At 43.1% G+C, this 281,720-nt stretch overlaps 5 protein-coding genes across 6 annotated transcripts in view; 4 read left to right on the top strand and 1 right to left on the bottom strand.

Moving 5' to 3' along the window:
• The window catches only part of AK9 (adenylate kinase 9), a 162,697-nt gene extending 72,245 nt beyond the window's left edge, over positions 1–90,452 (top strand). The window contains 25 exon segments of the mRNA XM_073627060.1: positions 2,029–2,124; positions 2,710–2,846; positions 6,427–6,583; positions 6,717–6,831; positions 12,520–12,617; positions 14,754–14,879; positions 16,001–16,207; positions 18,600–18,748; positions 23,288–23,500; positions 23,622–23,888; positions 27,601–27,722; positions 31,382–31,601; positions 61,373–61,438; positions 63,715–63,933; positions 66,127–66,345; positions 67,605–67,818; positions 70,788–70,989; positions 75,581–75,727; positions 77,436–77,653; positions 80,000–80,196; positions 83,657–83,826; positions 85,319–85,417; positions 86,254–86,356; positions 88,673–88,787; positions 90,115–90,452. Coding sequence (XP_073483161.1) covers positions 2,029–2,124; positions 2,710–2,846; positions 6,427–6,583; positions 6,717–6,831; positions 12,520–12,617; positions 14,754–14,879; positions 16,001–16,207; positions 18,600–18,748; positions 23,288–23,500; positions 23,622–23,888; positions 27,601–27,722; positions 31,382–31,601; positions 61,373–61,438; positions 63,715–63,933; positions 66,127–66,345; positions 67,605–67,818; positions 70,788–70,989; positions 75,581–75,727; positions 77,436–77,653; positions 80,000–80,196; positions 83,657–83,826; positions 85,319–85,417; positions 86,254–86,356; positions 88,673–88,787; positions 90,115–90,317 — 4,079 coding nt within the window. The 3' untranslated portion in view covers positions 90,318–90,452.
• On the bottom strand, positions 34,598–37,234 carry LOC141140505 (uncharacterized). The gene is made up of 2 exons (XM_073627777.1): positions 35,064–37,234; positions 34,598–34,654 (listed from the first exon to the last, which is right to left on the bottom strand). Exons 1-2 carry the CDS (start codon positions 37,221–37,223, stop codon positions 34,598–34,600), a joined length of 2,217 nt encoding a protein of 738 aa, XP_073483878.1. The 5' UTR covers positions 37,224–37,234.
• Positions 90,453–117,083: 26,631 nt separating the features above from the next.
• ZBTB24 (zinc finger and BTB domain containing 24) lies at positions 117,084–150,750 on the top strand. 2 transcript variants are annotated; one of them, XM_073627057.1, is made up of 7 exons: positions 117,084–117,169; positions 118,875–119,790; positions 122,536–122,703; positions 141,680–141,763; positions 143,778–143,861; positions 147,002–147,083; positions 149,836–150,750. In XM_073627057.1, the coding sequence occupies exons 2-7, from the start codon at positions 118,896–118,898 to the stop codon at positions 150,644–150,646; spliced, it is 2,124 nt and encodes a 707-aa protein (XP_073483158.1). In that variant the 5' UTR covers positions 117,084–117,169; positions 118,875–118,895; the 3' UTR covers positions 150,647–150,750. The 2 variants fall into 2 exon arrangements, with proteins under 2 accessions (XP_073483158.1, XP_073483160.1); XM_073627059.1 differs by lacking the exon at positions 143,778–143,861.
• Positions 150,751–160,051: 9,301 nt separating this feature from the next.
• On the top strand, positions 160,052–198,833 carry PPIL6 (peptidylprolyl isomerase like 6). Its single transcript, XM_073627056.1, has 8 exons — positions 160,052–160,200; positions 165,989–166,084; positions 168,153–168,341; positions 174,304–174,366; positions 181,596–181,743; positions 182,382–182,438; positions 187,412–187,547; positions 196,506–198,833. Exons 1-8 carry the CDS (start codon positions 160,120–160,122, stop codon positions 196,615–196,617), a joined length of 882 nt encoding a protein of 293 aa, XP_073483157.1. The 5' UTR covers positions 160,052–160,119; the 3' UTR covers positions 196,618–198,833.
• A 10,509-nt stretch (positions 198,834–209,342) lies between these two features.
• Positions 209,343–279,796, top strand: CD164 (CD164 molecule). The gene is made up of 7 exons (XM_073627055.1): positions 209,343–209,639; positions 261,839–261,910; positions 264,573–264,632; positions 265,129–265,161; positions 268,860–268,931; positions 269,946–270,002; positions 274,490–279,796. Exons 1-7 carry the CDS (start codon positions 209,570–209,572, stop codon positions 274,645–274,647), a joined length of 522 nt encoding a protein of 173 aa, XP_073483156.1. The 5' UTR covers positions 209,343–209,569; the 3' UTR covers positions 274,648–279,796.
• The last annotated feature ends 1,924 nt before the right edge of the window (positions 279,797–281,720 follow it).

Genomic DNA, 281,720 nt, shown 5'->3' with positions numbered 1-281,720 from the left:
GAAGTGAGCCCCCCTAATACTTACCTGAGCTCCATCTAGATCTAGCAATGTTGCACAAGAAAAGAGGGAGAGATGAGGGCGCTCTGGTGAGGCTGGGTATCCGGTCCTTAGAAGCAGTGGAGAGATTACACTGAAGGCAGCACTTGGTAGAGAAGAAGCATCTCTGGAGGGTCATAAAGGAAAGAAAAAACTGCCTCTAAGTGCAGTGGTTAAAAGATCTGGTCTGACAAAGGAGCCATGCATGCTCTGAAATGCTTTACTGCCCATCACCTTCACCTGATGTTATGGTCGCCGTCCAGCTTATTTCCAGAACCCGGGCTGCCTCATCGCATCTTCAGCTTTTCGCCAATCCATGTCACCAGGGACTCTGACAGCTGCAGGACGGCTCTCTCTCTCCCCTAGACAGACAAGGATTACAGCGATCCGCAGGAGGACTAATCATTATATGCCTATGACCACTTACTATCTTGTAAGTGTTTTAATCCCATTGTGCCTGTAATACATTTTTTAACCACTGCACTTAGAGACGCCTTTCTCTTTCCTTAATGTTGCACGAGAGACTTCCACTGTCTGGGACTCCCCTCCTCATTGGCTGAGACAGCAGCATGGTGCCATTGGCTCCTGCTGCTGTCAGTCAAAGCCAGTGAGTCAATGAGGAGAAAAAGGGGGTGGGCCATGCTGTGGCTCCATGTCTGAATGGACACAGGAAACTGCGGCTTGGCTATAGCAAGCTGCTTGCTGTGGGGGCTCTGAACAGGAGAGAGGGGTCAGGAGCACCCAAAGAGGGACCCGAGAAGAGGAGGAGCTGGGCTGCTCTGTGCAAAACCACTTTACAAAGCAGATAAGTATAACATGTTTGTTATTTTTAACAAAGAAAAATACAAGATTTTAGTATCACTTTAACTGTGTTAGCGGTATTCCCGATTGTGGCTCGGGCTGAATTTTCTATACCAAGAGCGGTAACCCCGAGCCACACTCGGGGCTGCATCGCAGTATCCAGGGAAGGTAACTTACCTTGTCCCCAGGACCCCGTGATGTGCTCCAGCTGTGTGCGGCGGCTGTGTCTTCTGCTTGATGTACTATATGTTCCGTTCCCTGGGCAAAAAACAGAACATATACAGTAATGTAATCTGTAGGATTACAGTGTACTGTATCAAATTATTTCACATCCCTTTTGTCCCTAGTGCTTTGTCCAGTGCCCTGCATGCAGTTTTATATTGTATATACTGTTCTTTCTGCCTGGAAACCTGAGATTGTCCATAGCAACCAAAAAGTGTCCCTTTACGCCAAAAGTGGTTGTTAGACCAGCTATAAAACAGCAATAATAAATGATAACACTTGCAGAACTGAGCGATAGTAATTTGTAGGGAAATTCGTCATCAGACACTGAAAGTGACGACAGCGACAATTCTGCAACTGAGCAAATTTCAGTGTTTTTGAGTTGATTACATCATTAAATACATTTTATTATTATTATACTATTTTTGATTATTATTTATAGTTATTTATTATATTATAATTTTGTGTTTCAAACTTTATCATACCCGGGATGTCTACTAGACTCTTGTTTGGACAGATTTAAGTGAGTTATTCTAAGAATTACAGGCCTACAATATAAGACGCCAAATTTCCATGCAAAATAATATACTGCTTTCAACATAAAAATCTGACATAATCATACCACTAGGGAGGTTACGGTAACCAGAGTGTGTTGTGAATAGTATTAGTATCTCCCTTAAACTTGTGGATTTGCTTCTTACAAGATGGAAAACACATGTGCACATAATATTTCATGTTCTTAAAATCAACTTTTTGTCTAATATACGCTAGTGCCTATGCCCATAATATGTTTTTCACAACTGTGTTCTATGGTAGTGGATCTCTATAGTGTGTACATGTGTAAATAATAACTGGAATTGTTTAAATAAAAAATGTAAAGTTTGGCAACTGGCTGTCCTATGCAGGATTGATGTGTCTATCTGGCTAAAATGTAACATTATTATTATTAATGCTATATCTTGCAAACAGAAAACTTAGAGGAATCTGGTACAACCGAAGATGACTCAGACCAAAAGCAGGAAATAATAGAGAATGCAGAGGAGCAAAATATAATTCAACAAGATGGTAAATTAGTAATTTCAATTACAATTAAAAATTACTATTAAATAATTATGAAATAATACTTCACGATTGGCTGTGTGCAATTGCCTATTGCGGTGATCTCCAAACTGTGGCAAGAGGGCCAGGTGCGGCCCTTTGCTTGCCTTTATCCAGTCCTTGGGGCACTATTCTTCCACGGCCCCCAAGAATGAGACACTATTGCTTCCACTGACACCAACTATGGGGTACTATTCCTCCCACTGACACCAACGGTGGGGCATTGTTTACTCCCTCTGATGTCAGGACATGTTTTACTTCCACTGGCCACACTCCGGCCCCCCCTAAAGGCTTAAGGACAGTAAACCCAGCCCTTTGTTTTGAAAGTTTGGAGACTCCTGGCTTATTCAATTAGGAACTGAGGTGTAATGAGGAACTTTCTTGTTCCTAGTAGGTTCAATAGGCATGGTTTTAATTTAAAGTTCCTGTTGACTCAACATTATTCATATCAAGTGGTCAAACATCCTCGGCACCTCTGTGAGCACTTTTAATAATAAAGGGAGACTTTGATATATATAAAGAAAGAATTTGATATATATATTTATATTACAGACAAAGTAGAGGAGGTGACTGCTGATCATCCAGAAGTACAACAAATGGTTGAGGAAGCCATGAGAATTGAACAGGAGACTCCAGTGACATTAAGTGCAGATATTTATGTCAGTACCCTGGAGAAAGCTATCACAGAGGTATGAGTAATAGCTCATGTATACATTTCCTCTAACAGATTCGATCAGATTGTGCTGCTATATCAACAAGTAATAATATTAGTTGTATATCAATCTGATTATGGTGTCATATCTTTGAATATTTTGGTTAATATCCAAACACTGGAAATTTGTCTACTAAGCAGGGCTTTATTCAGGGGGAACTTGGTGGAACTCAATTCCACCATCTCTGGCTCAGACCCTTTGGTGCCTGCTCACCACAATCACTTGTAAACACAGAAATCTGGTTTCTGTGTTTACAAGCGCCAGCTCTGAACTGTGTAATGCAATCCTGGTATTTAATGCCCCTTTAAGACCCTCCTACTGTTTTCGTGAAATTTGACTGAACACACCCACTATTTGATGTGATTTGGAGGGTGTGTGTAGGGGGAGGGGTTTTGTGGGGCCATGGTTAAGTTCCAGCACCTATTGTTTGGGAAAAAAGCCCTGCTACTAAGCATCAGTGGGTGATTTGGCTTACCCGCAGAACTTAGTGAATGGGGTGGCTCTGCTGACTTTCATGATCCAATCAGGTGAAAGCAAAAATGCTGTGGTTTTTTTTTTTTTTTGTTTGTTTTTTTGTATATGATTGGGTAATCTTAAACCACATTCACTAAGCTCTGGGGAAAGTGTCCTTGCAAAATGAATAGCTTATTTGCCTTTAGCAAATCAACCCCAGGTGTCATTTTTTTAATGTATGTTGAAAATGAACAGACAACTTTAATTTATTACAAGAAAAGTTAATAAACAAGAAAAGTTAAACCAAAGGTCTTTTAGCTTTTCTCAATTTGTATACCTCGAAACTGGTGCCTATTAATGAGTTTCTTATTCCTTGTTGCTACAGCTGTTGTTATATGTAATTGGTAATTTGTCACATATTGTGACCTTTTACAAATGAAGTAGATTCTGGCACTTTTAAACAAGGTAATTCCTTTTTATGTAGTGCCCTTGTCATCAAACGGACTAGGTGAATTTCCTCTGTTAAATCCATCTAAAAATTAATTTTTATGTACTGTACTCTATAGTAGAGTCCCACACTAATCCTAGGTCCTTATCAGTCTCTTAGACTTAAAGCGGTATTAAATTTCAAACCAAAAATGTAATATATTGCATCTTACCAATCATGAGATGTGATGGCTGTATTTGTTTTCTATTGTAGGCTTTTTCCCCTCTGTTTTCACCTGGTGACCCAACCAGTAACCATAGGTGTGTGCTGGGGGTGTGCCAGGTGCACCTGGGCACACCCTATAATCACTATGTGCGGTGCCAATTCGCCCTACTGCCTGCATTTTCCCCTGTGTTAGCTCGCTCCGCCCTGCAGTACTGCTGGCTTCCCTTCTCTCCTCTCCCCCCCGGCTGCTGCAAAGGATATTTCAGGATGGAGAGCGGGGGAAGGGGCTAGTAAATATGTCATTTACCAGCCCCTTCCTTTTCTAAATGAACACAGTTACTCACTATGTCCTTTCATAACTGAAGCATAGTAAACCGTGTTTACTATGCTTTCGTTTTTGAATAAAGAGGAAGCTACTGATCACAGAGCACTTCCCATTCATTCACTGCCCCATGCAGCTGAGGCTGCAGAGAAAGGAATGTGTGTTTGAGCATTGGGGTGCACACCTATGCCAGTAACACACCTCCTGTAATAGAGTGCCTACACTCTGGATGAAGGCGCAACAGAGGCACCTTTGGATAGCAGCATTGTCAGTCTGTTGGGAGGGCATTGTTAGATGTACTAGCAGATTTAAAAACACTAACAAATTGAAACCAAACTCCAGCTAACAATTTATAAGCAATTACAGCAAAGAGGAAAATGTTAAACTTACCTGACGGTAATTTTCCTTTCCTGATGCAAAGCATGACAACATATACGTATGGGTAGGCTCCGCCCCATTCCAGGACCGGTTATACTATACTATTATATATATATATATATATATATATATATATATATATATATATATATATGTAAGTGTCCTCCCTGCAGGCAGCATTCTTGTAACTTAGTATCACTGTGAAGCCCTTTCAGGAGGGATCTATATGCTGTCATGCTTTGCATCAGGAAAGGAAAATTACCGTCAGGTAAGTATAAAATTTTCCTCTTTCCTGACACAACATGACAGCATATACGTATGGGTTGTACCAACTCACCAGACAACATGGTTGGGTAATGCTGAAGTGTTTAAGTCGAGGATTAGATCTATCCCCACTAATGACTGAAATGTATTGTAGCTAAGGCCACTGGATCCACTTTAAAATGGGCCCCCAATGTGTTGAATGTAGACCAGGTCATAGTTTACATATTAGTTCTGGAGGGACTCCTTTGGAGTTTCGTCCATGGATGCGCAATCCATCTGGGAAAGTGGTCTCTGCCCTCAATTGATAGATTTGTCCTAGCCATCTAAGCCCCTTGACTAACGATCCGCACCACTGCGATTGTCTTTAATGGACAGCGACTGTCTTCTTCTGATGCCGTTACATGTGTGACATATGCTTTCAGTGGTGCAAGTTAATAACATACTTGCAGCAGTTACTGAATACTATGGATTTGTGCACCATGTGGTGCCTTACCACCTGCACGCTTCATGGCCAAACACGAAGTCCAATGAATGTCCATTCATGGAGTCACGATGAAGGAGCAATCCCTAGAGACCAGATGCCATCACCCCCCTCATCCTGGAACCTGAGGGGTGGGGGAGGTCTTCCCCATATAGGAGATTTACAGCCTGTACAGCGGGGAGCTTCGTCACAGGAGAGGCTTGAACCTGTGCGGCTTGGCCAGATGAGGTGAGGGAAAAGAAAAATCCTGCTTTCAGCAGCAGCATAGCCGGCTGTAGCATTGAGGAAAAAAGAGAATGGTGCCTGCAGGGAGGAGACTTACTTATATAGTATAACCAGTCCTGGAATAGGGAAGTGGGGCGGAGCCTACCCATAGGTATATGCTGTCATGCTGTGTCAGGAAAGAGTTTTATACCTTTTGGGATAAAGGTTATACTTAAAAAAAAATAAAAGCTGACCATTGTAAGCACCCCTGTCAGTGCTAAATGGTTTGTCTCAATCCTGTACATCTAAGGATTGGCAAGCTGCAATATAACAAATGTTTGCATCTTCAATACTGCCTTAAGCTGTCCATAAACGGTTAGTTTTTCCATACAGACAGCAGATTCCACCTTCCACACAAACAAGGAGGATGAACCACACCTGCCCCCCCTGCCCCCCCCGCCAAAACATTGCATACTGACGATGGAATCTGCTGCTGTCAGAATACACTGACCAGTGGCTGCAGCTGCTGACCGGGGAAAAGCTTTCTAGTGTGTCCCTTCAACAGAAATCAATTAAACATCTGACTTCTATTGAACAGAGATGGCATACACTTGCACAGACAGACAGGCTGCTACTGCAAAGAATATACTGCTTGCATATATGTTGAGGACAACATGTGACTCACAAGCAATTGACTGAGGGGTACTAAATGTCTGACTAAATGCATGAATCACATTTCTAATTTGCATGCAAAGTTTTTTTTTTTAAATCTTGATTTTTTTTTTGTCAATACTTTATACAGTTCAATGAAGAAAATAAAGAGCGGTTTCCTGGTGCCCCACCTGTTGGAGGATGGGTATTAGACAATTTCCCAAATTCACCCAATTATTGGATACCTCTTAGTGAGAAGGGACTTGTTCCTGATATTGTCATTTGTTTAAAAAATTCAGCAGATAATGGTAAGTGCGATACATTCTTCAAAAGATAACAGAAAATTAAAAAAAAAGTTTTTGTTTTCAATATTGCTTTAAGTTGTACTCTTATTACTTGTAAAGTTTCCCATGTGTTCACTGACATGTTCTTGTATTTCAGGAAAGTGTCTGCTTAATAGACTGTACATGTTAAATAAACAGGAAATAAATAGTAATATATTGCAAAGACTTGAGAAGGAAAGGGCAAGGAAGCTACAGGAAGAGGAGGAAGCAAGGTATCGCTGTGTGTTTTTTTTTTTTTAACATGTGGCCACAATATGGCATATATTATTGTATGCATTGTTAAAATTCAACAGTAGTAATGGGGTATAGGGCGCAATAAGTGTTGTGTGTACATAAATGTCTATGCAGAACAGCAAAAAGTTCATAGAGCCCAATTGGAGCGTTAAGGGTAAGTTTCCGCTGATCTCGATGCATCAGATGTAGCACCCCCCGGCGTGTTCTCTTGGTCCTGCAGGTGTATCCATTCACCTAGTATGCCTATCTTGGTCTGCGGTACCCTGTTGTTATGAGACTGATCGGAAGCCCTTACTATATAATGAGCCTGATTTTAATTGTCACAATTTGAGTTGCCATTTGTTTTTTTTACCACAATAAATCTGTTCATATACTACACTAAGATTGAGCATTGCTGTTCTTCTTAATCGTTTAAATTATACATTTAATTTTCCTAGGGTTCACAGTCACCATTTTCTACAGAAAAAAAAAAAAACCCAACTGAAAATCTTAGCAATAGATATGCTGTCACCGCATAGACTCTAAATAGCATGTACTAAATACATAGGATTGGTGCTAAGCAATGTAACCCTGTGGCTTTGTGATCCTGGGTTCAGTCTCCACTAGTAATTTTGACTGCAGGGATTTTATGTGTTTTCACATTGTTTTCTTGGATTTCCTCTGAGTACATTCGTTTTCTCCCAGGAACAAAAAATGTGACCCTAGACAGTGGGTATATCTGTGTGACTTTATTAGGAAAATTAGGTCATAAATTTCTGTTGGATAGATTGCAGCAAATAGGGGTAGGCAGAAGCTGGAGTTGGGTTTAAAACTTAGTGTTACTAAACCCACAACAGTAAAATCAGTCTGTATATGCAGTAAAGCATGCTTGTTATACTCACTGTGGAACCTAAGGTCTTAATCCTCCGCATTGTGTAAAAAGGCTGTTTGATCCTTTCTTCTCTGAACCTCTCCCTCTTTCATTGTCCCCAATCCAGCTGCTGATAGTACAGAGCCTTGGGGGCAATCTGCACATGCTCAGTTTGGTGGGTATTACATAGTTACATAGTTAGCCAGGTTGAAAAAAGACACAAGTCCATCAAGTCCAACCCCAAAAAAAAATACAATTCCATATACACAAACCTATACCCACAGTTGATCCAGAGGAATGCAAAAAACCTCAGCAAAGCATACTCTAATTTGCTACAGCGGGGGAAAAAATTCCTTCCTGATCCCCCGAGAGGCAATCAGATTTTCCTTGGATCAACTTTACCTATAAATGTTAGTACCCAGTTATATTGTGTACATTTAGGAAAATGGTTAATCCTCTGCATTGTCTAAAAAAGGCTGTTTGCTCCTGTCTTCTTTGATCCTCCCCACCTTCCACTGTCCCCTGATAATTTCCTGTTAACACAGAGTCTATGGAGTCAGGCTGCACATGCTCAGTTTGGTGTGTATTGCTAGAGAGGGTTTTTTTTTTTCTTGGGAGATTGCATGTGATCAACAGAGAGTCAGGGGTCCTGCAGCTTCATAGGGCAGTCAGAAAACTCCTCCTACAAGCTCTAACCAGTGCTTGGCTGGACACTGCTAGAAGTTACAAGACTGCTATATACTGCTGATGAGAAAAGGTATTTAGCAGTTTATAATTACTAAAATAATTGCATTTCCATGTTCTGTGTACTGTGGGAGACCAGATATAGTGAATACAGGGTCCTGGGTTTAGTAACACTTTGAGCTGGCCATACACTCACAGATTTTTTAAATTCAAACCTTCAAACAGACTCCTTCGTCCATGCTAAACAGCACAGATGAACAAATCTCCTGTTGTTGTAGCCGTCAGAATATCCAAACAGCGCCTTTATCTGATTGGGTTGTTGGGTGGTTTTGCACAGAGCAGCCCAGATCCTCCTCTTCTCAGGTCTCTCTTTGGTGCTCCTGGCCCCTCCCTCCTGCCTCCACAGCAAGCAGCTTACTATGGGAGCAGCCGAGCTGCAGCTCCCTGTGTCCATTCAGCCGTCCCCTTTCTCTCCTCATTGGCTGACTGACTTTGATTGACAGCAGCGGGAGCCAATGGCATCGCGCTGCTGTCTCAGCCAATGAGGAGGGGACTCCTGGGCAGACCAGACACTCTTGCAACATCGCTGGATCTACATGGGCTCAGATAAGTGCATAGAATGCATTAGGGTAAAAAAACATCTGCCTTTACAACCCTCTTAACATTCAAACCCTAACCCTGTATGCTAAAGCCAACCTTTGAATTTTTAACCCCACCCTCACCCCCACCCCAACATTTAATTCTTATCCTATACCTTAACATTTACCCCTTAATTACTAATCCTTAACCTAATGCTAATACTTAAAACTCAGCCTAGCACCCAAAATAACCCCTAAAGTGATCCTATAACACTTACTTTTCTATAGAAAACCTAACCCTAATATTAACTTTAAAATTTCAACTAAATCTCCTAATCCTTTACAACAACCACCTGTTTTGTATACTCACCTTCCCATGAGCAAGAAGCAGTAGCATATGTTTCTCAAACGTGTGCAAGCGTATGCATTTTGAAAATATAGTATAGTAGTATATGTAATATAGTACAAGATATACATAAATATATATATTCAGTGAGGAGAAAAAAGTATTTGATCCCCTGCTGATTTTGTAGGTTTGCCCACTGAAAAAGAAATGATCAGTCTATCATTTTAATGATAAGTTTAGTTTAACAGTGAGAGACAGAATAACAACAAAAATATCCAAAAAAATGCATTTTAGAAAAGTTATAAATTGATTTGCTTTTTAATTAGTGAAATTTGTATTCGATCCCTTCACAAAACATGACAGTACTTGGTGGCAAAACTTTCCTAGACATGTGCACAGCCAAAAAATTCGTTCATCTTCATTTTAGTTTCATTAGTTTATTATTTTTTTTCATTTTTCAGGTCATTCGTTATGATCGCGATTCGTAAATTCGTTCATTCGTAAATGCGTTCATTCGTAAATTCGAACAATCGCTCATTCGTACATTCGTTCATTTTTACATTTGTACATTCGTAAATTCGTACATTCGTAAAATCGTACATTTGTAAATTAGAAAATTCGGAAATTTGTAAATTTGAAGTTTGAAAATCCAAAAACCCGAAAATTCAAAAATCTGAAATAGTAACTAACTATTAAATTATAGGTATTGTAATTTCCTTTCAAATTTGACTGTCAGTGAACGTAACAAATACAAATTTATCTGAAGTTACGAATTATCCAAAATGAATGCTGCATCTAAACAAATGGAACGGAACAAATTAATAATAATAAATAATAATAATAAAACGTTGTTATTATTATTATTGTTATATATTATTATTAATTCATTACGTTCCATTCCGTTTTTTTGGATCATTCATAACTTCGGATAAATTTGTATGTGTTACGTTCGCTAACAGCCAAATTTGAAAGGAAATTACAATACCTATAATTTAAAAGTTATTATTAGTTAACTATTATTTCAGATTTCCGAATTTTCGAATTTACAAATTTACGAATTCACTAATTTACGAATTCACTAATTTACGAATGTACGAATGCCTGAATTTAGGAATGTCCAATTTTATCGAATTTACGAATATTCGGAAAAAATTCGTTAAACGGGTTTTCGTTAATTCGGATATTCCCGAATTAACGAATTTGTAGAAATTCGTTAAAAAACGAATTCGGAACGAAACGAATTGCACATGCCTAGCAATCACAGAGGTCAGACGTTTCTTGTAGTTGGTCACCAGGTTTGCACACATCTCAGGAGAGATTTTGTCCCACTCCTCTTTTGCATTTTATCGAATTTACGAATATTCGGAAAAAATTCGTTAAACGGGTTTTCGTTAATTCGGATATTCCCGAATTAACGAATTTGTCGAAATTCATTAAAAAACTAATTCGGAACGAAACTAATTGCACATGCCTAGCAATCACAGAGGTCAGACGTTTCTTGTAGTTGGTCACCAGGTTTGCACACATCTCAGGAGAGATTTTGTCCCACTCCTCTTTGCAGATCCTCTCCAAGTCATTAAGGTTTCAGGGCTGATGCTTGGTAACTCGAACCTCGAACTCCAGCACCTTACTGTGCTTCTTCTTGAGACACTTCTTTGTTGCCTTGGCCGTGTGTTATGGGTCATTGTCATGCTGGAATACCCATCCACGACCCATTTTTAATGCCCTGGCTGAGGGAAGGAAGTGCTCAGCCAAGATTTGACGGTACATGGCCCCGTTCATCGTCCCTTTGATTCAGTCAAGTTGCCCTGTCCCCTTAGCAGAAAAACACCCCCAAAGCATAATGTTTCCACCTCCATGTTTGACAGTGGGGATGCCGTTCTTGGAGTCATAGGCAGCATTTCTCCTCCTTCAAACAGAGTTAAGTTGATGCCAAAAAGCTCAATTTTGGTCTCATCTGACCACAAAACTTTCCCCCAGTTCTCCTCTGTATCATTCAGATGTTCATTAGCAAACTTCAGAAGGGCCTGTACATGTGCTTTCTTGAGCAGGGGACCTTGCGGGCGCTGCAGGAGTTCAGTCCTTCACGACGTAGTGTGTTACCAATTGTTTTCTTGGTGACTATGGTCCCAGCTGCCTTTAGATCATTGACAAGATTCTACCGTGTAGTTCTGGGATGATTCCTCACTGTTCTCATGATCATAGAAACTCCACAAGGTGAGATCTTGCATGGAGCCCCAGACCGAGGGAGATTGACGATTATTTTGTGTTTCTTCCATTTGCGAAAAATCGCACCAACTGTTGTCACCCTCTCACCAAACTGCTTGGCGATGGTCTTGTAGCCCATTTCATCCTTGTGTAGGTCTACAGTCTTGTCCCTGATATCATTGGACAGCTCTTTGGCCTTGGCCATGTTGAAGAGATTGGAATCTGATTGATTGCTTCTGTGGACAGGTGTCTTTTATACAGGTAACAAGATGTGATTAGGAGCACTCCCTTTAAAAGAGTGCTCCTAATCTCAGTGTGGGTACAATGTCGCACGACCGCGCAATTGTCAGTTAAAATGGCGGAGTGCCGTATCGCAAGAAATGACCTGGTCATTAAGGGGGCAAATCCTTCCGGGGCTGAAGTGGTTAAAATGCTAATCAATTTATAACTTTTTCGAAATGTGTTTTTCTGGATATTTTTGTTGTTATTCTGTCTCTCATTAAAATTATAGACTGAACATTTCTTTTTCAGTGGGCAAACGTGCAAAATCAGCAGGGGATCAAATACTTTTTCCCTCACTGTGTATATATATATATGTATGTACATTGTTCTGTAAATATTTCTTTAAAGAGAAGCCTACCTTCCAACCACTTTATGCACACCTATCAAGCACCCCCTTGTTTTTCCTTTACCCATGGCAGTCGCCTCCAGCATTTTCAGAGTCAGCTAGATTCAGTGCTCAGAGGGAGCACCGACTTTTACCCTTCCATTGTGTGACAGTGTTTATCTCTAAAAAATGGCTGCTGGGCTTGAGCATTACATAATGGGAGGAGGTTGTTTGTTTCCCCATACCTAGAAGCGCTAAGTATTTTGCAGAAGCAGCAGCAGGGGAGCACTGGAGAAATGGGTATATATTGGTTGGGGGCAAAGATGACTGTGTCTGTTTAATTGAAACCAGAATGATATTGAAAAAAGTTCATTCCCAATTGTTCATTTTAAGAAAAGAACAGGAGGAGATAATGAGATTGCAGCTAGAACAGAAGAAACAGCAGGAAGAGATGCAAGGCCCCTCAGAACATATTGAAGATAAGCCACAAGGTAAGTACTGGGCTTTACTGTGGGGATATACTGTATAGTCTATAGAGGTTTTCTTCATGAAATATAATGAATCATATACAAAATTGGTGAAAAGAAAGGGGCTTCTGCTATCTGTGCCAATTAACCTCATTACGTATTTTTCTAATGTAGGGGCAAAAGCGCAACTGAAATATGCACATCTAAGTGCTTTTGTTTGCTAAGGAATTTGGTATTCTGTCCAGCCATGTTTGCTATTTATACATCCCAGCCAGAAAGCACAGTCAGGAGGTTGATATAAATTTCTCGGTTAGAGTTAAAGTGGTTGTAAGCACTTACATACAGTATACCCAGTGAAGTGACTCTAGCCCCAGGTTATAAACAGAGATAGAATAAACCCTCCTACATAAGTTGTACCTTTTTATCTGAGGCCCTCTCTTCTCTACATCTGTTCAAATTGCAGAATGTATACAGCTTGTCTGAGCTTTCAGAAATCAGGGGGGTGGGGGCGACTGAAGTTACGCTCTGCAGAGTTCAGTGAGAGCTGATTGAAGGGAAATGACACACCCCCTGCACATGGGAACAGAGCTGAGGCTGTCAATCACAGGCTATGTGCTGGAACTACCTCCCCTGTCACCTTTTTAATTCTTGGTGTTAGGAAAACTTAACAGAAGACTCATGCAGATAGCAGAGGAATGAGGCAGCAGACAGTGCTCTGGACTGAGACAAGTACACACTATAGAGGGATATGCTTTGTTCACATTTCATGTCTGAGGTTTACAACCACTTTAATGAATAAATGGGTGTCCCATACTGTTCTGCAGACTGCTGTCACTGAAGGTGCAATGGCAACTTACTGATAAACCATCAACTCGTCTCACCTTCTGTCTGCATGTTCCCTGTTAGCACATGCTTGCAGCAGAGTGGGATGACTGATACTGATATCAAGATGGATTCAGTTACTTTTGCTATTTGCATGAAAAAAAAAATATTTTTTTTAAATGAATACACAACTGCATTAAATTGTCTAGCCGATCACTGTTTAAGGCTCAGTTCACACCTAAACTGGCCGCGGATCGCACAGCAACGCTGTTTCAGGAACGAATCAGGGCAGAATCTTTGCCTGAATTCGGCCCTGGAACAGAGGCAAAGACACACAGCATTTCTGTGCAGTGCGCTCCACAGGCGCCCCGGAGACATGTGAAAAGGCTCCATAGAGAGCTGGTCATATTCTCCTGCTATGCGAATTGGATGCGGAGAAAACCCACATCCAATTAGCATAGGTGTGAACCCAGCCTAAAAGCCTATGAATATGAGTAATCCCTATAAGTAAGCTCTGTATGGAATGAAACGCGTTGGAGTGTCTGCTACCAGGTGAAAAAGTCTGTATATTGGAAGCCTGGCTTTCATTAGCTAACCTCACCATGACATAAAACTCTTGTTATTAATAACATTCAGCACACAGAAACACTAACAGGTTAACAAACCTGTGAACATGTCTTTAAATGAATAAAACCCTCTCCCATCACACATACGAAATGTCACTCCTCTGGGCCAGAAGGATAGATTATGAAGTTTCTTGTAATGTGTTAAATGACATTGCAACAAACATAGACGGGTCTTAGTGGGAGGAACCCAGCCTTCACCTCTATATTGTATTGGCCAAATAATTAAATATCTCTCCAAATGTATTTGGTGTTCAGGACCAGCAGTATCTACATTTTAAAAATGGTGAGCATGGGTATGATACACAACTCATATTGAAAGTACAGTGTGCTAATGTTGGCAAAGGTAAATTATATCTGAGTGTGATAATTATCTCATACAAGCAAACTTTACCCACATATCTTAATATATAATAATGTATCTTCTTAACGGTAAACAGATAATACGATAATAAAGTCACCATGGGGTACCATAATTTGTTATATTTTTAAGTTATGCAACACATGCGTACCTAATGATATATTATAATAAGAATGCATTATGGCTTTTTGTAATTATATGTGATTAAAGAAATAGACCGCTAGCATCACAACGATACTTAGTTCTAATGCAGTTTGTTATACTAATGAATAAAAAAGTAGTATTAATAGTCATTTTGATTTTTACATGATGGCCGTGAGATATTGTATGATGACAGTTTGTCTTTTTCGGCAGACTCCAGTGACCAGCCTATGCCAGACACAGAACAAACAGACATGGCTTCTCCAAAAGATGCATCGCAGCCCAGTTTAGAAGATATTGAACCACCAGAACAGCCGGATCAAGTGGAACCAGAACAAGGTCAACTAATATGTGACCTTTTTTTTTTATGATGGCAATTTGTATTTTATTGTGTATTCTTTGGAATTGCACATGCTAGTTCAGTATCTTAACAATGTAAAAATGAATCCTACAATTTATTCTTTGTATACCACATAATCCTAGAAGGACAACACGTTGCAGTGTCATAACACCGCTGCAATATTGGCATGCAGTCTGCAGCCCCACACTAAAGTGCATCATACATATTGCAATATGATTGCACAATTCCCTTTGGCTTTATATTAAACTAAATAGGGCTAAGGCCTGCACAATTGGACAATCATGTAATAGATTGTGTACATGAACCCTATAATTACATTTAAGATTATACAAATAGAATATAGCATGTATGGCCAGCCTATGGGTTAGCTGGTGTTTGCTCAGCACCTATACGTTCCACCTCTTGCCTGTACCAACAGCTTGACTGGAGGAAGGAGATAGAACAGGAACCGAAGCTCTGTGACTAAGAGGAACAAAGCCAGGGAAAAAAAATGACATTTAGGCAGTGACTTTTTTTCTACTGGTCACCCTTACACAATGTAATACCCGCATAATCACATTGGGAGTCCCTATAAAATTGCACACAATGGATCTTGCTTGCAGCAACATCTGTTCTAAGATTGTTTTTATTGCTTTAATTTTCTAACCTGCTCTAGAAAAAAAAATAACAATAGGAATCTAACTGGGTGTTATAAGCAGCTCCTATTCTCCCTTTATGAAAAACATTTCCATTTATTGGATGCACCTATAATTCTAGTGTCTTGAAATTGAAATTTTCCACATTTTGTCATGTTACAACCAAAAACGTAAATGTATTTTATTGGGATTTTATGTGATAGACCAACACAAAGTGGCAAATAATTGTGAAGTGGAAGAAAAATGATAAATGGTTTTCATTTTTTTTTTACAAATAAATATCTGAAAAGTGTGGTCTATCACATAATATCCCAATAAAATACATTTTCGTTTTGGTTGTAAACATGACAAAATGTGGAAAATTTCAAGAGGTATGAATACTTTTTCAAGGCACTGTATATTAAGATCCCTTTAGATCAGCTTAAAAAAGCCCAATAACAATCTGAGATAATAATTCCTAACAGAAATCGTCTTACCAGAAGTTCCTGATGGAGGATTTCCAGATGTGCCAGAGATGGAGCCTCTGAAGGCACTCCTAAACAAATTTAATGAGGACTGGCATCTGCTGGAGCCTGTGTTCAGTGACACATCTCTGCTAAATGTTACTCACCTGGAAATGGCCAATAAATCACCAGAAGCTCTTCTACAGGAGGCAATGACTGCTATGGAAAGTGAGTTTGTATTAATGTCTGTCTTTTCATTTGTACCATGAAATTATAGGGTTTCCCTACCAATATTGATACTTCTTTTTATTTCACCCATGTTAACTTTTCAAAAAGTAATTTTTGACAATAGCTTTCATGAGGCACTTAATAGACCTTCCTCTTGCTGGTTTATGAATAAATGTTGCAAATATCTCTCAGCTATCTGAACTAAAGTTTAATTCAAGCTCAAACTTTTTTTAGTTTTGGGCAGAGTGGAAAAGAGTTAGATACACTAAGATTTTTTTTGGGGGGGGGGGATTTCTGTTGCCCTGTTGTGGAGCTTTTCCGTCTCTTTGCAATTAATGGACCAATTGTAAGGGGATATCTCCAATATAAATTAGGCTGTAGCTTTATTCTGTTCTAATAATACAGTATTTTTACTGCCGCCGTGTAAAGAAATGTCTTCCTAATATCTCTCCTAGTGACAACAATGTCATTGGGCAAGGAAGTGAGGAAAAAACTTCCCCATTGGGGCCTTAAGCAATTATATAAACCTGGCAGAGATTTTAACCTTTTGTCACACTACCCAAAGCTAAAAAACAGTTTTGGTTGCAAATTCACTTTAGCAAAGAGAAGACCCATGTCATTTACACCTTAAAATGAATGATCTTCTTCCTATTTTTTAATATACTGTAGAACAGTAGAACTTTAAAGACAAATGCACTTTTAGTTACTAGATCACTCTGACCTAAACTATGCCACCCACCCAACCTAAACTAACCTAGAAAACTTTCAGCCAGCAGTGTTCTTACCCCAGCATGGCAGCAATAGCCTCCTCCAGCATTTACATCATCTAGCTGGAAATCTTTAACAGTGGCCATGCCAAAACAGTGAACCCCAAAGGACTTAAATGGGGAAACAATACACTATGTTTTGTATACATCTGGATTATTGTTTGTGATAACCTCTGTGAAAGAAGGCAATGATCATTACATAAGTGGGATTTAGTATGGTATATATGACGCATCAATTCTGATAGAGCTTAACTTGATTATCTGAAGTACACAATTGGGAGGATTATCACACTGGTACAGACTAAAACATAGGTTATGTCAGTACTTTACTAAAAATCTATTTTTTATCAATTTTGCTAATAATATATCTAACAAAAATGTAAAAGTTGTGCAATTTTTGAAAAAATACACAAATGTTTGACAAAAATGCTTTACCTTTATCCTTTGGCTTTATTAATGTCCACTACAAATTGCAAAAATATAGGATAACACTGTATTACTTCATAACAATGAACTAAAGCGCTAATAGGATAAATGTGGTGATTCGATTGTTGTAAGCTTATCTGAAAAAATCATGCTCCCATTTCTGTGTGATATTTCAGAGGATACTAAAAATTTTTTTAAATATAATAAAAAAAATCCTAAATATAATATTATAAAGCCGCACCTATGTGTACGTGTTCTGATACCACTCAATTCAAATTAGTGTTACTATAGTGAGATAAGTGCGCTAAATAATGTGTATTATTAATTAATTAATTAAGGCAGATACTGAGCCACACCTTTTAGACCTTAAATAATATTGATTAATTAATACCAAAGGGCATGTGATAGTCCTGGATGGATATATGCATCAAGTCCACATATTGTACTGACAGAAACTGGGGTGAAAAAAAAAATCACAGAGTGATTTTCTTCCTCATTGAACTTGATTCGATAGTTGTTATAACTTCACCCTGGGTTTGTTCACTATTTCACCATATGATCAGTTGATACACTTCTCCAGTATTAGTTTCATTCATGCAATCAAAAGAAAGGATATCATTGCGCAATGAACCATACCATTCTAATAATCTCCTGGCCGAATCTGAATAAATGCACTCACTTGTATGCTACACAACATCAGCGCATAGAGCGATCTCTCTCCTTGCACCGTGCTGTGAGTACCTATCAGGCACATCAGATGACGTCACTGGCTCCTCCCCTATATTACTTCATACCTCCCAACATTTTGAGATGGGAATGAGGGACACCTACTAGCAAATGTATGTAGGCATAGGACACGCCCCCTGCTACACCCCCTTAAAGGAGAATTAACCAATAAAAAAGGTTAATTAAATCCACAGGGGCTTTATTTTTACCACTACTATTCCTTTATATTGTTTAGCACTGGAAAACACTTTTTGAAAGATAAAAAGTGCATTTTATATGCAACTATATAGATCAAACCAAAATGAGGGACAAATGAGGAGGAAAGCGGGACAGAGGGAGATTGCTCGAAATCAGGGACAGTCCCTCGAAATCAGGGACAGTTGGGAGCTATGTTACTTGTACAATATGTCCAGTTTTGCTGATGCCTTGAAATATATCCACAAGGGATTTATTGTAACTAACCCTCTTATCAGAACCATTTCAGTATCAAGGATGGGAAGTAACCTCTCAGGACATAGATGAGGAAGCAGAAGACATGCAAGCAGAGCTGGATGCTGAGGAGCAAGAAAGAGAGGGGGAGGAAGAAGAAGAAGAAGAAGAAGGGAATGAAGATGCAGAAGAAGTAAGTTCCAGCTAAATACAAATGTCATAAAGATTTTTTTTCAGTGCGATAAAGCAGAGAGCAATGATTTCAATACCCAGAGTAAACAATTATATTTCAAACCACTATTGTCTACATGATTACCTTTTTTGTTGCTGTGGTTTATTGTGCAATTTACTTTGTTCTGTACCCAACTGACTAAGTCCAGTAGTGTTTATTAGCATAAATGGTTCTTAAAACTTTGTGATCTTGCTTCACCTGTATACAGTGAGATAGTGACTATACACCTTTGATGACAATAATTAAGAAGCTAATCATTTTTTGTATCATAATATTGGTTTGTCGGTAAAAGCAGCATAAAAACCCCCAAATAAATTCTAATTTAATGGGGACAAACATTCCCTAATAACCTCTTTCTGGTTGAGAGACAAGTAGGCACAACCTTTGCAGTACCAAAAACAATGAGAACAACTTGGCATAATTTGAAGAGAAACTTTGCAGTACATGAGACGTCAACAGTGCTGTCATGATCCCTAGTGATGGCAGCAACAGATGATGGTCTGATATATGTTGGGGGTCTCCCTACATAAGATATGTAGTCATACAACAGTAAGGAATAGAGACGTCCACTAAGACAGTTTTCAGTTATCTACTGAGATGCCTGTCCATGAACAACTTGCACCTATTTGAAGACCTTATTAAAAATACAAACAAATTAGTAGCCAAGCAGTGATACAGTTTAAATTAAATCAGGATTAATATATGAATGATAAAATTGCAGAATTTTTTTGGCAACGTAGTTCAAAAAGTATTTATTATTTAAAGTTTTATTGTGTGCACCAGCAAAGACAATACAAATTCAGCATTAATAAAGGGTACAATGAGCATACACTGTAATGCCCCCTACACACGGTCGGACATTGATCGGACACTCCGACAACAAAATCCTAGGATTTTTTCAGACGGATGTTGGCTCAAACTTGTCTTGCATACACACGGTCACACAAAGTTGTCGGAAAATCTGATCATTCTGAACGCGGTGACGTAAAACACGTACATCGGGACTATAAACGGGGCAATAGCCAATAGCTTTCATCTCTTTATTTATTCTGAGCATGCGTGGCACTTTGTGCGTCGGATTTGTGTACACACGATCTGAAATTCCGACAACGGATTTTGTTGTCGGAAAATTTTATAGCCTGCTCTTAAACTTTGTGTGTCGGAAAATCCGATGGAAAATGTGTGATGGAGCCTACACACGGTCGGAATTTCCGACAACAAGGTCCTATCACACATTTTCCATCGGAAAATCTGACCATGTGTACGGGGCATTACACAAAACAGTAATAGAGTAAAAGAATTTGCTAGGTACAAAGCATATAGGGTGATGCCAACATGGCAACAAAGAAACTACATTAGTCTGACATAGAATGCAACAGTGTAAGACACTAAATCACCCAGAGGCTGGTGTACACAAACAAATTTTCCAATAGAAAGAAAAAGGCATTACGTCACAAAAGTTATAAGACAATAAGCCGAGAGCAAGAAGGAAAAGAGAATAAGCATGCTCAATAGGGGAAGATGGGAACTGAACAGGAAAACTTAGGAGGAAGGGGCAGAAAAAAAAGGTGTTGTAGTCTTGTGAGTACCGGAAACCGTGCCAGTAAAACCAGGTTTCATTGAATTGTTCCTCTTTTCGTTTTTTTTTTTTTTTTATCAAAAATTTTTTTATTGACAAAGATAGTAAGTGACTGTACAGTACAATATAAGACACACAGAGTCATCTTAACACAGTCCTTTTGACATAATGTATACACATATGTAGAAATAGGTATAAAAGGCAGTCATCTGTTAAGTAGCAAATATATACAAATTTTATGCAATAACCTAAAACAAAAGAAAGAAAAACTAACAAAACCACCCGAGCTTTTTAATGGGCAACTGCACAGAATGTCAAATTATCTACGCTTGTGTATAGAACATGAGAAATGCCCCAAGCTCAGGCAAACACCACATGAACTTTTGGTGGGTTTAAAATAGCAACAATCTATCCATGACTAACTGTGGAGGAACGAAACTAGGGTTGTCTAGCCAGCTCTGTCAGATGAGGTTAAATTTTTGGACCACATTGCAATGGCGATAAGCCAGTTGTTCTCTAAGTACAGTAGAGTTAACATAAGTAATCCACTGAGCTTTGGTAGGCACGTTGTATGCCATCCAAAATCTAGCTATTAGCTTCCTTGCAAGGTATAATAACCTAGTTACCATGATGTACTGTAGTTACCTTTTGGAGACATTGCAGCATCAATCGCACCCAACAGACACACCAACGGAGTGAGAGGTATAGGTGTTTGAGTTATCGGAGATAATCAGTATAACCTCTGCCCAATATCGTGTAAGTTTCAGGTATCTCTAGATCATGTGTATAAAGTCTCCTCTGTGAACTGTGACTTTTGGACAGAAGAGGGAATCGCTTCAACCCCAATCAAACAGTTTGACAGGCGTACGATAAGTTCTGTGCAAAATGAATAGTTGTGAGAGTTTATGAGAAGCTGATACTGACACAACTGGAAGAGACTCCAGGGCCATATCCCATTGATCACAATCTATATCTCCTATATCAGTAATCCAATGAGCTCTACATTTAAATAAAGCAGCATCCTATATGGTCGATAACAATATTAAATACACTTGTGAGATCAGACCCCTGCGAGTAGTCGCTTGCATAACCTCCTGCAGCAGCGGGGAATGAGATACAGTTAGAGTTAACGTTTGGTTTTGGGTCTGTATCGCATGCCTGAGTTGGAGGTATTGATAAAATTGCTTATGTGTAAGCTGAAATTCTGCACATAAGTGATCATACGCCTCAAGAGTACTACCAGAATATAGTTGACTAAAGAACCAGATCCCCTGTTGCCTCCATAAGGAAAATCCCTGCAGTTTGCATAGTTCCGGATAGTTAAGATTATTCCACAGTGGAGTAATTTCCAGAGGGCTGGAAATGGATAACGCCTCCCTGGTTGCACGCCAGATCTTCCTAAGTAGATTCGCCATTGGGGAGGAAGGGTGGATACTTGAGAGATCCATCTCTGTTGCAATTGGGATGCCAAAAAGTACATCTTGGAGTGTGGAACCGCCAAACCCCCACTATCCTTGCCATATTGTAAGGTATTCAAACTGATATGGGCCTGCCTCTTCTTCCATATAAGATCACGAAATTGGGTATCAACACGCTTGAACCATTTGTTAGAGATCCACATAGGTGAGTTATGGAAGATGTATAGGTGCTGTGGGGCCCAGATCATCTTTATTAGATTAACCTGGCCCACTACTGACAGTGGTAGCCTGCACCAGCCTTGGCATTTAATTAATTGTCTGTCCAATAAAGGAGTTTAATTAAGTGTCAGGTATTCCGACGGATCCGGGGATATCACCATCCCCAGGTATTTAAAGGAACTAACAATAGCAATTTGAGATGCGCCTACGGGAAGGGGTGATACCAGCGGATTAAGGGGCATAATAACAGATTTAGACTAATTTATGGTAAATACAGAAAAAGCACCAAATTTGAAGATAGTTCCCATTATGCCATGTACACACGATCGGAATTTCGGCCCGCAAAAGACCGATGAGAGTTTTTCGTCGGAAAATGCGACCGTGCGTATGCTCCATCGGTCTTTTGCTGGCGGAATTCCAGCCATCAAAAGATTGAGAGCATGCTCTCAATTTTTCGGTCGGGAAAAGTTCCTATCCGAAATTGCGATCATCTGTGGCAATTCCGACGCGCAATATCCCTACGTATGCTCGCAAACAATTTGACGCATGCTCAGAAGCATTGAACTTCATTTTCTTGGCTCGTCGTAGTGTTGTATGTACCGCATTCTTGATGTAATTTCAGCGAACTTTTGCGTTACCGTGTGTATGCAAGGCAAACTTGAGCGGAATCCCGTCTGGAAAAGCCGTCATATCTTTTTCCGACGAGAAAACCGATCGTGTGCACGCGGCATTAGAGTTTGTTAAGAGCCATCAGTATCTCCCAAGTATAGAAGTGCATCGTCCGCATACAGGGATACCTTATCTTCCAAAGGACCCCTATGGAAGCCAAAAATGGCAGGGTTTCCTACAGATCAACATAGCCAGAGGTTCCACTGCCAGTGCAAATAAATGTGGGGACAATGGGCACTCCTGGTGTGTACCTCTATGCAGGGAAAAGGGAGAGGACAGAGAATTATTAATACGGATCCGAGCACGGGGAGCAGAGTAGAGAACTCGCTTCCAATTAACAAAGTTGTCCCCCAATCCAAACTGAGACAGAATTTCCCAGAGATAGGGCAATTCAACACTGTCAATCCTACCTCCAGGATTATTCACCGGCACCTGCAAATTAAGAAGTAGACGTCTTATATTGTCTGCCGTTGATACTATTTTGGTCCCTTATTAAATACATTTTTCCATAAAATTGATTATAGTGGCTACACTCAATGAGATTGTTATATCTCATTTTTTCTTTATGTATACAGTAATATTTAATTTCATGGAAAAAAATACTGTTACACACAGGATGAAGAAGTTATCAGGGAAAAGAAGAAGCACTATGGGGATTCCAAACACTTCTGCCCAGTAGCAATAAAGGACAACTTTATACTACAGCCAGGACTCCAGGATAATGCTGCTTTATACAGAGAGAAGACATACTACTGCTCAAGCCCTGAAGCAAGAAACACATTTCTACAGAATCCTGAGAATTATGTTGTCCATAAAGAACCATTACAAGTAATGCATTTTATATCAAGCTCAGACCCTAATAGTACTTTTGAATACATTTGAACTTATAATACCTTTTTGATTTTATCATGGCATTGTACTAGCTTATCACTTCTCACTGCTTTTTCAGGCTCCACCATTGAGAGTCCTCTTGATTGGAACAGGTGGCACTGGGAAAACAGCTAATGCAAGATGGTTAGCCAACAAGCTAGGTATGTTCCACATCCAGTTTCAAGAACACCTGCAAGAGATCATGCTGTCTAAGCTAGAGAAAAAAGTTGGACCTCACCACGAAGAAGAATCAGTTGAGGAAGACACGACTGATGAAGCCATGTTGCTTTTGTTAGAAAATGGAAACGCGGAGGAAAGTAAAAAGGAGGAGTCAAAGGATTCAAAGGTACTTGCATCTGAACCTGTTAACACAGAAAGCAATGAGATATAGATTGTGAGCACTGCTTCTTTGTTATATTGCTTCAAGTGTATGTAAAGCCAAAACTTTTTTTCATCCTTAAATAAAAAGTTTTTTTGTAAACTTTTTTAAGGGACTTTGGAAGATTTAGAACCTTTTGTCTGTTTTTTTCATGCCCTCTGTGTCCCCACTCAGGATATTGACCTCACTAGTCCTTACTGGTCCTGGTAGTCAATGTCTTCACCGCAGAATGTAGTAGCCACAACTGTTCTGGATGACTGTCTGGGAGGGAAAATCCCTAACTTTGAAGATATCTCTTACTTCCTGCTTTTTCAGAGACTTTTAACTATCTCTAAAGTGTTAATTAATTCTTCCCACTAATGACAAGTATAAGGAGCATTTTTCTCACTAACCTTCACACTAATATATCATGAGTTGCAGATATAGTCATTTTTAGCAGGGGTCTCCTGAGACCACAAAGTTATTTCAAGGGTTCATCTGTATTGAAAAGGTTGAGAAAGGCTGAACTAGAGTCTTCAACATCTGACAATTCCAGGTTTGTTGAATGCTTGCTGCATGGACACACTAATTGCATAGCAGCTGGTGTGGAGTGCCACAGTGGATAGTGGGGAGAGGCAGCCATCCAACACACTCAGGAGTGTCATATGCTGAAGATTGTAGTGCCAGTGTGCGAATTCCTTTTTTATAAATGTATTTTCTAAACTTGCCTCTTTTAAAAGGAAACTATGGTGATTTTAATGTTTATGAATGGTCTATGAATGGTTATGTGTTAATGATGCAAACAATAAGGCTCTCTTTACACTAGTGCTATTTCGGATGCAACTTGAGTAGGACATAGAATCGTATGACAATGAAAACCACATTGTTTTCAACAGTGTCTGTTCACATCAATACAACTCAGAAAGGCACGATTTTAGAAAAAGTTCTTGTTCTACGTTGTTGCTATTCCAGCATGGTTTTGGCCCCATAGAATATGCAAACCACTTTAAAGTAACATCAAAGTAGCATCCAAGTTGCATTACATAAGTGCACTGAAAGTCGGATCAAAATCCGTTTGCAACAGTGTGAACCTAACCTAACAATAAGGAAAGATTTCTAATAAAAATGTGACTATATAACTGTAAAAGAGAAGCTGCTTAGGTTTTAGGGGTAATTATAGTACCTATGTCTGTTTGAGAAAACTATTTCTTGTAAAAACTCAGTAAAGTGCCACAGGGTTTGGAAGTAAGTATACATGGAAAAGAAAAGTGGAAGAAGAAAAAAAAAGAAAAAAGGAATCATTAAACAGAAAAAAAATTCCTTCATGTTCCATAGCCAAAACAGGAAGTGAGAGGAAATCCCTGCAAATTAAGGGAATTCCTTGCCCCCTCCAGGTCACCAGAACTAGTTTCCCCATTGGAAGATTTTCCCTCTATTATTTTTCTAGGGACAACTTAAAGTTTGGGATTTTGTTTTACTTTTTCTTTCAGTGATAATGGTAAACAGGACAAGTGGGGCTGGTGAATCTCTCTAATAGGGATACAGACAGCAATAAAAAACCTGCCAGGAGTTCTAATCACTCTCAATTCTGTCCAAAACTAAAAAAATGTCTTGATCTTAGTTATACTTTAATATGAAAATAGTAATAAGATACTCTCCTAATATAATGCCTTTGTTTGTTGGATGCATAGACGTGCACCACGTGCACTAGAGACAATGATAAGGCAGTGCAGCCTTTCCTCCTGTACCAGGCCGGGTCCATGTCCTATAAGTTCAAAAGGTGGAGCCTGGGCACCTGCTGAGCAGCAGGACTGGCTGTACTTCCTTATTGCAGATACCAATACTCTTGTTTGTTCAAAATTTATTCCTATGAACTGTCACATAGTATCTGAATTGATCTATTACGTAAACATTCCAAAAAATTTAAAAAACAAAGGTCTGCATGCTGATGATGTCATTCAAAGTAGAAAAATGTATTGAACAAAAAGGTTCTCTATGACTAAGCCTGTAATGGTGAAATGTGTCAGCAGGTGCAGTTCTCAGGCAGGGAATCACAGCGTACCTTTTTGATTCAATAAAGTTTTGTACCTCGAATGATGTCATCAGCAATGCACCGTTTTGTTTCTTGCATTGAAGCAGGGGAAAGTTTCCATGGCTAGCACCCTGGTTTCCCTGCAGTTGAAGGGAGTTCTGGAGTGGTGTGGTTTTCTTTTGTGGAAAAAGGAAATAAGTGTGGGAGATAAGAAAAGCAAAAGGAGAGGGGGATAGGGAAATAGAGTGGGGTAGAGGGAATCAGGAGTCTTCACTCACTTTTACTTCAGGGTTAAAGAATAGGGAGTTATGTCTTCAAGATACTATAGAAAAATTTGTCCAAATCTGCGGGTAAGTAGTCGATCACTCACATAGCCCTTAATTTGCAGAATTTAGCCATGTTATGATTCAATGTTGCTGTCATTTTTTCATAAAACACACACATTCAAGTATTTAGGTCCTCATATGAGCATACAGGGGTTGGAAATAAGGACTGGAAAATACTTTGCAATCTTTCCTTGAAAGCATATAAGTAAGTCAATTAAATCAATTTTTGGTGTATCTTCAAACAGTTCCCTTCTATTAGATTGACTCAAAAGTGTGTAAATCAGTCTATATGTAAGGGACCTAAAATATATGATTTTTGGACAGTAAATTAGATGTGTTAAAAGGCGTCTGCTATGTTGCCGGCACAAAACAGTTTGGAAAATAACCAGGGACCATTTTGGAGATATGGGCTAGGACAGTGCCAGCTCATAAAAAGCTTACATCAGTTAGATTCAACAACAGTTGCATTGATATACATTAACAATTAAATGTGGTAGTGTGGTAGACCATTTTCACCATTCAATTTTCATGAGAAAGTTTGGAGCTCAATTCCCGTTTCCATTTGGATACATAAATGAGGATGGGTGGGGTCACACAGATAGAGGATGTCAATAGCATACAGTATAAATGTATGTAATATCATGGTTTAGGACCCTTTCACACTGATGGACCGATCAAGTCCGCCTGTCATTTTTTTGAGGAGGACCCATTTAGACCATCCATTGGAGCAGCAGATGTCAATGGACATGTGTCTGTTGACACCCGCCATCATCATCCGATCCAATTCTGTCCACTAAAATCAGATGGATAGGGATTCGTTCTCTATCCATCTGGTGGATTGGATCAGATGACAGTTGGATGGAAACAGACAGACGGTCTGTTCCCATCCGACAGCCCATAGAGGACAGCGGTCCGTGTCTGCTTTGCATTAGTGAAGCGGACACGGACCTATCATCTGCCTGCTCAGTGGGGAGGGACACCCTGCTGAGCGAGCAGATCCGCTGGCAGACTCTACCGGTGTAAAAGGGGCCTTAGTTGTTTCTAATAATCTTTATTTAACAACAGATACAGTCAGTGTCCATTCATGACACTAAATTTGCAAACCCTGCTGAACATTCTAAAAAGAAAGCCCAACACTGCCAGAATGCCTTTTGGAAATTTTTGCAGACTGATTATTTAGAACATTTTCATATTTGGCATTGAGACGTATGTTCTTACTTTGATTTATTCAGTTGTCTATTTTTAGCACAATAGTTGTAAGAAAGAGTCTTTATAGAACACAGAGCTTGGATTTGTGATGTAGAATGACATTAACCTAATTTAATGTATTTTTTTTATAAAGGAAGAGGTTGTTCTCACAGTAGAGGAGGAGGCCATAAAGTCTTATTTAACTGACAATGAACCCCTACCAACTGAAGTGCTGGATAAAGTTGTAACAGAATGGTGGACCAAGGAACCTTTTCGGTAATTTAATGTTCCACACTAATTCCTTTTTCAAATGTGGAATGCATCTTTATAATTAATTACAAGTATATTAGTAGTTACAGTATGTGCAGCAAAATAACTAGCACAACTATTACACTAAAATTATTGAAACAGAAAAGTAAATATTCCCTGCTGTGCAAGAAACTATTGGCTATACAATGACCACAACAAAAATTCCTATAATAAGTCACTAACCACAAGGTAAATGTAAATCATAGCATGTTTGTGAGCATACCGTATGAAAAAGACAACAACATACAATGATTAAAATCACATAAAACATGGAATAACAATTCTCCTCTTTAAATATATTTAAAACAGGCATTCAATTTTGAGACTGATTACCCATTCTACATACTATATAATGATTGACTAGAAACCAGGGGTGGACTGATAACTCATGGGGTCCCCAAGCAATAGGAGATTATGGGGCCCCCAGGCAATCAGAGATTATGGGGCCACACAGTATACACACACACACAGTATACAATCACACAGTATATACATACATGTACACACCGTATACACAGACAGATGTAAAAAAAACACAGATTTATACATACTGTCCCTGGTTTTACTGAGGCTGGCAACCCTGATGGGGCCCCCTAGTGGCCCAGGGCCCTCGGGCAGTGCCCGAGTGGCTCAATGGTCAGTCCGCCCCTGCTAGAAACACAAGGCCAAACGAGCAGTAATTTGTGAATACACAGGGAGAGGATGCTATAACTCACCGCAGACCTTGTAGCTCATTCATGTCAGCCATAAATGGGCAGTGAAAGGCTTAAGCCGTGTACACACGAGCGGAATGTCTGACAGAAAAAGTCAGACGGAAGCTTTTCTTCGTCTATTCCGATCATGTGTGAGCCTCATCTGACTTTTTTTTTCGAAAATTCTAACGGACCTAGAAATAGAACATGTTCTAAATTTTTCCGACTGAACCAATTCCTATCGGGAAAACCGCTCGTCTGTATGCTGTTCCGACGGACCAAAAACGACGCATGCTCTGAAGCAGGTACGAGACGGAAGCTATTGGCTACTGTCTATTGACCGTCCTTTTTCTAGTCCCGTCGTATGCGCTGTACGTAACCGCGTTCTGGACGGTCGGACTTTGGTTGGACTTTGGGTTGACCGTGTGTAGGCAAGACCGCTTGAATGGAATTCCGTCGGAGAAACCTTTGCAGTTTATTCCGATGGCAAAACCGGTCGTGTGTACGCGGCATTAGTGACCTTGAGAATGACATCAAATCTAAATTTTTCAACCATATGTAAAGGCAAAATTAAAAAAAATCATATGTAGTATACAGTATATCTGCAATAAAAGTACATTACCCCATGTTATGGCCATTTAAAGACCCTGCAAGTACAAAAAAATATCAATTAAACTTCCAAAAATGTGCTCAGCTCCTATGTCCTGTTGTGGGATGACCACACACACAGCTTTTTTGTAGACTGAGTGTTGTCAGTTCTCCCAGTTGTGTTTTGCTAAACTACTACTATTCAGTTACTCCCACTCTTCCATCTCCACAACATAAAGGTTAATTATTCAGTAATCCAAGATAAGAGCTAGGAGGACTCAGTGCACACAGGCCAGCTCTGCAATTCTGACAAGTTTAATTGTTTTTTTTTTTTTCTTGCACTCATCAAACAGATAAAACAATTAAAATGAGAGAAGAGAAAAGAAGATACATTAAAGCAGTATTAAACTCCAAACCAAAAATTAACATGTCACTTACCAATCCTTAGATGTGGTGGCTGCATTGGTTTTCTTTTTTATGCTTTTTTCCCTCTGTTTTCACCTGGTGATCCAGCCAGTTACACACTTTCTGCTTTAGAGTCCCCCCCCCTCCCGCACTCTGGATGAAGGAGCAACAGGGACACCTTTGGGCAGCAGCATTGTCAGTCAAGGGGAAGGGGAGTGTTAGATGCACTAGCAGGTTTACTGTAGATACATTAAGAAATTGAAGCCAAACTCCAGCTCACACATTTAAAGCAAATATAGAAACAGTTTTTTTTCTTTTAGGATGAAAGTTTTACATAAATACTGTAAATAAAAGCTGTCCATTGTAAGCACCCTGTCAGTGTTACATGGCTTGTCTCAACCCCCTAACTGCTACATCTGCAGAACAACTTGTTCTGTTGAAAACAACAGACGTACTGGCCAGATCACCAGGTAAAAATAAAAGAAATTCTAAAAAAGAAAACTAATGCAACTGCCACATATATAAATTGGTAATAATAAATAATAAATTGGCTGTATTATAATAAATGTTTGCTTTTGGGTTTAATACTAATTTATTTGTTAGTGTTTACATACATTTTAATGCTCAAACTTGACTTGAGAAAAGAAACGGCAATAGATGCTACCATTCAGTCAAAATGAAAATAGTAATAAGATACTCTCCTACTATAATGCCTATATTTTTTAGGTGCCTTTCGTGTTTCTTTTCAGTTAGAGCTGTTATTGTATGTAAACATTCCAAAAATCTAGAAACTTACACATGGGGTGGCTCCGTTGCAGTCCGCCTGCTCAGCGGGGAATCTGCCTGCTGATCCCCACTGAGCAGGCCGATGGCTGGTCTGTGTCCGCTCCGCTTATACAGAGCAGACACAGACTGCTCTCCTCTACAGGCGGTCGGATGTAAGCGGAATGCCTGTCCGTTTACACCAGACTGCCATCCGATCTGCCAGATGGCTGGAGAACGGATCCCCATCCGTCTGTTTTTAGCACACAGGATAGGATCGGATGTTGGCAGTTGCCAACGGACACATATCTGTTGACTCCTGCCACTCCATAGAGAAGACTGAAGGGCCCGATCGGGTCTGCTGAAAAACTGACAGGCAGACCTGATCAGTCCGCTAGTGTGAAAGAGGCTTAAGGGCTGCACGCTGATGGATTAATTCAAAGTAGAAATCTTTTTTAAACAAAAAGGTCCTTTATGACTAAGCCTGTAATGGTGAAACATGCCAGAGTGGAGTGGTTGTAAGGAGGGGAATCACAGTGTACCTTTTTAAATCAATAAGGGTTTCTATATTGAATGATGTCATTAGCATGTGGCCCTGCATGCCACAAAGCAGGGGTAGGCTCACATGGACAGCACCCTGTTTCACCTTCAGCTGAGGGGGCTTGTGGAGTTTGGAGTCATATGGTTTTCTTTCTATTCCACTAACCATTCCAACAATCAAGTTTGAACTTGTGAGTTTTCATCTGATTCTTGTCAAAGAAAAAAGTTCATAATGACCTTTGTAGCTGCAGGCACTATGAAACAATTCATCAAAGTTCACAACAGTAGCACTAAATTCACTTAGCTATCTCAACTCACTCTGCCCCCTCCAGCCCCCCTCCAGCAGTGATTTGCAGCCTTCTTTAGTGTAGTCCAGTGCTGGACTTTGGTTATTCTACTGAAAACTGAGGACAAATTGTTCCACAGTGGCTACGGCTACTTAGGTCAGTAGGTAGGCTTATTTCCTACATGTTAAAAATATGTACAGTAAATACTTGAACATCCATATCTATATCTTGGCCACAGGTTTATGGTAAATTCAGCTTTGTTGTGTCATGTTATGTTAACATTTACATGCCACTGTTGGTTGGTTTTGGAGTTGGTTGGAGTTAGTTTTGGTATTTCCCTTTCTTTTTTTAGGTGCACTGGATTCATCCTGGATGGGTTCCCTAGCAATGTAGAAGAGGTTCAGTACATAGGAGAACGGGGCTTCTTCACAGACATTGCTGTATTTCTGGAAGCAGATGAGAGTGACATCTGTGACCGACTGTTGCCTCCTCGGCTAGCTAAATGGCAAGAGCGAAGAAGAAGAAAAGAAGACCGCAAACGGAAGTTGACTGAGATGAAGAAGAAAATAAGGGTACCTTCTGAGTGTCAAGTTTTAAAGAAAAATTGATGTTGTTTAAAACCTATTTGCGCTATCTATATATCTCCTCAAAATAACAATAATGTAGTTAAAGCGGAACTTCAGTCATTTTCTCATCTTTCCATCTATTACATCTTCTGCCCTTGTTGTTTTAACTTTGGATAGTAAAACATATTTTTTCTGCCAGTAAATACCTTATACAGCCCACTTCCTGTTTCTTGTCTGGTAAAAAGGCCTAGGCTTGTGACATCATGCACAGCTCTCTCTCTCTCACTCTTGTGAGAGTTTGCCAGGAAGGGAGAGGGGATGAGTCATAAGAGGGACAATGAGAGCTGTAGAGCTGGAGGTTGTGACGAACGCGGGTGTCAGATCCCTGCCCTCCTCGCTAACTTGCAACGAAGGACTGGCCAACCTCACACCACGCTGTCACTTACATAACAATGCCACTCTCAGCTGCGCCCAGCACAAAGATTTTCCAGCTTGCGGGACCACAATCTAGGTGCAAGCAGCCTGAGAGTGATTGTCACTGGGCTAATTACACAATTAACCCTTTCACTGCCACCACCCCCGTTTAAAAGACCGAGCCGGGGGAGACTCGTAATTTTAGCAATACCAATTATAATTTTAGAATAAGCGTCTGCCACACACACTGCCACCACAGACAGGTTTGCTCAGAGTCTTACTCCACAACAGTAGCGCCCTTCAAGAGGCAGGTTCGTTTATAGCTTACATTAAGAGCTTTAGAGACAAGGTTAACACTTTTCAACATAAGAGTTTATTATGAAAAGGTCAAAGTTGATGCAAATAAAATATTTACAGAAAAAAGATGTTTCAAAAGATAAAGACAATATACAGCCACAAAGCAATAAGGTAGAATTGGGAAGGAAGAATACTTGCAATTAATGTCCGAGGGTTGATCAGAGTTCGATCGATGAGCTAGGTAATCGGTTCTCGACTTGGCAGATGTTTCTTCTTGGATGGTAAAAGGAGAACTGCCCATTGTCTTGGCATCTCCTCTTTTCTGTCAAATCAAAGGGGGTGTTGACAGTGACCAGTAACCAATCGTCTGGTCATCTTGTTTTAGGGGTTGGTTGCTGGGAGGTGTCTACACTCATGACCACGTCCCAGGTAGATTTTGTAATACATATTCATATATCTGCATCTATAGTGTTTACAGACTCCAAATATCCATATTATTATTCAACTTGAGATTTCCTTCAAAACAAGTCTAAACATGCCATATCTATAACGTATAGCCTGCTTTGGAGGAATAAGTGGTCCCAGGGGTTTCCCATATGACCTGACATAGGGGTGTCTGGACTTGAAACGTTCCATATTATCTGAGGAAACTAAATATGTCCAGATTATGGCTGTGCTATTACTAAGTCAGAAGTTATGAAACATGCTGAAATTTCATACTTATTCTACTGAAGTGTATTCAGACAATTTACGACCGAGGCCTGTTAGGTCTCTGAATGGGGAGGGTGACAGTTTTACGACAGGCCTGACACTGCCCTTACAACAAATGTTTTCTACTGACCTAACCTGGTTCTGTTTTCTCTGTTGAGATAACCTTTTCTGTTGAACTTAAAAAGCTTTGAATTCCTAAGACGAGGAAGGAGGGAGTTCAGAGATTTCTGTAAGGTTACATGGTTAGCCAAACTGTCATGGCTACTTCCACACAAGATGGCAGCTAGCTACAGCTTTTCATGTCCTGTACGTGATATCGTTACACCTCCCCCCTTAGGTGGTTGCATGGGAGGGAACTACAATTTCCCTCCTGACGCAACCGACTCCTGCGGGCTCGGCTTGTCGTGACAGCCCATCAGCATTGCCATGGGTGTTGCCTTTCTTATGCTGGATGGTGAAATCGTATTGCTGAAGAATTAGGCTCCACCGAAGTAGTTTGCCATTCTCCCCAGCAACACGATTTAGCCAGCTCAAGGGATTGTGATCCGTGATCACAGTGAAGTGCCGTCCATAAAGGTATGTTTGTAACTTCTGGAGAGCCCACACGATCGCAAGACACTCCTTTTCGATCGTGGCATATGCTACTTCCCTGGGAAGCGGCTTCCTGCTCAGGTAGAGGATGGGATGCTCCTCTCCGGCCTCGTCCACCTGGCTCAGTACTGCACCCAATCCAAAGGCAGAGGCATTCGTCTGCACAAGGAAACGGCGGGTGAAGTCTGGAGCCTGCAGCACAGGTGCGCTGGCCAGCGCATCCTTCAAGGCCTGAAATGCCTGCTCACATTCTGGTGTCCAAGACACCACCTTGGGCAGTTTCTTTTTGGTTAGGTCAGTCAGAGGTTTGGCCAGGCTACTATAGTTACATACAAATTTCCTATAGTAGCCAGCGGTCCCCAAGAAAGACATAACCTGCTTTTTGGTTTGAGGGGTAGGCCAGGCCAGGATGGCCTCAACCTTCCCTGTCTCGGGTTTCAGGGTACCTCCTCCTACCTGGTGTCCCAAGTACTGCACATCAGTCATGCCAATCTGACACTTACTGGGTTTTACAGTCAGATTGGCAGCTGTCAGTTGGTCCAGGACCTGTGACAGGTGCACCAGGTGTTCTTCCCAGGTAGGGCTGAACACGGCGATGTCATCCAGGTAGGCTACGGCAAAGGTTTCCAGCCCCTCCAGTAAGTCATTCATGACTCTCTGGAAGGTAGCTGGGGCATTCTTCATCCCAAACGGCATGACGGTAAACTCGAACAATCCGAATGGGGTGATGAAGGCCGACTTTTCCCGAGCCTCAGGGGCCAGAGGAATTTGCCAGTACCCCCTGCTCAGATCCATGATTGTTATATAACGGGCGGCCGCCAGCCTATCTAACAACTCATCAATCCGGGGCATGGGGTAGGCATCTGCAGTAGTGATGGCATTCAGCTTCCGGTAGTCCACACAGAACCTGGTCATCTGGTCCTTTTTGGGGACCAAGACTACCAGTGGCGCCCAGACTGTCCAAGCTCCCTGAATGACCCATAACTGCATCATTTCCTCAGTCTCCTTTGCCCCGCCTGTCTGCGCCTCCTGCAAGGCAAGGTGGGCTGCAAGGGTGAGGGGAGGATACACCCGGTCGCCCACCTTGTGGACGCCATGGGGTGCCCTCCCAGGGTTTCCCATGACCCAAACACGGCATGCTGTAAGCACTGCCAGCATCATGGGTGCCTGGAGTGGAAGGAAAGGTGAGTGGGACTGAAGGCCTAAGCCCACTCCCTGAGTGTCAGCTATCACTTCTACCAGGGCACCTAACTCTTTCCGTTCAGGTATACAGTCTCTGCCAATGACAGGCGCTGTGCTGGGACATTGTGTGAACATCAAGTTAGGCCACAAACCATTGTGTTTCACTCCAACCCTGGCCTTCCTGATTTCACCTGGACCTTCACAGACCATATCAGGTGACACCTTCAACACATTCCCCTTAGGCTGACTGGACACAGTGAGCAACTGTTTAACCCTTTCAGTCTCCAGGCCTCCTGCCTGTAGACCAGTACAGCCTCTCTGGCCACTGTCCCTATCATGCTTTTGTTTATTTTTCTCAGCAGGGGAGCTAACAGCTGGCCTGCTGAACACTGCAAAGCCTTTGTCTCTCAGCAGTGCTGGCTGAGGCGTGGGACTACAAGTACCAACCAGCCGTCCTGTGACACACAAGGACAACTGCTGGGGTGTAGTCAAGGCAGAATACTCTGGGTCAGAGTCAGGAATGGGGCCACCTGGGCCACTCCTGGGCTCTGCCGCCAGAGACTCTATCTTCTCCACCCTCCCAGCATTGTGGGTGACCTCCAACAACGACATAACATCATTACATTCAGTAATTACATTCTTAACATCAGCTACACAAGCATTTGATATTGGCACATGCAAGGGGGCCTCCTCTCCTTCTGTAGGTGAAGAAGACCCCTGAACCTCCACTCCACCCTCCCCCTCCCTCTGTCCATCCACAGGTTGCCCAGATATTACCCCAACATCTGTAAACAGTACCTTGGTAGGTCCAGAGAGTTCCGTGGGAGCATCCTGGGTGCTTTTAGCAGGGGCATAGTAAGAAACAAGGGTACCTAAATCAGCACCCAACAACACCGCAGTGGGGATCTCCTCCGAGACTCCCACTTCTCTCATCCCACTTCCGGCACCCCAATCAATGAAAACATAGGCACGGGGTACTCGTGAGCGGGTTCCCCCGACTCCGATGAGGGTAAAAAACTTTCCAGGGATGATGTCCCTTCTTTCTATCACCTCTGGTCTGACCAAAGTGACTTCAGCTCCTGTGTCCCGGAAACCAGTAACGATCCGGTGGCCCACGGTGACTGGCTGCAAGTTGGCGGTGGTTACCCGAGTTTTCCTGCGGATGAACAGCACGGAAGAAGGGTTGCTGGCCGGATGGTCAGGTGATGTCATCTTCTTCTGCTCAGGGCACTGCGTCCTGAGATGTCCGGCCTCCCCACAGTTGTAGCACTTGCGTTTGTCAGTTAGGAAGGCCTTGGCTCCAGAAGCTGCAGGTTCCGGCTGCTGAGGAACTTGGTTGGTAGGCAGAGGAGGGGTTGCCGTGTGCGATTTCCCTCCTTTCCAGCCATTCAGAGGAGCCTTGCGATGGTCAGATACCCGAGAGTGGATATAGGTATCTGCCAGTTCTGCTGCTGCTTTGGCAGAGGTTGGCTTTCGCTCCAGCACAAACTGTCTGACGTCTGTAGGACAGATGTGCAAAAGTTGATCTTCAATCATAAGATCTTCCAGGGATTCAAAAGAATCGGCTTTCAAGCCTTTAGTCCACTGCCGGAATGTGGTGCGTAAGCGACCTACCACATCCATGTATGAGTCCCCAGGCCCCTTTTGCAAGGACCTAAAACGCTTCCGGTACACTTCCGGGGTTAGCTGAAACTTTTGGATGATTGCAGCTTTTAGGGCCTCATAATCGTCGCACTGCTCTTCTGACAGTTCGACATAAGCATCCAGGGCCTTGCCTCGTAGCCCTGGCGTCAGGTACCGGGCCCATTGTGCTGGGGGCAGATGGTACTGACAGCAAGTTTTTTCAAACGACAGTAGATACACGTCAATGTCACTGTCCTTTTCCATAACTGGAAATTTGGCTGCTGGGATCACTGGCAGAGAGGCATCCCTGTGCTCTAGGGATCCGAGGTTCTGAGCCTGTCGCTGCTGCTGGAGCCTAGCCATCTCCAATTCATGCCGACGATCAGCCTCCCTCTCAGCCTGGCGTTCTGCCGCCTCTCGCTCAGCCCTGCGCTCTTCTCGCTCAGCCTGGCGTTCCAGAAACTGCAGGTACACCACAGGATCCGTCTCCCTGAGGTTTTGTAGAGTTACTTGCATTTGAGGAGAGTCTATGATGGTTTCAGGCAATCTAATGCTGGCCTGCTCTTGTGATGGCTTAGAGGTAACAATCCGTGGTATTCCAGTGTCAGTCTCTGCTTGCCCATCTGGTGAGGCTGCCTCTGAACCACTGGGCTCTGGAGTAGCGGAAACCCTTTCTGGTCCAGTTTCCCCCAGGTTCTGGTCTGCACGGATATCAAACTCCTGTAAGGCATGTATCAAGCCTTCACGATTTTTGCCACCGACGTCAATTCCTCTTTCTGCGCACTCAACAGTCAGTTCATTCTTGCTCATCTTTTTATATGCTGATAACCCAGACATGTTGCAAGCAGAAAGGATAGAACAGAAAGAAGAGATAGGAAGAAGGTGTAGGAAGTAGCTGTTGCTGTATGTCTCTCTTGAAAAAATAAAAATCAAAAAATATGCACCAGCTTGTCTCTAAGGACTGTTTCCACAAAGGTTACAATCCTTCAGTGCAGAGCTAATTCCTAACAATGCACTGAATGCTCTTAATGCGAAACTATCCCGCTACGCTGCCAGCCAATATGTGACGAACGCGGGTGTCAGATCCCTGCCCTCCTCGCTAACTTGCAACGAAGTTCTGGCCAACCTCACACCAAGCTGTCACTTACGTAACAATGCCACTCTCAGCTGCGCCCAGCACAAAGATTTTCCAGCTTGCGGGACCACAATCTAGGTGCAAGCAGCCTGAGAGTGATTGTCACTGGGCTAATTACACAATTAACCCTTTCACTGCCACCACCCCCGTTTAAAAGACCGAGCCGGGGGAGACTCGTAATTTTAGCAATACCAATTATAATTTTAGAATAAGCGTCTGCCACACACACTGCCACCACAGACAGGTTTGCTCAGAGTCTTACTCCACAACAGTAGCGCCCTTCAAGAGGCAGATTTACAGAAAAAAGATGTTTCAAAAGATAAAGACAATATACAGCCACAAAGCAATAAGGTAGAATTGGGAAGGAAGAATACTTGCAATTAATGTCCGAGGGTTGATCAGAGTTCGATCGATGAGCTAGGTAATCGGTTCTCGACTTGGCAGATGTTTCTTCTTGGATGGTAAAAGGAGAACTGCCCATTGTCTTGGCATCTCCTCTTTTCTGTCAAATCAAAGGGGGTGTTGACAGTGACCAGTAACCAATCGTCTGGTCATCTTGTTTTAGGGGTTGGTTGCTGGGAGGTGTCTACACTCATGACCACGTCCCAGGTAGATTTTGTAATACATATTCATATATCTGCATCTATAGTGTTTACAGACTCCAAATATCCATATTATTATTCAACTTGAGATTTCCTTCAAAACAAGTCTAAACATGCCATATCTATAACGTATAGCCTGCTTTGGAGGAATAAGTGGTCCCAGGGGTTTCCCATATGACCTGACATAGGGGTGTCTGGACTTGAAACGTTCCATATTATCTGAGGAAACTAAATATGTCCAGATTATGGCTGTGCTATTACTAAGTCAGAAGGTATGAAACATGCTGAAATTTCATACTTATTCTACTGAAGTGTATTCAGACAATTTACGACCGAGGCCTTTTAGGTCTCTGAATGGGGAGGGTGACAATTTTACGACAGGCCTGACACTGCCCTTACAACAAATGTTTTCTACTGACCTAACCTGGTTCTGTTTTCTCTGTTGAGATAACCTTTTCTGTTGAACTTAAAAAGCTTTGAATTCCTAAGACGAGGAAGGAGGGAGTTCAGAGATTTCTGTAAGGTTACATGGTTAGCCAAACTGTCATGGCTACTTCCACACAAGATGGCAGCTAGCTACAGCTTTTCATGTCCCGTACGTGATATCGTTACAGAGGTGTGCCTCTGTTTGTCTGTGTAAATCCAGAAATCTAATAGGCACCAGCTTCAGCTGCCCACAGTTAAAATGGATGCAGCCAGACTTAGTGGAGGGCGATTTCTGCAGCATATTTGGCAAGTACAGAATCACAGTATATATAAAATAATATGCAAAGTGGTTGGAGGGAAGCTTCAGAATGGCAAAGATGTTTTATTACAAATGATGTGAGCAGGCTGTAGTTCCTCTTTAACATGTTTTATGTTGAAATGTTTTGTTTTTTATTGAGAGCAATAGCTGCAAGGAAAACTGTAATTGATCTTAGTTATTGCTCTTTTTTTTTTGATTACAAGTTTTCACTTTGACCTTTTATATAATTTTTATATTACTTGCATCAAATCTTTATTTTAGAAATACACATTTAGTATGTGGTACTTTTATTATACATTATTTGCAGTGCACCTGAGCTTTCTAATATAAAAAAAAACCTACAATGTTGCTTATATGGCCCCGTATCGATTTGCAGACAATCAAAAAATGAGCAGGCAGAGGCGGAGAGGGGGCTGTGTCCTTTCTCTGACTCATTATGTTGTGTGTATCTTGTGAATACATCTACACAGCAGGAGATCTTTTTACAATTTAACAGCATAGCAGTGAACTACATCTACAGATGTGTAAATAACTGTCTCGTGTGCACCATCTGCTGGCAGTGAGTGGATATGAAATATTTTTATACACTACTCATACAGTATTTGCCCAACTAAAATATATATATTTTTGTGTTTTTAGTCCTGAACATAGAAAAACATAAAAAAAATATAACAAAGAAAATGTATATTAAGGATACATGTAAATAATTGAAGCAACTATAATAGTTTTAATATGCTCTCAGTCTCTTCTACAAATGTATATTTTTTTGCTATGGTACCCAGCCTCATATTTTATGGGTCGCATCAAATATTTTGGTGAATATACCCATGTAACTGTAAAGACCAGTATGGTGTCAATTGCTAAAATACACTATGTTGCCAAACGTTTGTGGGCACTTTATCATTACCCCTGTATAAGCTTGTTGAACATCTCAAAACCATGAGCATTAATATACAGGGAGTCCCAAAAGTTGCCATACATAAGGGAAATTTAAAATTGTAGCTAAATTTACCTTTACTTCCAAAATATTCATTACAAAATTTTACAAAATATTAATAAAATATTTTCTACGTGTTGGCCACCTCTTTCTGCACACACACACACATACAAAGTCGTATCCCCTTTCATGGTAAACATGTTCCAAGATATCTGTTGTTATGCAAGTAATTGCATTACAAATTCGTTCCTCTAAATGATCCATGTTTCTAATCTTTTCCTTCTACACCATGGCTTTGAAGTGGCCCCACAAGTAAAAGGCGAGTGGGAAAAGATCAGGGGATGTCACAGGCCATTCTACAGGGGTGTGGTGACCAATCCACGAACGTGAAAACTGTTGATCCAACCATCGCTGTACGCTGATACCATAATGAGTTGGTGCCCTATGTATGGAGACTTTTGGGACGCCCTGTAGAGTTTGCTGTAACAGATTCCACTGTTATGGAAAGGCTTTCCATAAGATTTTGAATGCTTTTATGGAAATGTTTACTCAATTTATTAAAAAGGTGTTTGTGAGGTCAGGCATTGTTGTTGGATCACAGGTCTTAACTTGCATTTGGCATTCCAATTTATCCCAAAGATGCTCAGTAGAGTTGAGGTCAAAGCTCTGTGCAATGCCACTTGAGTTCTTCCACGCCAAATTCAAAAATATTTAAAATTTGAGCTGTTTCACTTTAAGAATGCCACCATTTTGAACAGCATATGTACAGGTTCATCTAAAAAAAAGTAAATTTATTTCAGTAATTCAATTCAAAAGGTGAAACTCGTATTATATAGATTCATTACACATAGAGTGAAATATGTCAAGTATTTTTTTCTTTTAATTTGAATGATTATGGAGTACAGCTAGTGAAAACCCAAAATTCAGTATCTCAGAAAATTTCAATATTGTGAAAATGTTCAATATTGTAGACTTATGGTGTCACACTCTAATCGGCTAATTACCTGTAAATGTTTCCTGAGACTTTAAACCTCTCAGTCTGGTTCAGTAGGTTACACAATCACGGGGAAGACTGCTGACTTGTCAGCTGTCCAGAAGACAGTCATTGACACCCTCCACAAGTCACAAAAGGTCATTGCTAAAGAAGCTGGCTGTTCACAGAGTGCTGTATCCACACATATTAATGGAAAGTTGAGTGGAAGGAAAAAGTGTGGTATAAAGAGGTGCACAAGTAGCAGGGTTAATCGCAGCCTTGAGAGGATTGTGAAGCAAAGGCCCTTCAAAATTTTGGGGGAGATTCACAAGCAGTGGACTACGGCTGGTGTCAGTGCTTCAAGAGCCACCACACGCAGACTTATCCAGGACATGGGCTACAACTGTCGCATTCCTTATGTCCAGGGTCGTAACTACCACCATAGCGACCCATGCGGGCGCTATGCGGCCTGCAGCCGAGTGGGGCCCAGTGAGGATAAGAGCACCGCCGGCACAGTCTCCCAGCCAGGGGAAGAGAGAGGAAAGGAAGAGGCGAGCTGTCCGCATCAGCAGAGAGCTGAATTGCCCGATGTAAGAGCTTTCATTAGAACTTCCAGTGTTCCCGGGGCTCACGTCACATAGCTCCACCTTTTGGACCGGTGCCTTTGATAGACAGAACGCCGATCCAATGCGGGACATGTGATGTCATCAAAGGCGTTGGGCCATGAGGTGGGGCTATGTGACGATGAGCCCCGGGAAGACAGGAAATTCAAATGAAAGCTATTACAGCGGGCAATCCCGCTCTCTGCTGATCCGGGTGGCTTGCCTCTTCCTCTGCATAGGTGGGGCTGTATGGGGCACAGGCAGACCAGGCTGTATTGGGCACAGGTCACGCTGTATGGGGCACAGGTCACGCTGTATTGGGCACAGGTCACGCTGTATTGGGCACAGGTCACGCTGTATTGGGCACAGGTCACGCTGCATTGGGCACAGGTCACGCTGTATGTGGCACAGGTCACGCTGCATTGACACTAGGGCAGCTGTGGGGGGGGGGGCTGTTTGCAGGGGGGCCCCATACAACATTTTGCTATGGGGCCCTGCTATTTCTAGTTATGCCCCTGCCCCCAGACACTATATTTAACCCCTTCCCGCCGACCGTACGCACATATGCGTACTCGGCTTTCCGGAGTTATACCGGGATGATGCCCGCAGCTGCAGGCATCATCCCGGTACCGTTGTTTTCAGCGGGCGATCGGCTACCCAAGTATAACAACCGATGTGGCTAAAAGCCACTCGGTTGTTATACCGGAGGAGCGGGAGGGGACATCCCCCCCCTCCCGCCGCCTCCCGCCGCTGTTACCGGGCCTCCCGTGCGATCGGGAGGCCCGGTGTCCAATCGGGAATCTTCGGAGGCTGGGGGCGGGCTGGAACGAAGCTGTGAGCGGCTTCGTTCCAGCCTTCATGTTGTAAACGCGGAAGCGACGTCATGACGTCACTTCCCGTTTACTCGGCTGCCAATGGCGCCGAATTTAAAAAAGTACACAGTATTCAGAATCGCCGTTTTCGGCGATCTGAATACTTTGAAGTGTAAAGGAGTACCTGTCACCACCTATTACTGTCACAAGGGATGTTTACATTGCTTGTGACAGCAATAAAAGTTAAAAAAAAAAAAAAAAAAAAAATTTTTAAACACAATTTATAAAAGTACAAAAATAAATAAAAAAAAAAAAAAAAAAAAATTTTTTAAAGTGCCCCTGTCCCCGCGAGCTCGCGCAGCGAAGAAAACGCATACGGAAGTCGCGCCCGCATATGTAAACGGTGTTCAAACCACACATGTGAGGTATCGCCGCGATCGTCAGAGCGAGAGCAATCATTCTAGCCCTAGACCTCCTCTGTAGCTCAAACCTGGTAACTGTAAAAAAATTTTAAAGCGTCGCCTATGGAAATTCATAGGTACCGTAGTTCGTCGCCATTCCACGAGTGCGTGCAATTATAAAGGGTGACATGTTTGGTATCTATTTACTCGGCGTAACATCATCTTTCACATTATACAAAAAAATTGGGGTAACTTTACTGTTTGGATTTTTTAAAATTCATGAAAGTGTCACTTATCCAAAAATTTGCGTTTAAAACACCGCTGCACAAATACCGTGTGATAAAAAATATTGCAACAATCGCCATTTTATTCTCTAGATTCTCTTCTAAAAAAATATATATAATGTTTGGGGGTTCTAAGTAATTTTCTAGCAAAAAATACGGATTTTAACTTGTAAACACCAAATTTCAAAAATAGGCTTAGTCATGAAAGGGTTAAAGGAATTTTTCATTTTTATTGTTGCACTTTAAGCATAATTAAAATCACTGCTCCTGAAAAACTATTGTTTAAAAAATAAAATAAAATTTATTTATACATGTCCTGCGGCTTCGGCCTAGTCCGCGGTGTCCGGCCTCTCGGACTAGGCCGAAGCCGTGGCCTCACCTAAAAACTCCTGCCCGCAGCTCCTCAGGACCGGTGCGGTGTCAGCGCCAGTACTGGTGGAAAAACAAAAAAAAAAAAATCTAAAAAAAAATCGATTTGCTTAAAATTTGAATCGATTTGACCTCTCAACTCAATTCTAAACGATTTTTTCCAAAGCCCTATCACTAAGTCAATATACTGTAGTTGTTAGGAATGAATTTCATTCACGACAGCTCAAAACATTGCTGTCACAGAGATCATCACAAACAAAGTGTAAAAAAGAAAAAAAAAAATAATCCCTGATCACCCCCTCCAGAATAGTACAGTGTCACTACAGTGACAATGATCTACTCTGAGACAGGTCATCATAGTTTGTAGATTCTATAACTTTAATTCAAACCAATGAATATACACTATGGCTCCATGCACACTGGACGTTAAAACAACATTATAAAAACGCCGGTAGCCTTGCAGTTAGTCTTTCAACGTTTAACGTTTTTGCAATAGCGTTTTTTTTTTGTTCAATGGATCAGAAACTTAAAAAAAAAAATGATGGTGAGGTTTTTGAGCGTTTGGCGTTTTTTGTGGTCAGAAAAAACAACGCGATTTTATGCCGTTCAGAAAACGGCCCATAAACTCCACTGCTGATAAACATCCAAAAATGTCCATGTATGCATGGACACATAGGATAACATAGAGGGGAGTTTATGGGCTGTTAAAAAAAAAAAAAAACACCAAAAAACTACCGTTTATGAGCTTCAGTGTTCATGGAGCCTTACTGGGATATTTTTTTTTTTTTAACCAAACAGATGTAGCAGAATACATTTCGGCCTAAATTTATGAAGAAATTTGATCTTATTGGAAATGTTTTAAACAGGGCTTGGAAGATTGGCGGCGGGGACACCCCGTTGTTTGAGATCTCCCAAGGTACCCTATCAGGGTTGGGGTTTGGCTCCACTATTGAGTCCCCAGTCATAATACTGGAAGGCTTCTATGGATTGATTGGCCATTGGTTTGAATTATAAAAAGGGTTAGTTCTCAGGCATGGGAGATATTACAGCTATCCACGTCAACTACAAGTAAAATCGTCTATTTGACTCGTCTACCCTCGGCATTTAAGTTTATAGTGATTCATCCCATTCCACCATACTTGGTCCACTTAAAGGGGTTGTAAAGATTTGCGTTTTTTCACTTTAATGCATCCTATGCATTAAGGTGAAAAAACATCCCACAATACTGGCCCCCCCAGGCCCCCCGTTTTACTTACCTGAGCCCCTAAACTTGCTGCGCTCGCCCCCGATGTCCTCTTGGCCGGTCAGCCTGGCCATTGATCGGCTAGAGTGGATGGATTGAAAGCAGCGCAGCCATTGGCTGCGCCATTTTTTTTTTTGCTGATCCGAAAATGATCCGATCCGTGACTCTGATTCGAGGAACGGTCCGAACCGTGAGTTTTTTGATCCATTGCACCCCTAATGGATACAGATTAAAAACCCATCAATGATAATTGCACATATCTCTCCGAACCAGATGGTTCAGAGAGCGATCTGAATACTTTAACCACTTCAGCCCCGGAAGGATTTACCCCCTTCCTGACCAGAGCACTTTTTACAATTTGGCACTGCGTCGCTTTAACTGCTAATTGCGCGGTCATGCAATGCTGTACCCAAACGAAATTTGTGTCCTTTTCTTCCCACAAATAGAGCTTTCTTTTGATGGTATTTGATCACCTCTGCCATTTTTATTTTTTGCGCTATAAATGGAAAAAGACCGAAAATTTTGAAAAAAAATTATATTTTCTACTTTTTGTTATAAAAAAAATCCAATAAACTCAATTTTAGTCATACATTTAGGCCAAAATTAATTCGGCCACATGTCTTTGGTAAAAAAAATGTCAATAAGCGTATATTTATTGGTTTGCGCAAAAGTTATAGCGTCTACAAGCTAGGGTACATTTTCTGGAATTTACACAGCTTTTAGTTTATGACTGTCTATGCCATTTCTTGAGGTGCTAAAATGGCAGGGCAGTACAACCCCCCCCCCCCAAATGACCCCATTTTGGAAAGTAGACACCCCAAGGAAATTGCTGAGAGGCATGTTGAGCCCATTGAATATTAATTTTTTTTGTCCCAAGTGATTGAATAATGACAAAAAAAATTACAAAAAGTTGTCACTAAATGATATATTGCTTACACAGGCCATAGGCATATGTGGAATTGCACCCCAAAATACATTTAGCTGCTTCTCCTGAGTATGGGGATACCACGTTACCATGTGTGGGACTTTTTGGGAGCCTAGCCGTGTATGGGGCCCCGAAAACCAATCACCGCCTTCAGGATTTCTAAGGGTGTACATTTTTGATTTCACTCTTCACTGCCTATCACAGTTTCGGAGGCCATGGAATGCCCAGGTGGCACAAACCCCCCAAATGACCCCATTTTGGAAGGTAGACACCCCAAGCTATTTGCTGAGAGGCATGGGGAGTATTTTGCAGCTCTCATTTGTTTTTGAAAATGAAGAAAGACAAGAAAAAACATTTTTTTTTCCTTTTTTTTAATTTTCAAAACTTTGTGACAAAAAGTGAGGTCTGCAAAATACTCACTATACCTCTCAGCAAATAGCTTGGGGTGTCTACTTTCCAAAATAGGGTAATTTGGGGGGTTTTGTGCTACCTGGGCATTCCATGGCCTCCGAAACTGTGATAGGCAGTGAAGAGTGAAATCAAAAATTTACGCCCTTAGAAAGCCTGAAGGCGGTGCTTGGTTTTCGGGGTCCCGTAAGCGGCTAGGCTCCCAAAAAGTTTCACACATGTGGTATCCTCGTACTCAGGACAAGCAACAGAATGTATTTTGGGGTGTAATTTCACATATTCCCATGGCATGTTTGAGCAATATATCATTTAGTGACAACTTTGTGCAAAAAAAAAAAAAAAATTTGTCTCTTTCCCGCAACTTGTGTCACAATATAAAATATTCCCTGGACTCGACATGCCTCTCAGCAAATAGCTTGGGGTGTCTACTTTCCAAAATGGGGTCATTTGGGGGGGGTTTGAACTGTCCTGGCATTTTATGCACAACATTTAGAAGCTTATGTCACACATCACCCACTCTTCTAACCACTTGAAGACAAAGCCCTTTCTGACACTTTTTGTTTACATGAAAAAAATTTTTTTTTTTTGCAAGAAAATTACTTTGAACCCCCAAACATTATATATTTTTTTAAAAACAAATGCCCTACAGATTAAAATGGTGGGTGTTTCATTTTTTTTTTTCACACAGTATTTGCGCAGCGATTTTTCTAACGCATTTTTGGGGAAAAAACACACTTTTTTAAATTTTAATGCACTAAAACACACTATAAATGTTTGATGAAATAAAAAAGATGATCTTAGGCCGAGTACATGGATACCAAACATGACATGCTTTACAATTGCGCACAAATGTGCAGTGGCAACAAAATAAATACATTTTTAAAAGCCTTTACAGGTTACCACTTTAGATTTACAGAGGAGGTCTACTGCTAAAATTACTGCCCTCGATCTGACCTTCGCGGTGATACCTCAGATGCAATTGCTGTTTACATTTGACGCCAGACCGACGGTTGCGTTCGCCTTAGAGTGAGAGCAGGGGGGGACAGGTTTGCTTTTTTTTTTTTGCTTTTTTTTTTTTTGCTTTTTTATCTTATTTTTAAACTGTTCCTTTCATTTTTTTTTAATCATTTTTATTATTATCTCAGGGAATGTAAATATCCCCTATGATAGCAATAGGTAGTGACAGGTACTCTTTTTTGAAAAAATTGGGGTCTATTAGACCCTAGATCTCTCCTCTGCCCTCAAAGCATCTGACCACACCAAGATCGGTGTGATAAAATGCTTTCCCAATTTCCCAATGGCGCTGTTTACAATCGGCGAAAACTAAGTCATGAAATGCTCGTAGCTTCCGGTTTCTTAGGCCATAGAGATGTTTGGAGCCACTCTGGTCTCTGATCAGCTCTATGGTCAGCTGGCTGAATCACCGGCTGCACTCTCAGGTTCCCTGTTGAGACAGGAGAGCCAGAGAAAAACACGGAAGACGGTGTCATCATTCCCTCCCACTGCTTGTAAAAGCAGTCTAGAGGCCAATTAGCCGCTAGGATTGCTTTTACATGAAAGCCAACCGCTGGCTGAAAAGAATGATACCAGGATGATACCTAAACCTGCAGGCATCATTCTGGTATAACCACTCAAAGTCGTGAATGGCGTACCTGAAGACAAAAAAATGGTTAACAATAAAACACAGTAAACGGTAAAGTATAAAAAATTGCATACCTGAAAAGCAAACATGATAAAACATAATAACAATAAAACATTGCAGAATAGAATACAGTAAAAAAGAGCAGAACAATAGAGAGAATAGAGAGAGAGAGAGAGAACAATAAAACGACAACTATTCTTTTTTATTTAATATATATATATTTTTTATTTTTTACACTTTTTTTTGTAACTAACTTTTATAACTGTAACCGGTTCCAGGTTCGGGTCTCTCAAAATGCAATGGCATCTTGGGAGACCCTGTGAAAGTGTGCCTAGTCTGTGCAATGCTGTACCCTACGCTAATACTCAACTAGTGAATGGTAGCGTTCAAAACATTCACCAATGCAAAGACCAGGATTGTCAGGACAGGGGGAAAAATAATAGCGGGTGTCACGCCTATATTCGCGCTTGCTGCAGACACTACATCTTTTTTGGGGGGGTTCGTTGGGTAGGGGTACTCGGGAGGACATAAAGAAAATGCCTCTCATGCAGCCGACTGCATTTGGTTGGGGATGTGAATGGGGGAAGTACGGGCGCTGCAGAAGTGGTGGGTTCCCAATTAGGATTGGCGAATGCAGCAGGAAGGGCATTATGGGCACGACAGGCCTGTTTGTCTTCTTCTTGGTGGCAGCGGGACACTACTTGTGCTTGCCACCTTACCAGCTTGAACTGCACTTATGGGACTCGCCACATCACCAAGTGTTACTGCAGTGCTGGTTTGACTACGACCGGGGTGTACTAGGCCGCTGGTGCTTGCCAGTTCACCAAAACGCTACCAAAAAAACTGTTAGCAATCACAGGGATCAGGCCTGACTCTGCAAACACTGCAGTTATGTGTTTAGTGTTTTGTAAGTGACAGTGATCGATCGATACTGCACTTGGGTGGGCTGGGCTGGGCCGGGCGGAGGGGCAAAACGCAGGTGCTAGCAGGTATCTGGGCTGATCCCGCTAACACTGCGTTTTTGGGAACCCTAAACTGCTGGGGACGCTAGTACAGATCTGATCGGATCAGATATTGATCCGTTCAGATACTATACCACTAAGGGAGGTGTACGGTGCGTGCGTGGGTGTTAGCGGTACTGGCGCTAACCTGACGCTGCCTGGGGCTGGTGCTTTCCAGTTCACCAAAATGCTACCAAAAAAACTGTTAGCGATCGCAGGGATCAGGCCTGACTCTGCGAACGCTGCAGTTATGCGTTTTGTAAGTGACAGTGATCGATACTGCACTTGGGTGGGCTGGGCTGGGCCGGGCGGAGGGGCAAAACGCAGGTGCTAGCAGGTATCTGGGCTGATCCCGCTAACACTGCGTTTTTGGGAACCCTAAACTGTTGGGGACGCTAGTATAGATCTGATCGGATCAGATATTGATTTGTTCAGATACTATACCACTATGGGAGGCGTATGCTGCGTGCGTGGGTGTTAGCGGTACTGGCGCTAACCTGACGCTGCCTGGGGCAACGCATATCACCGCCGGGCGATCAGGGGGCTAAACCTTTATTAGGTAATAAACGACAGGTGCCCTGACACTATAAAAAATAAACGAACTAACCAGCGTCACCTGTAACGGTTATACGGTGATCACTGGTGAAAGGGTTAACTAGGGGGCAATCAAGGGGTTAAAACATTTATTAGGTAGTAAATGGGGGTCCCTGACGCTATAAAACGCTGATGGCGAACCTAAATATTTACCTCCCTAACTAGCGTCACCAGTGACACTAATACAGCGATCAGAAAAATGATTGCTTAGTGACACTGGCGACAGGGGGTGATCAAGGGGTTAAAACTTTATTAGGGGGGGTTAGGGGGGTACCCTAGACCTAAAGAGGGCTAACACTAACTGCCCTACCACACTAACTGTCACAAACTGACACCAATGCAGTAATCAGAAAAAAAAAAACTGCTTGGTGTCAGTGTGACGGGGGGGGGGGGGAGGGGTGATCGGGGGTGTAATGAGTGCCTGGCATGTTCTACTGTGTGTGTTGTGCACTCACATCGATGTCTTCTCTCCTCGGCACCGGAACGGAAAATACCGAGCCGAGGAGAGATGACATCATTTCCTCTGCCTCTGTGTACTATACAGAGGCAGGGGAATGATCTGATTGGCTGGGAGCGATCGCGAGGGGGGGGGGGCACGAATGGATGGCCTCCCCCTCACCTCTCATCGCTGCCGGACAGAAGCCGACCGCCTCGGGCACGTGATTCTGCCTGCCCGTGCCATTCTGCTGACATACATCGGCGTGAAGCGGTTGGCAAGTGGTTAAAGTGTATAGGAGGGATTTGGGGTCTTTTAGACCACCGATCCCTCCATAAAAAGAGTACTTGTCACTGCCTATTACTGTCACAAGGGATGCTTACTTTCCTTGTAACAGCAATAAAATCGATCAGAATTTTTTTTTTAAAGTGACAATGTAAAAAAAGAAAAAAAAGGAACAAAAAAGAAAAAAGTAAAAAAAAAAGTTTTTTTAAAGTGCCCCCGCGTGCTTAGACAGCAAAGAAAACGCATGCGTAAGTCGCGCCTGCATATGTAAACAGTGTTCAAACCACACCTGAGGTATCGCCGCGATAGTTAGAACAATAATTCTAGCACCAGACCTTCTCTGTACCTCTAACCTGGTAACCGTTAAATGTTTTTAAAGCGTCGCCTATGGAGATTTTTTAAGTACCGTAGTTTGTCGCCATTCCACGAGTGTGCGCAATTTCAAAAGCGTGACATGTTAGGTATCTATTTACTCGGCGTAACATCCATCTTTCACATTTTACAAAAAGAAAAAAATTGGGCTAACTTTACTGTTTTGTTTTCATGAAAGTCCCCCCCCCCCCCAAAAAAAAGTGCATTTGAAAGACCGCTGCGCAAATACCATGTGACATAAAATAATGCAATGATCGCTATTATATTCTCTAGGGTCACTGCTATATATATATATATATATATATATATATATATATATATGTATATATAATATTTTTTTTGGGGGGGGTTTCTGATTAATTTTCTAGCAAAAAAATACAGATTTTAACTTGTAAGCAACAAGTGTCAGAAATAGCCTTTAGGCATGAAAGGGATATGTGGGGGGGAGGGGTAGAACAGGCACAGACCATTCTGTATAGATGTTACAGGCATCTATAGCACACACATAGTCCATAGCACTGTTCAAAGTGAGGAACTACAGGTCCCCCATTATAATATCATTGCTCCTGGTTACCGCTGGCTCCCATGGCACCAACATACACCATAGCGTTGTACAATTAGAGGACATAGAGGTCTAGGTGAGCTCCCAGTATATCATCGCTCCCTGCCGCCTTCTATAGCGCCGACACTCTCCATAGCGTAGTACAAAGCGAGACCCTACAGAGGTGATGAGATCATTAGAATATCATTGCTTCTGGTTATTACTGACCTCTATAGCACCTGCATAGACCACAGCGCTGTACAAAGGGGGGGGTCACGCAGTAATTGGGCAGTCGTGTTCTTTCTAATGATTAGGCACGCCCCCTATAGCACCTGCACAGTCCATAGCGTTGTACGAAGTGAGGACATGCAGGTCTATGGGGGGCTTCTATTATAATAGTTTTGCTTTCTATAGCACCAACACTGTCTGTAGTGCCTGTCCTGCCCCGTCCCATCCCATCCTATCCCATCCGGTGAAGCTCACCACGATGAGGTAGACCTTGTCCAGGCTGAAGTTGGGGATGACGGTCACCATCTCCTTCTCCGCCAGGAACTCCACCTCGCAGGCGTCCATCGCACAAAAAGCTCTTTTTTTTCCCGCGCTCACCTCTCCAGCCAATCACGGGCCACATGTGTTCCAGGGCAGGAGCGGGCTCAGCGAGGCGTGGAACGGAAAACACACAGAAGCCGGGGTTGTAAAAATTTCTCCGTCACTCACACAGCTGACGGCGGGGCATTAGCGCGCAAGCGCGACTTCACTGGCCTTAATCGCGCATGCGCTGGAGATATTCGCAGTCCAGAAATATTATGGTCACGAGCGGGCGGGCGGAGGCGGAGAGATGGTTAAAACATCAGCACCAGCCCCGCCCACCCCACCCCTCTAACACGCCCCGAATCGCGCATGCGCAAAGTTTATGTTTATGGTCGAGAAAATTTATGGACTCAAGTGGGCGGTCAGAGGCGGAGAGTTGGTGGGAGGGGGAGATAAAGCGAAGCTTGGAGTCGGGGCGGGCCCTCCGTGCATAGCACTGTCTGTATACATTGTTCTGTCATCAAACGCTGCAAATGTGCCCATCTCCCACTGTGCCCATCAAATGCTGCAACTGTGCCCATCAAACGCTGCAACTGTGCCCATCTGCCACTATGCCCATCAAATGCTGCAACTGTGCCCATCAAACGCTGCAACTGTGCCCACCATATGCAGACACTTGTGCCCGTTGTACGCAGCCACTTGTGCCCCTAAAATGCAGCCATTTGTGCCCATCATATCACACCTTACGGGATAAATTTAATTATTTATTTACTAGTTTTTATTACCATTTTCTCAGATGACCAAGGGGCAAGGGGCCTTTTGAACCCATGGTGATATTCCTCAGTGGTAGGACGCCCCAGGGCCGATCCCAGACAGGGTGCACGGGATGCAGTGCACCCGGGCGCCAGAGAGGTGGGGGCGCTGAAGTGCCAGAGTGCTCCCCTCCCTCCTCCTCCTCCTCCTCTCTGTGTCCAGAGGCGCCTCCCTCCGCAGGTCACAGATGCCGCTGTAGTTTTCGTGGCTCAAGCGGCAGCCCGTCCCCCCCTAACTCCTCCTGTCAGGGGGGGTGGTTTGTCCTGGGAGGGGTCTACACCCAGGAAAGTACACCCAGAACCCCAGAGGGAGAGGGCAGTGCTGGGAGAACACCATCAGAGAGAGAACCCCGCTGCCCTGCGCCACAAGAGGGAAAGCCACACAGCCTAGCACCATCCCTGGCCGGGAAAGGAATGGGGTCATTGCAGGAATACAGATCTAGGTGCTACCCAGCGGAGTCGCCACGGGCAATTCAGAGTGAGCTGACTCCTGATCAGAGGAACCATTGCTGTATCGCTGGGTCAGGTGAGAGGGCCGATCGGCCATTATCTACTAACGTCCATAGGAACTGCAGTCTCTGACCATCTCCTCTATTATATCTGCAGTCTCTGACCATCTCCTGTACCATGTCTGCAGTCTCTGACCATCTCCTGTATTATGTCTGCAGTCTCTGACCATCTCCTGTACTATGATTGCAGTCTCTGACCATCTCTTGTATCATGTCTGCAGTCTCTGACCATCTCCTGTACCATGTCTGCAGTCTCTGACCATCTCCTGTACCATTATTGCAGTCTCTGACCGTCTCTTGTATCATGTCTGCATTCTCTGACCATCTCCTGTATTATGTCTGCAGTCTCTGACCATCTCCTGTATCATTTCTACAGTCTCTGACTGTCTCTTGTATCATGTCTACAGTCTCTGACCTTCTCCTATATTATGTCTGCAGTCTCTGACCGTCTCTTGTATCATGTCTGCAGTCTCTGACCATCTCCTGTATTATGTCTGCAGTCTCTGACCATCTCCTGTATCATGTCTACAGTCTCTGACTGTCTCTTGTTTCATGTCTACAGTCTCTGACCTTCTCCTATATTATGTCTGCAGTCTCTGACCGTCTCTTGTATCATGTCTGCAGTCTCTGACCATCTCCTGTATTATGTCTGCAGTCTCTGACCATCTCCTGTATCATGTCTGCAATCTCTGACCATCTCTTGTATCATGTCTGTAGTCTCTTACCATCTCTTCCTTGTATCATGTCTGCAGTCTCTGACCATCTCCTGTATTATGTCTGCAGTCTCTGACCATCTCTCATGCTTGCAGTCTCTGACCATCTCCTGTATTATGTCTGCAGTCTCTGACCATCTCTTCTACCATGTCTGCAGTCTTTGACCGTATTACGTCTAGGGGCTCTTTCTAACAGACAGCCCTCTGTGTGTGCATCAGAGAGACTCCCCTCCAGGTCTCATTAGTGTACTCCTCTTTCTGTATTTTCTTTACTGTTAAGAGATCATGAGAGGATCCCAAGGTAACGAAGACTTCTAAGGGGAGCATCTCTGTGTTTGAGTCGTTGCCATAGAAACAGTTGTAAAGGGGAGGGGTTGGTAAGATGACCACTCCCCTTTTGTGGGGGCGCCAGAAATATTTCTGCACCCAGGCGTCTGTGACCCTAGGATGGGCCCTGGGACGCCCTTTGTGTTCAGTCCTGGTGTTGGTCCTGTGTGTCCCCTGATGTGAAGCTCTGGCCTGTGGATTCGATCACTGGCGGCAAACTGTTCATTCCCATTTTTCCTGAAGCTGGATGCTACCTTGATGTTGGCTCAAAAGTGATTATTAGAATCTTTCAAATGTGCTAAACTAGGTTTTTTGCATGTTTAATGTATACGACCATAAAATTGCTATGTAACAGTTATGTCCGCTTACTCTGTAATTTTTGTAAAATACTTTCATATAAATACATATTTCACCATTATCCCCTGAAGAAGAGGTCTAACTACTTACAACCTTGAAATGCGTCGGACTTTCTGTCCCAGCCCATTGCTTGGACAGCTGTGTGTGGTGCCTTTTTAGTATTGTTGTATCAGATCTATATACACATCTTGTTTGCTAACATCCAACTCTACCTGCATCCATCTCTTTTATTATTGTCATGTTTTAACTTTTTGTAATAAATTTATATTTTTGAATTAATTACTGCTTGAAGACTCCTGCCTTTTAAAGTCCCACAAGAGGAAAAATCTTTGCTTTTTGCAAAAACGCATTAAGAACACGCGTGCAGAAACGCACCCGGAACAGATCTGTAGTGCGTTTTTGTGGCGCGAACACGCCCTAAGTTACTGATATACCGTATTTATCGGCATATAACACGCACCCCAAGTTTAGGAGGGAATTTTAAGGAAAAAAACCTACATTTAAATGCCCATCAATGCAGCCTTATCAGTGTCCATCTGCAGCCTTGTCAGTGTCATTGCAGCCTTGTCAGTGTAACCTTGTCAGTGTAGCCTTGTCAGTGTCATTGCAGCCTTGTCATTGCAGCCTTGTCAGTGTCATTGCAGCCTTGTCATTGCAGCCTTGTCAGTGTAGCCTTGTCAGTGTCCATCTGCAGCCTTATCAGTGTCATTGCAGCCTTGTCAGTGTAGCCTTGTCATTGCAGCCTTGTCAGTGTCATTGCAGCCTTGTCAGTGTAGCCTTGTCAGTGTCATTGCAGCCTTGTCAGTGTAGGTTTGTCATTGCAGCCTTGTCAGTGTAACCTTGTCAGTGCAGCCTTGTCAGTGTAGCCTTGTCAGTGTAGCCTTGTCAGTGTCATTGCAGCCTTGTCAGTGTAGCCTTGTCAGTGTCATTACAGCCTTGTCAGTGTAACCTTGTCAGTGTAGCCTTGTCAGTGTCATTGCAGCCTTGTCAGTGTAGCCTTGTCATTGCAGCCTTGTCAGTGTAGCCTTGGCAGTGTAGCCTTGTCATTGCAGCCTTGTCAGTGTCATTACAGCCTTGTCAGTGTAGCCTTGTCAGTGTCATTGCAGCCTTGTCAGTGTCATTGCAGCCTTGTAATTGCAGCCTTGACAGTGTCATTGCAGCCTTGTCAGTGTCATTGCAGCCTTGTCATTGTAGCCTTATTGCAGCCTTGTCAGTGTCATTGCAGCCTTGTCAGTGTAGCCTTGTCATTGCAGCCTTGTCAGTGTCATTGCAGCCTTGTCATTGTCATTGCAGCCTTGTCAGTATCATTACAGCCTTGTCAGTGTAGCCTTGTCATTGCAGCCTTGCTCCAGTGTCTTGCAGCATTGTTATTGCAGCCTTCCAGTTTAAAAATGGCGCAGCCGAGATACAGAGCCGGAACTACATTAACCTCTTCAGCTCCGGAAGGTTTTACCCCCCCCCCCCCTTCATAACCAGGCCATTTTTTGTGATACAGCACTGCTAATTGCAACTGACAATTGCGCGGTCGTGCGACGCGGTACCCAAACAAAATTGATGTCCTTTTTTCCCACAAATAGAATTTTCTTTTGGTGGTACTTGATCACCTCTGCGTTTTTTTATTTTTTGCGCTATAAACAAAACAAAAAAACACTATTTTTTTACTTTCTGCTATAAAACACATCCAATAAAAAAAAAATGTAAAAAATCTAATTTCCTCATCAGTTTAGGCCAATATGTATTCTGCTACATATTTTTGGTAATACAATTCCCAATAAATGTGTAATGATTGGTTTGCGCAAAAGTTATAATGTCTACAAACTATAGGATATATTTATGCAATTTTTATTGATTGATTTATTGATTTTTCTTTTTAGTAAGGGCGGCAATCAGCAACTTATACCGCTATAAGTCGCTGATCGCCACCATTTCTAAAAAGAAATAGAAATTTAGTAGCTGAGCTGCCCAACCTGAGCTTATCTTCTAAATGGGGGGGGGGGGGGGGGGGATGGGGGTGCAGCTGGACATATCTATTTTAGATATAATATACACATAGTAACTGAGCTGGTCTGATAACGGGGGTGCTGCTGGACACAGCTATAATATATATATGTACAGTAGCTGAACCGCCAACCCTGAGCTGGTCTGATGAGGAGGAGTGAAACCATGATTTTACGCACCAGGTGACACCAAACCTAGTGACGCCACTGGGCTTGTCTCAGCTCAGTGAATGCAAACAAGAAGAAGGATCATTTTAGTTGCCGCACATCCAACAAAATCTATAGGTAGCGATGGTCAGAGCAGCCTCAGACCAGACTCCATCCAGGCCATGCCCTCCCCAACTCGTTTCGCCTGCCCGCGGGGCTGTGTCATAGAGGTCAGGGGCGTAACTACCACCATAGCGACCCATGCGGGCGCTATGGGGCCCACAGCCGAGTGGGGCCCAGTGAGGATAAGAGCACTGCCGGCACAGTCTCCCAGCCAGGGGAAGATAGAGGAAAGTAAGAGGCGAGCTGTCCGCATCAGCAGAGAGCTGAATTGCCCGATGTAAGAACTTCCAGTGTTCCGGGGCTCACGTCACATAGCTCCACCTTTTGGCCCGGTGCCTTTGATAGACAGAACGGCGATCCAATGTGGGACATGTGACGTCATCAAAGGCGTTGGGCCATGAGGTGGGGCTATGTGACGATGAGCCCCGGGAAGACAGGAAATTCAAATGAAAGCTATTACAGCGGGCAATCCCGCTCTCTGCTGATCCGGGTGGCTTGCCTCTTCCTCTGCATAGGTGGGGCTGTATGGGGCACAGGCAGACCAGGCTGTATTGGGCACAGGTCACGCTGTATGGGGCACAGGTCACGCTGTATTGGGCACAGGTCACGCTGTATTGGGCACAGGTCACGCTGCATTGGGCACAGGTCACGCTGTATGTGGCACAGGTCACACTGCATTGACACTAGGGCAGCTGTGTGGGGGGCTGTTTGCAGGGGGGCCCCATACAACATTTTGCTATGGGGCCCTGCTATTTCTAGTTGCACCCCTGCTTGTGTCAAACCACTGCTGAACCAGAAACAATGTCAGAAGCGTCTTACCTGGGCTAAGGAGAAAAAAGACTGGACTTTTGCTCAGTGGTCCAAAGTCCTCTTTTTGGATGAAAGTAAATTTTGCCTTTCATTGAAAATCAAGGTCCCAGAGTCTGGAGGAAGAGTGGAGAGGCACAGAATCCAAGTTGCATGAGGTCCAGTGTGAAGTTTCCACAGTCAGTGATGATTTGGGGAGCCATGTCATCTGCTGGTGTTGGTCCACTGTGTTTTATCAAGTCCAAAGTCAGCGCAGTTCTCTACCAGGGAATTCCAGAGCACCTAATGCTTCCTGCTGCTGACCAGCTTTATGGAGATGCTGATTTCATTTTCCAGCAGGACTTGGCACCTGCCTACACTGCCAAAAGTACCAAATACCTGGTTTAATGATCATGGTATCACTGTGCTTGATTGGCAAGCAAACCTGCCTGGCCTAAACCCCATGGGGAATCTGTGAGGTATTGTCAAGAGGAAGATGAGAAACCCCAGATCCAACAATGCAGACAAGCTGAAAGCTGCTATCAAAGCAACCTAGGCTTCCATAACACTCAGCAGTACCTGATCACCACCATGCCACGCCGCATTGATGTAGTAATTCATGTAAAAGGAGCCCCGACCAAGTATTGGGTGCATACTATACTGTACATGGACATACTTTTCATTAAGCCAACATTTCTGTATTACAAATCCTTTTTTTTAATTGGTCTTATGTAATATTCTAATTTTCTGAGATACTGAATTTTGGGGTTTCACTAGCTGTAAGCCATAATCCTCAAAATTAAAAGAAAGAAATGCTTGAAATATATCACCTTGTGTGTAGGGATGAGCTTCGAGTTCGAGTCGAACTCATGTTCGACTCGAACATTGGCTGTTCGCAAGTTCACCGAACAGCGAACAATTTGGGGTGTTCGCGGCAAATTCGAATGCCGCGGAACACCCTTTAAAAGTCTATGGGAGAAATCAAAAGTGCTAATTTTAAAGGCTAATATGCAAGTTATTGTCATAAAAAGTGTTTGGGGACCTGGGTCCTGCCCCAGGGGACATGGATCAATGCAAAAAAAAGTTTTAAAAACGGCCGTTTTTTCAGGAGCAGTGATTTTAATAATGCTTAAAGTCAATCAATAAAAGTGTAATATCCCTTTAAATTTCGTACCTGGGGGGTGTCTATAGTGTGCCTGTAAAGGGGCGCATGTTTCCTGTGTTTAGAACAGTCTGACAGCAAAATGACATTTTGAAGGAAAAAACTCATTTAAAACTACTCGCGGCTATTGCATTGCCGACAATACACATAGAAGTTCATTGATAAAAACGGCATGGGAATTCCCCAAAGGGGAACCCCGAACCAAAATTAAAAAAAAAAATGACGTGGGAGTCCCCCTAAATTCCATACCAGGCCCTTCAGGTCTGGTATGGATATTAAGGGGAACCCCGGCCAAAATTTAAAAAAAAAAATGACGTGGGGTTCCCCCTAAATTCCATACCAGACCCTTCAGGTCTGGTATGGATTTTAAGGGGAACCCCGCGCCAAAAAAAAAAAAAAAATGGCGTGGGGTCCCCCCAAAAATCCATACCAGACCCTTATCCGAGCACGCAACCTGGCAGGCCGCAGGAAAAGAGGGGGGGACGAGAGTGCGGCCCCCCCCTCCCTCCTGAACCGTACCAGGCCACATGCCCTCAACATTGGGAGGGTGCTTTGGGGTAGCCCCCCAAAACACCTTGTCCCCATGTTGATGAGGACAAGGGCCTCATCCCCACAACCCTGGCCGGTGGTTGTGGGGGTCTGCGGGCGGAGGGCTTATCGGAATCTGGAAGCCCCCTTTAACAAGGTGACCCCCAGATCCCGGCCCCCCCCCTGTGTGAAATGGTAAGGGGGTACATAAGTACCCCTACCATTTCACGAAAAAAGTGTCAAAAATGTTAAAAATGACAAGAGACAGTTTTTGACAATTCCTTTATTTAAATGCTTCTTCTTTCTTCTATCTTCCTTCATCTTCTGGTTCTTCTGGTTCTTCTGGCTCTTCTGGTTCTTCCTCCGGCGTTCTCATCCAGCATCTCCTCCGCGGCGTCTTCTATCTTCTTCTCCTCGGGCCGCTCCGCACCCATGGCATGGGGGGGAGGCTCCCGCTCTTCTCTTCTTCTTTTCTTCTCTTCTTCTCTTCTTCTTTTCTTCTTTTCTTCTCCGGGCCGCTCCGCAATCCATGCTGGCATGGAGGGAGGCTCCCGCTGTGTGACGGCGCTCCTCGTCTGACAGTTCTTAAATAACGGGGGGGGGGGGGCGGGGCCACCCGGTGACCCCGCCCCCCTCTGACGCACGGTGACTTGACGGGACTTCCCTGTGACGTCACGGGGAATGCCACAGGGAAGTCCCGTCAAGTCACCGTGCGTCAGAGGGGGGCGGGGTCACCGGGTGGCCCCGCCCCCCCCGTTATTTAAGAACTGTCAGACGAGGAGCGCCGTCACACAGCGGGAGCCTCCCTCCATGCCAGCATGGATTGCGGAGCGGCCCGGAGAAGAAAATGAAGAAGAGAAGAAGAGAAGAAAAGAAGAAGAGAAGAGCGGGAGCCTCCCCCCCATGCCATGGGTGCGGAGCGGCCCGAGGAGAAGAAGACAGAAGACGCCGCGGAGGAGATGCTGGACGAGAACGCCGGAGGAAGAACCAGAAGAGCCAGAAGAACCAGAAGAACCAGAAGATGAAGGAAGATAGAAGAAAGAAGAAGCATTTAAATAAAGGAATTGTCAAAAACTGTCTCTTGTCATTTTTAACATTTTTGACACTTTCTTCGTGAAATGGTAGGGGTACTTATGTACCCCCTTACCATTTCACACAGGGGGGGGGCCGGGATCTGGGGGTCACCTTGTTAAAGGGGGCTTCCAGATTCCGATAAGCCCCCCGCCCGCAGACCCCCACAACCACCGGCCAGGGTTGTGGGGATGAGGCCCTTGTCCTCATCAACATGGGGACAAGGTGTTTTGGGGGGCTACCCCAAAGCACCCTCCCAATGTTGAGGGCATGTGGCCTGGTATGGTTCAGGAGGGAGGGGGGGCCGCACTCTCGTCCCCCCCTCTTTTCCTGCGGCCTGCCAGGTTGCGTGCTCGGATAAGGGTCTGATATGGATTTTTGGGGGGACCCCACGCCGTTTTTTTTTTTTTTTTGGCGCGGGGTTCCCCTTAAAATCCATACCAGACCTGAAGGGTCTGGTATGGAATTTAGGGGGAACCCCACGTCATTTTTTTTTTTTAATTTTGGCTGGGGTTCCCCTTAATATCCATACCAGACCTGAAGGGCCTGGTATGGAATTTAGGAGGACTCCCACGTCATTTTTTTTTTTTTAATTTTGGTTCGGGGTTCCCCTTTGGTGAATTCCCATGCCGTTTTTATCAATGAACTTCTATGTGTATTGTCGGCAATGCAATAGCCGCGAGTAGTTTTAAATGAGTTTTTTCCTTCAAAATGTCATTTTGCTGTCAGACTGTTCTAAACACGGGAAACATGCGCCCCTTTACAGGCATACTATAGACACCCCCCAGGTACGAAATTTAAAGGGATATTACACTTTTATTGTTTGACTTTAAGCATTATTAAAATCACTGCTCCTGAAAAAACGGCCGTTTTTAAAACTTTTTTTTGCATTGATCCATGTCCCCTGGGGCAGGACCCGGGTCCCCAAACACTTTTTATGACAATAACTTTCATATAAGCCTTTAAAATTAGCACTTTTGATTATTCATGTTCGTGTCCCATAGACTTTAACGGTGTTCGCATGTTCGAACGAACTTTTTTCCTGTTCGCATGTTCTGGTGCGAACCGAACAGGGGGGTGTTCGGCTCATCCCTACTTGTGTGTAATGAATCTATATAATATATGAGTTTCACTTTTTGAATTGAATTACTGAAATAAATAAACTTTTTGATGATATTCAAATTTTTTGAGATGCACCTGTAGTGTTGGGAACTGAATGGGGTTTTTGTTAGGTTTATCTAGTCAAATTATTAAAAAATCTCATGTTACGATTTCTCAATTTTAGAAATGCCAGTGAAAGTCAAGAGAAATCATCAGTATTTGATGCTTTGTCAGTGAATCATATTATGTAGATTAATTTACTCAGTAGAGGGGAAATGTGGTAAAGGGTTTATAATTATTCATTTTTTCAAGTAAAGCATAATTTTTAGAAACATCTGCTTTATTGCTATCTCAGTATATATTTAGGATGTAGAAGTCTACATATTTAGGATTTAATAATGATTTTTTGGCCCTTTCTTATTTGTATTTGAGAAGATCCTAATAATTGCACATTGATGAACAAATCTGTTGTAAATGATTTATGGCAGGATGAACAGATTGCCAAGAGAAGAGCTGAACTTTTAGCTGAACAAATGATAAATTCAGAAAAAGAGGTGAGAGAAGTTCCATTTTAGTTACCTCTGTGTGAAAACTGGTCTATTCCACTTAACAGGTTGCTTTATCTTACAAATAACGAAGATTCCATTTTATTGTATCTCTGTATAATACAAACATATTACGCAACACTTTACAAAGAACATTTTTTTTTTTTTTTTTTAACAGAAGGTTACAAAGAACATTTTAAACTTTCATATCAGTTTCATAATTGGACAATTTATGCTAGAGTGATACGCTGTTAGGTTGCGGGTCTGAACCTGCAGCCTCTGCTGTGTCTGGCAGTGTCTCTTCTTGTTGAGCCACCTGGGATGTTGGAAAGCAGCCTGGGCAATTTCTTGAACAATCTTGTCTTGAACCTTGTTTCTCTTGAACCCTCTGCTCCTCCCATGAACTTCCAGTTTTAGCCATGCCTTTTCACTTCCACACCGGTTAGTGCTTAGACTCTGAACCTTGGGTGAGCCCGTGTCATTCGCCAGAGCGGCCTGCTTCTGTACTTATCCAGCTGGTCAGTGGGAGACTCTCTACTGCTAGAGCTACTGGTCTCCGAACCTGACCCCTGACACATACATTCAATACCATGCAATATATTAGCCGTTTAAAGGGACCCTGTTATGTAAGAAAATATAAAGCAAGAACGTACCCATAAAGCGAGGAAGGAATATTTAACTCACCACTGAACTCCACTTTCTTTTTTAAGCAATGGTCCCCAGAAGCCCACTGGAACTTGAAACACCTGAGAATAGCGGTCTTCTGGGTCCCCTACAGCTCTCACTGGTTCCTCCTGCTGATCTCAGAATTCACCTCATTACAGGAGGCATTAGTGAAAAAAGACACAAGATAAAAAACCAGCGCCAGTGATAAACCACCCGGAGAGTTTGGAGCAACACATGTGCTATAAAACATGTATGATAGGTGTATATCACACGGCCCTTATGTAATGTAGAGAGGGGAAACTATCAACAAATAACCCGTGCAGCCAGACGAACCGTAACTGGTAGAAACAGATAATAACAAGAACAACACATATAGTCCAGCGCCCCGGATTTTGTTGAAAGGCAAAATACAACAGGCATATAAAATTGAATATTTTAATAGACCAGTGGTGGACCAGTCATGAGGATAATCTAGGGTAACAGTAGTAACTACTAGTGAAACTAGGTTAACAAGCACTGTTGTATAAAAGACATGAATGCAAAACCACACAACAATACAGTATTAAGACATAACAATCAAATTCTCACAGTTATAGAAATAGTGAATATACATATATTGCACTTAACATCAGTATGTGCTAGAATAAGAGGACAGTCAGCTGTGGACAGCAAGAGACTAATACTGGAGATCCATTCAATTGTGACCCACAGGAAACACTGGGTAAATAATAAAAAATAATAAACCCCAGGCTCCAAACAAATGTCAGTAGGCAAGATGAAGGGGATGAAAAAGTGTCACAAACAAAAGGAAGGCTCAAAACTACCTCGTTCCTTGAGGAGGTCGGCGTCATGTGTGTGGGGGGCTCCCTTGCACAGACAGATGGTGGGATGACAGAGATGTGTGGCTCCGCTGTGCGGGAAGTGGCTTAGTTTGCTCGTGCAGGTGATGGAAAGCCCACGGCGTTGAGATGTGTAACACCGCCGTGCGGGAAGCAGCCTGGCCGGAGCTCCGTGTCTTGGACGGATGACGTCAGTGCAGGGAAGCCGCTGGAGCGTTGATGGAAGTGAACCTGTCACTGGTCTGCCGGAAGGTGTCTCCACAGGGCTGAACCTCTAGCATGCGGTATGGTGACACTGCACTTGAGTGCTAGCTGAATCTGGAGCGCCAGGAAAAGGGGAATTGGAGCTGGCAACAGGCTGATGGAGCTCACATCTGCCTGACCAGTCTTTGAAATGGCCAAAAACCGTATGGGCAATGGATAATGGGAAGAAAAATAATGATTAAAATAAAAATTAAAAATAAGAATAAAAAATTAAAAAAAAAAAAAAAAATTAGAAAAAAAAAATTTTTGATGTGAAGGTCAGCAGGAGGAGTGCAATAGGTTAACGTGCATTACAATAATGTAATAAGTCATTAGTGATTTTATTATGTTAGCGATTAACAATACAAAAGACTACACATGCTCTTTCCAGTGGCCTACTGTGTAAATGACAATCTGTCATTGTATTTTTAAGCATATATAGATAGACATTCAATTGAAAGGAACTGGAATATTCAAACTTTTTATACAGATTTTAGCTATGAATTTTTGCTTGATAAGAGTTGTTTTATTTATCAGAAGAAAAAAGATCCTGAGGCCAGTGATGAGGAAGATGAGGAAGAAGAAGAAGAAGAGGAAGAGATAGACCCTATTGAGCAGATTCTTTCTGAAGAATTTCCAGAAGAAGAAGAAGAGGAACAGGAGGAAGAAGAACAAGAGGAGGATGCCATAGAGAGGATGAAATCTGAGATTGGAGAAAAATGTGAAGCTGATGGTGAATCACTTCAAGCAGTAAAGGTAAGGAAAATACTCCTGTGCTTTTTAATTTTTAGATTTCTAATAAATAAGGTTGACTTTCTTTACTGTACTTGTAATATTTTTAAACTCCTGCATATTAGCTTTACCTCCACTTCTCAGTTCTTTCGCATTTTACTTGATACAGCATCTTTGTGACCATAACATAATCAAAATAATTATTCAAACCGGCCACATTCGCACTTTCCAAATGCATGTGTAACATGCCTTCTCCATTTCTTTACTATACATTAAAGTTGAACTGAGCCACCTCAGGTCCCCAGGAACACACGCCATAATCTGCAAGTATGCACAATACACTTTTACATTATGGCAAATTTACCTCTTAGTTTTCCCTCCTCCAGTGTAACTGCCATGGTCTTCGCTGTTTCTTCCAGACCAGCATCTACTTTCGTTGACCATTGGGTATAAGGGGGACTTGTGATTAGCCAGATATTGGTGCCAAGATGTATCAGTTCCGCCCCACTTCTTGGATAGAGTACCTACACCCTTGCCTTGTACCCACCATATTGGACACGTTTCCTGGCCAGAGGCCCCCTAATGACAACCCCGGCCAGAGGCTATATTTAATATTAAATTCAGAATAAAGGAAAGTCCACACATGAATGGATTTGCAACACTTTACTGCAACTTCACATTACTTCCTGTGACATTTCACACTTGACATATTACCAAAATCTTCGGCACGGAACCCCATGTGCAAACATTCTGTAGGAATCATTTCAGTGCAGAGCAAAAGTACACATCTTTTAGTTAAAGCCATCTTCCCTCTCCTCCTTCTTGGGAGCACCATAGAATTAGGACTACCTCCCCATGTATACTATTTCTCTAAGCGTTAGACTTTCCACAACTGAGCCACAGGACCCACATCTGAGGGTCGGGGGGGCTAGGTCCTTCCATTAGTATACTGCCACTCTCTTACAAATGTCCCTTCTACAGCTTTGCCTAGCTGAGCACACTGCCTGATGACATCTATTCCCAGGTTTCAATGTCCCTCACATTTAAGAAGACTCTGTCCAGGCCTCTCAGGCCATATGCACCATGCTACAAGACCTGCAGAAAAAGGTCAGGAGTAGATCTGTGCCACTTCACCTGGGAATTCAGCCCTACACAGAGCTCTTCAGATAAGCTCAGTACAGGATTACATCTGTGCAGCTTTGGGGTGTCCTGTTCCAATACCATATCTCACCAGGTCCCACCCACACTGGCATTTATATGGGCATTAACTCCACTGACTACATCACTAGAGAGCTTTCTCTAAAAGTGGAGCTATCACATTTTTAAAACTTTCCACCTTACCATACCAACAGAGCCATCTAGTGGCAGGCAATCTAACTGCACCTGACAACAGGGTGACCACTGATAATTTTTTTCCCTCACATGCCCACTGGAATTACAGGCATACCCCACTTTTAAGTACACAATGGGGTTTATTTACTAAAACTGGAAAGTGCAAAATCAGGCTCCCTTCTGCATAGAAATCAATGAGCTTCCAGGTTTTATTACAAAAGTTAATTGAACAAGCTGGGGTTAGAAGCTCATTGGTTTCTATGCAGAAGTGAGCCTGATTTTGCACTTTCCAGCTTTAGTAAATAAACCCCATTGTGTACTTAAAAGTGGGGTATGCCTGTACATTGTCCTGCCACTAGAGTGTACTCTGAACTGTGCATGCTCCACAGGCAAACCTGAAGACTGACCCAAATACTCTGCTTATTTTTTATCCAGCTAAGTTAGGCCTCTCACTACAGTGTTGATAAATTTAAAGAATACTTTACAATCAGATTATAATGTGTTTAAATTGTTTTATCCCTGAAGGCAGAGATGTCATGTTTGAATAACAAAGTAAAACTGGTGCTAATAAAAAGAAAGCTTTCTGGCTAATAAAAGTAATATAGATGAAATCTACTCTTAGACTTAACATTTAAGCTTTAAAGTTTACTACAAGTAAAGAGGACCAGTGCTAGACCAGGGATCATACTGTGGGGGACAGTGCTGGGAAGAAGGTGAGAACTGCAGTTGGATTAAAAAATTATTAGTTACATAATATACATGCCTGGGTAAAAAAAAAATGAATTGGGCTTTAAAGGCAATACACTAGTTGTTGCACACTAATAATTGTAAAATAATAAAATATATATTATAATATATATATATATTTTTTTTTTCAAACGACAGGATGAACTTCAAAGCCTAATGATACCATGTGTTACAGTCAATACAAGCCGTAAATTGCACATTGTGCATTTCCAGCTATATGAAAAACTAAAGAACCTGGTGGAAAATCGAGAAAGTCTCTTTGAAAAATGTTTTCCCATTAGCCTGTCCCTTGCAAGCAAGATGCTTCATATGTCATATAAGCATCCCAGTATCTTTAGACGATGGGACCCTGTCAAGGTATTGTTAAATAAAAAGAGTATGGTACATAAATTTAATTTGCTGTTGTGGATACTGTGTTAAGGAAAGTGTCACTTGCTATTATTCCTCTCTAGAAGGTGATATGATAAGGAAAATCTTTTTTTCTCTGCCACCACTTGCTGCCTTCAAAGTCCTCCACTGAAAACCTTCATTCACGTCTGTATATCTGTAGATCAAAAATGTCAAATGTTAGAACCCCAAATGTGTGTACTTAGAAAGTACCCAGGCCATTGCATCATCATAACAGCCGGGCATTTGGTATTTGTGAAGGAATCATAGGTCAACAATGGCAGACTTCAAACTTTCCCACTACAGATTTTTTTAAGATGGGACACAGTTGTAAAAAAAAAAAAAGCTGGTTAATTTGCACACCACAATTAATTTTGAAAACCTACATTAGGAAATGATACTGAAATCTAATTGGATGCTGGGAACCATAGCTCTGTTGTCTTTTTAGCACCCCTTTTAACTTTCTTCCAAACAATGAGGCTTATTGCCAAACCATAGATTAGAGAAGAGAGATAAAGTAACTGTCTTATTGTGCTAATAATAAAGCGAATCCTGTTAAGCACTGCCATAATGTCTATGAAACCTAAACTTTCATGGTAAGAGTGGCCATAGACTTTAGATGACAGTTTCTGAATTCAAACGATCTAATGTCTATGGAGCAGCCTCAGGCATTCTCACGCAATGGTTTTGGAAGGAGATGGCAATTAAGTGGGTTAAAGTAGGCTATCACAATTTTTCCCCCCAAGATAAGTTGGTGTTGGCACTCACTGCCACCTGTGAAACCTCATCTCCCCACCATACTTGGTAGCCTAAAAAGGAACCCTCATAACATCCAAGTGCTCCTGTTTAGGGCATTATTAGGGAGATGTGCTTGTGTGTCTGGCTGTCCTATGGTCAGCTTTATATAGAGATGTTTGTGCAGCAGAATTGAATGGATAAAACACTGAAAAAGAGCAAGATATCATTAGATCTGTAGTCACAAGCTATTGCTGAGGTAGAATAAATAAAACCTATCGTATTGTGTTAGTGGGTCTGAATTTTTACAGCTACATTAAACTGTAACCCTAGTTTTCCTACTCCCTATTCCATGAATTGTTGTCTCTAAACTAGATAGTAGGTGGATTAAAGTTTTAATTTATTTATTTTTTTATTTAGGCTTTAATTTTTGGAAAAACAGAATCCTTGCTTTTATAGACTAAATTGTCTAACTAAACTTTTTTCTATTAAAGCTTAGCCAAGGAGAAGTAATACAGCCTTTGCAAAATCAAGAAAATCCTAGTTTCCCTCTGATTTACCGGCAATTCATTTACTTTTTTTCAACAAAAGAAAACAGAAACACATTTATGAAGAACCCTATTAAATTTATCCATCAGCCAAAGCCTAAACCCTCAGTGCCTATTAGAATTGCAATCATTGGTCCTCCCAAATCTGGAAAAACCACAGGTAAGGCCTTTGCATGTATAGCGATTTACGGTATTTAAACAAAAAAAAAAACCTAGTGGATTTGGCTACTGAAAACACCACTGTTTTATATGTCCTTATGCACGTGGACGTCTAGAGGCTTCAGAGCCCTCTTGCGTAAAATCCCCTGGGGAGCTACAGGTACTCTGTACAGCTGCCCATACAAGGAATTTGCTGTATGCAGCTGCACTCTTGTTAATTCCAACAGCTTCTACATCTGCATTTACCTGTGCGTGAATGTACAGTGTATTTTCTGAGACATGAAAGTGGAGTGCTCAGTGGAAATATGCCATTAGCAGATGTGAGAGTAAATGCCTATGCAGAACACATTGGCATTTACACGAATTGGCATTAACCCTTCCTTACTGTATCCAATGCGAAAAAAAGGCTTCCACGCAGCCTTTCTAGTGAACATGTTCCCACAGGCCCTCCTTCATGGTGCGCACATATACTGCAGCCCTATTCATTCTTATGGGTGACCCATTTTCCAGCTGTCAGTGGAATATGGCTCACCCACAGGAATGAATGGGGCTGTGGCGTGCTCTTTACAGATGGGCTGGCATAGACTTTTTTGCTAGAAAAACTGTATGGAGCTGGGCAGGATGGCACTGTGATGATCATTGGAAAAAGAAGCTAGTGATCTTCACCTTGCTGGCAATTGATTAACAGAGCGGGCTATACTAAGGGATGTGGACCATTACATACAGAACAAATTCACTAAAAGTATTAATAGTTCAAGAGGAACTTTTATGGATTATAAATTTATACTAGGCCCCATGCACACTGGACATTTTGCTAACTCTCCTAGACTCCTTTACTCCTGGCAATAGAGTCTTGGCAAAAAAAACACTTGATGCTTGTAACCATTAGTAACAAATTTAGGCAAATTTAGGTGCATCAAGCAGTTGGGCGTTAATTAATTTCATTGGCCTGAAAAAATGTATTCTGGCCATTGAAATAATTAACGTACAAGTGCTAAATGTGCATAACGTTAACCCCTTCACGCCAAGGATAAAACAAATCTTAATGCCTAAGCACAGTTTTGTAACTTTGACATGTGTTAAACCCCTTTCACACTGAGGCGCTTTAGACCCCTTTCACACTGCAGGCGTTTTTCAGGCGCTACAGCCCCAAAATGTAGCGCCTGAAAAAGCCTCAGCTGCAAACCCAATGTGCAAAGCCCGAGTGCTTTCACACTGGGGCGCTGCGCTGGCAGGGCGTCACAAAAAGTCCTGCCAGCAGCTTCTTTGCAGCGGTGCACCACTCCTCCACCCCTCCTGCCCATTTAAAACAATGGGGCAGTGCCACTATACCGTTGGCAAAGCGGCGCTGCAGCTGCGTTTTTCAGGCGGATCTAACCCTTTTTTTGGCTGCTAGCGGGGGTTAAAATCGCCCTGCTAGCGGCCGAATAGCGCCACTAAAACGTCGGTAAAGTGGTGCTACAAATAGCGCCGCATTACCACTGACACAATGTGAAAGCACTCTTACAGATGCTATAGCTTTAAAAATAGCGCCTGCAAAGCGCCTGTAAAGCGCCTCTACTGTCACTCCAATGTGAAAGCCCGAGGGCTCTTACACTGGAGCGGTGCACTGGCAGGACGTCAAAAAAAGTCCTGCTAGCAGCATCTTTAGGGCTCTAAAGCGCCCCTGCCCATCTAAATCAATTTTCGGCTGTTAGCGGGGGTTAAAAGAACCCCACTAGCGGCCGAAAAGCACCGCAAAAGCAACGTAAAGTGCCGTAAAAGTGCTTTACCGCCGACACCCGGGCACTGTGAGTGTGAAAGTGCCCTTAGTAAAACCATACGTATCATCACACATTGTGTGTCAAGGTGGATTTTACCACGTTTTTTTCAGGACAAATTTTTGCTTTCGTTTGGTGGTAAATGGTAATGGATATAAAAACTGGCCCAAAATAGTAAAAAAATATATTTTTTTTAATTTATCTGTATATTCCTTGTTACTGCCATAACCTTTCACCAAAGAAAAACCCAAAATAAATTTTCCTGCTCCTGGCGATCGCAGAGATATCACGTATGTTTATGTTATTTGTTGTTTGTACCGGTAGTACAGCCCAGAAACAATAGTGCGCATTTTGCTTTTTTTTTTATCCTACCTAAAACACACTGACACTAAAACTAATTAAAAAAAAACATCCTGTCCAAAAAAATACTGACCCTGGCCTCTGACCCTGGACTTTGACCCTGACGTTGACCCAAACACTAACCCTGGCACTGACCTAGATCAAACCTTGATCCAGGGTTTTTTTTAGTTATTATTTTTATTGTTTGCTTTTTTTTTTACCCACACTTTTTTTTCTCTCTGCAAGGACAGAGAGAGATACAATTTTATCGCTCTCCTCCATTCACAGAGAGAGAGAGACAACGTGAGGCCAGGTTTCACAGTGACTGATCACTGTGATAGCCAATCAGAGGCTATCACACTGATCAGGTGACCCGGAATCTGAAGTTTCGTGTCCCAATAGTTAGTACGAGGCATGGGGCACTCGGTGAGACCCCGGTCTCTGTTGCAGCATAAAGGGAGATACGCAAATATGTGGCCCCATGGAAAAAAGCCCAGTCCAGTGGGGCCGCATATTTGCATATGCTCGGCGCCAAGGGGTTAAGATGCGTTTAGACACATCTACATGCATTTAGACATGTTAGGAAAACACAGCTGCTCGTGGACGTGCTGGCAGTGGGGTTTTTCTTCTGCCTCTAAAAGCCTCTGCCTCAAAACTCCTCTAAATGCCTATGTGTACATAGGCTAACATGCAGGGGCGTTTAGAGCCAGGAAAAAAAAAAAAAAGCCTAATGCCCCTAGGAGCAGCAGAAAAAACCTCCAGTGTGCATGTGGCCTAAGATGTGTTTTATAAATATAAAATGACTGATTGAACTGCAAATGTGTTTGCATCTTTTCCAGTTTGGTAACATCTGTTCCTTCATATGTTTCAGTTGCCAACATGTTTGCTAGCATATATGGCCTTCAGCGTCTGTCAATGGGAGATGCCATTCGGTCTGTTCTAGATAATCAGCCAGATACAGAGCTTGCATTAGACATAAAAAGTCTTCTTGTGAAGGGGTTAGCTGTGCCTGATGAGCTTGCAGTCAGATGTCTAGAAGTGACACTGATGGATCTTACATGTAACACTACAGGGTAAGATTACTTTACACAAAAAAATCTTGTTTTCCTGCTTGATGTGCCTGATTCAGTATAAGAACCTTTGATCTTTTAAAGATTTAGCCAAGCAAACAAATATTCACACGCCACACTGTACTAGGGCCTAATTGTACAGCCCTAGTACATTATGAAACATGTTATAGCTGGAGGAGTCTGGTGGATTAAATAAAGTTTCCTGTTCCTTATTTTCTTTGCCCTGATGGTAACGCTGAGATCCAGAAACAAATGATTAGTTATGGACCTACGGCAGCATCTGTGAACACCTTGAACATGAAGTCTCGGAGGAAAAATCAATGATTCAAAATGGATTTTCCTGAATAATTACTAAAATTCTTTTTTGCAATAATGCCAGCACTAAAAGTGTTTGCTCCTTGCATTATACGTGTTTTTGAAAAGATCTTTTGTAAGAAAAGCTTTTGACGATCAGATCCTCCAACTGCCATCTGATGTTCATGGCTAGACTTAAATCTTCCCTATCAATGGGCTCCATTCACTAAAGCATATCTCATGAGGTGTTTAGGTGTTCTGACTCATTTTTGCCAAATATCTCATGAGATAATGAATACGTCTTCAATTTACTCTTTATATAGTTCTGGTAGCAGAACTTTTATTTCCTTGGTTATCATTATACCAATAGTACATAGTTCTAATATGTAGTATAGGATTATATAATAAATTATTTCTTTCTTTTATTTTTTATTTAAAAGCTATACTCTTGATAATAAGACCTTTTTTTTTATCTGAGGTCATCTTATATAAACCTGGTCTAAGTTGATTGTATCCTCTCTTATACAATGTATGACGCAATCTTTTGAGTAGTTAGATCCATGCTAAAATAGTTTTAGTTAAACCACTTTTAGTTTATGCTGGAACTACAACTCAATATTATTACCATATATGTGATCTTTTCTTTTGCTGCCACCATATGTACTTATGTATACTAATTGTTAAAATTCAATAAACAAATTTGACAAGAGATAATGAATATGCCAGTTCACTATGCCTTTATGTGGTATTTACCTAAAAAAGCAAAAGCGCTTGGTAAATATCTCATAAGACGGCATAAGTCACTTCACTAAAAAATAAATAAATGCATGAGTTTACAGTTTGGTTTGCTTGGATAGATTCTTGGGGTATTTGGGGCGGCTTGACTATAGCAGCTTGTCACTTATTTATTTATTTATTTATTTATTAAAATGCCTAACCTACGCAGTGTTACTCGAAGGCCTTGATGCGCAAAAACAAAAGGACATTGACATTAAAAAACCTTAAGAGAACCAACAAACCAGCATAGCAAGATACAGGATAAAAGCCAGGGAGTCTGTCCATCACACCCCAGTTAAAAATTAGGTGACTCCAAAAGCTTGTACAAAAAGTACAGTTTTCAATTTCTTTCGAACTTTTCAAAAAGTCATTCTCAAATCTCAGTTTCAGAGGCAAGGAGTTCCAAAATTCAGCTCCTTGTACTTCACTTGTTCTCCCTCCGCATGTTTTCTTCTTAAATTTTGGAATCTTCAGTGTGGCCAAGTTCACCGATCTCAAGGATCGGGTAGGCACATACTTGACAGATTTTTCCTTCAGATACTCTGGGCCATATCCATACAGTGCCTTATGGACAAGACATCCGGTTTTCAACAGAACCCGTTCTTTCACGGGCAGCCAATGCAGAGCTCTAAGGGAGTCTACTGTCAATGTTGTGCATTAACCATTTATTAACTACTTCAATACCAGGCACTTAGACACCTTCCCGCCCAGACCAATTTTCAGCTTTCAGCGCTGTCACAATTTGAATGACAATTGCGCGGTCATGCTACACTGTACCCAAACAAATTTTGTATCATTTTGTTCCCACAAATAGAGCTTTCTTTTGGTGGTATTTGATCACCTCTGCGGTTTTTATTTTTTGCGCAACAAATAAAAAAAGACCGAAAATTTTGAAAAAAAAAACACGTTTTTCTTTGTTTCTGTTATCATTTTTTGTAAATAAGTACATTTTCTTCTTCAATGATGGGCACTGATATGGCTGCACTGAAGGGCACTGATACGGCGGCACTGATGGGCACCGATGAGGTGGCACTGATGAGGTGGCACTGATGGGTACTGATAGGCGGCACTGATGGGCACTGATGAGGTGGCACTGATGAGGTGGCACTGATGGGCACTGATAGGTGGCACTGGTATGCGGCACTGATGGGCACTCATAGGTGGCACCGATGGGCACTCATAGGCGGCACTGATGGGCACTCGTAGGTGGCATTGATTGGTACATATGGGTGGCACTGATGGGTACTTATGGGTGGCACTAATAGGTGGCACTGATGGGCACTGATAGGTGGGCACTGATGGGCACAGATGGGCACTGACAGGTGGCACTGATGGGCAGTGACAGGTGGCACTGATGACACTGATTGGTGGCACTGATAAAATTTATTGGTGGCATTGCTGGGCATAACTGAAACATAATGGTGCCAATCAGTGCCCATTTGTGGGCACTGATTGGCACAGATTGGGCACATTGGGCACATGTGGATGGCCATGGGGTACATACCTGGCCATCCACATGTTGCCCCTTCCCTGGTGGTCCTAGTGGCGATCCCTGGTGGTCCAGTGTGGTGATCTGAGGGGGGGCTGCGCTGATAAACAATCAGCGCAGACCCCCCTGTCAGGAAAGCCGCCGATCGGCTCTCCTCTACTCGTGTCTGTCAGACGTGAGTGAGGAAAAGCCGATCAACGGCTCTTCCTATTGACATCGTGATCAGCCGTGATTGGACACGGCTGATCATGTGGTAAAGAGCCTCCGCCAGAGGCTCTTTACCAAGATCGGTGGAGCGGTGTGTCAGGCTGACACACCGCTCCACCGATCGCCACGATGCACGCCCCCGCGGGCGCGCGGTGGCATGTTATCCTACTGGACGTCATATGATGCCCAGTCAGGATAACGGAACCATTTCCCGGATGTCAATCCGCTATAGCCGGGCGGGAAGTGGTAAATAGTTGGGTATTTCTGCTTGCTGATTATTATACGTATGCCTTCTCTCCATCACCCCCCCTTGTCTCCTCTTCCTTCCATCCTCCTGTACCCTCTATCTCCCTCTTGTATGGACCTGGGAAACATTCTTGCCTCTTCTGCCTCCCCCCCCTTATTGACACAAGCTGCACAATCTGAAGGCCAGGTTTAGAACCTCTACTTCTGTATTGGTTATGGCTGTGTCCACTACTACTGATATACTACTGATGTATACATTATGTACCTATGACTTCTTTGTTGTATGCACTGCTATGATCGTGCTGATGTACCTAATACCTCAATAAAAGTTTTTTCTGTTTTTTTGGCTGTAAATGAAATTTATTTAATTTTTTTAAATAACAAACATGTCTATACTTACCTGCTCTGTGCAATAGAATTGCACAGAGCGGCCCCTGACCCTCATATTCTCAGGTCCCCTGCCATTGCTACTGGCATCTCCTCTCTTGCTGGTGTCCCCAATAGGAAACTGATTCCAATGGGAGCATCCGTGCGGGCTTGCTCCTGAGCCAATTGACACAGACCGCGGGACTCGGCTCCCGCTCCCCCTTGTCACTGGAGTTGACAGGAGCGGGAGCCCATGGCTCCCTCTGCTATCAATCTGCCCATTGAGGAGGGAGACAGTAACAAGAGCCGCTGCTCTCTTGCATGTCGCTGGATCGAATCGGGCTCAGGTAAGAATAAGGAGGAGGGCTGGGGGGATCCTGCACGCAGAGAAGGTTTTTTTACCTTAATGCAGAGAATGCATTAGGATTCTTTTCTTTTTTTATTGTGAATTCCAAAAAAGTTTTGAAAAACTCTATGAGCTATTTTTCCTCAGATCTTAAAGTGGAAAATAACTATGTGAATTGTGCCTATTGTATCGGAGGGTAAAAGAGTTGCTTTTTTTCCGTGTCTCCAAGTGCATGTTTTTTGGTCTGTTTTTAAAGTGTTTGTAAACGATCACCTTGTAAAACAATCCATTCAGTTTAAAATAGAAATGAAAGGCAAAATGTTTGTGTATAGATATAAAAAACATTATAAATACCTCCCCCCCCCCCCTTTTTTTTTTTTTTTTTTTTTTTTTTATAAACTATCACATTTACTCTGTTCTTAGCTGCATGAGAGCTGGGGGAGGAGAGGAGATGCAGCAGTACACTGAGCTTCCCAGTGAATGGCTACTAAGACAAGTCTTATCATTGGAGGAGAGCAGGCTGAGTTCCCAGCACAGCCAGAGAACTGACCACGGTGTGTTCTCTGGCTTAGTGTGGTCAGTTTTTAATAGGAAAGCAAATGGGCTGGTGGGAACGCCAGGGATTTCACACAAAGGCAGCAAAACAAAGAGAACAGGAGACTTTCTCATACAAGTACATGGTACAACAGGCACATATCAGGAATATGAAATGTTGAGGTAACAACTACTTTGAGTATTGCCATTGGGCTCATAATAATCACTCCCATCATAGCACATATTTGTGTGACTTTACATTTACAATTGTTTTAACAATCCTCATTAGTACTGAATGTGAATAAGTACTAATGAAATTCTCAACCCACTTCTAGGGTGGTTCTGGATGGATATCCAGCAACTGAACAACAGGCTATCCTTCTGCAAGCCTGCAGCATAATTCCCATAAAGATCTTTGAATTAGAAATACCAATGAAGGAGATTTTAAACAGAGGACAACTGGAGAAAAAGGAATCAAAAAGGTACCAGGTTTATGTGTATTATTTCAATTATTTTTGATGGTGCTTGTGAATTCTGATTTAAATGCAGGCATTGCATCTATTATCCCGAAACAGAAAGTTTGGGGAAAGTTATCCAGATCTTTAAAGTAAATGGTATAAAAAAAAATTATTATTGCTTGCCCCTGATGGCTGAGTACCTGCAGATATCAGTGTGGTATCCTCTTCTGTCCACAAACATCCTCCATGGGTTTGGTAATACTTGTAATAGTGTTGTTTGTGGACCTAGCTAATTCTACTCTAGGTATTAAAGTTTAAAATACAGGAGGCTTTTACCTATTGCTTGTGTGGAGGGCTTCTAATGACTGCAGTAATGATACACAGAAGCCTTATAATCCACAGAAAACTTGCTTGTTCCATATAAGCTGATGTCTTTGCAGAGGACTATATCCTAGAATGCCACAGGTACACCCCTAACTATGCTATTATATACCATACCTTTCCATTTATTTATTAACATTTAAACATTTCTATTTTAAACTGAATGGGTTGTTTTACAAGGTGAGGGTTCACATATACTGCTCCTGAGCCAGTATATGTAAACCCTCACCTTGTAAAACAACCCATTCAGTTTAAAATAGAAATGAAAAGCAAAACATGTGTGTATAGATATAAAAACATTATAAATGCTTTTTTTTTCCTTTTTTATAAGTTATCACATACCCTCCCTTCTCCGTTGCAAAAGGAACTCAGAGAGCTGGAGGAGAAACAGCAGTAAACTAGTCTTCCCAGGAGGGACAAGTCAGCACAAGTCTATTCATTGAAGGAGAGCAATCTGAATTCCCAGCACAGACAGAAAACTGACCACTCTATGCTCTCATGCCTAATTTGGTCAGTTTTTAATAGAAAAGCAGAGTGATTGGCAGGAACACCAGGGATTTCACATTAAGGAAGCAATACAAAGAGAACAGGTTACTTTTTCATACAAGTACATGGTACAGCAGGCACATATCAGGAATATGAAATCTTGGGATATCATATTTTTTAAGCATGATATAAAAAGCTCTTGCTAATCTTTATGACTGATACATTCTTAAGAGCCAAGTAACTAGCACTTTAATGAGGTCAGCAATGTCAGACTTTTTTCTTTCAATACAGGTTTACTTAAAGGGGTTGTAAAGTTTCAGGTTTTAAAAAAAAAAGAAAACAAACATGTCATACTTACCTCCTCTGTGCAGTTGGTTATGCACAGAGTGGCCCCGATCCTCCTCTTCTGGGGTCCCTCAGCGGCGCTCCTGGCTCCTTCTCTTCTCGAGTGTCCCGTTGGAGAAGCACTCTTCCTCGGGGCACTCGTGCGGGCGCGCTCCCATGTCCTGCTGCTACGTCTATTGACACAGACAGCAGGACTCGGCTCTGCCCCCCGGCGCCCACGTCATTGGATTTGATTGACAGCAGCGGGATCCAATGGCTGCGCTGCTATTAATCTATCCTATCAAGACACAAGACACCAGCTGGAGCTGGTGTGCTTGTTCCCGTCGTGGGAATTACGGGGCTCAGGTAAGTATAAGGGGGGCTCTGGGGCGCTGCTGCAGTAAAGAAGGTTTTTTTGAAAAATGCAGAGGGTTTACAACCCCTTTAAAAATTGAGCATGTACATGTACAGTATATTCCTATTCTCAGTTGTAATCATTCACTACATCACCTAATATTGCTGGTTTGTTTTTCTTTGATAGGCCGTACCCTGTACATGACAGTGCACAGATTTTAACTGTGAAAAACTCCAATTATAAGCAGGAGATCCAACGTATTAAAGAATATTATATGTTGCAACATCAAAACTGGTGTGAAGTGGATGCCACACGGAGCAAATGGTGGGTGGCCAATAAAATCCGTGAAGAAGTCCGGGCAAGCATCAATAAAGTGCAAACCTACATGGAAAGAATAAGGGAAGGTATGTACACACTGGGGTTAATTTACTAAAACTGGAGAGTGCAAAATCTGGGGCAGCTTTGCATGGTAGCCAATCAGCTTCTACCTTTAGCTTGTTCAATTAAGCTTTGACAGAAAAAAAAAAAAAAAAGGAAGCCGATTGGTTTCTATGCAGAGCTGCAATAGATTTTGCACTCTCTAGTTTTAGTAAATCAACCCCATTCTGTCTGTCTAATATCAGGTATTAAACACATGCTCCTTGACAAAGCTCATAAGCAAATTTCATTTGTCTATCACATTACAAAGGGAAGTGTGGGACAAAGTGCACTCTACACTGATACAATTGTGTGTGTACATGTATGTGCCATTACCAGTAGCAAAACTGATCTTTTGGGCAATCATATCATTCATTTAGGCCTAAGTTTTCCTTTACATAGTGTATCCTGCAATAGCAATAGAAATGAAGAAGCTGGTTGGGTAGAGATTGGTAAAGACGGCTTCTCAGCAAGTCAGGCCTTAGATTATGTGATTTTCTTTCCTGCAACCATGGGTTGCAAGAAGGAAAATCGCTGGATTCTCTCGTCAACACTGTCAGTGTTGATGGGGAAACTCCTCCCGTGGAACTATTGTGTTCTCCCAGTGGGGGACGTAGGGAGTTGTCCCTCCTGGGAACGGAAAGTCAACAGAAACCAGGCGCAAATGGAACACGTGACCTGAGGAAGGGGTAAATCCCCAAAACGTAGTTCCTACACTGTTCAAGACCCCGACATTCTTTCCTGGTTCTATCTCTCCCTCTGCCCTCTGACTGTGAGAACTTTCTTGGAGTCTACTAGAGCTCGTTGGAGACCGCTGGAGCCTGTCATTGTTTGGAGGTGTGACACGGCTGGTTAGATGACCACAGCCTCCGGAACCCGGAAGTAGAGCCACGAGAGGTGCCCCCCCCCCCAGTTCCATCTCCCGGCGTCTGTGCTGTGAGGTTGGTGGCTGGTGGACAGTCCCTGCCCCTGACAATTTGATACAATGCCTCTTCCCTGAGCACCTCCAGGCTCCACCACACCACTGTCATTGTGAACCCTCCATTGGAGGCAGGTCAGCCTCCTCTCCACCCCTCCTAGCTCCTGTGTACCCCTGCAGTCATCTGTAGTTATTATGTGTATTTTCAAGCTAGTGACTCTCAATATACACATATATATATTTTAATTTTATCAACTTTTTTATTGATAATCGTTCTGGATTTTTAATGTATTTTCTGGCAGCCCCAACACAATGTTTGTTTTCTTGCCAATAAAGAACTTTAATTATATTTGGGATCTCCATCAAGTTTAATTTATCACCCCTTGGATTAGCACTTCACTATCTGGTTTTATATGTCCCTCCTGGGAGTACACAGTGATTATTGCTAGCAGCTAAAGAGATGGATCGACTTGGGTACAATCAGTCTGCACATAGATGCATCAAATCTCGGCTGGTCCCTGCTGAACCGACCTCGATTCATCTATGGCTGGCTTTACACCCTTGACATTCTATAAGCCTTTCCAATATGTATGGCCTAATTCAGATTGATGTAGATTATGGTTATGAAGAGCTTTGTTAGGGTTGGTTCACACCGGATGCATTTAGATGCGTTCAGAAATGCATTCCAAACGCAATGACAGTAAAAATGAATGCCTCTCAATATTTTTTTTTTACACCATTGCATTGTGGATACATGACTTTGAAAAGTACAGCAGGCTGCATTTTTTTTGCAACGCAATTTACATAAACGCGTGTAAACGCAAAGAAACATATATGAATACAGCTCAGTAAAAAAAAAAAATGCAGGTTTAAATAAAGTGTTTTTAAAAAAAAAACATGGAAAAAAAAAACAACAACATTTCAGCTGCCCTTAGTTGGGTTGCAGCACAGATACGGTTCACTAGCCTACAAATGTAAGCATCACAGATTTTTACAGTTTTTGACTACCTATGCTAGCAGTGGATAAGAAATGTTCAAAGGTAGCAATGTGCAAATGAGACTATAGACTAACCATGTGTGTGAGCAGTTATACAGTATCCCTTACTGGCAGTAGGTTGGTTATGGGCAGAGATTTCATATACAATAAAGTAAAGATCAGTCAATAACAGAGAACGATTTTCAACTTATTGTGCCTGAATAAAATCAGATCAGATTTTTTGTGTGTTTTAAGCCAATGTACGGGGGGGTTTTCAAAAAGTAAAGTTTCCGCGCTTTTTTAAAATTTATTAAAGTTTAAAAAAAATGCGGAAACTATTTGAAGAACCCTCGTATATGATTTTGTGTTTCTTTATCACTTGGGCTTTGAGTATAGCCAGACGCATTATTGGAGTGTGTTTTGTTGCAACTTGTACAGGTAAAGCAGCTGCTATTGCTGATTTCTGCATCACCCCCCAAGAGCTGCTGTCTCGCCTGGGTGAGTTTGCACAATACTGTCCCGTAAGCCTGGCACAAAGGGGAGAGCTTGTCGATTGTTCGGTAACATCATCTCTGCAGTTTGCAGCTGAATTCCGTGGACACTACTACAAGATGGCTTCACAGCAGGAGCTGGCTGTAAGTTGAATCTATTTCATTGCTCTACGATTATTTTTAAGTAACTCACTGCAGGTTGTATTTTTACATCCAACATAGAATCAGAATGTCTTTATAGTTTATAGTTGATTTGTATGTTTTCAAAATCATGCAGGTCTCTAGCACTGCTGCTGTGCTTTTTGAAACTGATTTTAAGGCCTGCTTCACACCTATGCAATTTTTAGTGCGTTTTCGGTTTTGCAGAAACACACTACAGTCCATTTAACATGGTTTCCTATAGGTCATGTTCACATCTATGCATTTTATGGAAAGGGCCTTTTTTTCTGGTTTTTGGTTCCATAGACTTCAAGGGATCAAAAACATGTATTGAAAAATGCAAAATGCACCTGGAATATACAAACTGCAATCTGCATAGGTGTGAACCAGGCCTTAGTGCAGGAAGGTTTAGAGCCAGAATGCTGTAGAGTATCTCCCTAGGCTACTTTTATTGTACCTCCATCTACAAATATAGATCTCTCAGGCCACACAGTTCTGCAAACAGCTTACCCTCCGTGGAGTAGACTTTATTGCCACTTTAAGATTCAGTTGCAAATGACAATGTAGCCATGGTGAATTTTCCTGCTAGTCTTATTAGGTGATATATGACAGACCAGGAAAATTGTGATTACATAACCAAGAAGCTATGGGGCTTCTAATATGCTTACGCATATCGTGATCTCCCACATGATAGATCACACTACAAACAGATACCCCAAAATATACCTGAGTATTTTAACAAAAACACACAAAAACAAATGTTGTAGAAAAACATTGTAGACCCAGGATAGTTAGTATGAGCCTCAATTTAAAATTAACTTACAGGCAGCCAAACAGTTACATGCCAGTTTTTTTATTTCTCGGATCAAAACAACAACAAAGTGGAAAGTGATATTGTAGGTATACATGGAGGGTGGTAAATTGAGTCACTTGCTAGCTTCTTGTCTCTTGGAATACTCCAGTGCCATAGTTCCTGGCTCTATTCCTACCCACCTTGGAATTTGGGGTTTTCCCAGTTCTTTGTGGTGTTCCCATTTCTTCTGTACAAATATAAAATAGATTGAAAGAAGCCAACAAGGAGAGTTGGTACGCTTTTCAGAAGCTTGCAGCTTTGCAATTTCAGTCACTTCTTGCCAAGGGGGTACTCAAGAGATAAAGGAAACCTTTCAGTAGTTTAACATTGAAGCATCTACCGCAAATTTTGGTGCTTACGTTTCTGGAAGTTGGAAAGACTTACGACACAATGATAACATTTTCTTTCAATAAGTTTTTCTTTCCAAAATTAAAAAGAAATACAAAATATAGCAACAACAGTAAATTTTGTATGGTAACATACACAGCAGTATTGGTATACATAAGGCAATAAGGAACAAAGTTGAACTGCTCGATAGTGGCCGACTCACAGCAATTCCATGAAGTGAAGGACCCTGATTGGAAGGAAAACAGTGCCTTTCCAAGTGGGAAACGTAAAAGCCCTTAAAACCTAGGGCATCCTAAAAGCTGAACATCAATAAAAACTATACAACAACAATCCTTTCATCCTATATCCAGTACCCTCCCAGAGCCAGGTCCAGGCATCTGTTCCACACAATGATAACTTTAAAGCAGAACTAAATCTAATTAAAAAAACTGCAAGCAGGCAGCTCTTTATTATTACAGAAGAGACATGCTATGTCTCCTCTGCAATATTAAACACTTACTGTACCTGCCCGCTTACAGTCTTCTATTGAATGCACACTCTGGCTGTGCCGGAATGATGGACTCCTGTACACATGCACGGGATGATGTCATTCTCCAACAGGCCAATCAGTGGGTCAACAACCCATCACCCGGTAAAAAGATGACAGTGGCTGATGAGGGATTTAACTGTGGAATCACTGGAATGAAGAGGTGAGTATTTCTGGGAGTTTATTCTGCTTTAATAGTTACAAAATTTGCCATATTTTTTCAGTAATTTTAGGATTATAAAATATAATGCCCTGGCTTAGGGAGGGCCTGAAGTCTGGAAACTGTGACTATAAAAGGCAGGCAGTCACCAGTAATGCCTGGTGTCTTCCTGCAGCTAACCTTTCTCCATTACTGACTGACCATGCCATGAGTTACAGTGTCTTTGTGTGCAGGTGGCTTCATGTCACAGCCTCCAGCAGGAACACAGATAAGCACAATAATGACATCACCAAATCTCACTCTAAATCCCCTGAGATTGGCAGTCAGAGGCAGAAGTTCCTGAGAACTTAGGCCTCATGCACACAAGATGCCGGTGCAAACTCTGCTGAACACATGTTTTTAAAAGCTGAAACCGGCGTTTAGAAACGACCGTTTTGCCGCGTTTGCATGCAGCGTGTAGCCTCGTTTTACAGTGTTTGCGTCTAGAAGCATCTGCAGAGCAGAGAATGACATTTTGTGACCCAAATTTGGGGCCCCGTATCTCGGGGTCACTTGGTGCTAGGAACCCCAAATTTGGATATGTTGTAGTGCTAGTACCACCAAATTTGGGGTTCCTAGCGCCAAGTGGCCCTGAGATATGGGGCCCCAAAGTCGGGTCGTAAAATGTTCCTTTAAAAACACTTATAATTGCAAACGCGGCTAAACGCAGTACCAGCGTTTAGCCACGTTTGGCGTCAGAAATGCGGAAAACTTTTATGTCTGAACCCATTTTTTTGCTTCTGGAAAAACGAGGTTAAACGCAACAGCCTAAAAACGCCAAAAAATGAGACTGTGTACATGGACACATAGGATAACATTGAATGGGTTCAGGGGCAGTTGAAAAAAGTGTCCAACTGCCTCTGAACGCGAGTTTAACAGCGTCTCGTGTGCATGAGGCCTTACTCTAGATATACATCTATAATGCTCTTGACACAGGAGTGCCTAGGCACCCTAAAGCCGGCCATACATGAATTGAAATTCAGAAGTTCCGCAGGGACCAGCCAAAATCGATCCATGTATGTGTACTTATTGGAAATTTTTCTTGTGATCAGCACCTCCGACAATAGCTGGCGGTGCTGATGAGTGTATTCTGACAATGGGGAAATCTCCTTGCTGTCAGAATACAATAGCTCAAACGGGAGGCTTCCCCCATTCTCATCCATCGAGTGTGTGGATGGGGGATATGAGTGATTTTCTTTTGTTCAACCAGTGGGTTGAACAAAAGAAAATTACGCTTATATGGATAGATTAACATATCAGGAAGTGCACCATTATTTTTCTGGAGGAAATTTAGACAAAAGGCACAATTAACATTCAGGATGTTCTCTATAACAAAGTGTTTCCTAATTTTTTCAGTTCAGTCCATTTTAACCCAGTGTCTTTAAAGTTATGCAGCAGTCTAATCACTGAATGCAGCGGTCTAATCACTGAATGCCTTTTTGCAGTGTGTAATTTTTATATTAAAAATAAAAGTGCTTCTGTGGTAACAAAATGACTAAAAGCTTCTGTTTTTCAACAGGCATTTTTACTAGAGCCAGAATTATATGTTGCACCACTAGCACCACGTCCACTCCCCGCTCTTGAGATGTTACCAAAGAAGCTAACAGTGGCTGATGTGAAGGCTAGATTCCCAAAAAATGCAGAGATGAAGGGCTACTGTTCAGTTACCTATGTTGACGGGAAGAAAAGGTTGGCACACAAATACCGTATTGCATCTGTAATATAATGAGACAATGAATAATGTTTTCTGAAGTACTCAATCAAGGTATCACTTTCTGGATTGATAGTTTTTAATTAATAGGAATTAACATTATCACAAAATTGTTATCCATTTGCAAATGTATAATACCCAATGCTTCTGACTTTCTAAGGCCTTATGCACACAAGGCATCTGTTTAAAACCCTCTAAAGGCCAGAACTCTAGGCAGAAAAAACCTACGTAAAAGCCATGTATTGCACAAATATTTAGGCACTTTTAGTGTTTGAACGTTAATGCATTCTATTATCCAGAATATTAATTTTTCTCTGCTCATTGGAATGCAATAATGCTCAAACGCTGGACGCGTCTGACGCGTCTAGTTTTTATATGTGTTTAGACATTTCTTTCTTCTTTTCAGCTCCTCTCCAGAACGTGGCTTTGATGGGGTTTTTTTCTGCCTGTAAACACTCCTCTTCTAATACCCCTGTAAATGCCTTTGTGTGCATGGACACATAGGTGTATATAGAGGTGCTTTTACTCAACGCCTGTAACAGCAGCGTTTTTAAAGCACCGTTCGCATGTGACCTCAAAATTTCATCTGCATGTTTTAGCCTGTTATTTTTACTCTACTAGCCTTCTCTGAATTTGATAGCACTTTAGAGCAGCAACAGATCCCTCAGATATCTTATAGGGTAAATATAGCCTATTTATACCACAATGCTTGGGTTAATGCAAGTGCGCTATGCTGATTGCGTTTTTTGTCATACATTGAAGTGCGTTTTTAACATGCAGGATATTTTTCCTTGCAGCCCATTACTGTACTTCTTTTAAATGCAAAAAAAATCAATGCAATGTGCTACTGGGAACTGCACTCGTTGGGAATCATTAATTTTTTTTTTTATATCTATACATTGGGGATGTGTTGACAAACCTATCCTAGCGCATATAGTTTAAATGAGCGCTAAAGATGGTCATTCAAGCTGTGGGTGAAAATTTGAGCTGTGGGCACACCAGGCTAAATAAAAGTTTTCAGCAGATTGTGTCCAAGCTCTGACATCTGCATGTAAACGCTTAGTGTGTAGCTACATGTGAACAGTGGTACCGTTATCAGCCTCTCATTAGTTTATATAGACTGAGAAGCCGCTGCTATTCACATTTCCCCGGTCATTCCAGCCGCAAGAATCTTCCGCTGGAATCCGGAGAATGCACCTAACTGGCCGTGTGAAGTCGGAAGTAGATATAACATGGTTTTTGTTCTCTATCTATACTCTCAATAGGTTTGGATGACAATATGCCTGTTGATGGCCCTTTTCTAGTAATTACATAATAGCTAGGTTGGAAATTTTGACCAGCAACCTGTTAATTTTTAATGACCCCTATTTCTCATGTCCATACATACCAGAACAAGTATAAAGCTAGCTGTTCTATGTTCATATGTAAGTACATGTGCTTTATCATTTAGGTTTCTATTTTTTTTACAAGGTATGAAGCTATTGTTCCTGGAAATATTGAATATGCTGCAGAATATAGAGATAAAATCTACATTTTTGAAAGAGAAGAAAAGCTGCAAAAATTCATGAGGTATTGTATAATTATACTTCAGATCATGGGCCGGACAAGGGGTGGGCAAGAGCGGCTGTTCTGGGTGCAGTGGGGATTTGGGGAGTTGTGTTAGAAGGGGTGCTGTGGAGAGGGAATTTGAACTAGAAAGGTGAATTTGTGTTAGAAGACGGAATGGGGGGGGGGGGGGGGGATTTGTGCCGGGTGGGGGGGGGATTGGGGGAGAGAGGATTTATGCTCAGAGGGGAAATTTGATGGGTAGAGGATTTATGCTAGGAAGGGGGATCTGGGGAGGGAGAGAATTTAAGCTGGGAGGGGGGATTTGTTCTGGAAGAAGGGGAATTTTTCTTTGGGGAGAATTTTGGCTTTCAAAGGGAATTTATGCTTGAGGGGTAAGTGTGAAGATTATAGCTAGGATGTTTTTTTGGGGGTGGGAGGGGATATTTTAGGGGGGCGCTGTTAGGCATCTTTGCCCTGAGCTGTGGATGACCTTGTCCTAGCACTGCTTTAGGTCACTGTTTTACACTTTTACAACACAACAATGCGATCATCTTGAAAGCAAGTACATTTTTACTGTGCTTTGTGCATGCTAGATTTATTGCTCGATTTTATGCTCCACTTAGAGTAGCTTTTCACACTGACCTTCCAATGGCGATTATATCATGACTATTAGTATGTTTTCATTGAAAGAATGCCCAGAGGTGTAAAAAGTCCCAAGCTGGCTTTTTCTGCCCTTGAAGTTATCCACCACTTGCTTCTAGCAGCTGAGGAAGTATACAAAAATGTGCTATGAATTTCAGCAGTGGGATAAAGAGACTAGCAATCACCAAACGTAACCCTTGTCATTTTGTTTCTAGATTCCCAGAACAGTATTGGAACCACACACTTCCATCTAAACTGCCACCAAAGATGGAGCCAATTGTGCTAACGTCTCTTCCTTTAACTGGATATCTGGAACAGGTAACAATCTAATATAACATACGAATTGTAAAGTAGTATACCGATTTATAGTACTGAGATCTGTACTGTCTATTATTTGAATTCTGAATTAATCATAAACATTGTTTGCAAACAAAAACTTGCTATTTACTATAGATTAATCATGAACCAGTATGAGTTAAGTGTAAATTCAGCTTTATACAAAAAGTACACTATGCTGTCCCACATGGGTAAAGCACCATAGTGTGCTAAACCTACCTACCAGCCAGGGCTTCCTTTCGGTTTAAACAATGAAGTCTACAACCACATTTAGAAGGAGTCTTAAATCCTTTGCAGCCAGCTATGGTTCCATCTTCAGTTTTTGTAGGGAAGGAGCAGCTGTTGGGACCAGCACCCACTAGTGCTATGGGAGAGAGCACTATCTTGTTTTCTCAGACTGCACATGCGCAGCGTGTACTCTTGTCTGTTGCCTACATTGAGTTCAGCAGCGGCCACAGGAGAGAGTACACACTACTCATGTGTGGCCCGAATAAACTTGAAGGCTCTCCCTCCTGTGAGCAGTGGCGTCTCCAGCTTTCATATTTAGGGGGGTCACATGGGGGGACAGGGACAAAAGTAGGGGGGCAACTATAAAATGCAAATATATATCCTGGGGCCCTTTACTACAATCCCACAATGGCCCTTTCACATGTTCTGCAGTGAGCTACCTTCCTACTGTATTGAGGCCCCCCCAGGGTGGCAGAAAACAAGAGATATATGTCACCAGCATACCAAGAAAATATAAGGGTCCAAAGCAGTGGGAGAACTATCAGGGTTGCAAAGGTTGTCTTGCCACCGGGCCCTGGTGTTCTGCCACTGTGGGGTTCCCCAGCCTCCTCTTGCTGTCCTGCCCCTGCTATTGACAGCGCTGGTCTGGCATCTCTTGGAATTTACAGGCTGGTTCTCCTGTCTTAAGGACGGGAGAAATCAGTCTGTTTTTTCAGTAACTGAGAGTCCTGGTGGAGTCCTTCCTGCAACTCGCTCTTCTCCCTGCCAATGAGGATGCAGGGGAAGGAGCAGATCGGGTGGCCGTGGTTGTGTGAGCATTCACATTATGCAGTGTCAGCGAGCAGAGGGAGGGGGGAGGAATTACCCGCAGGAGTTGACTAGGGACGCTCTCCCTCTTAGACATTGCCTTTTTGTAAAAAAAAAAAATTTTTAATTGGGGGGCACATGGTGGAGCACAGCATAATGTTGGACGTCATTGCCTGTGAGGGAGGACTAGAGGGCACCTGCCCTATCAGTTGCTGTAGGGGATTTACCCCCCTTCTAAATGTGATTGTGGACCTAATTGCTTAAACAGAAAGGGAGCCATGGCTGGTAGGTAGGTTTAGCATACTATGCTGCTATACCCATGTGGGACAGCCTAGTATTCTTTTTGTAAAGCTGATGTGTGTATAGTCGAAACATTTTTTTTGTAGGACCCTGTCATGATTTTATTGTTGTCTGTCCTCAATAGGTGGAAATCCAAACTTTTACAGTTTTCACCAGAACAGGAGATGGGGCAAATACTTCAATGGGGACATCTGTTCTGGTGACAACTGTCTAAGAGGTGAATTTCCTTCACTTTCTAGAGATGTCCTCTTCCTTCATGTTGCATCCATGGAACAGGAAGTGAAGAGAAATCTCCCTAATAGGACAGGGCTTTTAACTCTTACCTACTCAATCCAAAATTTAAAAAAAAAATTGTCTACATATACACTTTAACTGTCTTCATATCATGATATACAGCTGCAATTCTTGTACTTTGAAAAAGTGAAATGCGCCAGTGTTGCTTCTATGGAAATAAACTGAGACACGTATAGGTTTATTATACTTTATCTAATAAAAATCTACCACCCACCTTGTCAACCAGGGAGCATGGAGTTAATTTTGTCTTTCTCTGTGTTGCAATAAACATGTAGTGCACAGAAATTAAAAAACCCATTTAGTGCATGGATCATATAACTGGAGCCATCAAAGGCTATAAAAATGTATTGCTCTTACCAAATATCACTACAACTTTTACTGAATTTTTTATTTATGGACTGTACTCCCCTCCACAATGTTTTCTCCGTGGGAAAATACTCACCTGCAGGGCTGCTCAGCTTTTTCTTCAACGCAGCCCCACCTCGGCCTTTCACCTGCTGTGTTCCCCATTATTTCTATAGATGGGTCCAAACTCATGCTCCACATTCAGTTTGCTCTGTTTTTGCTGACACCTTCTAATTGACATGAATTAGCTATGTACAGTGTCTTTTCACAGAAGGAGTATAAAAAAAATTTTTATTCTGATGTACTTCTTATTTTTTTTTCCAGGGAGCAGCCACTGCTTTAATAAAGGCTTTAAATGATGTAGGCTGTTTAAAGCCTAAGTATCCATTTCTAAGCGTAAAACGATCTGCTCTGTTATATATCGCTTATCACCTCAAAGGTAAGTAAATTCCGAGAGGGTAAATTTGTTTAGCTTTACATTTCATAGGGCTTTAAGTACAACTAAAGACTCACAAGTACCATATCCAGTTAAGTCCCTTTCACACAGATGTGTTTTTGCTGGAAAACTAAAAATATTTAAATCCTATGGGACTCTTCACACCACTGTGCTGCAGGTACAATGCGTTTTAAAAAGTCCATAGTGCTGCATCTTTGATGCACTTTTCAAAACCACACCAAAAATGCAGCTCCCCATTGAAAAAAATGGAAAACACATCAAAAACGCACCGCAGTTGCATTTTTGGTGTATTTTTTGAGTCACATGTCCATGCCAACCTGGCCCTCTTGGCTCTCTCTCTGTAGCAGCTGGCAGTATCAACTGTGATATTTTATGTCCTTGTCTAACTTAAGGAAAAAAAGTGGACAATAGAGCTATATTGTCGCTTGATGCGGCAAAAGCTTTTGATAGCATAGAATGGGATTTTCTATGGCACTGCTTAGAGAAGTTTGGATTTGGACCCCAGTTTATAAGTTTGATACAACTCCTTTATGCTGCCCTGGTGGCACGAGTTCAGGTAAATGGGCATGTATCAGCCCCTTTCTCTTTACAATGAGGAGCAAGACAGGGATTATCACCCTCTACTTTTTGCCCTGGCCCTTGAACCTTTGGCTGCTGCTATCCACCAATCATCGAATATTATTGGGTTTTGTAGACCCTTATGAGAGGACAAGATTGCCTTATATGCTGATGACACGCTCTTATTTTTGGGAGACACATCGTCTTCCTTAGTAGCAGCAATGTCTCTAAATGGACAGCCATTTGCTGAGAGCACTGATCGGATGTTCATCGGCAGACCTTTTTGGCCCTTTTGACAAAAGCCAGACGTTTGGCCAGCTTCTGTGAGATCAGCTGTCGTACACAGGGGCCGAATGTTGACTGGTTTCTATTGAACGGCCGATACCGCCTGATATTCGGCCCTAGTGTACGGCCCTTAACCCAAAGCAGCTAATCGGAAAGTGTGCCATATCTGTTGTGACTAGGGTAGATTGTGTGTGTTCTTTACTGCTGCTGGATAATCAACTGCAGTCTTATTGTGGGTATCACATATCAATTTTTTCTAAGCCAGTGCGTGTTTCTCCTGGCAACCAAAAAATTGATTTGTTACATTTCAGACTTGCACTGAACAAAATTACCATTTGGTTGCTATTAGCAACAGATTTTTTTGCCCTTCAAATGCATTGATAATTGAAGCTCACTGTTTTCAAATATTAACATGTGTTGTTGTCCTCGCCAAATGTTAATACTAAGAGAGTCTTTTTATTTTTAGCATACAATTCACGCAATTCAGATTATATTCGTAACAAATACAAGAAGAAGATAGAGAAATTTGTGGAGTGTTGTGATCTGATTACTTATCTGGGAGACAAGATGACTCGCAAATATAAAGAACCTCAGAGAAGACCTATTGATTTTGACTTCAAAATGCAGTCTTTTCTTTCACTGAAAAACGTGGATCCAACGTTTATTTAACAAGTGATTTTTCTGTAAAGGAAACATAATATATGTATATTTAAAATATGTCAAATAAATCTCTGTTAAATAGTGTGCATTATTAATACAATTTTAAAAAGCTCCATGCCACTTTAAATAAAGTAATGTCTCATAGTTTGTATCTTTAATTCTTCAACTGAGATTGAACAAAGTAGCTTTCCAGGGATTTAGACCCCCATACACACTATACAACTTTTACTGTCTGATTTCCTTTAGATATACCAAAACCGTGTAGTGCAAGGGCCTGCCTGATTGTTTATTTTATATTCTTTTTTACCCATTTTTATTTTTTATCATTCTTTTACAATTTTTTTTGTAATATTTATTGGATTTTTTTTCATATAACAGTTGGGGGGCTTTGGTGACATGTCAGGGGTCTAAACAGACCCCTGACATCTCCCCTTTGAGACAGAGAAAGAGGCTGAGGGCACAGATTCCCCAGTCCCTTTCTCTGCACTGAAGATGAATGGACAGAAGACAACGGCTCCCGTTCATTCATAAACTGAAGCAGAGTAACACACAGTTTACTCTGCTCAGTTATTACAGGACATAGAGAGCGTTCGGTAACGATCACTCTCTATGTCCAATTCAGAAAAGGAAGAAGCCGGTAAGTTACATATTTACCGGCCCCTTCCTCCGCTCTCCATCCTGACACATCCCGGGAGAGGAGAGGAGGAAGCCGGCTGTGGGGGAACGAGGGGGGGCGGAGGAGGGGGTTGAGCCCAGAGAACACGGAACTGGAGGAGGAGGACACAGCGGTTGGAGGAGGAGGAGGACACAGGGGTCCGGAGAACATGGGGCTGGAGGAGGAGGAGGACACGGCGGACAGGGGGAGAAAGTTGCAAGCACCGATATGACATTTCAGCTGACAGCCGCTGGAGGGAGAGGAGGAGAAGCGGCTGTCTGAAAAGCCATGCAGGGAGATCGGTGCTCGCAACTTTCCCCACACCGCACCGATCATCGTCCCGATCAAGGAACAATCATTCATGTGTGCAGTGTGGGTCACAGTGCCCCCCCCCCCCCTCTTGGAGGCCCGTGTGCAGTTTACACCCTGCACACATGGATGATACGCTACTGGGTCAGGCAACACTGTACCCATATGAAATTTTTGTTCACACAAATAAAACCTTCCTTTGGTGGTATTTAACCACTTCAGCCCCAGAAGATTTTACCCCCTTCCTGACCAGAACGTTTTTTGTGATTCGGCACTGCGTCACTTTAACTGACAATTGCGCGGTCGTGCGACGTGGCTCCCAAACAAAATTGACGTCCTTTTTTTCCCACAAATAGAGCTTTCTTTTGGTGGTATTTGATCGCCTCTGCGATTTTTATTTTTTGCGCTATAAACAAAACAAGAGCGACAATTTTGAAAAAAAAACATTGTTATAAACATTATTATAAAAATGCATTATTTTTTACATTTTGCTATAATAAATATCCCCCAAAAATATATAAAAAAAAATTTTTTTCCTCAGTTTAGGCCGATCGTATTCTTCTACATATTTTTGGTAAAAAAAAATCGCAATAAGCGTTTATTGATTGGTTTTTGCAAAAGTTATAGCGTTTACTAAATAGGGGATAGTTTTATGGCATTTTTATTAATTTTTTTATTAGTAATGGCGGTGATCAGCGATTTTTATTGTGACTGCGACGTTATGGCAGACATGTCGGACATTTTTGACACATTTTTGGGACCATTGTCATTTATACAGCGATCGGTGCAATTAAAAATGCACTGATTACTGTGTAAATGACACTGGCAGTGAAGGGGTTAACCACTAGGGGGCGGGGAGGGGTTAAGTATGTCCTAGGGGAGTGATTACTAACTGTAGGGGGATGGGCTAGCAGTGTCATTACTCTGATCACTGCTCCCGATGACAGGGAGCTGTGATCAGTGACACTTGTCACTAGGCAGAACGGGGAGATGCTGTTTACATCAGCATCTCCCCACTCGTCCTCTCTGTGAGGCGATCGCAGGTATCCCCATGGTGATCGAGTCCGCGGGACTCGCGACCCGACTCACAGAGCTCTCGGCCGGCATGCGCACACAATGGCACAGCGGGGAATTCAAATGGACGTACCTGTAAGTCCATTTGCCCAGCCGTGCCATTCTGCCGACGTACATCGACGTGCGCCGGTCGGGAACCGGTTAATCATCACTGGGATTTTATTTTTTGCATTTTTGTTTGTTACAAATTTTTGCATATACCTCATCTTTCTTCATAAATTTAGGCCAAACGGTATTCTGTTACATTTCTTTGACGAAAATAACCCAAATCAGTGTTTATTATTTAGTCTGTAGGAAATGTATACAGTCCACAAACTATGGTATACAGTATATCTGAAAATGTATCAATCCTGATGTACTGACTGCCTGTCTCATTTCTTGAGGCCCAGAAACACCAGGACAGTACAAATATCCCCCAAATAACCCCTTTTTGGAAAGTAGACAGTCCAATGTATTTAGTAAGAGGCATGGCAAGTTTTAAGAAGTTGTAATTTTTTGTCACAATTTTTTGGAAAATGAAGAAAAAAAAAATGTTTTCAAATTTTTTTTAAATATACTGTCACTAGTGCAGTACAGTGTCATCATATAACTGATGTGGTGGAGATCAATTGACTGTATGTAAAAAAAATATATATTTTTTCAATGTTATTTTCTTTTTTTATTAATTCATTTTATCTAGAATTTTTTTTAAACACACTGTGACCAGAGCAATACAGTGTTAACAGTGTACTACTCTGGAGTGATCAGGATTTTTTTTTTTTTTTTTTACACATTATGATTGTTTATACCAGTGAATTTCACTGGTATAAGCAACCATTCTTATGGAAAGAAATTGATTTATTCAGTGTGTATTGCTGTGAATAGCTGTGATTGGCCACAACTAATCACATGGTACAGATGGGCTGTGAATGGCCCTGTTTGTACCAAGTGATCACTGTGACCAATCACAACTAGCAACACAATTATACACAATGAATGGCATGACTCAAAGCCATTCATTGTTTACAATTGTCATGTGATGTGCTGTGATTGGTCCTAGCAGCAGCCAGTACACTGATCAGTCATCAGCTGTGACAAATTGCGCTGCAGAGCAGCCCGTGGGGCGTGTGGAAAGCGTGTTTTGGGAGGACATCATATGACGTCCAGCTAGAACGACAAAGATAAGTGGTTCCAAACACAAAAGGTTTTTGCGCACGGGAGCTGCCAGTCATGGTACTTGCTCGCAAAGAAACGGCACGGGGCCATTTCTGCACAGCATATGTGCCGATGCAGGCATCGGCACAAAACACAGTATATATCTCCTAATTAGTGCAAGTTTAGGAGATATTTACAGTACCTATAGGTAAGCCATATTCTAGGCTTACCTATAGGTACAACTTCCACAGAGAGGTTTACAACCTCATAAAGAACCTTCCAACACCTGTTCCCCCATCCCTAAACTCTTCCCTGAGTTTTCTCTCAATGTAGCGTTCTGACCAACTGCAGCCCTCCTCTCCCTCTCCTCTTCTCACAGCCTTTGGTTCCTGCTGCTGTAACTCAAACCTTGTGAGGAGTGGGGGGGGGGGGGTATGGCTGAGCTGTGCTGTGTTTGTCAATGGATGCACACAGCCCCACTTGGAAATACATCTCAACAGGTGCCCCCTCTGCACATGGCTTGCTCAGGGGGCACTTATAGAAGAGGATGAGCGGACGGCTTTGGCGGAGGGAATGAAAAAGAAGAGGTAAGCCACCACTATGTATAATATCCTTGCACAGAGCAGATAAGTATAATATATTTTTCATTTTAGTAAAAACTTTATCTCTGTTTATCTCTATCACTTTAAAGCATTAACCCCACCCTCGTGACTCAAGCCCAACCTGTAACCTACATACCTTAAAGGGGTTGTAAAGGTAATTTTTTTTTCAAAAAAAAATAACAAACATGTTATACTTACCTTCACTGTGCAGCTCGTTTTGCACAGAGTGGCCCCGAACCTGGTCTTCTGGGGTCCCTCGGCGGCTGTTTCAGCTCCTCCCCACAAGAACTAACCACCTTAATGCGAGCTCCCTCGCATGGTGGTTAGTTCTTACGGGCGCGCTCCCATGATACAGCCAGCAGCTATAGCCGCTCACTGTATCACTCGGCCCCGCCCCCCGGTGCGCCGCGTCATTGGATGTGACTGACAGCAGCGCGAGCCAATGGCTGCGCTGCTTTCAATCCATCCACTGTAGCCAATCAGCAGCCAGGCTGAGCAGCAAAATGGATGTTGGGAGCGAGCGGCTGACTTTCGAGGGGTCAGGTAAGTAAAACGGGGGGGCTGGGGGCGGCGGTATTGTCGGAAGTTTTTTCACCTTAATGCATAGAATGCATTAAGGTGAAAAATTTTTTACGTTTACAACCCCTTTAAGCCTCAATCCATTGATGTTCACCGTGCTGCCCAGCCCAGTGAAGCACAACCTTTGCAAAGGAAACCTATTGTGGGCTCCGCTTCACACTGCATATGCGCACCATGGCCCTATTTATTACTATAGGATGAACATGCATACTGTATGATGGACTCCAATGGTCCTCCAGAGTACGGCAGTCCCACAGTGAGGAATGAGACTGCCTATTCATTTTCATTCATTTTGTGCATAGACTTCTGGCCAAGTCAAAATAATTCTTTTCTTTCCAGTTTCTAGAACATCAGTAGGCAGTAGAGGCCATCATGCCACGTTCACTTAAGACTGCAGCTGTAAGTCAATTTACAAACAGCCTTTAGGGAAGTGCTGACAAAGAAGGCATAAATGACTGACAAAAAAGGCATAAATTACACCCAGAGTGAACGTACAAATGTAAAGAGAAAAGTGAGTCCACAAATGTCAAAAACGTGCACAGGACAAAGATATAGAAAGAGCATACTGTCAGGGTGGGATACTGGACTACACAAGCAACCAACACAAATTTCTCCTGCTGCACCTAAGGCTACCCAGGTATATTCAGGGCTGTCATTGAGTACTGACACATGAACCTTAGTTCAGTAAATACCTCTCAGAAGAATGTTTGTGTACCGGTTTGACTAATATGACTCTCAAGAATGCGTTTGTGTACCGGTGCCTGGAAGCAAAGCGCAAACACTCATCTCTGTATGCTAGCAGCAAAGTAAGTGTGCCCAAAGTATTAAAGGGTCTAATTAATGAAAGCTGGGACAAAGCCAGAGTGAGTTGATTCAATAACCATTAGCCAGAAAAACAAGAGGAAAGCAGCGCCTACAACTGGAACCACAAACACTCAGAGAATGTCATGGAGCCACGGAATTGCTTGACAGTAAACATTTTATTAGAAACAGCACATGCAGAATCAAGAGGAGGCACAGCTGACCTTTTTGACTGTATTCATGTGTAACCAAACCTCGCCAGGGCTACGAATTAACACAATATGCCAAGTTTGAAAAAGAACCATTTACACAACCCTTATGCCCCGTACACACGATCGGACTTTCCGCCAACAATACCGTGGAATTTTGTCTGAAGGGTGTTGGCTCAAACTTGTCTTGCATACACACGTTCACACAAATGTTGGCCAACAATTACGAACGTAGTGACATACTAGACGTACTACATTGTTTTTCAGCTCTTTAGCGCCACCCTTTGGGCTCTTTCTGCTAATTTCGTGTTAGTTGAAGTTTTGTGAGTGTTGATTAGCGCTTTTCTTTTTGCGTTTTTCATTTCATGCTTTTCATGAATCGGAAGAGATAACATGTTATTTATTATTGGCCTTGGAGTTATTGCTTTGCCATTATTTTTTTGGTTGAATAATGATTTGATTTGGTATATTTCTATATTTTTGGATGCATAGAATGCACTTTTTGGTTAGGTTCTATTGGCAGATAGCATGTCTATTTTTTTTTTTAATGCACAATTACAAAATTATGGAGAATAATACTTGGCTATGCGTTTTACTTCAAATGACAGTTTGGGATTAGGCAGTTACATTTTAAAAAATACAATGTAAAATTGACAAGGGACACCAACACAATTGTATCATTGATCTTATAAACTAGGGGATAATGGTGTTGTGGTAACTTGCACAAATAAAAAAATAAAAAACCATAATATTATTCTTGATATCACTAGAAAAAAAAGCCTTTGAAAATTCGTTTGCAATAACTCCATCAGTATCACCAGCAAAGCAGCTTCATTATTATCGCATTAAATAAGAAGAGAATTTGCGCTGCATTTTGAGATTTCATAATTTGCCACATCAATGTTAATTCTCCATTACAAACGCTAGTTTACAAGACCGACCGCTTCTGCTTCCGAGCATGCGTGTTTGTACTTTGGACTTTTGTCCGACGTACTTGTGTACACACGATCGGAAAATCCGACAACACACATTTGTTGGTGGAAAATTTGAAGACATGCTAGTCAACATTTGTTGGCAGAAAGTCCAACAACAAATGTCCGATGGAGCATACACCCGGTCGGATTTTCCGCCAACAGCCAGACATCCAATATTTCCCGTCGGAAAATCCAATCGTGTGTACGGGGCTTTAGTCACATAGTCAATACATAGAAAATGTATTCCCAGCGTATTGTGGCACACAAAAAAGATGGAAAACCAATTTTATAAAAAATGAATACGTATAGAATAGATTTACAGAGATGCTGTATCCTAAAAGCATGATGTTAAAATATACTATGGAAAGCAGAGTGCACATTTAATCCAGTTGAAACCAAAGTTTATAGTTTTTGTATCCATATGCTCCTTTCTATTTAAAAGTTCCTTTTTTTAAAAAACATATACTGTATATGCATATGTATGAAAACTAATGCACAATGTAATTTATGAAACCTTTTCACTACACTGGATACTAAATGCTTCTTTCTTTTAGTGTTCACTGGAGGAGACAGAAGTCTATTTTTCAATTCATGTTGGTATAGCCACCTTCATTAGGGGGTTTGGACACTATGAAAATTTCAAAGGGCACAGCTTTTGTCTTCAAGAAACACCAAATTTGGCATTTCACTACAACTGCCCTACCTTTTCTGAGTGATCGATAGTTACTGCAGCAGCCATACCGGGTTCATTGGTCTACACTATAAAAGCACTCTTGTCACCGCTACTGGTAGGAAAGGCCCTCAGAGATTCAAATCCACATATGTGCTCAAAGCAAGCTCCTCTTCAATCTTGTCAGTACAAATAGGGTAACCGCTACTGGACACCACCATACTGCATTCTTCACAGGCCTTGCTGCCCAATTCAGTCTGGGGAAACCAGTACTAAAATAGAAGCAAATGAAGAAGGCGCGCTGGCCTAATGCAATACCATAAAGACTCTTTATTGGATAAAACCAACTGTCAATGTACCCACAAAGATACTCAATCAAGTGCATGTAACAGATCCAGTACCAACAAGGGAAACATGTCCACCCACAGGGGCACAGCTTACGTGTTTCGAGAGCTATGAAGAAGGGGATTTTGCCTTTGAAATGCATAAGCTGTGTCCCTGTGGGTAGACACGCTTCCTGTGTTGGTACTGGACCTGTTTCATGCACTTGATTGTGTACCTGTCACGACTAATACTCACCGAGGCCAAGATGCCGAGAGCGGCTCGCCCTTACGATCACGCGCACCCGAACCCCTGGAAGTTATACAGGGAGTTGGGGGCACGCGGAGGCACGGGCTTCCGGTAACTGCAGAATTCCTGGAAGGCCTGATGGAAGTCCTGGTTGCCGTTTGGTACCGGGGAACTGAAGAACAGGAAGTCCGTTAGGCAAGCAGAGGTCAGAGCCGGGGTATCAGGCAGAGCAGAGTCCGTTAAGCAAGCAGAGGTCAGAACCGGGGTATCAGGCAGAGCAGAGTCCGTTAAACAAGCAGAGGTCAGAACCGGGGTATCAGGCAGAGCAGAGTCCGTTAAACAAGCAGAGGTCAGAACCGGGGTATCAGGCAGGCAGGGTAGTCCGTTGTACAGGCAGGGGTCAGGGGTATCAGACAGAGCAGAGTAATCCGTTGTACAGGCAGAGGTCCGGGGTATCAGGCAGAGCAGAGTAATCTGTTGTACAGGCAGAGGTCAGGGGTATCAGGCAGAGCAGAGTAATCTGTTGTACAAGCAGAGGTTCAACACAGGGTAACAGGAACTAAGAGATTTCAGTGGTACAAGGGACAGGACACAGCTGACGACAAACCAGCAACCCGACTGGGTGCTGGAGCCGTCAGATGTAGCCTTCCCGGCGAGCGCGTCAGCGTGACACACTACCGGGTACCCGCACGGGCCACGGCGCACACATGGGGACCACCGTGCACCTGCGCGCGCCGAACCATTGGGCCGCGAACGGTGTACGTCGCAGCGCAAGTCCACCACGCATGCGCCCCGAAGCCCGGCGGACGGAGGCGACCTGCGCCTCCTGACAGTGCCCCCCTCCTAAGGGCGGACACTGGACGCCCAGGCTGGACATCAATTCCGGATGATCTCGATGGAAGGCTTGAATTAAGCGTGGTGCATGCAGGTTTTTTGCGGGTTCCCAAGAATTGTCCTCAGGTGGGTATCCCTTCCACTGGATCAAGTACTGCAGTTGCCTGCCCTTTTTCCTGCAGTTAAGGATGGACTCTACCTCGAACTCATTCTCCCCATCCACCCTAATTGGTGGAGGAGGAAATTCTCCTCTCTCTGGAAAAGCGCTGGCCACCACAGGCTTCAACAAGGATACAAGGAAGACAGGATGGATCCTGTACGTCTTTGGTAGTGCTAGCTCCATAGCCACAGAGTTGATTCTTTTGATAGGGAAAGGACCAATGAACTTGGGTCCCAGTTTCCGAGATGGCACGGGTAATTTAAGATTGGTGGTGGACAACCAGACCTCCTCCCCTATATTAAACATTGGATTCTCCCTCCTGCCCCAGTCATACTGTTCCTTGTAGTCCTCTTGAGCTTTCTGTAACATGTCTTGGATCTTCTGGAAATTAGATTGTAAAGAGGTTATCCTGTCGTGCACTGCAGGGACTGCTATCTCAGGAATATCGTTAGACAGAAACGTGGGGTGAAATCCGCAATTTGTCGAACTAAACGCCCCATGCAGGTCCGGTTGGGAGAACACATTACAAACATCAAGAATGGTTACCAATACCATTCGGTATCAAAACATTATGCGTTACACCATAACAGGAATCCTGCTAACACCTTATTTTTGGGAATAGACAGGTACAGTGCCCACTGGAGGGGTGGATCCCTGGTCAGGGAATTGTCCAGATTGGAAATGACCTGGATCCATCGTGTCCGGTGTTATACCCCCCATGGTTTAAATATTGATACCGATGTGAACGCTTTCATTGACAATAGTTAGACAGTTTACTCTATGGCCTTTATCTGAGATCATGGTGTCCGAAGGTGTTTTGGACAATGTAAGGGTGTTATTTCCCTCTTCCCATATTCTCATCCCTGGAGGGTCATTAAATTCCTATTTCTTTTTAAAGTTTTTTCAGGTTGGGATTTTTTTGAGGCGCATAGGTAATTTACACACTGACCAGATAGTCTCAAATATCCCTAAGGGTATATCTGTCCATTAGTAAATAAGATGCATGGACTGTATCCCTTAATTAATTTTTTGGGTATTCAAGGTATTCAAGGTTCTTGTGATCTGTAAAGATCATCACTGGGTGTAGTGCCCCCTCAAGCAAATACCTCCATTCCTCCAGGGCGAATTTTATGGCCAGCAGCTCCCTGTCACCCACGTCGTAGTTCAATTCCGGCGGGCTGAGTCTCCGGGATGCAAATACAACGGGGTGTAGGATGGCTTTAGGTCCCTGTCTTTGGGAAATAATTGCTCCTGTTGCAATTTCCAAAGCGTCCACCTCCAATACAAATGGCTGAGAAGGGTCGGGGTGACGAAGAATTGGAGCGGAACTGAACAGGGTCTTCAACCTCAGGAAGGCTTCCTGTGCGGCTTGGGACCACCGGAAGGAACCGTGCTGGCGGGTTAGCTGGGTGATAGGTGCCACTATGGCAGAGAATCCAACAATAAATTTCCGGTAAAAGTTGGCGAACCCTATAAACCGCTGGACTCCTCTTTTATCGGACGGGGCTGGCCACTCCTGGATTGCTTGTATCTTTTGGGGATCCATTGCGACCCCATTCGCTGATATGATGAACCCCAGGAACTGTACAACTGGTTTTTCGAATTCGCACTTTTCCACTTTCAAATAAAGCTTGTGCTGCTTCAATATGGTAAGAACCTTTTTAACGTGCCCCTTGTGTAGCTCAATCGTGGAGGAGAAAATGAGTATATCGTCCAGATAGACAACAAGGAAATTGTCCAGGTATTCTCAGAATATATCATTTACTAGGTGTTGAAAAGTGGCTGGAGCATTACAAAGCCCGAATGGCATCACCAAGTACTCGACGTGTCCAAACCTGGACCTGAAAGCCGTCTTCCATTCATCCCCGGCCCTGATTCTGACAAGGTTATAGGCACCCCGGAGGTCTAATTTGGAAAAGACTTTGGCGGATCGGAACCCTTGGAACAGCTCCGAAATGAGCGGCAGTGGATACCTGTTCTTGATGGTGAAATTATTAAGCTGCCGGTAGTCCACACATGGTCTAAGGGAGCCGTCTTTCTTCCCAACAAAGAATATACCCACTCCGGCAGGGGAGGACGAGGAACGGATAAAACCCTTTTCCAGGTTCTCATTGATATACTGTTTGAGAGCCTCCAGCTCAGTCTCCGAGAGGGGGAATATACGACCGAACGGGATCTCCGATCCCGGCAGCAGGTCAATCGGACAGTCGTAAGGCCGATGAGGTGGTAGGCGGTCGGCCATCTGTTTATTGAAGACTTCTTGGAACTCAAGATATTCAGGGGAACATGTTGGAGTTTATCTGACGGAACAGTAACCGTAGCACAAACTTTTGGGACCGAAAAGAGGCAATGTTGAGAGCAATACGGAGAGGAGAAAGATACCGCCTTAGTACTCCATTGGATTTGTGGATCGTGAGCTTGTAACCAGGGAAGGCCTAGAATGACTGGGAAAATGGGAGAGTGAATGAGGTCTAGTCGTAGGAGCTCTTGATGCCCGGAATCGGTGCTTACTAGAATAGGCTGGGTCTCCTGGGTGATTGGACCCGAACTAGGGAGAGACCCATCAGCCAGATGCACTTGTAGACCTTGAGCTTTAGTTTGCAAGGGGATACGCAGGTTGTGAGCCAAGACAGCATCCATGAAGCAACTACAAGCACCCGAATCAATGATGGCCGGTAAGCGGGACTCCCCTTCCGGTAGCTGTAGAGAAACAAACAACATCACGTAAGATTTTGGAGCATTGTTGTCTTGGCAATTCATCAATTTTGGCTGAAAGAACTTACTGGGCCTTATTGGGCAGTTGCGCAGGAACTGTCCGGCTCCCCCGCAATAGAGACACAAGTTGGACTGCCGTCTGCGTTGCCTCTCTTCTGAGGTCAGTGGAGCTCGGACCAGGCCAAGCTGCATGGGTTCAGCCTCGGGAGGTGTCGCAGAGACGGCTGCCGTAGGAAATGGTGACTGCACGGGTAAGGATCTGGGCGGCGTCCATGCAGGGCGTGGACCTTGGAACCGCTCTGAGCGGCGTTCCCGCAAGCGCCTGTCCAGTTTCGTGGCTGCCTGAATTAACTCTTCCAAGAAAGCGGGAGTCTCCATCCTGGCTAACTCATCCTTGAGGAGTTCGGACAAGCCTTGACGGTACTGATAGCGCAGGGCCGGCTCGTTCCAATTTGTGTCGGCCGCCCATTTACGGAATTCCACCATATAATCCTCAATCGGTCTCCTTCCTTGGGACAGGTGGTGCAGGATGGCTTCGGCTGTAGCCATACGCTGTGGGTCATCATAGAGCTGGGACATACTCTCGAAGAAGGTATCTATGGTATTTAGCACAGAACTTCCCTGTTCCATTAAGCCTTGGGCCCAGGCCTGAGGTTTTTCCGACAGCAGTGAGATCGCAAATCCTACCTTGACGACTTCTGATGCGAAAGTCCGAGGCTGAAGGGCAAAGTAGAGAGAGCATGCGTTCTTAAACGCCCTAAATTTTTTACGGTCCCCTGAGAACCGTTCGGGTGTAGGGACCCTGGGTTCCGGAAGTGCCATGACAACTGTGGGACCGGTGGTAGCCTGGGGAAGCGGACCTTCACTGCTGGGTGCAGGAGCTGCAGCGGCAGGAGGGAGTACCCCCGTAATTTGTTGGAGGCGGTTGTCAATCTGAGTGTACCCCTCTTGTAATTTCTGAACGGAGTCAGCCAGAGTGGAAACCTGCTGACACAGGATCTCCAAAGGAGAGCGCGCTCTGTCGGTCTCGGACATCTGGCTGGTTTGTACTGTCACGACTAATACTCACCGAGGCCAAGATGCCGAGAGCGGCTCGCCCTTACGACCACGCGCACCCGAACCACTGGAAGTGATACAGGGAGTTGGGGACACGCGGAGGCACGGGCTTCCGGTAACTGCAGAATTCCTGGAAGGCCTGATGGAAGTCCTGGTTGCCGTTTGGTACCGGGGAACTGAAGAACAGGAAGTCCATTAGGCAAGCAGAGGTCAGAGCCGGGGTATCAGGCAGAGCAGAGTCCGTTAAACAAGCAGAGGTCAGAACCGGGGTATCAGGCAGAGCAGAGTCCGTTAAACAAGCAGAGGTCAGAACCGGGGTGTCAGGCAGGCAGGGTAGTCCGTTGTACAGGCAGGGGTCAGGGGTATCAGGCAGAGCAGAGTAATCCGTTGTACAGGCAGAGGTCAGGGGTATCAGACAGAGCAGAGTAATCCGTTGTACAGGCAGAGGTCAGGGGTATCAGGCAGAGCAGAGTAATCCGTTGTACAGGCAGAGGTTCAACACAGGGTAACAGGAACTAAGAGATTTCAGTGGTACAGGGACAGGACACAGCTGACGACAAACCAGCAACCCGACTGGGTGCTGGAGCTGTCAGATGTAGCCTCCCCGGCGAGCGCGTCAGCGTGACGCGCTACCGGGTACCCGCATGGGCCACGGCGCGCACACGGGGACCGCCGTGTACCCGCGCGCGCCGCACCATTGGGCCGCGAACGGGTGTACGTCGCAGCGCAAGTCCACCGCGCATGCGCCCCAAAGCCCGGCGGACGGAGGCGACCTGCGCCTTCTGACAGTACCTTTATTGAATAAAACCAAATGTCAATGTACTCACAAAGAGTTTTGCACTAGGCCTGGTACGCCTTCTTCTTTTGTTTTCATCACTGGTCTACACTGTTTGCAACCTTGCTGCTTGTATGGTGGACCCTTACATCTCATCTGGAAATTCATGAAAACAGTTTTACCTGGTCCCTTTGTCAGACTGGACATCAAACACTGGTAGGCACTGAAGATTTGTGGTGAGCATGGCTGTTTACTGAATGTCAATGTTGTGTCCCAGGGAAGTGCTTTATATTAGTTATACTGAAAAAAGACACAGGTCCATCCACTACAACGTGTGTGTGTGTGTGTGTGTGTGATTTTGTATCCTCCCTCAATTCCCATATCCCTGTATATTTTTCTTTTCTTTCTGAGGAAGACATCTAAAAGCTTTTTGAAGCTGTCAACACTTCTTGGGGGAGAGATTTTTACATTTTAACTGCTTTAACAGTAAATAATAATTTCTGCAATCTAAGATTAAACCTCCTTTCTTACAACTTTAAATCGTTGCCATGTGTCCTCTTCAGGTATCTTAGCGTAAACAGTTTACGAGTCAACTTTGTACATATATTTGTACATTGTAATGACATCCCCTCTTCAGTGCCTCTTTTCCAGCGTAAATATTTTTAATCCTTGTAATTGATCCTCATACCTGAGATCCTCCACCTCCCTTAATAATTTTGTTGCCCTTTGCTGAAATCTTATCTAATTCAACATCTCTCCTGAGCTTTGGTGACCAAAACTGAACTGCATATTCAAGATGAGGCTGAACCAGTATTTTGTCAAGGTGTAGAATTATTAATTTATCTCTTGTATTAATGACCTTCTTAATGGGTGGCACAGCGGTGTAGTGGGTAGCACTTTCCCCTAGCAGTAAGAAGGGTCGCTGGTTCGAATCCCAACCACAACACTACCTGCCTGGAGTTTGCATGTTCTCCCTGTGCCTGCGTGGGTTTCCTCCGGGTACTCCGGTTTCCTCCCACACTCCAAAGACATGCTGGTAGGTTAATTGTATCCTGTCTAAATTGTCCCTAGTATGTATGAATGTGAGTTAGGGACCTTAGATTGTAAACTCCTTGAGGGTAGGGACTGATGTGAATGTACAATGTATATGTAAAGCGCTGCGTAAATTGACGGCGCTATATAAGTACCTGAAATTAAAAAAAAAAAAAATAATGTATGAGAGTATTTTCCTAGCTTTGTTAGCTGCAGCTTGGCCTTGGCTATTGCCAAGGCTGTGGTCTACATGCAACAGCAGATCTTTTTCCGGTACTGATTTTCCCAGAGAAGCCCCTCCCAATGTATATTTTGCTTTTGTATTTTTGGCACCCAAGTGCATAACTTTACATTTCTCAATATTGAACCTCCTCTGCCAGGTAGCTGACCAACCCCCTTTTTTGTCAAGGTCTTCCTGTAATAATGCTACATCCTGTGATGAAGTTATTTCCCTGCATAATTTGGTATCATCAGCAAACACTGATATTGAGCTCTTAATTCCAACCTCTAGATCCTTAATAAATAAATTAAATAGCATTGGCTCCAATACAAAATCTTGGGGCACACCACTCACAACTTTAGACTATTTGGAGAATTAGCCATTTATCACTACTGCCTGTAACCAGTTTCCTATCCAGGTACATGTACATACAATTTCCTAAGCTTCATCAGACTTTATATTATAAAAAATAAATTAAACTCCTACTGTAAGAAGTTTCCTTGTTTTATTATGCAATGGGTCTTGTAAGTTACAGTAGCTCTTCTTAGACATTTTCTGCCAACATTGTAGTGCCTTACTTTAGGACCCCTCTTCTGGCCTCTTTTTGGGGTTCTTCATTTAGCTGGGTCCTTCACAGGAAGTGGGCAGGGTTTACAAAGGAACACGGCACAGTCGTTTTAGGCTGTCAAATGTGGTCTCTCTCTTAGGGCCAGTCTGTGCGGTGTGTTTTTGGTGGGCTGCATTTAAAACACATTTTACATGCGTTTTGAGTGCATAACCATTGAGCTCAATAAATTGTGCGTTTTGATTAAAGTGCATTAAAGATGCAGCATGGGGTACTTTTTTTTTTACACACTGCACCTAAACTGCAGAAAAACCCAGGAGTGAACAGAGCCTTACTGTAGACTTCATGCTGCGTGTTACACCCAACCTCTCTGCTAGGCTCTGTTTTTCAGACAAATCTGCTGTAATATGGGGTCTGAGATGATCATTACCCGTTTGTAAAAAGCATACCAGTTCTTTATGAATTCCTTCAAACAGGTTAACATACAGTCAGGTCCATAAATATTGGGACATCGACACAATTCTAATCTTTTTGGCTCTATACACCGCCACAATTGATTTGAAATGAAACGAGCAAGATGTACTTTAACTGCAGACTTTCAGCTTTAATTTGAGAGTATTTACATCCAAATCAGGTGAACAGTGTAGGAATTACAACAGTTTGTATATGTGCCTCTCAATTTTTAAGGGACCAAAAGTAATGGGACAGATTAACAATCATCCATCAAACTTTCACTTTTTAATACTTGGTTGCAAATCCTTTGCAATCAATTACAGCCTGAAGTCTGGAATGCATAGACATCACCAGATGCTGGGTTTCTTCCCTGGTGATGCTCTTCCAGGCTTCTACTGCAACTGTCTTCAGTTCCTGCTTGTTCTTGGGGCATTTTCCTTTCAGTTTTGTGTTCAGCAAGTGAAATGCATGCTCAATCGGATTCAGATCAAGTGATTAACTTAGCCATTGCATAACATTCCACTTCTTTCCCTTAAAAAACTCTTTGGTTGCTTTCGCAGTATGCTTCGGGTCATTGTCCATCTGCACTGTGAAGCGCCGTCCAAAGAGTTCTGAAGCATTTTGCTGAATATGAGCAGATAATATTGCCCGAAATACTTCAGAATTCATTCTGCTGCTTTTGTCAGCAGTCACATCATCAATAAATACAAGAGAACCAGTTCCATTGGCAGACATACATGCCCACGCCATGACACTACCACCACCATGCTTCACTGATGAGGTGGTATGCTTTGGATCATGAGCAGTTCCTTTCCTTCTCCATACTCTTCTCTTCCCATCACTCTGGTACAAGTTTATCTTATGCTGCATACACACGAGCGGACTTTATGGCAGACTTTGCCCGGCGGACTTTTCGACTGACTTTCTGAATGAATGGACTTGCCTACACACGATCAACCAAAGTCCGATGAATTCGTACGTGATGACGTACGACCGGACTAAAATAAGGAAGTTCATAGCCAGTAGCCAATAGCTGCCCTAGCGTGGCTTTTTGTCCGTCGAACTAGCATACAGACGAGTGGACTTTTCGACCGGACTCGAGTCCGTCGGATAGATTTGAAACATGTTTCAAATCTAAGTCCGTCCAACTTTTGAGAAAACAAAGTCTACTGGAGCCCACACACGTCCGCCCGGCAAAGTCTGCCGTAAAGTCCGCTCGTGTGTACGCGGCATTGGTCTCATCTGTCCATAGGATGTTGTTCCAGAACTGTGAAGGCTTTTTTAGATGTTGTTTGGCAAACTCTAATCTGGCTTTCCTGTTTTTGAGGCTCACCAATGGTTTACATCTTGTGGTGAGCCCTCTGTATTCACTCTGGTGAAGTCTTCTCTTGATTGTTGACTTTGACACACATACACCTACCTCCTGGAGAGTGTTCTTGATCTGGCCAACTGTTGTGAAGGGTGTTTTCTTCACCAGGGAAAGAATTATTCGGTCATCCACCAGTTTGTTTTGTGTGGTTTTCCGGGTATTTTGGTGTTGCTGAGCTCACCGGTGCGTTCTTTCTTTTTAAGGATGTTCCAAACAGTTGATTTGGCCACACCTAATGTTTTTGCTATCTCTCTGATGGGTTTGTTTTGTTTTTTCAGCCTAATGATGGCTTGCTTCACTGATAGTGACAGCTCTTTGGATCTCATATTGAGAGTTGACAGCAACAGATTCCAAATGCAAATAGCACACTTGAAATGAACTCTGGACCTTTTATCTGCTCCTTGTAAATGGGATAATGAGGGAATAAAACACACCTGGACATGGAATAGCTGAGCAGCCAATCGTCCCATTACTTTTGGTCCCTTAAAAAAGTAGGAGGCACATATACAAACTGTTGTAATTCCTATACCATTCACCTGATTTGGATGTAAATACCCTCAAATTAAAGCTGAAAGTCTGCAGTTAAAGCACATCTTGTTTGTTTCATTTCAAACCCATTGTGGTGGTGTATAGAGCCAAAAAGATTAGAATTGTGTTGATGTCCCAATATTTATGGACCTGACTGTAAATAGCTTCCTTCAGCAAAAAAAGGCAAATAAACAGTTCACAGGTTTAGTACAAAGGAACCACATGACTGGCACACCGACGATCTCTTGGTCCCACATTCGGGTGGGGTTCCTCCGTGTTTTAGGGTCCTTTACAGGTCGCAGGGGTTTATCAACAAGTGTTGTGTTTCCCCGAGCATTCACCTTGCTCACAACTCACAACACACAGGTGCTGATTTCACCCTGGAAAACAGAAAAGAGAGGGCGCACCAGCCTTGTGCATTATCCTTTGATATCTGTGGACTGCTATCAGTGGACGGACTGTCACAAGTCAAAGATTGTTATAAGCGTGATTTTCTTTCTACCTTTGTGAGTAGTTTTTAATAATGTTTTTTCTTAATAAATGTATCAAAAGATAATGCACAATGCTGTGTGCGCCCTCTCTTTTCTATTTTCCCATTTGATTGTTAGGATATCCCTATCCTGGAGGGCAGCAAGGCCGCTAGCTATTGCCCATTCTGAACTTTGGACTGCCCGGCTAACACGTTCATGCGCAAGAGTATTTTGTTTTGCTGTATTGCTGATTTCACCCTGCTGCCTTTCAAGGCCCCCTTGCCTGGGGCTTAACCCTTTGGGACTGATAGTCAGGATTAGGAAGTTCTTCCCACCCAAATCCTTTCAAACCTCTGAAATTCTGGTGCCCTAATATGGACTTACGAAACCAGAGAGTACTGGAAATCAGTCCTCTCTCTAGCCAAACTTCCACTGGAACACCTCACCCTGCATGGTTGAGAACCCCTGACTACAGCAATGTCTCCAAAAGGACCACAACTCAAATATTAGGAGAAATGTACCTGCTGTCCTGGACACATTCCTGGCTTCCTGTACACTGCCATCAGTACTTAATGAGTACTGATAGCCTAGTACCTTTCCAAGAACTAAGGATCCTTTTTTATTGGTTTGGCACTTTTACACTTAAAGCGACATTGCTTGCAACCATGTAACCAACTGTTCCTTTATTTTGGCAAAGAGTCTAAGACTGAAAAGAGGACTGCCACCTACACGAACACTGTTGACCTCTCACAGTATAGTTCTGCTTGCATTATATGAGAAAAGTCAAAAGCAAAGTGGACCTGATGGAGAACTAGTCTTTCAGTTCTCCATTAGGCACCACCCACCCAGTGGCTAATTAGTTCCCAAAAATGGGCATTAGCATATTTGGAATAACCAACAAAAGCTAAAAAAAAAAACAAAACTGATGTTATGCCGAGTATATACAGCTGTGGCCAAAAGTTTTGAGAATGACACAAATATTAATTTTCAGAAAGTCTGCTGCTTCAGTGTTTTTAGATCTTTTTGTCAGATGTTATTATGGTATACTGAAGTATAATTACAAGCATTTCATAAGTGTCAAAGGCTTTTATTGGCAATTACATTAAGTTTATGCAAAAAGTCAATAGTTGCAGTGTTGACCCTTCTATTTCAAGACCTCTGAAATTCGCCCTGGCATGCTCAATCAACTTCTGGGCCACATCATGACTGATGACAGCCCATTCTTGCATAATCAATGCTTGGAGTTTGTCAGACTTTGTGGGGTTTTTTTTTTCACCCGCCTCTTGAGGATTGACCACAAGTTCTCAATGGGATCAAGGTCTGGGGAGTTTCCTGGCCATGGACCCAAAATTTTGATGTTTTTTTCCCCAATCCACTTAGTTCTTACTTTTGCCTTATGGCAAGGTCATGCTGGAAAAGGCATTGCTCATCACCAAACTTCTTGTATGGTTGGGAGAAGTTGCTCTCAGAGGATGTTTCTGTACCATTCTTTATTTATGGCTGTGTTCTTAGGCAAAATTGTAGGCGAGCCATTGGCTGAGAAGCAAACCCACACATGAATGGTTTCAGGATGTTTACTGTTGGCATGACAGAGGACTGATGGTAGTGCTCACCTTTTCTTCTCCTCTTTTCCGGACAAGGTTTTTTCTGGATGCCCCAAACAATCGAAAAAGGGATTCATCAGAGAAAATACAGTATCTCATAAAAGTGAGTACACCCCTCACATTTTTGTAAATATTTTATTATATGTTTTCATGTGACAACACTGAAGAAATGACACTTTTGCTACAATGTAAAGTAGTGAGTGTACAGCTTGTATAACAGTGTAAATTTGCTGTCGCTCAAAACCACTTGACACACAGCCATTAATGTCTAAACCGCTGACAACAAAAGTGAGTACACCCCTGAGTGAAAATGTCCAAGTTGGGCCCAATTGGCCATTTTCCCTCCCCAGTGAAAATGTGACTCGTTAGTGTTACAAGGTCTACTCTACATTGTAGCAAAGTGTAATTTCTTCAGTGTTGTCGCAGGAAAACATATAATAAATAATTTACAAAAATGTGAGGGGTGTACTCACTTTTGTGAGATACTGTAACTTTACCCCAGTCCTCAGCAGTCCAATCCCTGTACTTTTTGCAGAATATCAGTCTGTCCCTGATGTTTTTCCTGGAGAGAAGTGGCTTCTTTGCTGCCCTTCTTGATACCAGGCCATCCTCCAAAAGTCTTTGCCTCACTGTGCATGTAGATGCACTCACACCTGCCTGCTGCCATTTCTGAGCAAGCTCTGCGCTGGTGGTGCCCCAATCCCACAGCAGAATCAACTGTAGGAGATGTTCCTGGCCCTCTCTGGACTTTCTTGGGCGCCCTGAAGCCTTCTTCACAAATGCAGTGGAAATGGTTTTTATGGGATTAAGTTCATTTTCATGGCAAAGAGGGACTTTGCAATTAATTGCAACTCATCTGATCACTCTTCAGAACATTCTGGAGTATATGCAAATTGCCATCATAAAAACTGAGGTAGCAGACTTTGTGAAAATGTATATTTGTGTCATTCTCAAAGCTTTTGGCCATAGTTGTAGATACCTAACATGTCACGCTTTAAAATTGTGTCTGCCCGTGGAATGGCGGCAAACTACGGTGCTCAAAATTCTCCATAGGCGATGCTTTAAATGCCTTTACAGGTTAGCAGTTTAGAGTTGCACAGGAGGTCTGGTGCTAGATTATTGCTCTCACTCTGACGTTTGTGACAATACCTCACATGTGTGGGGCGATCACCATTTACATATGCGTGCGGGAGTAACGTATGTGTTTGCATTTATTATTTTATTATTATTATTATTATTATTTTATTATTTATTATTTATTTTATATAAAACACATTTTTTTTTTACACTTTTTTTTTAATAACTTTATTGCTATCACAAGGGATGAACAAAATCCCTTTAGACAGAATGGGCCATGTCAGGTCCTCTTTATGGAGAGATCTGGGGTCTATTTGACCCCAAATCTCTCCTCTAGCCTCCCATGCAGCCGATCAGACACAGACCGGCCTGATCAGCTGCTTTCCTGGCCGATGGCGGAAGTGACAAACTACTTGTCGCTCCTGATTTCCAGGGGTTATAGAGAGAGAGGAACAAAGTCAGTTCCTCTCTCTCTGTTCAGTGCAGCAATCGCCGCCGGCCACAGTGCTCCCGGGCTCTGCGATGGGATGGTAGACCCCGGAAAAGGCGGCAGCCACAGGACCGCCACTCGCAGAAGTGATCTGAGTGGCTAATTAGCCACTCGGATCACTTCTGCCTTACTGGGAATTTCTGGCCTTACCAGGATGATTCCTGTAGGTGCAGGCATCATCCCTGTATAACTACTGAAACCCGAGGACATCCATGGACGTCCTATGGATGGCAAGTAGTTAAAGTGGAACTAAACTCTCCTATTCTTTTTAGCCAAGGAGGCTGCCATCTTGGCCTCTGATCTTCAACTGCCATGATGTTGCACATGTGATCAGTTATGACACGAGCCATTTGATGGTTTGACAGTTTGGGTGAGAGCACAACCAACGTGACAGTTACATTCCCAGCCTGTTAAATTGACGAGTTTAGTTCCGCCTTAAGAGAAATACAGAGAATTGTCATTAGGACTATTTTGAATTCCATAAATTGTATTACAGAATTCTAGAAGGATGTACTATTTAAAGTGTAACTAATGGTAATTGTTATTTTATTTTAGATAGAGAGGAGAGGGATTAGCATCCCTGTCAGGTTTTTATTGCTGTCTGTGTCCCCATTATGGAGATTCGCTCTCTCTGTCCTGGTGACTGTTATTATCGAAAGCAAAAGAAAACCCCAAATATTGCTGACTGGAACAGGAACAGAAGGAAATCTTCCAGTAGTTCTGGTGACTACTATCAATGAGCTCGGGCATTCGCTGAGCTCACCTCTATCCAAACTTCAAAGTCGCACCCTTTTTTAGTCCAATCAGCCAATTGTCATTCGCTGCCCTGCAGAGCACATAAACAAAGGGGGTTGCTGGTGACGTCAGTGTCCTGTGGACACATGCCCATATTTAGTCATTGTCAAGTCATAATTAGGGATTTTCCTCCCTTGGGAGGGATTTCCTCTTGCTTCCTGTTTTGGCTAGGGGGCAGGAACTGAAGGGAACTCTCCCCAGTAGGACAGAGATGGCAAAAAAAAACCTTACAAGGTTATAACCCTGTTTCTTTACACTTAAAGTAGTTTTAAAGCAACCCAAACAATTCTTTACCTTAATGCATTCTCTGCATTAGGGTACCCCCACCCTGAAAACTTACCTAGTTCCTTTCACCAATCCAGGACTGTCCCATCTGCAGCAGCACTCCTCTCTCTTCCTGGTCTCACTGGAGGCTCTGATGGCAGTAGGCCACTGCTGTCAGTCAATTGGCTGTAAGGAGGGAGCGGGTCACTGCTTTGTGTGTATGCTATGGAGCATATCTACATGGGTGCCCCTTATCCACTAGAGCAGGGATTTGCAATTAGCGGACCACCAGCTGTTGCAGAACTACAAGTCCCATGAGGCATAACAAGACTCCGACAGCCACAAGCATGACACTCAGAGGCAGAGGCATGATGGGACTTGTAGTTTTGCAACAGCTGGAGGTCAGCTAATTGCATATCCCTGCACTAGAGGAAACAAACAAGAGAGGGCGCACCAGCCTAGTGGGGAACACTCCAAAAACCTGGGGGGACCTCACCGTGGTCCTAATTGCTAACGCATTTTGAAGGCAACCCCTTTATCAGATCCTTTATCATCATGGGGCTCTGATGAAGAAGGGGTTGCCTTCGAAATGCGTTAGCCATTAGTACCCCATTGAGGCGGTTTTTGGAGTGTGCCAAGTCAAGGACCACTGGGCTGCAGACGTGTAGCTTGACGAGCAGTTTTTAATGCACATTTGTGAGTATAATTTAGGTTAATTTTAAATATAATAAAATACTGTGGGATAATGCACTAGGCTGGTGCGCCCTCTTTTGTTTGTTTCTTGTAGTGGCTTGAGGATGTCCCCATTCTTAGAGGGCAGCAAGGCCCCTAGAGCAGTGATAGCGAACCTTGGCACCCCAGACGTTTTGGAATTACATTTTCCATGATGCTCATGCACTCTGCAGTGTAGTTAAGCATCATAGGAAATGTAGTTCCAAAACATTTGGGGTGCCAAGGTTCGCCATCACTGCCCTAGAGTGATGCATTCGGTGGCTGCACAGAACAGAGAGAGAGGAACTGAAGTTGTTCTTCCCTCTCTGTGACCCCGGAAACAGACAGCGATGAGTATGTCGTCACTTCCAGTTCTGCCTCTCTGTTTAGCCAGCAGTTAGTGGTCAGGAAAGCAGCCAGACTGATTTGTGTCTGTTCAGCTGCATTGGAGGTCAGAGGAGAGATTTGGGGTAATAGACCCCAGATCTTTCCATAAAGAGGAACTGTCACGGCCCTTGCTGTCATAAGGGATGTTGTTCAACCCTTGTGGTAGCATAGTTTCTACCTGTCCCTGATTTGGAGGGACTGTCCCTGCTTTGGAGCAATGTCCCTCTGTCCCTCTTTCCTCCTCATTTGTCCCTCATTTTGGTCTGATCTATATAGTTATATTTGCTGCATTTGTACATTTTAAAAGCCAATATAAATGAATAGTAGTGGTAAAAAGAGTCCTTGTGGATTTAATTAACCTTTTTTTGGTTAATTCTCCTTTAAGGGGGTGTGGCAGGGGGCGTGTCCTATGCCTACATATATTTGCTAGTAGATGTCCCTCATTCCCATCTCAAAATGTTGGGAGGTATGTGTATGTACATTTTTATTTTGCCAATAGTTCAATTTTAAAGTAATTTTATGGGGTTTATTTACTAAAGCTGGAGAGTGCAAAATCAATCTCAATTCTGCATAGAAATCACCTTCTATCTTCAGCTTGTTCAATTAAAGGGGTTGTAAAGACAGAAGGTTTTTTATCTTATGGCATTCTATGCATCAAGATAAAAAGCCTTCTGTGTGTAGCAGCCCCCCTAATACTTACCTTAGGTCCCTCTCTGTCCAGCGATGTCCACGATTGTCTAAGCCGACCAAGATTCTCCTTCATGATTAGCTGAGACACAGCAGCAGCGCCACTGGCTCCCGCTGTTGTCAATCAAAGTCAGCTAGCCAAATTAGGGGAGAGAGAAGGTGGGGCCGGGTCGGGGGCTCCATGTCTGAATGGACACAGGGAGCTGTGACTCTACTCAGGTGCCCCCATAGCAAGTTGCTTGCTGTGGGGCCACTGCACAGGAGGGAGGGGCCAGGATCACAGAAGAGGAGGATCCAGGCTGCTCTGTGCAAATCCTCTGCAACAGAGCAGTTAAGTACATAGCTCCCAACTGTCCCTGATTTCGAGGGACTGTCCCTGATTTGAAGCAATGTCCCTCTGTCTCTCTTTCCCCCTCATTTGTCCCTATTTTGGTCTGATCTATATAGTTGCATATAAAATGCACTTTTTATCTTTCAAAAAGTGTTTCCCAGTGCTAAACCTTTCCTCCAAATGATAAATTGCTGCATTTGTAAATTTTAAAAGCCAATTTAAAGGAATAATAGTGGTAAAAAAAAAGACCCTTGTGGATTTAATTAACCTTTTTTTTGGTTAATTCTCCTTTAAGGGTGTGTGGCAGGGGGTGTGTCTTATGCCTACATACATTTGCTAGTAGGTGTCCCTCATTCCCATCTCAAAATGTTGGGAGGTATGTGATAAAGTAATAAAGTTAATGAAAAAAAAAATTAGAGGCAGTGTAAAAAATAAAATTTTGGATAAAAGAAATAATAACTAAAAGAAAATGTAACGCACTACCGCCCCCCCATGCTTATGCGCAAATGTGAACGCATACGTTACTCCCGCACGCCTATGTAAACGGTGATTGCACCACACATGTGAGGTATTGTCGCAAACATCAGAGTGAGAGCAATAATTCTAGTACCAGACCTGTGTATCTCTAAACTGGTAACCTGTAAAGGCGTTTAAAGTGTCGCCTGTGGAGAATTTTAACTACCGTAGTTTGCCGCCATTCATCGCAATTTTAAAGCGTGACATGTTAGGTATCTATTTACTCGGCGTAACATCATATTTTATATTTTACAAAAACATTAGGTCTTATATGTGTTTGTGTGAAATAAGATTCATTAACCGCTTGCTGACCAGTCGCCGCAGTTATACTGCGACAGGTTGGTTTGGCTTGCGTGAATTGCCATAGCTGTACGCCGGCTCGTATGTGGCGATCTGTGGGTGCTTGTGAGGAAGCCAATCATCAGGCTTGGCGGACTCGATGTCCGCCGGCCGCCCACGGTCGTTCCCCGCAGAGACAGAACGTGGATCTGCCATAGTAAACTAGGCAGATCTCCGTTCTGTCAGGGGATTACACTGAGATCCTGTCTTTCTGCTATGCATGAAGACGGATCTGTGTGTTTTCCCAGGCAGCCCATCCCCCATACAATTAGTAACACACTGAAGGAACACAGTTAACCCCTTTGATCGCCCCTGATATTAACCCCTTCCCTGCAAGTGTCATTAGTACAATAACGGTGCATATTTTTAGAACTTTATCACTGTAATAATGTCACTGGTTCCCAAAAAAAGTGTCAAAAATGTCAGTTAGGTGTCCGATCTGTCCGCCTCAATGTCGCAGTCCCACTAAAAATCGCTTATCACCACCATTACTAGTAAAAAAAATAATAAAAATGCCACAAATGTATCTCCTATTTTGTAGATGCTATAACTTTTGCGCAAAACCAATCAATAAACACTTTTTGGGATTTTTTTTACCAAAAATATGTAGCAGGATACAAATTGGCCCAAATTGTGTTTTATAGCAGAAAATAAAAAATACTGTTTTTTTTTATCAAAATTTGTATTTTTTTGTTTATAGCTAAAAAAAATAAAAACCGCAGAGGTGATCAAATACCACCAAAAGAAAGCTCTATTTGTGGAGGAAAAAAGGACAATTTTGGTTGGGTACAGCGTCACATGACCGTGCAATTGTCAGTTAAAGCGACACAGTGCTCTATCGCAAAAAATGGCCTGGTCATTAAGAGGGAAAATCCTTCCAGTCCTTATACAAGAGTTCCACCGATTTTTATTTTTATTTTAAAGTCAGCAGCTACAAATACTGCAGTTGCTGACTTTTAAAATAAGGACACTTACCTGTCCAGGGCGCCTGCGATGTCCTCACCCGAAGTCGATCTGTCCCTCGGTTCTTGGGTGGAGGCGCCGCCATCTTTGGTAAGGGAATCAGGAAGTGAAGCCTTGCGGCTTCACAGCACGGTTCCCTACTGCACATGCGCAAGTCACGCTGCGCGATCCCACTGGTCCCTGCTGTCTTCTGGGACCTGTGTGTCTCCCAGAAGACAGCGGGGGGGGGGGGAGGAGGCGCTGGATATAGCATAGATATCTGCGGATACTGCCGCTATCTATGTCCTGAAGTGGGAGCAAATGCCTGGATTATACAGGTACCTGCTCTCCCCTCCCCCCTGAAAGGTGCCAAATGTGACACTGAAGGGGGGTGGGGGGAATCCGAAAAGCGGAAGTTCCATTTTTGGGTGGAACTCCGCTTTAAGTGGTTAAAGTGTATTTTTTCCCCAAAAATTGCATTTGAAGAAACGCTGCACAAATACCGTGTGACAGAAAAAATTGCAACACCCATCATTTTATTCTATAGGGCCCCTGCTAAAAAATATGAATAATGTTTGGGGGTTCTAGGTAAATTTTCTAGCAAAAAAAGATTTTTACATGTAGGAGCGAAGTGTTAGAAGTGGTTAATGAAAAAAAAAATGCCTTCAGTTCTACTTTAAGATAATTAGAGTCCTCTTTTTTTTTCTTGTGCAGTAGAAATGTGGCTGCAGTATAAGTGTATGAGTGGTGCACAGGAATGGGACGTGTTAGCTGCACTTCCTGTGTTATCACACACAGACTATAGAAGAATGACACCCCAGTGTCCTCCACATGAACACACACAACCGAAACTTCCCGCCCCTCGCCTGGATATGATCACATGACAGCCCCAGAGTCATAGCTAGGCGCGATCACATGACCGTGATGTCATCAGCTGTCCACTAAGAAGGTAACGTGTGTACAGGTGAGTGTTTGGGAATAGCGGACATAGTGTAGGAGTGGTGTATGGTGCTCCGGGCTGTCATGTGACATGTCATTAGGACCTGACAGCCCGGCATTCTGTCTTGTATGTTCTGTGCTGTGTACACAGGCGCTGTAGGGGCTGTTTGCTTCATTTGGAAGCTTCTTTTCGGATTTGTCCATTACTAGTAGAGGGTCTTCTTATCTACATGGCAGTTCCCCCTTCAGTTAGTGTGCATACATCTGCAATATGATAGAGGGTCTATGCAGAATTCCTCCTCTATGCCCCCTCCAGGATAAATAGAACTCTCTCTGTCTGATTGCTGGGTTAGGAAAAAAAAACTTTTACAAATCTCTTTTTACACCTTAAAATGGAACCAAACTCTTCTATCCTTCACAGCCACAGAAGATGCCATTATAGTCTCTGTTTGATTTGCGGTTGTCATGGTGCCGGACATGCACCAAACAGCAATACCACCTAATATTGAGGAGGTCCCCTTTCTGCCCTGATCCGTCATTGCTCCACTAGACCTCGGAAGGTATGCTGTGGAATCTGGCAGAAAGCCTACAGTGTAAAGTGGTTGTAAACGTTCGATTAAAAAATTAACAAACATGCCTATACTTTCCTGCTCTCTGTAATGGTTTTGCAGCCCCGATCCTCTTCTTCTGGATTCGCCTGCCGGCGCTCCAGACCCCTCCTCTTCATCAGGTCCCCTCTCTGCCGAGTCCTGCTGCTGCGTCCATTGGCACAGACAGCAGGACTCTGCCCCTCTCCTGTGTCACAGCTTTTGATTGGACAGATTTGTCAATGAGCAGAATGGCTGGAGCCGCTGCGCTCGTGCACATCGCTAGATCAGCTCAAGTTCAGATAAGAAAAAGGGGGGGGAGGGGCGTCAGTGGGGCGCAGAGTGCCCCGTCACTGGCGTCGGTGGGGGGCAGAGTGCCCCGTCACTGGCGTCGGTGGGAGGCAGGGTGCCCCGTCACTGGCGTCGGTGGGAGGCAGGGTGCCCCGTCACTGGCGTCGGTGGGGGGCAGAGTGCCCCGTCACTGGCGTCGGTGGGAGGCAGAGTGCCCCGTCACTGGCGTCGGTGGGAGGCAGAGTGCCCCGTCACTGGCGTCGGTGGGAGGCAGAGTGCCCCGTCACTGGCGTCGGTGGGAGGCAGGGTGCCCCGTCACTGGCGTCGGTGGGAGGCAGGGTGCCCCGTCACTGGCGTTGGTGGGAGGCAGGGTGCCCCGTCACTGGCGTCGGTGGGAGGCAGGGTGCCCCGTCACTGGCGTCGGTGGGAGGCAGGGTGCCCCGTCACTGGCGTCGGTGGGAGGCAGGGTGCCCCGTCACTGGCGTCGGTGGGAGGCAGGGTGCCCCGTCACTGGCGTCGGTGGGAGGCAGGGTGCCCCGTCACTGGCGTCGGTGGGAGGCAGGGTGCCCCGTCACTGGCGTCGGTGGGAGGCAGGGTGCCCCGTCACTGGCGTCGGTGGGAGGCAGGGTGCCCCGTCACTGGCGTCGGTGGGAGGCAGGGTGCCCCGTCACTGGCGTCGATGGGAGGCAGAGTGCCTCGTATTAGTGGGAAAAATAGTGCCCCGAGGGACAGATAAAGGCAAGCACAGGGCTGCAGTTTGGAAACCACTGGCTCATAGGAATGCACATGGCAGCAATAATGCTGTACCAATAAAATGATGAAATAACTTGAAATGTTTTGCTTTTATTTCAGTGAAAGGCTCCACTGTACATTATGGAAGAGGCATCCGCCTCTCAGCCAGAGGAAGCACCAGATGTGCAGATTAATATTCAGTGCAGAGCTCACATGGATAGCCTGCTCTGCTGCTTAGAAGAGCAGAGGAAAAAGAACTTCCTATGTGACATAACAGTGATAGTGGAAGGTGTGCAGTTTCGAGCACACAAGGCTTTACTGGCAGCTAGCAGCGAATATTTCTCCATCATGTTTGCTGATGAAGGAGATGTTGGACAGTCTGTTTATGTGATGGAAGGAGTGGTTGCTGAGATCTTTGAAATGCTTCTTCAGTTTATCTATACTGGAAATGTGAATGCAAGTGAAAAGTGCCTACAACAAGTAGTGGCCTCTGCTCATGTATTAAAAGTCGACAGTCTGGTAAAAGCCTACACTGATTACCAGGAAGGCAAAAACCAAGACAACCTACATCCTGATGAATCTGATGCTACCATAACAGATAGCGATGTACCAAAGCGAAAACGAGGAAGACCAAAGAAACCGCCTGCAGAAGAGAAAACAAATGAAGATGGTATTCTCATGGTACAACCTGAGGCAGAAGGAGAAATCACAGAACACAGCAATGAAAAGAGTGTTCTTGTTGACTCTGTGTTAAACGAAGAAGAAGTTATTACTGATTATGCAGCGGAGGTAACGTGTGATCTGAACTCCAGGCCTGTGGAAGGACAAGGGTTTTTCAAGAGACACAGCAAGCGCAAAGCCCAGAGACCTGTTAAACTGCAAGACTACAGACTTGCAGAGGAAAATGATGAGCACGAAGCAGGAAAGCATAATATAAAGAAAAAGAAACCATCAAGCTCTGAATATCAATGCAAGGATTGTGGCAAAGCCTTTAAATACAGGCACTTCTTGGCTATTCATCGCAGAACTCACACAGGTACAAAGTAAACATTTTAAATGTAAAGGTAAACTGTAATAGTTTGTGGTCCATTTAGTTAACTTTTAAAGTGTTAACTAATATATCAATTGTTCCTTTATAAGCTCTTCATTTCTGCACATAAAAATGTAATACGGGGGCTTAAGTGTAATTAAACCTCTGCGCTACCAAAGTGTAGAAAATTACATAAAACAAAAATAAGTGTTCAAGGTGAAATAATTAGTGGCTGTGTTGGTGGTTGAAACCGAGCTGCTGCATCCACTTATTGTGTTCCCACAAAGTAAGACCAGTGTAAAATGTAAAAGTTGGTGTTGCACAGGCTCTATCATGTGTTGACTATCACCAATAAAATCTGTATAGAAATCCTGGAATATAAACCATAAACAACATATATGATGTGAAAAATAAGTATAAACATATAACGTGCATTATATGGTGCAATCCATTGCAAAGGTGTATTGTTAAATGATAATATATAACAGTTCTTTCTCCAGCGGTGATATGCCAAATATGATCACTATTTTCCAAATAAGTTGCTGCTTCCGTGCATATAAAAATAAGACCCGTTGTGCTTTCACCTCCTAGTGACACCTCCTATGCTCCCAGAACTCTCACCTTTAAAAGCAATCAAATAAGCCTTCTAGTTGTGATAATTGGGATGATACTGCATAAATCCTGGCTCCATTCCAGATATTCTAAAGATATCCAGGTAACCCTTATTAGCTGTTCCTTTAGACTCCATATATTAGGGTAATAGAAAGTACCGGTAATCCTCCATTGTGTAGTATTTTTAAAAGCAATAATTTATTAACAATAGTAATTCTTACATGTAAAAACGCTCTGTAGTGTTTTTTTTTTTTTTCTTTTTCTACATACTGTCACCAGTACAGCATTATCATATGACTGGTGTGGCGGTGATCCGATGAAAGTGTAACTGGTGAAAGAATGCAAAAAAATAAATACTGTATTTATCGGCATATAACACGCACCTTCAAATTAAGAGGGAAGTTTCAGGAAACTTTTTTTTTTTTTTTTAAATAAACCACTTTAAAGCAAAATAATGGTCAGTGGCCATCAATGCAGCCTGATTTGTGCCCATCTACGTGCAGCCTGATTACATGCAGCCTGATTTGTGCCCATCTGCAGCCTCAATGCAGCCTGATTAGTGCCCATCTGCAGCCTGATCTGCGCCCATCTGCAGCCAATCTCCCATCAATGCAGCCTCACCATCTATCCTCAATGCAGTGCAGGAAATCACAGAGCCGTCATCTCCTGTTTACTTGGCTCTCAGTCGGCAGTCAAACACACAGTCCCGCCTCCGCCATCAGCATTGGACCAGCTCCTGTGATAGACAGTGAGAGCCGAGTAAACAGGAGATGACAACTCTGAGGTACACTATCTGCGTATAACATGCACCCGTGATTTGCCCCCTATTTTCAGGGGGAAAAGTGCATGTTATATGCTGATAAATACGGTAAATGAATATTTATAACCATCTTTTCTTATCATTTTTTACTTTTTTTGTTTTTTGAACATCTTGCCATCAGGGTAGTTCAGTTTCACCTTAGTGACACTGTACTACTCTGAGGGGGATAATTTGTGTTTTTTTTTTTTTTGTTTGTTTGGTTTTTTTTTTTGTTTTTTCACACTGTTATTGCTTATACAGTGATGATTAATATATAAGCAATCATTTTAGCTGTCATGAATAGGGTTACAATTATGAACAGTTTCTTTATGGTGGTGATTTGTGATTGGCTAAAACTAATTACATGGTACAGGTAGCCAGGTACCATGTGATTTCTGTGGGCAAATCACAGTTCACAACTATAAGCAAGCTGTTCATGAATGTAAATTAATTCATAACAGTTTGTTTACATTGTTATCATGTGATCGCTATGACCAATTATAGAAATCGGACAATACACGTTTGCTGCGTGCCCCTAACCCGGAACAAGCTGGATGATGTACAAGTATGTGATCCAGCCTGCTTGTGCCGCTCGCCTGCAGTAAATGTGTGTGAGGTGTGTCCCTCCTCTGACTCAATTAACTGTGTGTGTTAATAGAGCTAAACAAAATGTAAAGATATAACATTTTATGTTATTCTCAGTCCTGAAAAATGGTGAATAAAGTGATAAAATGATTTAGCAGAACTGTAAGGAGTAATTGAAGATTAGAATCTCTGCCTATTATATATATATTTTTTTTTAAATTTTAATTCTATGTGTAGCTTCCTGCCTCTCTTGTATGGGCCAAGGGTTCGCCAAGAAAAAAAAATTGTCAGAAAATGTACTTCTCCCACACTATCCAAAACCAAAAAAATGTCTGGAGTTAAGCAGTGATTTTGACTAAAAATAATATTTATATGGTTTCCATAAGTTTTATTTTTTGTTGTAGATCAGTTTCTATTGAGGGGCCTTTCCATATTGATGTACCCACTAGGACTGGGCCCAAAGTGGATGCCACAATCAGTTTTGAAATCCTACATTATTCATTATTCCAATCCAATCCCACGCTTTATTATATTGTAACTGATTCTCTGTTGTGTGCAAAGACTGCCCATACACCTTTTTTACAATCTGATTGTAAAACCTTCTTTAGATCTGCCATCAACTGTGTAGCACAAGGGCCTGCCTGATTTAATATAAATAGAATGGATTGTTTAGATTTGTCTTTATTTGTGCATAGATTGTGCAGTCTAATTGTATAATGTATGTCCACCTTAATTCGTTATGTTTCTCATTTCAGGTGAGCGCCCTTTTAGGTGTGGGGAGTGTGGAAAAGGATTTTCCCAGAAGCATTCTCTACAGGCCCATGAACGTGCACACACTGGGGAGAGACCCTATAACTGTACTGTGTGCAATAAATCTCTAGCAACAAGGAACTCACTGATGGAGCACATGAATTTACATGAAGGTAAATGAGTATTTTGTAAATCTACTATCATCTTTTTTTGGAATATGGTCTTGCCATCTTCCGCCTGCGTTATAGCCAAATGATGGCTACAGCGCGGGCTCACATTGCCGGGATGGCATCTATGGACATCCTCCTGTGATCGTGCTTCCCGCGTGCCCCCTTAGGACACAGCTAATCACAGATGAGGGGAAAAAAAGCCAATCGCTGTAGCTTTTTACTATGTGACCAGCTGTGACCAATCACAGCTGATCAGTGTAAACTGTATTTGCGGGTTATTGGCAGTCCTTTCCTCACATTGACAGCGTGTGATGACTGGAGAGCTGTTAACCGGCAAATCCACACAGGGGACATCTACACTGAAAATCAGTGCAGCCTTTCAGTGTACATCCGTACAGCCTATCAAAGCAGCCTCATCAGCACACATCAGTGAAAGAAAACAATTACTTCTTTTGAATTTTTTTAATTTATTATTATTTTTTTTGTAATTTTCGGGCTTTCTTCGTTTGTTTAGCAAATAGAAAACCCAGTGGTGATTAATACTAGGCACCTTTACCCCCTTTCTGTCCAGGCTAACTTTTAGCTTTCAGCACTGTCACACATTCATTGACAATTGCACGATCATGCAGCGCTGTACCTAAATAAAATTTTTATCATTGAGCTTTCTTTTGTTGGTATTTAATCACCACTGGGTTTTTTTATTTTTTGCTAAAAAAAAAAAAAAAAGACATAAAATGTTGTAAATAGGTAACTTTTCTCCGTCACTGATGAGGCTGCACTGATGGGAAGTGATAGGCTGCACTGATGAGATGGCACTGAAGGGCATTGATGAGGTAGCACTGATGCGGAGGCACAGATTGGCCTCACTGATGGGCACAGATTGGCCTCACTGATGGGCACAGATTGGCCTCATGGATGGGCACAGTTGAGGCTGTACTGATAATCGGAGGAACTAATGCACTAGTGCTCTGATTATCGGTACAGGCCTCTCTTCTCCTTACACTCTGTCAGTGTGAGGAGAGGAAAGCCGATAACCAGCATTTCCTTGTTTACATGTGATTAGCTGTGATTGAACACAGCTCATCACATGGGTAAAGAGCTCAGCTCTTTACAGAGGTCGGGGTCAAGCCGCGTTCCAGGAACGCGGCATGGCCGTGATCGCGCAATGGCGGTGAGACTGGGGTGATGTCATATGACGTCGCCCCAGAACAACAGAGCAACCCGCCCGCTGTCATTTGTCTATACAGCTGGCGGGAGGTAGTTAAATGCCACCAAAGAATTCTCCATCTGTTTTAAAAAAAAAAATGATGATAATTTTGTTTGGGTACAGTGTTGCATGGCCGTGCGATTTGTCATTTAAAGTGCAACAGCGCTGAAAACTGAAAATTTGCTTGGACAGGAAAGGGGTGAAAGTGCCCCGTAGGCAAGTGGTTAGATCACTGTTTCTCAACCGTTTTCCAGTCAGGGCACACTTTACAATTCTGCGCAATCTCGAGACACCATATTCTAAAATTTAAAAAAAAGCAAAATAGTTTTACATAACTCAGCAACATCCACACATATAGGACACCCAACATTAGAGGTCCTGTATTCTTCCAAAGCAAATACACCTTTGTACGCTGGTACTGACTAATTCCAGTGTTTCTCTCCCTCACTCAGCTAATGTGACCCCAGTGATAATTGAGAGGGACAGGGTAGGAGCAAACAAGGATGCTGTGCAGGCACCCAACATCCACCTTATCAATCTATAATATCATTGGTTGTTGGGGTGCCAGTAGCTAGAAGGTTGTAATGTAATGAAAACCTGTGGCTTTGTGTAACTAAAAGGCAGGCTTCATTCACCTGCTGGCTAGTATACAGTTTTTACCAATTGTTAGCCAAGAAGCCCCTAAAGAAACCTGGAGGCACCCTGGATGAAAAAGGCTGGTCTAGAGGCAAACAGAAACATTTCATGGTCTATATATAATCATTTATTGCCATTTTCTTACACAATTTCCAGATCTGTCATTCATGTCCTGGTTTTGCCATGGTTAGCCTGGCCATACATTAGAGAATTTTCTTGTACAAAATTATCTTTTAGATTTACCAAAACCATATAACATAAGGTCAGATCTAAACACTTTCATTTTGTATGCAGTCAGGTAGGCCCTTGCACTACATACTTGAAGGTAAATCTAAAGAAAATTGAATAATGTATGGCCAGCTTTGTCTTTTGTAACCATGTTCCAGATGAAAGAGGTGGGAAGCTGGGGAAAGAGATTACAGTTTATGGAGAGATGTGAGTTGCACACTGGGCAGCCAGTAGTAGAAGTTGAGTGCTCTGTCATCAGGTTACATGTCATGCAGTGTGTTCATTCAATGTTTTTTCTGCAAGCGTCTTCCAGGACAGCCCATCAGACCTTGGGCTCCTCCTACCAGGACAGGAAACACGTCACCCCCACCAGATAAAAGGGCGGTCCTCCAGGCCCATGTCAGTTATTTGTGTTTCCTCCGGACGGGGGGTAACATGTTTATGGAACCTGCTCCCATAGGCCTTATAAGCAGGGGCTTTGTATGGCTATTTTCTGGGGCATATCACTTACCTCTTCCTCTGCCAGAAGCAGCACACCGCTGGGGAGGTTGGCTGTGCTGCTGTTCCCTGTCCTCAGTGCCTGGAGAGGGCCAGGACCGGTGTGAGGTCGTGCCCCTAGCGCAGTGTATTGCACTATAGCTCAGCTGAGCTTCGGTTGTCCTTCCCTGCCGACAGCGTGGCTGATCTGAGCAGGGAATGGAGGAAGCTGCAGCGCTCGAGGGGGCGGAGCTATTGCACTCCAAGCTGGCCCACAGGAAGTGCCTGGAGAGGGTTACTTCCGAGGCATATGACCTCATCATCGGGCGCCGGAGACGAGGTTCCAGTCTTCATAAACGGCGCGAACAGAGAACGCTGGCTGCTGGTGTTTCTTGGTGTTAAGCAGCCAGGCTGTGGATGACCAAGAGGGGCAGAATGGATCCTCCTGCAGTACCTGCACAGGCAGTGGATACAGTTCCCAACATCAGCACCTCACAGGAAAGCCTGGGGTGTTCCGTCACCACCTTGCTATACCTGTGAGTGTTCCCTCCCCCTCCCCCCTCTGTAGTAGTGGGTGTAAGGGGACACATTTCCTCCCTCCTGCACGTGGTGTTACGGAGTGATTGGGTGGCTTTAATTACATTGTGGGTCATTTATTTTGGTCTTGCAGACCAAGACTCAGGACAAGGCCCAAGTGCAGCCACTTAAAAGGAAATGTGCGGTTTGCGCAAAGAAATTGAGCTCCTCATGGAGCAAAGCAGTTTGTCGCACCTGTATAGAAGGCCTAGTAAAGGATGACCTGGTTGCCTCTTGCCAGAAGATGCTTACTTCTGTTAGGGATGAGCTTGCGTCCACCTTCAGTTCCTTTAGAACGCTTATTGACAAGCTCCAGACTCCAGCAGAGAGTCCGTCTTCACTGAAGGCGTCAGTAAGCACTCCGCAGCAGGCAGAGAGTGAGGACTCTGAGGCTGAGGTCAGATCTACCCATTCTTCTCTGGAAGAATCATGGTCAGATACAGAGCCCAGAGATAGAGAATCCACTCGAGGCTCAAGATTTAAGTTATCTGTTGAGGATGTAGATGACATATTAAAGGCTATCTATACTACCCTTGAATTAAAAGAGGAAGAGGTTCAGTTATCCAAACATGATCTTATGTATAAAGGATTGCATAAGAGAAAATCGAGAGTTTTTCCAGTTCATAGTTCTTTGGTTGATACTATTAAACTGGAATGGGATAATCCTGAGAGAAAACCATTCTTCTCTAGTAACCTAAAAAGGAGGTTTCCTTTTGATGAGGACACTGCGCAGCCATGGAATAAGAATCCCGTTAGACGCACCTCTTTCAAAGGTTTCAAAAAACTCGGACCTGGCGTTCGATGATATGGGTACGCTTAAGGATCCGATGGACAAGAGGGGGGATATCCTTCTCCACAGAGCCTGGGACTCAGCAGTTGGAAACCTGAAACCAGCTCTGGCTTCCACTTGTGTGGCCAGAAATCTGGAGGTTTGGTTGACTCAGATTCAGTCACATCTGTCAGCAGGTACCTCCAGAGAGCAAGTCTTTTCCTTTCCTATTTCAGGCAGTGGGTTTTTGGCAGATTCTTCCGCTGAGTCAGTAAGAATGTCAGCCAGGAATTCGGCTCTAGTGAACTCGGCCAGGAGAAGCCTTTGGCTTAAGACCTGGTCAGGGGACTCGGCCTCCAAGTTGCGCCTTTGTGGCCTTCCTTTAACTGGCGATCATTTATTTGGCCCAGGTCTACAGGAGGCACTGGAACGCACGGCTGATAAGAAAAAGGCATTTCCAGAGAAAAAGAGAGTTCAGACAGCCAGAAAAAATTTTCGTGGCCAAAGCAGGCAACAGAGTCCTAGAGAAAAGGACAGCAGGCCGAAAAAGCATTGGACTGGGCACAAAGGCAGAGGCAAAGGGGGAGTGCTGTTTAACCCTCCTCAACAGCCCGCCAAGCCGCAGTGACTTGTGTTCCCCGGTGGGAGGGAGATTGAGGGCCTTCCTCCCACAGTGGGCAGCAGTCACTCTGAGCCCCTTCGTCCTGGACCTAGTGACCAACGGGTACAGGCTGGAGTTTGTTCACCAACCACCAGAACGTTTGTTGGTCACATTTCCTCCACAAGATCAGGAGAAAGCGAGGGCTCTGGGTCTCCAGATCGGAGACTTATTAGATCAAAAAGTACTGATTCCTGTTCCTCGATCGGAGCAGGGCAAGGGATTCTATTCCCATGTATTTGTGGTCAGAAAGCCGGCAGGAAAGTTTCGACTTATCCTGAATCTCCGGACCTTAAACAAGTCCATCAGATACAAGCATTTCCGTATGGAGTTTACAATCAAAAACCTACTATACCCAAACTGCTTTATGGCCACGTTGGACTTAAGGGATGCTTATCTTCACATCCCTATCCATCCAGCCTTCCAAAAGTTTTTGAGATTGGCAGTGAAGACGGGTATGGGGACCCGACATTTTCAATTTCAGGCCCTCCCCTTCGGTCTTTCCTCAGCCCCACGCATCTTTACGAAGGTGTTGGGGGAAGCGCTGGCTCCACTAAGATTAAAGGCAATAACGATTATCCCTTACTTAGATGACCTCCTGATAGTGGCAAAATCATACCAAAGGCTGTTGGAGGATCTCCAGGCTGTACAGGACTTCTTACAGTCCCTAGGCTGGCTAATAAACAAAGAAAAATCGTCTTTGATTCCGGCCCAGAAAGTAACTTATCTGGGTTACGATTTTTGCTCAGTGAACCAAAGAGTTTTTCTTCCTCAGGAGAAGATTCCCAAAGTGTTCCAGACTATGTCAGCATTGCAGACCAACCAGTCGGTTTCTCTGACAGGTGTCGAGGGCAGTGGGTCTCCTCATGTTTTCCCGCAGTACCATGGGCGAGACTCCGTCAGCGTCCGTTACAAAGGTTTCTTTTAAGAAACTGGGACGGGGACGTAAGGTCCCTGGAGTCAAGGATCTGGCTTCCCGACAGGATAAAAAGAAGCCGGTGGTGGTGGAGAGCTGGTCAGCACCTAGCAGGAGGTCTCCCATGGTCCTTTCCCATTTCCCGAAGGATTACCACGGATGCGAGTTCCTGGAGATGGGGGGCCCACCTCAGCAATGCAGTAGCACAAGGAGAGTGGTCCCCAGAGGAGGCAAGGGCCTCATCCAATCAAAGAGTGCTGCTTGCAGTCCAGAGAGCCCTCCAGTCTATTCAGATGGAGATCAGGGGTCACAACCTCCAAATTCTGTCAGACAATATAGCGACAGTCGCGTATATCAACAAGCAGGGAGGCACGAGAAGCCGGAGGCTTCAGTCCATTGCCCAGGAGATCCTTTCATGGGCAGAGGGGAATCTAGCCTCTATTTCTGCTGTACACCTGAAGGGGACAAACAATTGCCTGGCAGATTATCTCAGCCGTCATAGGATAGACTGAGACAACTGGACCCTTCATCCCGAAGTCTTTGCAGACCTCACCAAGAGATGGGGTTATCCCGTAGCGGATTTGTTCGCAAACCGAAACAACCGCAAGACGGAGATATTCTTTTCCAGAAACCCGGCAGACCAAGCCTTGGGGATCGATTCTCTGGCAAACCCGTGGCCTCCAGGCCTATGTTATGCCTTTCCGCCAATCAGACTGATTCCAGAAGTCCTCCGGAAGTTTCGGCTGGAAGAGACAGATCTGATTCTAATTGCCCCGTTTTGGCCCAAGAGGCCATGGTTTTCCCTGCTACAGTCTCTGGTTTCAGAGCCTCCGTGGAGTCTTCCAAAAAGGGAAGACCTATTATTGCAGGGTCCAGTATCACGCCCTCAGGTGGTTTCCTTAAACTTGACGGCCTGGTATCTGAAGAAAAGATACTGAGCGCCCAAGGGTTCTCTGACAAAGTAGTCAGGACTCTCGTTAATTGCAGGAAGCCGGTTACTAGAGCCATATATTCCAAAGTTTGGAAAAGGTTTAACTCATGGTTATCTGAAAATGATAGATTAACTCATGATATTCCGTCTATTTTGGAATTTTTCCAAGAGGGTGTCGACAAAGGTCTTTCTGTTAGTACCTTAAAGGTACAGGCGGCAGCTATTAGTGTGTTCCTCCAGTTTTCTCTCCCGGAAAATCCCACTATAGCCAGATTTTTCAAATCTATCTCTAGGGCCAGACCAGTAGTAGTGAGAAGTTGTCCAACGTGGGATCTGTCCCTAGTACTTCAAACTCTGGTAGAATTTCCGTTTGAACCTCTGGAAAGTATGTCAGTTAAGTTACTTACATTAAAAACTGTGTTCCTTATAGCTGTTACCTCAGCTCGTAGGGTAAGTGAGTTGCAGGCCCTATCAGTAAGGGAGCCCTTCCTCACGATTTTTGAGGATCGAGTTGTGTTACGAACCGATCCAGGTTTTTTGCCCAAGGTGGCAAGTACATTCCACCGATCTCAGAACATTGTATTGCCAACCTTTTGTAGTTCGCCACAGGGCGACTTAGAAAGAAAATTTAGTTTTCTAGATGTAAGAAGGATTCTCTTGGTCTATCTTGAGGTCACAAAGACCTTTAGGAAAACTGATGCCTTATTTGTCCTCTTTTCTGGAGTTCACAAGGGGAATAGTGCATCTAAAGCCACATTGGCTAGATGGATAAAGCAAGCCATCTTGGAAGCTTACAAAATTAGGGAGGTCCCTACACCTTTTGTTACTGCGCACTCAACTAGAGCCTTGTCTACGTCTTGGGCTGAGAGGGCTGGTGCCTCACCGGAACAAATTTGCAGGGCTGCCACTTGGTCCAGTTACTCGACCTTCATTAAACATTATCGCCTGGATCTCCTATCAGCTCAGGAGCAGGCGTTTGGTCGTAAGGTCCTTCAGGCAGTTGTCCCTCCCTAGACTGGTAAGTTCTGGCTCATCGTCTCATGGGCTGTCCTGGAAGACGCTTGGAGAAAAGCTGAGTTAGACTTACCGGTAACTCCTTTTCTGAGAGTCTTCCAGGACAGCCGGATTCCCACCCGGTATTGTCTGAAGTTATGTGTATTATGCATATGTTTTGCAGGGTCCTACGGTTCTTGAGAATACTGACATGGGCCTGGAGGACCGCCCTTTTATCTGGTGGGGGTGACGTGTTTCCTGTCCTGGTAGGAGGAGCCCAAGGCCTCATGGGCTGTCCTGGAAGACTCTCAGAAAAGGAGTTACCGGTAAGTCTAACTCAGCTTTTTTCTCTTCTTCTGGCTACTAATTTAAGATATTGCTGTGTAGAAGCCAGTAAAAATATCCCTTTTCTGACCGCTTTTTTTTAAAATTTTTTTTATTTATTTATTTTTTTTTATATACTCCTTATCTAAAGCATTGTATTGACTCTGTTGTCAAGTTTAAATTTAGCATGCTACCATTACTTCATGTAACCAGGTCATGCTTGCTAGGGTACCAAGATGAAAAGGAAAATAAAAGGAGACAGTAGAGTTACAATACAATGCAGTACAAGAGGATTAGGAGGGCCCTGCTTGAGAGCTTACAATCTTAAAAGAAGGGGCAAAAAAAACCTGTGTGAACTGAGTTGTTTGAGAAATAAAATTCCAGGTGTTGGGTAGATGTGGGATAAGCCTCCCTACAGTGATTCATTTTCAGGGATCATCTAAATGCAGACAGATTGAGTTAGGGAATGGGGCATTCCAGAGGAAGGAAGATGCTCTGAAGTCCTGGAGTTGAGCACGGGAAGGGGTGATGAGGGAGCTAAAGAGCAGAAAGAGGACAATTTGGTTTTTATTTTGAGTTGAAGTTGGTGATGTAGCGCGGGGCTAAGATGAAAATGGCTTTCTATGTTGTTAGTAGGGTTGTCCCGATACCGATACTAGTATCGGTATCGGCACCGATACAGAGCATTTGCCCAAGTACTTGTACTCGGACAAATGCTCCCAATGCTTCCACCGATACTATGACAGTCAGCGGTGATCAGCGCGTGGGGGAGTTACAAGTTTCTCCCCCCGCGGCTTTAGTGACATACAGCGGTGATCGGTGCTTGTAACTCCCCCACACGCGATCACCGCTGACTGTCACCTCATCCTCCTCCATGCCCCCTCCGTTCCTCTGTCCCCCTATGCTGTTCCCCTCTGTTGCTCTGTCCCCCTCCATTCCGGCGTTCCGCTGTCACCCTCCGTTGTTTTGTCCTCCTCCGCTGTCCTCCTCCGTTGTTCTGTCCCCCTCTGTTACACTGTCCTCCTCCTCTGTCCCCCTCTGTTGTTCTGTCCCCCTCCGCTGTCCCCCTCCGTTGCTCTGTCCTCCTCCGCTGTCCCCCTCCGTTGCTCTGTCCTCCTCCTCTGTCCCCCTCTCCGCTGTGTGAATAGACAGAGTCAGCTGACTCTGTCTATTCACATAACTGAAACATTGTAATCTCCTGTGATTACGATGTCTCAGTTTATGAATGGAGAGGAGCCGCTGTCTTCTCTCCATTCATTCTCAGTGCAGCTGAGGCTGCAGAGAAAGGGACTGGGGAATCTCTATCCTCGGTCTCTTTCTCTGTCTCAAAGGGGAGATATCAGAGGTCTGTTAAGACCCCTGATATCTCACCAAAGCCCCCCAACAGGGCTGATAAAAAAAACCAAAACACACATATTGCAATAAAGAATTAAAAAAAATGATTGTAAAAAAAGTAATGAATGTAAATAAAAAAAAAAAAACACACAGAAACCGTTCACCCCCTAACCCCCCCCCCCCCCCTTAAAAAAAACCAAAAACCAAAAAACACTGTCACGTGACATTAAAAAAAAGTATCGGTAATCGGTATCGGCGAGTACTTGAAAAAAAGTATCGGTACTTGTACTCGGTCGTAAAAAAGTGGTATCGGGACAACCCTAGTTGTTAGTATTAAGAATGTTATTTGTTGGGCGAGTGATAGTTAGTAGAGGAATTGTCTGAGAAGGGGTGGCAGAAACTGAGCAGTTGGTAAGATGGATGAGTCTGGCAGCAGCATTTATGATAGACTAAATGGGGATAGCCTATGCAGAGTTAGGCCAATGAGGTGGGAGTTGCAATAGTCAAGGCATGTCTCTTTTCATCTGGCAGATGTTCTTTTGATTTATAGAGTACATGAACTTGATTTTTTTTTTTTTTTTTTTCCGGTTTATGAGACAGATGAATTTTCCCAGATATTATGCAGAAATTTTTTTTTTAATTGAGTTGTATGAGAAAACTCCTCCTAAAATACAGAAAATACATGATTGATTCTACCTTTTAAGTTAAACTGTGCTCAATTTTAGGTCTCGTTCACACCATACGTGCATGAAAACTGATGGAAAAATTGCCTAGATTTCACTTGCAGAGACATCGGTTTTCATGCGCGTCAGTTATGTTCCCTATTCACACCAATGTTGATGTCATGTCAGTTTTTCTCCCGTGCAGAATACTGCATACTGGTTGCAGATTCCTGTGCAAAAAAAAAATCTGCACCGTGTGGTGTGAACAGGTCACATAGAGAAGAGAACCATTGTTGTGTGTTTTTTTTTTTTTTTTTTTTTGAGCCCTTGCAGAACACGTGCAGAAAAACTGACGTCTCTGCACCATGGTGTGAATGAGGCCTTAAAGTTTTGAAATATAATATAAGACACCACAAGATGCTTGCTGTACCTTTAGTACCCATAAAAGCTTTTTCTGTGCCCTCCTTCGATTTAGGTTCATTTTATTACTGACATCATTTGACTTCCTGGCCAGGTGCTGCCAACTGCCATTCCAGGGTCCAGGGAGATTGTCTCAATGGCCAGTAAGGGCACTCTCACTGGATGGAGAATGACAGTTGGTAGAATTTTTAAAGTGGAACCTTAAAGCGGAACTTTACCCATAACAACTTGCTTCTTGCTGGAGGCTGCCATTTTGCTGAAGCCCAGAGCCCCCAAACCACAGTAAATCGTAAAGCAGAATTAAGCCCATTGATTTTACAGTTTCCAAAAAACAGTTACATTCCTGGAATGCCTGGATTGCTAACTGTCACATTTGCTTGTGTCCTCAACCAAACTGTCAAACCATCAAATGGCTGGTGTCATAACTGATCACATGTGCAGCACCATGGCAGTTGCAGTTTAAACAGGAGCTGCGTCCTTGGCTGTAAGACCGGCTTCACACTGGGGCAGTTTTTAGGTGCTTTAGCGCTACAAATAGCCTCTGCTAAGTGCCTGAAAACCGCCTCCCATTCATTCCAGTGTGTCTTTTCGCACTCGGGCAGTGCGCTTGCACTGTCCTGGAAGCAGCATTTTTTGGGGTCGGGTTGGGAGCGCTGTATTTTCTTTTTTTTTCTTTTTTTTTTTTTAACAGAAAAGTTTTATTAGTGGACAAGGCATTAATACAACAGTACATACAGTAATGAGGCATATGAGATATTGAGATAGCAGAAGTAAATACATACAATGGTATAATGCTGGACATTAAGAGGTCTAGAGTGAGTGAGCAGGGTGAGAAAACTTCTAACAGTAGGGTTAATTGATCAACACGAATTATGTTGTGTTTTAAAGGAGGATTGGGGTTGTTAAGGGCCCACTCTGAGCTAGCGTGATCAGCATAACATGTTCTAGAGCAGAAAATCCGAAACACAGCTTAGTCCCAGAATGGGGATCCACCATGCTGCAGATCAGTGAGCCCGTATCTAGATATTGGTTGACCTGGCAACGACCCATGACTTCCACACCTTTTCAAATTTTTGGGGACACTTGCGACCCATATATATAAGTTTGTACAGGGGCAGTACAGAGTCTACCAACATGCGCCACCGGGCAGCTGTGGGGGGAGTCACCAATTTCAAGTGCTGTAGGAGTACCTTTCTGGCATAGAAACACAGATAAAACAGCAAGAGTTTTGTATGTGTGGAATGTGTCACTGAGTCTGTAGAACCTAAAAGAAGCACCTTGGGGTCCATTAAGACTGAGAGGTTGGTAGCTATATTGACATCAGATACCACTGTCCTCCAGAAATCCTGAATGGCCGGTCAGTCCCAGATGACATGAAAGTATGTTCTAACCGCCTGTTGGCACTTAGGACATGTCTCCGATTGTGTGGGATAAATTCGGGCCAACCATTGGGGGGTGTAATAAGCCCTATGTATGAATTTTAATTGGATGAACCGATCCTTGGAAGAAATCACAGTTGATATATATTGTTGTAATGCTAGGTCCCAGTCTTACAAGGAGGGGATGTCTGCCTTCCAGGAGTCAAATAGGGGAGATTCCCCATCAGATTCTCGACACGTGAGGTTGAGATACAGAGACGGCAGGATTCTATCTGCCCCCTCGAGAGGTAAAGAATCTTTCCACTACGTGTGGCATCACAGTGATCACTCTGGGGAATTGTGCTTGTGTCACATGTTTCAGCTGTAGGTAGCGGAAAAGCATCCACGAGAGAAGTTGGAATGCCTCCTGCAACTCCGGAAAAGGAAGCAATACCCCAGCAGGCATAATCTGCTGCAGTTTTACTATTCCAAATCTAGCCCAGATGTTGGGGTCTGGAACGAATCTAAAGTTTGGTAGTTTAGGGTTGCCCCATAACAGGGTATGAGGTGAAATAGTGTCTGCCGTTCCCATACTTGGACCGTAGTCCGCATAGAGGTTGTTGCTTGCAGACTGGTCTTTACTCCTGCAAAGACCATGTTTGTTAGGGCAGAGTAGGAACCCATAACAGCTTCCTCAAGATTGACCGCTGTGTTAGACCTGGCCTGGGTGAACCACCAGCGAACAGTGACCAGCACTGCTGCCCAGTAATATTTCCGGAAACAAGGCAGCGCCAGTCCGCCCGAAGATGTTGAGCTGTAGTTGATTTGTGGTTATCCTAGGGACCTTCCCACCCCAAATGAAGGATGTGACAATCCCATCCAACTTGCGGAAAAAAGCGGAAGTGATAGGGACTGGGTTGTTCCTAAAAATGTAAAGGAATTTGGGGAGAAAGGTCATTTTTAGTAAGTTTACTCGTCCCACCGGTGTCAAGGGGAGTGTTTTCCAGGTTTGGCATTTCATTAGTAGAGTCTGCATAACCGGATATAAGTTGTCTGTCAGATATTGGGTTAGGTCATTACATATTTTGATGCCAAGCTAACGAAAATGGGAGACCCTTTGTAGAGGGGTCAAACGGGACGGAGGGGGGGCAGAGTCAGATAGAGGAAATACATTGGATTTACCCCAATGAATTTTAACCCCAGAGAAGCTACCATATCCATCTATGATTGCCGGTGCCGCCACAAGAGAGTCATCGTTCAGATATAGAAGAGTATCATCCACTTCTAACGATATCCGCTTCACCAAAGGTCCCACCCTCAGTCCTCCCACTTCATCCGCAAAGCAGATCAGGATAGCCATGGACCCTATTGCAAGAGCAAAGAGCCCCGGAGACAAGGGGCAGCCCTGTCTCGTATCTCTATGAAAGTGGGGGGGGGGGCACCGTTGGTACGCACATGAGCTACAGGGACCCATATAGCAGCTTAATCCAGGTGGTAAATTTGGGGCCAAAAACACATTTGTCGAGTACCTGCCACAAATAATCCCATTCCACTGAATCAAAGTCCTTTTCTGTATCCAGTGAGGCCACTGCCCCCCTCGTGCTTTTGTCTCTGAAAAGTGCTATATTAGTGTGGAGCCGATGAATATTGATATCCGTACCCTTGCTCGGCATAAAGCCCATCTGGTCTTCATGTGTTAAAGAGAATATACCCAAGTTCAGTCTATTGGCAAGAATATTAGTCAGAATTTTGGCGTCTACGTTAAGTAGTGATATGAGCCGATAGGATGAGCATAACTCTGGGTCTTTTCCAGGCTTGGGTATGCCAACAATCACGGCCTCTGACATGGATGTTGGAAGGCAGTGTAACTCTAGTACTTTAGTGAGTGTTGCAAAATAGTAGGGGCCTATAACTTCTTACCCGCCTGTAGAGATTTAATAGCCCCTTGGACCTCTTTCAGAGTAATAGGGCCCTCCAGGCTCTGCCCGGCTTCAGTGGTCAAGGTTGGGAACTCCACCGTGTCTAGGTATGTCAACAGTACAGTGGGGAGTAGGTAGCCCTGGAGGCCTAAAGGTGAGTGTAGTATTGCTCAAACCTGGCATTGATTTGTACAGTATCAGAGTAAAGTATCATCCTCATCCTTGATGTTCGCAATACAAGAGCTCCCCGACCTTTACGCCGCCCACCAAGCCAATAGTTGGCCTGGGCGCTCTCCCTGTTCAAATATGTGCTGAATCTGGGCGAGGAGGAAGCAGCACGAAGCAGCGCTAGTTCACTGTAGGCAAAGAGCATATCCGTATGTGTACTCTGATCCGGGGAACCCGAATATCGCGTCTCCAGTCTTGGAGCCCGTCTCTCGGCCTCAGAGATTTCGAGTCAGGACTACTTTCTAACCTTGGCAATGTTAAATTGGTATCTACCTCTAGCATAGGCTTTAAATGCGTCCCAGACCGCATCTGGGGGTGCAGAGCGGTCATTATGGGTCCAATAATCCCTAAGCTCAGACATCATCAGTGGTTCCAACTTTTTATCTGTGATCCAATACCTAGACAGTCTTCATAGTCCCGAGCCAGCCACCGAGTCGGTGCTGGGATTCACTAGGACTGGAGCATGATCTGAGATGCCACGCGGTAAGATAGACTGCAGCCACTCTGGATAATAAGGATTCACTGACATAGATCAAGTCTATGCGGGGCAATGTTGCATGCGTAGCAGAGTGGCATGTAAATTGTCTGCTATATGGATGTTTTCACCGCCACGTGTCATTCAGTCCATATAGCTCCGCCCAGCGAGACAGGGCCGAGTCGGTCGTCAGGCCAGGGTTCAATTTGTCAGTACTGAAATTGGGGGTCATATTGAAGTCCCCTGCCATAATTATATTGGTAGTAGGATATTTAGCCACAATGGCCTGGAGTTTTTGTAAAACTGCTAAGCTTGCCAGCGGTGGCACATATAGGCCAACTATGACCACATCTATCCGATCACATAGGACATGCATAATCACATACAGGCATACCCCACTTTTAAGTACACAATGGGGTTTATTTACCAAAGCTGCTCACTTCTGCATAGAAACCTATAAGCTTCTAACCCCAGCTTGTTCAATTATGCTTTGGTAATAAAACCTGGAAGCTCATTGGTTTCTATGCAGAAGTGAGCCTGATTTTGCACTTTCCAGCTTTAGTAATAAACCCCATTGTGTACTTAACAGCAGGGTATTGACCATCTGGGTCTAGGCGGAGATCCAACAGCGTGAAGGAAATCGTTTTATGAACCAAGATACTGACCCCATGTGAGGAGAAGGTTGAGTGACAATAAGAACCCACCCAGGGTTTTGTAAGGGCGAGCACCCTGGACCCAGTGAGGTGAGTCTCCTGCAAAATCCAGATGTGCGAGAGGTATCTTTTAAGAAAGGAGAAAACTAGAGAGCCAGGAGAGTAATCTTAAAGGGACCATAGTAAAAGGGGCATATTAGTGACACATCCTCCCCTGCCCTGATCACCGCCCAGACCCTGCAGTAAGAACAAATACATAGGTACTCTATCCAGCATTCTCAGTACCCCACACATATACCTCATAGATGACATAAAAAAAACACAAAAACAATAAAAAACATAACTGGTATAACAACCCAACCCCCCTACCCCACGTCGCCCCATGAACTTGGGCGCGTCTGACATCCCGAACTGAACATGACTATTAGTCTCTGGGGAGCAGTGTACCAACAGGGTGCCTAGAGGGCACAGTAGAAAGAGTCACACACAAACTGGTCAGCAACTGTGCTGCCTGTATATAGGGAGAAACCTAACATAGGATAAACTGATCAACCTCCCTTCGGGAAGGTATTCACCCAGGTAATACTGGGGGCACAGTTTTTCGTGAGATTGGAAACCATAAAAGGAGGTACAGTCAGTTATCCAAACCTGGTTGTAGAAACAGAACAGTTATTTTCATCTCCCTCAACTCCCTGGGGTATGCATAATCACTGCAACAGCGAGCCCATATCTTATATGAGAAACAATTGTAGAGGACTCCAGCAAAGTGGTGGGGCTAGCTGATACTTGCAACTGCGATACCAGGGTGAGTCCAAGTAATGGCATCCTGAAGCAGGGGTCAGCAGGTAGGAATGCAGGCAGTTCAAACAGGGAAACAGGAAAGTTTGCTGCATTTCTAGCAGAGCCAAGGGATAAGCCATTACAGTGTTTAAGGAGCAGTTAAGTAACTCACCCATCAGAGAGGGGAAGAGAGGAAGGAGAAGCTGCTTGTTACCTGTGGTGTCAGCGCTGTGGCAGAGAATCCAGCCAGTTAGAAGCATCCTCAGGAGAAGAAGCGATGGGGCTCTCAATCCTGTACTCAGACCGGCAGGAAACAACCGGGAAAATCATAAGCCAGGATCCCTCAAAACGCAGGGCCTCAATCTTCCTGCTCTCCCGCAACACCAGATCCCTGTCTCGGAAATTCAAAAGCCTAAGAATAAATGTGCGCGGAGGGGTTCCGGGGGCTCCACGAGCCGCCGGCATTCTGTGGGCACGTTCTACAGCAAAGAACGGGGAGAATGCCGCCTGTGGGAGCAGCTTGCGGTGGAGTTGTTCGGTAAAAGCTGTAGGGTTGGGGTCCTCCGATCCCTATGGGGCCCTATGATGTGGAGATTTGTTTCTCCGATTGCGGTTTTCCGTGTCCTTGGCTCGGTATTCAAGCGCCTTCACTTTAGTAATAAGGGTATGGAGGGAGGTGGAGTGGTCTCTCAACAGGTCTTCAGCGTCCCTCATGCAGTGCTCAACCTCTTTTTTTTGGGGGGGTAATCTGCGCCCCGCTAGCAGCCGAAAAGCAGTGCAAAAGCGCTGCTTAAACAGCTCTGAAGCACCTCTAAAACGAGCGGCGCTTTATCGCTAATGGCCGACGCTTTCAGTGTGAAAGCAACCTAAAGTATAGGAGGGTTTAATTCACAGGGTGAACCAGTGTATTACTGGATTTAAACAGTTATTTTTAATGTTTTACATAGCTATACCTGCAAAAGGGACCAGCCTGAAGTGATCTAGCAGGACTTCATTTTCTGACCAAAGTTCCACTTCAAATAAAAAAAGTAAAGAAAATTGTGGACAGACAACATTTTTAATGCAGAAGAGACCTAAGCATGTCTCTTCTGCATTAAAGCTCACTTGCATGCCTTTCCACGCTGTACACTGAACTGCGCATGCGCAGAGCAATGTGGAGTTTTGGCAGTGCCAAGTGCCTGGACTCCCATGCAAGAGTGATATCATCCCAGATCAATTTAAGTGGCCAGGGATTGATACCCAGAAGCTGCTGGTCTGAAGAGATCAGCAGCTGGCAGGGAGCTCGGGAGCATCATTTCACTGAGAAACAGGTGAATATCGTTCCACTTTAACAGTTAATTTAGGAAAAATCATGCTCCTGTATCAAAGATTAATCAAATCGGAGAGGGGAACAAAAATGCTTTTCTGACAATTATAAGTAATAGCAGCGATCTTGTGGTATATTAGGTTGGATGGTTCTTTTTAAAAATTGACTAAGGTTCACTTTAAAGCTTAATGTGCTTATATTATGCCTTCTGGGGTTTCTCCATGCAAATGAAATGTTAGACCCAATGATGTCATTGCTGTTTCTGTATGCAATGCAGACAGATCATGGCCAATGGGAGAAGCCGACAGGGTGCTGTTCAATGCTTTCTGAAAACAACTCAACACCCTACTTCAGTGCTCCTTTCAAGAGCCCTCAGCCCTGATGCATGCAGTGGGCTGGGTCCTGGGAGGAATTTTGTAAATATCAAAATACCTTGATCGGTGCATATCTGTCTGGAGGAGTGGGCGTTCTTAGGTAGACTGCTTTTGCATGCAGACCACTCCAGGTAATGCCAGCCTGTTATTCTTTGCTTCCATGATTGAAAAAACTGAAATTCAATTAATAAAATGGGTAGGCCAGAGACAGTCAGGCTATGGAGGAAAGAGCTAGATGATGCTAGAAATCCTCCTCCCAAAAAAGAAGGCAAGTTCTGTCTGACTTGCTGAAGCTTCTAATGTATGCTGTGCAAAGCTTCTAGTGAGAGTGAAATCAAAGTAAGCAATTTCAGTATAGGAGCGGAGACTGCAAAACTGTGCAAGAATAAAGGTAAGACTGGAGTCCAGCTTTGAAGAGTAAAGCTGCCCACAGATAAGTCTTACTTTTTTTTTTTTTCTTTGTGTTCAACCAGCAGATTGAAGGAAAAAAAATGACTCGATTTCCCCCATCCACACCATCGATATGAATTGGGGAATCCTCCTCCCTTGCTGAGCTATTGCATTCTGACAGCAGTGAGACTTCCCTGCCATGAGAATACACTGAACAGTGTTGCAGGTTCTTGCTGTGGCGCTGATAGAAGTGGGAAAACTTGACTCAGTGGTTGTACAGAAGTTGATCGGTAGACACACCTTGGACACATGTGTGACGGCTGGACATTAAGGCCCTCCTTCCCTGATTCCACATATATGCGTTACAGCATCAGGAAGCCCCTTTTGCTGGCAACATGGGAAAACTCCTGTTCCAGGGGTCCACTAGTAATGGGAAACCTATCCCAGGACATGTATTCCTGTCTTTTGCTTGTTCACTATTTGAACCCGCTGTGGTCACCCAGAATGCCCTGCACTTTTACTGAAAAGAAAGTCAACACTTTTGTGCCAGATGATGAAACAAGAGCTTGGTCAACTTTCTTTTTCATTCAAAGTATGGCAAGCAGTGGCAGATGTTTCAGGTTACCAGAATGTGTCTCTATAATTGGAATAGAGATGTTATGGGCATGACAGGTCTCTGCAGTATGAGCCGGATTTGTTTTGTAACTGAAGCAGTTAGGTTGCATAATGCCACGTACACGCGCTCAGACTTTTCGACAACAAATGTTCGATGTGAGCTTGTTGGAAATTCCGACCGCGTGTATGCTCCATCGGACATTTGCTGTCGGAATTTCCGACAACAAATGTTTGAGAGCAGGTTCTCAAATTTTCCGACAACAAAACTTGTTGTCGGAAATTCCGAATGTGTGTGTACACAAGTCCGACGCACAAAATTCCACGCATGCTCAGAGTCAAGCAGAAGAGCCGCACTGGCTATTGAACTTCATTTTTCTCGGCTCGGCGTACGTGTTGTACGTCACCTCGTTCTTAACGTTCGGAATTTCCGACAACATTTGTGCGACCGTGTGTATGCAAGACAAGTTTGAGCCAACATCTGTCGGAAAAAAATCCACGGTTTTGTTTTCGGAATGTCCGATCGTGTGTACAGGGCATTAGAGCCCAGATGTAGTTTTCTGAAAATTATGGTAAATTGAACTATTTCAAGTATTCGAAAACTGCAGTATTTAAAAACAGGCAGAGAACAGACTTTTTTTTTCTAGTTGTTTTGGTAAAAACATCTTTGATCTGCTTGAATTTACACAAAATGGTATAAGAGATTGTTTTGTAATAAATCTATTTGTCATTTTTTTTTTTTATTTCACTAGGGAAAAAATCCTTCACATGTGACCAGTGTGGGAAAATCTTCAGTCAGAGAAAACAGCTAAAGAGTCATTACAGAGTGCATTCTGGTATGTATAGGATATGAGCTCTGTTCTATTAAAGTATTAATATTATACAGGATTTGCATATGTAGCAACAACCAATTGCACAGTGCTTTACAAAAGAAAGGGGGAAACAATACAATTACAATACAATTAAATACAGGAGGATTAGGAGGGCCCTACTTATGAGAACTTACAATTTAAATGATATATAAACTGATCTAAAAGGTTATAACTATAATAACTGTGGTGAATTAGTTGGTGGAGAGAGTAATAATGCATATGTTACATCAAGGTGGGTTAGGTATAGGAGAAATGGTGTGGCGCTACTATATACCTTCATCTTTCAACATTTGTGATAAGCTCATATAAAACAAACTTTCCAAAGAAATATATATATGTATGAAAGTAATCCAATTAAATGTCTTCAATATATCTTCACTAAGAAAAAAAATCCAATCGCTGTGAAAAATAAGTTGGCAAATAGTGTCCTTCAAATGGTGCTCCACCACAAATTGTGCATAAAAAATGCAAATTCACTCAGAGCCTTGAACTAAAAAAGCCTTGTGAGAATAATGGATTTTTTTTTTCTCAACCAAAGCGTAAGTGGAGACGATCCCTTTATCTTTGATGATAATCAGGCAATATAGCTCAGGAAAAGCATATGAACAATTATAGCGCAATATGCTAGGTGCCAGTATGTTCAAAAAAATATGTAACGCAATGCGCACTTACATTAAGATGTGCTATAAGTTAGCACCGACATATATAGCTTAGGATAGATGTGCATGCTGTTCTACCAGCCACAGCGTGCGTTTCAAAACACAAGGGTTGGGAACCAGCAAATCTGGATATGACTTCAGTGGAGAGCGGACATGCAGCCTCTATGCATTTCGTGTTACACACTTCATCAGGAAGCTTGCCCGTCGCCATTTTCTTGAAGCCTTATACTGTTCTGTATACCCAACCATTTGTTAACATTGGCTTAAGGTGGGATAGTCTTCCCTAAAAAGATGAGTCCTCAAGGATTGCATGAAGGCAGACAGAGTAGGAAATAGTCAGAATAAATAGGATAGGGAGTTGCAGAAGATGAGAGAAGCTCTGGAGAAGTCCTAGAGGCAAACATGGGTAAAAGTGACAAAGGAGCTAGAGAGCAAGCAGTCATGGGAGGAGTGAAGAGGGCCATTTGGGTGATATTTTGAGCTTGGGGCAGGGTTGTGGATGGCTTTGTATGTATACTTGGCAAAGAGCGCCTGTTTAATACTTGTTGAGCCACTGTCCACAAAAAATTGGTTGCCAGTATACCCTCCAACTCCAGTTGACATTTGCTATTCTAGATCCGGTTAGCAAAAAATTCTTTATAAGGGCATATCAACACATTAGCTCCTTGAGCACATATGTGTTAGCGTTACACCATCCCGCGGGCCTCGTATCTCTCATGATTGCTGAGGTGTTGTTGGCTGGGAGAGGAGTTCTCCCCAACTGGCTGCAAAGAGAGAGAGAGAGAGGAATGAGCCCGAGCTTTGCAGTTACGTGACTGCATATAAAACTAAAAAAAAAAGGATTCAGAAAGCCATTTAGTACAATGTGTAAACAGATAGGATCAGAGCAAAGGGGACACATCCTTTTAATAGATGTGATACTGGATAGCATTTTCTGCTACTTCCACCTTTCCCTCTACCTCCATAGTAAAGTTTGATCATTTTGGCATTCTGGAAAAACAAAACACAGTGCAAACCTAAAAGGCCAAGATAGGTCAAATATTATTTACATATCTGGTTTTATCGCCGTCCTCATTTACAATGATTGTCAGAAGTTGCTTTGGTAAGTAAAGTGTGTTCTAACAAAAGCACACGGCATATTTGTAAAGCGATTAAGGTAATATTTATTACCCTTTCGCTGCATTGCTTAGTTTTTCAGTGCAGAGTTTATTGCAGTACTTAAGGCAAGTCATATTTACCATTTGTAGTGACAGATTCAAATAAATTAAAGTGTACTCTGCGTTTTGTGTTTTTTCTTTCTGTTATGCAATCAATTGAAGGCCGCGGGTTACCAGAGTGCAATGTCTGCCAAAGAAAATTCATGGATGCTGCACAGTTAAAAAAGCATTTAAGATCTCATACAGGTACCGTTATATTCCTATGTAAATACTGTATGTGTACCACATGATGGTTCACTGTGGGATAACTTAACAATGTACAAAAGTACCTAACAGAGTATGAATAAAAATCTAACATCTAATCAATGGCAAGAACTTATCTGTCAGTATATAGTGAATGATTAGGTCCTAACCACCCCTTCATTTAATTGAATGTCATTGCACTACAGCATCTGGGACCGCTCCTGGCCATTGACATGCATTCTGATAACCAGTCAGCCTCGTGTCATCAATGATGGTGCCTATGGAAGGCTGGTAATGCCCTTCCAACCAATATCTTCTTTACAGTGGAGCTAGTTTTAAATTTACAATAAATACAAATTGATAGAAAACATATCGGCATTACCATTCACATTATTTTCATCAAAAAGTACCTGACATGAAAAAAGCTTCTATGACTCCATGTTTCCTCCCTTTGTCACCTAGAGGTTTATTTACTAAAACCGGAGAGTGCAAAATCTAGTGCAGCTCTCCATAGAAACCAATCAGCTTCCAGGTTTTATTGTCAAAGCTTGATTGAATAAGCTGAAGTTAGAACCTGTTTGGCTACCATGCACAGCCTTAAGTTTTAGTAAATCAACCCCTTTAAAGCCTAGGCATTGGAACTACAAGTAGTCTGTTGTTTTCAGTAATGAACATAGTTGGCTAAGAGGATTAGTGGAGTAGAGCCTGCATAAAAAATGAACCATAATGCCCAACTCCATGTACACATGTTTATAAACTATATGCAGAAACAAGGCTTTACAACAATGATAACATTGTTCACACAAAATATATAAAGTGAAGGTAGTGCTGCGCTATGAACCTAAATACTGTGCGTAATAAAGTGCAAAGGTGCTCAATAAAAGATATAGTTGAAAGAGGTAATGTTCAAAGGTCAAAATATATCCAATCCTAGGCAGTATAAAAACGTATCGCATGCCCTGTGATTTCTTTGGATAAAACAATAAAAGTGTATCAATAAAAGTATATAAACCACTCAAATGATTCTTCCTAGAGCAGTGATAGAAAATATATCCATATGGTGTACAAATGAAGTGAAAAAAACAGTGTTCAAAAGAAGGTGCACTAAAATTGCAATAAAACCTGAAGGAATAGGTGAAATCCTAAACGGCATATAAAAGCATACAAAAAAATTTCCTTCATATAGGTATATGCTGTAAATGTTCTTATAGGTGAAAACAAAAAAGATAAGTAGTGTCCTTATAAGGTGCAAAGTAGGTAAGTGGCTGTATATTTAGCAGTGTCAGCATAAAATGACACAGTGCTGGTGACAATCCTCTGGCATAAAGTGCTGATGATAGGTGACTTCCTGGTTCCTGTGCAGAGTAATGTATAGATGTACCCTTACCTTACCGCTGTAAGGTAACAGCATGTGGGTATTTCTCAATGTGTTTCTCGGCAGCCTCCCAGTATGGCATATCCGGCTCCACTGGTGTGTGTCTCTAGTCTGGAATCAGAGTCCCCCTATTGTCCCTGGTGTGTCCGCATCCAATAAACCTCGCAATGGGGCATGGGGGGATGTAAAGAGGGATGCACGATAGTGTAGTATTTCCAAATGTTTATTGACAAAACAGTAAAAGTAAAATCAAGGTACTCACAATAAGAAGAATCAAACAGGCATATAACAAACGAGCTGCGCGCTCGCCCATGTCACTTCCGGTGCCTCGTGTTCCCGCAAGTGTTCGTTACTGTCACATGACTTCATCAGGGGATCCCTGTGTTTATTATGTTTTTACTAAAGTCTGTTTAAAGGCTAAGTTCACATTAGTAGTAAAACGTACCATGTAGTTCTAAAAACACTGCAGCTTTCAAAATTTGTGCTTTCCTTAAAGGGTAAGTTCAACTTTACAGAAAATTTATAAGGTGAACTTACACTGGACCCCCTCCCCATCACCCCTGGCCCCGGAGGCCTGCGATCGCCCGCTAGGAGACATTGGGTTGCTGCTTCACCGGTCCAAGGATTTGAAATCCCTACAGCTTTCTCTCTTCTTCTCCCCCAGCTGACAGGACGGGCTAGGCGGGTTCTGATTGGTCAGCGCTGACCAATAAGAATGCCTCTTATACATATCTTTTATGAGGTACGTTTAGGAGATTAAGCCGCAGGGATTTCAAATCCCTGGACCAGTGAAGCGGCGACCCAATGTCTCCTAGAAGCTGATCGCTGGCCTCAGGTACAGCAGGACCAAGGTGATGGGGAGGGGGTCCAGTGTAAGTTCACCTTACAGATTTCCTGTAAAGGTGAACTTACACTTTAAATGTCATACGTGTAGGCCAATAGTGGCTTCCTTGCTGGCTGAAAAATTACCTGTGTGAGAGACCAGCCCTGTCCTTCCTAGGTTGTGGGACGCACTGGAACAACTCACAGGAAAAAGCTCTCTCCCTCTTTCAAGACCTGCACATGCACATTATGCTGTCTTCCCCCGTGTCCATTATACACTACATCTCAGATCCTAGGCTGATTTTTTTTTTTTTTTTTACAATAGTAGTTTTTTGGACAGACTGTTGAAAAGTCAACACTGGCCTGCAGGTAAGGCACCAATTTGTAAGCTTCACAATGTTTTTAAAACTACTACCATTGACATATTACAGGTGTTACAAGGTGAACCTATAAAAGTTCATGTTCATCTAAGACTACCTTGTTTGTAGGGTGATAATGCTGCTGTGCAATTTTACTGCAAAGCAAGTTTTGTCACCCTGTGAAAAAGAGTGCAATAATAATGGGTGTACGGGCAGGATCACTGGATGTTATGGGGGGCCTCAGAAAAACAAATTAATGCTAGGGATAAACCATATTCTATATGTCATTTTTTATTTCCATAGTTCCATTTAAAGACCATTCCCAAAGAACACCTCCACATTTTATTTTTCTTTCTAAACTGGTGCTGTTTTTGTATGTTTTTCCAGTGTGCACCTCCGGGTTTGCCGTGTTCCCTCCTAGCATTCTGTTGTATGTGCCTGGTACTTCCATAAAAGTAAAGTGTCTGATGAATCTGTTCAGTGTAGGCGTTAAATGGATCTGTCATAAACTTTGAAGTGTCTATGTTCACAAAGTATAAAGAACAAGTCAGTTTATGTATTTGAATTAAACTATGCTTTTTCTTTAGGCGAGAGGCCATACACATGTGAGATCTGTGGAAAGTCGTTCACTGCTAAAACCTCTTTGCAGACACATATTCGAATACACAGGTATAGTGGCTTGTGTTTTCATCTGTTTGGATCACATAAGCTTTGAAATCACAACACAAACCTCAAAATGTATTTACTGCTTAAATGTAAAAAAAAAAATGAGAATCAAGTAATTTTGTTTTTCGAGCAGAGGGTAATAAATGTAATCTATATTTGTTTCAAGTTTTTTTTTTTTTTTTTTTTTTCCCTTTTTTATACCCTAGTTTAGATTTGGTACGATGGCTTTCTTCACTATTCTAAACAGTTTCATGAAGGAATAGTAAAGAGAATGCTTTATTTCTAAATAGGCAGGTCTATCAAAAAACATTATTTTTCCTTACAAAAGAAACTTTTCTGACTGATTTAATTTGAAGTGAGATTCATCCTTTCTTTGCTGCATATGTAAGAATGCTTAAAGTGTTACTAAACCCACAACAGTAAAACCCGTGTGTATATGCAGTAAAGCAGAGATCTGCAATTAGCGGACCCTCGAGCTGTTGAGAAACTACAGGTACCATCATGCCTCTGCCTCTGATTGTCATGCTTGTGGCTGTCAGAGTCTTGCTATGCCTCATGGGATTTGTAGTTCTGCAACAGCTGGAGGTCCGCTAATTGCATATCCCTGCAGTAAAGCATGCTTGTTATACTCACTGTGGAACCTGTGTAAAAAGGCTGTTTGATCCCACCTTCACTGGTCCTCCCCTTCTTCCACAGTCCCCAATCCATCTGCTTATAGTACAGAGTCTTGGGGGTACTCTGCACATGCTGTTTGGTGTGTAGTGCTAGAGTTTTTTTGGGAGGGTGCATGTGATCGTCACAGGGCCAATCGGCCCTGTTCGGACAAAGGGTCAGGGGTTATGCAGCCTCATAGCACCGTCAGAGGAGAATGAAAACTCCTAGCTTTAACCAGTGCTCTGCCAGACAATGATAGTCACAAGACTGCTATATTCTGCTGATAAGAAAAAGTATTTAGCAGTTTATACTTACTAAAATAATTGCATTTTCATGTTCTGTTTACTGTGGGAGACCAGATATAGTGAATGCAGGCTCCTGGGTTTAGTAACAGTGTATCTAAACCCAAAAACAAGAAATTAAAATATTGCGCTTACCTGTCCTTAGATATGTTTACTACTTTCATTTTCTTTTTTTCAACCTTATTTTACTTCTGCCGATAACACAATTCCTAGTCCCTGGATGATAACACTCAGCCACCTGGTCTGTTTTAGAAACATTTTAGGATTATGGGACCTCACTCCCCAAAAGAAGAGCTTTTTGATGTTAGACGTTGAGACATTTTCCATCGTTCCTAAATTTTACATATGCCATATGGCCAAAAGTATACAAACACCCACCTCAAATTATTAAAAGAGATTTCCAGGTTTCCTAGCACTTTAAATAATTTGTGACAGTTTGGACCAAATAAATGACTTGCATACCAGAAGGGATGGGTTGCTGCTTAGGCAGTAATAGACTGTGACAGCTTGTGTTAAGTACAGTAAGCAGAGCTGTGTTCCAGCAGCTGTGCCAGCCACTTCTCCTCTACTGCTGGATATAGATAGCATTGAATGAATCCTAATATAGTTGCGCTGTGTAAAATGAATCCCCATAATTAAGTGAATTCATAAATAATCACAATGTGATACTTAAATAAAAATAAAATGCCACAATTCAGTGAATAACATATAATAATTCTCACGAGTCCCATGTAATTATGAGACCTATAAATAAAGTGTCCATACACAAACAGTTTATTCAAGAACAAATATATCCATCATATCTTGTAATTCCAACACTGTAATCAGTGAGCCCACCACCGTAGAAACACACAGCCTCGAAATGGTTAGACCCCAAATTATAGGAGATCTACCATAGTGTGAAGCTGCATGGGTCTTGCACCATTGATTATCCAGCACAGGGAACGCATCCGGTACTGCTGATGGTATCCTCCGCTATGGTCTCCCTCTCCTGCTCCACGGTGAAGCTCTGCAAAAAAAATGAGCCTCCAATAGTGTAGTACTGTTTAATGTTTATTGAATATTAGCTAGAAACCTACTTACAAACACCCATAGAAACGTTCATGTAACATTCAAAAACGCGGCTGGTACTGGCTCCAGCCAGGCCTGGGTGACGTGTAATGACACCCCAAAGGCAGAGTGTTTGCCTGCACCGGATCACATGGTATTGCAGTACCATGAGATTTGGTGCAGTGCATTTTGGAAAAGTAGTGTATGCACTACTTTTGGTGCGATCCAGTGCGATTTTAGCTTGTTCACATGAATGGGCTGAAAATTGCACTGCACTGAGTCGCATAGGACTCGCGCAGGAACACTGACTGTGTGGTGTGAACCGGCCCTTAGAGGTACTTTTTTTTTTTTTTTTTTTTCTGCCTGTGAAAACAGCTCTATATTAGTCAACATGTCCATGTACATTGTGGCAAATGGATTCCTATTGAGAGCAACATTACAATGCACTGGGGTTGATTTACTAAAACTGAAGTGTGCAAAATCTGGTGCAGCTCTGCATAGAAGCCAATCAGCTTCCAGGTTTTATTGTTAAAGCTTAATTGAACAAGCTGAAGTCAGAAGCTGATTGGCTATCATGCACAGCTGCACCAGATTTTGCACTCTCCAGTTTTAGTAAATCAACCCCTATGTATTAGAAGTGTTATATGAATTATAAGTGGAATAGAATATAGAATAGAATATTGATTTTACTGCTGAACTTAATTAACCCTGTTTTAAGTAGTTATCATGTATACTGTTTATCATTTCAGAGGGGAAAAGCCTCACTGTTGCAACATTTGTGGGAAAGCCTTTACAGATGCGAGTGCCAGGAGAAGACACAGCGTTTTGCACACCGGAAAGAAGCCATTCTCTTGTCCGCAATGCGATTTGCAGTTTTCCCGCATGGACAATCTGAAGACGCACATTAAAACTCACAATAAAGTAAAGCAGACACAGGACACAAGCACTGGAAGCACTGATGATACAAGGACCATACTTCAGCTGCAGCAATACCAGCTAGCAGCTTCTAATGGCCAGGAAATCCAGTTGTTGGTGACTGACAGTGTCCACAACCTGAACTTCATGTCCAGTCATGGCTCAGGTATTAGTATTGTGACAACTGATGATCCTCATGGCATTACAGACCAAAATAACCTTGCACTGATCACTCATCAGCCCCCGCCATTGCACAGTTTATCAGTTTCCCAGCAGCAACAAGTTCAATCTATCCAGAACATCGAACTAATGGAAAACAGGGTACAAACTGTGCTGCAGGAACCAATGCATGTCATCACTCTGTCAAAGGAAACACTGGACCAACTGCAAGGACGAGCGCATGAAATTCACTTGACACATACAGACCGGCAAACTGCGCTAACTCAGGTGCAAGCACATTCATCTCAGAGTATTTTGAGCCAAAGTGTCAGAGTCTCTGACCACATTCAACAAACTATCAATGTAAACCCTTTATCACAGCCCATGGCAGGGGCCCAGATCCCTGCACAAACATTTCAGATACAAGCCGATGCTGTCTCTTTTATAAACACAACCCTGGACGCTACAAACTCAACACCTGTATGATAAAAATTCCATATCTTGTTTTTGGTTTAAAGTGTTAATGTTTTTCCTTTTATTTTTTTTTAAAGAAAGTGAATGAATGATAAAGCAAGACAGTGAGTTTATAATCTGGGTATTCTTCATTCTGTCTGCCAGTCAATTACCAAGTAGACACCTGGCAACATTTAAACGTGCATAAGCTGGAGATCTGCAATACTACAGATGATACAGAAGGAGTGAAGTGATAACAAGTCTGTGAAAATATGTTGTGAACACTTGAAGTTGAAGTCCCATGTACAGTCTGGGCTCAATAGGTAGGAGGCTCCACTAAGACACCGAGATTGGTTTCAAGACTAAATCTGGCCATACACTAACAGATTGTTTGCATTCAGCCTGGGGCTGAAAAAAAGAAAATAAACCAGATTTCTCCATCCACGCTATACAGCACGGATGGAGAATCTCCCTCTGGGGCAATGGTAACAGTGCGCACAGCCAAACAGTAACTGCAGCTGAATGGCTGTGGTCACTGTTTTGTTGAGAATTATCTGCCCGACACATTTTAGATTTTCTGATGAAGGATTTTGGTCAGTAAGGAACTGGCAAGGTCACCCACTGCTCAAATTTGGGCCTGGTCATGGGAAAGCATGCACAATTTCTTCAGTGTATGGCCCCATAACACCACACTTCAGTACTATTTTCTACCTGTAATCCTGTATTAAGGGGAATTTAAAGGTTAACATTTCTGACTTTTGAGAATGCTAGTTGTCCTGGTCTCACTACAATCCAAGTAAATCCAGAAATGGATAAAACACACAGCTAGTAAAGTCAGATAAAAGTCTGTTCTGGTGCCAGGCAACTGGCATTTCCAAAAGAAGAATTTAGTATTGACAACATACAAACTTTTTTTTTCAGTACAGGTTATAGTCTGGTGGAACTTTATTTCTTGGTGCCGCACCTTCTGACTTCGTTGATGCATTGGACTATGTTCACAGTGTAGTAATTTTTAAGATTTCTAAGATGTAGGTTTTTAAGAGTTCATAGTTCACTGATGTTACTTCAGTAAAACTAAACTCTGGATGCTATAGGTGATTGTACTTCATAAATCTTTACTGCACTGAGTTTAAATGTGTGCACACAATTCTTCACTGAATGGGATTGCCACTGTATGTGGTATGTATCAGCTCCAGTGCTATGTACCCCTATTCAAATCCTATGTAACAGAATGAAGACAGCTCCTGCTTTAGAGCATTATGGAGTTAACTACCAGTACTACCATTAATCAATGCTGGTTTTTCCTTTGTCACAAAATGACACATGTGAGAATTGAAGAAAACAAATTCCTTTATTAGGGGATCAATTATTCATCTGGATTTCTGTTCTTCTATCTACTGCTTGTTTCCAGGGCCTCTTATAAGGCAGTATAGCCAGCCCTCCTATACTGGGCCCAGGTCCAATCAGTTCAAAAGGGGGGCCCAGGCACCTGTTGAGCAGGAGGGTTAGCTGTACTATTTTATTGCAGACACCAATCCTCTCCTGTCTCCCACTGCAGCACCTCCAGCTTCTCCTCCTCTCGATCCCTCTGGCTGTACTGCACGAGGATAGATTCCTCTTGCAGTGTGCCCCTTTCCCCACAGCGCTGCCAGCTTCCACCCTCTCCTGCTAACGCAGGCACACAGGGGATGTCATTTACTGGCCCCTTCCTTTCCTGAATGAACACAGTGAGTTGTTGGTACCAGTCATTTCTGTGTCCATTCATCACTGAAACATAGTAAACTGTGTTTATTATGCTTCAGTTTGTGAATGAGCGGGGAGCTTTAGAGTGATTCCTATTCATTAATTTGTGCAGCTGAGGCTGTAGAGAAAGGGACTGATAAATCAATTTCCTTAGTCACTTTCGGCTGGGGCGGAGGGGGGGTTCTCCTGTCAAGTAGGCTGTATGGGGCCCCGTGATTTCTAGAAGCAGCCCTGCTTGTTTTTACCATATGGATTATGCCTCAAAGCTCTCAGGTCCTGACTCCCACATGAGTTATAGATCATGCCCAAACTGTATGCTTGTAAATCTGACACAGGCCTATAATTTATTGGGCATTCTTTACAACTAAAATATACACCTATCAGCCATAACATTATGGCTAGCTAATGAGTAGGTCCCCCTTTTGCCACCAAAACAGCCTTGATCCATTAAGGCATGGATTCTACTAGACCTCTGAAGGTATGCAATGGTATCGGGCACCAAGCTGCTAGTAGCAGATAAGTTGCGATATGGGGTCTTAATGGATCGGACTTGTTTATCCAACACATGCCACAGATGCTTGACTGGAATTAGATCTGGAGAATTTGGAGGCCAAGTCAACACTTCAAAAACACCATCTTCCATTGCTCTGTGATCCAGCAAATATTGTTATCATACAGAATTTATATAGCACCAACAGTTTGTGCAGCGCTTTTACACATGAGGGCAGACAGTACAGTTACAATGCAGTTCAATACAGGAGGAATCAGAGAGCCCTGCTCGTTAGAGCTTACAATCTAAATGGGACAGTCAAGTGGTACAAAAGGTAATAACTGTGAGGGATGAGCTGATGGGAAAAAAAAAAAGTACATCTGTTAGGTGGAGGCAGAATAGACTTAGCTGAAGTTTTCAGGGATCGCCTAAAAGTGGTTAGAGTAGGGGATAGACGAATTGGGGTAGGGAATTCCATAGGATGGGAGAGGCTCAGGAGAGAATTGCACTCCTGTGACCCATAGGAGAAGCTCAGCCAAAGGAGCTTAGGCTGGACTTCTTTAAGGCTTTAGAACCGCTTTAACTTTCTTAGCAATGTGAGCTACAGTACTCTTCTATTGGATCAGTCTACACGGGTCAGCTTTCTCTCCCCATGTTTATCAGTGAGTTTTGGTCACCTATACAGGTATACCCCACTTTTAAGTACACAATGGGGTTTATTTACTAAAGCTGGAAAGTGCAAAATGGGGCTCACTTCTGTATAGAAACCAATGAGCTTCTAACCTCGGCTTGTTCAATTAAGCTTTGGTAATAAAACCTGGAAGCTCATTGGTTTCTATGCAGAAGTGAGCCTGATTTTGCACTTTCCAGCTTTAGTAAATAACCCCCATTGTGTACTTAAAAGCGGGGTATGCCTGTATTCACTGGTTTTTCCTTCCTTGGACCACTTTTTGTAGATGATGACCACTGCAGAGCCACTACATTACATCCCACGAGAACTCCAGACATTACAATTTGGCCCTTGTCAAAATTGCTCAAATCCTGACGCTTGCCTGTATTGCCACTTTCAGGTGCCATTGTAATGAGATAATCAATGTTATTCACTTTCCCTTTCAGTGGTCATATTGTTACGTCTTATTAAATGTTAAGTTATAATGAATATAAATCTAGTGCAAAACAAATTTAATTAGAATTATGTGAATTAAAATAAAGATGGCACAGAAAACATTTAGGGGGATACTGGTAACTAAAATGTACTATTGGGAGTACTAATGGGGAGATAATGAATGAAGCAGGTACTTGGCAAATGTCCTGCTATATAGAGCTACATACTGTAAAAATGTTGACACATCAGCATATGGATATTTTAATAGTACATGTGTTCATGCATTTGAAGATTAAGCTTTTATAAATTTCAACTGAGACAAGTCTAAGAGGGTTGCTCATACATGATTGCTATAGAGATTTGGTACCAAATCCATATTTACGGACCACACATAAAAGAATGGAAGTAGCGGTACAAAGACCGGTTATGTTCTTGTGCACCTGTTTTTATTTTATTTTGGGTAGCGTGTCTCCCTGCTTTGCACTGTAGCTCCTCCTGTCGACCCCTACATCACTACTGTATCCTATAGTGCCGTAGTTGTCAGCAGGTCAAACCACAGACAACAGCAGAAATTTTGGATAGCAGCAGTACTGGTAGCTCTGGCACAGGGCACCCGAAGATTGGAATTGCTGCCCATCAGACAGATACAGCAAGTATTCCTTTTCTTAATTTATAGGGTGGCTTTGGTGTGACTTTTCTTGAATAGTAGCAGGGTTGCTTTATTAGTTATTTAACAATCCATTCCAATTATATCCACTCAGGACATTACCCTACAAGGGTGTTGGTAAATTCTGTTCATCAAACACACGTGTAAAACACAAGGCCCGTGGGGCAAATCCGGCCCTCCAGGCCATTTCATGTGGCCCTCGCACCTCTCCTGCAGCTGCGGCAACCCACTTTTTTTCTGCCCCCACCCTGTCACAGCAGTCGGCAGCAGAGAGGACAGAACTCCTCCTTTCAGCCACAGAGAGGTTCATCTCTGCCCCCCCCCCGTTACCCAACTCAGCAATGGGAAGCAGAGAGGACAGAACTCTTCCTACAGATCCTGTGCCTCGCTGTGCAGCTGCAGCACCCTCGTCATCTCCATCTCCCCTGTGAACAAGGCTTATTGCCAAAACTAGTCTACTGCTGACTGTACTCACTGTGAAGGCTTGCAAATAAATACGCTTGATGATATGGAGTTGCCGGCTGCTTCTTTTACTCGATCTCCATCTCCCCTGTTCTCGCCGTTCAGCAGACTCCAGTCCTCCTCTGGCCCACCTCCAGACCCTGCACTTTCTGCTTCCCAGCTCCACCTCCGGTTTCTTCCCAGCAGCAGCACAAGGTAAGGGGAGGTCCATAATGCTGATGTGGCTCGCGATGAAACTAAGTTTGACACCCCTGATCTAACACATCAAATCTGAAACAAATTGTGACTATGTATAACCATCCTAGCATTCCCTACACAACCCGATACTCTTATCTGTTGTATTGTGAAAATTGTAAAAAAACCAGACTCAACTTTGCCAAACAGTTTTCAGTTCACACATATTGCAATACATGTTTAAGCTGGGCAACTGCTTAAAAGTAATCCCTCTATGGCCAGTCCTACTTTGCTCTGCAAAATGCAAATGCTCCAGTGGACACAATGCCAACATAGGGCAAACAGACACAAACTGGAGAAGAGCCACCAGGTTTAGAAACAAAATATACCTGTGCTCAATAGCTTGTACACGTATATAATCCACCTGGTGCTAAAGGGGTGTGGCCACGTGTTAACAATAGAAATTCCGGATGAACCCTCTGCGATTACTTTGGCACAGTTGGCCAGCTTAAACATGTATTACAATATGTGTGAACTAAGAATCCCTTTTCTTTTTTTTTTTTTTTTTGTGCAAAATTTGCTAGAAAGGGTATATAGCAGTGTACGGAGGGTCCATCCAGAATTTCCAGCGTTAACGTGCGATCACACCCCTTTAGCACTTGATTGATTATATACACGTAAAAGCTATTGGGATTTGAGCTTGAGCAGATTTTATTTCTGTTGCATTGTAGATTAGTTGTCAAACCTGAACCTGGTGGCTCTCCTTCAGTTTGTGTCTGCTTGACCCATGTTGGCATTGTGCCCACCATAGCATTTGCAGAGCAGAGAAGGACTGGCCTTAGAGGGATTACTTTGATGTAGTTGGTCAGCTTAAACATGTGTAGCAATATGTACTGAATTAACCAAAATCCCTGTTTTTTATTGCAGTTTGCTAGAAAAGGAATATTATGGAAGAGCCCTGGGGCCATCATAAAAAAAAAAGAATTCTGTCTTTGAAACTCAGAATTCTGACTTTTAATCTCAGAATTCTGACTTTGAAACTCAGAATTCTGACTTTGAAACTCAGAATTCTGACTTTGAAACTCAGAATTCTGACTTTGAATCTCAGAATTCTGACTTTGAAACTCAGACTTCTGACTTTGAATCTCAGGCTTCTGACTTTGAAACTCAGAATTCTGACTTTTAATCTCAGAATTCTGACTTTGAAACTCAGAATTCTGTAGATTTTTTTTTTAAACTCACGATTCTGACTTTGAATCTCAGAATTCTGACTTTCAAACTCAGAATTCTGTAAAAAAAAAAAATTTTTTTTTTCAAACTCATAATTCTGTTTTTTTTTTTTTATGATGGCCCCAGGGCTCTTCCATAGAATATAACAGTGTGCAGAGGGATCATCCAGAATTTCTAAGTACTGGCTGGTTTCTTGGTTTTGGATGGGTGGACCACAAGTACCTTGTCTCTGTCAGGAGTCTTGTACTCTGGGGGTTCAGGGCTAACATCCATTCTCCTAGTAGGAGAATCTTGTGTTACACCCCATGCACTTTTTTGCGTGCTTAAAAAAAAAGGTATCCAGTGTGTTGTCCCTAATGCATTCCTCAAGCAAAGTAACAGAGCTCATGTGTTTCCTGAAGCCCTGCCTGCACAAAAAAATAAGACAGAAACAATGATAATTTAAGGCAGTGGTCTCCAAACTGCAGTCCTGGAGCCAGATGTGGCCCTTTGCTTGCTTTTATCTGGCCCTTGAGGCCTTATTCCTGTCACTGACCTCAGCACCGCATAATTCCTGCCACTGATACCAACAATGGGGCACTATTCCTCCCACTGACAACAGGTATATTTACATTCCTTGTAATAGGAATAAAAGTGACCCACATTTTTTTTTTAAAAGGACAGTGTAAAAATGAAAAGTACAAGAAATAATAAAAAAATAATAATTTTAAGCGCCCCGTTTCACCAAGTTCGTGCGCAGAAGCGAACGCATATGAAAGTTGCGCCCGCATATGAAAACGGTGTTCAAACCACACATGTGAGGTATCGGCACGATCGTTAGAGCAAGAGCAATAATTTTAGCACTAGTCCTCCTTTGTAACCCTAAACACGTAACCTGTAGAAATTTTTAAATGTCGCCTATGGAGATTTTTAAGGGTAAGGGTTGTCGCCATTGCATAAGCGGCGCAATTTTGATGCATGACATGTTGGGTATCAATTTACTCGGCGTAACATCATCTTTCACAATATAAAAAAAAAATGTGATAACTTTACTGTTGTCTTTTTTTTAAAGTCAAAAATGTGTATTTTTTCCAAAACAATTGCGCTTGTAAGACTGCTGCGCAAATACGTTGTGACATAAAGTATTGCAATGACCGCCATTTTACTCTCTAGAGTGTCTGAAAAAATATATATATAATGTTTGGGGGTTCTAAGTAATTTTCTAGCAAAAAAAAAAATTATTTTAACTTGTAAACACTGAGTCTGAAAAATAGGCCAGGTCCGTAGCCTCCCTGGCGGTTTTCCCGAGTGTGGCTCGGGGTTAAAATTCAGTACCATTAGTGGTAACCCCGAGCCACACTCGGGATCGCATTGCAGGATCCTGGGGCGGCGTTACTTACCTTGTCCCCGGGATCCTGCGATGTCCCCCGCAGTGTCCGAGGGCTCCGTCCTCCTCCGAAGCCTCTCCGTGCCAGGCTCCGTTCCCTGCGAGCGGCGCGACGCACGGGGGCGGAGCTTGGCGGCAAATTCAAAAAAATGTCAAAATCATAACACATACAGTACTGTCATCTTACAGATGACAGTACTGTATGAAATGATTTCACATCCCTTTTGTCCCCAGTGCTCTGGCCCATGCCCTGCATGCAGTTTTACATGATATACACTGTTCTTTCTGCCTGGAAACTGGAGATTGTCCATAGCAACCAAAAAGTGTCCCTTTACGTCAAAAGTGGTTTTAGACCAGCTAGAAAACAGCGATAGTAAATTAGAACACTTGCAGAATTGAGCGATAGTGAATTGTGGGTAAATTTATTTTATTACTATTTTTTTTAATTTTTTTTTAATAATTTATTTTTATTTATTATATTATAATTTATGTTTTTGTGTTTCAAACTTTATCATACCCGGGATATCTACTAGACTCTGGTTTGGACAGATTTAAGTGTGTTATTGTTAAGATTTACAGACCTACAATATAAAACGCCAAATTTCCATGCAAAATAATTGTACCGCTTTCAGCACCTAAAATCCGAAATAATCATACCGCCAGGGAGGTTAGGACCCCATACACACAATTAGATTATCTGCTGATTTTTGACTTCAGATTTACCAAAACCATGTAGTGCAAGGCCCTGCCTGATTGCATACAAATTGAAATTCTTAAGGTTTGACCTCATATTATATGGTTTTAGTACAGTGGCAGCCTGTGCATTGTGGGTGCACAGGTGCCGCCCCCCCATCCATGCACCCGCCCCTTTCAGGACACCGCATGCATAGATTCCTATGGCGTGGGCGGGAGGGGGTGGTACTTTTTGAAGCACCTGATTAGAGCCAGAGGCTCTAATAGGCTTCAAAATAGGGTGGGCTTGGGGCACAGAGAGTGCGCCCTGATCCCACCCAATTGTGTGACGATAGCGAATTCATTTTCGCTATTTTCACACTAACCTTTCTCCCCGCCAATCAGGAGGCAGGGCTTCAGACCTGTTTCCTGATTGGCCAAAGTGCCAGGCCACCCTATTGGATGCCTGGTGCTTAGGAAGAGGAGTGGAGGAGACACATGCTGGAGTGGAGGTCGCCGCCACTCTGGTGCACTTGGAGAGGAGCTATTGCCTGGCGGTAAGTGCCAGGGGGTCTGTCAGAGCCGCTCGCCGGGGAGGGGGGCTTGGGGGTGCTGCCAGAGCCGCCAGCCCCACGAGTGGGGGGGTTAGTGGGCACAGTGGCTGCATTTGACGGGCACAAGTGGTTGCATTTGATGGGCACAATGGCTGCAATTGATGGGCAAAGTGGCTGCATTTGATGGGCACAGTGAGGCTGCAATTGATGGGGGGTTTCGGTATTTTTCAGGTTGTTTGCGCCCCCCCAAAAAATTTTGAGCACCAGCTGCCACTGTTTTGGTAAATCTGAAGACAAAAATCTGCAGAAAATCTGATAGTGTGTATGGGGGTTAAGTGGTTTAATAATAATTATTAATGAGAACAGTTGCTCAGCGTGGGCAGTGGAGTCATTATGACACCTGCAGGAATTCACTACATTAATAATAACAAGCGATTTACAGAAAATCAGTCTGCTTGCCTTTCAGTGGCCATACACGCTTTGGTTTTATTATCCAATCCATGTACAGTCAAAATGATCAGATCGGCAAACAATTGAATGCATATAACTCCCTAACCGATCAATTTAGACTGGATTGGATTGTTTGCACCGATTTGCAGCACTGAGATTCATTAATCCGATTGTGTTTTTTGATTGATCAGATTATGAGACTGCATAGTGGCAACAAAGATGTGATCGATAATTTATTATTCTATCTTCCAATTATTAATCAAACTCAACTTCCCTGTGTGTGTGTCATTTCGATTTGTCAGTTATAGATTGGAAAAAAAGATTGATCATTTTATTGCAGAATGTATGGCCACTATTACTGAGAATAATTTACTATATTTAAGACCTCTTCCTTTGTGAGATCAGACATGAATGTTACCCATTTGTGTCCAGCTTCTAAAGAGTGAAGTGTGATGACTCTGAGTGTAATGTCGGTGCAGTGATCATCGCCCTGTCATCCTCCTGCAGTCAGCCCAGATTTCCCGAGTGACGTCACGGCTTGTCATGTAACCTTGGTGACCGGGAGACGCCGAGACACGCCGGAGCACACCACGATGGCCTCGGAGCGGCTCCAGATGGAGGTTGTGGGGCTCCTCAGTGAACCTCCTTTCCATATCGCCAAATGTGCTGCAGAGGTGAGGCCAGCCTGGAGGGATCAATCACAGATCGCTTATTATATGCATGTTGTCATTTCCTACACCTCCTCTTTAGTACATCGCTGTCACTATACAGGGGGGGGGATCGAGAATAACTAGTCTAGGAGCCTCCTCCAGATCATTAATCCATACTAACTATCTACTGTACATTATACTGTCTACTAGGTATGACACTTGTGTGCGCTGAAATCTCACTAATTCTGCCCATACACCATACAAAAAAATCAGCCATTTAGACCATTCGTTCGTTTTTCGGCCAGTTAATGGGCACAAAATCGATCATCTTTGGGAAGTTTTTGAGCCGAAAAAACGAAGTTTGGAAGTTTTCTGCCGAATGAACGATAAATTGAAAGGTTAATATGTTTGCCGTCCGAACTGTTTGCACTAGGTATATGTAAAAAACGAACAAAAAATCCATTCATATATGTCCACTGAACAATTTATCGGTCATTACATGATGGCATTATCGTTTGCGCTCACGGCCGAATGTTCGTTTTTAGAAAACGGGTTCGGAAGATTTTTGGTATAGTGTATGGCCAGCATAAGTGTCATAGATTTGTGGTGTTCTATGTGTTTTTATTTCTATGTCCAGAAAGCATGCTCAGATCCTGACCTGTCTGATTTTTACTTTTGGTAATTAAATCATTAAGGCCGGTTTGCAGGCACTATTGCGCTAAAAATAGCGCCTGCAAACCAACCTGAAAGTGCCGCTGCTTTGTCTCCAGTGTGAAAGCCCCGAGGGCTTTCTCACTGGAGCGGTGCGCTACCAGGAGGGGAAAAAAAGTCCTGCTAGCAGCATCTTCGGAGCGGTGAAGGAGCGGAGTGTATATCGCACCTTCACCGCTCCTGCCCATTGAAATCAATGGTGCACAGTGGCTATACCGCCGGCAAAGCGCCTCTACAGAGGCATTTGCGGTGGTTTTTAACCCTTTCTCGGCCGCTAGCGGGGGGGTAAAACTGCCCCCTCCAGCAGCCAAATACCGACGGTAAAGCGCCACTAACAATAGCTGTGCTTTACCGCCGACGCCGCCCCCCGCCCCAGTGTGAAAGGGGCCTAATACAATACAAGATCTTGTTGTCATAAGCAACAGAATATATGAAAGAAAAAAAAAAAGTTTTTTGAATGCCTTTTTCTGTTTCTAGAATCTATACATCAACATAGAACCTTGCACATCAGTACATACCCACCTTAAAGTGGTACTAAAGGCCAGCTTTAAAAAATGACATATATAATATGATATAGTCTATCACTAGTAGTCTTTGATTTTCTGAGTCCCCCCCCCCCCCATAACATAGTTTTATTACCTGTTGATCCTGGTATTTATCAACTTCCTTTTCAAGCCAAACAAAACCCTTCTATCCTTTACAGCAGGAGTGTCAAACTGGCGGCCCTCCAGCTGTTTGGAAAATACAAGTCCCATGAGGCATTGCAAGGCTGACAGTTACAAGCATGACTCCCACAGGCAGAGGCATGATGGGACTTGTAGTTTCGCAACAGCTGGAGGGTTGCCAGTTTGGGATCCCTATTTTGCAGCCAAGGAAGCTGCCATCTTAGCCTCTGTGAGATTTGCTGGTGCTGCACATGTGATCGGTTATGACTCCAGTCATTTGATGACTTTACAGTTTGACCAATAGCACAAGCGACTGTGACAGTTATCATTTATAGAATGCCTAGAATGGAACTGTTTTGGGAAACCATTACATCAGTGGGTTTAGTTCCGCTTTAACAGACCAAGCTGTCTGGCGAAAGTGTCAGTTAGAGGATTTCGCCAGACCATTTACCCATAGGGTGTGTGCAGCCTATTACATTAGGATTTGCACCCCAAAGCTCAAACACACATGACTTTCTCTGCAGCCTCAGATGCACGGGGCAGTGAATGAATGTGAAGTGCTCTGTGCTAAGCAACTTCCTGTTCATCCACAAACTGAACCATAGTAAGCACACTTTACTATGCTTCAGTTATGAATGAACACAGTGAGAGTTCACTGTGTTCATTTAAAAAAGAAAGGCTCTGGTATATGACATATTTGCTAACCCTTTTCCCCACTCTCCATCCTGAAACATCCCCCACAGCAGCTGGGGGGAGAGGAAGGAAGCCAGCAGTAGGGGGGCCAACATGGGGAAGCCAGGCAATAGGGGAAATCAGCATTGCACATAGATATTAGGGTGTGCCCAGCCACACCTGGCACACCCTCTGCGCACGTCTATGCATTTAGCACTGACAATGGTCAACTTTTATTAATTTATGTAAAACCTTTATATCAAAAGGAAAAAAAAAACTTTTTTTGTAGACTGTAATCACTTAACCACTTGCCGACCAGCCGGCAGGTCGGCACGATCCCACGAACCGTCGTAGCAATACATCGGCTCCTTTAAGCGGGATAGCAGGCACGCGCACCCGCTGCATTGTGGGGGTGCCGATGCTCGTGGCTGGCGGTCATGCGCAATCGTGGGCACGAGAGGCAGAACAGAGACGTGTGTGTGTGTGTAAACACACAAATCCCTGTTCTGTGAGGAGAGGCAGATTGTGTGTTCCTAATAGCTAGGAACCACGATCCGTCATCTCCTATAGTCAGTCCCCCCCCCCCACAGTTAGAACACACAGTCAGGGAACACAGTTAACCCCTTGATCGCGCCTTAGTGTTAACCCCTTCCCTGCCATCGACATTTACACAATAATCAGTGCTTTTTTATAGCACTGATCTCTGTATAATTGTTAATGGTTTCAAAAGGTCCGATGTGTCTGCCATAATGTCGCAGTCCCGATAAAAATCGTAGATCGCCGCCATTACTAGTAAAAAAATAAAGAATAATAAAAATGCCATAAATCCATCCCCTATTTTGTAGACGCTATAACTTTTGCGCAAACCAATCAATATACGCTTATTGCGATTTTTATTACTAAAAATATGTAGAAGAATACATATCGGCCTAAACTGTGGAAAAAATTACCTTTTTTAAAAAAAATTTGGGTTATTTATTATAGCAAAAAGTACAAAATATTGTGTTCTTTTCAAAATTGTCGCTCTTTTTTTGTTTATAGCGCAAAAAATAAAAAACGCAGAGATGATCAAATACCACCAAAATAAAGTTCAATTTGTAGGAAAAAATGGACATCAGTTTTGTTTGGGTATTGCGCTGCACGACTCTGCAATTGTCAGCTAAAGCGACGCAGTGCCGAATCGCAAAAAATGTCCTGGTCATTGAGCAGCCAAAAGTTTAAAAGGTGTTAGCTGAAGTTGGGTTTAACTTGTTAGTCAATCACCTAAAGTCTATGTAAAATTGTATTTTAAAAGTGCTGCATTAAACTGGCATATCCTATCACAAAACCAAATATTATCCTAAATCAGCGATGTGGTGTTCAAAAACTGATTAACATACTGTATATGAATTTTCCAATATTTACTATATATAACTTATTAATTAAAAAAAAAAATCTTAAACAAGTGGCGTTCCACCACCCCTCTGTTAATGCAAATATATAAATAAACACGTGACTTCCAATTCTATATTATATCGCAGTAAATCTAAAACAATATAAGTAACCAACAAAATAAATCTGTGTCCCACCAAACATTAAACAATAATGTGTAAACACTAGGTAGTTCCACCATCATTGGAATATAGCTAATGAAAATTTAGTTCATCACTTTGCGCCTTCTCCTTTAAGGGGTCTCCAATGGTTAATCCAGGTTGTTTCAACTCTCCTTCAATTCCGTATTGCAGGTACAGTAATGCACTATATTTAGACCACCCCAGTGTTTTCTCCACCATAGATGTCACTCAAATGAAGAAGAAACTATGCACAGTGTTTTACCTCATTAAAATACCATATATATTTTATTAAACCAATTAAAATAATCTTGAGTATAGTGCACTGAACAACAGTAGTGCACCACCTTAAACACAGATCTCTTATACAAGCGTGTAATATCCCCTTAAGGGAAAAATAGCAGTAGCACCAAACCCTTATGTCCTTACAGCTCCTTCCTGGTGGCGCAATGATGTCACTGAGCCCCGCCCAGCACGTTTCATCATTTCCTGTGACTTCTTCAAAAAGAAGTCAAAGGAAGGGACGAAACGAGGGAGGGCTCAGTGATGTCATTGTGCCACCAGGGAGTGGAGAATAAACAGCAGTGGCGGTTGGTGAAGATTTAGGATGGGGGGGGCGCCAGACCCCGCCCTTCCGTTTTGCCCCCTCCCACTTCGCATAAGCCCCATCCCTTATAGAATCCACCCATTCTGTCCCCTGTATTCCACTTGCTTCCACCCATAGTGTCAGGAGTATACACCTCAGCATCACAGGACAGAGTATATAGCTCAGCATCACAGGACAGAGTATACAGCCCCAGAATCACAGGACAGGGTATATAGCTCAGCCTCACAGATAAGGGTATATAGGTCAGCTTTACAGATACAGTATATAGATCAGCATCACAGATAGGGTATATAGATTAGCATTACAGATAGGTTATATAGATCAGCATTACAGATAGGGTATATAGATTAGCATTACAGATAGGTTATATAGATCAGCATTACAGATAGGGTATATAGATCAGCATCACAGATAGGGTATATAGATCAGCATCACAGATAGGGTATATAGATTAGCATTACAGATAGGTTATATAGATCAGCATTACAGATAGGGTATATAGATCAGCATCACAGATAGGGTATATAGATCAGCATCACAGATACGGTATATAGACCAGCATCACAGATATGGTATATAGATCAGCATTGCAGATATGGTATATAGATCAGCATCACAGATAAGGTATTCAGGTCAGCATCACAGATGGGTTATATAGATCACCATCACAGATAAGGATATGGTTTATAGGACTGCAGCACTGCCCAATACCCCCTCCCACCCCCCGGCTTGGGTCTCCCTGCACTGACAGGTCCCCCCACCCCTGGTTGCGCGGCGATGGTCTCCCTGCACTCTCCCACCCCTGGCGCAGGTCTCCCTGCACTGATAGCACCCCCCGGCGCGCGGCGCAGGTCTCCCTGCACTGATAGCACCCCCCCGCACATGACGCAGGTCTCCCTGCACTGACAGCACCCCCCCCAGGGACGGCACTTACTGGGCAGTAGCGACGGCGGGGATGCTGCTCCTCCAGCTTCCTCCGCTGTGTCTTCTCCTCCACCAAAGCGCTGGGCATCCAATAGAATGACCTGGTGCTTTGGCTAATTGGGAAACAGGTCTCACTGACCTGCCTCCTGATTGGCGGGGAGGCACTGTAGTGTGAAAATAGTGAAAATTCATTTGCTATGGTCACAGAATTGGGTGGGATCAGGGAGCATTCTCTGCGCCCCGACCAACAAGTTATGCTAAACATACAGCTGGGGGTGCAATAGGAAAAAGCTTTGCCGATTCGCTGATCCCAGCACATTGCACTGTTTACTTTTATTCCTTTTTTTTAGAACTTTATAGAAATGTCATGTCACATTTCATTTGGTTCTATTGCTGGCAACACAGTGCCAGTGGATTGCCTTGTACCACTCTACAGTGAAAAAAAGTACTGCGTTTTATACTTTTTATGACGCACACCACCACCAACACAAGGCTTTCCAACGCAACCCCAACTCACCTGGTGTGAACAAGCGCTAAATATTCAAGAGCAAGAATGGCAGAGTTGGAAACACAGGGGCAAAGAAACTCAGCCAGCACTGTCTGACGCTTTAATATATGTCTGCTATAAATCTGAATGGATATCAGTTCTTCCTTATCTATTAACTAACAAACTGCATTGCTAGGTGCTGAAACATTCATTTGATAATGAGTTTGAAGATCCAGTCATAAAGCCACTGCTGGAATTCGCCTGGAATGAATATCTACAGGAGAAAAAAAAGGTACTACTTTTTTTATTCTTCTGATTTCCTGACCACCAAATAACCTGTATGAAAACAATTCAAATAAATAAAAATAATATAAAACATATAACCCCAGCAGAGACAGCATTATGGGGAGACAATAAGGTACATATCCATAATAAGTATTATCCAAGCTGCGACCTCCTCGCCTCCTCAAGGGATGCTATCCCTTTGAAGAAGACACGTGACAAGTGACGCAACGCATCGTGTGGAGCTGGTGACATAATTTCCAGTGTCTCGTACATTGGGATTAGAGGTTGAGGAGGAGAGGAGCTCGCAGCTTGGATATAATACTTGCATTTATACAAGATGTGGAAAGTGTGAGTGCACAATTCTTATGTTTTAAGTAAATCTTATTTTTTTATGGTGTTGCGCAATGAACTTTTCTTAAATATTTTGAGCAACATTTTGAGAAATCGTTTTCCAAAGAGAGCATGTGTCCTTTATTATCGAAGCTGATTTTCCCTGACTATCGAGGATCTTCCTACACTTTTAAACAAGGATTGAATAGACCCTGGTGGGTCTTTCTTTGAAGTGAGCGGCCAGTTCATTCAAAGGTGGATGGTGGTGGTGATTGCACATTTATGTTAAAGCACGAAATGTATTTTTTCCTGCAAGTGAGAGGGATATCTCATTGTCATGTTCAAGAAACCAGTGGTGAGATGATTTGAGCTTTGTGACATGGTACATTATCCTGCTGGAAGGAGCCATCAGAAGATGGATACACTGTAGTCATAAAGGGATGGACATGGTCAGTAACAATACTCGGGTACGCCGTGGTGTTTAAACGATGCTCAATTGGTACTAAGGGGCCCAAAGTGTGCCAAGAAAATATCACCCACACCATTACACCACCACCACCCACCACCCACCAGCCTGAACCATTGATACAAGGCAGGATAGATCCATGCTTTCATGTTGTTTACACCAAATTCTGACCCTACCATTTGAATGTCACAGCAGAAACTCATCAGAACAGGCAACATTTTCCAATCATCTATTGTGCAATTTTGGTGACTTTGTGCAAATTGTAGCCTCAGTTTCCTGTTCTTAGCTGACAGGAGTGGCGCCTGGTGTGGTTTTCTGCTGCTGTAGCCCATATGCTTCAAGGTGTTGTGCATTCAGAGATGGTATTCTGCATACCTTGCTTGTAACAAGTGGTTATTTGAGTTACCATTGCCTTTATATCACCGCAAACCAGTCTGCCCATTCTCCTCTGTCCTCTGATATCAACAAGGCATTTTCCTCCACACAACTGCAGCTCACTGGATATTTTCTCTTTGTCTGACCATTCTCTGTAAACCCTAGATATGGTTGTGCGCGAAAATCCCAGTAGATTAGCAGTTTTTGAAATACTCAGACCAGCCCGCCTGGCACCAACAACCATGCCACATTCAAAGTCACTTAAATCGCCTTTCTTCCCCATTCTGATGCTCGGTTTGAACTTCAGCAAATCGTCTTCACCACGTCTAGATGCCTAAATGCTATTGAGTTGCTGCCATGTGATTGGCTGATTAGTAATTCTTGTTACCAAGCAATTGAACAGGTTTACCCAATAAAGTGGCCAGTGAGTGTATGTTTCCCTTCATTTCAACACCCATTATAACAAGAAGTGTTAGAATTTTAGACATAGATCATCACCACCAACAAGACCTCTCCTGAGGATCTATGTGTAGATGTCAAACTTTTAATGATCAGGCTTTCTTGGGAATAGCTTAAAGTATAAGGCTCAAACTTTTTTTTAAATTTTATTTTACAAAACTTTTATTGGGTTTTAAGTATTAATATAAGGTATGAAAGGCATTCACATGAGGAAAGTAATGCAACAACAATAAGGGTAGAGAGTTTAAAGCTGAACCCCAAGATAAGCAAATATTGTCTGAATACTGCTACATTAATCTGGTAATATCTAAATTAGCAAAGGAGGGTGTTTTGTGCACACAGGTTGGATTTATATAATCTGTGGCTACTGAGGAAAATATTGCAATAACTTTTTGTGTGCCCAGAGTTCAATATTGAAATACTTTTTATTTCCTTATTGTTTTAGGAGATAAAAGGAGAAGTATGGGAATTTTCCTCCCAGGTCATGTGCTTTGTCAATGGAAAATTAATTGGCGATGAAAAAGGTTTAAAGGCTTGGGCCAAAGATATGTGGGATTACACTGACTACAGACCACTACCTTTATATAAGGCATTGGCAGAAGACTTTTATGTCAAGTACATGAGAGCAACTAAAGTAAGTGAAAGCAGACAAACGCATTGCGGCACTAAACATTATCGCCATTGCGCGTGCGCTTTAGCATAATAATTAGTAAAGAGGTGCCTGTTTTTAAAGGGGATATTTACTTAAAATGATACATTGAATAACACAGATTGACTTACCTTTTCATACACCTGACCTCTGTTCACCTGATTAAATGGACCCTTTTGTTTTTCTTTATTCACTCTGATTTGTGAACGGTGTCCACTTTTAGTGAGCCCTGTATCATATAATTAACTGATATAGAGATCCAAACAATAATGTCCCTGCAATAGTATATATAGTAATTCCACTAATGTTATACAGCAACATATCATTTGCAGAGATCAGCTGCCATAGTTCTAATTACATTCAACTCCTACAAAGAATGTTTTGTTGCTGAGGGTCGCTAAATAGAAATCTGTGTACTATTTGAGCACAAGCATAATTTGTCTTGTACCAAAACAAAAAAAAAGCGCATCCTTCTATGTGTAGATTTTCTTATTTCACAGTTTCATACAGTGTCACCACACATTTCATTACTATCTCATCATAAACATAATAACAAATGTACATGAACCCCATGATGGGACTTTATAATCCTATTGACTGTGGTACAGAATATAAAGTAGAATTGTAAAATTACAAAACAGATGCTGTAGTCAGATTACCGTATATCTGTTTAAAGCCTAACTGAACCCCCAGTTTAAAAGTAAAGTCTTCAGGCTTTCTGTGGGGAAGCAGTGATCACTTTCCAGAGGTCCTACACGTTCTCTGCTGAGTCAGAGCCAGAGCTGTCCAATCCATGGGGAGCATGAGCTTTGATGATTGCAGAGCTTTAGGTCTGACTTAGTAGTGGCAGAAAGACCACTGCTGGCAGGGAACGGGCTTTTCTACTCAGGCAGTGGCTGCTTTAGAAAGAAAAAATATATAAGACTTTGGATCTCTTTTGTTTTGATGCACCTGGAATGTAATTTCCACATACAACAATATATTTCTATACAACCAACATTTAGTGGCTTGAAAAATATACAGTGCCTTGAAAAAGTATTCATACCTCTTGAAATTTTCCACATTTTGTCATGTTATAACCAAAAACGTAAATGTATTTTATTGGGATTTAATGTGATAGACCAACACAAAGTGGCACATAATTGTGAAGTGGAAGGAAAATGATAAATGGTTTTCACATTTTTTACAAAAAAAAATATCTAAAAAGTGTGGCGTGCATTTGTATTCAGTCCCCTTTACTCTGATACCCATAACTAAAATCTAGTTGAACCAATTGCCTTCAGAAGTCATGTAAATAGTAAATAGAGTCCACCTGTGTGTAATTGCATCTCATTATAAATACAGCTGTTCTGTGAAGCCCTCAGAGGTTTGTTAGAGAACCTTAGTGAACAAACAGTATCATGAGGGCCAAGGAACACACCAGACAGGCCAGGGATAAAGTTGTGGAGAAGTTTAAACCAGGGTTGGGTTATAAAAAAATCATCCCAAGCTTTGAACATCTCACGGAGCACTGTTCAATCCATCATCCGAAAATGGAATGAGTATGGCACAACTGCAAACCTACCAAGACACGTTTGTCCACCTAAACTGACAGGCCGGGCAGTGGCGTCACTAGGGTTGGTGTCACCCCCCCTCCACCAACTATAGTCCTCCCTCAGTACAGACCCCCCCTCAGTACAGACCCCACTCTCTCAGTATAGACCTCCCTCAGTGCAGACCCTCCATCAGTATAGACCCCTCAGTGCAGACCCCCCCATCAGTATAGACCCCCCCAGTGCAGACCCCCCACATCAGTATAGACACCCCACTCAATCAGTATAGACCTCCCAACCTCAGTATAGTCACCCCCTCAGTTCAGACCCCCCCATCAGTTTAGACACTCCCCCTCAGTGCAGATCCCCCATCAGTATAGACACCCCCTCAGTGCAGACCCCCCCATCAGTATAGACCCCCTCAGTGCAGACCCCCATCAGTATAGACACCCCCCTCAGTGCAGGCCCCCCATCAGTATAGACCCCCCTCAGTGCAGACTCCCCATCAGTATAGACAGCTCCCTCAGTGCAGAACTCCCATCAGTATAGACACCCCCTCTCAGTGCAGACCCCCCATCAGTATAGACACCCCCATGAGCATAGACACCCCCCTCAGTGCAGACCCCCCATCACTACAGACCCCTTCCTCTCAGTGCAGACCCCCCATCAGTATAGGCCTCCCCATCAGTATAGACACCCCCCTCAGTGCAGACCCCCATCAGTATAGACTCCCCCCTCAGTGCAGACCCCCTCCATCAGTATAGACACCCCTCTCCCCTCCCATAGCGCCCCCTGCTGCACATGTCCATCTACATAAAGGAAAGTGTACAGACCTCAGAACAACGCGGACGAATATACACAGTGGTGTATGCCCCTTGGGCTCCTCTTGTGTGGCTATAAATAGAGAGGAGGGGGAGGCAGCTTCGGTCCGCTCCGCTGAGGGAAACAGCTGCGAGACCCGAGAGCCACAAATCTGTGGAGGGCAGCGGGCTGTGTTAGCCGTGCCGCTACCCACGGGTGTCATCCCTCTGGTGGGTGTCACCTGGGTGCGGCCCGTACCCCCGCCCCCCCTAGAGACACCACTGAGGTCGGGCAAAGAGAGCATTTATCAGAGAAGCAGACAAGAGACCCATGGTAACTCTGGAGGAGCTGCAGAGATCCAGAGCTCAGGTGGGAGAGTCTGTCCACAGGACAACTATAAGTTATGCACTCCACAAATCTGGCCTTTATGGAAGAGTGGCAAGAAGCAAGCCATTGTTAAAAGAAAGCCATAAGAAGTACTATTTGCAGTTTGCGAGAAGCCATGTGGGGAACACAGCAAATATGGAAGAAGGTGCTCTGGTAAGATGAGACCAAAATTTACTTTTTGGCCTAAAAGCAAAACGCTACGTGTGGCGGAAAAATAACACTGCACATCACCCTGGACACACCATCCCCATCGTGACACATGTTGGTATCAGCATCATGTTGTGGGGATGCTTTTCTTCAGCAGGGACAGGGAAGCTGGTCAGAATTGATGGGAAGATGGATGGAGCCAAATACAGGGCAATCTTAGAAGAAAACCTGTTAGAGACTGGGGCGGAGGTTCACCTTCCAGTAGGACAATGACCCTAAACATACAGCCAGAGCTACAATGGAATGGTTTAGATCAAAGCATATTCATGTGTTAGCATGGCTCAGTCAAAGTCCAGACCTAAATCCAATTGAGAATCTGTGGCAAGACTTGAAAATTGCTGTTCACAGACGCTCTCCATCCAATCTGACAGAGCTTGAGCAATTTTGCAAAGAAGAATGGGCAAAAATGTCACTCTCTAGATGTGCAAAGCTGGTAGAGACATCCCCAAAAAGACTTGCAGCTTTAATTGCAGTGAAAGGTGGTTCTACAAAGTATTGACTCAGGGGGGCAGAATACAAATGCACGCCACGCTTTTTAGATATTTATTTGTAAAAAAAAATGAAAACCATTTATCATCTTCCCTCCACTTCACAATTACTTGCCACTTTGTGTTGGTCTATCACATAAAATGCCAATAAAATACATTTACGTTTTTGCTTGTAACATGACAAAATGTGGAAAATTTCAAGGGGTGTGAATACTTTTTCAAGGCACTGTAACTGCACTGTGTATGACCACAATCTATGTTAGCCACACTTTCAAAGACTTAAAGAAGAATTCCATGAAATGTGCTGGCTTACACGGAGTTAAGTCCCATGAGGTGTATGCTACTTTGTGGACTTCTCTTTTTTGTTTTTTTTGTTTACTATTTACATTTTTACTGAGCACCGGGAGTATAGCTTTGGATCTCTGATACAGCGGCTGCAGAGTCACTTGGTGACGTGCTGCCTGACCCACCCCTCCTCTTGCCCAATCACAGAAGACTTTGTATTATGGGAACCCATTCACAAAATAAAAAGTATTCTATGAATGGGCACCGAAAGGGAGGAGCAGGCAGAGCAGCTGCTGTGTAGCAAATCGCTTCTATAAGAGCGCCAGGAACATAGCGATAGCTGTACATATGGCACTCAGTAAAAACATAAATAGTAAATAAAAAAAGATAAGTCCAGGAGGTGCATATACCTTGTTGGACTTTGCCCCTTATAAACCCCTATATTTTCAAAAATGCTGTAATTCCTGGAGTTCCACTTTAAAGCTGAAACGTCTTCAAAGTGAGACATCAAGAAGGGTGAGGAATGTTGGTGAAAATTACCACCAGTAATATAAACTGAGTGTTTTCCACCCAACAGGAATATTTAAGTAACATATAGGGGTTGATATACTAAAACTGGAGAGTGCAAGATTCGGTGCAGCTGTGTATAGAAACTAATCAGCTTCCAGTTTTTTATGTTAACCTCCCTGGCGGTATGATTATTTCAGATTTTTGCGTCTCAAAGCGGTACACTTATTTTGCATAGAAATTTGGCGTTTTATATTGTATGTAGGGGTGCAACGGATCGTCATCGATCCGTGATCCAATCCGCGGAGGTTGATCCACGGCCGTTTAGCACGTGATCTCTCCGTCAAATGACGGAGCGATCACTTGTAACAAACCGGCGTCATATCATGACGCCGGTTCCTCTCTCCCCTCCGTGTACTGATCTGTACAGTGGAGGGGAGAGATCAGATGGCAGCAGTGCCAATACTCTGCAATGCCCTGCCAATACTCTGCAATGCCCTGCCAATACTCTGCAATGCTCTGCTGCAATGCCCTGACAATACTCTGCAATGCCCTGACAATACCCTGCCAATACTCTGCCATACCCTGCCAATACTCTGCCATACCCTGCCAATACCCTGCCAATATACCCGCCAATACTCTGCCAATATACCCGCCAATACCCTGCCAATACCCTGCAATACTCTGCCAATACTCTGCCACACCCTGCCAATAAGGAGATTGTGGATATTACAGTGGGGGAGATTTTTTTTTTTGTTGATCCGAAAATGATCCGAACCGTGACTCCTGATCCGAGGAACAATCCGAACCGTGAGTTTTTTGATCCGTTGCACCCCTAATTGTATGCCTGTAATTCTTAGCAATAACACACTTAAATCTGTCCACCAAGAGTCTAGTAGATATCCCGGGTATGATGAAGTTTGAAACACAAAATCATAAATTATAATATAATAAATAAATATAAATAATTATAAAAAATAATAATATAATAATAAAATAAATTTCCCCACGATTCACTATCGCTCAATTCTGCAAGTGTTCTAATTTACTATCGCTGTTTTCTAGCTGGTCTAAAGCCACTTTTGACGTAAAGGGACACTTTTTGTTGCTATGGACAATTTCCAGTTTCCAGGCAGAAAGAACAGTATATATCATATAAAACTGCATGCAGGGCACTGGACAAAGTACTGGGAACAAAAGAGATGTGAAATGATTTTATACAGTACTGTAATCTGTAAGATTACAGTGTACTGTATGTGTTATGAATTTTCACTTTTTTGAATTTGCCGCCAGGCTCCGCCCTCGTGCGTCGCAACGCTCGCAGGGAACAGAGCCCAACATACAGAGGCTTCGGGAGGAGGACAGAGCCCGTGGACAAAGCGGGGGGACATTGCAGGATCCTGGGGACAAGGTAAGTATACCGCACCAAGATCCTGAGATGTAATCCCGAGTGTGGCTCGGGGTTACCACTAATGGTGCTGAAATTTATCCCCGAGCCACACTCGGGAAAAACGCAATGGAGGCTACAGCTTAATTGAACAAGCTGAAGTTAGAAGCTGATTGGCCACCATGCACAGCTGCACCATATTTTGCACTCTCCAGTTTGAGTAAGTCAACTCCATAGTATGTTAACAACTAAATACATATTCAGTGGATTACATGTAAAATACATGCCAGTGTTATAGCTGCTGTTCAGTCGTTTACCTCTTTAATGTAATAGTATCTAATTTCCTGTTATAGCACACCTTTGTATACCTTGATGTTTCAGTTCAGGAAAAACCCATTGGAAGATTGTTATTTGAGGTAAGTTGTTAGATTTTGTCATAATTATCTGTTTGTTTGTTTTTTACGGATTTATTTGTCCCTACCATAACCAAAAAAAACGCAATAAACACAGTTTCGGGTGGAAGCAGTCTAACCTTGAAAATTGAAAATACAGCAGGCTAAGGAACTCTTTGGAATGTCATTGAGTAGCAATATGGTAGGGTTGTAGGAAGGGGCGGCCCGTCCATTCAGGGCGCACGAGCGCTGCCCCCTCTATCCACACCATCCCCTATATGGTTAATGGATAGTTTCATGCATAACATGAATCTATCCACTGCCGCCGCGGCCACTCCCTATTCATGCGTCCGGCCCCTTTCAGGATGCCGGGCGCATGAATTACAGCAGCGAGGGTGTTTTTTTTTAAGCACCTGATTAGAACCAGAGGCTCTAATAGGCTTCAAAATAGGGTGGCCTCAGAGTGCAGAGCATTGCGCTCAGAACCCACCCAGGTGTGTTAGAAAAGCAAATGAATATTCACTTTTCTAACACTGAATGGCCTCTCCGCCAATCAGGAGCGCGGGTCTGATACCCATTTCCCGATTGGCTGAAAGGTCAGGTGATCCTATTGGATGCCTAGGAGGAGGGGGATGCATGGCGGAAGGCATTGTGATCCTCACCACAGGAGGAGGAAGAAAGCCGCCCGACACGCTCCCCGCCTCGCTTCCTAGATGGGGTAAGTGTGGGGCTTTGATGTCCCGGCTATCCTTCCAGGGGGGTTACTAGCTGCCACTGGTTGTAGGATAGGGCTGATAATCGGTCCCTTTTGTTCGGCAGTCTATAGGGAGGTCTAGGAACTGCTGTTTTGTATGGTAGTAGTATCCTGTAGCAAAGACATGTATTGCTTAGGCATCAGGGGCGGATCCAGGGGGGGGGCAACGGGTCAATTGCCCCCCCCCCCGAAAATATCACCGACTGCAGTCCCGACTGAGTCTCTCTCTCTCACATCAGTATAATTAGCCGATCAGCGGCGCTGAGAGAGAGACTGTGTGTTGTGTGATTACCTCGCGCTGAACCTGGAGAAGATAGAGGGAGGAGCTGTGTGGAGCTGCGCCGCTGGCTAGTGTTCCCTGCACTGGTTGGTAACGCCTGGGCCGCCTGGCGTGTAGCAACCAGTGACGTCAGTCACATCAGAGGCTGGAGCCGCTGCTGTGGAGGAGGAGAGACCCAGCATTCATAGTGGAGCCTTCTTCGTTCTCTGCCCCTGCATGAAAGTGTTGGCTCCTCCCACCTCCTCCCTCCATCTTCTCCACAGCACGGCGTGAACACAGGAAGAAGCAGTGACTGTGTGTCACTGTCATCTGATGCTGCCGGCTGCACCTGCTAATGGATCCTGCTAATCTCCATTGCTCCTGCATGGGAGCCCCTCCCCCCCACCAGAGCACCGAAATAATTTTTAAAAGTGAGTAAAAGAATTAATGAATGTGCAAAATCTTGTGTGCCATACTGCCATTATTTATGGAAAGCAAATTCTGCCCTTTTAGTCTTGTTCAATCTAAACCCCTTCAGCTCCGGAAAGTTTTACCCCCCCCCCCCATGAACAGGCCATTTTTTGCGATACTGCGTTGCGTTACTGTAACTGACTGACAATTGCGCAGTCATGCAACACTGTACCCAAGTAAAATTGATGCCTTTTCTTTTCCACTAATAGCACTTTCTTTTGGTGATATTTTATATTTTATGATATAAGCAAACCGACAATTTTGAAAAGAAAACAATATTTTTAAAATTTTTGTTATTAAAAAAAGTCTTCCTCAATTTAGGCCAATATGTATTCTGCTACATATGTTTGGTAACAAAATCCCAATAAATGTATATTTGCACAAAAGTTATCGCATCTACAAAATAGGGGATAGATTTACGGCATTTTTATTTATTTTTTTCTAGTAATGGTAGCAATCAGTGATTTTTTTTTTAACGGGACTACAACATTGTGGCGGACAGATCGGGCACCTATCTGACACTTTTAGGGGACCAGTGACACTAATACAGTGATCAATGCTAAAAATATGCACTGTCACTGTACTAATGACACTGGCTGGGAAGGGTTAGCATCAGGGGTGATCAAAAGGTTAACTGTGTCCCTAGGGGGTGCTTGCTAACTGTGTGGGGATGGACTCACTAGATGAACAGAGTGATCCGTGTTCCTGGTTAGCAGGAACACAAGATCACTCTGTTCATCTCTGACAGAATGGCGATCTGCCTTGTTTACAACAGCAGACCACTGTTCTGTCTCTGTGGGGAGCGATTGCAGGTGGCCGGCAGATATCACTTCTGCCGGACTTGCTGATTGGCTCCCCCTCTGGCCAATCAGCACGCGTGCCTTTGCTGGCTATTGCACAAAATGGTGTACAGGTACACCTTATTTTCTGGCAGTGCCCCTCCCGAGACTAGACTCTGGATCCGCCCCTGTTAGGCATCACATATTGCATACCTGCATTCATTTAATCCCAATTCCTTCACTAAATAGTATTGTTCAAAAAAATACCAAATGATAACTGCACTTAGGGCAGAAAAAACAATAAAGCAGCTAGCACAACTTGCAGACAACAAATTAAAAGAAATTCAGGTAGATGGGTGCAGTGCTAAACATAACATAAAATCTAAATATAATATTCTAAAAAAACAAACATTCACACCAAAATGAAAGTAAAATGTGCAAACACTTGACAGACCTAATATGAGTCCATTAACAGTCCTGTAGCTACCCTGGCGGTATGATTATGTCAGATGTTTGCATCTCAAAGCAGTACATTGTTTTGCATAGAAATTTTGCGTTTTATATTGTAGGCCTGTAATTCTTAGTAATAACACACTTAAATCTGTCCAAACAAGAGTCTAGTAGACATCCCGGGTATGATAAAGTTTGAAAACTAAATCATAATATAATAAATAACTATAAATAATTATAAAAAATAATAATATTATAATAATAATAAAATTAATTTCCCCGCAATTCACTATCGCTCAATACTGCAAGTGTTCTAATTTACTATCGCTGTTTTCTAGCTGGTCTCAAACCGCTTTTGACATAGAGGGACACTTTTTGGTTGCTATGGACAATCTCAAGTTTCCAGGCAGAAAGAACAGTATATATAATATAAAACTGCATGCAGGGCACTGGACGAAGCACTGGGGACAATAGGGAGGTGAAATGATTTGATACGGTAATGTAATCTGTAAGATTATAGTGTACCGTACATGTTATGAATTTTGTACTTTTTGAATTTGCCACCAAGCTCCGCCCCCAGTGCTTTGTGACAGTTGCAGGGAACGGAACCCCCGGCACACAGAGGCTTCGGGCGGAGGACAGAGCCCGCAGACACAGCGGGGGGACATCTCAGGATCCTGGGGACAAGGTAAGTACACTGCACCAGGATCCTGAGATGCAATCCCGAGTGTGGCTCGGGGTTACCGCTAATAGTACTGAAATTTAACCCCGAGCCACACTCAAGAAAACCGCCAGGGAGGTAAAGGTGGCTAAAGATGAAAATTAGCCTGAAAGAGGGGTGCTTCAAGAGTGTGGCTTGAACCAGAAAAATCCTCCACCAACATTTATCACACACAGCCTCTTACCAATTAATATTGTCCACCAAATAAATAGTGGTCAAACAGAGCAATCTGATGCTTAATGGCAATGGCTGGACTTCCAGGGGATCCACCGAATCACACCATTCATATCAACCTCTAGGACACCAGGATTGCTTCACTGAAATGGTAAAAATCCTCCTCTGCTGCTGTTTGTAGGCTAGGGAGGAAGTAGAGAGGAGACTACAAAAGGTATTTGTATGTAAATTGGTCTCACACTTTGTTACTTTCAACGTAGTGATCCTACCAAGTTTGGTCATTTCAGCTCCCATAATGTCATTTGGATCTTCCCATACTCCAGTTTATGTAAGACATAAGGGTAGCTAACTGCATTATAGTAGCTGCACAGCAACCATTTTTGTGGCATTATGTTTGCTACCAGTCAAATGATTAGACTTGTACAACAAACAAATCAGCAGAGATTGACACTACAGAGAGGCCAGGTTAAAGCGATATATATTTTTTTCTGGTTCTACTAACCTCACAAGTTTTTAATTTATTCTTAATTGGTTTTAATTAGGATGCACCACCCCTACGTGTTAGAGGAATCTAAAGTTCTCCATACAAGCTTGATTCTATTGAAACTTTGTATGCTATGAGGAAGGCTTTGGCCGAAACGCGTTAGTATTTCAGATGTAGCACTGCTGTTACTGCTCCATTAAAGATATACAAGAAGAAGCATTTGTGCTCCGGAAATTTTTGCTTATTTAAAGTGATATTAAAGCCTTGTTTTTTGTTCTTTAACCGCTTCCCGACCGCCTCACACAGATATACTGTGGCAGAAGGGCACATATAGGCAGAATCACGTACCTGTACGTTGCCCTTTAAGAGGCGGCTCGCCCGCCGGGAGCTCCGTGATCGCGCGTCCCTCGGACTCGATGTCCACGGGGATACCCGCGATCGTCTCACGATGAGGAAGAACGGAAAGATGCTAATGTAAACAAGCATCTCCCCGTTCTGCCTAGTGACTGTCACTGACCACCGCTCCCTGTGATCAGTGACGTGTCACTCGTAGCTACGCCCCTAACAGTTAGAATCACTCCCTAGGACACACTTAACCCCCCCTAGCCCCCTAGTGGTTAACCCCTTCACTGCCAGTGTCATTATTACAGTAATCAGTGCAATTTTATAGCACTGATCACTGTAAAAATGACAATGGTCCCAAAAATAAGTCGCAGATCTCCGCCATTACTAGTAAAAAAAAAAATAATAATAAAAATGCCATAAAATTATCCCCTATTTTGTAGACGCTATAACTTTTGCGCAAACCAATCAATAAACGCTTATTGCGATTTTTTTTGCCAAAAATATGTAGAAGAATACGTATTGGCCTAAACTGAGGAAAAAAAATTTTTTTGTATTTTTTGGGGGGATATTTATTATAGCAAAAAGTAAAAAATAATGCTTTTTTTTTTCAAAATTGTCGCTATTTTTTTGTTTATAGCGCAAAAAATAAAAACCGCAGAGGTGATCAAATACCACCAAAAGAAAGCTCTATTTGTGGGAAAAAAAAGGACATCAATTTTGTTTGGGTGCAACGTCGCACGACCACGCAATTGTCAGTTAAAGCGACGCAGTGCCGAATCGCAAAAAGTGCTCTGGTCTGGAAGGGGGTAAATCCTTCTGAGGCTGAAGTGGTTAATAACAAACATGTTATACTTACCTGCTCTGTGCAATGGTTTTGCACAGAGCAGCCCGAATCCTCCTCTTCTCAGGTCCCCCGCCGGCACTCCTGGTTCCCCCCTCCTAGCGGGTGCCCCCACAGCAAGCAGCTTGCTATGGGGGCACCCAAGCAGGCATGCTCCTGAGCCACGGATCTGTGTGTCCATTCACACACACAGCCGCGTCTCAGCCCCGCCCACTCCGTCTCCTGATTGGCTCACTGGCTGCTACCAAAAGCCAATCAGGAGTGCCAAGGCTCTCATGGACATTGCTGGATCGAGATGGGGCTCAGGTAAGTTTTAGGGGGGCCCTGGGGGGGGGCTGCTGCACACAGAAGGTTTTTTACCTTCATGCATGTCCAGTACAGGACACAGGCATAGTCTTAGAAGACTGAGTTATACATTGCTGCCAGTCACTGTTCTCCAAGAGATGGATATTACAGGTAAGTCAAAAATCCTTTTTTCTTGATCGTACAGTACAGGACACAAGCATACTCTTAGATGACTGGTTTATATGTTGTTACCTTCAGGTGATTGGTAGCAACATATAACCCAGTCGTCTAAGACTATGCCTGTGTCCTGTACTGTACTCCAAGAAATGGATTTTTACAGAATCCCTTTTTTTTTTTTGCATCGAAAATTGAGATAACACTTACTTAATATTTATTACATGCTCTCATTCATGTAGCATAACTTAAAAAAAAAATTAAATTGCAGCTAACCTTTTAGAGATCCTCTTCTGGAAACTGCAGTACTGTAAAATCCTACTAGTTCTCTTTGTTTCTGAGCGGGCTGGGGAGCTATGATTGCCAAAATTAACTGTGTCTGTACTGTGCTAGCAGATTCCATCTCATCAATTGCAAATTGGATTTGACCACTTTCTGTGCTAGCAAAGGGTTAAACATTTAGAAACTGGGCATTATATGTTAATGAGGGAGAGCTCATTCTGTCCCTAAAATTTTCTAATGGGACACACCGCACTGAACATGTTGAGAAATGCTTGCAGTCAGCCATGACACCTTCTCCTAAGAAGCAGGAAGCAAATATTTTGAAAAAATAGGTATGCTGTTTGGATGAGAACACATAACAGATATAGGGGGGATTTCTCAAGTTTGACTGCAAAAGTGGAAATGCACTTTAAAATTCTCTGGGTCTGAGACAACAGTTTCTGGCATCTGGAGATTGGTCTTTAGTGCAGAGGATCCCAGCAAGAGAGGTGAGTATGCAAGTAAGTTTACATTCAGGAGGTTTAATGTTGAGGGTTAATACCATGTTTCCCTGAAAATAAGACCTACCCCGAAAATAAGACCTAGCATTATTTTCCAGGAAGGCTGCAATATAAGCCCTACCCCGAAAATAAGCCCTAGTTTAAAAAGCTTGTGAAATCCTATAATCCAATCTTTTACAGTAGTATATCATGTACAATGTGTGTGTTTCTGTAATATAATTGCGGGGAAGAGAGCTCGGGCGGGTCATAGAAGCGCAGAGCGGCACTATAACAAAGGTATTTGGCACACTTACATTACAGAAACACACACATTGTACATTATATACTACTGTAATAGAGTGGATTATAGGATGTTACAAGCATTTTAAGTCGGTTCACATTAGGGATTCCTTTTAGGCAAGGAGAGAGAGGGGGAGAGAAGACAGCACATTACATGGTAAGACCTACCCCAAAAATAAGCCCTACTGTGTCTTTTGTTACCAAAATTAATATAAGACCTGGGCTTATTTTCAGGGAAACAGTATTAGACTAAATTTACAAGAAGGGTTGGAGTGAAGGTTAATGTCACTGTTAAAGAATATATGACATTAAACATACAAGCCTGGTTTATGAATTATTAATTAAGTATTATAATATAATTAATAATTCATTCATTCCTTTATTTAATAATTTAAAATGTTCTATAAGCTAAATTTTTCCTTCTCATTTAACCGTAGTTTATGTCATTATTGCAGTTGTTCTCAGATGTGTGTCCTAAAACATGCAAAAACTTCCAAAATTTGTGCTCAGGAGAATCAGGGGACGCTCCAACTGGTATCAAGTTACATTATAAGGGTGTCCTGTTCCACCGCATTGTGAAAAATGGCTGGATACAAGGTGGAGGTAATGTAGGGGTCTTATTTTCTTCTTCTGTTTTTTTTTTTTTTTTTTTGTTTTTTGTATAACTGTTCATTTAAGAAAAAAAGTTTTCAAATTTTACAAGGAAAAACATGGAGAAAAGGTAAAAAGAAGAGACATTCCATAGGTACCATATATCGCCGCAACATAATAGTGTACATTTGACATATCATGACATATCAAACAGCTTCCCATGTAACAAAAATATCAACTGGGGTAGGTCATTGTAAAGCTACTCAAATACCCTTAGAGCAGGTCAATCCATAGGTCCTGTTTCTATGGGTTTTAAGATACATGCACACAGTACCGATGTATGATTTCTGTATTTTTTTTTACTGAACTAAATGCAGCGTATGTTTATGTGTCTGTGTGTACAGGTACATTGAAAACAATGGTTTGCATTTACAGCAGTAAAACATGCTGCAGCAGTGTGCAAGAGGCATACACAGTTGGTAGGTTTTATGCGTTTAAATCTTATGAAATAAAACCCTTACATTTGTGCACAACATTCTTAAATCAAGTAGAAAGTTACTAATTCTTTGAAACATCCATTAATGAGTTATGTGTTTAACGTAATATGTGTTTGACCTTATTTGAATAAATATTTTTATCATTTCAAACAGATATAGTGGCAGGAAAAGGAAATGGAGGTGAATCTATTTTTGGTGGAACATTTGAAGGTAAATATATAAAGGCTTTTTATATGTATTGTACAGAACGCCGTGGCTGGGTCCTGGAAGGACGCTATGTTCCCCCTCTGTTTGGACTGTGGTCCCTTTAAGGGAACAAAAAGGGTTAACTCACCTGTCAGAGGAAGTGGGTTTAAAACAAGACAGGAAGTTAGAGATGGGTGTGGAGGAGTGTAGAGGAGAATGTGGATGGTGGATGGTGTTTTGGTGTGCAGCAACAAAAGTAAACAGCAGTGTCCTACCTGCAGGGGCGTTGCTAGGTCTGCAAAAGATCTGGGGCTAGAGCCCATAGCAGCGGTCACCCACCTTTTTGCAGGCCCGCGGGCAACCAGTGGTAAGCAAGTGGTTCAACTCACTATAATGCACAATCAGTGGGAGCCCTGGGCATGTCACCTGCAATATCTCCTGCCACCAGATTCAGCGTGTCACTTGCCACCGTTGCTTGTCACCAGATGCAGTGTGTCACTTGCCACCGTCGCCTGTCACCAGATGCAGTGTGTCACTTGCCACCATCGCCTGTCACCAGATGCAGCTTGTTACTTGCCACCATCACCTGGCACCAGATGTGGATTTTCACTTGCCAGGTCACCTGCCACCATTTGCAGATTGTCACTTGCCACATCACCTGCCACCATTTGCAGATTGCCATGTCACCTATCACCATTTGTCGATTGTCACTTGCCACATTTCCTGCCACCATTTGCTGATTGCAACATCACCTGCCACCATTTGCAGATTGTCACTTGCCAGGTCACCTGCCACTAGATGTGGGTTGTCACTTGCCACATCACCTGGCACCAGATGTGGATTGTCCCTTGCCAACTGATGTGGATTGTAACTTGCCACGCCAGCCAGTGCCACCAAATGTGCATTGTCGCTGCATTGGTGGCAGGCTGGCAGCACTGGTCCATTTAGTGAGAGCAGGAAAGCGGTGATGCGGGGCAGGCAGTGAGAGATGATGTCATCTCGCTGCTCCCCGCCGCACCAACGACATTGAAGCAAGGGGGTCTGGCTGCAGAGTGGAGCTGCACCGAATGACAGGAAGCACGTGACCTCCACCCAACCGCGCTGTGAGGGCGGAAGAGCACTGATGTGTAGCGGGTCTTGAGAGATGATGTCATCTCTCTGCACCTTGCTCCCACATTGAAGAAGCCTGGTTGTGAAGAGCGCTGATGTGGAGCGGTCAGAAAGAGATGATGTCATCTCTGCTCATCTGCCCACTTGCTTCTCTCTTCTCCTCCACCTCTCTCATGCAGCCAGCCTGCTCGCCGCAGCCGTGGCCATGGCCCGCTTGTTAGGCAGGGACCCTGCGACAAGAGACTCGGGGCTATGGGCCCCAGATTTGGGGCTATAGCCCCAATAGCCACCCCCTAGCAACGCCTCTGCCTACCTGGAAGCCTCCTGGCAGGGGAAGCTACCTGCAACAGAAACCAAGGACTGTTTAACTGCGATAGCAGCTCTGAACTTTACAGTATACATTTATAATTGTAGCTGTGACATGCAGTATGCCCCTGAAAGGGTCAATATGAAAATCATGTGTGTTATATATATTTCCCCAAGAACAAAAATAGAATTTTTAAATTTACTGTAACATAAAAAGAGTTCATTGAGGTACACAGCTACATTCAGGAACCAATGAGCTTATATAGCCACCTGCAGGAATAAGGTGTTAGCTGCGAAAAGCAACCCTGGGGCCTGCACTGCCTAGTGACTTAGCCTCACATCTTCTGAAGAGCTCAGTGATTGGCAAGCAGTAGAAAGAGTAAAACCAAATTAAAGCGGAGCTCTACCCAAAAGGGGTAGTTCTGCTTTAAGGCCTCCTCCCCCACTACTGTTTGTGAAATGTAGCTTTTGGGGAGGAGTGGGGGAGTGGGCACACGATTTTGACAGGTACCTGCTCCCACTTCCGCTCCGACGGCCTAGGCCAGTGATGGCGAACCTTGGCACCCCAGATGTTTTGGAACTACATTTCCCATGATGCTCAACTACACTGCAGAGTGCATGAGCATCATAGGAAATGTAGTTCCAAAACATCTGGAGTGCCAAGGTTCGCCATCACTGGCCTAGGTGATCAGAAGTTCTTCTTCCTCCTTCCCTCTCGATGTCTTCTGGGACACATTACAGGTCCCAAAGGACTGCAGGACCATTCACAGTGTGCAGAGCTGGGATAAAATACCACAGGTGTAGAGCACCCATCTGACCAGTGGAACTCAGGATAGTTGAGAATGAGGTCCAGCTTACGGCACCACTCTTCAGTGTGCAGTCCACGGTTGCTGGCCACATGTACAGATGCCCTGCCCACTTGTTTAACAGCAGGAAACAGTTAAAATTTAAGATGGCAAAAATGCCCGCAACGAAAATGTCTGCTGTAGTCACACAGCCAAGCAATTAATTTAAATGGAGCAGGATACAACAAAATGTCAACCATGATTCACCTATTATGAGGTAGAATGGCTATGAAAAAAAAAAAATTCAGCGGCCATTTCAATCTTATTCGGTTTTACAGAATAACAGATGCAGCCTGAGCCAATATGCCAGGTATCCGCCCCTTCCTGTACTGCACAGAAAACAAAATTGGCAGTGGTGACTGGAGCTACCGTTCAGGCCATTTTCCCCAGTTCCCCAACAGTTACCTTATTCATGGGATTTCAGGCAGCTTCTAGGAGAGGGTCTAGATCTCTGAAGCCTGGACAGTAATAAGACAGCCATTCCCTAGTGCAAGCACACAGCTATGTTTTATCTTGTATAATAATAATAATGTTTTAAACAGTGCTGTCATAGTGGAGTGAAGTTGATCTAGGCCATCAAGGATCCGTATGTGATTAGTGGCTAAACTGGGGAGACAGCTGAATTTAGGAACAAACACAACACACAGAAAAAATTCCCAAACCGGAAGTTGGGTGGGAGCATCCTTCTTCCTTGGATGTAGGACCCAGGAGTATAGGAATTTCTTAGATGTTAAGTTATTTGCAGCTGCCTACAAGGGGTAGATGCAGTTGATCAAGGCCAACTTTCTTGATATGGGTGGCCTTAAGTGCGGCACTCGACAAGGGGCGGCACATAAAAATCAGTGAATGTATCAGAGACAGCAGACATACAACAGGATATAGTCAAGAACTATGGCTATGATACAAGAGATGATTAGCTACTGCAGTCAGGATACAAGAGATGGTCAGAGACTGCAGACATGATACAAGAAATGTTTAGAGACTGCAGACATGATACAAGAGATGGTCAGAGACTGCAGACATGATACAAGAAATGTTCAGAGACTGCCGACATGATACAAGAGGAAGTCAGAGACTGCAGACATGATACAAGAAATGTTCAGAGACTGCCAACATGATACAAGAGGAAGTCAGAGACTGCAGACGGGATACAAGAAATGTTCAGAGACTGCCGACATGATACAAGAGGAAGTCAGAGACTGCAGACATGATACAAGAAATGTTCAGAGACTGCCAACATGATACAAGAGGAAGTCAGAGACTGCAGACATGATACAAGAGATGCTCTGAATCTGCAGACATAGTACAGGACATATTCACAGACTGCAGACATTATACAAGAGATTGTCAGAGACTGCAGAAATAGTACAGGAGATGGTCAAAGACTGCAAACATGAAACAAGACATGGTCAGAAACACAAAAAATGCCAATGGGCCACAGGTTGGGCACCAAGGATCTAGGCCATTAAGAATCTGCATGCAACTGAGAAGACAGGCTGAATTTAGGGGGGGGAAAACAACACACAGGAAAAAAGTCTGGAACTCAATTAATTTTCTCTAAATTGAAATTGAAAGACATGACTTGATCAATAAAACCAGTAGATTAATCTGCAGAAGAAAAATACTAGTTGCAAACATTAAGGGGCTGTGCCTCCTTGTGACCAAAACCCCACAACTGCAAGAAAGACTCACTAGCAATAGACCCATTACTGTAAATCCAGAGGAGTAGGAACTGGATCCTTCATTGAGGGCTGAGGGCTCCTGAAAGAAGTTTTGAGGGCAGGGTACTGTGATTTTTTCAGGAAGTTATTATAAAAGCACCCTGCTGGTCCCTCCCACTAGCCATGATCTACCTACATTTGATAGAGAAACAGACCCTTTGATGATGTCACTGGGTACAAAACAAGGTATATAATGAACGTGTAATTTGCATGTTGATGCAGAGGCAAAGAGGGAGCCAGGGAGAGCAAAATAAAAGCATAGTAAACTTTGGCTGTAAGATAATTGAATGAAAATATACATAAACAATGTTTTTATTTTATGCAAGCTACTATATCTGAAGTGGATTCTTCACGGTGAAAAACCTATCTAAGAACATTCTTATTCTTACTAATTGCAGGTAGTGAAACCTATACTGTTCATATTTATGTTGAAAAAAGTCACTGGCTTGGACCTAACTTATGGCCTGTGAGTTAAGGATTTGTGGGTTCTATCAAAAGTTTGTGAGAAAGGTGTTTTGCTATAGGGTAGATTTCACTTAAAATGGAACTAAAACCTCATTATACAGCTGAACACAGCACCATTTTAGCCTTTTTTTTTTTTAAATGGAACTAAATTCTCCTATCCTATGCAGGCAAGAAAGCTGCCATCTTAGTCTCTGTTTGATCTGCAGTTGTTTGCAGTTTGATGGCTTGACAGTTTGGTTGAGAGTACAAGCAACTGTGACAGTTATCATTCGTGGCATACCATAAAGCTTTGGGATATAGTTAAATCAATGGGTTTGGTTCCACTTTAATTTTGCATCTGCCATGGTGCTCGTGCAATAAGCTATAACACCTGCCAATTGAGGGCTTGAATGTTCCATGGAGAACTGACATAAGCACACTAGCAACTGTGACAGTTATTACCAGAGGCATGCTTTGAATGTAACTGTTTTGGGAAACCGTTTTTGGCTTAAATTTGCTTTAAATGCCGAACAAGTTAAATAAAATCGAATTACTAAAAATTATTTTACAGATGAAAATTATGCTGTGTCTCACAACAAACGTGGAATTCTTGGTATGGCCAATAAAGGACGCCATACAAATGGATCCCAGTTCTACATCACTCTTCAGGCTACTCCTTATATGGATAGAAAGCATGTGGCATTTGGGTGAGTAAACATTTTAAGGATTTTAACAAATAAATGAATTTGTCAGTTAAAGAGGATCTTCAGTCAGTTAAAAAAAAAAAGACATCCAGGGCCGGATTAAGCACATCATGGGCCTGGTGCTAAGAATTTTGTTGGGCTTTTTTATATAAATAAATTAAATGCAAATTAAAAAATTTTTGGTAAAACAAACTACATATTTAAGCAAATTAAAGGGGGGGGGGGGGGGGTGAGAGAGAGAGGCGGATGGGGAGGTGAGAGAGGGGAGTGAGAGAAAGAGGAAGGGCGAGAGACAGAAAGGGGGTGAGAGGGAGAAAGGAAGGGAGAGAGAGGGAGGGTGCCTTTGGGTAGTTTTAGTAGGGTAGTAATGTGGCACACATAGCGCCACTGCAAAACTGTGGGTGGAACCACATTGCGCTAAGAGTGGGAGGGGCTGCCCTACACGCGATGCATGGGAACATGCACGCTCTGTCACATCTGCATGATGTGAATGGAGCCTTACACTTACCAATTATGTAACAGGGATATTTACTATGACAGACACCTGTGCATTCTTAATGCCCCTGCTAACCTCTGCACCCGGAACCATCCCCTGCACTCCTTCATCTTTGCTTAACTCCATATACCTCTGCTCATCTTTGCACCCCAGCCCTCCCTGCACACCCCTTCTTTGGTCATGTTTGCCCTCCAAACTGTATTCCCTTCCCTGTTTACATCTGGACACCCCCCCCCCCATCCATCTGCTCACCTTTGCAGTACAGGCTGATGGCAGGCTCAGTGACTTTAGCAGGCAATAATTTTTGCACATCTCCAATTGTCGGCAGCATTCATTAAAGGTGATGGTGGACCAGAGCTCAGGGAGTTTGACATACTATGAATGCTCTAACAATTTATCTATCAAGAGTGCACGTGATTTACATATCAATGCCACCGCAATTTACATATCAGTAGTGTGTACACTGCACTCAGAGCAGGGCTGGGCAGCATTAGTGACTCACTCACACCACTGGGTTGGGCTTATCTTAAGGAAGGGGCCTGGACTGCAGCTCCAATAGCCCCTAAGTTAATCCAGCCCTGAGTGCTGTCCTCGCCTGGGCCTGCCCGGGCCAATTCTTCTTTGGTCCCCAGCACATTTCTGTGGGAAGCTGGCTGTGATTCCTGCAGCTTCACAGCCAGCTCCCCCCTACTGCACTCTGTGATTGGTCCCGCAGCCTCCTGGGACATGTGATATGTTCCAGGAGGCAGGGAGGGAGAACTTTTGTTGGGGTCGCCTAGGCAATCTGAGCAGAAGAGGGAGTGGGTGCCTGGTAGAAATAAGTACCCGTGCCCTAAAAAAAAATGGAAACAGCGGAAGAGGGGGAGGGGAGGAGAAGGATCATCAGACCTTCCTTTTTAAGGTTAAGTTCTGCTTTACCCCAATCTGCAGTACTGCAGACCTTTGTTAAATACTTTTAATACTTTGAATAGTATAGGTTTTTGCCAGAATCACAGATGAAATATTTTGTATAATGTTTTTGTTTAACTGTTGAACATTTTACTATCTGAAAAACTGGAAGACATGACCTGTATTTGCAGTATACTATACAATGACCAAATGTGTTCATCAACTTCCGACTGTTAGCACAAGGCTGCTGACTTGTTTAAAAAAAAATTGTTCTATGTGATAAAACCCATAACATGAGGCTATTGTATATAGCTGTATCAGTATTGTCATATTTTGCCTTTATGCTCATTGGAAAACAATCTACTATTTTACAATTAAGATTTTGGTACTCACAATTTTGTTTGTGCCTTCCTGGTGACATATACTATCACCCTAGCATTGTTGGATTGCATCCTCACTGGGTGACTGTAGAAGGTTTATCCAGTGAAGCAGAGAAAACCAAATAGCTTTGCAACTCCAGGCCTCCTGCCTGTCCTCTTCCTCCGGGCTCCCAGTCAGTCTGTCCTCTGACCCGGGCCGCACTGTTCTTGGAGCAGAGAGGAGGTGGAGGAATTAAGGTTCTGGGAGCGTCGGGGTGGCCGCGCCCACTCCTGTTCACCTGGTCAGTGGTCAGGGAGGGGGTGGAGCTCTTCTCTCTCCTGGGCTCTCACATCCAACTGCCCTCCTCGCTGGCCACCTTCCCCGAATCCCCATCGCTGTTTGCTGCCACGCTCCCGCTGTTGCCAAACTCTGCATAAAAACTGGCCCACTGAGCCATCGGCCCACTGGGAAACTCCGGGTAGTCCCGATGGCCAGTACATGCCTGCTGAAAACTGAGCATGTGCACTAGCTGCCAACACTGCTCTTCAAAATCCCCAACTGCAGTGGGGACATAGACAGTAAGAGGAAACAGAAAACAACATGTAATAAAGCTTTTTGTGATCATTTTTATTAATGTGCGTTTAATAACACTTTAAGCTGAACGTTCTCAACTCTTGAGTTCAGGAAAGGGAGGTCCATGATAAGCAAGAGTGTTACCTGGTTAGACAATTAATCTATTAAAGAGATCGCCATAGATGTGATAGCTCTAACAGCCTAAAATCAAAATGGATAGGGAGGAAAAAATCCCTTAAGCTGGAAACAATGGAAGGGTTGAATTCTTGAATTCTTCTGAAAAAGAAAGACGATGATCACGTGCAGAAATGGGTAGGCAGGGATGTGGATATAGAAAAAAAGAGGGGAAATAATTGCGCTTCAAAGTGTCTAAAATATGATGAAAAAAAGCAGCGATGTCCTAAATGTGACACAAACACATGACATAAGCAAGAGAAAATTGTTGACTCCCGCTATACAAATCAGTGAATGTGTGGCCAAAGATGCCACACCAAAAACACTAGATACAACAGGTATTAGTGAATACATAAACCATCAGTGCAGTAATATATCACAATTGGTGCAGGCAAATGTCAAATTAAGTCCACATGTAATAAATATAATAGAAAATAATTGTGAATGGTTGGAGGAATAGTCCATAAGAAAAACCCAAAAAGGTGAATAGCAATCCCGGGTCATTCAACCGTATGGAACCTTGGATGTGTGAGACCACCACCAACAGTAAGAGCCTGGCCGCTTACCAGAACCCCATGACCCCCGGTTACAGAGGGCCTGAAAGGGCTTTGAGATCCTACTGGTCCGGAATTCCCAGGGGCAGAGATGGAGATGGAAAATGGAAAGGACGTCGGGTGCTAAGATGGAGATGGATGGGTCCACAGAAAGGGGCTCAGCCCTCAGCATAGTATTGTCAACATAGGAAGAAAGAAAGGGAGGGCTCCCATAGTGTAAAATCAGACGGCAATTTATTAAAGTAAAAAACTTAAACACTCACATGTAGGCAAGAAAATCAGCATCATCAGTGGAAGAACAAACTGTGGCACCCGCCGGATGACCACAGATAGCCCGTCCTGCTGGATGTACAGCGACAATGGGAGGTGGCGCGATGATACCGCTCAGCCCTACGCTGCGTTTCGCAAAAAAATTGCGTCTTCCAGGGGCACGAGCTGCATACTTTAAGCTGAACGTTCTCAACTCTTGAGTTCAGGAAAGGGAGGTCCATGATAAGCAAGAGTGTTAGCTGGTTAGACAATTAATCTATTAAAGAGATTGCCATAGATGTGATAGCTCTAACAGCCTAAAATCAAAATGGATACGGAGGAAAAAATCCCTTAAGCTGGAAACAATGGAAGGGTTGAATTCTTGAATTCTTCTGAAAAAGAAAGACGATGATCACGTGCAGAAATGGGTAGGCAGGGATGTGGATATACTATAACCCAAACTGGAGCACAAGAACAACGGGATCAGAAGGATGAGTAGGATGCACTCAAACAAATACACAGAGGTGTTTCTAGGGTGTGATAGCCACACCACAAACCTGCCTAACCAGTTACCAAATATACGATTCTAGAAATCAGCCAACCTAATCCTGTAAGGTGCAGAATCCTTCACGGAGGAATGAGGAATGAGAATCCTAAAGTTAGTACTAGGAACATTCATCTGGTAATGCAGAATAGTAAAGAAGAAGGAATCTAAGGAGACTTCCTCAGACAATCGCAGCCCGTCTGATGATCGGGTCCCACAAAGGCCCCCAAAGCTGTTGCTGAAGATATGCCAATCCGGATAGCTGCTGTATAGAGACTAGCTGAAGCAGCATATTTTGAAGTCTTTCAGCAGAGCCGAACCTCCTAGGGAACTAGCAAAAAATGAAGGCAGGATGGTTAGAGGAGGGGTTTTATAGGGACTAGATTAATAGGGGGTTTTTACCAGTGTCCCAGCCTTTTGTATGTGGCTGTATAACCAAACTTTTTAAGAAATCCTAAACGCCTGTGTCCCTCAGTGGGAGAAATAACTGCTGATCTGCCTGAAATGCACACAGCTCTTATGTCCTGCTGTGGGTTAAAAACAAACACACACCATTTCTGTGAACTTTTGCTAAACTACTCAAACCTGCCCCCGCTCCTTATTAGACGTGTGTGATTCGTTTTGTTTCAAAATTTGTAAAAACTTTTCGTTATTCGGGGATTCAGACTTATCTGAATTTCCAAATCACAATAGTAACGAATTTCAATAAATCCTAAATAAATTATAATGAAACAAATTATCCGACTTCGAATTAGAAAAGGAATTCGGATTAGAAAATTAATCTGAATTCAAAATGGAAACATATTGCAATAAATTAACTAATAAGATGGTGTTTCTACTTAGGCTGCTTTATAGAATGGAATATAAAAGAATAGAATAATACAGTATAGAATATAATAGAAAATAAAGGAATATAATAGAAAATAATAGAATAGAATATAATAAAAAATAAAGGAAAATAATAGAATAGAATAGAATAGAATAGAATAAATTAGAATAAAACAGAATAGAATAAAATAAAACAAAATAGTATAGAATAGAAAATAATAGAATAAAATAAATAGAAAAGAGTCAAATAACATAGAAGATAAAGAATAGAATGGAATAGAATAGAATAAAATGGAATAGAATAATAATAAAAAATAGAATAGAAAAGAAAGGAACAGAATAGAATAAAATATTAAAGAAAGGAATAGAATAGAAAAGAATAGAATAGAGTACAATAGAATAGAAAAGAATAGAATAGAGTACAATAGAATAGAAAAGAATAGAATAGAAAGAAATAGAATAGATTAGAACAGAATATAACGAATATAGCCGTCTTCTGAAATTTGAATTTCCAATTAGAATTTCGAATTGATTTGAAAATGACGATTATATACAAAACGAATCAGAATATACTAAACGAATTATGAAAACAAATTATTCCAACATAACAAATATGACGAAGCTAAATTTTTAACTTAATAAACAAATCTGAAATGAAATGTAACCAATTTTTTTATAGTGCATATCTGTACACAACATAGGCACTAATTATTCTGTAGTCCAAGATAAATGCCTCATGCACACTGGACGTTTCGCAAATTCTCCTACAAGCCTTTCTTTCTGGCAGCAGGGTTTTGGCAGAAAAAAAGCCTGATGCTTGTAAAAGTGTCTTAACTCTTTTAGACCCCTTTCACAATGCCAGCGTTTTTCAGGCGCTACAGCGCTAAAAATAGCGCCTGTATAGAGCCTGAAAAAAGCGGCTCCATTCACTGTAGTGTGAAAGCCCGAGGGCTTTCACACTGAAGCGGTGCGCTGGCAGGGTGTCACAAAAAGTCCTGCCAGCAGCTTCTTTGAAGCGTTGAAGGAGTGGTGAACTCACTGCTCCTCCACCGCTGCTCCCCATTGAAATCACTGGGGCAGCGCTGCGATACCACAGGCAAAACGCCGCTCCGGCGGTGCTTTGCGGGCGGATTTAACCCCTTTTCGGCCGCTAGCGGGGGGTTAAAACGGCGGTAAAGCGGCGCTAAAAATAGTGCCGCTTTACCGCCGACGCCCCCCGCAGCTCGGTGTGAAAGCCGTCTTATAAGTGTATAGGAACGTTTACAGGCGTCAAGCGCTTAGGCGTTAATTAATTTCATTAGCCAGAATATCATTTATTCTGGCCATTGAAATGAATTAACACTCAAGTGCTAAACACGCCTAGCGTTAATGTGCGTTTAGATGTATTTACACGTGTTTACAAGCATCAATCGTTTTTTCTGCCAAAACTCTGCTGCTCCTGGACACACTGGCAGTGAGTTTTTTTCTACCTCTAAAAGCCCCTGTCACTAAACGCTGCTAAAAGCCTATGACACATAGGCTAACATGCAGGGGAGGTTAGGGGCAGGGAAAAAAAACTCCAGACGCCCCTGAAAGCAGATACAAAAACGTCCAGTGTACAGGAGGCCAAACAACTAGGCAGGCTAATTAAACTTATCAAGATAACATAGAAAGTGGGCTCAGGGCACAAAATAGCTCTGAATTTTAGGCTTTTTTTTTTTTGCACACATTAAACAGATAAAACACTTTCAATGGCATAATTAACATACAAAAGGTAGCAAACAAAGTATTTGTTTACATGCAATTTAAATCGTGATTGTAAACCTCTGAACGGAACAGAGCATATCCCTCTATAGTGTGTGCTTGGCTCAATCCAAAGCACTGAGTGTGATTTTTGTCTGCTCTGTCATTTCCCTGCTATCTGCATGACTCACTTCTGACAGGTCATGCCAACACCACAGAATCTTGGGAGATGTCCCTGCCCCCTCTCCAGCACACAGGTTGACAGCTTCTGCTGTAAATGTTTCCCTATAAGACTGAGTAGAGGGGGGTCTGACCATTCCCTCCACTCAGGTCTCAGATTACACTCAACTCTCCTCTCTTTGCTGCGCAGTGTGTGATATCAGATCCCCACCCCCTGTCTGCCGGAGCTGAGAAATAGCCTTTGATCCATGTACTTTGAACTGACGCAGAAAAGAGAGGGCTGCAGATAAACAGTTACAACATATGTAGGGGAATTTGTTTAATCTGCAATACCTGATGCTAGTCACTTTACTGGGTATATGTAAGGGCTTACAACCACTTTAAATGAAATAAAAGCTTCAAAATAAGGTAGATTTTGTTTACAAAAAATAACAATTCTACACTGGGGGTTGTTTCTAAAACAAATAAGAGAAAACCAAATTTGAACAAAAATGAGAGAAGTTCCCCATACTAACCAATCCGATTCCTTATTTCATTTTCCCGGAGAAATAAAATTCTTAAAAATTTGTTCGGCTACTATAGGCAAAAGTGCCTCTTCTGCATATACAGTGGGGACGGAAAGTATTCCGATCCCCTTAAAATTTTCACTCTTTGTTATATTGCAGCCATTTGCTAAAATCATTTAAGTTAATTTTTTCCTCATTAATGTACACACAGCACCCCATATTGACAGAAAAACACAGAATTGTTGACATTTTTGCAGATTTATTAAAAAAGAAAAACTGAAATATCACATGGTCCTAAGTATTCAGACCCTTTGCTGTGACACTCATATATTTAACTCAGGTGCTGTCCATTTCTTCTGATCATCCTTGAGATGGTTCTACACCTTCATTTGAGTCCAGCTGTGTTTGATTATACTGATTGGACTTGATTAGGAAAGCCACACACCTGTCTATATAAGACCTTACAGCTCACAGTGCATGTCAGAGCAAATGAGAATCATGAGGTCAAAGGAACTGCCTGAAGAGCTCAGAGACAGAATTTTGGCAAAGCAAGGATCTGGCCAAGGTTACAAAAACATTTCTGCTGCACTTAGGATTCCTAAGAGCACAGTGGCCTCCATAATCCTTAAATGGAAGATGTTTGGAACGACCAGAACCCTTCCTAGAGCTGGCCGTCTGGCCAAACTGATTTATCGGGGGAGCCTTGGTGAGAGAGGTAAAGAAGAACCCAAAGATCACTGTGGCTGAGCTCCAGAGATGCAGTCGGGAGATGGGAGAAAGTTGTAGAAAGTCAACCATCACTGCAGCCCTCCAGTCAGGGCTTTATGGCAGAGTGGCCCAACGGAAACCTCTCTTCAGTGCAAGACACATGAATGCTATGGAGTTTGCTAAAAAACACCTGAAGGACTCCAATATGGTGAGAAATAATATTCTTTGATCTGATGAGACCAAGATAGAACTTTTTGACCTTAATTCTAAGCGGTATGTGTGGAGAAAACCAGGCACTGCTCATCACCTGCCAAAAACAGTCCCAACAGTGAAGCATGGTGGTGGTAGCATCATGCTGTGGGGGTGTTTTTCAGTTGCAGGGACAGGACGACTGGTTGCAATTGAGGGAAAGATGAATGCAGCCAAGTACTGGGATATTCTGGATGAAAACCTCCTCCAGAGTGCTCAGGACCTCAGACTGGGCTGAAGATTTACCTTCCAACAAGACCACGACCCTAAGCACACAGCTAAAATAATGAAGGAATGGCTTCACATCAACTCCGTGACTGTTCTTGAATGGCCCAGCCAGAGCCCTGACTTAAACTCAATTGAGCATCTCTGGAGAGACCTAAAAATGGCTGTCCACCAACGTTTACCATCAACCCGACAGAACTGGAGAGGATCTGCAAGGAGGAATGGCAGAGGATCCCCAAATCCAGGTGTGTTGCATCTTTCCCAAAAAGACTCATGGCTGTATTAGATCAAAAGGGTCTGAATACTTAGGACCATGTGATATTACAGTTTTTCTTTTTTAATAAATCTGCAAAAATGTCAACAATTCTGTGTTTTTCTGTCAATATGGGGTGCTGTGTGTACATTAATGAGGAAAAAAATGAACTTAAATGATTTTAGCAAATGGCTGCAATATAACAAAGAGTGAAAAATTTAAGGGGGTCTGAATACTTTCCGTCCCCACTGTGTTTTCTTTTCTCCGTTTTGTTATACAGATATCCCTAAGAAATGGTCCACGTAACAGAACTTTTCTTTAATGTATTGTTGAAAGTCCATGTCAAGTACTCTTGAAGAAGAAGCTATCCTACACATCCACTTTGTAGCTTGTTGAGCAAAGACTTGTTTTTACAATGTAAATGTGTGTACTTTTTGCTTTTCCTTTTGTAGACAATTGGTCGAAGGCAGTGCTGTACTTTGTAAAATGGAAGACATCCCAACATACAATGAGAGACCAAAACTTAACTGCACTATTTTGGACTGTGGCATTTTTATTCCTTGAGATTCAAATATTTCATATTTCATTGGAAGAGCCAAGGAGAAGGATAGTATATTTTAAGACGGCCTACACAACTACATCAAGATCCCAGTAGGCAACGGATGAACTAACCATGATCAAATTGATGTAATTAACTACTTACATTTTTTGACAATACTGGACCATTTGGCAAGATAATTAAACATGTATCAGTTAATAATGTATAGAGTACCAATATATGGATGCAGGGCCGAAATTAAAAATCCAGATATTTTCTACAGCTTTCAGCCTAAACACATTCTATATAATGCTCCCCTTAAGGTTCTCTACACTACAGTTACTACCTAGTGTTGCCACTCCCTCCTTCCTGCCATGCACTTATGTCGTGTACACACGAGCGGACTTTTCGACCGGACTGGTCCGACGGGACGAATCCGTCAGACAATCTGACCGTGTGTGGGCTTCATCGGCCCTGCAGCGGACTTTTTTGGTCGAAAAACAGATGAACTTTAGATTTGGAACATGTTTCAAATCTAAAGTCCGTCTGTTTTTTCGACCAAATCCGGTCGAAAAATCCGCTCGTCTGTATGCTAGTCCAACGGACGAAAACCGACGCTAGGGCAGCTATTGGCTACTGGCTATCAACTTTCTTATTTTAGTCTGGTCGTATGTCATCACGTACGAATCCGTCGGACTTTGGTGTGATCGCGTGTGTGCAAGTCCGTTCGTTCGGAAGTCGTCAAAAGACCATCGGATCTTTGATGCCGAAAAGTCCACCCGTGTGTACACGGCATTAGGCCTCATTTACACGGCGCAATTACATCTAAGCCCTGTGCAGGACCGTGTTAACACGGATAGGTGTTGTGTGCATCTCCATGCAGGCAGTGTCATTCACATCTATTGCTACCCAGTAGATAGCTATAGGCATCCCCATGCTGGTAAAACACAGCCCTGCAAGGGGCATGGATGTAATTGCCGCATCTGAATAAGGTCTTAATCACACAACTTCTTAATCGTGCAGTGGGTAGAGAGGTGGAAGTTTGATATTTCCTAAAGATTACCATATGTATAGACAGCATTTAGACCCACGTGGACTTCACAAACATTAAAAGATCTATTTATAACAGATTTGCATAGCTATTCTTCCTTGGAAACTGCATATACATTTGTTCTGTGGGCACTAACAAGCTGTTTTGAGAATGGGACACAATTGGATGTTATTCTGCTATTTTCTCTTCTACTCAAAATGTAATCAAATATTATGGGCAGTAGTAAAGATGGAGGGATGGAGGAAATAGTAAATGAATGACGATAGCATAGTAGCAATGGTTACATTTATTTGGAGCTTCACGTACACCAAGAGGCACTGATGATCACGACATCATTGACCTAATGCGGCCATATTAGGTCAATGATGTCACAAGCACCCCCGCCCTCTGGTGTACATGAAGCTGTGGGGCAGGTAATTGGCTTGGCACTGACAGCTGCCTTCCAAGCTTGAACTAGGCCCAGTACTAAAAACCCCATACTTATCCCAACTTATGAACGAGCCTATCTTTTCTACCCATATTATACAAATAACACAACCAGAAGAGAAAATAGTCTAATGCCCCGTACACACGGTCGGATTTTCCAACGGAAAATGTGTGATAGGACCTTGTTGTCGGAAATTCCGACCGTGTGTAGGCTCCATCACACATTTTCCATCGGATTTTCCGACACACAAAGTTTGAGAGCAGGCTATAAAATTTTCCGACAACAAAATCCGTTGTACACAAATCCAACGCACAAAGTGCTCAGAATAAATAAAGAGATGAAAGCTATTGGCTACTGCCCCCTTTATAGTCCCAACGTACGCGTTTTACATTACCGCGTTCAGAATGATCGGATTTTCCGACAACTTTGTGACCGTGTGTATGCAAGACAAGTTTGAGCCAACATCCGTCGGAAAAAAACCATGGATTTTGTTGTCGGAATGTCCGATCAATGTCCGACCGTGTGTACGGAGCATAAGAACAATCAATTTGACTCCTTTGGTTAGTTCGGACAGATTTTACCCCTTTGGTTAGCTTGCATGACTGGCAACGACTATCCGGCTACTGTGTCCATAGTTATGCTTTGACAGGCCACCAGCAACAAATTGTCAGAATATGGAAAGGTGAACAGAGCTTGAAGCGAAGTGAACAGAATCATTCTACTGCAGTGATGTCCAAATAAAAAAATCCTTTCTAATTTTACAACTTTTGTCTTACATTTGTTGGTGTTATTTTTTAAATCAGATTTTTTTATTGGTAAAACATAGGAAGAGAAAAGCTCTTCCATTAAACAAAAACAAAAACATACATCAAATAGCATTGCAAAGGACATATTATTATCTAGATGTATAGCCTATCGGATTTGCTTCTCCTGCATCATTATTGTATGCGTGAAATTACAGTCAATTTAAGAAGACAAATCTCTACATGTATATACCCGTATCTACCATTTTGTATATTTCCTTTTTTAGTAAGCGTGTCCTTTTAGTGTTCTGTACCCCTACTCCGCTTCCGGTCCTAAAAAGGACAATCGGTTGGTGTAGAGGTAATCCCCCCCCAAACAGTGGGGGGGGGGGGATTTCCAGTATTCTTCCTCTAACTATCTTATATAAGTAAACCATATAACTCGTCACTGCAGAGTAAGAAATCTTCTCATTTGTTGGTGTTATTAACTGCATGTTTATTTTGCTTTCCTTTATGGATTTCATTATTTTTGCTTTATTTTCCTTCAAGAAAGTCTATTTCTCTCAAAATGGAAATGATATCTAACACCCACGCTTATAACAAAAATGTGTGAAATGATTAAACTAATGCTAATCATGTGTACAGCTGCTGTTGTGAACAACCATGTGTTTAAAATGGAATAAACTAAAAGAACAGCGCTTGTACCTAAATCTGAACAAATTGGCATACATACAGTGGCTTGCGAAAGTATTCGGCCCCCTTGAACTTTTCAACCTTTTGCCACATTTCAGGCTTCAAACATAAAGATATAAAATTTTTATTTTTTGTGAAGAATCACCAACAAGTGGGACACAATTGTGAAGTGGGACGAAATCTTTTTGATTTTTGAAACTTTTTTAACTAATAAAAAAATGAAAAGTGGGGCGTGCAAAATTATTCAGCCCCCTTGCGTTAATACTTTGTAGAGCCACCTTTTGCTGCGATTACAGCTGCAAGTCGCTTGGGGTATGTGTCTATCAGTTTTGCACATCGAGAGACTGAAATTCTTGCCCATTCTTCCTTGCAAAACAGCTCGAGCTCAGTGAGGTTGGATGGAGAGCGTTTGTCAACAGCAGTTTTCAGCTCTTTCCACAGATTCTCGATTGGATTCAGGTCTGGACTTTGACTTGGCCATTCTAACACCTGGATACGTTTATTTGTGAACCATTCCTTTGTAGATTTTGCTGTATGTTTGGGATCATTGTCTTGTTGGAAGATAAATCTCCGTCCCAGTTTCAGGTCTTTTGCAGACTCCAACAGGTTTTCATCCAGAATGGTCCTGTATGTGGCTGCATCCATCTTCCCCTCAATTTTAACCATCTTCCCTGTCCCTGCTGAAGAAAAGCAGGCCCAAACCATGATGCTGCCACCACCATGTTTCACGGTGGGGATGGTGTGTTGAGTGTGATGAGCTGTGTTGCTTTTACGCCAAACATATCGTTTTGCATTGTGGCCAAAAAGTTCGATTTTGGTTTCATTGGACCAGAGCACCTTCTTCCACATGTTTGGTGTGTCTCCCAGGTGGCTTGTGGCAAACTTTAGACGAGACTTTTTATGGATATCTTTGAGAAATGGCTTTCTTCTTGCCACTCTTCCATAAAGGCCAGATTTGTGCAGTATACGACTGATTGTTGTCCTATGGACAGACTCTCCCACCTCACCTGTAGTTCTCTGCAGTTCATCCAGAGTGATCATGGGCCTCTTGGCTGCATCTCTGATCAGTCTTCTCCTTGCCTGAGCTGAAAGTTTAGAGGGACAGCCAGGTCTTGGTAGATTTGCAGTGGTCTGATACTCCTTCAATTTCAAAATGATCGCTTGCACAGTGCTCCTTGGGATGTTTAAAGCTTGGGAAATCTTTTTGTATCCAAATCCGGCTTTAAACTTCTCCACAACAGTATTACGGACCTGCCTGGTGTGTTCCTTGGTCTTCATGATGCTCTCTGCGCTTTCAACAGAACCCTGAGACTATCACAGAGCAGGTGCATTTATACAGAGACTGGATTACACACAGGTGGATTCTATTTATCACCATCAGTCATTTAGGACAACATTGGATCATTCAGAGATCCTCGCTGAACTTCTGGAGTGAGTTTGCTGCACTGAAAGTAAAGGGGCCGAATAATTTTGCACGCACCACTTTTCAGTTTTTTAATTGCTAAAAAAGTTTAAAATATTCAATAGATTTCGTTCCACTTCACAATTGTGTCCCACTTGTTGGTGATTCTTCACAAAAAATTAAAATTTTATATCTTTATGTTTGAAGCCTGAAATGTGGCAAAAGGTTGAAAAGTTCAAGGGGGCCGAATACTTTCGCAAGCCACTGTATAACAATTGTCCAAGTAAATCCTGGAATGAGTTCAGTGCACCCCACATGCTCCAAAAAAATAAAACAATATTTACTCCCTTCCACCGCGTCCAAAAACAAACACCCTGCACTCACCAGACCGAATTGACCTCTTGTGCTAACATAAAAGTCAAATAGTGCTTGTTGATGTAACATACACCACTGGACCAGGGCTGTAAACTGGGAACACTGTGCAATCAAAGGAAATGTCAAGGAATACGGTTTTCCACCACAACTCCAACAAATGTTACTTTGCCTCTTTAGGTCCTCTGAGAGCCACCAGATACACATAGCAGGGCTATTAGAAAGAAAAGAAGAAGCCTCCCATAGTGTAAACATGTTTTATCATATCTAAAACTTGATAAAATTGCCTTTATAAAGTTTAAAATTAAGCCAGGTATTCAGAAACCAAAACCAGAAGTGCCGCTGGTTCCCCAGCTTGCATTCCACCCAAGCAGAAGTGACGTAACCAGAAGCCCTTACTTTACATGTTTCGTCATTCATGTGCAACGTCCTTCCAAAATTAAGTGTTAAAAGTAAACAAAATTTTTAAGCACTTTCGAAGGACATTTATCAAGTCATCGAATGTACTGAGAATTATCGTACAAATGTTTCCTATGAGAGTTTGAGCACAAATCTAGTAGTGTATGGCCAAGTTCCCTCTCAGGCAAACCGTGAAGTGTGACTAGCTCTACAATCTGCTTAGAGCTAATTAAACATAGCAATGTATTTCAGAAATAAATGCAATGATTTGTGAGCCTACACATTTAAAAGAAATATACAGTGCTATCTAAATTTCATAGGGGAGCTACACTTTTTCCTTTTCTGGCCCTTATTTCCTTTGCCCAGAATTTTTTGTATTTATCATTTACCTTCCTCTTTCAAGATCTTCACTGTGCAGCCCACCTATAGAAGTAAGTTAACAGATAAATATGATTACAAAATAGCTACAGAAATTGCCGCCCCAGGCTCCAACACTGATCTGTCATGTAACCATAGGCCATATCATTTGGTCACATCATCTTAGCTGCAGGGAAGTATCAGAAGATGACAACCGCTCACTTGCCGCCTCCACTTAATCCCCAGGGCTCCTTGAGCTTAAATCACAAGACCCAATGCCTAGGTATTTAATCACATGACTGCAAAACTTTTTATTGGCTGAATAGTGATGAGCTCAGGTGTGTTCAGACACAAGTCCAAACCCGCCTGAGCCATCCTGCTGGGAAGCTGTCAAAGCCGACAGCCAATCATAGGTGGGGGACACAGCAACATGCATACATGCCCCTTGTGTACATGTGGCTGTGGGGGAAGGAATGATCCCGCCGCTTATGATTGGCTGTCAGCAGTGACAGCTTAGAGACAGGATAGTTCATGCAGGTTCAGACTTATTTCCGAACACACCTTCGCTCAACCCTAATGGCTACCATTAGATTTACCAAAATGTAATATGTGGACCTTCCTTAATTATACGACCACTTTGTATCCAACAGGCCCCTGTACTACACACTTGTTGGTAGATCTAAAAGAGATTGGACAATCAGTGAGGTGAGCTTTGGATCTACCTTCAACTTTTTAGTGCAAGGGTCTGCTGGATTTGATACAAACTGAATTGATTGCTTAGATCTGTCCCTTATATTACATAGTTTGGGTAGATCTCAGATTGTATAGAGATTGTAAAATCGGATTGTATAGTGCATGACCATCTTATTTCCAGAAGAGTGTACAATTTAATTGTATAGTGCATGGCCATCCTATCGCAAGAAGATTAGACAGAGATTGTACAATCTGATTGTATAATGTAGTGTTTCTCAACCTTTGTAACCTGAAGGAATTGACTTTCCAGTCTCAGGGAACTAACTAATATGAGATGTGCTAAGGAGCAGACCTGTACAGCTTGGTTTGGGTGAACAGCGGTGAAAAATGGGACTATAATTATATAAGTATAATTTTTACAAATTTACAAAAGTACCTTTTCCATGGTATGGGAATCTTTATGATCCTTGCATGGATTCACCCTTGCTCGCAAGCAAGTGGAGGTTGATATTGACAGTCATCATGAGAAGTGGTAATATTCTTTTTATAAACTGAAAGGCGTCTAATCATCCCTGAGGAAGAGATTAATTAATAAATCTAGAAACGCGTTGGTTGTATGATGCCCAAGCAAATTCTGCTGAACATCAAATCCTTCAAAGAGCTATGTAACATTGCCAAAGTATCAACTGTATATTGATGTGTACTGTGCAATGGATCTTGGCCTAAATATGGCCACGTGTGTTTTTAACAAGGCTATGTCTTTTTAGAGTTTTGTAATAAAAAGTGGTTTTATATATAAATGGTTATGCATTTTTCTTTTTTGGTTGCCTTCAAAATCCCATAAAAGGGTCTTTTTTCCCATTTCAAGTACAGAAATAGGGATGGTGGCAACCACTTCCCAGAACAGAATAAACATACATTAGAAACAAGAATGGAACATTATTTATTTGAAAAACACCAACACTAGGGCCCATGGACACCAATGATAGAGCTTATTCCTTTCACTGACACCAAAGATGGTGCATTGTTTTTTCCCTACTGACACTGGGCCCTTTTTTACCCTCAATGGCCACAGTCTGGCCTCCCTAAAGTCTGAAGGACAGCAAATTGGCCCTTTGTTTAGAAAGTTTGGAGACCACTGATATAGTGTATAGCCATCCTATCCCAAGAAGAATATACAGCGATTGTACAATCTGATTGTATAGTGTACGGCTAGCTTTAGTCCTTTCTCATCCAAACCTGTATGATTATACTGCCTCACCTAGTAAACAAATTGAAATTTCTCTTTAAAATAATGAAAAGTAAACTGGATTTATTACCTACTGCAAACGGGTTAGCAGTGCTCTAGCTTAGAAAAACAATAGCTAGGATCTGCAGGACCAGTGCTACCACTAGGCTAACTAGGCAGCCGCCTAGGGTGCAGCCACGGCCAGTCCAAACCCCCCAAGAGCGCCCTGTCCAAATACCCAGTCAGCCTCCCTGCTGCCACAGCCACACCGCTCAGTAACAGCTCAGGCTGTGCAGCAATCAGAGCTGTCCCTGAACGTATGGTGGTGGCTGACAGCATCCACCGCCCCCACTGTTCTCATCACCAGGGTTTGATAAGTATGACCGCCCATGTCCTAGCAACCAATCACGTGCTTGCCCCTTCCCTAGGCCCTGGCATTCAAGGGAGGAGGAGGAGGAAGTTCCTCCACCAAACGTATCTGGTCCCAGTGCCCAGCTTTCCAGCTTCCATCTGTCCTGCAGCCAACTACTGCAATGAGAAGGAACGGATCCTGATGTAGGCTGGAGTCTTTACAATACTTCCTCCTCCCTTTTCACTACCCCAACTATTCTCTTAAACCTCTCCACTCTCTTTACCCCACTCTGCTCTTCACTTCTAACTTTGGGGACCCTACTGAAAGGGAATGGGCTCTAGGGGAAAAAAAAGAGTTTTGGTGGGTGAACCAGAATGTTCACCACCTAAGGCAGTGGTCACCTACATAGACTATGTGGCTTGTACCAGGTTCAAGTATCAAAAATAAGTTTTATTTTGTGTTTTTAAAAAAAGATATGACAATGCTATATCAAATATAAATATAAAGTGGTATAAAGTGAAACACTACATCCATCACCACAAGGTGATACTCTGATACAAGACCTGTATTCTTTGTACGTAACCACTGCCCTAGGGGGTTGACATTCTTGAGATTCACTGAAATGCCTCTTGGTTACATGAGACTACACACACTGTGTGGAGCTTGAACACTGGTAAACTCATTGCCTCCATTATTATTTTTTTTAACCAAAATGGGCTCTAGGGACTATGATGTAAGGGGAATTTGGGGACTCTGATGTAAGGTTGCCTTAGGGACCCTAATGTAAGAGGGGCTCTGGGGACACTGATGTAAGGGGGGTTTCTTTGGGGATCCTAAGGAAAGGGGACTCTGATGTAAGGGGAAACTCTGGGGTCCTTGATTTAAGCAAGGGGAACTCTGGGGACCCTGATTTAAGGAGAGGGGACTCTTGGGACCCTGATGAAATGAGGGGGGGCTCTGATGTAAGGGGGGGACTCTGGGGTCACTAATGAAAGGGTAAAGTCTAAAAGTAAGGGAGTCAGGCCCGGGGGGGCCCATGCCTAAAGCTGTAAAAGGGACCCAAAAATTTCTGATGGCTGCCCTGTTCCCCACATACTGCGCCGATGTTCCGCATACTGCTGCAGGATGATAGTAGATGGAGACGTAGCTGTCTCCTACAAACTTCAGCCAAGCCGTGAAGAAGAGGTAACCAGCCAATGAGGTGCCGTGCTGTGCACAACATCACTTCCTCCCAGTTCCCCAGTCAGTCTCCACACGGAGCTAACATTGGCAAGGAGGTGAGAAAGCATTCCTGTACTGGCATTTGCAGTCTTTGTTTGTCTTGGGGGGAATGCAAGTAACTGGTCTTGCCTAGAGCGCAAAATAGCCTAGCACCGGCCCTGGGGATTTGAATGGTTACCATCAGTGTTGCCAACTGCCCATTAATTTACAGGCAGCACGTAAATTTCAGCCCATTTTCAGGCTGCCCATTATAGGCAGAAGCGCCTGTAAAAAAGATGGCTGCGGGCCGACCATGCAACTGTGCATGCAACGTTCCGAAGCTTGTCGAGCTCAGAAAAGCTTGTACATGCAAGGTCTGGTGGAGCATGCGCAGTATTGTAATGGCGCTGCCTGGCGCCATTTTTAAATGGAAGGTAGCAGCACTCGTTCTTGGCGGTGCCTCACCTGTCACCACAGCCGAGGAGGAGGTGAGGAGGAGAGGACAGGACGGTCAGTGACTGAGTGACACATGTGAGAGGAATTGATGGCAGAGGAGGACATTACTGGGAATGAAGCCGTGAAGGGTGCAGAGGAGGACACTGAGGTGCCTTGCCCTGTGGAGAGGTAAAAGGGGCACAGGAGGAGGAGGACACTGTCAAGCTCATGTGCCTGTGGACTGGAGGGGTGAAAGGGGCACAGAAGGATACTGATGTGGAGAGGTGATATGAAGGGGACAGAGGAGGAAACTATCATATCCGCGCAGCCTCTCTGACCACCTCCTGACTGTATAATGTCTGCAGTCTTTGTCCACCTCCTGTACCACGACCGCAGCCTCTGTTCACCTCCTGTATTATGTCCAAAGGCTCTGTCCACCTCCTGTACCATGTCCGCAGCCTCTGTCCACCTCCTGTATTATGTCCACAGCCTCTGTCCACCTCCTGTACCATGTCCGCAGCCTCTGTCCACCTCCTGTATTATGTCCACAGCCTCTGTCCACCTCCTGTACCATGTCCGCAGCCTCTGTCCACCTCCTGTATTATGTCCGCAGCCTCTGTCCACCTCCTGTATTATGTCCACAGCCTCTGTCCACCTCCTGTATTATGTCCGCAGCCTCTGTCCACCTCCTGTATCATGTCTGCAGCCTCTGTCCACCTCCTGTATTATGTCCAAAGCCTCTGTCCACCTCCTGTATCATGCCGCAGCCTCTGTTCACCTCCTGTATTATGTCCACAGCCTCTGTCCACCTCCTGTATCATGACCGCAGCCTCTGTCCACCTCCTGTATTATGTCCAAAGCCTCTGTCCACCTCCTGTATCATGTCCGCAGCCTCTGTCCACCTCCTGTATTATGTCCACAGCCTCTGTCCACCTCCTGTATTATGTCTGCAGCCTCTGTCCACCTCCTGTAATATGTCCACAGCCTCTGTACACCTCCTGTACCATGTCCGCATCCTCTGTCCACCTCCTGTATTATGTCTGCATCCTCTGTCCACCTCCTGTAGTATGTCCACAGCCTCTGTCCACCTCCTGTATCATGTCTGCAGCCTCTGTCCACCTACTTTACTATGTCCGCAGCCTTTGTCCACCTCCTGTATTATGTCCACAGCCTCTGTCCACCTCCTATATCATGAGCGCAGCCTCTGTCCACCTCCTGTATTATGTCCGCAGCCTCTGTCCACCTCCTGTAATATGTCCACAGCCTCTGTCCACCTCCTGTACCATGTCCGCAGCCTCTGTCCACCTCCTGTATTATGTCTGCAGCCTCTGTCCCCCTCCTGTAATATGTCTGCAGCCTCTGTCCACCTCCTGTAATATGTCCACAGCCTCTGTCCACCTCCTGTATTATGTCCACAGCCTCTGTCCACCTCCTGTATCATGTCTGCAGCCTCTGTCCACCTACTTTACTATGTCCGCAGCCTTTGTCCACCTCCTGTATTATGTCCACAGCCTCTGTCCACCTCCTGTATCATGACCGCAGCCTCTGTCCACCTCCTGTACCATGACCGCAGCCTCTCTCCACCTCCTGTATTATGTCCAAAGGCTCTGTCCACCTCCTGTACCATGTCCGCAGCCTCTGTCCACCTCCTGTATTATGTCCGCAGCCTCTGTCCACCTCCTGTACCATGTCCGCAGCCTCTGTCCACCTCCTGTATTATGTCCACAGCCTCTGTCCACCTCCTGTACCATGTCCGCAGCCTCTGTCCACCTCCTGTATTATGACCGCAGCCTCTGTCCACCTCCTGTATTATGTCCACAGCCTCTGTCCACCTCCTGTATTATGTCCGCAGCCTCTGTCCACCTCCTGTATCATGTCCGCAGCCTCTGTCCACCTCCTGTATTATGTCCAAAGCCTCTGTCCACCTCCTGTATCATGTCCGCAGCCTCTGTCCACCTCCTGTATTATGTCCACAGCCTCTGTCCACCTCCTGTATCATGACCGCAGCCTCTGTCCACCTCCTGTATTATGTCCAAAGCCTCTGTCCACTTCCTGTATCATGTCCGCAGCCTCTGTCCACCTCCTGTATTATGTCCACAGCCTCTGTCCACCTCCTGTATTATGTCTGCAGCCTCTGTCCACCTCCTGTAATATGTCCACAGCCTCTGTCCACCTCCTGTACCATGTCCGCAGCCTCTGTCCACCTCCTGTATTATGTCTGCATCCTCTGTCCACCTCCTGTAGTATGTCCACAGCCTCTGTCCACCTCCTGTATTATGTCCACAGCCTCTGTCCACCTCCTGTATCATGTCTGCAGCCTCTGTCCACCTACTTTACTATGTCCGCAGCCTTTGTCCACCTCCTGTATTATGTCCACAGCCTCTGTCCACCTCCTGTATCATGACCGCAGCCTCTGTCTACCTCCTGTATTATGTCTGCAGCCTCTGTCCACCTCCTGTATCATGTCCGCAGCCTCTGTCCACCTCCTGTATTATGTCTGCAGCCTCTGTCCACCTCCTGTATCATGTCCGCAGCCTCTGTCCACCTCCTGTATTATGTCTGCAGCCTCTGTCCACCTCCTGTAATATGTCCACAGCCTCTGTCCACCTCCTGTATTATGTCCACAGCCTCTGTCCACCTCCTGTATCATGTCTGCAGCCTCTGTCCACCTCCTGTATTATGTCCACAGCCTTTGTCCACCTCCTGTATTATGTCCACAGCCTCTGTCCACCTCCTGTATCATGACCGCAGCCTCTGTCCACCTACTTTACTATGTCCGCAGCCTTTGTCCACCTCCTGTAATATGTCCACAGCCTCTGTTCACCTCCTGTATTATGTCCACAGCCTCTGTCCACCTCCTGTATCATGACCGCAGCCTCTGTCCACCTACTTTACTATGTCCGCAGCCTTTGTCCACCTCCTGTATTATGTCCTGCAGACTCTGATGTAAGGGGGAATCCTGCAGACTCTGATGTAAGGGGGAACTCTATGCTGGCTGGGTTATAGTAACCTGACCTTCATGTAAATGGAGAAAGTTGGCTTTTGTTTAACTTAAAAACATTGCTAATAGCACTAGATATATGTTTATAGTTTAAAAAATTATATTTGCACCGTTTAGCACTGAAAACTGTAATTTTGAGTACTTTTTTGCAGCATCAGTAAAAAATGTGGCTCTGTCAGTAAATGCCATGATTTCTGACAGTAAATTTCACTTGAGGGGGTTGGCAACACTGGTTATCATGAACAACCATGACTTTTCTTTCCCCAGATTATGACAGATCAGCCATACACCGGTAATGTCTCCGGGTTGCCACCAGGTGGCGCTGTGGCCCCGGGAATATGGACAGGAAGGTGAAGTTGGTGTGTTGAGGAGGTGAGCGCTTTCTTAGTGCCACGTGCGCAGTGACGTCACTCCGGGAGGTGCGACAAACTCAGCGGACAAGTTAGAGCTGCCGGTAAAGGCAGGGGAGGAGTGTCGCTGCTTTCCGGGACGGGCACAGTCCTGACGTTGTGGTCGCTCTTTGACAGACCACGCCCAATTATTGGTGGTGGGGTCACGTGAGAAGCTCGCAGCAGCAGCAGGAAGAGTTGCTGAGTTGGGACAGGCGGTGTGACACGGGACGACAATGACGGGGATCGGGCAGAGATGTGTGCTGCTCCTGATCGCGCTGGGGATAACAGCTGCTGTCGCTGCCGGTAAGAGCCGCCCCGGTCCTATAGAAGCAGTGTGCTGTCCCGGGGCTGGAGACAGGTGGAGCGCTGCCGCAGGGCGGTGCTCGGTATAGAGAGGATCACCTGCTTACCTCTCCCTGGATCATAGGGCAGGGGATGACTACTGATCACTATGTCATGGGATCCCACGATCATCTAAGAAACCTGGGCACATGAGCTTACACTCTAATGCTACCCATCGATGCTTCCATGCTCGGATAGAATCCAGCAGTTGTCATTGATTTTTGTATTGCCAGTTTTAAGGGATTGATTCAGAAATGAAAGTGATCAGATGTGCTGGAACGTTCTGATCAATCTGGTTTTTAGCCCATTGTGCCTAATATGGAACGATCAGGAGATCACTTTTGATTTTTGGTGATTTGTAAATGTATGAAAGTGGAAGCGATCAGGGTTGTGCTGGTGAGTTTATTACCATTTGTATTTCATCGGACATGACTAAAATTTAAGTCGGTGTATGGCCTTCGTAAGAACCGTGGTGCTCAACTGGCAGCCACGCTCTCCTTGCAGTGCCAACTGGCATAGCCAGGGCTTTCTGACATTGCATACGTATCTACTTCTAGTGAAGTTCTCCAGATCCTCCCAAGGTCCTAGTGTTCCAGGCCCTCCCAAGGTCCTAGTGTTCCAGGCCCTCCCAAGGTCCTAGTGTTCCAGGCCCTCCCAAGGTCCTAGTGTTCCAGGCCCTCCCAAGGTCCTAGTGTTCCAGGCCCTCCCAAGGTCCTAGTGTTCCAGGCCCTCCCAAGGTCCTAGTGTTCCAGGCCCTCCCAATGCGTTAGCCCTTATCCATACAGCCGCGTTGTGGTAATGCACATAGGTGCAATGCAGTGCGATTCGTCCTGAATGACACCCCAACACAGCTTCTCAGCCCACTTGCATCGCAGCGTAGCACAACCAACATGCATTGATATGCTGTGCACTGCCAAAAATGCTGTACGCACCTTCTTTAGTGCCTTGGGCAGTCTATAGAAATAAATGGGCTGCCCTAGCACATCTGCAAACAAGCGGCACCAATGCAGCATGAATATGTGAACTTGGAGTAAAACAAGCCCTCACTGACCTCTGTAGCTGCAGATACTGTGGAAAAATTTGTTTAAGTTTACAGCAGAAGTAATTTCATTCCATCTCTCATCCCTTTACCTGAACATCTTTTCTTTCACTATGGTTGTAAGACATCTCCAGGTTAAAGCAGAACTGAAGGATTATCCTTTTAAAGAGAAGTTTGGGAACTAAAAAAAAAAAAAAAATTTTATTTGCCAAGGTGAATGCAGCATTAGGACCCTACTGCCTCTAAGACCAAGAAAGACCACTGGTCGCTCTGTTCTCGGTCTTCAATGAGCAGAGGGTGGAGACTGTTTGTCACTGCTCTCTGCTCTGCCCCTCCAGCATTTACTGGTGTGCTGGGCTGTGGAGGGGGCAGAAGCAGCTAGCTCAGTCTCCCTGCGGTTCACTGAGAGGCTGAGCCAGCTGCTGGTTCAGGCATCTGGTTGGATCCCGACATTAAAGTCTGGATTGCTCCTGGGCCTGCTGAGTAATGTCAGCCACCTGCTGTAAGCTGAAAACGTGCAGAACAAAGTGCACTACTGTGACCCACAGGAGAAGTACAGCCAAATGAGCTTTGGCCATACTTTACCTCCTCACTAACATTCTGAAGTCTGTGAGGGGCATCTTCTCCTCAGGTGCCAGTCCTCGGGCATGTGCAGCAGTCATCCCGGCACACATAGGTCGTGCTGGCTCTGAAGGCTGAGCTATGTGAGCACAGCTCAAAGTGGCTGTATGCCCTCGACAAAAAAAAAAACAAAACCTGTAAGGCAAAGGCATAATGAGCTAGTATGCACTGCATGCTAGCTCATTAGGAAGTATTTACCTTAGAACGAAGCGCCCGCACCGCGTCCCGGTAACCGCTGAGGGAGCTGACATGTTCCCTCTGCGTTTCTTCTGGGTTCGCAGGTCCAGCGCTGTGAGTGGTCAGAGTACGATGACGTCAAATGTGCAGGGGAGTCCTCTGTTCCCGGAAATGTCCAGCAGCATTGGCTGGACCTTCAGAGCGCATACACTGCTGACGTCATGACGCTGATGCAGTTCCACTTAAATAATGAAGTGAAGGGCCCATCCACAAGGACTTACAGATCTCTGCATCTATCTGCTTGGTGCTGTTACAGCACATAGACATTGGGGTTTATTTACGAAAGGCAAATCCACTTTGCACTACAAGTGCACATGGAAGTGCAGTCGCTGTAGATCTGAGGGGGACATGCAAAGAAAATTTAAAAAACAGCATTTTTGCTTGAACATGATTGGATGATAAAATCAGCAGAGCTTCCCCTCATTTCAGATCTTTCCCTCAGATTTACAGCGACTGCACATCCAAGTGCACTTGTAGTGCAGACTGGATTTGCCTTTAGTAAATAAACCCCATAAATTCTACTTATTCAAGTTTACAAAACACAGTTCCTGTCCCCTGAAATTTATTGTGGCTAAACATGTTTGACGGAGCTAGGAGTGACCTCATCACGCCCACTGGCCAAGTGTGGCAGTGCTTACTTGCTGTTACTTAAGACCCCTTTCACACTGGGGCGATTTGCAGGCCCTATTGCGCTAAAAATAGCGCCTGCAAACCGACCCGAAACAGCCGCTGCTGTATCTCCAGTGTGAAAGCCTAGGGGCTTTCACACTGGATCGGTGCGCCAGCAGGACAGGAAAAAAAGTCCTGTTAGCAGCATCTTCGAAACGGTGTATACACCGATCCTGCCCATTGAAACCAATGGGGCAGCGCGGCTATCCCGCCGGCAAAGCGCCTCTGCAGAGGCGCTTTGCGGTGGTTTTTAACCCTTTCTTGGCCGCCCCCGCTAGCGGCCGAATACCGCCGCTAAAACTACGGTAAAGCGCCGCTAATAATAGCGGCGCTTTACCGCCGACGCACCTCCCGCTTCAGTGTGAAAGGGGCCTAAGGGTAGAGGCTCCTTTCACACTGAGGCGCTTCTAAACTGCCAGTAAAACACTGAGCGATTTTTGAAGAGCTTTTCAGCCGCTTTTGAAGAGCTTTGCATTCATTTCAATGGAGAGGAGCATTTTTTCACTGCCCTGCCAGCGCACTGCCCCAGTGTGAAAGCATTCATTGATTTTAATTGAAATAGTTTTCCGTGAGTTTTTTCTGTGCTTTTTTTAGCGTGAAAGCGCCTCAGTGTGAAAGGGGTCTTACCTCTGAAGCCGGCTCTGTGTTTGGATTGTGCACCAGAGCCGCAGGGGTGAAGCATTGCAACCACGGCATGTAAACATCCACTGCCTATTGCAGCTTAAAGCAAAGCGGGTGGCAAAAACGCACCTTGACCACACATATATAATATTTCTCTCCTAGAGATCCTTTCTGGTAAGGCGTGTGTGACGCAAGGAATTGGGACTTTGACACTGAAGTGGAATTTATTACAGCACTTTCTTGCACGTTTCATTGCACCCAGTATCTGTGAAATTGTATTAGAATAATTAATTTATTTGGCACTTTGCTGGCACAAGATTGTATTGCAAATTAATTTTTTGATTAAACTATTTTGTGTAAAGATTTTCTAATATTGATTCTATGAACTTTAAAGGGATAGCACACCTTTATTTGTTGTATGTCATTTGTCTAGTATGCATATTGAGTGCTGCTTTTTTTTTGTGTATATTTTACACTGAGCGTAGTTTTCTTTCACAAATTACCACGTGGTGGAATTTTATATTTCCTGTAAGGCATGGAGAGCTTTCCCAGTGCAAAAAAACCCTTAATTCTTGTGTAGAAATGCAGCAAGGGCATGCACCTGTTTGCCCACATGCTTAGGCCCTATGAATATACACTTCTTTACTACCTTGGTTGATAAGGAAATGTAGTTACACAAGGCACAGTTTTATGCCCTGGCCTGTACACACGGTCGGACATTGATCGGACATTCCGACAACAAAATCCATGGATTTTTTCCGACGGATGTTGGCTCAAACTTGTCTTGCATACACACGGTCACACAAAGTTATCGGAAAATGCGATCGTTCTAAACACGGTGACGTAAAACACGTACGTCGGGACTATAAACGGGGCAGTAGCCAATAGCTTTCATCTCTTAATTCTGAGCATGCGTGGTACTTTGTGCGTCGGATTTGTGTACACATGATCGGAATTTCCGACAATGGATTTTGTTGTCGGAAAATTTTATAGCGAGCTCTCAAACTTTGTGTGTCGTAAATTTCGATGCAAAATGTGTGATAGAACCTACACACGGTCGGCATTTCCGACAACAAGGTCTTATCACACACTTTCCATCGGAAAATCCGACCGTGTGTACAGGGCATAAGGCTGCATTAATGATTTTTAAGGTGGACCTAGACTGAAAGTGAACAAAACCTTGCCTGTGCTAAGATGGTATGGAAAGTCAGTAATGGGGAAAGATCAGCTGCCAGGAGGCCACGGACAATACTAGATACTAGTCCTTTGCCGTCTGTCTGCCTTTTTTTTAGGCACAGCTTCCAGACCTCATTTTCTCTTTAATCTCTTGTTACTGAGAAATTAAACCACTTACCTTATTAACAGCACATTGGGTGTGTTGTAAATGAGGTTGCTACAAACAAGTAGGTAAACCTTTCAGTATAAGGTGACCTTGGTCACCCATATAGTCCCAGTATTACTTTTATGCTGGCCCGACCAAAAGCACATACCTTTTCTACACTCTCCTGCCACTCTGTTCAGCCACTGAGAGCAGGGTAAAATGCTGGGTATCTCTGGATTTGGGGAGCATGTGACTCGCCCGCCTTTCTCTCCTGTGTCAGCAATGCTGTTTGGCAATTGGCTGTTCAGATTCCTAGTGCTGTCACATGACAGGAGAAAGTCCTCTGCCCTGTGTAAGCTCCAAGTTGTGAGTTGTACTCAACACTGTCTTTGCTCAGGTAGGCTTAACGGAACAACAAAAGAAAGGGAAGTACATGATGCCAATTCAGATCCTATTGGGCAAAGCACAAGTTCTTTTTAAGAGATAAGTGGGTAGAAGGTGAGACTCTAAAATCTACAGGTTACCCACTACTGATGTATAGGGTGTTAATAGCATGCTTGAGGGATTGGACCTTTAGGGCCACCCTAGGTGACAATGACTGCTTCTGACCTCTTAAAGTTGTCGTCGCCATCCCTGTTTCTGTAAGAAGACATAATGGTGGGTACCTGAGCTACAGAGAATAAGCAAGTGCCTCCCCATTTACCAAGGAGACTAGTGTCCATATGAGGCCAGCATGGTAATGCCTGTCTTTCCAAGTGTGCAGGAAGAAGCACTGGAGAAGATAGACTGAAGTAATGGAGTAGATTGCATCACATTATAGGACAGTCTGAAGAGGTCAGTCTAAAATGTGTCGGTTCTATGTTCATTTGATACTCTTCATCTCAGTTATCGTCTGTATTTTATTAGTCAGCCATTGGCACGCTATAAGGTCAGTTCACATTTTAGCTCAACGACAAGGATCTTTATTTCCGGCCATGCTATTTAAAGTGGAACTAAACCCTCCTATCCTTTTCAGCCAAGGAAGCTGCCATCTTACACTCTGTTTAATTTGTAACCGCCATGGTGCTGCACATGTGATGAACAGTTCACAACTGTTTTTTTAAACCGTTTAATTAACGGGTTTAGTTCTACTTTAATTAAGTCTGGGACCCTTTTCACACTGGGGCGCTTTACAGGCGTTTTGATGCTAAAAATAGCGACTGAAAAGCGCCTCTCAAGCCACCCCAGTGTGAAAGCCGAGTGCTTTCACACTGGGCCGGTGCGCTTGCAGGACAGGGAAAAAAAGTCCTGCAAGCAGCATCTTTGGGGAGGTGCGGGAGCACTGTATACTCCGCTCGTCCACCGCCCCTGCCCATTGAAATGAATGCGCAGTGCTGCTGAAGCGCCTGCAGAGCGCTTCGTTAGTGCTGCAAAACAGGCTCTCTTAACCCTTTGGCCACTAGCGGCCAAAAAGCACCACCAAAACTAGCGGCGCTTTACCGCTAACGCCCACACCACCCAAGTGTGAAAGGGGTCTTATTGGACTCACTGAAAATAACTGTGACCTTTTTTTAAAATCTTGAATTTTGCAGGGATGAGGGGGGTGATGCCAGGCCCCCTAAAAACTGCCACCCTAGGCAAATGCCTTGTTTGCCTCATGGTAGATACGCCCCTGCTTCCATTGCTGACCCTTTAAAGCTGATTATACACTGTAACGGAAGTCAGAAATATTGGATTTTTATTTTGTTTTTTGAAATTGATAGTCTCTAGTCTAGATGCAGCTTGTAATGAAGTCAACTTATCTGCATAATTTGGTTTGTGAGTTCCTGTGTCCCCACAGGGGGTAGGACATGAGGCCTTTTCTCAGTAAGATGTGGGGCATAAATTATTGTATCCTGCTTGAGGATCGAGCCAGATTCCTCGGCATCGGGAGAGGTGTGTGGCTGAATTCAAAGTACCAGAGATCAAAACAACCCAAGTGGCAAATTCTGCGCTTACTCAAAAATATTAAGCCGCTAACACAGCACAAGAATAATTGCCTAACAGATCAAAGTATAAAACCAAACGTGTAGCGCTAAAAGGAAGAATAGGGCACCTTCAAAATGGTAAGGTAAAGAACATGTGCCCTGCATAGAGTTTAACTGAAGCACAGTTGAATGTCTCACATTAGAAATTAATAAAGATACAGATACAATTTGAAAAAAGTCTGTGAGTGAGAAACTGAATGGGTCACCGCTTATGAGTGATGTGTGAACCACCTTCACCGGTGTAAGGCCGTAAAGTCTAAGAAAATGATGATGAACAGTTGGTTATTTAAAAAACACACATGTCCAAGATGGATAATATATGGATGGATCAGCTCTAAAACATCACACCATAGTGTCTTCACAAACGTGCAAATCACTCAAACGGTAAAGATGGAGGCTTACCGAAGGGTTTGAACCCAAGACAGTATATACTGTAAGGGTCAAACCAGCTTTTATTGCACACTGGCAATGGTGGGAAGACCTTGACAGCCAGAAGGGATCACAGGGGGTTCGTGAAGATGTATCTTCTCCAGACGTAACAAAGGATCTCCCTATATATGGCTCATAAAGGATATAAAAGAGGCCACATAGTGTGATACCGTAGAAACAATGTTTTATTAAAAAAGGAAATACACTTACATGATTGGATGATAAAAAGCGCTTGTACATAAAAGAAGGCGGCAGTGGAGTCCTCCCGACGCGTTTCGTCTGAATAGACTTCGTCCTGGGGTACCCTCCACTGCAGCCTGACTCCCTAATATAGGTACTGTAATCCTCTTGAAGTGACTCCAGCCCATTCAATTCAATACATTAGCACTTCCGGGTTGTCCAAGATGGCGGACCCGCGTGCGTTCCAAGCCTCCCTTTGGTAGGTATACTGTGCGTACCACCCCCCAGTATAAAGGCCTAGTGATCCCCATAAGTGTAACTTTAAAACAGTTTCCATTTGTAAGACATAATAAAAATAATATTGGTACGGGAAACACCTAGTATTGTCATTTATGAAGCCTTAGACCGTTTCACGATGTGTACGGAGACACATCCCGGCAGATCTCGCGATACGACGCCATACCGTCATGACGCGAGAGCGGAAGTACACTCATGTGAGTCCTGGAGTTTGCGTTCCAACGGTGGTTGGCCGGAAACTCTCGATGCAACAAGTCACGGCAGATCTCGCGACATGACGCTGTAACGCCATGACGCGAGAGCGGAAATATACTTCTGTGGATCTCAAAGTTTGCGTTCCAAGGTCTCAGAGCTAGCGTACCAATAATAGTTGGCCGGAAATTGTCAGTAAAAATCAAAGTAGTCCCAATGTGAGACGGCATAAGCTCAAGTATCAATGTGGCAAACTGGAAACAAGCGTTCCAGACATGTCATACGGACAGTAAAAACAACTTAGCGTATGCAGGCATATACCAACATAGTTATTCATAAGGGAAACAACTATTTATGTAACAGTTGATTACTCATGGGCCCAAACTCTGTAGTTATATTTAAAAATAAAAATGTAACTATTTTGTTTTTAAAAAAATGTGCATGTAAGGCCGAGGCCAATACTCGGTCCAGATGGTTATGAAAATTGATACTCAACCCAAATGCGTCTCGATGTGTGTAAATATATGATTTGTACATCACATAAAGAAGGATTTATATAGACAGCATAATCAAACCTAGCCGTGTGTAAAATCTATGAAAGCAAAAAGATGCATATGTGTAAAACCCCTACATCGAAATTGGTGAAGGGTATTGAATGAACTGGATTCACATGCGTCTACATAATACACGTCTGTAACATCTATAATTACCCTCCAATGAAGAACACAACCTAAAATCAGTTTATATAGATACACCACTGAACCATAAAATTCACTCCCATAAACTGTTACCCTTATGATTCGTCTAAAAAGGCATTAACATCTACCTCTACATTGAGCCCTAGAGGGAAAAAAGTTTGTAACTCGTATGCCCAAAACATTTCCAGGCGGGATACTCCCCTTGTTTTTGCACCCCCTCTCCAAGGTGGTGTGTATTTGTCAATAATGACAAACTGTGATCCATCTGGATTTCCGCCATGGAATTCTTTGTAATGTCTCGGGACCGTGTGTTTGGGGTCTCTACTTTTAATTAGGGCGATGTGTTCACCCACCCTAATAGAGAATGTCCTGGTGGTACGGCCTATATATTGTTTCTGGCAGGGGCAGGTAATGAGATACACTACAAATCTCGTACTGCAAGTGCAGAATGGTTTTATAGTGTATCTCCTTCCCGTAGTCGTGGAAGTAAACTCTGTCACTTTACGTGTTCTAACAGAATTATGTTGACATACTACACATTTTCTGCAAGGGAAAAAGCCGGTCCAATCATGAAAGAAAGAGGGGCGGGTGGGGGGGTTTATAATGTTAGGGGCTATACGACCTTTTAATGATGGTGCGCCTCTAAAGATAACATTGGCTTCTTCTGGGATAAGAGGTCCCAGAATGTTGTCTTGTTTGAGGACGCCCCAATGCTTTCTCATAATGTTTTTGATTTGTCTATGTTGTGTTGAAAAGGCCGTCAGCATGGCCCACCTAAATTTCCCGTCAGGTTCTCTCACAGGTTTAACTTCCAATAGACATTTCCTATCTATGTTGATGGTTCTTTGAATTTCTTGGTCAAGGCCATCAGTATCATACCCCTTTATCTATGAGTCTGGATTTTAAAATCTTGGCCTGCTCAAGAAATACCTCAATATCCGTACAATTCCGTCGGAGTCTCAAAAACTGACTCCGAGGGACCGCGTTGAGCCATGAGGCATGATGACAGCTGTCAACGGGAATGAACCCGTTGCGGTCTGTAGGTTTGAAATATGTGCTAAATCTAAATTGCTTGTTTATTATCTCTATTTGTAAATCCAAAAAGTGGATTTTCGTTTCGCTAGCTTCATACGATAGAGATATACCTCTATCATTTGCATTCAGATTCACGAAGAACTCCTCGAGAGTCTCCATGGTTCCACTCCATAGGAGGAGGATGTCGTCTATGTACCTAGTCCACAGAACCAGAGAACTGGCTTCGTGGGCATAGACGACATCCTCCTCCCACTTGGCCATGAATAGGTTCGCGAGACTCGGTGCGAATTTCGCCCCCATGGCGACTCCACGTTGTTGGAGGTAGAAATTGTGGTTAAACCAAAAGTAATTATGTTTGGCTGCGAACTCTAGTAACTCCACAAGATAATCACGCTGAAAAGACACCAGGGAATGCTCCTGGGCCAAAAAATGTTTAACAGCGTCAATGCCCTTATCGTGTGGTATACATGTGTACAGTGACGCCACGTCCGCAGTGGCCATTATGAAGCCCTCCTGTACAGTGATGTTTTCGAGGAGTCTAATTGTGGAAGTGGTGTCTTTCAGATATGAAGGTGTTTTCTTCACTAGAGGCTGTAGGAAAAAATCTATATATTTGCCTACTCTGGCTGCAATGGAATTGATACCACTTACAATTGGCCTGCCAGGGGGGCAAACCGGATCCTTATGGACTTTCGGCAGGTAGTAAATGGTGGGGATTCGGGGTGCTGAAGGAATCAAAAAGTCCCTTTTCTCTTTTGTTCAAGATATTCGATTCATAGCCCTTTAAAACAAGCTGATGGAGTTTTTGTTTGTATTTATGTGTGGGATTATTAGGTAATATTTGGTAGGTACCTGGTTCATTCAGAATGCGATGCATTTCTGTTTCGTATTGGCTTTTGTCCAGAATGACTATTCCCCCACCTTTGTCCGCTGGGCGCACTACCAGGTCCTTACGTGCGCACAAAGACTCCAAACCCCCTTTTAACAATGGAGGATGGTAGGTGCGTTTCGTTGGTAATCTGGCTAAGTCCCGTAGAACAAGGTCCCTAAAGATTTTTACAGCAGGCGCTGTGGGAACCGGGGGAGAAAAAAGAGAAGGATTGGATAAACCGGAATGAACGGTTCCTGACGTAGCTGCCGGGTAGTCAGTACGAACAGGATTAGAAACCAAATACCTCTGTATATTAACCTTACGTATGTATTTGTGAACATCCATGAATGTATGGAACTTATCCAGTTTTTTGGGAGGGGCATATTTAAGACCTTGGGCATTGACGCTGTTAAACATTTTTTGGCCCAGGAGCATTCCCTGGCGTCTTTTCAGCGTGATTATCTTGTGGAGTTACTAGAGTTCGCAGCCAAACATAATTACTTTTGGTTTAACCACAATTTCTACCTCCAACAACGTGGAGTCGCCATGGGGGCGAAATTCGCACCGAGTCTCGCGAACCTATTCATGGCCAAGTGGGAGGAGGATGTCGTCTATGCCCACGAAGCCAGTTCTCTGGTTCTGTGGACTAGGTACATAGACGACATCCTCCTCCTATGGAGTGGAACCATGGAGACTCTCGAGGAGTTCTTCGTGAATCTGAATGCAAATGATAGAGGTATATCTCTATCGTATGAAGCTAGCGAAACGAAAATCCACTTTTTGGATTTACAAATAGAGATAATAAACAAGCAATTTAGATTTAGCACATATTTCAAACCTACAGACCGCAACGGGTTCATTCCCGTTGACAGCTGTCATCATGCCTCATGGCTCAACGCGGTCCCTCGGAGTCAGTTTTTGAGACTCCGACGGAATTGTACGGATATTGAGGTATTTCTTGAGCAGGCCAAGATTTTAAAATCCAGACTCATAGATAAAGGGGTATGATACTGATGGCCTTGACCAAGAAATTCAAAGAACCATCAACATAGATAGGAAATGTCTATTGGAAGTTAAACCTGTGAGAGAACCTGACGGGAAATTTAGGTGGGCCATGCTGACGGCCTTTTCAACACAACATAGACAAATCAAAAACATTATGAGAAAGCATTGGGGCGTCCTCAAACAAGACAACATTCTGGGACCTCTTATCCCAGAAGAAGCCAATGTTATCTTTAGAGGCGCACCATCATTAAAAGGTCGTATAGCCCCTAACATTATAAACCCCCCCACCCGCCCCTCTTTCTTTCATGATTGGACCGGCTTTTTCCCTTGCAGAAAATGTGTAGTATGTCAACATAATTCTGTTAGAACACGTAAAGTGACAGAGTTTACTTCCACGACTACGGGAAGGAGATACACTATAAAACCATTCTGCACTTGCAGTACGAGATTTGTAGTGTATCTCATTACCTGCCCCTGCCAGAAACAATATATAGGCCGTACCACCAGGACATTCTCTATTAGGGTGGGTGAACACATCGCCCTAATTAAAAGTAGAGACCCCAAACACACGGTCCCGAGACATTACAAAGAATTCCATGGCGGAAATCCAGATGGATCACAGTTTGTCATTATTGACAAATACACACCACCTTGGAGAGGGGGTGCAAAAACAAGGAGTATCCCGCCTGGAAATGTTTTGGGCATACGAGTTACAAACTTTTTTCCCTCTAGGGCTCAATGTAGAGGTAGATGTTAATGCCTTTTTAGACGAATCATAAGGGTAACAGTTTATGGGAGTGAATTTTATGGTTCAGTGGTGTATCTATATAAACTGATTTTAGGTTGTGTTCTTCATTGGAGGGTAATTATAGATGTTACAGACGTGTATTATGTAGACGCATGTGAATCCAGTTCATTCAATTCCCTTCACCAATTTCGATGTAGGGGTTTTACACATATGCATCTTTTTGCTTTCATAGATTTTACACACGGCTAGGTTTGATTATGCTGTCTATATAAATCCTTCTTTATGTGATGTACAAATCATATATTTACACACATCGAGACGCATTTGGGTTGAGTATCAATTTTCATAACCATCTGGACCGAGTATTGGCCTCGGCCTTACATGCACATTTTTTTTAAAAACAAAATAGTTACATTTTTATTTTTAAATATAACTACAGAGTTTGGGCCCATGAGTAATCAACTGTTACATAAATAGTTGTTTCCCTTATGAATAACTATGTTGGTATATGCCTGCATACGCTAAGTTGTTTTTACTGTCCGTATGACATGTGTGGAACGCTTGTTTCCAGTTTGCCACATTGATATTTGAGCGTATGCCGTCTCACATTGGGACTACTTTGATTTTTACTGACAATTTCCGGCCAACTATTATTGGTACGCTAGCTCTGAGACCTTGGAACGCAAACTTTGAGATCCACAGAAGTATATTTCCGCTCTCGCGTCATGGCGTTACAGCGTCATGTCGCGAGATCTGCCGTGACTTGTTGCATCGAGAGTTTCCGGCCAACCACCGTTGGAACGCAAACTCCGGGACTCACATGAGTGTACTTCCGCTCTCGCGTCATGACGGTATGGCGTCGTATCGCGAGATCTGCCGGGATGTGTCTCCGTACACATCGTGAAACGGTCTAAGGCTTCATAAATGACAATACTAGGTGTTTCCCGTACCAATATTATTTTTATTATGTCTTACAAATGGAAACTGTTTTAAAGTTACACTTATGGGGATCACTAGGCCTTTATACTGGGGGGTGGTACGCACAGTATACCTACCAAAGGGAGGCTTGGAACGCACGCGGGTCCGCCATCTTGGACAACCCGGAAGTGCTAATGTATTGAATTGAATGGGCTGGAGTCACTTCAAGAGGATTACAGTACCTATATTAGGGAGTCAGGCTGCAGTGGAGGGTACCCCAGGACGAAGTCTATTCAGACGAAACGCGTCGGGAGGACTCCACTGCCGCCTTCTTTTATGTACAAGCGCTTTTTATCATCCAATCATGTAAGTGTATTTCCTTTTTTAATAAAACATTGTTTCTACGGTATCACACTATGTGGCCTCTTTTATATCCTTTATGAGCCATATATGGGGAGATCCTTTGTTACGTCTGGAGAAGATACATCTTCACGAACCCCCTGTGATCCCTTCTGGCTGTCAAGGTCTTCCCACCATTGCCAGTGTGCAATAAAAGCTGGTTTGACCCTTACAGTATATACTGTCTTGGGTTCAAACCCTTCGGTAAGCCTCCATCTTTACCGTTTGAGTGATTTGCACGTTTGTGAAGACACTATGGTGTGATGTTTTAGAGCTGATCCATCCATATATTATCCATCTTGGACATGTGTGTTTTTTAAATAACCAACTGTTCATCATCATTTTCTTAGACTTTACGGCCTTACACCGGTGAAGGTGGTTCACACATCACTCATAAGCGGTGACCCATTCAGTTTCTCACTCAGACTTTTTTCAAATTGTATCTGTATCTTTATTAATTTCTAATGTGAGACATTCAACTGTGCTTCAGTTAAACTCTATGCAGGGCACATGTTCTTTACCTTACCATTTTGAAGGTGCCCTATTCTTCCTTTTAGCGCTACACGTTTGGTTTTATAAAGTACCAGAGATAACAATGAAGGCGAGTCAGACCGTAGAGAGCTTACTTTGGTGATGGGCTTATGGCGGGAGGTCTCCTTAGGAGACTAGAAAATGCATGGAACTGTTGAGACTGCCTTTGCTTTCTGTACTGCTGGGACTTGTAGTTCTGTGTGGCATTCTGGACAGTGGGACTTTATTCCCTGGTCTTCCTTCAGCTACTATCTGTGTGGCCCTGGGCACAAAGCCCTCCAAGGACCCGCAATGGCTTTGTGATGGACCTCTGCCCACTGGACCTCCCTTTTTTTTTTTTCCCCAGTGCCACTCTGCCTGGGCACCCTCTGCTGAAGTTGCTGCCCTGTGCCCTTGGACTCAGCTGTACTAGATTGCTGTCTTGTGCCTCTGGACTTATCCCTTGATGTGCCCTATTGCCACCCTTTTGTATATTTGCGTGTCCCTCATGGTGTTTTAATAATTTTTGACCTGTGGTCTTACCTTATCTGGCACCCAGTTTTTTTTTTTTTTTAACCCCCCCCCCCCATTAAAGAAATCTTTGGTCAGGAGCCCTAAAATCCCTCTTGATCTCCGCATGTGTTCTGTTCCACCCACAGCTCCATCACAAACTGGTCGGCAGCTGTGGGATCAAAACACCGAAGAGGATAATGGAGAGCAACAGCCCCCCCAAACCTGAACCTTACTCAGGGTAGTGAATATAGAAATTGGACTTTTGCAAGAAAAAGCTCGAACTAGGCCTTACCTGCAGAGGCCTGACCAAAGATGAACTGGTCACTGCTATAGAGGAAGCTGACCTTCAAGGGGTAGACAGCGTGGACACACCACACCCTGAGAATAGACTCATTGGGTCAGATGGCCCAGGCCCCAGGAGCCCCTGGATCACCTGTTAGGAGGAGGAGATGGCCATCCTCTGTCCCAAAGTCACCTTGAATGACAAACGGGTGGCTATCCGAAAGGCTCCGGGAAGGGAAACCCTGGAAGGCATCAGAGGATGAGATTCCCACCCCAGCCCACTAGCCCTTGGACCTGACCTACCAAGGGTGACCCGTAAGGACTTAAAGCCATTTTGCAAAGATGCAAAGGATGTGGAGGGATTCTGCTGGAGGTGGACTGGGTGCGCCACTTGGTAGGCCTGCTGGAAGGAGGTGCAGCTGCTGCATACCGGGCAATGGACTCCCAATGGAATCAAGACTATGATTGGGTCAAACAGACTGTTATAATATTCTGCTGTGACCCTGGAAACCTACAGGGTTCAGTTTCGAGACTTGTCCTGTTACTCTGTTACCTTCAAGATGTATGCTCACAAAATGTCGCAGGCTTGCTGACGCTGGCTGGAGGGTTTACAGGCCCTCACTGTCGAGCACATTATTTAGACTTTCCTGAAGTAGCAGTTTTATACCAAGTGTCCCGCTAAAGTCAGGGAGTGGGTGAAAAGGAGAAACCCAGCCACCCTAGAGAAAGCTGCCACATTAGCTGATGAAGTGCTCACAATAAAACCACAGTGGAAAAAACTGGTGACCTGAACCAGTTGGGACAGAAGAGCCTAAAGAGCCATGCCACCCCCTCACCCTATCAAAGTCCTGCCACCCCTTTGGCTACTACCCCCATATCTGTGACCCAGCCCTCCAAAGGCGACTGTGAAACGCCAATGCTATGGATGCAGACAACCCGGGCATCTTCAGGCTAGATGCCCAAGGAACTTCCATCCTGGGCAGTCTCAGGCCCTCAGCAGAGGATATCATCCAGGCACCTAGCGGATCCAGACTTCCATTGTCTGGATGATGAGGTGCCTGGACTGGTATTCGTGACGTCAGCAGAGAGCAGACTTCAGTCCGCTGTATGCTGAAAACGGCTCACAGGAGTGCAAAACGAATTGCACTCCCATGATCCATAGGAGAAGCCCAGTCAAACAAGCTTTGGCTGGACTTCTCCTTTAGGGAGTCTATGGAGTTCGTCTGCTTACGCCAAGCTACTCGGAGAGAAGGCAGCAGCATTTGCAGGAGGTCTCCATAGATGGAAGAAAAGTTATTGGTTTCCGTGACACAGGTGCCTTCCTGACGATTGTTAATCCTTGTGTATTGTATCCCGCAGTGTTTAAGAACTACCCGGGCTTTTCTGTTGAACTAGTGGGGGGTTCCAGAAAACGCATCCTGAGGGCTATGGTTAACCTGGATTACGGTTTTGGGGAAAAACTTTGTTCTGTTGGGGTATTGGCTGCCTTACCTGTTGACATTCTGCTGGAAATGATCTGAGAGATCTTGATTGTCAATTTCTGGGGAGTGTGACCCAGATTCACTCTCTGGGAGTGGAGCAAAAAGACTGGGACAGATTTGAGGCAGGATGCATATTTGTCAAGGATTTACCCTGTTAACTATGTAAGAGCTCATGTCACCACTGCTAAAAGCCCAATGTTTTAAGGAGCCTCCCGTAATTCTCAAAACAGGTGGAGCTATACAGGAAGGGCACACCAGCCCTGATGTTATAGTAGCAGACAGCGTGGGCACTTGCAAGCCAATTTATCCCAGGAGCGGTAGAACGCCACAGCTTCATTTTGGTAGAGCAATAATGTAAGTAGACCAAATTATCCTCACAGGGGTTCAAATGTGTCCATAAGCCAACAATGCCCATACACCAATGTGATGCCCTGATGGATTGAGCTGCAATACACATGTGGCCATCAGATTACAAGCCATTATATGAACACTTGATGGTTCTGCTGTGGAACTGGTACATGTACTTTGCACAAGGCCTGTTGGGGTTGTAACGGAGGTCAGAAATATTGGATTTTTCTTTTGTCTTATGAAATTGACAGTCTAGTCTAGATGCAGCTTGTAACGCGGTCAACTTATCTGCATAATTTTGATTTGTGAGTTTGTGTCCCAACAGGGGATAGGACACAAGGCTGTACTCAGTAAGAATTGCATGAATTTTTGTATCCTGCTTGAGGAGGTGTGTGGCTGAATTCAAAGTACCAGAGATGACAATGAAGCGGGAAGGGGGGTCCAAACAGTAGAGAGCTTACTTTGGTGATGGGCTCATAGCGGCTGGTCTCCTTAGGAGACTCGAAAATACATGGAGCTGCTGAAAATGCCTTTGCTTTCTGCACTGCTGGGACTTTTAGTTCTGCCAACTGGGACTTTATTCTATTGCCTGCTCTTCCTTTAACTACTATCTGTGGCTCTGAAGCTGGGGCCAGGAAACAGCCCTCCAAGGACCCACAATGGCTTTGTGAAGGACCTCTGCCCTGTGGACGGACCTCCTTTTCCCTGCCAGTCTGCCTAGACTTCTTCTGCGGAGGCCACTGTTGGCTGGTGAGTCCTTGAGTTGCTGCCCTGTGCCCTGGACTGTGCTGTACTGGATTGTGGCCTGTTTCTCTCTGTGTCCAGATTGTTTCCCTGTAACTGGGCAAAGTTCCTGCTGTACTAAATTGCTGTATTTGCTGCCCTGTGCTTCTGGACTTATCCCTTGATGTTCCCTATTGCCACCCTGATATATTTTTGCATGTCCTTCATGGTGTTGGAAATATTGCCCTGTGGCCTTTCCTTATCTGACTCTCTGTTTTTTTTTTTTTAAACCCCCTAAAATCCCTCCTTGATCTCCGCGTGCAATCTGTTCCACCCACTTCTTTGTTACATAAACTGTTCTAATTTTGGACAATTCCTGCTGAATCGACTAAGTGCCGGTTCACACTGCTGCACTGTGAATTTGTTCCGTTTTTTTTTTTTTGTCCTGTGTGAGGTGCGATTTTACCGCGATTTTAACGCGAATTTCAGGAGTTGGTCATAGCTGCGATTGATGTTCTAGCCAATGGAATCATAATGGAAAAAAAAAAGGTGTTAACTTCCTGTGTATTTCCTGTTTTTTGTGGAGAGTAGTGCGGTGGAATTTGCACATATCTGAACCATCAATGCGATTTCAGAACGATTTACATTGATGTCTATGGAGGCTAAATTTGCAACGCAACGCTGTAAACTCACACAAGACCCTTTTTTTTTTTTTTTAACGCATCGCATTCGTAGGGGAATCGCAACGCATGTATGTGAACGACGGTCATTGAAAACAATTACTTTATGGATGACATGCGAATTTAGAATGTTTTTGACGCATCACATTCGTTATGAACTCGCATTAGTGTGAACCGGCACTCAGATTTGAGCTTTTAATTAATCTATATGTGGGTATATATGTGAATTTTTGTATTTTCACCTAGACACATGGTCTCACTGAGAAGAATAACGGAGACACATATCTGTATATCTTATACAACCACGTGTTTCGTTCACAGAGTAAAAGTTGTTTCCATGTCATTCATATCTTTACTTTTTCATATTCGTATATTTTACTATAATATTTTTCTTTTTTATTTATACATTCCCCAGTCAATGTACACACTGCCTATTTTTCACGCATCTCACTGTAATTTTGTGACGTTATTCACATACTATTATTATTGTCCTAATAGTTTTTTCAGTATTTCAACACACCAATTACGGTGACACGTGTATTTTTTCCAAATCTTCATGTGACACATACATAACATATAACACGCATGCTCTTCTTCTAGTATTTGTCATACTAATAATTATTTATATTCACCATTTTTCACATGCTATTTAACTTCACACATTAATTAGTCTTCAATTTTTAATTTTTAAAAGAAGAATTTTTTCTAATATACACAAATCCCACAAGGTTCCGTTTTCTTCCCATTTCTTATACACATTTAACATATTTTCACAGAAATTTCTTATTTATCTCACTGGTTGTCTACAAACAGGTGCACACACTTCTCACTGCCATATTGCACCTGAAGCAGATATTGTCGTTATCACACAGTCACATGACTCCCAGTAGAAAATATAAATGTGGTCCCACTCCTCTTATTGTTAGCTATGAGTAAGCACAAGCATAAGTGCGAAACTCGTTAGCTGATTGCCTGTACTTTCTGCCACAGTGTTTTGTATGCTATATGCTCAAGAATTTACAATAAATAATTTTTGAACTACATCTTCCTGGAGTGCGGCTGTCCGGATTTTCTCATTCACCTTCAACATATTCCTCATGGGACTTGTAGCTCTGCAACAGCTGGAGGTCCGCAAATTGCATATCCCTGCTCTACACCTTCGATCCAGGGCTACTGCAGGAGGGACCGAGATCTAGCTCCTGACGTCATCTGGGGAAATCACGTGGCTGCTCAGCCCCTCCAGTAGAAGCCCTGGATCAAGTCACATGACTGGCCTGAATATGGCTCTAAAAAGGTATTTACATGCCTCATTTTAATAAGACTTGTACAGTGTGGTATGCCTAGCTATAATAGAGGGACTGGCAGTGACCACTTGTAATATTTTATTTGTACTAATAGCGGTGGGGGGGCCAAAGACAGACACAGAGCTGACAGGGAGGGAGTGGGTGAGGGGACAGAGGAGAGCTGCGGATGACGGAAGGATGTACGCTGACCACAGTGGTCAGGGCTCAGCAGAGAGGGGTATACAGGAAGTACCAGGATCAGCCAGGTTTTTTTACAGTTTAGAGAGAGGCAGATAACACAGCACAAGCACTATGCTGTATAACTAATATACTTTAACCACTTAAGGACCAAGCCTATTTTTTACACGTGTTTACTTTTTTTTTTTTTTGCTAGAAAAATACTCAGAACTAGGGTTGCGCCGATACTAGGCATTTACACAAGTATCGGTACTCGTGAAAATGCACCGATACTTAAAACCGATACCTTCTGGCTCAGTTGTCAGAAGGAATTCTCCCGCTGACAACTGAAATGTACACAAAAGAATGCAGCAATTATCATTTGTTAAGGAGCCGGGCCGCCGCGTCATTAACAGCGAATCACTCATTCATCAGTCAGCGGGGTTCCCATTGACAGATGAATGTAAACACAACCAGGGGCAGCTTCTGCTAGAATTCGGTGTGTATGGAGGAGCTGAATCAGTGGAGTCTGCCATGCATGGAGTGAGGAACAGCCTGGATGTACCACCGCAGGGCAGTGTGAGTATGCAGGAATGCTTCCTTCCTCAGCCTTTCCACTGCTCAGACCTCCAGGTGAAGATTTGACTGGGACCTGGGAGGTATGTGTGCGGCTCGCCATGCCTTCTCGCTCGGCGCTCAGAGTTCTCCTCCCCCTCAATCATGTCTGCTGTGTGTGCAGACAGGCAAAACACTTTTTAGCTAGAGTTTGGAGTCTGTACACAGGAGCCGTCATTACTCCCTGTGCTGCCCGCTGCTGACTGGTTAATGAAAAACTCAACTTTTAACTCTGTGCTCCCTGAAAGCTGATGATGGCAACCCCCCCCCCCCCCCGCTCCCCATCTTGAACTCTCTTGATATATATAAAATTTCCAGACACCCTAGAGAATAAAATGGCGGTTGTTGCACTACTTTGTCACCGTATTTGCGCAGCAGTCTTACAAACGCCTTTTTTATTTTACTTATTTATTTTATTAAAAAAAAATATTAAAACAGTAAAGTTAGCACAATTATTTTTCTATATTGTGAAGGATAATGTTATGCCGAGTAAATTGATGCCCAACATGTGATGCTTCAAAATTGCACCCGCTTGTGGAATGGCAACAAACTTTGACACTTAAAAATCTCCATAGGCGACGTTTAAAAATTTCTACAAGTTACCAGTTTTGAGTTACAGAGGAGGTCTTGGGCTTTTTTTTTTCTTTGACCATTGACATTTATACAGTGATCAGTGCTATAAAAATTTACTGATTACTGTGTAAATGTCACTGGTAGGGAAGGGGTTAAATGTGTTCCCTCGTGAGTGTTTCTAACTGTATGGGAATGTGACTGACTAGAGGAGGAGCCAGGTCGCTGTTCCTAGCTAGTAGGAACAGACGATCTGTCTCTCCTCTCAGAACAGGGATTTGTGTGCCTGTGATCGCGCGTGGACGGCAGACATCGCGGCCACTCTCATCTGGGCCCCCGCCGTGCCTGTTATAGCTGTTTTAAAGGGTTGAAGTACAGCTACGGCAATTTGCCCAGGAGAGCCAACCTGCTGCAGTATAACGACAGCGGCTGGTCCGCTACTGGTTAATATAAAAAAACCTTTGTGCAGCAGCTATCTTAGCCCCCCCCCCCCCCAATACTTACCTGAGTTCCCTCTCTGTGCAGCGATGTCCACGAGTGTCTCAGCCGTCTGAGTTTCTCCTTCCTGATTGGCTGAGACACAGCAGCAGCGTCATTGGCTCCCGCTGCTGTCAAAGTCCACTAGCCAATCTGGAGAGAGGGGGTGGGACCTGGGCTCTGTGTCTGAATGGACACAGGGAGCTGTGACTGCTCGGGTGCCCCCATAGCAAGCTGCTTGCTGTGGGGGCACTGAACAGGAGGGAGGGTCCAGGATCACAGAAGAGGGACCCGAGAAGAGGAGGATCTGGGCTGCTTGGTGTAAATCCACTACACACAGCATGTAAGTATAACATGTTTGTTATTTTTATAGGGGAAAAAAAACAAGACTTTACAATCTCTTTAAGAATGTTAGTTTGTCTCTGGCTTCAGAGAGAATTCTGGATTCCTAATCTGCATACTTATTCCTGGTCTGAAAGTACTAAATTGGCATGCAGCCAGGCAGTTAGCATTTTTTAGAAGACAAAGTCTACAATGCCAATGAAAAAGCAATACAGGTAATTCTATTTATTTTCATGTAATAAGCATCTCTAGTTTTCTGTGTTTTTAAAATGGTTTTCAGAAGTTCAGCTAACTCACAAGGGATAATTTACTAAAGAGGAGAGTGTAGGATGTTCACATTGTAAAATGAATGATGGTAAGGTGAGGCTTATGCTGGCCATACACTATACGAAAAATCTGCCGAAAAATCGTTCATATAGACACTTCGTTCGTTTTTCGGCAAGTTAATGGGCACAAATCGATAATCGTTTGTGACGTTTTTGTGGAAAAAAAAAACGAACAGGAAGTTTGGAAAATTTCTGCCGAACGTTCGATAAATTGCAAAGTTAATGTGTTTCCCGTCCTAACTGTCTGCACTAGGTATATGTAAAAAAACGAACAAAAAATTATTTATTCATGTCCACTGAACAATTTATCGGTCATTATATGATGGCACGATCGTTTGCGGTCACGGTCGAACGTTCGTTTTTCGAAAATGGGTTCGGCCGATTTTCTGTATAGTGTATGGCCAGCATTAGTTTTAGTTTATCTAATCACATGTGGGAAAGGAAAATAAGGAACTGTAGCTTGTAATTAGGTATTCGAATTGATCACAGGTTTGCCTTTTTATTCACATTGCTAGGTGAACAAGCCTATATTTCATTAGTAATGGTGGCCATACACTAGACAAAAAATTGTTTGAAAATCTGTCATTTGAACAGTTTGTTCATTTATTGTCTAGTTAATGGGCACAGACCGAAAATCAGTTGTGACGTTTTTGAGCCGAAAAATCGAAGGAAAAGTTTGGAACATTTCGGAGGATGAATTGAAAGGTTAATGTTTCTAGCCCGAACAGTTTGCACTGGGCTTATGTGTCAAAACAAACGAAAAATTGATTAATCTATGTGAGTTGAACAGTTTATCGCTCAAATTTTGGTCATTACACAATGGCAAAATCATTTGCTCTCATGACCATGTGTTCGTTTTCGAAAACTCGTTTGAACGATTTTTGGACAGGTGTATGGCTTATAAGTCAACCCCACTGTATTGTCTAATCCATACATCCCCTGAGCCCTGGTTCACATTGATGCAATTTGACATGTTAAATCGGCGGCAACTGCTGGCAATGGCGCCGTCCTAATCGGTGCAACGCTGCATTTGCGGCGCCGCACCTATTTCAAAAAGTAGTTTCTGTACTATTTGCGATGATTGAATTTTTTTTTTTTTTTTTTTTTTTTTTGTGTGATTTCCATTGACATCTGTGCAGAAACAAACACAGATGTCTGTGAAATGGGGATTGACATGTGAGAGTGAAATTGTGCGAGTTCCGCTGAACTTGCACGGCTTCATTCCCGCAGCTCAGTGTGAACCTGGGCTTATTTTATATTTACTAAACTGGATTAGACTCTGTTTCATTACTGTCAAATCTGGGTGGGTTGTCCTTTGGAAAGGTGGTGATTAGTGAAAGCACTGGCTGAACTGGTTTAGGACTGAACTTTGTGTATGTCAGAGGGTGGAGCAGGTCTCCTTATACAAGCATCATCAGCCATTGGGTGAGCGTTAATCTGCAGCTGAAACAGTTAACGCAATCCACCTTCACTTAACAACATGCTTTACATTCCTGGTTCACTTCTTATAGCAGTTGGCTAAATCTCTTGTTTACTTGTTAGAAAGAGAGGCGTCACCCTAGGTACATTGTAACAAAGCTCAGAATGTCATATAGTCATAGTATTGATGGCACATCGGTGTTGGAGAAGGCAAAATCCTGCCTCTCATCCTAACTCCCTGATGTTCCCTGATGTTCTGCTAGGCATGATTCATAAGGGGCACTTATTTATTTGAAGTGAGTATTACATGTTAGAGAAGATCATGGTGTTATTGTACAGTGTGATGATACAAAGCAGAAGCATTCATAGGTGTACGTTTATTAACCACTTCAGCCCCAGAAGAATTTACCCCCTTCCTGACTAGGCCATTTATTGCGATACGGCACTGCGTCGCTTTATCTGCCAATTACGCAGTCGTGCGATACTGTACCCAAACAAAGTTTGTCCTTTTTCTTCCCACAAATGGAGCTTTTGGTGGTATTTGATCACCCCTGCACTATAAACAAATGTGCGACAATTTCGAAAAAAAAAAATATTTTTTTATTTTGTTGCTATAATATCCCAAAGAAGAAAAAAAAATTTCATCAGTTTAGGCCAATATGTTCTTCTACATATTTTTGGTAAAAAAAAAACGCAGTAAGCATATATTCATTTGCGCAAAAGTTTTAGCGTCTACAAAATAGGGGATAGATTTATGGCATTTTTTTTTTTCTTTTTACTAGTAATGGTAGCGATTACTTTTTTTTTTTTTTTTTTTGATCGGGATTTTGATAGATCGGACACTTTTGACACTTTTTTGGGACCATTGACGTTTACAGCGATCAGAGCTAAAAATAGCCACTAATTACTGTATAAATGTCACTGGCAGGGAAGGGGTTAACACTAGGGGGCGATCAAGGGGTTAAATGTGTTCCCTAGGTGTGTTTCTAAGACCCCTTTCACACTGGGGCATTTTTCAGGCGCTTTAGCGTTAAAAAAAAAGCACCTGTAAAGCGCCTGAAAGAAGGACTCATCTGCAATCCTAATGTGAAAGCCCAAGTGTTTTAAGAGCGCCTTCACACTGCCAGCGCCCGAAAAACGATGGTAAAGCACCGCTTAAAATAGCGACGCTTTACCAGTGTTTTTCAAGCGCTAGCGGGGCGCTTTTAACCCCCGCTAGTGGCCGAATAAAGGGTTAAAAGCGCCGCTGCAAAGACACTTTGCAGGCGCTTCCCTTTGATTTGAGTGGGAAGGGGCACTTTAGGAGCGGTGTTTTCACCGCTCCTAAAGCGCAGCAAAGAAGCTGCTTGCAGGACTTTTTTTGACGCCCTGCCAGCACAGTGCCTCAGTGTGAAAGCACTCAGTCTTTCACATTGGGTTTGCAGATGAAGCTTCTTTCAGGCTCTTTTTTTTAGCGCTAAAGCGCCTGAAAAACGTCCCAGTGTGAAAGGGGTCTCAGTGTGAAAGCATTCGGGCTTTTACATTGGGATTGCAGATGAGGCTTCTTTCAGGCGCTTTACAGTCACTTTTTTTTAACGCTAAAGCACCTGAAAAATTCCCCAGTGTGAAAGGGGTCTAACTGAGGAGCTGGGACTGACTAGAGGAGGAGCCAGATCGTTGTTCCTACTTAGAAGGAACAGACGATCTGTTTCTCCTCCCCTGTCAGAACAGGGATTTGTGTGTTTACGCGCACAAATCCTTGTTCTGGCGCGATCGGGCCCCCTGCCGTGCAGCGGGCACACACCTGCTATGGCTCTTAAAGGAGCCGCCTTATATATACTGCGATTCACGCAGTTGTTTTTCCTCTGAGAACACCAGAGATCTGTGTAGAAGGAGGAGGGCTGCCTGTGATCTCCTGAGACACCTGTGTGATTACAGAGCAGCTGAGTTTTACAAGTGAAACCAAAGTTAAAAAGGGCATTTAATTACATGAAAATAATAATAAGGCCACTTTCACACTGAGGTGGGCGTCAGCGGTAAAGCGGCGCTTTTTTTATTGGCACAATTCGGGGTGCAGTTAACTCCTGCTAGCAGCCGAAAAAGGGTTAAAAAACACCGGCAAAGCGCCACTGCAGAGGCGGTGCCCCATTGATTTCAATGGGCAGGGGCGCTTTAGGAGCGGTGTATACAAGCGGAGATGCTGCTTGCAGGACTTTTTTTACCGTCCTGCAGGCGCACCGCTCCAATGTGAAAGCACTCGGGCTTTTACACTGGAGAGACAGGAGAGGCTCTTTACAGGCACTATGCAGGCGCTATTTTTACCGCTGTATCGCCTCAGTGTTAAAGTAGCGTAAGCAACTAACTCAGTTTTTTTACACACATTTTGGCACATTTTTTAACTCTGGTTTCACACTAGTGCGATGTGGGAACCAGCACAATTCCAGCACTGGTTCCCGCATTGCTCCTCTCCCACAGGCAGTTCACTTTGCCTTGTGCGAACGCTGCGGGTGTCATTAACAAAGTTAATGACACCCCCAGTTTAGTTCACAGATTGCAGTGTGCACTGTGAACTCTCACAGGAATCAGATCGCATTGGTGAGAACACGCATGAGATCCGATTCTTGTGCGGGGGAGAACAAGTCCCTGCACTATTTTCTGTGCGAATCTAATGTGAGTTTAGCCATACAACTGTATGGCTGAAGTCGCATTGCTCGGAGATTGCATGTGATCGGCATCTGCAGTGCGGGTGCTAATCACATGCGATTTCTGAGATTGCAGCAGTGTGAACCCAGGCTAAATGTGTATTTTGGCCCCTTTTTTTATTTATTTATTTTTTATTGCTCATTTTGTCATTATTTACACACACTTGTTTTTTAACATGCCGTATTTTTTTAACGCGCATTTGCCCATGGGTTTTTTATTGTGCATTTTGGTACTTTTTTAAACACACATTTTGACCCTTTAGTGAAGATTTTGGCACAGGTTATTTTAACACGCATTTTGGTGTGGTTTGTAACGCACATTTTTGGCGCTTCTTTTAGCATGTCGACACTTTTTTTTAACATGCATTTTTATTTTGTGCGTATTTTGGCAAACCGCATATTTGCTAGCCACTTTTGGGGTGCCATTAATAATTGGCACCGCAAGCATATCATGCATTTTGTGTGTGTTTCCCAAATGCACACAAAAATGCTGGTAAAAAATTAGCCAAAATACATGTTAAAGCACCAAAATGCACATAAAAATGTGCTAAAATGTGTCTTAAAAAACAAGCCAAAATGTGTGTTAAAAAGGCAGCAAAAAGTGCATCAAAAACTGTACCAAAATTAGCACAAAAAAGCCCACAAAGCCAAATTGAAATTTTTTTGAGCATTGTGCATTTTTTTTTAATGCGCATTTTGGCACGCTGGTAGTGTATTTGTCAAATGACAAAATTTGTGGCAAAATGCATGTCTGCTAACTGCATCTGGGGTGCCATTAACTATTAATGATGCCAAAATCGCATCGCGTATTTTGACACAATTTTACAGCAGTCTGGAATCGTGGCAAGAATTGCGCAATTCTGCATTGCTCAGATGTGAAAGGGTCCTAAAAGAAAATACATTTATAACTATAGTGTGTGTGTGTGTGTGTAATAAAAAAAAAATATATATATATATATATATATATATATATATATATATATATATATATTTATATATATTGTGATCATTTTATATCAATCTTTAAGCTTGCTGTTGCTCATATTAGGAAGAAAGAAGCCATCTTCCTCACATCACAGCAGCTTCTCACCCAGAGTCTTCAACTCTGAGCTGGAGAATCTGGGACGGAGGAGATATTTTAGAGATGGCCAGTGAGATCTTCAAATCTCACCTTCATAAACTGGTCGTCTGTATAAAAGTAAATGACAGAAGGGTGTGTCCTGTGATGAGAAGTGAAGAACATGTTCTCCACACCTCATCTCAGCTTCATAAACTGGCACACCTGAGAGTTCAGCCGTGATCATCAGGATCTCGGCTCTTCTCTGATTATACGTACACCAAAGTGTTTACATTCATACAGCCAGATAATCATCGGTGGACTAAAGTTGCGAAGGCTTCTACTTGGATCTCCAGCATTATTGGAAAACATTGCATTAACGTGTCACTAAGGCTGCTTTCACACTGAAAGCGCCAGCCATTAGCAGTAAAGCGCCGCTCGTTTAAGCGGCGCTTTTGCACTGCTTTTTGGCTGCTAGCGGGGAGCTTTTAACCCCAAACCGGTTAAAAACGTTTGTGTTGTGAAGCGCTGCCCATTCATTGCACTGGGCTGTATACAGTGCTCCCAAAACCGATGCTGCTTGCAGGACTTTTCCGAACGTCCTGCAAGTGCACCTCCCGGGTGTGAAAGCACTCATTGTAAAGAATGGTAGGCAGTTTTCAAGTGCTTTACAGGTGCTATTTCTAACGCTAAAACGCCTGAAAACTGCTTCAGTGTGAAAGGGGTCTAAAGGCAAAACCTTTTTCAGTTTTGGATAGAATGGAGAAGGATTAGAACACCTGTCAGGGTTTTATTGCTGTCTGTGCCATAATAGGCCTCATTCACACTATGCATAGTGATTTTGTTTGCGTGGAAATGCGGGTCTCACAATCACTTCATTAACAATGCGTGATTGTCCCTCCATATTTTGGCCCTGAGCCAGGAGTGATATTACACTCCGTGTTTTACCATGCAACAGTCGCAGCAGACCACATGCATTGCGCATTTGGCTGCGGTCTGAAATCGCCCATATGTAAACAGGGCTTAAGGCCCGGTTCACACTGATGTGAGTTCATAACGAATGCGATGCCTCAAAAACACTTTAAATTTGCATGTCATCCCTAAAGTCATTGTTTTCAATGACGGTCGTTCACATACATGCGTTGTGATTCCTCTACAAATGCGATGCGATTAAAAAAAGGGGTCTTGTGCGAGTTTACTGCGTTGCGTATTTAGTCTCCATAGACATCAATGTAAATCGTTCTTGAATCGCATTGATGGTTCACATATGTGCGAATTTCACCACACTACTCTCCACAAAAAACAGGAAGTACATAGGAAGTTAACACTTTTTTTTTTTTTTTTTTTTTCATTATGATTCCATTGGCTAGAACATCAATCGCAGCTATGTCCAACTCCTGAAATTTGCTGTAAATTCGCACCTCACACAGGACAGAAAATTGAACAAATTCACTGCGCAGCAGTGTGAACCGAGCCTTGGGGAGATTCATCCTCCTCTACTAGTCCTGTTTTATCTCTAAAAGTGAAAGAGAAAATCCAAAACAGAAATGGAGGGGAAACCTTCCAAAAGGGACAGTTCTGGTCTTCCCTCATTTCAGAGGAATTTCCTATTATTATGTTATGGGTATGGGTATGGGACAGGAAGTGAAGGGAAATCTCTCCAATGGGACACTCATTTCAGAGGGATTTCCTATTATGGTATGGGACAGGAAGTGAAGGGAAATCTCTCCAATGGGACGCTCATTTCGGAAGGATTTCTTATTGTTATGGGTATGGGACAGTAAGTGATGGGAAATCTCTCCAATAGGATGCAGATGGTGAAAGAACATTGACAGGGGTAATAACCCTCCTTTACTCTATCAAAAATGGGGGGGGGGGGGGGGGGGGAGTTTTGCTTTTTAGTTTTGGGGATCCCCTCATTGCTCTGCCAATGTATTGGTGAGCTATGTATTACACTGTATCGTACACCACCCCCAGCAATCTCAAATCTGGGACCGGGCCTGGATGCTATGCCAACACTGTTGGGTTTGGGGAGGGGTTGCAGTATCTGCATGAAGCAGTAACCTCAGATTAGAGGCAGAGTGGGCAAAGGTGTTGGACACAGATGTCTGTCAGGTAAATGTTCAGCACCAATGCTGAGGGGCGTGCTGTTGGCATTCATAAGTCACATCCTCCAACCTCCCCTCCTTCACTCTTAAACACACCCTAAAATGCAGTTCCATTTCCTGCAGCATTTTGAATAGAAAACCATTTAGTATGGATGCACCGAAATTTCGGCCACCGAAACATATCGGCCGAAAATGGCCCTTTTGGCAAAAAGCCAGAAGAGAATTTTTGCCGATTACTGGCGCCGAAAAAAGTGGCGGGGCCATCCCGCCGGGTGCCGCACATGTTTCATCCCTCCTCCTCCTCCCTCCTCCTTCCTCCCTCCCTCCTCCCTCCTCCCTCCTCCCTCCTCCCTCCCGCCTCCCGTGATAGACGGCACTCTGATCCAATGCTAGGAATCATTGTGCCGTGTGTCATAGGAGGCGGGACATTGGCTGCATGGCGATTCAGATCCAGCTCTGACACACAGCGTGTGAGTGTGACTTTCATTACCAGGCACTGGGGAGGCTGTGTAGGACAGGAGGGAGGGGAGACTCTCTGAGGGGCGTACCGGGATGAAACTGGCTGCACAGCGATTTAGATCTGACACACAGCGTGACATAGCATTACCATGCACTGGGGAGGCTGCACGTGGTGGGCACTGGCGGGCTGCTGCATTTGATGGGCACGGGCATTGGTGAGGCTGCATGGCATGGGCACTGGCGGGCTGCTACATATGGACACAGGCACTGGTGAGGCTGCATGACGCTGCTACCAACTGACTGGTAGGCTGCATCTGACAGGCACTTGTGAAGTTGCATTTGATGGACACTGGTGAGACTGCATTAATCTCCTGTACCATGTCTGCAGTCTCTGACCATCTCCTGTGCCATGTCCCTAGTGTCTGACCATCTCCTGTACTATGTCCTCAGTCTCTGGCCATCTCCTGTATCATGTCCCCAGTCTCTGACCATCTTTTGTAGCATGTCCCCAGTCTCTGACCATCTCCTGTACCACGTGTCCCCAGTCTCTGACCATCTTTTGTAGCATGTCCCCAGTCTCTGACCATCTCCTGTACCACGTGTCCCCAGTCTCTGACCATCTCCTGTACCACGTGTCCCCAGTCTCTGACCATCTCCTGTACCACGTGTCCCCAGTCTCTGACCATCTCCTGTACCACGTGTCCCCAGTCTCTGACCATCTCCTGTACCACGTGTCCCCAGTCTCTGACCATCTCCTGTACCACGTGTCCCCAGTCTCTGACCATCTCCTGTACCACGTGTCCCCAGTCTCTGACCATCTCCTGTACCGCGTGTCCCCAGTCTCTGACCATCTCCTGTATAAAAATATTTTTTAAAAACCGTCACTTTCGGCTTCGGTGCTATTTCGGTATCGGTTTCGGTTTTTCGGGATCAAGGAAGATTTATTTTCGGTATCGGTTTCGGCCCCAAAAAACCCATTCGGTGCATCCCTACCATTTAGGATTTTTAGGTGTATTGGCTGTCTGGCTTCTGGGCATTGTCCAGCACTGGATTCTAGTGACTTTATTGAAGCCGTTGCTGTCTGTGGATCTGCCCGGAAACCAGCTGATACATGAACAGTTCCATACTTGACGAATGGACACAGGGACACGTGCAGCTTTATTAATGTAAAAGTAAAATTTGCTTTCCAGAAGATGTCAGGTTATCGATTTTCGTCTGCTCTTTTAAAATTCTATGCACCATTTCGTGCTTAATTCTACAAGTAAAGTGTTTGCCAATTTTGCTACTTCTTCTGCGTCCTCCCACAGATTCTTTCTGCCATTTCTAGATGGCTTCTGCACTGCTTGCTCATATGAAATGCTGCAGAGGAAAGGAAAATTGCCAAATCTTACATTATTAGTTTGTACTGTTAGTAAAACCTTACAAATTTAAAAATTGTGCAATGGCTCCATACACACTTGTGCGGTTTGTCATGCAACTTTGGAATTGCACCCCATTCTTTTCAGTGGCACCTGTTCCAATTGGTGCGACTTTGAAAAGGTGCCTGCAGTACTTTGCAACTTTTGATGCGACTGAGTCATAGGAAAATTGGGTTTTTAAGGCACTACACAAAAAGTGATAATATAGAGTAAAAAATGTTCAAATGCAGTTAACAATTCACTCAACATGTTTTGCTATAATTTAGCTTCTTCTTCGGAAGATAATTGTGGATGCTGCACATGTAAACACTATAAGAAAATACATTTTTAAAGAGGAACTGCAGTCTGCTCACATAATTTGTAATAAAAACATCTTTGCCATTCTGAAGCTTCCCTCCAACCACTGCATATTATTTTATACATACTGTGATTCTGTACCCGCCAAATATGCTGCAGAAATCTCCCTCCACTGACTCTGACTGCAGCCATTTTAACTGTGGGCAGCTGAAGCTGCTGCCTGTTCACTTCCTGGATTCACACAGATACACAGAGCCACACCTCCACCTCTGCAGCTCTGATTGGCCCTCTTATGACTCCCCTCCCCCTTCCTGGTAAACTCTCAGAGTGTGAGAGAGATCACTGTTAATGATGTCATAAGTCTAGGCTAATGATTAGACAAAAAAAAACAGGAAGTGGGCTGTATAAGGTATTTACTGGCAGAAAAAAAATGTTTTACTATCCAAAGTTAAAGAGGTTGTAAACCCTTGTTTTAAAAAAACAAACATGTCATACTTGCCTTCACTGTGTAGTTCGTTTTGCACAGAGTGTCCCCGATCCTCCTCTTCTGGGGTCCCTCAGCGGCGCTGGTGGCTCCTTCCTGCATCGAGTGTCCACGTTGGAGAAGAGCTCTCCTTGGTGGACACCTGTGCGGCCGCGCTCCCACACACGGCCCCGGCGCCGTGTCATTGGATTTAATTGACAGCAGCAGGAGCCAATGGCTGCGCTGCTATCAATCTATCCAGTTGGGACATGAGACACCAGCTTGTGCTGGTGTGCTCGTTCCCGGCTAGAGAAAGAACGGGGTCAGGTAAGTAAAACGGGGGCTTGGGGGGGGGCTGCAGCACCACAGAAGGTTTTTCACCTTAATGTATAGAATGCATTAGGTGAAAAACTATGAGGGTTTACAACCCCTTTAAAACAACAAGGGCAGAAGATTTGATAGATGAAGTTGAAAAAAAAAATACTGAAGGTCTGCTTTAATTAGTCACAAAGGAAAATAACAACAAAATTCAAATTACAAAAAGACAGAGTCTACTTCTAAATGTTTGCTATACAAACAATGATGCTTACATATGATAGGTCCTCAGGGAGGAGTACTAGTCCAGTTTTTATGCATCAGATAGTAGAATATGTGTAATATATATTAGACACACAAAGGAGACCTTGGTAATTTAGCCCAGCTGTTGTTGGGAAGATATCAGCATACCATAGGGAGAGTCCATCCAAGGATTATGGTACCTGAGGAGGGACATATTTATGTGATAATGAATGTCACCTATATGGCAAGTAAATGTCCTCTTCCTAGAGCACCGCAATGCTGAATAGCATCACTCCTGATTCATAGAATGTGTAAAGTCAAATCAAAATCGTACCGCAAGTCACGCTTCAAAGTTGCACTGGAAATTTAGTGACTTTGGAGACACGCTAATGTGAATGGAGCTTTGATTTAATGCAGTTTCTTTGTTCTGCTTTGTTGCGTGCTATATTTTTCCTTTCGTAATAAACTAATTTGGACGGCAGTTTACTTGACCTTTTCTTTTTTTCCCTGATCGATGTACCTACTCACGTGTGACCAACTTAGTGTTTGTTACGCTAAAAAAAAAAAAAATTGATCCTGTTCCCTTAAAGCATGAATAACAGCACAGTGCTTGTGCTGTGTCATTTGGCCCTTTCTATTACCTAAAAAACCTGGCTGATCTTGCCTGGTTCTGCCCTCCCCCTGTAAACTGACCACAGTTGATCATGGCTGCTGAGCCCTGACACCCTGATCAGTTTACGTGCTCCGTCATTCACAGCTCTCCTCTCTGCTCTCCCCCCTCCCTGCCTGTCCGCTCCTTCCACTTCCCAGCCCTTCCCTCCTGCTGTTATAACTAAATTATAAACATACCATCCCCTCTGTAAAATAAAAGCCCCAGTGTCTGTGTTATATAAAATAAATGCAGATTATACCTTTAACCATTTGCCGACCGGCTCCTGTACATATACGTCAGCAGTTTGAAGATGGATATCTCGGTAACGGCAGCAGCTGCTGCCACAAACGAGGTATCCATGTTTATAGCTGGCGGTTCTGTTTATGATCATGGTGGTCTCTGCAGTGCCACCCCCGCGCCCTCCGCCACTTACCAGAGCCGTCGGCAGCGGGGGAGGCGAACAGGACCTGTTCGTGGCTGAGTATGGAGACGAGTGAGGGGAAGATGGCCCTCACCCGTCTCCATGCCATAGCAGGGCGGAAGCAACGTCAAAACGTCAGCTCTGCCCATATGTCTTAAAGGGCCATTTTTTTTGTTGTAATTTTTTTTTAAATGACAATTTTTTTATTATTGCATTTAGGTCCAAATGTGAGATCTGAGGACTTTTTGACCCCAGATCTTATATTTAAGAGGACCTTTTTTCTATTACAAGGGATGTTTACATTCCTTGTAATAGGAATAAAAGTGACACATTTTATTATTTATTTTTTTTTTTTAAACCGTGTAAAAATTAATAAAATCAAGTAAAATAAGAAAAAAAAATAAAGATTTTTTTAAAGCGCCCAGTCCCGACAAGCTCGCGCGTAAAAGCGAACGCATACGTGAGTAGCACCTGCGTATGAAAACGGTGGTCAAACCACATATGTGAGGTATCGCCGCGATTGTTAGAGCGAGAGCAATAGTTCTAGCCCTAGACCTCCTCTGTAACTCAAAACATGTAACCTGTAGGATTTTTTAAATGTCGCCTATGGAGATTTTTAAGGGTAAAAGTTTGACGCCATTCCACGAGCGGGCGTAATTTTGAAGCGTGGCATGTTAGGTATCAATTTACTCAGCGTAACATTATCTTTCACAATATAAAAAAAAATTTGGCTAACTTTTTACTGTTGTCTTATTTTTTTATTCAAAAAAGTGGTAAAAGCGCTGTTATTGGCCGGAGCCGCCGGTAACGTCACGTCAGCCGAAGCAACGGCACGAAAGCCGTTGCTTCAGTATGCCGATGACATTATCCCCTGTATCAGCATGTGCCATCTCCTATTCCTATAATAAGGCTTGCCTGTAGTAAAAAGTGGTTTTCTAAGGGTTTACAACCACTTTAAGAATCACTTGTATTGAGAATGTTTGAACAATCATGTGGCGCAAGGAAAGGCTTTGACTTAATTTATGGTTTTGCACATTTATTTTGAAGGTAGGCAGCCATTATGAAATGTGCTAACAACTAAGAGTTCTTGGCCCAATAAGCCTAGAAGGACACCCCTGAATTGAAAACATCTACAGTGCCTTGAAAAAGTATTCATACCCCTTTCAATTTTCCACATTTTGTCATGTTACAACCAAAAACGTAAATGTATTTTATTTGATAGGCCAACACAAAGTGGCACATAATTGTGAAGTGGAAGGAAAATGATGGTTTTCAATTTTTTTCTACAAATATCTAAAGAGTGTGGCGTGCATTTGTATTCAGCCCTTTACTGTGATGCCCCTAACTAAAATCTAGTGGAACCAATTGCCTTCAGAAGTCTCCTAATTAGTAAATAGAATCCACCTGTGTGTAATTTAATCTCCGTATGTATACAGCTATCCTGTGAAGACCTCAGAGGTTTATTAAAGAACCTTAGTGAACAAACAGCATCATGAAGTCCAAGGAACACACCAGACAGGTCAGGGATAAAGTTGTGGAGAAGTGTAAAGCAGGGTTGGGTTATAAAAAAAAAAAAAAAAATATCCCAAGCTTTGAACAGCTCATGGAGCACTGTTTAATCCATCATCCAAAAATGGAAAGAGTATGGCACAATTGCAAACCTACTAAGACATGGCTGTCCAGCTAAACTGACAGGCCGGGTAAGGAGAGCATTAATCAAAGAAGCAGCCAAGAGGCCCATGGCAACTTCTGGAGGAGCTGCAGAGATCCACAGCTCAGGTGGGAGAATCTGTCTGCAGGACAACTGTTAGTCGTGCACTTCACAAATCTGGCCTTTATGGAAGAGTGGAAGGAAGAAAGCCATTGTTGAAAGAATGCCGTAAGAAGTCCCCTTTTGCAATTTGTGAGAAGCCATGTGGGGGACACAGCAAACATGTGGATGAAGGTGCTCTGGTCAGACTAAAATGTAACTTTCTTATCGTACATCACGGGACACAGAACCATAGTAGTTACTATGTGGATTATAGGCCATCTACAGGTGATGGACACTGACACGCCCTAAATTAAAAAGTGCACTCCCTATATAACCCCTCCCACTGGTGGGAGTACCTCAGTTTTTTTTTCGCCAGTGTCTAAGGTGTTGGTGACGAGTAAAGATGTTCTGTGCTCCGCTGGGGCTAGCCATGCTGCTGAATCCATTTAAAGTGTCTTTTTGGCCGAATGGAATGGTACCCAGGCCTCATATCCGAAGAAACAAGGTCTTGCCTGTATCGCTTCTCTTTTTAGAGAGCTGGACCCCGGGATCCAGTACTTTTTGGTATTAAGGCCCTAAAGTTTTACTGGCGGTGGTGCTATTACAGGTCCAGGATTGTGGGTTTCCTCGAGGATCCCCAGCTCCTGAAGGTTTAACGGAACCCACCGTGAAGGGTGAAGATTGGGTCTGTTGGTTTACCACAGAAAACCCTGCGGCGGGAAAGGTAAGTGGAGTTTTTCTAAGAAATATTCTTATGAATGTCTCCTTTTAATTTAGTAAATGTTGTCATGCCTATGTGTCACCACTGTATAGAGCACTTACCGTCTCATGAATGAAAGTGATAACTCCTGCGCTGTTAAAAAAGGCCTCAACTAAAAGAACACTGCTGCAACACCTAAAGACTGATCCAAACAGACAGAGCATAAAAATAGGAGATGGTGATTGCGCTGTGATAAACAAAGAGGGAACAAGGAAAAGTGGGTGGGACTAAACTAAAGTGCATAAAAGACAAATCATATATACCAGATGACCTACGTTCATGAGTCGGGTACATATAAGGGCTCACAAATGCAGAGAACAACTAGCATATATATAATATGTAGGAATACGTGTAAAAACATATAAGGGCACTTAAATAATGAAAATAAATGATATAATAGTGCATGAAAGCAATACTGGCATCAATAAAGAATGCAGACAAAAAATATAAAATAAATGTGTATACCAATATCGAGTGGGTGCATAAGTCCAGCAGGCATTAAGCTCATAAATATTGAATAGGTCAAAATACTGACATGAGTGGAAAACACTGCAAACAAATAATAACCTACAAGAAAATGTAAATAATGAAAAATAAAAACAATAAAAATGCGTCCCAGTAAGTGTGTGCTAGTATCACACCAGCACGTAGCGACTTACAACACCTGTAAGTGACAAGTCCACAAAGTGAGATAATATCAATCCCACCACCAAATGTGACACTTCCAAATGAAAAACAATTCCAATAGTGAAGGGAGAGGGAGGAGTCCTTCAGTGAGGGCACCGCCGTGTTCACAAGCCGCTTACCTTACTGCTGTAAGGTATACAGCTTGTGTTGTAAATGGCCAGCGAGTATGGAAATCCAGTTGTACAGATGGTAACGATGGTTAAGTATGCAAGGTGGAATATAAAAAGACAAAAAACGGACAGCATATAGTATAATTTCGTGACGTCCAGAGTAGAGGGGTAGCAAGACACAGAGAAGGGGGGGGGTTACACTCACTTGTTTAAAATGAGTGCGGGTATCAACCCACGAGCGCCGAGCTCGTCTGCCTCCAAACGTTAACTTCAGTCCTCAATCTGTCCCCGCTCCCAACTCCTCAAAGCTCGTCAGGCAAAGTAAAAGTGTGCGGTATAAAAGAGAGCGCACATAGCGTGATCCCGTATATAGATACAATTTATTGAGTAAAAAACAATCCCATAAACTTACATTTAAAACCGGCTGGAGTGTAACAGGACTTCCAAGCTCTGGACTTCCCAATGCGTTTATCCCCTGAAGTGCGTCAGAGCTTCAATTGGTGGTTGATATCCAAGAATCTTCAAAAGGGAAAATCCTTTACCATTTACCTGGAAAGTGGTAACAACAGATGTCAGCCTTCTGGGCTGGGGAGCAGTCCTGGAAGAAGCGTCTGTCCAAGGGAAAGGGTCCAAATCAGAGATGACCTTGCCCATCAATATTCTAGAGGTTTGGGCAGTACACCTGGCCCTGGAGGCCTGGACGCTCAGACTATGGAATTATCTTGTCAGGCTCCAAACCGAAAATGCCACAGCTGTGGCCTATTTCAGTCACTAGGGGGCACGAAAAGTCGTGCAGCCCAGAGAGAGGTGAATTGTATTCTATCTTGGGAGAACAACATTCCTTGCCTATCAGCAATTTTCATTCCAGGGATAGAAAATTGGCAGGCGGACTACTTGAGTCGCCAACAATTGTTCCGGGGAGAATGGTCGCTTCACCTCCACATCTTCTGTCAATATGCCAAAAATGGGGAGTTCCAGACGTGGATCTGTTTGCGTCCAGGTTCAACAATAAGATCGACAACTTTGTGTCAAGGACAAGGGGTCCGATGGCATACGGAACAGATGCCTTGGTTTTTTTCTTTGGGATCAGTTTTTCACTGATCTATGCGTTCCCTCCTGTTCTTCTGCTTCCGCGCCTTCTCGCAGGATCAAGAAAGAAGGGAAGGAGGTGATTTTTGTGGCCCAGGAGTTCTTGGTTTGCCCATATCGTAAAAATGGCGGTAGGGGACCCTTGGACCCTACCGCTATGGCCAGACCTTCTCTTGCAAGGTCCGGTATTCCATCCTACCTTACAAATGCTAAATTTAGCGTTTTGGCTATTGAGACTCACATTCTAAAAGATCATGGGCTGTTAGCTTCAGTAGTTTTTATAGTATACGTCTCCGGCCAAATGGAAGGCGTATGTCTCCTGGTGTGAATCCAGGGGTTGGCACCCCAGGAAATATGTCATAGGTAGGATCGTTGAATTCCTACAGATGGGATTAGAAATTAAGCTGGCCTTGAGTACTATCAAAGGCCAGATGTCGGCTTTTTCTGTGTGTTTTTTCAACGACCACTTGCTTCACACTCTCTGGTTCGTAACTTTTTTCAGGGGTTACGCGGATTAATCCTCCAGTTGGGTTACCCCTGAACCCTTGGGACTTAAATTTAGTCCTGTCGGCTTTACAGAAGCAACCTTTTGAGCGATTACGAGAGATTCCCTTGGTCCTCTTGATGAGGAAAAATATAATTTTCTTGGTTGCCATATCTTTTTTGCAGGAAGAGTATCAGTTGGGTGCTCTTTCTTGTAAAGGGCCACATTGGTTTATTCATCCTGAAGGTAATATCGGTTTTTCATTTAAACCAGGATATTGTTCGGTCTTAAATTTTTTTCAGAACCTCGTTCTGTGGAAGAAAGGCCACTACATTCTTTTGATGTGGTGAGAACGGTCAGTCTATTGAAAGTGCCCTCTCAGATTCATAAAACAGATCTTTTGTTTGTGTTGCCAGACAGTCCTAAAAGAGGACAGGCAGCGTAGAAATCTATTATTTCTAAATGGATTTGTCAAGTGATTGTTCAAGCTTATGGTTTAAAGAGGAAAATTCCTCCTTTTCATATTAAAGCGCACTTCTCCAGGGCTGTTAGTGCTTCGTGGGCAGTGCATCACCAAGCCTCCATGGCTCAGATCTGCAAGTCCGCAACTTGGTCTTCAGTCCATACATTTACCAGATTCTTTTACAAAAGTTTTATTGTCATACAAACCAACAATACAGGTTAACAATAGAGCATTATAGCATATAATATACAGAACAAATCAGGGCCCCGAAGCCATCTCCAGCATAATGAAGGCTGGAACCGTGATCCTATGTAGACTCAAATGAAAAAGTTCTAAGAACCATTTGGTGCAGAACCCGGGCCATGCCCGGCTGCTTGTAAACCTGTAACAAGGGTCTACAATACACCTACAGTAGAACCTGAAATTTAGCATCCTCGAGAAAAGAAAAGAAAAAGGATAACTAAAAGGAAAGAGGTGATAAAGGAGTGGAAAAAGTGATAAAGTAGAGCAAAAAGAAAAGGAGGGTAGTAGATGAAGAGAGGTAGAAAGAGGAAAGGGGTAGGGGGGTCCACGGGGTGTGGGCAGGAGGAAACCTATATTGATAGTAATGTTACGTCAAATCTTGAAGGGTGGTGATATGCAATCCAAGGTTGCCAGACTTTGAGAAACTTGTTATGCGTGTCAGAACAGCCGTCAGTTTCATTCAGGCGATTTTTGACTGCCTCAAAGCTAAGTGTGGGGGTTTTCCATGCTCTCGCAATCGTCAATCCAGTTGCAGTAAAGAGATGTTGGGCTAGTTGCCGTTCCAGACGTAGTAATTCAGCAATAGGCTTACCAAGGAGAGCTTCATAAGGGTCCCTTTTTAATGTTAATCTGAAACAGATTGCAGAGAAGGGTGTATACCCTGACCCATAGTCTGCATGCCCGCGGGCATGACCACCAAATATGTGCCATGGATCCCTCCTGGGAGCAACCCCTAAAACAGAGCGGGGAATAAGTTGGAATAAAGCGCGCCAATCTTGCCGGAGTGTAGTACCACCTGTACAATACTTTATAGGCATTTTCCAAAATTAAGACGTTACGTGAGCATTTGGACAAAACCGTTGTCATTGCCTGCCAGTCTTCAGGGTCCAATTGCTTCCCCAATTCTTTCTCCCATTGAAGGTGGTAGGGTCTCAAAGGGGGTCTCTTTATGGATATCACGGCCGAATATATCAGTGATATCAGTCCCGTGGAATGGGGCCTAGCTCTGCAGAGGCTCTCAAAGGGGGTCAAAGTATAGGGGGAAGGTTGGGATTTGATAAGACTTTGGAGAAAGTGACGAAGTTGTAAATAGCTATAATGCTCTCCAAGGGGATATCATGGGAAGAACGTAGAGCGTCAAACGTCAAAATTCTAGTCGGTGTGAACAGTGAATGAACATCTATGAAGCCATTCGCAGTCCACCATGAGAATTGGGTGGGGTTGTCACAGCCCGGGAGAAATAATGGGCAGTGTAATGAAAAGCATGGGCACTCACATGAGTGTAGACGGTTAGGCCGCACACCCCATAAAGTGCAAAAAATTATACTAGAACCCCCTAACGGGGCTTTAAAGCAGCCAATGAAATACAGTATTAATAGTTGAAAAAATTCAATTTTATTAGTACAAAAAATATATAAGTAGCGTATTAAAAAATCACAAAAGATAGATACTGACTATTCGAGTCAAGACATGATCTGAATGTGACATACCATTACATAAAACAAAGCATACAATTAAGCCAAGTGCTAGGCACAATGCATTGAATGGCGACCAAGATTATCTTAAATGTTATATACTTGAAAGGGTAGTAACAGACATTGCCTGTAATACAATACATGTATGTGGAACAACAGAAGTTGTATACGTGAATCCTGATGCGTTTCGACCCTTCCCGGGTCCTCTTCAGAGGATGGTTGTCCACTGTGAAAAGGTCAACATGTGTCAAAAATAGCATCAAATCCAACAGTACCAAACTTATGTATATGCACCATCTACTAAAGTTGCCTAGATCATATAGTTACCTAATACAAGAATTATGACGTTTCCGCGTGCAGTTTAAACATTTTAGGTTATTGTATTTTAGGTGGTGCAGTTTCTCTTTAGTTCCCCCGTCTCCCCCGTGTCGGACAAGCCCCCAGGAGAGCGGGCAGTGGGCCAAGTGTGTCTTGCGAGGGATCACATCTATCAGCCCCCCATATATGGGAGGGGGAAGAAGAGGAGGGGAGGGCAACGAACAACCCGAAATGCACCTGAGTGGGTATACGTTAATGCTGGAAATAGAAAAATATTGAATGTTAAATACTGAGAGAGCTGGGGGTCACTTGGTTAATCCACACAGATTGGGAAATTTCCCAGCTATGAAAATTAATAGAGATGTTGAATACTGAGTACATGGGTGTACAGAGGGCATTGCTAAGGAGATGAGAGGAAGAGGAGGAAAAGATGTGAGGAAGAAGATAGGGAAGAGGGAAAGACGGAAAGAGGGAAAGGAGGAATGAAAGGGAAAGTGAGAAGAAGTGAGCAAGTGGAGAATAGTAAATGCCCTGCTGCTGATCAATCCCCATGTATCTATGGTACATGGGGATTGATCAGCAGCAGGGCATTTACTATTCTCCACTTGCTCTATCTCTACACACACTGCTTTGGGTTATTTCTTTTCTTTCACTTCTTCTCATTCTTCTTCACTGACTGCCATTCATTCGTCTAGCATACAAAATTTGTTTGCTAATTCGAGGGCGGATCGATCCCCAAATGAATTGCAAAATCCTACCTTGGTGGATACGGAGGATATGTGAAGGAACCGGAATAGGCAAGACACGAAAAAAATATAGTAGTTTTGGGAGATAGGACCTACGGATAGCCGTTATCCCGCCGAACCATGACAAAGACAGATGGGACCAAGACAACAGTGTATCCGTTAGCCTCTTGAACAAAGGTGGAAAGTTAGCCTGGTACAATCCAGAGTAGGTAGGGGTAAGGTGGATTCCCAAGTAGGGCAGCGAGGTAACCCATTGAAAGGGGAACGCCAACTGTAAATCCTTTAACAAACCAGAAGAGAGATTGACCGACAATGCTTTAGATTTGGTAGGGTTAACTTGGAGCCCCGAAAGGGAAGCAAAGGTGTCCAAAAGGGATTGTAAATTTGGTAAGGAAATTCTAGGGGAGGTTAAAGTAAGAAGGATATCATCGGCAAATAGGGAGATTTTATGGGAACAACCCGCTACTTCAATGCCCCGAATATCTGGGTGTGTACGAATCGCCTCCGCCAGGGGTTCAAGAGCCAATACAAAAAGTAGAGGCGAGAGTTGACATCCCTGACGGGTGCCCCTTTTAATCTTAAAAAGAGGAGATTCAAATCCATAATACTTAATTTTTGCCTGGGGGGAATCATATAATACTGAGATCCAACGCATGAATGAAGACCCAAATCCGTAATGCCGAAGAACTGACATAAGATAAGGCCATGACAGAGTGTCAAAGGCCTTATTCACATCCAGGGACAAAAGCATGGATTCCAGTGAGCGCTTGTGAGCTATATGCTGGAGTTGCAGTATACGCCGGATGGCGTCCCCCGCCTGTCTCTGTGGTATAAAGCCGACTTGATCCTTCCTGATTAACCAAGGGAGAAAGGAATTTAGTCGATTTGCCAAAATTTTAGTTAGTAGCTTCATATCAACATTTATTAGGGAAATGGGCCTAAAATTGGCCCAAGAGGAGTGGTCGCGATCTGGTTTAGGGATCATCACAATGTTTGCTGTTAAGAGGTCCGGGGTAAAGGAACGACCGTTTTTTACCGAATTATACATGGCTGTTAAGTGTGGAGCTACCACGGTAGCCAGTTTTCTGTAATGTAGGGCTGTATAGCCATCTGGTCCCGGTCGTTTTCCCACCTTTAGATCCTTAATACCCTGGAGGACCTCCGAAACCTGTATGTCTTTGTCCATAAGGGTAACATGCGCCTCTGTCAAAGTCGGGGTCGAAAGGTGGTTGAGGAAGTCAGTAGTGTCCTGTTCATTAAACTGCTCTGGGGCCGAATATAATTTCGTGAGGCGGAATCGAAATTCCTCCAATATATGCATTGGATTACCCGTGAGGACATTGTGGCGGTTACGCAGGGAGATGGGAGTGAATTTAGGGGCGAAGGTCCGGAGCCTGTTGGCCAGCATTCGGTTCGGCTTATTCGCCCTAGCATACCACTTCTGGTGGGACCAACGCAAGATGCGTTCAGCCCCGTCAGTAAGGCAGAGATCTAACTCCGAGCGAGCCTGCTCCAGGAGTTTACTGTTGCCAGGGGTGGGGGATTGCTTAAAGGACTCAGATAATGCCTCCAGACGGGTCTCCAGGGCCCTCTGTTTCAAATTCCATTCCCGTTTACGGGTTGACGCCAGCCGAATAATGTGATCTCGAAGAACCGCCTTATATGCCCCCCAGAGTGTTACAGGCGACTCAACCGTCCCTGCATTATCGCGAAAATAATCCTCTGAGGCTTTCAAGATATCATCATGGATCTCCTTGATCGATAGGAGTGAATCATTCATCACCCATGGTGAGAATTGGGGTCTATCCAGAATGAAGTGGCAGACAACTAGAACAGGGTCATGATCTGACCACGGGGCGGCCAGAATAGAGGCCGTTACCACCAAGGGCAGATTGCGTCTTAGCATAAACATCTATTCTGGATTGAGACTGATGAGGATGGGAGTAATGCGTTTAGTCCCTGCCCTGGGGATGATATTCCCTCCAAAGATCGACCAGGTCATGTGTTTGTAGAGAGCGAGCAAATTTTTTAGAGTCAGGTGAAGGAGCAGTTCGCTCCGAAGGATACTTATCCAAGGAGGGGTTCAAGACTAAATTCGAGTCACCCGCAAGGAAGAGGGTACCCTTGCAGTGGGATGCTAGCAGGGCGCAGACATGGGTCAAGAAGGGTCCTGGGTTTAAATTTGGAGCATAGTAGGTTATATTAGTGACCTCCGTTTCTTGGATAGTGCCTTGTAGTAGTAAATATCTACCATCAGGGTCTGCAATCTGTCTAGTGCAATTAAATGGGACCGATCTGCGAAAAGCTATGAGCACCCCCTTTTGTTTAGTTGGGGCATTAGCCAAAAACACCTGAGGAAACTGAGCATCAAAGTATTTAGGGCAGGAAGCAGCCGAAAAATGGGTTTCCTGCAAGCAAGCGATGTCAATCCGCTGCTTCCTAAGATACTTAAAGACCTTCACCCTTTTCTGAGGGGAATTCATACCCTGAACATTCAGGGATAACCAATTTAGTGTCATGTCAGATTGGACAGTCGGCAGAAGACTATTCCCCATTGCCCACACCCCGTTGATCTAGCGAAGAAAAAAAGGGTTAGAAAAACAAGAGAGGCAGCAAGTAAGAGAGTTAAAGAAATCAGATCAAGAAGAGCAAAATGACTGAGTGATAAAAACATTTTAATCATTAAGGTTGCAATTGGTAGTGGGGTTGAGAACCCACTGGAGGGTCGGAAGTCAGCCAGAACTTTAGTTCGGGCCAATTTCTGGCACATGAGGGAGCAGTGGTCCATCGGAAACCACTCGGCATTATTTTTAAAAGTATACTGAACATGAATTTCAGAATCAACAATGGCATTGAGTAAACAGACAAATGTATCTAATAGACACCACTTAAATAGGGATTGGAACAGCCTATAACCTATTCTAAATAACGTATCATTTTAAACTGTAAACTGTAGGCTGTGATCAACCTCACGCTCCGGAGCCCCCCATCCACAGTCAGGAGGGTCCAGAGCGAAAGACCGACCCACAGCAGTTGTAACAACCATGACCCATACAAAAAAAAAAAAAAAATATATATATATATATATATATATATATATATATATATATATATATATAAAATAATGTACATACATACACTTAGGGGGGGCGGGAAGGGGAACATGGAATGCACACCAGGATGTACCGAATGTCAACAGTAATGCGTCAATGTCTCAGAGATCCGACGCTTTCCATTGCTGCCATCACACAATTGGGGCAGCACAGGGCAAGGGGACCATCTCAGTGTGCCCATGAACGGAAGAGGGGGGGATGGGAAAAGGCTACCAGGCCCCTCCCCCCGAAAAAAAAAAAAAAAATTAAAAAAAAGGAAAAAAGGGGGGGGGGGGGGGCAGTCCTGAGGTCTTACTCGTTTAGGAGCAAAAACGTCCATGTACTTCAACTGGGTCTTTGTTGGGTGAGGTTAAGGATGAGATGTAGGAGCCAGTTCACAAACCGGGGTGATGATTGACTGACTGTCTAACCAGGATAACAGGCTCTGGGTAGGTGAGCTCCTGAAGGCTTCCAAGGCATCAAATGTGGGTCAGTACTATCCTCATTTAGGGACATTCTGAAATCGTTGTGCCTGCAGTGATCAAAGGGCTTGGGACCCCTGTTGGGACATCTGTGAGGACCCTAGGGGTGACCGTGAAGATCTTGGGCGGGCCGAAGAAGACTCCGGTTGGGAGGGAGATCAAATTGCAGATCCTGGAAGTATCTCCGCAGGTCAGGCAAAGAGGAGGTGTGGAACTGACGCCCAAGATGGTAGAAGGAAAGCTTAAAGGGGAACCCCCATCTATATCGGATATTCCGGGCTTGCAGGATTTGTAAGTAGGGCTTCAGGTTCCGTCTTTTGGCTATAGTGACATGGGAGAGGTCTGCAAATAGTTGGAGGGGATTATCTTGGAAGGAGAGGTCTGGGTGATCCCTTGCAGCCTGCAGAAGCCGTTCCTTGGTCCTGTAAAAATTGAATTTTATTATAACGTCTCTGGGGGGGCCCTCAGTGGGTTTTGGAGCGAGGGACCTGTGAATGCGATCAAATTCCAGGCGCTCCGCTGGGATTTCAGGCGCCAGCTCTTGGAAGAAAGCTGTAGCTGTCCCCTGCAAATCAGTGATGGCCTCTGGGAGCCCACGGATGCGGAGGTTGTCCCTGCGGGCCCTATTTTCAGAGTCCTCTAATTTATCCTGCATACTTACAAGTTCAGCATTCAACCTCTCCACTTCCTCCTCATGCCCCTCCAGCACCGTTGTTGCTAAATCCATCCTCTGTTCCAACTGGTTGGTGCGGTGGCCTAGTTCTTTAAGACCCCTGACCAGATCTGCTGAGAGCTTACGGGAGGCTACAGTTATTTCATCCCGCACTATACTGCGGAATTTTTGGAGCAGGGCATCAGAGACAGTGTCAGCGGGGCTTACTAGGTTAGATGGGAACTGAAGCATGCTGTCTTCAGAGTGCTGCGTAGTGTCATCCGGCTCCGGAGGTTCGGGCGCCATTTTGCCCTTCCCCACTGCTGGAGAGGTTTTCTGCTGGGAGCGGTAGCGCTGTCGGTTCCGGGGTGTATTGTACATACCCGCCGGGTGCCTGGCAATGTCCGCTGCTTCGGGAGCTTGTGCGGTGGCGTCAGGGAGCTTAATGTGCCTTATTCGCCGAGATTCAGCGGTCCGATGGCGCGGAGCAGGGAGACTAGGCTGTCATCTTCCCCGATCCCGCGCATGCGCACATTTACCAGATTCTATCATGTAGATATGCAAAAGATCATGAGGATATCGCCTTTAGGCACAGTGTGCTGCAGTATGAGTCCTCGTCTCTTGGTGCCCTACTTTGTTGTGTCTCCCTCCCTTCAGTTGGCATTGCTATGGGACATCCCACATAGTAACTACTATGGCTCTGTGTCCCGTGATGTACGATAAGAAAATAGGATTTTTGTAATAGCTTACCTGTAAAATCCTTTTCTTTGAAGTACATCACGGGACACAGAGGTCCCTCCCTTCTTTGGTATACACGTGTATTGCTTTGCTACAAAACTGAGGTACTCCCACCAGTGGGAGGGGTTATATAGGGAGTGTACTTTTTTAATTTAGGGCATGCCAGTGTCCACCATATGAAGGTGGCCTATAACCACATAGTAACTACTGTGGCGGAAAACTAACACTGCACATCACCCTAAACACACCATCCCCAACGTGAAATTTGGTGGTGGCAGCATCATGTTGTGGGGATTTTTTCTTTAGCAGGGACTGGGAAGCTGGTCAGAGTTGATGGGAAGATGGATGGAGCCAAATACACGGCAATCTTAGAAGAAACCCCGTGAAAGTCTGCAAAAGACTTGAGACTGGGGTGGAGGTACACCTTCCAGCGGGACAACAACCCTAAGCCTACAGCCAGAGCTACAATGGAATAGTTTGGATCAAAGCATATTCATGTGTTAGAATGGCACAGTCAAAGTCCAGACCTAAATCCAATTGAGAATCTGTGGCAAGACTTGAAAATTGCTGTTCAGACACCCTCCATCCGATCTGGCAGAGCTTGAGCTATTTAGCACAGAAGAATAGGCAAAAATGTCACTCTAGATGTGCAAAGCTAGTAGAGACATCCCCAAAAAGACTTGCAGCTGTAATTGCAGTGAAAGGTGGTTCTATAAAGTATTGACTCGGGGGCTAAATATAAATGCACACCACACTTTCCAGATATTTATTTGTAAAAAAAATTTTAAATAATTTCTCTTCCACTTCACAATTTTGTGCAATTTTGTGTTGGTCTATCACATAAAATCCCAATAAAATACATTTACGGTTTTGGTTGTAACATGACAAAATGTGAACATTTTCAAGGGGTATGAATACTTTTTCAAGGCACTGTACCTCTAGGTCTGTCATTGGAGCAGTGGCAATCTGACAAATATATGCAAGCAATGAGATTATGTTATTGAGACCTATCTGGAATGGACATTGGTAGAGGGTCTTATCAGGCCCACAGACAATTGCCCTTCAGCGTGCAAGTTAGTCAAGTTCAGGTTAGTTTTGTTAGACCTGGTTCATGCCTATGCGTTTTTTGTTGCTTTTTGCTAAACACACTACAGTCCATTTAACATAGTTTCCTATGGCAGTGGTCATCAACCCTGTCCTCAGGGCCCACTAACAGGCCAAGTTTTATTTATTAACATGGAGAGATGCAGACTAGAATACTGCAATCACTGAGCAGCAAATGATATCACCTGTGATGTATTTCAGTTATCTTGCGAACCCGGCCTGTTAGTGGGCCCTGAGGACAGGGTTGATGACCACTGTCCTATGGGACACGTTCACGTCTACATCTGTGTTTGTTTTCAGCCACTGCATTTTTGGAATGGGTCAGGGACATTTTTTAACCACTTCAATCCCAAGCACTTTTACCCGCATCCTGCTTTGGTCCGTTTTCAACTTTCAGCGCTGTCACACTTTGAATGACGATTGTGAATTTTGTTCACACAACTAGAAATTTTATTTTGGTGATATTTATTTGCCGCTGGGTTTTTTACTTTTTGCTAAAGAAACTAAAGACTGAATTATGAAAAATTTAGTTTGTTATAAAATTTTGCAAATAATTGTTCTTCATAAATCCTAGGCCAAAATGTATTCTGCTACAATTCTTTAGTGTATATTTTTTATTCTGTAGGAAAGCTATACAGTCCACAAACTATGCTATATATATCTGAAAATCTATCAATCCTGATGTACTGATGGCCTGTCTCATTTCTTGGGGCCTAAAATTGTCAGGACAGTACAAATCCCCCAAATGACTCCTTTATTTTTTTTTTTTTTGCAAAGTAGATAGTCCAATGTATTTAGTAAGAGGCATGGCACTTTTTTTTTTTTTTTTTTTTTTTTAAAGTTGTCGTTTTTTTGTTTTGTTTTTTTTTCTTTGCAGTACAGCATCATCACGTTATAGATGTGTGTTTTTTTATTATTTTTTATTGTTGTTGCAACTTTTTTTAACACACTGTGACCAGAGTAATATAATGTTACCATATTGACATTTTACTATTATTTCATTGCTATAAGCAAGCATTTTACTGAATGAAATCGCTGTGGCCAATCACATGGTACAGATGGGCTGTGATTGACCCTGCGTGTACCATGTGATCACTGTGACCAATCGCAGCTAATACAATTGTATCAATGAATGGCATAAATCGAAACCATTCATTGTTTACAATTGTCATGTGGTCTGCTGTGATTGGTCACATGGTACCGGCAGCAGGACAGTACATTGATCAGTCATCAGCTGTGTCCAGTAGACACATCAGGTGACAGATTGCGCCCGCATGACTCCTTCCGGGAGGATGTCCTATGACGTCAAGCCAGAATAATGAAAGTCTAGCTTGGCCGTCAAATTGCTGGTTAACTGCAAATAAAACGCATCAAACGCGTATAAAAATTAGTGTGCAAAACGCTCTGCAGAAATGGATCAAAAGCATCTGCATAGGTGTGAACCAGGCCTTATATGTACTTTGGGAAATGTGCCTTTTTTTATTTTTTAGAGAGAAAGACTTTCGTTTTTGTAAATATTTTATTCTATCTTTTCATGTGACAACACTGAAGAAATGACACTTTGCTACAATGTAAAGTGGTGAGTGTACAGCTTGTATAACAGTGTAAATTTGCTGTCCTCTCAAAATAACTCAACACACAGCCATAATGTCTAAACCACTGGCAACAAAAGTGAGTACACCCCTAAGTGAAAATGTCCAAATTGGGCCCAATAGCCATTTTCCTTCCCCGGTGTCATGTGACTTGTTAGTGTTACAAGGTCTCAGGTGTGAATGGGGAGCAGGTGCGTTAAATTTGGTGTTTACCGCTCTCACTCTTTCATACTTGTCACTGGAAGTTCAACATGGCACCTCATGGCAAAGAACTCTCCTGAGGATCTGAAAAAAAGAATTGTTGCTCTACATAAAGATGGCCTAGATTATAAGAAGATTGCCAAGACCTTCAAACTGAGCTGCAGCATGGTGGCCAAGACCATACAGCGGTTTAACAGGACAGGTTGCACTCATAACAGGCCTCGCCATGGTCGATCAAAGAAGTTGAGTGCATGTGCTCAGCGTCATATCCAGAGGTTGTCTTTGGGAAATAGATGTATGAGTGATGCCAGCATTGCTGCAGAGCTTGAAGGGGTGGGGGGTCAGCCTGTCAGTGCTCAGACCATACGCCGCACACTGCTCAAATTAGTCTGCATGGCTGTCGTCCCAGAAGGATGCCTCTTCTAAAGATGACGCAGAAGAAAGCCCACAAACAGTTTGCTGAAGAAAAGCAGACTAAGGAAATGGGTTACTGGAACCATGTCCTGTGGTCGGATGAGAGCAAGATAAATTTATTTGGTTCAGATGGTGTCAAACGTGTGTGGTGGCAACCAGGTGAGTAGTACAAAGACAAGTGTGTCTTGTCTACAGTCAAGCATGGTGGTGGGAGTGTCATAGTCTGGGGCTGCATGAGTGCTGCTGGCACTGGGAAGCTACAGTTCATTGAGGGAACCATGAATGCCAACGTGTACTAGAGCTGCACGATTAAGGCCTCATGCACACAGGCTGTTAAAATAACGTTATGAAAACGCCAGTACCTTTTGCAGTGATTTTTTTTTTTTTTTTTTTTTTAACTTTTTTCAGCTTTTTTTCAACGTTTTTGCAATAGCGTTTTTTGAGCGTTTTTCTGCGTTATCGGTTTTTAGCGTTTTTTTAGCGTGTTTTTTTTCAAAATTTTTTTTTTTTTGTCAATGGACCAAAAACGTCAAAAAACGTTGGTGAATGACGTTTTTGAGCGTTTTTGAGTGTTTATCAGCGTTAGAGCGTTTTTACAGCTGAAAAACATCTCTCAGAACCCACTGGTCCTGGGTTTTTTTTTACAGCTTAAAAACGCCAATGCCATTTGCAGCTCAAAAACGCCTAGGTGGGCATGAAGCCATAGACTAACATAGACAGGCCTTTTTAAGCTGAAAAAAAAGCTCAAAAAAGCAGCTGTAAAAACGTCCGTGTGCATGAGGCCTAATCGTCAAGAATCGCTATCTCAATTTTTTTTTTATCCCGTTGTTTTCTTGACAAGTGTTTCAGAATTCTCTCTGCTCTTCTGAAGCAACTGCCATAAAAAGAAAGGGAGAAAAAACCTGGGCAGTCTGCCAAGAATCACAACATTCTTTAGCAGTTGAACCAAGTATAAACATTGTAACAATTTGCCAAAGGAATAGCCTTCCTGTGTGAGGAAAGTATAATCACTTAAACACTAAGGGCTCTTTCACACGGGACGGATCCATGATGATCCGCCCCGTGAACATTCGCTTACTCAGCGGGGAGCGCTCCGCCGCTCCCCGCTGAGCAGGAAGATGACGGGTCCGTCGCTGTCCCCTATGGGGGATCGGATGACGACGGAACGTAGAGTCCGTCATCATCCGATCCGAAAACGGATGTAAAAGTGGGTTTTTCCTCCGCTACACTTTTTCGGAGCGGAGCGGGTCGGATGTCAGCGGACATGTCACCGCTGACATCCGACGCTCCATAGAGATCTCTGGAGGGTCCGTTCAGGTCCGCCTAAAAAACTGACAGGCGGACCTGAACGGATCGTTCGTCTGAAAGAGGCCTAAACCTTTTTTTGACATTTGTTGGTTTAAAATCCTTTTTTTTTGTTTGTTTTTTGTTTTGTTTTGTTTTTTGTTTTTGTTTTTTTTGTTTTTTGTTAGAAAAGTACTTTCTAACCCCCAAACATAATATATATTTTTTTAGTAGAGAACCTAGAGCATAAAAATGGTGGTTGTTGCAATATTTTATTGCACACTATTTGCTCAGCGGTCTTTCAAATGCAATTTTTTTTGGAATTAAAAGAAAAAAAAACTAACCAGTAACGTTAGCCCAATTTTTTTTGTATGATGTGAAAGATTTTACGTCACGAGAATCGTGATATTTTTATTCTAAGTAAAAAAATCATGATTCTCATTTTGGCCAGAATTGTGCAGCTCTAACATGTACTGTGACATACTGAAGCAGAGCATGATCCCCTCCCTTCAGAGACTGGGCAGCAGGGCAGTATTCCAACATAACGACCTCAAACACACCCCCAAGACGACCACTGCCTTGCTAAAGAAGCTGAGGGTAACGGTGATGGACTGGCCAAGCATGTCCCCAGACCTAAACCCTATTGAGCATCTATGGGGCATCCTCAAATGGAAAGTGGAGGAGCGCAAGGTCTCTAACATCCACCAGCTCCTTGATGTCGTCATGGAGGAGTGGAAGAGGACTCCAGTGGCAACCTGTGAAGTTCTGGTAAACTCCATGCCCAAGAGGGTTAAGGCAGTGCTGGAAAACACACAAAATATTGACACTTTGGGCCCAATTTTGGACATTTTCACTTAGGGGTGTACTCACTTTTGTTGCCAGCAGTTTAGACATTAATGGCTGTGTGTTGTTATTTTGAGGGGACAGCAAATTTACACTGTTATACAAGCTGTACACTCACTACTTTACATTGTAGCAAAGTGTAATTTCTTCAGTGTTGTCACATGAAAAGATAGAATAAAATATTTACAAAAATGTGAGGGGTGTACTCACTTTTGTGAGATACATACACATTTCCCCTTTTTTTTTTTTTTTTTTTTTTTTATACTAAGCAACTTGTGTACTTTGGGAATCATGCCAATTTTTTTATTGTGGGATCATGATCTGTTTATATATTTTTGAATTATAAAGTCTATTTGAGAAGTAGTATACTGAATGAAGCAGCGTAGAAGATGCTTTTATAATTATACATAAAACACAAACATGAAAATACCTTTTAATTGCATTCTTTGATATGTTAATATTGCATATTTAAATATCCTTGCAGATCCCTGTGATTTAAAGAACTGTACTGAGTGCGCATTGGTAACCGGTTGTGCCTGGGCAACCTGCAACAATGGTAAGTTACAAAAAGTTTTGCATATGATTATAAATTATACAAATATACTGCATAATAATAAGGGTAACTCGGCCATTGGACTAAATTGGTGTTTCTCAATCCTCTTTTCGGTCAAGGCACCCTTTAGAATTTTGCACAATCTTGGGGCACACCAGGAGGTGCGTTCAAGAACACAAGCGATCCCTTTTTTATTATTTTTTTTATGTGCGTTACCACGCATTGTGTTTTTCAATAGGTTGCCCTAAGCACCTGAACTTGTGTGCATTTGCTAGATGCATTGGGGTGCCATTAAGAATGCAAAAGGCAGTACTTTTTTGAGCAGTGGGTAAACGCACAATTTCTCATGCATTTTGAAACCACGCCTGATGTGAACAAGCCCTAAAATGTAGAATGGGAGGCAGAGTTCTGTGGTCAGTAAGTTGTGACTAAGTTACCTTACAGTGTACAGTGGTATGCAGTCAGTGAGTAGCATGTAGTGTGAGGCAGTGAGCATGCAGAAGCATGGAATTCTTGCTGGAGAAGCCCATTTCCCCATTTCCAACTGCCACACACCGCGCCACTGAAGATGGAGATGAAGGGAGACTTCCAGGACTGCTTTCTCTGCACCTTCATCTTCAGCTGCTGTATCAGCCATAGCAGCCAACTGTGCGAGGAGAGAAGGAGGTGGTCCCGCCCAACACCTCCAGCTGCATGGGTAGAGACTGGGGCAGGAGAGCAACATCTGAAGTCAGAGGAAAGGAAAGCGCCGCAGACAGCCCCCGACCCTGCTGATCTGTTCTCTGTGTCATCTGTGGAGACAAGTAAAGGGAAACCAAGGACATTGGGCGGGCTCCTAATGGTCTCCTTAGCAACTGATGACATCATTCTGCCCGTGATCTCAAAATGCCCTATAATCACAAAGCACAGGTTCAGGCACCTATAAAACTGTGCAGTTTTGCTGCTGCAAATGTGCCACAAACGCACCTATGGTGTTCACAGCACATTTGAGATGCGCATAGAAAGCGTTACTAACCAAATGGTCATACAAGAATCTATACAATAGAAAACAAACCCAGAGGGGGTGTCTGGCAAGCAATATTTAACACTGCGCAAACGCGCCATTAACACGACGTAACGCATTAGGTGCGTTAATGGGCACTCAAATTTCTTTGCATGTCCATATGAGCCCTAACACTATTTATTTATTTATTTATTTATTTATTTATTTATTTTTTAAATCCTGAAAGACAAAGCAACAAGTGTTGTTATGTTATGCCCCCAGCAGCACAGTCATGTTGAGCCTAAGGGCTGGTTCACATGTGTGTTGATTATGAAGAATGAAGCAATGCTTGTTAACGCGCCTAAAGTATTTATGGCCTGTTTTATAAAGGTTTGGGAAAGCATCAAGAATGCTTGATAAATGCCCATGAAACTGTGGTTTTTCTAGGCGGAAGTGCTTAAAGAGGAAGCAAAATGGAGAAAATGATCTGCTTTGAGTTGAGGTTAGGTTGTGGTGTGATAGCGGACATTTTTGTGAATTGTCTGCAAGAAGGATTCCTCTACTTTTGATCTCTTGGTCCAGCTCCACTTTGCTGACACAAAAAGCTTTGCCACTGGCAATAATGTTCAGTGCCTCTGCTCCTACCTGGCACTGTCAGTTGCCAGTTGGTGCTTTTCCCTACACACAGAAGTAAATGGTGTTACCACATGGCTGCTCTGTACAAACAGGACGTGGCTGGAGCTTCTCTCCTAGTTCTGTTATTTCCCAGTGCATTCTGGGATACAGGAACCTCCACTGCCTTATGCCAGCTAACACTTTATAAATGCTTCACTAACATGGCTAATAACCGTCTCTGCCTCCATGAAAGTGACTTGCTGCTTAATTTGTAACGCAACACACTGCTACCGCTCTAGTGTGTGGTTTCCATTGTAATATTCATGGCAGGCATTGAAGGGCAGTTATGAGGCTTTAAAAACGCGGAATAAATGCTGCATAACCACTCCCCCCCCGGGTGGACATCATATGACATCCTGGGGTTTAAGTGGTTGTATAGAGATGATGCCTGCAGCTACAGGCATCATCTCTGTATCAACATTTGCAGCTGGCGATGCTCTTTTATGTAGAAGTGATTTGAGTGGCTATACAGTTGGCTTTACATGGTTGCAAGCAAACCCCACCTCCAAACTGGCTCCTTTATGACAGTGTCTAGGTTGCTCTGCCAACACAGCTGTTTTCATTTTTCCCAGAGATCTGTGAATGAATGAACTACAACTGCCATGTTGAACCTCAACAGGCAGGACTTCTCAATGGAACACAGGTACGGTGATTACTCGTAGTCCATTGACACTTCCTCCAGCCCTCTAACTGAATGTCTGTACCTTGATACAGACAAGGAGCTGGAGAAGAGTCTGCAGGAGCCTGACATGGCACCCACAATCCAATGATCATGGTCACAGTTCTTGGCAGGCTCTCATTGCAAATATGGGTGCTGTGGTGTTTTTGTTTTTTTTTTTTGTTTTTTTTGCAAAAGGTGGACTTAGTCCTTAAAGCCGATAATAAAATGCAGGGAATTAGCTTGTTTATTGAATCGCAGTATGCAATGACAGTATTTAAATTATATGTTTAACGTGCAATGAAAATAATTGTTTAACGTTGTTTGTTTTTTGGTTTTTTTTTTAACAGGTACTGCAGAATGTAAGAATGAAACTTTATTGGTCAACTGCACGATAAATCCCTGTGAAGGTACTGTACTCTACTTGTTGTGTGTGATCAAAGCTGTACTTAACTGCCGCACTAGTTTACATCTAAAAACCTCCAATATTGTGTAGTTAGCCTGAAAGAGCATTTTTAGTGTTAGCACCGGACAGCTGATGCAGTTTTCATGGTAATAATGTCTTCTGCGATTTCAAGTACAGTTAGAGTGACAACGTATCTGATGTTAAGCTTCCTCTACAGATATGATTGTGCTTATCCATGATGCCAGTCAGTGTGGTCTGCAGTCCTCTGTATCGGTGCTCTATATCCAATGTGTACCCCAACCTAACACTAACCGTCTAGTGGAAGGTCCCTCCTACTTGTATACAAGTTACTTATTGTTAACTCTTTTTTTATTTTTTTATTTTTTTTTTTAGGTAAGAAAGTAAGAAATGCCATCACTTTAGGGTTAATTCAATATTTTAAAAATATTTGTATTGGTAAGATAAAGTCTACATTTTTACTATTCTTTTTGCCTTTGTAGGTCCCACAGCGACACCAACTACAGTTAAAACAGGTAACACAAGCAGCTTTCTAAAACAGTGTTGTGTAAAGATAAAACCTTGTGCTAATAAAGGTTCTCCTGCCCCCCACCACCACCACCAAGTACTAGGTTAACTGGTTCACTACTGCTGTACATCTTTAAACGGTGAAGAGGTGTAAGGTTATTTACCCAGTGCTGTTTATAAACCGCACTTGATAAAGCACTGTCAGAATGGCCATTGTGCTCCCTAATGCCTGTGAACAAAGTCATCCTCAGACAGGCTTTATTTAGACACCGTGGACAGAGCTGATCCGAGCCTCTCTGTACCTTGGGATTGCTGTAATTGGTCATGGAGAGAGACCAATCACTGCAATCACCTGGTGTAAATTGTATGTATTTACATTGTTCGTATCTCTGAGCTCTCCCCTTCCCCTGACAACAAAGGAAAAAGGAACTAATGAATGAGTCAATTGTTCATGGTCACTGTACAGATCACAACTGAAGCAGATGCAAGTAACTTTTTTTTTTTGTTACCCTTTCACCTTTCCTTTCTTATACTTTTTTTTTTTTTCTTATATACTAGTAATGGCAGCGATCAGTGACTTATAGCTGGACTGCGGTTTTGCGGCGGACAGTTTGACACTAACACTTTTGACACTAATACAGTGATCAGTGCTGAAAATATGCACTGTCGCTATACTAATGACTGACTGGGAAGGGGTTAAACATCTAGGGCGATCAAAGGGTTACATGTGCCTAACCAGTGTTTTTTTTGTACTATGTGTGATGTTTTTACTAAGGGCTGTGATGGATTTTATTCCCTGCATTGAAAATAATAATGCGTACTAGTGCGCAAACCACCAACTAGACTGTAAGATGAATAAAAATTATCGGTGATAAAACTGCCACCCTAAAGGTGTTCCCACACCATGAAATAGCTAACAATAAAAATAATAGGTAATGTGGCGCTGAATCCAAAAATTAAAAAAACAACAATGATGTGAAAAATCTGTAAAAATCAAATAAAAAAATATATTAAAAAAAATTGTGAAACAACCACATAAATGGAGATTCTACACGAAAAATCCCAATAATAATTGTCAACAGCAATTAATCTAACATCATAATGTGTACCAAAGGTTATGATGAACCATCGCTACAACAAAAATAGGTATACATTTCCCTATTTGTAAATCACTAATGTATCACGTATCCAAATCAATATATCCTAGAAGTGACAAACATCCCATCAGAACCTAATATAAATCAAGTAGAATTAAAATTAAAAACAATCAGTGAAAATAAGTGACAAATTCAGTGTGATAAATAATTATAATCAGTGTATAAAAAGTAACAGTCCAAAAAAATGATGAAAATAATTTAAATTCATGCAATAAATCGTGCACCCGATGACAAGTCCCATACACTGTGCAATCCGGATTGTGGCAATCTCCAGGGAATAGTGAAAATAGTACCAGCAACAGCTCCCCAGTGCAGTCCCCCCAGCCTCTCACCTTAAGGCTGATCGATAACAGCCCAGTAAATAAAGTCCAGATGGACGGGCAGCTCCAGGATCTCATGTTAGGAAAACGCTCTCTGCTCTCACGGCACCTCAGTAAGTCAGCCAGGCAATACAAAAGAAGGGAAGGAATACTCCATGGTGTAGTATCAAAATACAACCAAATTTATTCAAAGTATCCACTTACATTGGTATAACGAAAACGAACACACACTACAGTTGATTCCCGATCCCGGCCGTGATTGGGAAAGAGCCGAACAAGACAGGACCCGCCTCTCCTCCCTGACGCGATGTGTGACCGTCACGTCACTTTTGAAAAGTGACCAACTGGCAATAGTTGGTCACACCAAATATTGATTTGATTAGGATTTCTCTTCTGTTCATTTACTTTCCTTCTTTCCATTTTGTCTGTTGACAAATATTTTGTTATTGATAAATAATTAACATTTCTATTTCTGAAAGCATTCTAAAATAAGTATTTGATCCCCTACCAACCTACAATAATGCCTGTCAATTTGTGAATGATCTCAAGGCAGTTTGGGACCACAGTCGCCAAACAAACCACCATCGGTAACACAATACACCGCCATGGATTGAAATTCTGCAGCACCCACAAGGTCCCCCTTCTCAAGAAGGCCATGTACAGGCCCTTCTGAAGTTTACCAATGAACATCTAAATGATTCAGAGAAGGAAAAGCACCATCCCTACAGTCAAGCATGGAGGTGGAAACCTTATGCTTTGGGGCTGATTCTCTGCTAAAGGTACAGGTCGACTTTGCCGCATTGATGGGCAAATGGACGGGGCCATGCATTTTAAAATCTTGGATGAGAACCTTCTTCCCTCAGCCAGAACACTGAAGATGGGTCTTCCAGCATGACAATGTGCCAAAACATACCGCCAAGGCAACAAAGGCGTGGCTCAAGAAGATGCACATTATGGTCATGGAGTGGCCTAGCCAGTCTCCAGATCTTAGAGGAAGTAAACTCTCCCAATCTGATGCTTCTTTTCATTTAGTCCATTATAATAAGTAATTATCAAACTATAGCCACTGTAATCCAGCCCAAATTTCATATTACTTACTGTTTAAAAAAAACTTTAAAAAACTTGTTTCCAGGATTACGGCAGAGCCATCTTAAGATCTTAAGTATTGTTTTCTGAGTCCACAGTAGAGTGTATTTCTGCCCTTACATTGATCACTTCCTGTACTGTTAACCAAGCCTCTTTCTCAATCCAACGTTTCTAAGGCAATCCTGCTTCCCTGCTCATAGCTGACTTGTTTTATTTCATAGTATTTACTTGTGCCGATTATCTAGTGTTTGCCTATGCCTTCAGCTAATAAGACTGCAGTAATGCTGTTCGATGCCCAGGTTTACACTCCATGTGATGTCACATGGGGTGTAGTAGAAAGCTCTGAGTGACTATGCAGTCTCGTGGGATTTCAGTGTTGTGCCGTAGGAAGTCCTGATAATAGATAGACAAGCACACGGAGTGTGCCGTAAATCAGGGGAGATCTGGGCACGCTCAGTGACGTCATTCTAAAGAACAAAAAGGATTACAACAATACTAAGCAAGTAAGGAGATATCTACAAGCAGTGTTCATTAGGGTTTTTTATGCTGATTTACATGGGATAAAGTTGTGGGGGAGAGTTTACAACCACTTTAATCCTATAGAAAATGTAGGGAGCTAAAACTTCGAGTTGCCAAGCAACAGCAAAGAAACCTTAAGGATTTAGAGTAGATGTGTAAAGATGAGTGGACCAAAATCCTTCCTGAGAAGTGTACAAACCTAGTAACCAACTACAAGAAACGTCTTACCTCTGTACTTGGTGGAGAAACCCTTGTTGGCAAGCACAGTCTCGTTTTGCTTGAAGATCAAATACTTATTTTACTCACTGAACTGCAATTCAATTTATAACATTTGTATTGGGGTATTTCAAGTTGTTTTTTTTGTTAATATTCTGTCTCTATCATTTAAAATACACCTATGATAAAAGTTATAGACCCTTTATTTCTTTGTAAGTGGGCAAACTTACAAAATCTGCAGGGGATCAAATAAGTTTTTTTCCCCACTGTATATATATCAAGAAATAAGGATTTGAGTGTAAAAAAAAAAAAAAAAAAAAAAAAACAGAAAAAATACATAGTACTGTATGCCTGCATAGTTTTGAAGTGTTTTTAATGGCAGCCTGTGTGTGACATTTCTCTTTGTAGCGGTCCCAACAACAAATACAACTGTTGTTCCCACATCACCTACTACTGCTAATGCATCTACTAGCACACATGGTAAGTTTCTGTAACCGCTCTTTTTATTAAAGATCACTTTTTATGAAGGTTTTTGTTTATTTTGGCGTGCAGATGAATGACTGTAATCCTGTGTTTCTCCACCCTCATCTATTATCCATGGCAATACTAGCAATATAGTCTTTTGCAATGTTTGATGTGGAGGGCCCAATGGTATTTCTCCACCTCAAAACATTCTTGTGACAGCAAACTTTTTTCACAACCTTGACAGTTGCCATATAGAGAGTGCCTAAAGCAGTGGTGGGCAACTTTCTTGATATGTTGGGCCTTAAATTTTTGAGACAGCAGACGCACAACAGGCTAATGACTTGATACAGGAGATGGTCAGAGGCTGCGGACATGATGCGGGCGATGGTCAGAGGCTGCGGACATGATGCGGGCGATGGTCAGAGGCTGCGGACATGATGCGGGCGATACCAGGAAGGGCAGGTATACTCAAAGGTGAGGGAGTGGGTGGGGGGTGGGGGGGTAGCAGGAGCCTATCAGTTTGCCCATTCAGACCAGAGTCTGTTTCAGACATAGCTCAGATATTATTGCTATTTAGATGGTAGTCTAAAAAGCAGTGTGTGCAGAAAGTATTGACAAAGCTTTTAGCACACTTCAAGCAGCGATTTGAAGCTATTGGACTACTCTATGGCTCTTGTCTGGAAATACTAAACATGTATCGTAAAGGTGAATTGCACCCAATAACATATTGCTAGGAGGTAAGTATTTCATGCAAAGTGGCTTTTTCCTTTTTGTGTTTACGCTGTGTGTATGCATGCATAGCTGCAGTGCAGGGTACACTCTTGGCTCTTTCCCAGCATCTCTAAGATGTAACTCCTGCATTATTAGTGGCTAAAGAGGAACCCAGTTGTAAAAGGGTGTGGGGGGGACAGAGAATGCATCACACATCCTGCACATTGTAGCCAAGGGCATGATTTTTACAAACTGTCTTTTTTAGATTTCTTTAATTCTCTAAGATAAATATATATGTATTATTTTCTTTTTATCCAGCCCCGACTGAAAACACCACTTTAGTTCCTGCATCAACCACTTCTAAAATCTCTACAAGTAAGTCTTAAAAATTATGTTTGCGGCTTCTTCCACGCTAGCAGTGTTTATCGATCCCTGAAAAACAGCTTGCAGTGCATGGCTTTTGAGAAAGAAAGCTTGCAGGTGGCCAGTAGCAACACTCTCTCTCATTCACTTACATTTGTCAGTTTGCAGGTGATGCAGCCTGTCAAACTTGGTATGTCGTGTGTACTTACCTAAGCGGCACCGTGTCCACTTGTAGGTGGGAAGTATAAACGCAGATCAACCACCTGTTTTTATCATCCCCTTGCCACCTGTGTGAAAGCTTTATTACTGCTTGTAGGTTTTCATTTTTTCTATGGGGGGGAGAGAGGTAGTGTGTCTGCATACATGCGTTTATGTATTATGGAGGCCATACACATGTCAATAAAAGATCGATTTTCTATGATCCAGCGGAAAAAATCAGGCAGATCACAAGTTAACCATCACTGATATAGATAATGTACTTATGTGAGTAATATAACCTGTTTCTTTTGGTATTATTTTTTTATAGTAAAAGAGGGGAACATAAAACTAGTGTAATATTTGACACTGTATTTCATAAACTAACACATCAATATCTGGTTGGCTGGATGTAGTAACAATTCTTAAGGCGCTTATAAGATATTTTGGTTCTAATTTTGCCCTTCATGTGCTTCATCTTTGAAAATAGTTGCTCACAAATAAACAGTGCCTTGAAAAAGTATTCATACCTTCCTTGAAATTTTCCACATTTTGTCATGTTACAACCAAAAACGTGGTCAGAGTTGATGGGAAGATGGATGAAGCCAAATACAGGACAATCTTGGAAGAAAACCTGTCTGCAAAAGACTTGAGACTGGAACAGAGGTTCACCTTCCAGCAGGACAACGACCCTAAATATACAGCCAGAGCTACAATCGAATGGTTCAGAACAAAGCATATTCATGTGTTAGAATGGCCCAGTCAAAGTCCAGACCTAAATCCAATTGAGAATCTGTGGCAAGACTTGAAAATTGCTGTTCAGATGCTCTCCATCCAATCTGACAGAGCTTGAGCTATTTTGCAAGGAAAAATGGGCAAAAATATCACTCTCTAGATGTGCAAAGCTGGTAGAGACATACCCAAAAAGACTTGCAGCTATAATTGCAGTGAAAGGTGGTTCTACAAAGTATTGACTCAGGGGGGCTGAATACAAATGCACACTTTTCACATATTTATTTGTAAAAAAATTTCGAAAAGAATTTATCATTTTCCTTCCACTTCACAATTATTTGCCACTTTGTGTTGGTCTATAACATAAAATCCCAATAAAATACATTTAGGTTTCTGGTTGTAACATGACAAAATGTGGAAAATTTCAAGGGGTGTGAATACTTTTTCAAGGCACTCTAGGTGCTCCTGGAAACTGATGACATGAATAGGGCGGGATTGTGAAGAGTGGGAGATTTTTCTTTGGGAAGATAAGTTATACAAGTCCAGTAAAGAGACCCTGTCAAATTTTTCTTCGGCCACATGTGTTCGTTAAGTGTAAATTCATTTATGCGAAATATTCAAAAATAATAAATCAACATCTTTAAACTCAATTTTTCCACAGTTCTTTTGGGCCAAGCTGACACAAAAGAACTATGTCCCTCACTAACGTGAGGCCGCTGGATGTGCGGTACAAACTGAACTAAATATCTGAGGCTGTATACTGCACTGTGTTCTGGCTGCGAGCGGAGACTTCCTGTCTTATACTCAGAACACAGGAGTGTCTACTGCAGTGGCACTCAGAGCAAGCAATGTATTCTAGCAATGTATACAAAGCTTCCTCTGATTGGCTGAGTCAGTCGAGCTGATGTTACAACCTCTGACTCGTAGGAAGCTTTGTATGCATTTCTTGCTCTGAGCGGCAGAGTGCCACTGTGGTAGACTTTTCTGTGTGTTGGGTATGAGACAGGAAGTCTCGGCTTGCACCCAGAACACAGTGTGGTATGCTGTATATAGCCTTAGTTACATACAGTGTATATAGCACATCCAGTGGCCTAACAGGTTAGTGAGGGACATTGTTCGTTTGGGCCAGCTTGACCCAAACAAACTATGTAAAGTCTGTGGAAAGATGGAGTAACTCTCTTTTAGGTTTACAATTTTGTGTTGGGCCACATTCATAGCCGTCTGGGGGCCACAGGTTGGACACCCCTGGCCTAAGGGATAAAACAAGAAACTGCATGATCTTAAAGTGGTATTAAACCCAAAAGCAAACCTATTTATCATACTGTAGCTTACCAATTCTTAGATGTGATCACTACATTCGTTTTTTCTGTTTACAGGCTTTTTTTTTTTTTTTCAATTCCATCTGTTGATCCTGCCAGTAAGACTGCTGTTTTTAAACAGAACAATCTCTTCTGCAGATGTAGCAGTTAGGGTTGAGACAAACCATTTACCACTGACAGGGGTGCTTGTAAAGATCAGCTCTTATTTATGTAAAACCTTTTATCATAAAACGGAAAGAAAAATGTTTGCTGTTACTGCTTATACAAGTGTTAGCTGGACATTTGCTTCAATTTGTTGGTGTATCTAAATCTGCTAGTCCATCTAATACTCCTCTCCCCCCAGAATGACAATGCAAGGTGCCCCCTGTGCTCCATTCATAGTGTAGACACTCTAATACAGGAGGTGTGTTACTGGCCAGGTCACCAGGTGAAACTAGAGGGAAAAATTGCTTAGAAAAACTATAGCAGTCATCGCATCTAGCTGCAATATATTAGATTATATTTATTTTGGGTTTAATACCGCTTTTAATATATCCAGCCTCAGGGAAAGTCTGGACATGACTGAAGCTTTTACATACGTGAAGGATGCGAATAAGCTTCAGGAAGGCAGTATTTGCAATGCAAAGCCAACATCAAGAGCACTGGGATATGACTGATCGTTTTCTGCTGTGTTTCTACTCTTTCTCTTCTCCTTGGTTCCTTTCATGTCTAATGGGGCGTACACACGGTCGGACTTTTCAGCTACAAAAGTCCGACAGCCTGTCCGACAGCCTGTCCGACAGCCTGTCCGACAGACTTTCGACGGACTTTCGACGGACTTGCGGCGGACTTTCTAACGAACAGACTTGCCTACACACGATCACACAAAAGTCCGTCGAATTCTTACGTGATGACGTACACCGGACTAAAATAAGGAAGTTGATAGCCAGTAGCCAATAGCTGCCCTAGCGTGGGTTTTTGTCCGTCAGACTAGCATACAGACGAGCGGATTTTTCGACCGGACTCGAGTCCGTCGGAAAGATTTGAAGCATGTTTCAAATCTAAAGTCCGTCGGATTTGAGGCTGAAAAAGTCAGTTGAAAGTCCGGAGAAGCCCACACACGATCGGATTACCAGCCAGCTTTAGTCCGTCAGCGTCCGTTGGACTTTTGTAGACGAAAAGTCCGACCGTGTGTACGCGGCATAAGGCTTTATGTACACATAGCCTAATATGACCGCTGGACGTGGGAAAATGCAAAAATCAGCCGGCGGTCAAAACGTTCCTATCGTGAATGTGGTTCTTCCGCATTCAGGAGAGGGAGGTTGAACCTCCCCTAAGCGCAGCAGCTTCTAAACAATCCTAAAAGCCTATGGGGTTGGTTTACTAAACCTGGAGAGTTCAAAATCTGGTGCAGCTGTGCACGATAGCCAATCGGCTTTTAACTTCAGCTTGTTTTAAGCAAAAAAACATGAAAGCTGATTTCTATGTAGAGCTGAACCAGATTTTTCAGGTCCTAACAAGTTTAGATGCTGCTAATGTACCTGAAGCCTAAGAAGGTTTTTTGAGTTTGTTTTTAACTGCAGATATACAGCAGAGTAAATTGTACAGTAAAACTTTCCAGAAATGCTGTAGTTTCTCCAAAAAAAAGTGTTAGCATGATAATTCTTAAATAGATGGGCACTTGTGTGGCATTTCATATATAGCTGAGATGCTGACCCGGGACACTTCAGTGTTGCTTTTGTTAAACAAAAAAATCGATTTACTGAAATAAAAAATATTTTCTTGTTTCTCCTTCACTCTCAGATTTTTGTCAAAATAAGCAAAACGTGAACTCGTAAATGGTGCTGCCTTGTACCTAATTACTGATGTTATTCTTGGCACATAACTTGGTGGCTTTTACTTTTTTTCAGTTATCTAGCATTGTGACTATGCTGCTGGTTTTACGGCTACTTTATTGCTATCCCTGTGCCCCTCAAAGAAGGCTCAAAGTCAACTGTGTGCTGTTTCGTAATGGCACAAAAATAATGTTTTTCTATTTTTATAAAAAATTTAAATATATGAATCTGCAGCTGGTTGCCCACCAGTGATAGTTACTGCAGGGACAAGATGCTCCACTGTATGGACATCCATGATATGTGTGTGGTTGATAATGTGTTTTTTATTTTTTTTATTATCGTTTTGCCCATGTTATATAGTATGGCAACTGCAGTTTCTAACGCCTTCTTCTTTTGTTTTTGTTTTTTTTTGTTTTTTTTGTTTTCTTTGCTTCTGTAGCCACTACAATTGTGCCGACATCGTCCCCTTCAAAAAAGAACACCTTTGATGCTGCTAGCTTCATTGGTGGAATAGTCCTCGTTTTGGGCATCCAAGCAGTTGTATTTTTCTTGTACAAGTTCTGCAAAGCCAAAGACAGGAATTACCATACCCTTTAAAACCTCTCGCTTTGAACTGTTGGCCAACATCGCTCTAACCAAATGTTAAACTTGAAGATTTCTCATGGACCTGTTGAAGAAAGAGGCCTTTTTTTATCTCTGCAAATTAAACTGAACCATGTTTGTGACCTCACCGTCAAGAAGAAATTTACTACAACTCTGCAATGCTGTGAACTGCATGCTTCAATCACGTCTGCTTCCTAGAATATCTAAAACTGCTTTATAATTATTTTTTTTTTTTTTAATACTGTATTAGAGGGTAACAAATATTTCCATGAGTAAATCTATGAAGTACAATAGTGACATCTACATTAGAGTAAAATTCTGGAGAATGTGATAGAGTACATAAGCATTAGGTGAGTGATGTAAGAGGCAGTATAGTCTCTAGCTAGTACATACCATATGGGTTAGTTGAAGTATATTTTTATTTTCCCTTTAAACTCTAATGTGACTTTTACCAGAAGTTGATTATAAAATGGAAATCAATTGTTGATTTCCAAAGCAAACTATTTCTTATAGTTTAAGTGCACCTTATTTCTAAGTGAAGGTGAAATTTAGAAGATTTGTGCCTTACAGACATACTGAAAGTATAACCCATTATTTACCATTGCTTTGATTTTCCTAGTAATTCTAATTTTTATAAACTTTTTTTTTTCTATTGTGAGTATACCCAAATTAAATAAATAATCGCCTCTACAGTGTGCTTATTCTTGATGACTACAGGATTCAAGTGAACTGCAAAACAATTGATTGGATTGTATTCCCTGAATGGAATGGTTAAACCAAAAATAGAGGATATGTTCCTGCATTTGGAGGATTTCAAATGTTCAATATAAAGGAGCATATTCAAACTTGCACATTGTGAATTCATTTAGAGCCTCCTGCTATCTCTTGGTTGTCTTTCAATAGTGAGTGTTTAGGGTTTAAATATGTGATCTAACTAGTTTGTAGGTGTAGCAATAGATGGAGCAAGCTTGTATTGGAACTCCTTCCCTTTGTGTTTCCTGTTTTTGGTACAGTGCCAAGACTTCTAGTTTAAAAATATGGTGTATTATAGGATAACGGATTTCTATAGACTAGTTCATCAATGATGTGCACTTATAGCAATGCTGTTAACACAGTTTAGCGTACTAATAATAATAATTAAAGTAAGGGAACCAGCACCTGTGCTCCCCAATTGTTCTATTTATATAAAATGATGTGCCAAAGGCGGGTCCTTATTTGAGTTGGCAGACTTGGCAGTAGACAACTCCAGAACACAAGTAATAGAAATGAGGATGTCGATGGCAGACACAGCATTTCCATGTTAAACATCCTGGATGACTGTTCACCAGTTTGTGGTTTCATTTTTTCAGCCATACATGTTAGATTTCTATGTAATAAAATGCGCTACTTCTGTATGTGTGTGCTCGCTTAGTGCCTTAGAAGGTCTGATGTGGAACACATGTGCGTCTTACACAATAGTGATGGGTATCTGTTCATATAGCAGAGTACTGCATCTCTTATGTGTGGATTCACTGTTCAGGTCCATGCACACTGGCTTATAAAAAATATTTAAAAAATGCTGCTCTTTGGGGAGTTTAGCGTTTTGCCTGTAGAATCAACTAATATCATCTTATGTCTCCATGCACATTGGGATGTTTGGAGGCATATTTTACAGTAGAAGTTCAGGCTAAAACTAAAATCTCTAAATCTACTTGCATCCACAATCTAAGTTTAACCTATCTAGCCCTGTAAAGAAGAAATCGCTATACATACCTTTTCTTGAAGTCCGGTCCCACACTGTGCTGTCAGCAGTGGCTTCTCTGTGTGGGATCTTGCAGAAGAGGCAGCCGACAACGGAAGCCCAATAGTAACTCTATGGGTAACGTCACTTCCCAGGCATTTCCTAGCTATTGTTGTCCATCTCCTGCACACAGCTTCCGCTACTGGAGACCGGATCGGAGCGGCTTCAGAAAAGGTCTGTATAGCGATTTTTGCTTTACAGGGTTAGATGGGTTAGTCTTAGATTGTGGATGCAAGTAGATTTAGAGATATTAGTTTTAGGGTGAACTTCCATTTTAAGCTCAGCATTTAGAGACAGAAAAAACCCTTCCTCCTGTTATGTGTTTTTTGAGAGCGGTTCTGTGGCAGAAAAAAGCTAAATGCTGCAAAACGCTCCTAAATGCTAGTACTGGCTTTTTTTTTTTTTTTTTTTTTAAGCCAGAGTACATTGACCCTTCATATGGTACTTTTGTTTTTTAAAGACTTTGTTCTATCTCTTTTTGGTGTGTAAAGGGGAAATAGATTTCTCTAATTACAGCTACACTTCCAATGGTGAAAAAGACTAATGATTGAAGAGCATTGCCTTAAGAATTCTATGCTGTACCCAAGTGCACATGACATTTTATAAACTTGCTGCATGAACCAAGCGTTGCTCTCGGGCCGTATGTAATCACTTGCTTACGGACTGTTCCTGTAATCTGCATTTTCTCTAGTGATCTTCTGTCTGAAGAGAAGCTGACAATTGCAATTTTTTTTCCTTGCTTTTATTGCAGAACAAACTCTATCTGGGCTTTACTTGTGTATACAAGTCTTTTATGTGTCCCACTTGTAGTGACTCTTCCTGTTTCAGAAAAACTGCATGCGATACCATACTTTATTGTAAGTCTTTACACCTTCTACCATGATATGTAAACTATTGAACACTTCTGAGTCATTTGGTATATAGGGTTTTATAACCTTGTGGTGGGAAATAACTCCTTCGTAATTGTTTAGGTTCTACCCCACAAAAACCCTGTTAAAAATGTTAGAGATTCTAAATGAATGAGAAATTGAAAAATGTTTGACTCTGTTACAGCTTTGGTAGATCTTGGTGCTAGAGGGTGCTTTTGATGCCAAATAGCTACTTGATGAGAAAATGGAAACTTTAATGAGCTCAATTACTGCTAAGAGTTAAAATTTAGGGGGTTTAAATTGGAGGTTACAAATTAACAATTGGTTTTAAGTCTTTGGGTTAGGATTCGAATGGGGTTGATAGGTTAAGTGTAAATTTTCTCTAATGTGTATTTTTCACCGATTAGGACGGTTGCCATTGACGCCAATTGCCGCTGATTTGACATGTCAAATCGCATGTCAAAAAGCTCCAGTGTGAACCAGGGCTTAAACTATGGGTGTTTTGTCAAAGCTTAATTGAACAAGTTGAAGTTAGAAGCTAGCTACCATGCACAGCTGTACCAGATTTTGTGCACTCCGGTTTAAGTAAATAAACCCCAATGTATAGTTCTATTGTATTGAGCATCGTAACAGTGGGTATACTACATGCAGATAAAGGTATTGAAATGCATCATAATATGAATATTGAAATCTACTGTAGAATTGGCCTTCTTAAAGCACTATACCGTTTCTAATCTATTAAATCTTGTAACGTGCATTGAACTGCCAGGTAAAGCAGTCTCATTATGTAGGCAAGGCAAACTGCCTTGAGTCTTATGAGGGCAGTACACACCACTGTGCTGCAGATGGGTGCCCTGAACAAAAGTAGGACATGCTCTACTTTTTGTTTTTCATTTCAATGTGTTGCGAAGCCTTACGCTGCATCACCACATGCTGTGGTGCATGACGTTTGTGACATTTTAATAAAGTTGAAAATAAAAAGGAAAAAAGTAAACAATGTGATTGCATCATATAAAACAAATCTGTATTGCTCCCTTTACAGCGCACCACAGCATCCTCAGTGTAATATGGCTGCTGGTGTGAACAAGCCCTTGGTAAGAAAAAAAATTGTAAGTGTTGGGTTAAGGGAAGGGAGTTAAGGTTAAGTATATTTTTAATAGGATAGGTTAAGGGTTACATTTAGGGGATAGATTTAGGTTTAGGTGTGGGTACAGATAAGTGTTGGGGTTAGATTAGTGGTAAAATTGAGGATAGAGGTCAGATATTGGGAAAATGCTATTTTTAACTTGTGTTTGGTGCCAAAAGCCTTTCTCTGAGAACTTCCAGCACAAGAAACAAACATGGCGCTGTTTCTGTAATGGTTGTAATGCTGGTAAAAGTGCTGGATACAGCAACACTACTGCATTGCCTTTATAGATCTTGCTTTCATAATAAGATCATAGCCCGGTACATTGGGAATTTTCATGCTGTCAGTCTTCACTGTGCTTGGCATGACAAATAAAATCGTGTGACCAAATTAAGCATTGACATTTCACAAATAGTACATGACTGAATTCTTTATCACTTGATGCTAGTGTTTGGTGGAATTTAGGACCAGACGCTGTAACCTCTGGGTGTAAGCTAGCACAATAAATGATCTTTTTGCACATAGCTACTGTAATGTGTAGTGTTGGCTCAAACTGACCTCCATTGTGCTAACCTCCATGCATTGAGCATGAGAATTTAAGGACTTTTTGCTGTGTATTGCCATTGAACAGTATGCAACCTTTTATTTTTTTTTGTTCATGTCCCTTTGATTTGACAACCTTGTAAATACTGCATATAGTCTACTAAATCCATTTTGTAACAAATATTGAAAGTCTATTTAAAATCTCTACTTTGTGTATATTTGGCATAAAGTCTCACTGTGTAGTTTTCTTGCGCAAATCTTGTCTGCTACTGCCACACAGCAGCAGCTTTGCCTGCCTACCATATGAGCCTCTTAGTTTGGCCTCCCCATAAGCAGCCCAAGACCTACCAAAGTATGCACGGCAGGCTGACAGTGCTGCTGCTAGTTGAGGAAATTGGTGTAGAGTTTTCAGGCCTCCAACAAGAAGTTATTAGCAGAATCTCCTGGTAAGCAACTGCAACTGGTTAAAAAATATTTGATCAATGAAAGTATATAAAGTGGGACATGATGCCAAACATACTTTAAAATAACTTTTAGGTTTTACCTACACTTTAATCAACAGGCAGTGTAACTTGAAGTAAATTTTCAGAAACGCCTAATAAAACGTATAATGCCAAAGTGATCCAACCATATTACAATGTAAATCTTGTGGAGGTATCATACCAGCATGTTCGTTGTGTAATTAACAAAGCTGTGATGAGCTTTTTGAGAATCTTTTTCATTCATTTTAGCTCTGTTACAGATACAAATGCCTTCAAAAATATCAACATCCTTATAATACTATCAGCTGGATAACTGCAAATAAAATTGACTTTGTTCTAAATACATATGGTGTCCTTGATCTGTTGACTTCATGACATAATGATGCTAAATTAATTAGCTTATGTTGACATTTAGATAGTTTAGGACACATGAGATCTCTCAACGCTGAGCAGGCGAATGGCTGGTCCACAGACACAGCCCACTCTCCTTTATGGACGGTCGGATGGAAATGGACCACCTGTCTGTTTACATCCGGCCATCTGGTCCGATCCTCTAGACCAGGAGTCTCCAAACCATGGCCTTCCAGTTGATCAGGAACTACAATTCCCATCATGCCTAGTCATTTCTGTGAATGTCAGTTTTACAATGCCTCATAGGATGTGTAGTTCCACAACAGCTAAAGGATTGTAGTTTGGAGATCCCTGGATGGGGAATGTCTGTTTTCAGCGGGCAGGATTGGATGGGATGTTGGCCGGTGTCCCGCAGCTCCATAGAGGACAATGGACTGACAAACTGACAGGCGGATCAGACCATCCATTGCCCCCTATGGAATGACGGGTGTCAACTGACATTTTAGAACTTACACAATAGAATTTTCCTCATATTTTCAGATCACTACAATGAAAAATACTGTATTCTCATAACTGTATGGGTTGATAATAGTGTGCAGTATATAGTTTTCTCAAGTCATCTTTCAGGACGGTACCCTGAGAAATGACTGGTCCCACCTGACAGGAAACGCAATCAATAAAGGTTAAAACCCCCGCCCCTCTCTGTGCTCCTCGGTTCTTGATTGTGTTTCCCCACAACGAAACCATTCGTTTTTGTTTTTTTTCTAAAAGACCCAAAGCTGTGGGCTGGTGATCTCCCCCTGGGAGCCGGACCGCAGGCTTGTGAAGCTTTTGGGCCCGGTAGGGCTTGCCCTTCCTGGGGGGTGTCTCCCCATTTTCTCAGGGGGGGCAACAGATTTGGGAAGAGCCCTCCCTGAGAGCTGAAGGACCCTGGGTACAGTGAGGGACCATTTTCCTGTTCCTCCCCCCTTACCTGGCGGGCATCTGTTCAGCGGGGGGGTGGGCTTGTGTTTTCGGATCTTCCTCGGGGCGTCGGGTGCGACATACCCCCGACTCCTGGCACTCCTGTAGAGGGTCATGTGGGCAGCTGGCAGTGAGATGGCGCTATTTGGCTGGGCTGAGAGGTCTACTCTGCGCCGTCTTGGTGACAGAGGAATAACACGGCTTCCTCCCTAGTGCCGGAAATGACGTCGCCATGCCTCCCCTGGTCACTTTTGGTCTGGGGCTTCAGCAAAATGGCAGCGGCGTTCTGAGCTAGGAGCGGAGGTCTGACCGATGGTGGAGCAAGCGTCCACATCCTGCTATTACCTGATCATCAGCAAGGATTGGAAGACTGGTGACAAGATGGAAATAGAGGAGGCCCTCAGCGGCTGCAGCATTAGAGGAGACCACAGAGGGGTGAGCCGACCTAGCTGGCAGGGGTAATGATGGGGGAGGGTGACCCCCGACTCTTACTCCTGTGGGACATAGCAAGGAGGGCTTTGCTTTCTAACTTGCATATGTGTCTCTGTTAGGGGAGGACGGTACTGCCCTTGTGGTCGCCAGCCATCCTAAAGCCCCTTCCCGCTCTAAGAGTTGCAGATATTGTAATGATAAATTACCACAGGATCATTCTAAACCTTTTTGTTACAAGTGTACCACAAGCTAACGGGGAAGGAAACCTCTCAGGTTATGAAAGACTTTCTCTCTGTTTAGTCGGAGATGCTGTCAACCCTTAAAGCCTTCCAAACAACCCTCAAAGCTAGGGACCCTGAACCCCACTAGCAGAGAGGGTTCTTCCTCCCATGAGGGTCCCTCCTCTAACCGAGCAGAGGGTAGCAGACATAGACGTCCGGAACCCCTGAGACCTCTCCCCTCTCAGGATTTGGAGGGGGCTGAATCTCCCAATTAGAGTGGTTCTGATGAGGGCATTGAGG

This window comes from Aquarana catesbeiana, linkage group LG04 (assembly GCF_042186555.1).
Source record: "Aquarana catesbeiana isolate 2022-GZ linkage group LG04, ASM4218655v1, whole genome shotgun sequence".
In the NCBI taxonomy this organism is placed as follows: Eukaryota; Metazoa; Chordata; class Amphibia; order Anura; family Ranidae; genus Aquarana; species Aquarana catesbeiana.
Note: the sequence above shows the minus strand (reverse complement) of the source record. Positions and strands in the feature narration are given on the sequence as shown.

Coding starts and splice junctions, on each gene's coding strand:
- LOC141140505 (XM_073627777.1), bottom strand. CDS start 37,223: ATGAGCAAGAATGAACTGACTGTTGAGTGCGCAGAAAGAGGAATTGAC. Junction 34,655..35,063: donor GAGGCCTGGAGACTGAAAGG/GTTAAACAGTTG, acceptor TCACCCTTGCAG/CCCACCTTGCCTTGCAGGAG.
- ZBTB24 (XM_073627057.1), top strand. CDS start 118,896: ATGGAAGAGGCATCCGCCTCTCAGCCAGAGGAAGCACCAGATGTGCAG. Junction 122,704..141,679: donor GCACATGAATTTACATGAAG/GTAAATGAGTAT, acceptor TTATTTCACTAG/GGAAAAAATCCTTCACATGT. Junction 143,862..147,001: donor GCATTTAAGATCTCATACAG/GTACCGTTATAT, acceptor CTTTTTCTTTAG/GCGAGAGGCCATACACATGT.
- PPIL6 (XM_073627056.1), top strand. CDS start 160,120: ATGGCCTCGGAGCGGCTCCAGATGGAGGTTGTGGGGCTCCTCAGTGAA. Junction 160,201..165,988: donor TCGCCAAATGTGCTGCAGAG/GTGAGGCCAGCC, acceptor CTGCATTGCTAG/GTGCTGAAACATTCATTTGA. Junction 187,548..196,505: donor AGAAAGCATGTGGCATTTGG/GTGAGTAAACAT, acceptor TTCCTTTTGTAG/ACAATTGGTCGAAGGCAGTG.
- CD164 (XM_073627055.1), top strand. CDS start 209,570: ATGACGGGGATCGGGCAGAGATGTGTGCTGCTCCTGATCGCGCTGGGG. Junction 264,633..265,128: donor CACGATAAATCCCTGTGAAG/GTACTGTACTCT, acceptor TTGCCTTTGTAG/GTCCCACAGCGACACCAACT. Junction 268,932..269,945: donor TGCATCTACTAGCACACATG/GTAAGTTTCTGT, acceptor CTTTTTATCCAG/CCCCGACTGAAAACACCACT.